Source organism: Dermacentor albipictus, chromosome 7 (genome assembly GCF_038994185.2).
Source record: "Dermacentor albipictus isolate Rhodes 1998 colony chromosome 7, USDA_Dalb.pri_finalv2, whole genome shotgun sequence".
Lineage (NCBI taxonomy): Eukaryota > Metazoa > Arthropoda > Arachnida > Ixodida > Ixodidae > Dermacentor > Dermacentor albipictus.
Window position 1 is genome coordinate 58,425,445 of NC_091827.1, and position 244,498 is coordinate 58,669,942.

At 46.3% G+C, this 244,498-nt stretch overlaps 6 protein-coding genes, 1 long non-coding RNA gene and 1 pseudogene across 20 annotated transcripts; 4 read left to right on the forward strand and 4 right to left on the reverse strand.

The window, feature by feature from the left end:
• Window positions 1-6,549: 6,549 nt before the first annotated feature.
• On the reverse strand, window positions 6,550-23,662 carry LOC139047998 (uncharacterized). The gene is made up of 4 exons (XR_011507422.1): window positions 23,291-23,662; window positions 22,475-22,819; window positions 22,048-22,343; window positions 6,550-6,665 (listed from the first exon to the last, which is right to left on the reverse strand). It is a non-coding gene; the product is annotated as an uncharacterized lncRNA (long non-coding RNA).
• A 4,572-nt stretch (window positions 23,663-28,234) lies between these two features.
• mRpS10 (mitochondrial ribosomal protein S10) lies at window positions 28,235-36,938 on the reverse strand. The gene is made up of 6 exons (XM_065445170.2): window positions 36,675-36,938; window positions 36,174-36,335; window positions 35,279-35,460; window positions 32,924-33,032; window positions 30,618-30,707; window positions 28,235-28,449 (listed from the first exon to the last, which is right to left on the reverse strand). Exons 1-6 carry the CDS (start codon window positions 36,702-36,704, stop codon window positions 28,357-28,359), a joined length of 666 nt encoding a protein of 221 aa, XP_065301242.2. The 5' UTR covers window positions 36,705-36,938; the 3' UTR covers window positions 28,235-28,356.
• Window positions 36,939-37,230: 292 nt separating this feature from the next.
• On the forward strand, window positions 37,231-67,837 carry LOC135912672 (tubulin-specific chaperone E-like). 3 transcript variants are annotated; one of them, XM_065445172.2, is made up of 14 exons: window positions 37,231-37,538; window positions 38,752-38,871; window positions 40,392-40,476; window positions 42,275-42,481; window positions 46,680-46,868; window positions 49,551-49,653; window positions 52,044-52,219; window positions 54,707-54,836; window positions 55,307-55,456; window positions 60,099-60,246; window positions 60,586-60,648; window positions 63,285-63,344; window positions 64,459-64,550; window positions 65,823-67,837. In XM_065445172.2, exons 2-14 carry the CDS (start codon window positions 38,772-38,774, stop codon window positions 65,910-65,912), a joined length of 1,593 nt encoding a protein of 530 aa, XP_065301244.2. In that variant the 5' UTR covers window positions 37,231-37,538; window positions 38,752-38,771; the 3' UTR covers window positions 65,913-67,837. The 3 variants fall into 3 exon arrangements, with proteins under 3 accessions (XP_065301244.2, XP_065301245.2, XP_065301246.2); XM_065445173.2 differs by having other exon boundaries at window positions 37,231-37,487; XM_065445174.2 differs by lacking the exon at window positions 37,231-37,538 and adding an exon at window positions 37,621-37,748.
• Window positions 67,838-73,127: 5,290 nt separating this feature from the next.
• Window positions 73,128-95,303, reverse strand: LOC135912673 (deubiquitinase DESI2-like). Of its 8 annotated transcripts, XM_070522265.1 has the most exons (11): window positions 95,081-95,303; window positions 94,868-94,918; window positions 94,234-94,285; window positions 94,023-94,155; window positions 89,969-90,030; window positions 89,128-89,200; window positions 87,457-87,550; window positions 84,360-84,526; window positions 83,310-83,426; window positions 77,651-77,919; window positions 73,128-75,911 (listed from the first exon to the last, which is right to left on the reverse strand). In XM_070522265.1, exons 4-11 carry the CDS (start codon window positions 94,117-94,119, stop codon window positions 75,897-75,899), a joined length of 894 nt encoding a protein of 297 aa, XP_070378366.1. In that variant the 5' UTR covers window positions 94,120-94,155; window positions 94,234-94,285; window positions 94,868-94,918; window positions 95,081-95,303; the 3' UTR covers window positions 73,128-75,896. The 8 variants fall into 8 exon arrangements, with proteins under 8 accessions (XP_070378366.1, XP_070378365.1, XP_070378367.1 ...); XM_070522264.1 differs by lacking the exon at window positions 94,868-94,918; XM_070522266.1 differs by lacking the exon at window positions 94,023-94,155 and having other exon boundaries at window positions 95,081-95,301.
• Window positions 95,304-95,400: 97 nt separating this feature from the next.
• Window positions 95,401-112,918, forward strand: cnir (cornichon-like protein). The gene is made up of 6 exons (XM_065445181.2): window positions 95,401-95,632; window positions 96,020-96,088; window positions 101,489-101,604; window positions 102,659-102,799; window positions 104,740-104,845; window positions 107,662-112,918. Exons 1-5 carry the CDS (start codon window positions 95,558-95,560, stop codon window positions 104,792-104,794), a joined length of 456 nt encoding a protein of 151 aa, XP_065301253.1. The 5' UTR covers window positions 95,401-95,557; the 3' UTR covers window positions 104,795-104,845; window positions 107,662-112,918.
• A 4,954-nt stretch (window positions 112,919-117,872) lies between these two features.
• On the reverse strand, window positions 117,873-125,000 carry LOC135912676 (AP-4 complex subunit sigma-1-like). Its single transcript, XM_065445187.2, has 5 exons — window positions 124,860-125,000; window positions 124,223-124,386; window positions 123,073-123,159; window positions 120,479-120,622; window positions 117,873-118,453 (listed from the first exon to the last, which is right to left on the reverse strand). The coding sequence occupies exons 1-4, from the start codon at window positions 124,861-124,863 to the stop codon at window positions 120,515-120,517; spliced, it is 363 nt and encodes a 120-aa protein (XP_065301259.2). The 5' UTR covers window positions 124,864-125,000; the 3' UTR covers window positions 117,873-118,453; window positions 120,479-120,514.
• A 253-nt stretch (window positions 125,001-125,253) lies between these two features.
• Cka (Connector of kinase to AP-1) lies at window positions 125,254-236,728 on the forward strand. 5 transcript variants are annotated; one of them, XM_065445182.2, is made up of 21 exons: window positions 125,254-125,539; window positions 179,091-179,194; window positions 187,585-187,667; window positions 189,206-189,284; window positions 190,374-190,580; window positions 194,076-194,204; window positions 198,699-198,774; window positions 199,904-200,036; window positions 201,834-201,989; window positions 205,712-206,071; window positions 208,847-208,965; window positions 209,309-209,367; window positions 211,092-211,208; window positions 212,243-212,284; window positions 212,400-212,447; window positions 212,741-212,862; window positions 217,765-217,935; window positions 219,350-219,490; window positions 225,890-226,000; window positions 226,415-226,501; window positions 232,046-236,728. In XM_065445182.2, the coding sequence occupies exons 1-21, from the start codon at window positions 125,333-125,335 to the stop codon at window positions 232,213-232,215; spliced, it is 2,721 nt and encodes a 906-aa protein (XP_065301254.2). In that variant the 5' UTR covers window positions 125,254-125,332; the 3' UTR covers window positions 232,216-236,728. The 5 variants fall into 5 exon arrangements, with proteins under 5 accessions (XP_065301254.2, XP_065301257.2, XP_065301256.2 ...); XM_065445185.2 differs by lacking the exon at window positions 205,712-206,071 and having other exon boundaries at window positions 125,255-125,539; XM_065445184.2 differs by lacking the exon at window positions 201,834-201,989 and having other exon boundaries at window positions 125,255-125,539.
• Window positions 158,256-158,430, forward strand: LOC135912693 (U2 spliceosomal RNA; annotated as a pseudogene).
• Window positions 236,729-244,498: the final 7,770 nt, after the last annotated feature.

The window sequence follows — 244,498 nt, forward strand, 5'->3', positions numbered from 1 at the left end:
TTGCCGCCTTTCTTCGCATTCTGCAAAATGCTTTCTTGTTAGGATCACGCATAGCTGCCGATACCGACGCTAGGGACACACAGGCACGATTTTGTCCCTCTAAGTTTCGTCCTTATACTGCCCTTAACACCTTAATTACAGCGTCAGTGAAAAGGCGCCTCACATAACATGACAATGAACTTGAAGAGCTGATTAGTGCCCTCCACTCCGCGACCTCCAATTGAAAACACTACTGATTTCCAAATTAAACTACACAAACAAATCGCACAACCCAAACTAATCACAGCACGTCGTTTTCTTGACGGCAAAACCCTGCAACACTTACATGACAAAGGGCACCGGCAGCACATTCAGAACAGCAGCTATCATACCACAGCGCAATGCAAGTGCGATAACGCTATTATGTCCGGCTCAAACAGATCGCACAACCCAAACTAATCACAGAATGTCGTTTTCTTGACAGCAAAGCACTGCAACACTTACATGACAAAGGGCAGCGGCAGCACATTCAGAACAGTCGCAAACAGACCATAGTGCCATGCGAGTGCGATAACGCAACTATGCCCGGCTTCACGAATAACATGGCCGCCTTGGTCACATAACAATTGAAAACACTACTAATTTCCAAATTAAAACCACACAAACATATCGCACAACCCAAACTGATCACAGAATATCGTTTTCTTGACAGCAAAACTCTGCAACACTTACGTAGCAAAGGGCAGCGGCAGCACATTCAGAACAGCCGCAAACACACCACAGCGCAATGCGAGTGCGGTGACGCGACGACGCCATGACGACGCGACTATGCCCCGGCTCGCCCGGCTGCCCGGCATCACGAATCACGTGGCCACCTTGGTCACATGATTTGACGACGGTATCGCCACCTTGCGCAAGGCTGGATCGCGTTGATGGGTTGCTGAATATTGTAGAAGCCGCTAAAGAGGCTGACGCGCCGTGGCGTGGCGGTGGCGCCTTGAGTCGTTTTCAAAACGTATTCACCCCTCGTTTTTAAGCTGCCTGGCTTCCAACGTTATCAAAGCGTATTCACCCGTCATTTTTAAGCTATCTTGTTTGGAACGTCTTTGATGCGTCGATTTTGGTCAAAAATCCGTTTCAGACGTTGAATCCCTTAATACGACGTTTTCAAGACTTTGTGCGCTACCTGGGAAGGTCCCGACGTTCCCAGGCTTTTGGGTTTTGTGAATGTATTTTGTTGGTCAGTGCTTGTTGAGCCGGCTGTGCTCGTGAGCCGTTGCTCGGAACTTGCGATGTGTACAGCTGGCGTTACCCTCACCCCTTTGTTGTAGTATATTGTGTATTTCGGGTGAGGATTCTACACTGTAAACTGTACTAAAAAAAGATGTTCTTAGATTGATGGTTGTTCGACTGGCCAACCACGCACGCAAGTTCTGCTGAACGCACTGATTGGTGAACGGATTGTCCAGTTGAGACGCAACCCGGCGGCAATTCGCCAGCAAAGATTGTGGGCTGAGCGTTGCGTCTAGAAAATGCGGCCGCAGCGCTCCGAAGGGGAGTTCTGGACCTGGCTTCGGTGCTAAGCACCATCGGCTCTGCCGAAATAGGGTCGCCCTATGTGGTCCAAACCAGTGTAACAATTGGTAACCAATGTAAAGTTGAAACTATGCAATATTGTAACCGACCTTTGTAATCTTATCTGTAAATACAAGTTGTTGTTCGTTCGTTACTGCAGCGGCTTTGTCCTTCGAACCTAAGTCACCCATTGAGCCACCTGTGCAGACCGTCTCTGACGGTGCGTCTCGGACGCCGACGGTGGGGGTGAATTTTAACGAACCAATCGATCGATCGTTTTGCATCGAATCCTTACTACCGTTGTCCACACTCGCGTAACATATGCGTCAGAGCCGCTCGACCAGAATGCACAACGCGCTGGTTTGGCTGGCTGACAGCATGCGGCCTGAAAGGAGCGCGCCGATTTTGCGCCTTTGCCAAATAAGAGCGCCCTCGCTCGCATGAGTACATGTATGCGCTTTAGCAATCGCTGATCGCTGCCTAGCATTATAAAGACGCCGGACTATATATACGTCCACGCCTTCAACATAGTCTGTCTTCGCTGTTATCCCAAGCTCACAGAAGTGCCGCAGCAGATCTTACCAGCGCACGAAATCGGAAGCTTGCAGCGCTCTTTCTCCTCTGAAATGGTGGTCTCCTCTGAAATCATGTTACTATTGCAGAAGATGAGTTTCGAGCTGCATTAGCCGCCAGTCTGTTGTTCTGAATTTTTCTTCCCCATAGTTTAGTTATAAGGCCTCTGTCCCGAGACTGCTAACCAGTATTGTTCCCGTTTTATCATGTCCACACACAACGTGTATACAATAACTCGGTGCACTAGAGTACCAATTACTCGAGTGTTCCCGAGTATTATAATAAGTGTAATTTCTCATAACTGTTTCCCTCCCATAAGCTACTTTGCAAAAGCAACACGAGGTTGAAATATATTTCCTTCATGCTCCTCAGCGATATAGACAACCATGCACTTGGCCAGGAAACGTTTATTTTCAGCGTCAGTGTTCTTGCTGGTGTGGAAAAGCTACTGCATGGTCTTTTTAAGTATTCTGCGCATAAAAGTACACCACAACCACACAGCCCGATGACTTTCTCCAGCGTGAGATGAAATTGAAACTTGTGCTGTTTAGCGCTGATGGATGGATGGGTGGACGGATGAAAAACTTTATTAGTGTCCTTTAGGGTGCGCCCTAGCGCGCAGCGGGCCGCTCCCACGTCGGGACAGAGAGGCCGATTCTCTCCGCTGCGTCGCGGGCCCGTTGGACAGCCCATAACTGTTCTTCGAGGTTGGGGCTGTGTAGGACAGCATCACAGCGTGAAGAAGTGTTACTTTCATCACTGCGTAACGCGGGGCATCGCCAGAGCATGTGAGGTAAGTTCGCCAAGTCATTGCATAGTGCACATGCATTTGTCGTCTGAATTTCGGGGTACATCTTGTGAAGAAGTAGGGGGTTTGGGTATGCCCCCGTCTGTAGAAGCCTTAGTGTCAAAGCCTGAGGTCTATTGAGTTTGCAATGTGGGAGGGGGTAGATGCTCCGAGCCAAGTAAAAGTGCTTAGTATAGCGCTGATGAAAACACACAATTATAAAGATCAAACATGACCTATTAGAACACACCTATATAAAGGAAACAAAACAAAACAGGAACAGTGTACTAAACACGAATTCACCGCCACGTCAAAATGGCTGCATCTAGAAGTGCACTCCATTATACTCTTTGTGCTTGGCAAACCTGGATTGGCAAAAAACAGCTTCTAAATTATGGCCAGCATATAAGAAAACTATACCTTGATCAGTGTGCGAAATTAAGACACACCTTGCCAATGCCTGAATTGGGGCTTTCCAGTTATCCGTAACTGACGAGTACTGCACAATACAAGGAATAGATAAAGATGCATCGGTGTGCATGTAAATTAATGTTTTCATATTCCGCTGCACTACAATGCAGCAGACATAGCCAAGAATAGAGAAATCTATGCAGAAATCCACAATTTATGCAGCAGTTACGATGGATAGTTGGCCGTGTTGATTAAGCATGATCCGAAGTGAAGCCGCTAAAACGACTGTGGCGAAGAAGGAGCACGCACGTATTCACGCACGCACACACACACACGCACACACACAAACACAGGCGCCCTGTGTGCGTGTGTTCCTCCTTCGTCCACCTAAAGCCCCTTGATAATTTGAAAGTAGCGACACTCTCCTCCTCACGGCGCTTTCCTCCTCGATTCTCCTTGCCCGCCGGCTGCGCACGGCACGCTATTCCTCCTGGGCTCCCGCGGACGGGCCGCAGGATTCTATGGAGGCTTGTTATATTGGGCCAGTTGCGCAACCCAGTGGGGTTGAAAATTTTGAGAAATGCTAATAACAGCATCGATAATGCTGGAGGCAACGTTTATGAGGAGGTTGGTTTTTTCTTAAAGCCGTATGAACGGGGTATACTGATTTAAAGGGAGCTTTGAGGCGAGTTCTATACTCCAGACCATTTTTCTGCCACATGATCAGATGGTTTACTTCGTGCGTCTGGTCTAGTATTGCTTGTGACACATCCCTTTGTGTGTGTCTTATTAAGCGAAAGCCTTAGACCTCTGTTTCAAGGTCCCGTTGTGAGCTACAAAAAATATCACGTGACCGAAGGAAGGCGGGAAGCGAACCAAAGCATGTGCAGCTGCGTATAAGAGATGATTAATGATTACCAAAGAATGATTGATTAGTGATTGGATTGTTGTTCATGCACCCTAATCCACCCCAATCGGTCTTAATACCCTTTTATCAACACTTCACCTTAATCCACCATAATCCGCCTTAATTCTCCTCCACGCACCTAAATCTTTATTCATGCATCTTAATCCTTCGTAATGCAGTCTAATCCACCTTAATCTTCTTTAATACACTCTAACCAACCTTAATCCTCCCTAATTCACCTTATGTCAACCACTAAGGATTCATTAATTAACTTGGGTAATCATTCTCTCATACAAGGGTGGACATGCTTTGGGTCCCCTCTGGCCTTCCTTGGGTCACGTGATACTTCCAGTTTAGAACGCGGCCTTGAAACATAAAGATCTAAAGGCTTTCGCCTTAAAACTTAAAAAAAAGCTCAATTTTGACTAGTGAACGCTCATCACCTACAATACTACGGGAATACTTGCCACTAATTTTTTCAGGGCGCAAAGCAGAATCAATAATAATGCGCTTCCGACTGAATAACAACAGTTGGCGACGTGCGAAGTGATGGAGCCACCCCAGAATATTAAGCATACTGAGGACAACCGCAACAAAAACGCTGGTGAGCAGGCCGGAAGAATGATAAAAAAATGCAGCATTACGGGATGCTTTGCTACGAGCTATAAGAAAGACTCCTCAGCTCGCAAACAACGCTGTTCTTTGTCAGAACAAAGTTGCTTCGGCCAATGTCATGCAGCCACTGCTTCCTACGCAAGCCGTTACGCTTTCGTTGTGGTATCATAAAAACAGCATAACCATCTTCAGGTTTCTTGCTGCAGTTATATGCGCAACAGCCCGGCATAGCGAAAGCACATAGACCAGAAACAGTGCGCACAACGTTCGTTACGCCGAGCTAAAGCACCGATCCAGCCGTGCTCAGGAGGAAAATGGCGCGAACGAAAAAGAAAAACACAAGCAAAACTCAAGATCCGCGCGTTTCCAAGGGCAACGGCAGGGAGACCAATCGTCGTGCAGAAAAACGGGGGCAAAACTGGTTGCCGCGGGGGGGACACGCAAGGGGCGAGGAGGAGGCGAGGAGGTCGCGCGGCGGCGGCAGAGTTCAAAGAGTGGCGGTACTTTCAAATTATCAAGGGACTTTACGTCCACCGTGGTTTTAGCGCCCTCACTTGAGATTATGCAGCAGAATATTTAAAATTTTTGTGAATACCTGAATTGTAAAAAAAGTTAAGGGCTATGGCGTCACGATGTTTTCTATATTTTCCTCGGGCTTTTTATTAATATATATGTAACCAAGACGTAAAATTCAGCACTCTACTTTGTTACATCAAAATAACGTATTCTTCTGTAAGTACTGGATGGACACCAAAATTTTGGTATTACACTGCAAGTACTAAAAAATGAGCTATAGGTCCTTCGCTTTATCGGCTGTATAAACTGCAGTAAAAACTCAGTGCTCTTCCACTCTGTGAAGAAGGATGACCAGTGAAGCTGTGCATGTGGGTGCCTGCTTCACCTTCGCCGTGGGTCGGCCCGGTATTACACTATCTTCGGGATCAGTAAACGTTAACGCTTGCTTCACCTCCACCGCGGGTCGGTCCGGTATTTCACAACTTCGGGATCGGCCCATGTATGGGGAGTGCTTAACGCCCGCTTCACCTCCGCCACAGGTGGGCCCGGCATTGCACTATTTTCGGGGTTTTGTCCCTGCACACGGACACGATCCTGAGGGAATCAGACCTTAACTGCTTCGCTGTAAGGTTGCTTACTAGTAAACAATCGGGGCGCCACGTGCATAGATAAACAAGATCTCATAAGATGACCCCGAGCATTTGACGTCACAACGCAAGCATGTGTGCCGGCAGCTGGAAATGGACTAGAGACGCGCACCCTTAATGCGCACTTGACCACGTGACGTAGGAACACTCCCGGCATCAAGCCACCATCTTCCTCTCCTTATCCTTGCACTTTCATACCCACCTGACGTCACGGTGCAAAAGTTTTAATAACGCCGACCCAGTAGCACAAGTTCTCTACCAGGTTGGGCCTTATATTGCCGTTGCTTCATTACTTGCCACGCCTTCAACCCGATTCAGTGGCCCAAGTTCTTTCTTGGGCCACTGGATATGCGGCGCGTATGGCCGCGATACCGTTGCGCTGCCAGGACTCTCATCGTGCCGTCGCCATGCTGCACAATAGAAAGGCTTCAAGATTTCTCCTGGGCATTCAACTCAATAACGACTATATTCTTACAAACCTTCCTGATTATTGAAGCAAGTTTGTTAATTCATGCTGGCAGTATAATGACAACCACATATTTCAGCAGGAAAAGTTTATTTTCAGCATAGATGTTCTTGACGGTATAGAAACGGCACTGGCCTGCTCCTTGCCCAAGACATGTACTTGCCGTACACAGCGCCGGATGATGGCTTCCTGGGTGAAACAATCAAATTGTGCTTTAGCTTTGAACAGAGATAAGACTGAGACATTAACATGTAAAAGACATGCCTACAGAAAAAGTAATACACGAGCGAATTCACTAAAGAGGTTCACTTTCAAGAGCAACAGTATGGATACCATAAAATTATAACGAAGCTACACTGCTCATTCAGGTATAGGTTTAGCAATTGCTGAGCCGCGAGGGTTCGCATGCTAGATATTGCATTTACGCATTGTAGAGCCATATTGTGCCTTGAACCATGCAGCATTTAAATGAACTGACAAAGAACGTCGAAACTCCAGCCTAGCTGGTTCTGCATAAGAGATGATACACACACTATAATGCATGCCTTTAGTCTTTGTCACCGATCTTGTGCACAAATTCACTCCTAGCCTACATAAAATACAGTTCCTTGTCTGAAGCTTCATCTGGTCCTTGATTATGCTGCATGCTTATGGCTAAGGGAGTTAGTTTGGGTCCTGTTGATGTGGTATGGTACATCCAAGCCATATCCATTGCAGATATCATTGCATATTGACACGTGCACTTGTTCATCTTTATCGGGCGACCACGTTTCACCGCCTAACAATGTTATCGCACAGTGCAGGACGTGCCTGCATGTACCGGATGTTTCTGGAATGTTATTGATTTCGCTGTCCATCCGCTGTCACCGAACCTTGTGTAGTCCGATTGCATGTATGCGCGACGTGAATAGTGCAGAACTATGTGGAAGACACGCGGGTCCCAGCAATTACTCTGGAACATTCGACGACTGGTGGATAAAAGCCCGATGCGCTTGACCTGCTGATCAGATTTTCGACAATCGCAGACTTTCGCCGCTGTCGCCATTCTTTGAGTGTAGCCTGTTTTAAGGGCACAAGTTCACCCAATAAAACGCTAGTTCTGTCATTCCCAGTTTTGCTGCTTTCTTCACCGTCACAACTACATGACAATATTGTGTTCCCTTGTATGTGCAAAAATTCCTGGCCCTTTCAATGCCCAATCAACATTACACTTTTCTTGGGACTCGTGCAAGACACATTTGATTCTAAATGCCAGTCCACATCTGAAAATTACCTTCAGAGCTAGGTCATTTCCATGCCAAATGTGGTACATTACTGTGATCTCACATTTTGCTTTAGTCTTCTAATGTACTTTTAAGGTAGCATCCCACAAGACTGTCACCATAATAGTGATGCACTATGGAGTTAACTAATGCGCTAGCTGTAGCAGATGACGTCAACCGAAGGTCACTCTAGATCAAACTCTGACAGAACTGTTCTTTTGTGCAAGATATGCTAATAGGGAATATTCGAAATGCAATCATCTGGCAACACTAGCCGCATCCACCATGTTTGTTTGCTGCAATTGTGAGGTGGCTCCAGGTTGCGAGGCTTGGCGATCATTGCCATGCGACTGTGTTCAGGGCTCTAAAATGCAAGAACTGCCTTCATCATTCACCTATTAATGAACAGCAAATAAATGCACTATCACGAATGAATGAAGGCACACAAACAGGTTTTTGCCTTTCTAGATATCCCTCCCGATGGAGTTCTCAAGGCATACTAATTTGAAACTCAAACCTACACTTAGGCTCTCTTTGTAGTGATGGATGCTTCAAACCTGAGCTAAAGTCTAAAAAAATGGCTAATTCAATCTTGAACTTTCGTCTCAGGCCTCAACACACCCTTTGCACAATATGCTCCTGAATAATTGCGTCCGTAAAGAAATGTTGCATGTGACAAACCTAAGCACTGATACTATAGTGATGTTTGGCAAAGCTGTTAAGCAACTCTGGCGACTTTTCAATGACCACTGATCTTCATAAAATTTTGAATATACATTCTTTTACACTAATAATCTGTGCCAAACAATATGGCTGCAAGTCATCTAATTTTCCTGAAAATGGGTTGGTTGCATTCCCGATATGACTTTCTATGAATACTTAGTTAAGCGCAAAACAACAGACACAAGAAGGACGACAGAACAAGACGTTTGTTCTGTCGCCTTTCTTGTGTCTGTTGTTTTGCGCTAAACTAAGTATTCATGGATTCGCACCAACTAGCCCGCCAACGCATTGTCATGACTTTCTACTGGCCACCCTGTGTTTTGAAGCCAGAGTCCGTTTGTTTATTTATTTTCATACTCTCGGGACCCAAAGGTATTACAGAGGAGTGTTCTAACAATAAATTGTTGATCGCAGCTTTAAAGGCGGCAGGATCTTCAGGGTGTCTATTAAGTTGAAATTTCCAAATTCCCCGAGTTTTCCAGGTTTTCCCCGAGTGCCTTCGCAAGATTCCCTGAGTGATGCAGAACTATGTTTTATGTCAAGACGGGCTGAAACCATTATTGCCTGATGCTGTCACTCTCAAGTAAGCATATGAAAAAAATTAAAAAGAAGAACGACTTAATCCAATTTGAATACTAAGGAATAGAGTTTAGGTTCAAAAATAGAATAAAGGGAGGGGTTAGTAAAATGCACAGCAAATAAAATGTCTAAAAAAATGCAAATAGATTCGAACATCCTCAATTACGAATAAAGAGGAGATACATATAGAAGCAAATATTTTCAAATTGGAGCTATTTTTATCAACTGATAGCAAGCTCAGTGGTACGAGGCACGAACTTCCAGACTACTCAAAATCCTTGAGAATTCCCGGTTGGTAGACACCCTGGACTCTTTGATTGCAGCGCCGGAGGTAGGAAGGTGGTTCTAGTCACTGCTTGTTTGTGGCAAAAAAGAGGCATGGCAAGTGTTAGTGCGACATAAAGGAATTTTAACCTTGAGTTTATGATCGATCCATGAGGACACGTAATCTGGAGCAGAAAGGCTCATTTTTAAGTGTTGGGTTAGTGCAAAAAATTTTGTGATAAAGGTTTAAGCGAAAGCACTTGCGGCGTGACAGAAGTGTCGGTAGACCTAAATTAGATTTAATTGAAGAGATGCTGACGTAGCGAGAATTAGAGAGCACATATTGGGCAGCACGGTTATGAATGGATTCAAAGGCGGTGATTAATGCAGAGCTAGATAGATCCTAAATAAAGCAAGCATTTTGTAATTTTGATCTAACTAGAGTAGTGTATAGTTTAATCTTTAAATTGAAGGGAATGAGGAAAAATTTAGCTGTAGCAACCCAAGCATGTAATTAGCATTGTTAATTAATTACATCTTCAACAAGTGTATTCCAAGAGAGGTTGTGAGCTATATGCACACCAAGATAGCGGTAACTAGTAATGGGGGTTAAAGCACAGTTATTAAGGGTATAAGCAGAGTTGTAATTAACTTTATTGTGATGCATTGCTCTCATGACCTTACATTTTGAAGTATTTAGCTTCATACGCCACTTCTTGCACCAGTTAGAAATAGCATCAATGTCGGATTGCAAAAGAGAAACATACTGTTGGTTATTAATTACACGATAAAGCGTACAACGTACAATCATCAGCAAAGAGTTTAATGCTAGAGTTAATACCGACAGGTAGGTCAGTAATACAAATAAAAATAGTAATGGGTCCAAAACAGGTCCTTGTGGTATGCCTGAAGTAGCCAGAACAGCACGAGAGTAAATTATTAATGTCAACGTACTGTAAGTAGTTAGTCAGAAAGCATTGAATCCAGTGTAGGATATTAGGATTTATATTAAGCTCGCTTATTTTTAGGAGGAGTTTGTGTGATAGTGTCGAAGGCTTTAGCGTAATCTGAAAATGTTCAATCGGTTATAAAATTTTCCTCAAAAGCTCAAAGATGTTCGTTAGTAAAGAGAGTAACTGCGTTTTCACAAGTGCTTCCTGAACCCGTGTTAACAAGGAGAACACACATGTGATTCAAGGAAACAGACCCGCCGCGGTTGCTCAGTGGCTATGGTGTTAGGCTGCTGAGCACGAGGTCGCGGGATCGAATCCCGGCCACGGCGGCCGCATTTCGATGGGGGCGAAATGCAAAAACACCCGTGTACTTAGATTTAGGTGCACGTTAAAGAACCCCAGGTGGTCGAAATTTCCGGAGTCCCCCACTACGGCGTGCCTCATAATCAGAAAGTGGTTTTGGCACGTAAAACCCCATATATTATTATTCAAGGAAACAGACCAAGTTTGAATAAATGATGTGTTCAAGAAATTTACAGGGTACACTGGTTAAAGATATTGGCCTGCAGTTTAGGGGAGAATGGGTGGTACTTGATCTGTTAAGTGGAACCACCTTACTCACCTTCCGATCATCTGGCAAAATAGAAGTCTGTAAAGACTGCAAATAGAGTTCAGGTATAGCAACACAGCAAACTTTTGTATTTTTTATGAACCTTGAATTTATGTTGTCAGTACTGCAGAGCTAGACAACTTTAAATTTTCTATCAGGCGGCACACTCCAGCTGAATCTACAGAAATTAAATCCATAGGAACAAAAGCAGAGTCAGCGATTGTTGGCATAGAGAAGGCTGTTAAAGCAGAAAAGCAAGAAACAAAAACATTGTTTAGCACATTGAAGCAGTCCCCTTTAGGAACAGCATCACCATTGCTATTGAGCAAGTGAATCGTGTTAGATTTGCTGCCACAAACTACATTCCAAAATTGCCGAGGATAATCTTTAATAAGAGAGCGCAAGGTACAATTGTGGAACAGGTCTTTTGCCTGCACAATCGCATTCTTGTACTTGTGATCAGCGTAGCTGCATGCATGCCATCGTTCAGGCGCCATCGCCACTTTCACTCGGCGGAATAACCTTTTATTTCTATTTAACAAGCCCTGCAGATGGGCGTTAAACCAAGGAGCTTTGGAAGAAGAAGCAATGCATTTTTTAAGGAATGTAGCGATCAATCAAGTAGGCAACCGTTTCTTTAAAGAGAGACTGATTTCCTTGAACGGTGCGACTGTAAAAGCTCGGCATAAAGTCAGTGATGAATTATGCAAGTTCGTTATTTATGGCAGAAAAATTCGCCTTTTTATAATGTAATTAATCGGGTCTTCTTCCTTTGAGGCGTACAGGCCTGAATACTGCTGTTAATAAAGCAATCATTGCTTGAGCCAGGCAAAAAAACTAGGGGTGAAATAAGTTCTGGAGTTGTCAAAGCAGCAAATCTAGTACATTAACAGAATGAGATGAGCAACGGGTAGGCTGAAGGACCAGTTGCCTAAGGTTGAAATCCAGACAAACATTCCATCGAGTTTGCCGTGAGGCTTGGCGAGTCAGTAGTCCAATTAATAGCAGTTGGGAAATTGCAGTTAGCTTATTTAGAACACCATGTAGTTCGTGAAAAAACATGGTAGTAGACATTGGCAGCCTGTAACATACGCTGAAGATAAACAGTCTATGCCCTATAGATATACATGCACTAATAAATTCTAAATTACTGTGAACCATAAGAATATTGGAAACAATCTTATTACTTCAGATATTGCTTTGTATTTCTTGTGCCTTCAATATTGTGTAACACCGTAATCTTCTTATAGCACTGTTCCTGTTAGAAATTTGTACTTTTTATACCTTTACTGTTTAATATGCCCCCCTTACTTTATGTCCTGCCTGTAAGGTTCTTTTGAATACAGTAAAAGCTCGTTAATTCGAACCGCAAGGGGAAGCCGCTTCAGTTCGAATTAACGAAAGTTCGAACTAACGAAAGTGAAGGAGAGCAACAGTACAATGCGATTTAGAAGCAGTAGGGCATGTCAGAAATTTGGCGTGTCAGAAAGTGATGGCGTGTGCCGCGGGCACACGCCATCTTGAAGTCGAAGCTCTGGGTCCGACTGTGCCACACTACCGATGTCCACCGAAACGAACGTTAGCCGAGGCTTAACACCATCGCAATGAATCGCGATGGCCGATACCTCCTAAGCTGAAAACAGACGTGCACAACCGATGAAGACTGCCGAGACAAAGACGCTGAACATGTGAAGGTGGCGAAGGCCCTGATTCGTTGGTTCTTGATTGCAAGCGCAGCTGCGACGTACTTGATTCGCTGTGTTACGATGGCGCTTGCCATGCCATCTCCGCACAACATTAGCAGCTGTAGAAGATTTGCAAAGCCTCCGAGATTCGCAACAGGCATGAAGTCTCGGAGGTTATGTAGAACGGAGAGGCGGCAGCCGCCGCCGCCTTTTGGCTGACCCCGCGTCGGTTAGATTTTTTTTCCGATTTTGCCTTCTCTCCGTTTCGGAGGCAATACAACCTTGTGTGTAGGCAGTAGGCGTGTTTCTCTGGCCGTGTGCCAGGCGAGCGTAGTTCGAATTATCCGTGAGGGAACCTTCTCGCGTTCGAATTAACGGACTTTTTTATACATACACTTCTGTGGAGCTTGGCCGGACCAAATCGTACAGTTCAAATTATCCATAAATTCGAATTATTGAAGTTAGAATTAACAAGCTTTCACTGTAAATAAATAAATGGCCTCCCGGACAACTATTAATACACCACCGTATGGAGGACCAGTACGGTCAGAACGATAAAATTTGTACTCCGATTTGCAATGCAGTATTTCATGGTCCATGATTGCTGAGGAAAGCCACGTTTCAGTCAGTAGTGCAACATCCACAGAACATGTCGATTATCGATCATAAACCATCATGTTTGTTACACAGACTACGTACATAGGAATATAAAGGGACAGCTGACTGGATGGGTGCATTTGTGCTAGCTACGTCGATAGTGTGCGCGAGCTGCCGGCATTTGAGGCAGGGATGCAGAAAGCATTATTAACATCAGCTGTGTTGTGTGCCTCGCAAGTGTCAAGTTTGCACACACGGTCAGTAACATGGCAATACACATGTGCAATTTTGTTAATATATAATTTTACGCATAGCGTGAATGACTGTCCAGAGTTTCGAGTTGCCCTCGAAAAGTCTTCACTAACGGAAACCTTCGTAAATTGAAACTTCTGAGAAAACATGTTTTAGCTTCGACGATCTAAACTTAACAATAGGTTGGCACTTATTTGAAACATAGGAGCCGAGCCTGTGGACGCGTTGTATTGCTTCATCTAATAGGTTAATGTCAAGCTTATGAGACATAATTTACTATTAATTTTTCACTCTGTGCCCATTTTTCGGAAGCACTGTCGGCAATCCGTAGAATATCAAATGATCTCGACGAGATCTCTCTTCCAACTCAGGAATTAAGTGCAGCCATCTCACGTCTTACGGCTGTATTAACTATTTGCGGAAAGTCAGGAACATGCTGGCCTACATTCAATGACTACCATCGGCTCATTGCGATGTCACACGAAGGTACCTGTTTCAGTATTTCGTTTATTCGTTATTTAAATTACTGCTGAATTTCTAAGCGAATTGAACCACCCTACAAGTGACAAGACTGTCAACACAATCTAAAAATGACAATATCCGAATGTGGTTAAAAAGACGCCACAGTTGGTCTTTAACAAAGCTCCATGCCATGCGAGTAAGCTTCATGCAAATTAGATTGTCGCTTCAAGTCTGTGAACTGAAATTGTGCATATCAGTTACTTCAAGATTAAGAATTTGTCTGCATGTAGAAATTTGTCAGACTTATTAGCTAAGTTCTGTTTTCTTTATTGTACATGTTGGATTTGATAATGAACAAAATGGTCATATAAAAAACTTTTGCAATACAGTTTAAATTTACGTACCAGGGATCACAAATCTTTAAGCTCTGGCATTTAGTGTGTGGATGGAAAAAAACTGCTCACTCCTTAGAAAACTGCTATAAAACTGTCCAAAAAGCTCCACAATGCAGACGTTAAAAATTAAATTATGGGGTTTTACGTGCCAAAACCACTTTCTGATTATGAGGCACGCCGTAGTGGAGGACTCCGGAAATTTCGATCACCTGGGGTTCTTTAACGTGTACCTAAATCTAAGTACACGGGTGTTTTCGCATTTCGCCCCCATTGAAATGCGGCCGCCGCAGCCGGGATTCGATCCTGCGACCTCGTGCTCAGCAGCCCAACACCATAGCCACTGAGCAACCACGGCGGGTGATGTAATGCAGACGTTGGCAAAGAAAAGCGTGAAATTCTAAATGTATGTCATCTGCTTAGAACTGCCATAGTGCATACTTTGGCTATAGAATACTACAGTGCAGTTACAGCAGATGGATATTATCTAAAAAGTTTGTGATTATAATGCTGTGATCAAGCAGTAATTCTACTAGCCTATTCCATTTCGGAGCAGCTTTTGTAGCAGTATAATGGACTTTCAGACGAGGTTTATGAAAGCAAGTGCAAGCTATGACATACGGAGCTTTTACAGAGTGCAAGCCACGTGAAAGCGATAAGTGGTCACTGGTCCATGAACTCAATCCAACTCCTAAAAATTTTTCTTGCACTTTCTCGCAATGATGTTATCTCAAGATCATGCAAGTTCTATAAAGTATCAATAATTTTGATAAACGTAATGCTAGCTACGCAAGTAGTTGCTTGCATAGGTAGTTTATCTGTTCGGGCAGTTTTTGCAAACAAGCAGAGAGTGCAAATACAAATGTTATTTTATTTCACAATTTACGGTATATGTTAATATAAAAACTTCAGTAATCAAACTGAAGACAACTTTACTTTCTATAATTTTTTCAGAACGCTCCTGTTTCAAAATATTAATAATCAAATTTGACACTCAATACAATAATCCCATCATTTTGGCCCTACATCAGTGTCTGTGTCAGGCATCTTTTTTCTTTTCCAATCGCTAGCTGAAACTAATTACTGAGAGGAAGTGTTTTGCCATGATTTGGGCTCTCAGAAAATTTATCTGTATGGCCAACAATTCTCAGGGGTCAGTAACGACTGTGCACTGCTCTGGCTTTCCATCTCTCAAAGACCCCAGAGTTGCCTCGGATGCTGGGAATTGCGAATTCAGGAGTACTATTTTTTCATTTACAAGTCTTGCCATTTACATCAGGGTCACATTGATTGTCGTGGTGCCTGATGAGCACGTGAGGTGCTCTCGCCACTTCCAGTGGCGAACTTTGCCGGGCCGCCGGCGGGCGCCAAATTTTGGAAGCTGAAGATTGAGCGTCCGCCACCGGGCGAACTTCATCGCTCTGACACCAGTTTCTCGCTTCATGTATCCCAGCATTTGTACGCTTTATCTAATCAAGAAGTGCTGAGAGAAAAAACTTTATGCACGAAGGCATTTCTAATGTATGCCTCAATGCAGGCAAGGTGGTGTGTCGTTGACGTCTCTTCTGTGAAGTCACAGTTTTCAGTTTTTGGATTTAAGTGCTTCATTTCATAATACAGTTGCCACCTGGTGGCACTTTGTTACAACTATTCAAAGAGACCTAAAGTTCAGCTGAACTAAATCGGCTATTGTATGCTCGATTTTGCATGCACTTGCATAGGAGGGGTTGTCGCTCTGTACTTTCTTTGAACCACATGAACGTTTGCGTGTAGCGCGACACATTGGAGATATGATCAAAGTATTCACCTAGAAAATCTGTCTCATCTTCAAAGCTCCTGCACTGGGTAGTTAATAACAGTAATGTATGCAACTCCCGGCCTTTTAATTAATTTACAGTGTTTCACACTTTTCTTACCTGTGTAAGAATCACTACTGCAGCTCTATGATTTTGCACGTTGACATCAACCTTTCGGTGATTGGAGAGTCGTGAAGTCGTCCCCAAACTTTGTTTTTATTTTCCCATGCTTTCTGACATTGGTCATACTTCTGACATTCACTATAGGATGTGAAGTTTATTGGCAAGTGTTATTTTACTGGATGCATTTTGTGGCAGCTTCATTAAGCCTCTTAAGTATTCCACAGCATGGTCGATATTAGAAGGGGCACTATCATTCTGGCTTAAATATGTATGTTCTCGGAACGGTTCCCACTTGGCTGAGTCAACCTTCCACAAGGGAAGATGCAGGGAGCGTTTATCCTGTGCTGCAAGGTTTAGACCTATTGGGAAATGGTCGCTTCCACAAGGGTTCTTAATAATGCTCCACTTGAGGTGCGCTCTGAGTAATGGACACTATGCTTTTTTTTTAAATGCGAGGGTAAATGCCTCAGGGCATACAAGGGTATGGGATGCGGGCGAATAAGAATGATTAAATGAATGAAAAAAGATTTGCGGCTCTAATGAAGTCGAAGAGGGATCGATAATGTGGTCCCTGCGTCCACACAGTGTAATCGCTAGGATTGTGTAGTGTAAGTCCCGCTGCTGTGAGGTGCCGGAGCCTCGTCGGTTTCAATGCAGGGCAAACCCACAGCAGGTGGTGGATGTCGGCTCTATGCTTAGTTCAAAAGAGATGTAGGTTGCGTGAGCAATGCTATAGCACATCGGCTCCTTTTTAACAAGTAAGCATGCACCAGAGGAAAAGGCAATTTTCTTTTAAATTCTCTCTTCCACAGCAATGGGAGTTCCCACAAAGTTTTCTGCATGTTTAGATCTCCAACTACGGAACACTTTATGAAGTTGATAATTAGAAGGCATGTATATAGAGCTGATAGTGACTAGCTTATCACACACTGCTCGGACAGCAACTGCCTCTATCAACTATGGTAGCGACACCACCGGATGATGTGACAGTGTCATCATGGTCTTTGGGAAAAATAGCATATTGTCGGAGAAAATTTGTTTGAACATTGTTTAGGTGTTTCTTGAACACACAGCACCCTGGCACATAATTTGCAAAGGAGTTTTTTAACGTCATCGAAATTGTGAACAGGACCTCCAACGTACAGTTACACAATTTGAGTGTCCACATTAAAAGTTTTGTGCTGTGTGATTGCGTGACACACCACGTGTGCGAGACATTTTGCCACAAGGAGCTGAGGACCAGGCTGCCACTTCAACCGCATGTGCAACCAGCACCGCGGTGCCCGATCCAGCCGTTCCTGACAGACTGCACCCCCGGAGATGCTGTGATTACCCAGGCAACGGATTCACTTGTAGACACTCCTGCCAAGTCTACCACAGGGGCCAAGGCAATCTTGGAGGTTCCCCAGAAACCTCCACTACAGGCTGCCCTCGGAAATACACCAGCTGCGAAGGTGACAAGCGGCAAGCCACAGAGCGCAGCTGCCTTTCTGAAAGACCCGCCAGCTCCTCCAACAAAGCGCCTTGCCTTAAACAAGAAGGGCAAGGGGAAGCAATGGACAACTCCAGGTAGCCTGCAGCCTCCAGCGACTGCTACCTCGGGCCCAGCGGCTTCTCTGCAGCAACAGGCGCCACTGAAGGACACTCCCACCAGTCCCCAGATCGCACTCTCCCCGGCACCCGAGAGCGGCGAACCAGCACTGGACGCGTTCACTACGGTCCTCTCTAGGAACGCCCAGCGTTGTGCAAGGGCTCTAAAACAAGCCGCCACCATACCAGTTAACCCAGCGGTGGTCAGGACGGCCCTGTTCTGCCCTTCTGTCCCGGGAGGGGCCTTTGAGCGAGGATCCCGTCTTGCAATTGCCGCTGTGCTCTCTGCGCTACCAGGTGTGTCCACGGTCCGTGTTAACACAAAAAGAAACATCGTGGCCGCGGACGCGACCTCGCAGGCCTGCTTGGAGGAGCTGCTCGCCACCACCAAGCTCTGAGGCATTCCCATTGCTGCTCGTCCGCCAGCTGTCCATGGAAACAGCATGGGTTTTATATGCGGCATTGACGGCGAGTCTACCGACACAGAGCTGGCTGGGGCGATCAAGTTCAGTGTCCCTATCCTGTCTGCAACTCACTCTGGCAACAAGGCAGGCGATGCTCTGCTTTAGCAGCCTGGTCCCCCCTGAGCACATGTCCATATACAAGCTCCAGTTCCAGGTGAGGCCCGGAAGACCGCGTCCACTGCAGTGCCAGCAATGTGGCTGCTATGGGCACGTGGCTGCAACCTGCGACAGACCTACCAGCTGCTTGCATGAGCGAGGAGAAAGCTGCCCAAATGCCACCCATTGCAATAATTGTTGTGGCAATCACCTTGCTAATACTCCTGCCGGCCCCAGGTGGCAGGAAGAATGCAGGGGGGCAACCATCATGGCGGCCGCCCCTACTCCCCCCTCTTGTTCTGCCGTCCGGGCCTCTGTGCAGGAAGAGACACAGCAGGTGAAGACCTCTACACAAGTCTCATATGCAGAGGCCCTAACTGGCCGCTCACGAATGTACCAGTCGGCGATGCTCCCTCCTGGCCAGCCACCCAAAGCAGCCCCACGGACCCTCTGAAGCTGCCACCACAACTATGGAGGCACCAGCCACACCACCACCGCAGGCCTGTCCAGACCCCTGCGACCAGCTGATAGCGAGCCTGCAGCTGACACTGAAGGCCGTCGGAGAGATGCTGCCTGTTGATAGCCCACTCCGAGCGCTCTGCCTCCAGGCGGGTGACGTGCCATCAGCCCAACACCAGCATGGCTAGCAACCCATTGAGGTCCTGCCGCCGCCAGAGGGTGCTCCAGTGGAACGTAAACCTGCTGCGAAAACAGCACGGCGAGCTGAGCGAGTCCCTCCTACAGTGCGACTTCGACAATGCGGAATATAGGTCGACCCTCTTACATTGAATCAAAGAAGTCAACATAAAAATTATAAGGCACAAAACTTCGTTTTATTTAGTGGTGCCGCCACACTCGTCACCTGCTCATTCGTTTGAGCTGTCTGAACTCTTGTCCGAAGGCGACTGCATTTCACTGGCTGCGTCCTACAACATGTCATCCTCGGTGCCGTCCAAGGAGTTCCTAATGCAACACTTCTTGAATGCCCACACCACCATATCGTCGGGCAGCGAGCACAACCTGCGCAGCTGGCCAGTTGGGGTCATCAGGTTGTCGCCGGCCATCCATTGATTATATTGTTCACGGACACGGTCTTTAACAGGCTTGTTGAGCACGACGTCCAGTGGCTGAAGTGTTGACGTCATGCCTCCCGGAATGACGGCGAGTTCCGTCCTCCCACCGCGGAGTGCCAGCTTCAATCCTGCGGTCAAGTGCCCGCGAAAGGCATCCAAGACGAGCATGCTCGGACACCGCAAGAGTGCCCCTGGTTGCCGATTCCAGACGGTCTTAATCCAATTGAGCATGAGGGCCTCGTCCATATAGCCCTTTTCATTCACGCGAACGACATCCCGTGGGAAAGCCTCTTTTGGCAGCGTCTTCCTCTTGAATATTATGTACGGGGGCAGCTTTCTGCCATCTGCAGTACACGCGAGCATCACCGTGAATGCTCGTTCCCCGTAGAAAGAAGCTAGACTTCTTTTGTGCCGCGTTCGCACACTGTGGTGAGCGACGGCATGTCGAATCACACCGACATTTCATCAGCGTTGCCGATCTGTACCAACATGTAGCCATGCTGCTGCCGGAGACGGATAACATAGCGCTGGAATTCGACCAACTTGTCCTCATATGCCTCTGGCAGATTGATGTGCGCTGTCGAAGTGCGAATCCCTTGCGTTGCATGAAGCGACGAACCCAATAAATGAAGCCCTTGAATTGTTCCTTGGGCAGTCTGGATTCTCGGGCGATCTCAATAGCTTTGATGCAGATGAGTTCTGCTGTGACTGGCAAAGATCTGGCACGATGCTCGCGGACAAAATCAGCCACCCTGTCTTCGAGCTCCGGGTGCACCGTGCCATAGAATAAAGAACTTCGTCAGAATAAAGAACCACGCAGCGCCCGCGAGTTGGGCCGCGTCGGTCACCAAGGGGGCGATAACAATGCGGATGCCGAAAGGTCTGCGCTCCTACATGCTGCCAGACGACTATTCATGCTGTGCCAAGGGCCGGTATGTAAGTCAAGGGGTGAACCTTTAGTAATATTTTTGGGAAAAAACCTCAACCTATATTCCGCACTATACGGTACTCGCACTGCTGGAGACATATGCCGTGGCCGAGAACCTACGGCTTCCCGACTACTCGGGTGCCACCACCTGTGCCACACGCAGTTGCACTGCGGCACCCTGCCTAGATGGAGCCCATAAGCCAGGAAAGCCATGCACGGCAATCTATGTCCGCAGCACCCTGGCGCGTGCTGTTCTACCTGTTGCTGACATCGCCGGTGGCCCCTTGGAGTCATGCGCCGTTGTGGTACGCCTTGGCAGCCAGGACACGGCTGTGGCGAGCATCTGCATCCGTCCAGGAAAGCCGTGGAATCCCTCCAGCCTCATCCAGATGGCTGTTTGCCTTGGTGGGCATGCAGTCCTGTGCAGTGACTTCAACGCACACCACACGGATTGGGGAAGCCGCAGCTGCACCCGCTGAGGCAAAGGCCTCACAGATGCCATCAGCTGAGCTGGCCTGCTGACCTTGGAACACCAGGGAGCCCACCTACGTCTACCGCAGAGCTCGCATGGCCATTGACCTCTCCCTCAACACTGAGCAATGCTCCTACTCCTGGGCCACAACTTCGGACAAATGGGGGTCTGACCACTTCCCTATTGTGATCAGCCCCAGGTCTGGGAGAAGGCCTAGGTCAAGAACTTACGTCACAGACTGGTCCCTGTTCCAGAAGCACTGCAGCAAGTTGGACGATGGCCGTGACTTCCTGAGCGCCATCGTGGATTGTGCTCAGGCTGCCACCGTTCAGTGCTCTACCCAACCAGATACCCCTGCTCCGGACCTCCACCTGCTCAACATTCGTGCCTCCAGGCGCCGTATGGAGCGTGGAGCAATCCGGACGGGCAAGGCAGAGCATTGGACCGAGTACAGACGTGCAGATGCCTGCTGCAGACGCCAAGCCCTGCGCAGGAGGAGCCTCTGCTCTGCCATCGAGGGCAGGTCCAGGGGACCCCTGGCTCGGAGACTGCTCAAATCCCTCACCAGCAGGAGAGGAAGCCTACAACCTGTCCTCGCCGTGGCCATCACGCTGAGCATCAGCGAAGAGGCCCTTGCGGAGCTCCTCGCCAACCAGTTTGCGCCGGCTGTACCACGCACTGCAGCCATCCTGAAGGTAGGGCAGCCTTCCGTCAGCCTGCCTAGCTGCCTGCACAACCACCACACAGGGTCTTCACTTCCGTAAATGGCCTGTCATCCAGTCTTGGGAGCCTGGCCTCACAGTTCATTGGCCCAGAAAGCAGTTCGAGCGCTTTTTCGCTACCTGAGGGCAACAGACTTGAGTGCCCGACTATAGACATCCTACACTTAAGTTCTCTCTCTTCCTCTTTCACTCCCCATTCCCCTCCCCACGTGTAGGGTAGCAAACTGGACTCAGCCTGGTTAACCTCCCTGCCTTTCCGTCTTCCCTTCTCTCTCACCACCCAGGGTGGACATCGAGCCAGGTTATGGCTATCTACCAGGACCCGCTGACGCTGCACGAGCTCCAAGCATCGCAGTGTACCAGGAACCCAAATGCTTTGCAACCTGGCCGCCAGCGAGCAGCTGCACCTGCTTGACTGCTTAAACATCTGGCAGTCAGGGCAGGTGCCGGAGTCATGGCGCACAGCCTACGTGGCCCCCATCCTGAAGGCCGGCTGAAAAACGTGAGCTATCGGCCAGTCTCACTCACCTCTGCTGCTTGCAAGCTGATGGAGGCCATTGCTTTCTGGCCGATGAGCAGATAGGGTTCCGGCGGAGCTGATGCAGTGCGGACTCCATCGTGGACGTGGTCTCCACGGTGGAAGAGGCCAAGGCCTACGGTGACGCCGTGCTCCTGGTGCTTATCGGCATGAAGGGGGCCTTTGACGGCCTGCCCTATCCAGTCGTTCAGCAGGCCCTGGACCTATTTGGTAGAGGGCGTCCCACAAGGATCAGTGGTGAGCCCTTTCCTGTTCAACCTGGCCCGACTGCCTGCTGTCCTGCAGACTGACCCCCACAACCACGTGAATACCTCCATCAACGCGGACCACATCGCCCTATGTGTGCGAAATCCACCACACAGCCACAGCAGTGCACGCTCGGCTCTGCAAAGAGCCCTCGACACCGCCGCTGCTTACCTGAGCTGCATTGGCCTTGCCATCTCGGCAAGGAAGACGGAGGCCATGCTGCTCCACCCAAGAGCAACCGCCCGCTGCACAGCTGCAACTGGAAGGCTTCCTTGAAGCCCGGCAGTGACGTACCCGGGGCTACACGTTCATCACCGGCTGACCTGGCTGCCTGCTGTCAAGACCCTGCATGTCCAGGTCCTCCGGGTCCACAAGGCAGTCTCCCAGCTTGTTGCCCGAGGACAGAGCTGTACCACTAGGTGGGCTCTGCAGCTGTACCATGCAGTAGCCACCTCACGCCTGCGGTACGTCCTCCCACTCGTGGCACTAACACGTGCCCGTCTCAAGAAGCTGGAGCTGCAGCATAGGGCCGAGATTAGGTTCTGCCTGGGCGCTCCCTGCAGCTCTGAAATCGCTGCAACCTTGGCCGAGGCACGAGCATGGTCCCCATCACTCCTGTCATAGCCCACATTCTACAATCAGCCACAGCTGTGCACATCGCTGAATGACACTGCGTTCAGGAATATCGGTCACATACCGACCGCACACACAACCCCCATCACACCTGCACTGAGCATTACGCTGCGGAGAAAGCTTATCAGTGAATGGCTACTGACAGCGCAGCGAAATTTTGGTTCTAAAGCAATTTTTCCCGACCGTGCAATGAGGCCGCAATGCGAGACCGCAACGAGGCCGCAATTTGGTGACTTTATTCACTACCGCCCTTAGCCGGCAGATCTGAACCGTGCATCAGGAATGTGCATTTCCATTGGGGAACAATAGAAACTCTTATTTAGGCTACACAAGCGCGCGTACGTACGTACTTACATGCCGCACTCGGGACATCTGCCATTCAAATATTCTGCCATGTAGCAGCACCGTAACCAAGTAATGTTACTGTTACGTGCTTCTGACAAAGACTCTAAATAACTCTGAAGGAGCGCAGTTCCGTGTAATATACGTTCTCTGCATTAGGACACTGTAGCACTGGCTGGCCGGTGTGGCGGTCCCTGCAATGCATCACAAAAGCTCGTGAGGAACCTGGCTATAAAGTATCATCACAGAACACCTATATATGGCATCATGCAGTCGAAAGATTAGCTACGCGTAGTAGATGCACATCAAACGCAAAGACGAAGTATACTTACGAGAAGCAAAAGCCCGAAAAATAAGCGATCCACCGCTTCGTGCACTCCGAGCCAGCCATTATGCCATATTATGCCGCCAAAAAGGCCGGATGTGACATCACGGACGTAAAAAAAACAAAGACCGGATGTGGCGTCCCGGACGTGACGTTTGGGTGAACCTAACGCTTGCGCTCGGTTCACCGGGTGAACGCAGACACTTTCCTTTATTTTTCAAAATTAGAGGAGGCTATGAACAGGAACGCTTCAAACGCCAGCGCGCACATATGCCGTTCGTAAAAGTACTGCCATAGAACAAAGTGGTACTGCGGGCGGGCAGTGTGAAATAAAAAAGATTTAAAAAATGGGGAGGGAGGCACGCAGTATAGCTTATTATTGTTTGACCGCAGGATAACTAAACCCAAAGGGTGCAAACAAAAATTGACACAAATATATGTGACGATTATTGTAAAAGGAAAAAGGTAAGCCCCTAAGAATGCAACCTCAAAAAATACAGTCGATCAGCAACATTAAATATATGAATCTACACTTATAACGCCGTTATCATATATTAAACTATTTAAGAGGTTTGCACCCTTTAATTATATCTTGTCCCACAACAATGTATAATTGTCATCTGCCCTGCTTGCGTTCCCTTTCTTGAAAACTCTGCGCTTGCTACATAATATGCTATGTCACGCTGATAACGCGCATGCCATTCGCAGCGTTAAAGGGAAGGCGCGATGATGAGGAATTGTACGACAAGATAAACCCCAGGGTGCAAACATTTTTAGATACACTCCAAGAAAAGCTACACTCTTCAAACGGTTGCACCTTTTGGGTTGTATATTTGTCCCACAACGATAATCGTCATCTGCCTTGCTTGCGTTTCCTTTCCTGAAAACTCGGCGCTCGCTACTTTCCTGTCGAGAATGCTGCGTCACACTGATAAGGCGCATGCCGTTCGTGACTGGAAAGTACCGGGCTCGCAGCGTTAAAGAAAGGAAACGCGGGCAGCACGGCTGCCGATTATTGTTGTGGGACAAGATACGCCCCAAAGGGTTTAAATTTTTCTAGGAGTGTACATTCTTAAATCGGTTGCACCCTTTGGGGTGTATATTTGTCCCACAACAATAATCGTTATCTGCCTTGCTTGCATTTCCTTTCCTGAAAACTCGGCGCTCGCTACTTTCCTGTCGAGAATGCTGCGTCACACTGATAAGGCGCATGCCGTTCGTGACTGGAAAGTACCGGGCTCGCAGGATTAAAGAAAACGCGGGCAGCACAGATGACGTTTATTGTTGTAGGACGAGATACGCCCCAAAGGGTGTAAATTTTTCTAAGAGTGTAGCTTGCACCTTTTGTGGTTATCTTGCCCCCAAACAATAATGGTCATCTATACTAGCTATTCTAAATGATTGCACCTTTGATCTTATCTTAATTATCCCACAACGATGTTCGTCATCTGCTGCCTTGCTTGCGTCTCCTTTCCTCGAAACTCTACGCTAGCTACTATGCGCGTTGTCATGCGTGGCATTGCATTCTTACAGGAAATTTTTGGGTCTTATTTTGTCCCACAACGATAACTGTCATCTGTCTTGCCCACGTTTCCTTTCTTTAACGCTGCACTCCTGGTATTCCAAGTCACGAACGGCTTGGACGTTATCAGCGCGTGACACAGCATTCTCGACAGAAAAGTAGTGAGCGCCGAGTTTTCAAGAAAGGAAAACGCAAGCAAGGCAGATGACGATTATTGTTGTGTGACAAGGTAAGCCCCAAAAGGTGTAAACTTTTTAAAGACTGTATTGTTATGGGATTCGTAATGCTTTAAGTAAGCCAGAAGAGTTAAAAATTTGCGATACATTGCTCTTCAGATGCCGTCCATTCCTTCTAAGTATTCTTTCTTCTTTCCATTCTTCTAAGAGAACGTAGAGTTCTCTTGGGACATTGGGAAACGCAGCTGACAACAGCAGAGCAACATTCTCGAAACCCTTGCTTAAGCATTTTTTTTTCTCGAAAAAGCTGTATTTGATCAACATGCATATATTCCACCCACTTGGAACATTGCCTACAGATTACCCCTACCGTGCCCCTGATTTTCCTCAAATATAAACAAGGTGCTTTGTTTATTTCACTGGAGACGCAACAGAAGCAAGCTACGAACTTTGTATGACGCACGAAAATAGGGAAAAGAACTTGGATTCAGTAATAAATTGGAACGTTTCCACTTAAAGCAGGAACACAAAGATTTCCTAACACATTATGCTTAGGGTTCTCCCTATTCTGACAGAATTTTAAATTGGTATCTTATGCAGTTGTTTTAGGAGTCTGAGAAACATTTCGAGTAACGGCAGTTTGAAACCCTGAAACCCTTAAATAGGTAATTTCTTGCAAAGGCTGTACTGAACCTAGGGAAAATAAACATTTATCGCTCCTCACTCAGAATCTGCTTCCTACTTCAACAAAATATCAACACTGTGCCTTGCATACTTAACTGAGGAGACTTGGGAAAAGCAACTAAATGCCTTGCATAGCACATAAAAATTTGGTAAATGTGAATATTCATTCATTGTTTTCAGAGTACATAAGTAACCTACGCAGTTCCACCTTTCGGTACACATCACCGAAGTGGCCCCCATTTTCTCAAAATCTGAAATCTAATATAGACATAAGCAAGCGCAGTGTAGAAACTCTTGAAGCGTTTCATTATAAGCCTCCAAATATGCCGAAAACAAGGCTTTATAAATTTTTATTCAATGCCTTTATTGTCACACATACACTTCAAAATTTCCGCCATTATTGCCCCTAATACTACCCATATTATCTCGAAATATAAACTTTGTGAGTGTTTTAGGTTCTTTCAGAAAACTGAAAACTAGCGTGTAACATTTTTGAGCGCTTCTATGGTTAACAGCTTCAGTGAAAAAAAAAAGGAAATAAAAAGAAAACATGTGCTAGTGTAACTCTCGCATAGGAACAGCGCATAAATTAAATGGACAGACGTAAGATGTAACAGATGCCATTTAAAGAAATTCAAGTCAGTGTTGTGATGGTATTGTAATGACTCTGCACATTTGAGATCACTTTCACTGTCATATCTATATAGATGAAGTCGTAATTACACAATCAACTTCGACAGTCAGGCCTGTCAGAAACTTTATGCTTTTTGTCGGTAACAAGAGACTGAGACTGCAATGCTATATCGACTATCTCTGGACAGAGATTCAACAGGTCAGGTGTTTAATATTACAATTTCGTGCCTTAATGCACGTTGGCCACAGTTGATTATAATACTTTATCCGGAGCCCTCCACTCACCCTTGGCTAAATATAGCAAGCTGATTTAGTGCATTTAAATATGGTCTGGCTGTCCCCAAAAACTGGGCATGATGCAAGCAGCGCAAGCTGAAATTTGTTATGGCGGGAACTGCCTAGCACCAGGCATTCTCTGCAATGTAGGCATATATTTCACATTCCACATGCCGTTTGTTACAACGCGCCATGGCGAGGCACGAAAGGCAATCCTCGCTGCTAAGCAAAGTAAACATAATAAACAAAGGCATTACTTATGCGGCCACTGTATTCAGAAATAAAATTTGGCCTCAAATGTTGTTTTGTTGGATTTTCCAGTGTGTAGCCAAAACTGCCCGATTTCAAAAGTGGTGGGACAAATGGCATACTCTGCCCCCCCTCCCCTTTTCACCCCCCCCTTCCATAAAGACACCTACCTTAAGCACCACTTCTGGTGGGTGGCAATGGTGGCACTTCCTTCAGCATCAATTTCAGAAAAGTCTACTTTTGTGAGCATGACGCATCCGCTCATATTTCAAAAGTAACATTTTGCGAAGAGGCTGCTCTATACCTACAGTACCTGAAACTAGACTTTTTATGTGATCAAAAATGTTACTGCTTTTGACCTGCAAACAGCAGTTGCAGTTGAGTTTATTGCAGTTGAGGTGTTGCTTGCAAATGAGGCTTTCATGTGTGATACAGAGCAGCTGTCACCATTGACCGCTGGTAAAAGCGGGTACATGTGTCACCTGTCCCGATGCTCAGCTTTCTTAAAGTGTGAACTACTTGGAGAGGCGACTGCACCATAAAAATGCCTGTTGAAACCCTGTGGGCACAAACAACCTCGAAAAGAAGATCTGGGGCTGCTTCCATTGCAGCAATTTCCTACGTGGCATCTTGACCACGTGAAAAAGGAGGATTTCTCCTAGTTGGGGATGCCATCCTTCGAAGCACTGGAGTCTCAAATTGATTAAGCAGTAGGCTGGCAGTGCTTGCTGCCTACTGTGCTGATACATTCCAGCTGGCAGTTATAGCCTGCCTCCCATGAGCGATGGTTATTATTAAATAAGGCCACTCACTACTAGGGAAATGAACCCCCAGGCAACGATGCCAGAAAAATTCTTCATATAGTCCTCCCCCCTTCATTTTACAAGATGAAAACCTCAAGAACCACTCGCTCACCAGAGCGGGGACTAACAGAGAGCTACTGGGTTCTGTTCACAGCAGTATACTGCGATTGAAGCCCAATGCCTCTTGCAGTTATGGCAGATGCTCTGTGACCAAGCCACTGCTGTGGCGAACTGAGAGACCAAAAAAAAAAAAAAGAAACACACACACACACACACACAGAACACGAATGCTGCTTGCAAACACGGCTTTATTTTATTTGTGAGATAATTCATCTTTTATTCACTAGATTCCAAAAGGGTGCCCCAATTCCCTTTTTCTTTCAGTATGTTACTACACAAGAACTAACTCCTCATTTCGAGGCATCTTCTTGCAATGCTGGTGTGGCATCGCTGGTTTCATGTGCTGGAGGCTTTATATAACTTGGCAGCCTTTCCAGTGTGGTCTAGTAAGAGAAAATGAAAAGACACATTTCATTAACAATGCAAGATTTGAAAGAGGCACGACAATGACGAGTGATCTCAGTTATGATACAAACTTTTCTTAGGAATTCAAATAAACGAGTGCTTCGTTGAGCAGCAGGCCATGAATGCGAACCTTGCACCTACACCGCTGTCTACTCTATACAACCTGCTATAGGAAAATGATTGGTGGGCATATTACAGCATTCTAAAAGAAGGCTTCAACTCTCCAGTATGCATCATCAAGCAAAGCAATATTTCACAAGAAATTTCATTACACCTCCGTAGGGCTGAAGGGCAAATATGGTAAGGCATGGTAAGATGCATGATTGCACCATGAGAAACCTGCTTTGCCTTCGAGGTCAAAATGCAGGAAGCTGAGAATTTAAAAAAATCCTACAATAGGAGTGGGGTTGAAGAGATATACCCCTTAACTTCCCCCTAAAATTCAGTGAAAAAAAATCTACACTGGCATTGACCTTGGCATTCCAGTCGAGGTCGCCTTGAACTCGACGTACAGTGGGAAATCCACGAAGACTACTGTCATAATGGTGCCGACAGGGCCACATCACATAAAACTGAACATTGGTCAATTATAACACAACATAGCGCTGCTTCCCAACTTCTGCTTTCTATGAACTACCCAGAATTTAAAATACGACTTAAACATCCACATTTTTGCATTTTTTGCAATTTTGAAATTTTTCTGCATATGCACGGAAATTTTGACTATTTAAACAGAGTGAATCAGTTGAGCAAGAAATTAACTAAAAAAAATTGTAATCTACCCTGTATCCAGCAGTAGGTGGAAGCATGAATTAATCAGTGCTCACCATTGCTTTTCTCACTTGGAATGAATGTTTAACTTCGCAGATCACATTTTGTTTCTATACATGATGTTGATGTGCGGGCCTAAACTTCAGGTGTGTGATGAATTGAAATTGATTTTATCCATTATAGATTACAGGTTATGAAAAAAATAATATACAGAAGGAGGTCCCATAGTCAATGACTGTATCGGGACCTCCTGTTATTTATAAATATGCGTTTTCTAAAGCAACGAATACAACTACATTAAAATCATATATAAGCAAACATGGAAGAAAGTGGAACATGGAAGAATGTCTAGCTAGATGAGGAAACAAGCTGAAAATGCTGCTCAAGGAGACTGACGGTGCGAGAACAGACTTGGCAAGCCAGAAAAAGACACAAAAAAGAAAAGCAACGGGTGGCGCTGCCATCTTGAATTTCCCGCACCAGCTTGCCATGACGTCATGGATTTTGATGGAGTCTGCCAAGGTCTAATTACTTGTTTTTTGGTTAAAAAATGGGCTATTTCTATTCTAAAGGAGCCAAAGGCTGAACACCGTAAACTTTGGAATTGAGCAAACACAGCCAATATATTTATATATATAAAACACCTTTGAAGTCTGTGACGTCACATCGACATACAAGTGATGTTGTCCCGGGGCAAAATTTCGAGAACAGAACTCTGACCTAGATTTTCCTCTTTTAATAACCTACCTATTACTGCAATATCAATGACAATAGAGTTCTCAAAGAATCCTTTATCACTTTAAACTGATTTAGCTTTTCCCTTAAGCATCCATTCAATCACTAGTAGAGTCTCTCACACCAGCAATTCGTCGCTTGCACCAGAAACACCCACATATCACCATCCTCACAAGCAAGTCCATTGATGCTTGACGATCAACTCTGGTTAACTGTAATGAAGCATAGTGCATAAGGGGGAGGGAGGGGGGCACTTACCATGTCAGGTCATGCATGCCAGTTGAGAACTCGCCAGACAGTAACTGCTGAGGTCATTACGTCTTAGCCTACGTAATTCATGGAGTGTAGTGCTACATATATAGCTACCTTGCACTCGTTAGTGTGGCCATTTGCACTCAAGGGAGACAGAATTGTTCTGTTTCACGCCACGGAGTAGACGCAATGGTAATTCACTCTTCTACACATCTAATGCCAATGATTGTTGCCTGAGCGAGCCAACATTAATTTACAACTGCATGCATGTGTAGACTGCTGCACGGAAATGCAGGTTCTCCCAATGACACACATGTGTAGCAACATTTGGTGCTTGGTGTGTCCAAAGCTGCCACAAAGATGAGCACCGGCTGAACAGATGTCTCACTTTTGTGACCTTCATGGCGACGCCTTCTGGAAGATTCCTCTGGACGTATTCGAGGTAGGTGTCTGCTGTGGAGCCTGTCAGGTGCTTGAGCTGGAGCCAACGCGGGAGGAAACAAGGTGTCAGTCAGGTAAGCTATTAAGGAGGCACCAAGAAACACAATCCAACAAAGAGTGGATTGACAAATTGTAGCATGTACACAGGTTACAACAGAGATGATGATTGAGCCAATTTCAAGATTATGCTTTGCAGGTGATGTCATGCGCGCTGAAAGCCAAAGAATGCAAACACATCTGTTTGTGTGTAGCTGCATCATTATAACTCTATTAAATCCCACAGAAGGACGAAGCCCTCTCCCAACAATGTCCAGGCACCCTAACCTTACTTCAGTTGATTCCATCTCATGCCTGCAAATATTCCAATTTTATTCCACCAGAAAATCATCTGCCACCAGTTCTGCTGTACTAATAGACCGTTCGTTATCTACTCTATGCATTACCTGACTTGCCCAGCTAACTACACCTCTTCCTTTTAGTCTGAACTAGAATATGAGCTACCTGCACTTGCTGTGTAACCCATACTGCCACCCTCCTGTTTCTTAACATTTTACATGCCACTTTTCACTCTGTCACTCACTGTACAGTCCTCGGCTTCCCTTTCAAGTTTTATTGTTACCTTCCCAGTTTTGGTAGAAAACTGGTAAGCTGCAATTTACAATTTAGGAGTGTTTGCCAAATGCACTCTAACCCATTTCTATTTCACTGCAGATTTCCTGCTTGCGAACTGCGCCCCTGTGGATACTCATCTTAAGCAAGAGAAATTGGTGGCCCCTCAGAAATTCGGCTTAACTTCTGGGTCGGAATTTGCTTTCAACTGCTCGGCCTGTGCATTGAAACACCTTAGTGATGCAAATTTTGGGCATCTGTATGTTGTGTACCAGAAATTATCAGCAGTGTCTTCCAACATTCTGACAATGTTGACTGGTAAGCTGCAATTCACAATTTAGGAGCATTTGCCGAATGCACTCTAGCCCATTTCTATTTCACTGCAGATGCTGGTCCAGTTTCTGCTACAATCTACAATGCATTCACGAGACAATGCCAGCAGTTGCATATAATTGCGGCGAGGCAATCCAGAAGCTATAAAGAGGACTGTAGCAGCACCAAGATGAATTAGCAGACATAAAATGAGGCAGCTGCGCGTGCCATAAGCTACACGTCAAGAGAGAAAAAGAAATATAAACAAAATTTAAAGTCCGCAAGACAGTATGTCAATCGATGTGTGGTGACATGGGAAACAGAGCCAGGCACAGCTAGATAGTCTGGTTTCCAGACATACCCCATGCATTAGTGTTTTATTTAAGCATTGTAAGTCACATGAGAAGTCATCCAACACAGGAAGTTGAGCTCAGCAATTTGCACTGATGGTTACAGGATAGCACAAATAAACACACACAAACACATATGTGTTTACCAAAAGAGGACACTTGCACCCCCCTTCCCTGCCCTCATTTTCGAAAGCAGGCGGTGTCAACTGCAGACTGGCAAGTAAAGAAAAGAGAGAGAGAAACTGGGGCGAGGTTTTCTGTCAAAATAGCACTTAGGAAAGTAAAGTTTTTTTTTTTTATTATTACGTATCTACTGCTTGGGATGCGAGGATTGTTTGGTGTGCATGACTTGCAAACCTGCATCGCCAAGGAGGCTGCTGCTAAACAGTTTCCTTCAACACTAGTTTTAGCTTGCACCACTTGCATCATCCCGAGTCCCTTAGGGCTGGCTGATCAAGTTTCCAAACACAAAATTAGCATAGGTGTTTTAAACTTGACGGCGGGAGGTCAAGTCCAGATAGGGCATTATGATTTGCCGGTCCCTAATGGTTCACCATATGTGATTGTTAATCAGAGCTGCTAATTGTAAATATAAATGTCACTGACCTTGTCGTTGAAATGCCACTGATCAGCCTCATAATCATCAGCCTAGCCTCATCATCATCAGCCTATATTATGTCCAGTGCAGGATGCACCCTCTCCCTGCAGTCTCCAATTACCTCTGTCCTGTGCCAACCGATTTTAATTTGTGCCTGCGAATTTCCTAATTTCATTGCCCCACCAAGTCTTTTGTCGTACTAGGCTGCACTTTTCTTACACATGCACACACACACAAAGTAAATCACCGTTAGCTCAAACTCTGAAATATTGGTTAAGTCTAAATTTTTTTTGCCCATGGTTACAAGCCATGTTTCTTTCGCCACTTATAATGCAGCTCAGCGCGTACAGCAACAGAGCAACCTAGTGCAGGGCGAGGGAGTACCTCAATGACTTGAAAGTATGTCCTCATCTCGTACTGGACCATGTGCTTCTTCTTGCCGAACGGGGCCTTGAGCAGTGTCCACCTCTCGTTCACCTTGTTTGGCTGCCACCTGGACGGGAGACAGAGAAGCACGTCCGACTTTCACTGCACTTACACGCTGTAGCAACGTCTCCGACTGCACGACACAGCGCATTTTCTCCCAGAAATGCTGAACACCATTCAGGTGTTGCTGCAAGTGATATAGCTCAAATGCACAGCCAACCCTTCTCGTCAACAATCGTCGGCACTTTGTGTCTAGGTAGGAATACGTTAAGCCTTTGGCTGTCAAAGCCTGTAAAATACAGAATGGGCAGTATTGTTCATACAGCTATCTGCAGACGCTGAAATGACCAATAAATAGGCTAGACAAGTTTAGAAATGTCAATAGATGGTGCTAGGTGTCAGTTCAGGGTTCTTTTTTTAAATATTTGGTTGATATTTGTGGAGTGCTTGAGCATGCGTAACATGCACTGCAACACCTATGCGCCTTGAAGCAGAGCAGTCGGTGCGTTTCTCGTGTCAGATTCTGCTGAACCCCGGCAAGCAAAATCTATCAAGATAGTGCAGAGCATGCAATGCAAAAAGAGAGAAAAGAACCAAGAACAGGGAGAGGGTGAAAAGTGCAGTACAGCTCTCCGCATGCCTGAGTATTTCAAGCTTTTCCACACAAAAATGAATGTGATTAGCAGTTGTTGCTGTAAATTGAAAAAAGCTGCTCCACATTGTAAATAAAACTTATTTGTTTGCCTTTTTTCAGTGTTTATTACAGTAGAGCATTATTAGAAGAGCCCACAGCATTACACTGCTTAGTGTGTGTGCAGCTGAAGAATAATTGGAATGAATGTCCACATAGCATTTGTAGTATTTGGTAGCCAATGTGTCAGTGGCGTAGCCATGAATTTTTTTCAGGTGAGGCAATCACCCGATTGAAGTCAGAAAGTGGGAGGGAGTGAGGGGGGTGGGGGCTGGGTAGGCTGCATTAGTCTGGTAAAGAATTTTACAGTCTGGTACTGTAATTCCGTGATGCATGCTAGAATTGGGAGCTTCAAATTTCAGGAGAAAGGTTTCAGCAATCCTGAACAGCTATTAACGACTGCTGAAACACCAAACGCTTAACTGCTACCAAGCAAAGGTCATGCAGGCATAACAAACCACTAACGAATGCCTAGATGATATTGTGCTCAAACAAGACAATTTCTGTAATGCAAGTGGCTTCTCACTTGTGGGGATGCGTGACCCCCACGCCTCCCCTGATATCTTGTTTTCCCGCATAGCCCCGTCTCCGTGCGGCGTCGCCGCGTGGGCCGCGGTGTCGGAGTGGTACAAGCGTGGTGCGAGAGATGGCGCGAGCGTCGCGCCGCTGCGCGGTTACTTGGGTTCGGGAAGGACAAGGCGCTCTCTCTTAGGTTCGAGACAGCAAGCGGGACGGACGTGCCGTGCCGCACGTGCGGCGACCCTTTTTCCCGGCGGGTCGGCGCACGGCGGGGACGTCTCCCGCGTGCGCGCCGACCCATGCTTCTGCGAGACCGCCTCGCGTGGCCGCCTTCGAACGCGCCACGATTCGCGTGACTATACACGCGAACGACCAGGCGTTGGGATCCAGCATGGGGCGAACATATTCGCTCGCTTCCGGTCGCGGTGAGTCGGACTTCTAGATTTGTCGCGCGCCCATCGGCATGTTTTGTGGATAGCAACTCGGCTAGCAGGCATTGATCTATGAAAGGTGCAATAAATGCCCTTGTGATTGTTTGCACTACTGTGTTGTCGTTCCTTTGTCCCAAGAGTACCAGAGGAGGACCCCACACACTGCAAAGTGCACGGAGACTGAGGAACCTAATGCCATGCATGCAGTGGCATTAGGTTCAGTGACATTAGCCTAGCCGCCGTATAAACGGTAGCCAAGCTCTAGCACTGCAATTCTTAATAATGATGTGTGGTGTAATGTTCAAGGCATTGCAATTCAACTGGGTGATTGCTGACCATGCTCGTTGCTACTTGTCAGCTAAGTGTTGCTTTGCTTTATGGTCACGAGTAGGCCCAATAAAGCATTCTATCCATCCCATTCATTCCTTCGGCTAGTGTTTCTGTCCGAGCACTGTCCTTACCTTGTGAGAAGATGAGCTTATGTAGGTATACACTAAGCTTACACAAAACTACAAACAAGGTGTTCATGGTGGGTGGACACTTATAACAGCATGACCACGCAGCTAGGGGAACCTTTCATGGGCCAACAAGCTTATCTTGCCAATGGCATCATTGATGTAAATCAGCTAAGAGAGCTGCTTTAGGTCAACAATCCAAGAAGGAAGAACTCACGTCCTTGAGACGCTGATTTCCAGAAGCTTTGCAGTCTCCAATGCATACCACTTGTAGCTCTCAAGGACTGCAGGGTCGTGACCTCTGACTTCAAGCTCAATTCTCTTGTAGAGCTTGTCAGGTTCGCTGCTGTCTTCTGCAGTCACCTCTGACTGAACTTCTGACACAGGCAAGGCAGGATCCTGGAATCAGACCACGGAGACAGCCAAGACATTGGCCAACTGATTGGATTTGGCAGAAGCACTGCAGATAAATGCCGTTCTGACGAGTGTCAACTGCTGCGTCAATGCATTTTCATGACATAGATGTTGAGGTCGTATTTTTCACAACTGAATTTTATTTTCAACAATGGTGCAGGAGAGCAGGCAGAGATTGGGCAAAAAGCTGAATTAAGAGCTTGAGAGAATTTACACACGTTGGCATAATGGCCATTGAGGGAAAATAGTACAAGCTGATGCACTGTTGATTACAATGCATCTTACATAGGCACATACAGACATAAACATGCATAAGCATACCTATATGGATGTTTACATCTATGGCTCATACATGTATATCCATATGCCTGTATATAAGAAACTCGTGCCAAGCACAGAATTTCTGCTAAATTATATGCAACGTTATACTGCTGGGCTTTAATTCTGCAGTGGGACGTGTGCCCTAAAGTGAACAACAAGTTAACTTGAGTAACTTTGCTAATTAGCTAACACCAAACAGCGATTTGTGGTGCAAATAATGTTTGCCTCTTCAAGTAATTCAGCTGACATGGAACATCTTTAATGATGGAGTTTGCTTCCATTGTACAAAAACTAATGGGAGACTGAAACGCCCCAGCCTTATCAAATTAAAATTTAATACCTCGCAATCTAAGCGCCGTTAACTCACAGATGATTACCTGTCCAGCTGCCTGGTTAGCCGTGATTTGTGAACATGGTCGTACTTGAGGTGCGTTGAGCAGACCGCTCAATCGTAACCGCTGCGCCGGAAACACGCATCGAACAGTGCTCGCGGTAAGGACGTCGGACCATAAACTGCTCCTCACACCGCTGGTCAGGACCTGGAATATTAAAAATAAACAAAAACAAATTAGTATGAGGCGCCCAGTGTAGGCAAGTTAATATTCGTATGGGACACAGGCATTCGACAGTAACTAAAGTTGCGAACGTCTTAATTGCGAAGACAAGCTGTTTGGTTTCACACAGGCAATACCAACTTTCTGAAACTCCATGAAATAACATCTGCCTTTGTTTTCCTTGGTCTAATACAAAACTCCTGTCGCTAAAACGCATGCTAAAGTTGGGAGCTAGCGGGCGGCAACGCAAAGCACGCTAAGCACGCTTGGCAATTCGCTGACAGAGAGTTGCATGTTTCAGGGAGCAGACGCTAACGCACGTACCCTGCCGACAGAGAAAACCTTGGAACACATAGTGCCGGAGAGTTTAATCCCGCGCGATTCACGAACGCATCACAACAACGCACGTGCTCAAACTGTGCACAGCAGAGGATGCAGACGCCATCAAACAAACTCGGCGGAACCGGAAAACCGTGAGAATAAGCTGCTAGACTTCTATGTAAAGTTCACAGCAAGAACTATCGTGAGGCAAGCGCCCGAATAAAAATATTAGCTTTGAATAAAAATATTAGAGGTTTGCGCGCGCTGGCAGCTTTTGCTCCAGAGGATAGCGCAGCTAAGTGCAGCTAACAGAGGTCGCGATGGCTGCGCAAAGCCAGCAAGCGGCAATGGAAAAGAAACCTGCCATGAGTAAGTACTTAAGAGGAAAAAAACTTAATCAGGAAAGAAACACTTTGTGATAACTTACAAGAAAGCTCATTACTTTTCAAGAGCATGTAGCGCAAGCCAATGCCTCCTTTATTGCGCAAGCCACCGCCCCGTTCCAAAGAAGACACTAATAACATCCATCCACCTATCTATCCAGCAGCCACTTCCGCCTCCGTCGAAATTTTGGCTCAGCTGTTTTGGATGTTTTCTTCGTAGCACTGCACCTTGTAAACAGTCTCTTTGTTCTTGGAGCGAAAGGTGCACGCTCGCGCTCCAGTGTGATGCGTTATCGTGGAAGACAACATCATGCAGGGATAGACTGCCTAAAGCCGCTGCCCCTCACAACGTGAGGCAATAGTAATATTTTAGGCCATCGGAGCAGAGGAGTGAAAACTTCTGACTCGGAAGAGGAGCGAAGCAAGCGTACTCGTGAGTGCTCCGACGAGCAACGACCTTCACCCAGCCTGTGGATTACACTCTGTGCGTAGTACATCTGCGTGTACCGTGCGATGCGTTGCTTAATCGCCGCTTTGCACAACAAAGAGCTTGATCTTTTCGCGTGTTGTGCGCCCACAAAGCTTTCGTGAGCTGGCTGTTCCGGGACGAAAGTGTCCCGAGCGGCGAGTTGACACGGCGCTCCGCTAACCCAGACTGTCGCGCGATATTTTGGACGCTTTCCATGGGAAAAATGTAGGTTGCCCCCGCCGTTTACTTTCGTTGGCGTCTGCCTGGCCGTTGCTTTCACTTGCGCTTGTCCCTTTCTGTCTGCTTTGTAGGGGTTCTCAATTTTGTGTGTTAAACCCCCTAAACTGTGCCCGATCTCCAATTTCACCTACGCTATCGCACGCCCACGCCGTTTTGTGAGCACGGATGCCAGAGTCGTCTGTATGACTTTCTACGATTTTCGAAAATACTTGTGTCCATGTCATATGCTCGTATCGCGTGCTTTCGGTTGTAGCCGATTCATTGGTTTGAATGCTACCCCCGCCTTTTTTTTTGTTAATTTCTTGGCACTTTCAAACTGTAGTGATTTCGATCACACGCCGTGAGCTGTATTGACTGTCGTGCGTCATGCTTCACTGCAACCTGCGTGCCAGCCAGCACCCGCATTGCGTAGTAAATACGGAAGTGTTGGTACTGCAGCGATCGAAATGTTTTTTTTTTAGGTAATTATTTTCTTGTTAATTTCTGGCCTTAGACGGTAGTGTTTGCTTGCAAAAGCCATCCTTCCATTCGATAATCACCACATGCGGCCCTTAAACGCGACGTATTACTTTAGTAATGCGCCTTGTCACATCACCTTCCTGAATGCGTCCTGTGATCCTGTGATCAACCTCATCTTCCTGGGACACCACTTGCGTACAAAGTTTCATTATTAACTTTATATATATTTATATATACACACACATACACGCGCATAACGCGGAATATTTTCAGGGACAGCTGTGTCGTGCGGTTTTAGTTGTGGCAGTGAGATATAGTCAAGATATGGGAAGCGGTTTGTGCGAAGGTCTTGGGCGCGGCGCCTCTGGGGCCACTCGGATCCCTTGCCCCCCTCCCTAAGCCTGTTTCACAGAGCGGTGGAAACTTTCGCGCTGGAAGCGTACCGAGTATATAACACAGTAAAGTAAACCTCGGCGTGACCCATTTCACGCCACATGGTTCGGCGCGCGCGCGTGTGTGTTTATTTCAGATGCGCGCTAAACTCGGATCATGGGCGAGCAGCTCGAAGAGGTGGCCGTGGGCACGCGCGTTTCCTGTGACCGTCACTACGGCGTGGTACGCTACTGCGGACCGGTAGTGGACACCAAGGGTAAGAGAGCGCTGCCTTCTTGTTTGCTGCTTCGTTTTCTTTCGTGTGAAACACGCCGAACAAGGTCTCATTTCAGTGGGTCTCCCAACTGTTGTGTGCATCACAGAGAAGGGGCCATACGAGTCTCTTGGACCGAAGTTTATATGCATCGCCCATTAATTTACACATAATTAAATAAATAAAATAATTGTAAAGCAAGGCATTGCATTTGGTACACTGGCATGTGTTGCAGAGATTGATTGCAGTCGTCGACATACACATCAAGGATCATTTAAATAACTAATACTGCAGCAGTTTTGCATGTTAAATGTTTGTCACCGAGTTATTTTTGGATAGAGTAAGCCCACTTAGATTGGATGTGGCAGATTTTCACTAGAATATAGGAATTTGGCCGGCTCAACAGCAGTAGCATTTGTATACCCTCTTGACAGAGTAACTTTGGCACCGGTGTGACCCAGTAATGTACGCCTCATTACAAAAAAAAAAGGGCCAACTGGTATTTACTTTTTTTGTGATGCAATTTACAGCTTCTGAGCTGCTGTTTTTACACCGTTTTTCTCCTAGTGGCACAGCCAAGCCAAGGAATGTAGACACAGGGTATTGTGATTTGCAGTCGTGACTACAGCTCCTTTATTTCTTCACTTTAAAAAAAAAAATTTTTTTTCCTAGCGAGATATGCTAAGCACAGAAATGCTTGCGCAGTGTGAAAACTTACCTCTTTGATCTGCAAAGCGCCCAGCAAGAGGAAGAGTTATGTAATTAAATTTTACTTTTCAACAGCCACACTTAAGTCTAGCCTCAAACAATCTTTAAATGATTCATTCGCTTCAGCATTTTGTGCTTAGTGTACCGATGTCCTGTGTTGTCCTCCTCGTACATTGGAGCTCTTCCTTGAAGAACTAAGAAATCCAGAAGAGAGAGAAAAAAAGTGCAGTGAGTTAACTCACTCGGCAACATATCATTAAGGACTAAGTTCTGCTCTTTGTTGTATCCTTGCTTTCTTGCCGTTTTCCAGCCAATAAATTTAGCAAGTACCACTTTAATCTTCGTGTGATTCGTGCATTGTGTCGAAAGTGCTGGACCATCATGTGTTGTGTTGTCATAACATTTCTGTGCTACCCTAGGAGTTCTTTATGCACCCGTCATGGTTGCTTAGTGGCTTTGGGGCTGCGCTTCTAAGCATGAGGTCACGGGATCATATCCCAGCCACCGTGACCGCATTTCGATGGGGGTGAAATGCAAGAACGTTAATGTACTTAGATTTAGATTTACGACACTGTGGTGTGCCTTGTAATCAGCTCGCGGTTTTGGCACGTAAAACCCCATAATGTTTTAGGAATTCGTTATGCGAGATCCTCATTCCATATGCAAAAAGAAGCAGGCTTGTGCTATTGCAATTGGTGCAATTGTAAATTGTGCTAATTGAGGTTGCAATGACATCATTACTGGAAGTGTGCTATTGTCATTGAAAATGATGATACCTTGTAATTTTGTGCACATAATTTCTGTCACGATTGCAGGCACGTGGCTGGGCATTGAATGGGAAGACCCATACCGTGGCAAGCACAATGGATGCCACAATGGTGTCCAGTACTTTCACACAAGGTGAGCTGGCAAGTTTAATTGAAAGCTGTTACAAGTGCTTTGAATATAGTGCCATATAAGGCCTCAGTGCATACGTTAAGCCCTCTTGTGTCTTGTGGTAGTCTTCGGAACTGAAAAAGGAAGTTCTTTAAAGAAGTTGCACATTTCATACCATTCTTAGTATGGTGGAGATGTTTGTCCTTCATACTGAATTGTGCCGTAACCCCTTAAGGATTTCGATGGCCTCAGCTCGTCATGAAAAATTGCCACGTTTTGGCTTATAATGAGCACACCTTGTCGTGCATTTCGCTACTTTCTGCATGGCTCATAACAAAAAGAGTCCACCAAAGTTTCTTTTTTTTTATATATAACTTAGATTGGCAGCAGCCGTTCTATCGTCTGTGCTTCCATTTTTTTTTTTTTTCACACTAGATGGCAGCTAGTGATCCCGACGCGGTTGTGCCATTGTGTCTTCTGCTACCTGAAATGGGACAGCAATGGGAAAAAATATTTGTAAGAAAGCCATGATCTGTTGTAGGTGGTGTGAAAAAACTCATTTTGTGTTTTGAACACTAAGATACCTGCTAGTTGTATGCAATAGTTTGAACAACATCAGTAGAGAAACACTACAATCCAAACAATCTTTTTCAGAAAGTTCCAAGGAGTGAAGTGGGCAGTTCATAATTGTAAATAATTATTATTTGCCATACAAGGATTTTAGAGATCTTTTTGTTCTTTAAACATGTTGTTGAAGTATTTCAGGTCATAAAGAAAGCCGTTTGGTACTTTTTCTATGAGAAAAAGATATGTTCTTCAGGCGGTAATGGCGCAACTTGAGATGGTCAGTTCATATGGTAATGTGTTTCTGGTAAAAAAAAAAAGCTTAGGCACTTAATGAGATTGATCTATGAACACTTTTTTTTACTTTGCGTCCTCAACAGAATACATGTTATGATTGTCATGGTGGCATGATGACAGCTTTCGGCATGGCTCATGGCTGGACACATTGAGAGTCAAAAGAACTAATCATTGTTGCCACTATGAATGAGAGCGGATGTCCAATGTCCAGGCAAGCAAGTAATGTTAATTTAAATCTTCCTAATTGTAGCACTTTTTACGAGGAGTGATTATTATAGTTTTTTGGCACAATAACTTGGAACACAGTGCTACTTGAAATGAAAGTTACCAGATGATTTGGCCTTGCTTGTAATCAATTTTGCATGTCCAGTCAAATGTATTAGCCCTCTCTCTCTTCAGTCATTCTTTTTTTAATTGCAGCAGTGTTGTTTCTTGTTGAGAAAACCTGTTCATGTTTGATCCACGTGTAATTGGACCACATATAGATGCATAAGTTACGTCCAAGTATTTTGTATATACTGTATGTATTTCTTCAGTTGTATTAGTAAAGCTCATTTTTCATTGATTGACAAATAAGAAGTGGTGAGCGCAAATAAATACAGAAGTGAAATGGAGGTGCCACCTGACACTAACCGTAATGGCCGTAGGGGCCAACAATATTTCGAGTATGTACATATGTAATTTTTTTACCACCAACCAAAATTAAAAAAAAAAAATTATTTCTGCCTCAGTCAGTTAAAAATAAGGTTTACTTATAAGACTGAAGAAATACATGGAGTACATACAAAATTCTTGGACTAATACTTTGTGCAGCTAGTATGTGGCCCAGTAGAGAAATTTGCATGTTGAAGCATGCAGATTTTTCTCAACAAGAAGCAGCGCTGGTTTAAGCTGAAGATGTGTGACTAAGAAACATATATTTGTAGCTAACGGCTCATGTTGACCTTTTGTCGGTACGCAGGTCGGAGACAGGCGGGTCGTTCATTCGTCCGCAAAAGGTGGAGCGGACGATGAGCGTCGCAGATGCTGTGCGCGAGAAGTACTTCTCATCTCTATCCGATATAGAGGCACCCAGCCTCAGTGAAGACAAAGACGTGCTGCTCTTGGAGTTCACGCAGAACCGGAATGTTGAATTTGTCGGCCCCGAGAAGATCACTGCCATTCTCAGGTGTGTGGACCGAGCAGGGGTGGGGTAGTTCGGGAGTGTGCAATTATGCTTAGACGTAGTCTTTGATTGTTAGTTTGATAGCAATCCCAAATATCTTGGTGAGTTGTGACCTTGATTGTCTCAGCCTGCATAGTCTAGTGCACTTGAAGCATATGCAGTGGTTGTAGTCGAGACTGCAGTATGGCAAACTCATTAAAAGGTTCACCTCAGTAGTAATAAAGCGAGTATAACTTCTTTTTTTTTCATTTGTAAAAAAAAAAGTGGCTGATACGAGGCATTATGTAGAAAGCTACACAAAAAAATTTATGTGCAGGCCTTGTCATTGGTGTCCTTTATTTGTGGTTGTGAGGACGATGAAATGCTGTTAAAGGTGGTGGAAAAAGGGGGGGGGGGTGAAGGCCTGCAGGGTCATAACTGTATTCATCTGCCTTTGTCCGCAAACCCCACCTGAATATGGCCTCGTGAGATGTACAGTTATGTTGATCCCTGAAGTGCTTGTCTATATACCGTCTGTATGCAGCAAAATCTATTGACACATTTTTTGCATTGACACACGCATTGTGTCATGTAAGAACTGAAAAACAAAAAGTACATAAGAGCTGTGAGCTCACCAAATTGGGAATTACACTGGAACTGTGAAAACACGCTGTGTCCAGAGCAGAAAATTTGGCAAGCAATGTAAACAGCAAGAGCAAAAAGAATGTGCAACCCACTTCTGTGGCATTCCCGTGTTTCATGCCGAATTGACCATGCAAGAACCACCTACTACTATATGGGAGCCATCCTAAGAATGGATTATGCAACAAATGGGAACACAATGAACGGGGCTCCACCGCAAGCGTGATTCATCTGTGACAGAGGGAATCTCCAGTTTGACTTTATGTCCTTGTATGTGGCCAGGCTAGATGGTCATCAATGAGGCACATTCACAGTGTGGAAACAAAATGGAGATGAGAAGAACGTAGATGAGGACAAGCTCCGACTTCCACCTAAATTTCATTGCTTGAAAGCATTATATACAGTAGAAGCGCATTCTCATATGATCTGGAAAAAGATATGTGTGTGAAATTGTGCTAACCGAGAAAATGTACGATCTGAGGTAACTAAAAATACGGCAGACTCGACTGTAGTTGACATCTACGTAATATGAATCGTTGCATACGAGGCGCGAGACGCCGAGGCGCACCAACTGGTGGGGCTTCTGCGTAGATGCGCGTTCATACATTCTGGGAAAAAAGGTGCGAGAGAAAACGTGCTAACCGAGAAGACGTATGATCCGAGGTAACTAAAGATATGACAGACTTAACTGTGTAGTTGACATCTGTGTAATGCGAATTGTTTTGTACGAGGCACGAGAGCCAAGGCGCATCGACTGGTGGGGCTTTGGCGGCCCGAGGTACGTTTCGTTGTTTTCCTATTGCACAGTGGTTTAAGATGCCGTGGGGAAACAGAAATGAAATCGAGCTGGCGGACGACGCCGGATGCCACCGAAGGGAAACGTGTCGCTCACTTCGCACCACCTGCAGCAGGGAACGGTGGCATGTTGGGATTATGACCTACTAAAAAGCATGCAGTACACTTCTAATGGAACTGTGGCCCGTGCGCTGTAAAACAGATAAGTGAAAATGCTTATTGTAATTGGTTTGGTGGCGATAGGTATGAATTCGGTGTGCGACGAGCAGGGAGAAGATTTGCTGGTACCGTAATAAGAAACTGAGTGTGCGTTGGCGTTTTCACGTGAAACGGGCAGTAGAGTGCTGCAAGGAAGCTGATGCTGCAGGCGGATACTGTTCTTAGTCGCCCAACCCTCGCGCCTTTTCTTATTTACATGGGATCTAGCGGCCGGAAAACGTATACGATTGTAGTCTGCAGCAGGGACAGGAAAAACTGTCATACGATTGCAGTTTGGCAATGTACTGAACGTTGGTGCCAAAAAACTGTGTTTTCCGGGTGCATATGAACCGGTAAAAAAAGACAAGTCACTTTAAAGGAGTCCTGAACCACCCCTTGGGCTTGGTGAAGAAACACAGTCCGTGGATAGCACATGCCGCTGTAAACGTCTCAGCCCTGTTTTGCAGTTGTGTGTGCCACGTGGAGCTCGCAAGCGGAGCACGAAGTCACCTTTCTCTCAAATGCTCTCCCTTCAACACAGGCCTGCTCCTCACTCTTTTGCTGGAAGCTTTATTTCGTAATACGTAGTAATATCTCGTTTCAGCTGGCACTTTAAAAATATAATAAAAATTGACCGTGGCCTGTAGCACAATTCTAGTCCTCCGTGAGCTGGTCTAGTCGAAGAGGCAGACATTACTTGCAAAAAAATTGAAATCCATAATCGACTAATTAACCAAAATTTATTGTTTTAAACTATTTACCTTAAGGCACATATTGAAATTTACAAATTCTAGCGGGTGAGACGGCAAGGCATATCCACTTGAAAAGAATTGCATGGAAGACAGCATTTATGAGGTACGCACTGTCAAACTTGCGGTAAAAACGCACTGTCATTATTCGACTTAGTTTTTTAACAAAACATTGTTTTATGCATCGCAGCCCAAAAGTAACCGGAACGCCAATGCGTTTCTGCACAAAGTTGCGAAATAATATCTCTTGTGTCATCCTGAGAATTCATTACAAGTGGGTGCGCCTTGCGAACTGCCCGGCTAGAATTTGTAAGTTACAATATGTGCCGTAAGGAAATCATGTAAAAACCTCATTAGTGAACAAGACAGCGAGCTGGTCTAGTTGGTGTGTCATCATTAATCAAAAGACTAGCACAAATAACAGGGACACAGACAGAGAAGACGACAGGATGAGCGCTCGTCCTGTCATTTTCTCTGTCTTTGTTCCTGTTATTTGCGCTAGTCTTTTGCTCATTAGTGAAGTTTTTCTAATTAGTCGAATATGCATTTCAATTTTTTCTGCAAGTAATGTCCGCCTCTTCAACTAGACCAGCTCATAGGCTAGAATTGTGTTATCTGCCACAGGCAATATTAAATTTTTTTTAGAGTGTTCGCTGAAACACACGGTATAGCAGATTCCCATACACGGCTTTCATTGGTCAGTGCTTGACATCAGTCAATAAAGGCGTTTGGACCAGTGTGCTTCTTTCTACTGTTACTGTACATATTTATTGATACAGTTTAAATAAACAGGCTGAAGTAAGTGAAGATCTGCTTTCGAATTTCGATTATAGTTATGTACTTCAGGAAGAAGCCGACTATCGTCGGCTCACGCTGATCCGTAGCCACCCACATAGAAATTAAACTGTGCTCACCCTGCTTATTGGTGTCATAGCCTCTGGGCCTCACTAATTTTGACTAGTTTTGAACACTCAACTAGCCTCGAAGCGCACAAAACTTAAGAGCAGACCACACGCATGCTTCCCACTGCATGCTCACTCCTAGCCGCTTCTGTATAAACGCCTTTGCAGACTTCACTTTGTATTGAGCTATTGAGAATGCTCCAAAATGCCCAAGTTGGGATGTGGCTTCTATCTGTTGGTCAAGCCGGTGCAGGACAAAGCCAGTCCCCACCACGTAGCGAGGCCAGACTGGAGAAAATGAGCGAGAGCACTCGCTCGAGCCCTGTCATTCACAGAGCAAACGCTGCGCATAGACACCACGGTCGCACGTAGCTGCAGTCTGCTACGTAGCATAGGTACTACGTCCACCGTGGGGTGCTGCAATGAGTCCACTGACAGAGCGCACCGTAGCTCGCGGAGGACAACCGCGTTTGGAACGGCGAAGGCACCAAAATTGGAAATAGTGGCATCTACATGAACATCCAAAATCGAATTGGAAGTACGCACCATGGTGACATTCAATAGGTGGAGCGTTGTGCGCACGCTTCGCTCTGCCGTAGCCTTTGCAGTGCAATCAATTGAAAAACGAGAGGAAGCCCTGCGTAGGGGACGTTTGATTGCCAATAATTCCTAATCTGCTGAATGCATTGAAGTGCTTTTCTTTTTTATTTCTGAAATAGTTTATTTTAACTCCAAGTGCACTTCTCGACTTTGATAAAACGTGGTTAGGTCCTCCTTAAGGTACCTGCTAGTTTTCTCAGCATATTTGCCACCACAGGACAGCGCTGGACTCATGCATTCTCGTTTTGGTATTTTTTCTGTTTTGTGAATTTACACCAGAACAGGTTGGGAACATGCTATTTTATGCTCTGCACATTGCGATGGTTTGGTTTGCAGCCGTGGCGAGACCATACGCGAGGTGGTCCTGGCAAATATGCCCGTGGACCGGCCTGGCAACGATGGGGAGCTGGCAAGCCTGGTGCCCAAGCTGCAGTGCCTGGTGCTCACCCACACCATGCTGTCGTCATGGGAACAGGTGGCGCAGATCACCCGTCAGCTGCTGTACTTGTCAGAGCTGCACCTCAGGTAGGCACAACAGGCTCCTCCTCATGTCTACAAACGCAGGCCAATTTTTCGGTCCAGCTTGATTTATTAAGACTTCCCGGTGGCACTGTCATCTACTCCAGAAAGACAATGAACCGTATTTTCAGATCTGTAAGTCTACCTCCTCTCTTTTGCGACATTAGAAGAAAAAAATGGGTATATATAAGGTGCACCTGTGTATTAGGTGCAACTTTATTAACTTAGTCACGATGTTGAAACGCCATTGCACGTGCTTGTACAACCATTTCAAAATGTTGTACTCCCCTTTTCAAGGCTCGAAATTTCTGCAGACAACATTTTTAAGAGCTTCAAATTGTACCAGAGTAAAACTCGAACCTACGCTCCTTTTAGTTACAGGAGACTGGCATTTACTGCTCTTCACTCTTAAGACTTCGAATGCATCCTCTGATGCACTGTCAAAAATTTGTCACTTCGGTCAGCAGCGTCGTTGGGTTACCGTTGTTGGCCTCTGAATAACTTCTACGCAATGCGACATTGTAAGTATCTTGAAGCACGTTGCTGGTGTTACCTCTGCGGTGTGCGCACGCAGAGAGTTTGGACAGCTGCGCCCCTCGCCGCGCAGGTGAGCGCAGTCATACACAAAACGGGCTGCGAGTGCAAAGTCCCTACTTCCTAGGACTTCGTTCTTTTCTCTGGAAGCCCTCGAACTACGGTCCCTATAATATTATATTCTAGGACTATACCCAAACATGTGAACCTGTTCACGGGTTGTCGGAACTGCTCGAGCGTTTGCCTCCTTCTATCTCTCCTTCTCTCCCGCTATGAAAATAACCTAACCTGACCTAACCTAATGCAACAGTGAGTGAGAAAGGCGTCTCGTGCGTTCCTATAAAGGCAACTGGCTGTGAAAAGCAACGCTGCACAGTTATGCTTGCCGTGACAGCTGATGGCCAAAAACTACCGTCGTTCGTGACCTTCAAGTGGAAGACATTGCCCAAATTGAAGGTTGAAGGCCGCATACACATGCGCGCCCAAGAAAAAGGCTGGATAAATAAAGAACTGATTAACGACTGGCTCGACACTGTCTGGGGTAAGCGACCAGGGGCCTTACTGCGACTGCCATCGCTGCTGGTGCGGTTGACACTTTGAAAGGCCATTTCTTGGACAGCGTAAAGGAGAAGTTGCTGGACATGAGGACCAACCTGGCTATCCCGGGTGGACTAAAATCTGTTCTGCTGCCCTTGGATGTCTTTGTAAATAAACCCTTCAAGGACTACGTGTGCAAGATGTAGGTGGAATGGATGGCCAGGGGAGAGCATGGGCTCACTCGATCTCACTGGCAGAATATGAAGACGGCGCTAGAGATGGTCTGCGAGTGGATACTCGCAGCGTGGGACCTGGTTTCTCCCAGTATTGTCAAGAAGAGCTCCAGGAAAACGGGGTTGTCGAACGCGCTCGACGGTGTGGGGTTCTCACCCATGCTCTTGGGACAAAGGAACGACAACACAGTAGTGCAAGCAATCACAAGGGCATTTATTACACCTTCCATAGATCAATGCCTGCTAGCCAAATTGCCATCGCCAAAACATGCCGATTGGTGCTCGACAAATCTAGGAAGTCCGACTCACCGCGACTGGATAACGAGCGAATATGTTCGCCCCATGCTGGACACCAACGCCTGGTCATTGACGCGTACGGTCACGCGAACGGTCGTGCGTTCAAGCAAGGCCTTGTGAGACGGTCTCGCAGAAGCATGGATTTGGCGCACGCGCGGAGCGTCCGCGCCGCTTGCTGTCCCCGAACCAAAAAGAAAGAGCCCTCTCCTTCCCGTGCCCATCTCGTACTGCGCTTCAACCAGACCGACTGCCGCGGGCATCAGGCCACGCGGTGAAGCCGGATTGCAGGAGACGGAAGCTATGCGGGAAAACAACTTTTAAGGGGACGTGTGAGAGTCGCGCATCCCCACAATGGAACCGAGGACGATGCGCTTTGGGAGCGTGGTGACAGCGGCCGCGACGATGATTCCCAGTCGAACCTCTCGACCAGTGATTCTGACTAGGGCATGCATGACAGGATCTGGCTGGTCAAAATACGTACTAATTCTGTTAAATAAACAAGTACCCTTCGTTTGTGCTGTAATTTGTTTTCTTTTTAATGTATATACTGCATGCATTGCTACATATTTCACATTATTTCGGATGTGTTCCCAAAATCTCCATGTAAATTGTGCACCCCCTTTTCGGAGCTCTAAAATTGCGGAAAACAAAGTGCACAAATTATGCCAGTAAATACAGTATAACATGGAGGCATTCAGGCATTCCGGCATTCAGCTGCACTCAAAAGGCATCCTATGGTGTCGTGTGGCATCAGGGTCGATAGCACCATCTCACTGGCACTCTGCAAACTAACTGCTCTTAATTGTCCATATCAAGCAGTTATTCGGCTGAGAGCATCCCACATTGAAAACAACTGCGCTGAGTACCACGCAGAGTGAGACTTCTATCACTGCATTACATGCGTAGCTTGCGAATCACTGCCTGCTAATTATGAAACAGGGTGTAGTGGTAGATGTGGCCCATTTCATGTCGCACCCGCATGCGACTACGGGATGCATCTGGCCTCATCAATTATCGCGCACCGTCTTGCTTCATTGTCGCCATACCGTTTCACACCCTCGAGCCAAGTTGTTATTCTCTGTTGCAGCAAGAACATGCTGGAGATACCAAAGGAGCCTGCAGAACTTCGGGACTACTTCCGGTCCGTCAGGCAGATGGTCTTGCGAGGTGTTGGCTACAGCTGGGACCAGGTGGGTGATTTCTGTTTCCCTATTTCGTGGATAGCAAAGCCTTAAAGGCCATCTGAAATGAAATTTCGCTTTGGCTAAATTGGTAATAAACATGCATGTACTACTGAACCAATGTTAGTGAAGCTGCAGGACTGGTAACTGTCTAATTTCCTTATAAGCAGCCTTTAAGTGGAACCTAAGCAGACGACGCGTGCACCTGGTGGCTGGCAGATATGACACCAGTCTCAGCGCATTGCCTCTGAGATCTTTCAGCTCACTGCGGGCAGCTGCAGGCAACAACTAATCTTGGAGGTCGTGCTGTGGAGTTGCACGTTCTTAGTCGTGTGGCACTTTCAGTGAGTGGTGGTTGGGTGGCATTTTTAAAAGCTTTGGCATAGAAGAACATATATGTTTACTAGTTTTTCATGACACATACACTTGTGCTTCAAACATAAAAATTTGCATGGAGGCTGCTCTATATCTATCCATCTGAAAAGTGTAAATTTCAGTTTAATCAGGTTTAATCTGATTTGTAATTTCCAGATTCAGGGAATCGGAGGCATGCTATATTTTTGTTATAAAATCTGATGCACACTACATTTGGTTGCCTATTGTTTTGCACTATGAAGCCATAAAAACTAAGTGTGCATTTAAAGGGACCCTGAAACAATTTTGACGACGTGGTACAAACGTACTGAGTCATTATAGTTGGCCTTTCTGATCATTGACAGATTTAAGCACTTTGCGTAAAGCATGTAACTTATTATAAGGCTTTAAAAACATACATCGCTACCAATCAGAGTGGCACTACTTTCCTGGGGTTTCAGCTGCCCTAGGCTGTGTGATGTTTGGTGGCCATATGACGTCAATAACTTGAGCTATCCGATTGGCTGCCCAAAGCGAGTCTTCAATAATTTTTCCAACTTTATGGGGAACACATGTTGTTGGTAATAGCTGGAATGCTGGTTAATTTCTTTCTATGAAAATGAAAGTGACAGAAAGAGAATGCAGAAGGAGAATTTCTCACTATAGTCAAGCACTCGGCACAGAGCAAATGTAGTCTGCTTGTGTTACAACATGCTCCGTGTTGACACGAGCTGTGCGGTCTGTATTGGCCTCGATCTGTGTTGAAAACGTAGCGATCGGCAACACGTCAAGCTGTGACATCATGTCCCTCTCCAAGGCAACATGCGAGTGGAGTGACTGCAATGCTGGTTGTAGGCGTCCGATTGGCACCAGCATTTACACGTTTGTGGCCGTCACTTCAAGCCAAAGGGTTACTAGCACAAGATAGTTTAGCACGTCAGGTATTCGGGTAAACGCAACAGTAAGCCTGGGTGTTTTACGGGATGAGCAAAGGTGCAGACGTGAATGACCTGCACGGTGCAGCCACCCGGTGGCACACAGCTCAGCCAAACACAGAGCTAATATAGCAGTAACCAAGTGTATTCTACTTTGCTGCTGGTGTAAACTTTTGGAAGGAGCGTAATCATGAACACATTGTTTTCCTAAATGTTTGAAATGTTTTGCACTTAGTTACAGAAATATTAACTCTGTGGTTGGCCTGGTAAGCTCTCTGCCACCAGGAGGCCGGACCACGTAGACCAATCGGGCCACTCACGCATGTCTACACTAGAACTCCTTTATCACATCAATAGTAGTATGAAGGGGCTTTACTTTACGCCTCCACCCATCCGTCAAAATGCCCAGCTTGCCTGTTGTTACCAGATAGCACACACGCTCGGCACTGCAATAGAGTGCTTGCAATGTGTGCTGATTTGATAGCTCTCGCTTGGTATCGACGGCCAGACGGCTGGCGGAGAGGTTGGAGGGGCTTTGCGTGCTGGCTCTAAGACAACCGGAAGCAGAGAGCACGATGTCACATCATGACGCAGAGCCTAGTGAAGGCAGAGCTTAGCCCCTATCACTCGGTGAATGAGTTGAGGAGAAAAGGCATGGCTAGGGAGGACGGTAGGACGGTAACTTTTAATTGTCCGTAGCTCTCTTAATGTGAGACGCTTTACTTAAGTTGTGGCTCGAATGTTTTACTGTAGCTGTACCTACGCCTCTACAGAATTTGTCCGAACTGTTTCAGGGACCCTTTAATTCGAGGGCTCATTAGGCTCAGTTAAATACTGTTGAGGGAAGCAGTGTCGTGTGTTTGGATATTTTTATGCTTCTAATTCAGCTCACTAGATAATTAGATAAATTCTGTTGATGCTGTCAAGATTGAAACAACTAAGTCAACTGTACGAACATTCTTGACCCTAAAGAAGCTGATTGCTAAAAGCCACACATCGGTCTGTGCAGTGTCATTTTAAATGAATTTCACTGGTTCTTTTTTTTTTTTTTTTTTGAGGCTGTGGGAGCAGTAGAATGTCATAGTTGGATACGTCCTTTTCCTTCTGCAGGCCCTGCAGTGTGCAGAGATGTGGCCCTGGGTCAAGAACTTGGTTCTGTCGCTGAATGGCATCAGTGTTCTGCGGCCGCCACCCGAGACGCTGTTTCAGCAGCTCGAATGCCTCTCACTACAGGATAACCCTCTCTCTTCCTGGGAGACTGTCTGCCATCTGGGACGTTTGCCAAGGTGAGCTAGTGTGCCTGTTTGAATTCCAGGCCTTGCACTTGAATAGCCATTAACCTTAGGTCAAGTCTTTGCTGTTCCAGGTTTACTGCTGCTTGCGTGCTACATTTAAAGGTAATTATTCATTAAAGGGGCCATGATGCCCAGTTTTTGAGCTTGAGTTATGCATTGGGTGCAGGCCCGTAGCCAGGAAATATTTCGGAGCTTTAGATAGATCCACGCTCTTTTGTTGGCTGTAAATGTCCTCTCAACTTTCAGAGTTTTTTTCGTCTTACTGCAATAATTTTCGCTAGGTTTCCCAAAACACAGATGATTTTTCTCCACTTCTCAGTGTGCAGCACGTTCGGGAATGCATATAATTAAGGAACACGTACTAGGGCAGTATCTTATACGAGACACGCTTGGCGTTCAAAACGAGGGCTTGAACCACCGCAGCAACATCAAAAATGGCTCTGAATGACGGCCAGTATGATTGTTAGGCATCTCAGTGCTAATACTGTGCCTGGAGATAGCACTTGCATGCCAGTATAATTAAGAAACGCGTGCTATGCACATTGCTACTAATGAACACTTTGTTGAAGGCAATACCAGGTTATGTCCCATAACCCCTTTTCATTTTTGGTATGCCTCGCCACATAACAAGGCCGTATTGTGGCAAAACTGATTAAGCAAATTTGAATTAATCAGAGAAGGCAACTTTTGAAATTGAAATAACGGAAGTTAGGGACCATACAAATATATGGGCGCTGGCTGGGACCTTCAGTCGGGATCGCATTAACTGCAAAATCGCATTAACCAGAGTCAAATTGACGGAAGTCTACTGTGATGTTTGTTCTCCAAGCTACGGTGCTGAAGACATGTAGATGTATGTAATTTTAAGTGCTTATTTTAAATGTGAAATCCATATTTGTTATCTAATTTAGTTGTAATATTATTCACGTTTTCTTTACTTAATTTTGCGGAAAAGCTTTCAAAAAATCATTTCCTCAGATTTTGCTAAACTGGTGTATCAGTGACTGGTGCATTCAAAGAATAGTTCCAGAAACTTCAGTTAACACTACCAGTTTAGTGCCAACTTTGAAGTCTCGCTACTCTTGTTCTAAAGTAGACCGAGAAATAAGGTTAGATCTTATTGGATTTCTTGTATTGTGCACTAGCCATTGGTACCCTGACTAGCAAAATCTGAGACAATGCTTTTCTGCATGTTTTTCCAGAAAATTTAGTAAAGTAAGCTTGCATAAGATTAGTACCAAGTGAGATAAACCAAAATATGGCTTATATTCTAAATAAGCATATAAACTTCATAATCTACATGCTTTCAACACAACTTGGAGAATAAAGATTTAAAAGAAAATTTAATCTATGACCCAACTGTGACCCTCGTAAGCCAGACAAGTTGGTCTTATTATTCCTGTTCTTGCTGTTTGGTGTGATTTAATGGAAGATAATGGTGTCGATTAGTAGAACTCTACTGCACTAATACTGTAAGAATCTGCACTGCCCAGATTGGCTTTTCTTGTCGCTCTTGTATCAGCAGATACTCTTGTATCAGCAGATACTCTTGTATCAGCAGATACTCTTGTATCAGCAGATACTCTTGTATCAGCACTGTGGTATAAACTTTTTTAAACAGGGTTGAAGTACCTCAGACAGGCTGGCCAACGTTTCGATAGGTGGACCTATCTTCGTCAAAGGCGGCCTCGTCATCCTCGGCGTGTTAGTTTTAAAGGGTTAGTGCAGTGACGTCACGTGCGGGTGTTGTCGCTGGCGGCTGGTTTTAAAGAGAGAGATTACAAGAGGGAACAGGCGTTGTCGTCCGACGTCTGTGAGCCTCATTCTCAAGATGAAGGGACAAGAGCGTGAGAGTGGGCACGCGGGGAGGAAAGAAAAGAAATAGAAGCAGAAAAAAGGAGGAGCCCACTCTCACGCTCTTGTCCCTTCGTCTTGAGAATGAGGCTCACAGACGTCAGACGACAACGCCTGTTCCCTCTTGTAATCTCTCTCTTTAAAACCAGCCGCCAGCGACAACACCCGCACGTGACGTCACTGCACTAACCCTTTAAAACTAACACGCCGAGGATGACGAGGCCGCCTTTGACGAAGATAGGTCCACCTATCGAAACGTTGGCCAGCCTGTCTGAGGTACTTCAACCTTGTTTAAAAAAGTTTATACCACAGTGTGCCATTCCATCTGCCAGCCCCTTTCTTGTTTTTGGACCTCTTGTATCAGCAGATACTCTTGTATCAGCAGATACTCTTGTATCAGCAGATACTCTTGTATCAGCAGATACTCTTGTATCAGCAGATACTCTTGTATCAGCAGATTGTGGGATATACAACACACATCGTGGGATATTTCTTGCTTATTAAATGCAGATTACCAGGTTTCTTGAGCTGTGAAGCCTGTGTGCTAGCTGCTTCAGCATTTGTTGCTTTGTGTTGCAAGCAGTGGAGTTAAAGCGTTCTACTCCTTTGCTCTCCTGTGCTCAGGTTAAAAAGCCTGTCACTGGCTGACTGCGACCTGACAAGCATCTCATTCCCGGATACACCACCAGGCCAGAAAACCCCGTTATTTGCCAACCTGGTGTCGCTCAACCTTCACAACAACCGTCTTGAAGAGGTGGGCAGAAAATTGCCGTTGTTAGTGTTCTGCCTTTTATTTAAGCGACCCTGTAGGTTTACCCGAGAAAGCTCGGTGGGCGTCGCCAATAGGCAGTTTCCAAGTCCATGCCCCAGTGGTGGCACCCTCTGGATAAAAAATGTGGATCTTAAAGGCTATGATTTTGCTGGTTGCATGTGGCAGAAAAGATCATGGGAGCCAGAAGCACGTTATTGGCGTCAAGATTCGTACACCACCTACAGCACCTGAGCCTATATAAGGAACAGTTTCGCACAATTGCGGTCAAGAACATCGGAACTATTTCGAAGTGTGGATGCAGCCACTGCAAGAAGTCTCTAACGTTCACAGCATTGCACCTGGTGGCTGCAATGGAGCGTAGTATGATGCCTGCAGTTAAAGCCCAACGATGATGCAGTCAGAAGAAGTAATGGATGACAAACGCCGTGCCACGAATGTTCTCCTTGTTGCAGTGGGTCAGCATAGCTGAGCTGAACAAGCTTGCCTGCCTGGAGGATCTGTTCGTGAAAGGGAACCCCGTGACAGTCCGTGAGAGGCGGCACATCTCGCGCTGCCTCCTGGTGTCTCACCTGGGAAAACTGCAGCTCCTCGACAGGATGATGGTCAGTATTTGAGGCCAGCATGGGCCATCTAAAAGGGTCACTAAAATGCGCGTTTGCTCATGTTTTCATTGAACAAGCAAGCACACAGAGCATCCTGTCATGGTCATGTGGAGTGAACGCAGTTGATCCTTGGTATTACAAGCACAAATATAACAGATTATTTGATAAACGTAATAAATATAAAATTATTCTCTCTGGTGCATTATTTTTCGCAGATTAGTGACGGTGAAGAAACTGACAGTGCCAAAACTGTGAATCTAACTCTTTAGTGGGCTAATTTGGGCCCAGAAAAGTAGCACTTGAAGTGCAGCAATAGCTGCAAGCATAGTCATTGGTCATTGAAATCTGATCTACTGGTCAAGTGCACTGGCTATTTATACATCATACATGACCCATTCCAGCGTGATCGCTGGTGCTCATGTATGGGGCTCATTACCGTCAACTTCACCCTTACTATGTAATACTTTGTGATTTGTTACCATGGGTGTTTTCTTTCCCTTCTTTTTTTTGCATTCTCGCCTGCTTGGACTATTGTCTGCAGTGTTGTACCAAATAAAAATAAATAAAATGTTTGGGAATGTATGCCACTATTGGTGTCGCATGCGCATTCTGATTGCATAAGACTCTTTCACTGTAAAATTGGCAACAACATTCTGGAAATTTCAGACACATGTAGATGTGTTCCACGCTGTGCAATAACTTCATAACAGTGTTCAGAAGGAGAAAAGGGGCACCAGTAAAACATAAACACTGTAAGCGCGTCATGTCATAAAGAATATGGGATATGATGAAGGCTTTTTCATGTCGGATGCCACTTTCTTAAAACGAGGTGTGACTTTATTACCATATGAACTCATGTAAAGACCATAGCACCAAACTTGGATTTAAAGTTTTTTTTTTTTTAATTCAGCAACGATTACAATACTCCCTAATGCGAAATTTGAGCGCAGCTCTATACGTGTTTTCATTTTGCGATATATTGGCTGGCGCAGACAACCGGCCCGTGCAGCATGTTGCAAACGGAGCGAAGTAAGGCGCGACTGCCTCGCTAATTGAGAGATTGCAAAAGGCAGCACATGGCTGACGCGTAGGCACGATTCAGAGAGACTGCTGCAGACAGACCTCCCACATGGTCCACGCTACTCTGGCGCCATCTTGTAGCCATCATCACCGCACTACACTTTCCTTCTAATGCTTTCACCATACCCTCCTCCTCCTCTGCTTTCCTCCTTGCATCTTTTATCCCCCACCGTGCTCCGAATTTGCTCTTTCATCCTACACTGTGCTCGTTGCTTGGTTACACTGACGCTGATGCACGCTGCAGGAGCGGGCGTCTGATAGCTGCGCTCTAAAAGGCTTTTACTTTTCACTTCCCCATAAACTGCACTCCCACTTTTTAGAGAAGCCGTGATGGTATGTTGGCATATTTTGTACTTGCCGGATTTACGTGTTTCAGCTTACAGTGGTGTATAACAAATGGCTGATTTTTCAGATTCACGAGATTACAGCTAGCATCCAATTTTTCGGACTCGGTAGGGGCTGCAAAACGTCAAAAAAATTGAGCACTCCAAAAAAAATGGCTGTGGCTTAGGTAAGGTTAAGCCCAGGATGCGAAGCATACTAGCCTTTATTTTAGTTGTTGAACCACTGTTTAGCCTGGTGAACTGCTGTTGCTTGGCTATATTTGGTTCGGCTAGACGAAGAAACAACTCATGCATTACTTCTTCGCCTTCAAGAGTGGAACGCGACAGCGTTCCCGTCGACCCGCCAAGGGGTGTAAGACAATGGGCTACAGGGCAGCGACTACGCGCCCCGCATTGGACGCGGTGAGCGTCGAGCAAAGCAGCGTTCGGCGCGGCAACGAAATGTGCGCCTGAGCAAGAGACGCACGCCTTAGAAACAGCGCGTTTCTAAGGCAACACCGCATTCACTAGAGGCGCTTTTGTACCGCTTTGAAGCGTTGTACTCGTGGCTCAGTGGTAGCGTCTCCGTCCCACACTCCGGAGACCCTGGTTCGATTCCCACCCAGCCCGTCTTGCAAGAGTTGAGCCAAAGCCACTTCTCCTCTGTCGTGACGTCACGGTGTCACGTGATTTCATGGTCACCGCCGCGCCTGAGGAGCTGGGTTGAGCCCTCGTAATATGCTTCGCATAAAATGAATGCGTGCCTTTTACTGTCCCCAAGGGCTCAAATCACCACAGGCATGTCTCGACACAGCTCTGAAGGCCTGCCAGTACACTTATTAGGCATATCGGTGCTCATATTGTGATAAGAGACGGCAGGTACACGCATGTATAATTAAGAAATACATACTGTATCCTACGACAGTGGCTCCTTCCTGCTCTTGGTGTGCTTCACCGCAATGCAGTGCATACGTTTAACTGTGCATGTTTTAACATACGTTTAACCGCGTAACATCGCTGTATTGCGGCAAAACTTAGTTTCGGGAATCGGCATTATGCAAAGTTTGACCCTTGCCATACTTTCTGCACTTCAAAGCTATTGGCAAGTATGATGAAGGCACAGCCAGCACCGTTGCTGACAGCGGCAACAGCAGGAAGCCTGGTAGCGAACGTTAAAGCAGCTAGGTCAAGCGTTGCCATGGTGACTACAGCTGCTAGCGGATCAGCGTGTGAGAGCACTGGTTCGATGCTGTGAGATAATAAAAATGGCAGTGGTGGTGGCTTCAGTTATTATTCACATATCGGACCTGCGGTCATGGCAAAAAGTCAGGAAAATCAGACGGCAAAGTGTTTCATCGTCCAAAATTTCAGATGTCCTTATACATTGGGCTATGGGGGACATAGCGGTAGCATGAAGGCATCCAAAATATTGGGAATGTCGGAAAAATCAGTTGTTGATCATATTTGGGTTTTCTCATTGCACCACACTTTCTGCAGACATGTTAGACAAAATCCATGTATGCTAAGTGGCAAATGCAGCCTAGACCGCCTAAAGTCGCCAGGATTGCGAATATCTGCACTATAAGTGGTACCGTACTATAACCAAAACAACAGTGTTCAAAGGCTGCACATGTGCAAAACATGTAGACCAAGCAGCTGCACATGTCCGAGAATCGAAGCATGCGACCAGGAGCTTTGCATGTGAATGCTGAATGCTGAAGGGTTGATGTCTGAGGACCACCAGTCTTCGCATAAAGCAGACAGAGTGATAAATATTTTAAATATCCAAAATATTGGGAATGTCGGAAAAATCAGTTGTTGATCATATTTGGGTTTTCTCATTGCACCACACTTTCTGCAGACATGTTAGACAAAATCCATGTATGCTAAGTGGCAAATGCAGCCTAGACCGCCTAAAGTCGCCAGGATTGCGAATATCTGCACTATAAGTGGTACCGTACTATAACCAAAACAACAGTGTTCAAAGGCTGCACATGTGCAAAACATGTAGACCAAGCAGCTGCACATGTCCGAGAATCGAAGCATGCGACCAGGAGCTTTGCATGTGAATGCTGAATGCTGAATTTATGAATGCTGAAGGGTTGATGTCTGAGGACCACCAGTCTTCGCATAAAGCAGACAGAGTGATAAATATTTTAAAGAAAATGACGCTGACCAACATTTCAGACACAGTACAGTGTCTCGTCCAATTTCTCAGACTGATCTGCGTATATACTGTGTCGAAAACATAGCCACCGCGGGCCAAGTTGCCACCATTCAAACGTTGCCACCATTCAAATGTTGCCCGTACCCTCTTTTTTCATTATCAAGGTGGTTTCTCCACTTTCCACATGCAGAACAGCCACTGTAACACATTTCATTGACTTGGCACCAAACCAAAACTAGGGTGACCGATTAGCCGTGCTGGTTAGGCCTAGCCGGTGGGGCTGTCACGTGGCATTCCATTGTGGGAAGCTTGCCCTTGGTATGTTTGTACTAGTAGACAATTACATAGAGATTACACATTCGATCATGCTTATGGTCTGAACTGACAGCAGCGTGTGCGAAGCGTGTGGTTTCTCGGTCGATAAGCCGCGGCAACTACTGCACACGCCTACGAAGTCTGTATGTGCGCGCACCGGTAGGAATGGCGGAAGTGTATGTTCCAAATTGAACTTTTTGGCACACTGCTTGAACCGACAGCAGTCAAGGTCGTGCACTCGATATCTGCACGTCACGACGACGCGCATTGCGATGGGTGCACAGAAGCTGAAGCCGCATTCAGTGCAGAGCTGACCACTGGTAAGCAGCTGAGCAGAAGGCTTCTTCGTCGCCTAGGCGACCACCGAGTGCCCCACATGGCTCGTCTATTACAGTACCAAGATCTCGAAAATTTTTCATGGTATCGTGCGTGAGGTAAGCAAGCCAGAGGTTTTATGACAGTGTGAAAACCAGCTGCCAATGTATTGCGTGGCCAGTTCTGTCGGCAATTTATAGAGATATAGCCGGAGATTCTCCTCATGCTTGGCTGGTGGTAGCTTATGGAAAATGAAATGTTACCACCCTGAAAGTCTCCAGTCGCGACCTTCAAGATGTTTAGTGCCTCCTTACCACTTTTTTTAAAATTTTTGTTACATAAAAAGTCCATGCTGACTTTCTTTGTGCCTGCATATTCAGCCAATCAGTCAGTCTGGCTAAAGTGTGGCTGCCATTGCATTAGTCCATCCAATACTGTCCAGGTCACCAGAGATGAAAGGCGCGAAGCTGGCATCTACTACGTAAACCGGTTCTTCCCATTGTGGGTCCAGTGTGGTGGAACTGCAGAAGGGGGTACACCTTCTCCAGAGTTCCTCCGTGAACACCCTAGGTTCCTCAGCCTTCTCAAAAGTGAGTCCTTCCTCTTTCTAGTTTGTAGTGCTGAACCAAGGATTTCGGTAGACCAAAACTTGTCAAATTGAGGTTTGACGGGAACAAGTGATTTCACTTTGAGCATTAAAAAGTGTTATCCCTGCAGGCATATCGGCCTCTTCCCCCTTGCTTTAGCATGACCTTAGCTTATGTTGTTTATCCTAACCATGATTTGAAAGCTAATATTTGTCACTTGTAACCATAATAATTCAGTAGGTATGAGCTACTATACTGCTATTTATTGAGCTGGAATTTTAACTGATCTAACTTGTATCATCGTTTACCCTTTTTTTGTTATTCTTTCTTTCTTCATTTCAGCCTATGGAGCACCAGAAACCGTGCCAGATGGCAAGACGGCCTCATTTAACAAGAGGGTCATCAGTATCCTTTCTAAGTTATTTGTGTCACTTGCCATATCACAACTGCTGCAGTCTGAAATTCTCTCGTAGGCTCCCAAGAATTTCCCTTTTTCTATTCTATTTAAGTTTAAAGGAGTGAATGTTTGAAATTTAAAATATGAATGGAATAGTCCTTGTTATTTGGTATGTATTCAACTTGAGTATTCACTATGGTATTTGAAGTTTTCAAATACAGTATAACCTTGTTCATAAGTCCTGGAAAAAACCGTGAGAAAAAAATGTACTACCCGGGAAAACGTACGATCCAAAGTAACTAAAAAATTTGACAGACTCAACTATTGTTCACATCTACATCTACAAAAAAACCCCAAAAAGAATGCATGCACAGCACCATCCTTCCTATGCGCACCCCTGTGAGCACTAAACGAGTGAGAAACAAGCAGTCGCCCTTTGAGCAATTAGTGGTGAGACAGCCATCAGTTTTGCAAGTGCAAGAAGCCGAAACTGCCCGTGGAACACAACCCCGCCGCCCACACACCACTGCGCGAGCGGTAATATATAGACGCGCGGGAGCAAACTAGCAGTAAAACACACCATGCAACGAAAACCGAGAGAAGGAGGCACGCGAAAAAAATTCCCTGTATTCCCACATAGTGGCAGCATATGACAGAAAAGAAAAAATTTGGAAATTGCCGTGCTTTTTAAACGTACAGATGGTGCCGTAAATATACGGCATCGCCTATTTTGGACTTGTTCGTGGCGCCGTATATTTATGTCATTGAGCTTCAAAGGGTTAAAGATGTCTAGCCTTTAGGCAGCTTATACAAGTTTGCTTTCGCAATGTAGGCAAGGCGGTTTATCACTAGGACAGTCATGCCATGTTGTTGCCATTCTCTCTAAAACAATGTACGGTGCTATAGTATTATTACACTTATTTGCTGTCCCTGCATTCCATTACCATCATTGTCATGGCGTACCACGTGCGATCATGTTTCAGTTGTTTTTTTATTTGCAAGCTCCTTATTTGAGCAGAAGTTGTGAACAGCAGTATATCTACTAAATAACATAATTCTTCTTTTTACCAAGTAGGCTCCACATAACCTTTATACAGTCGAACCTCGATATATCGAACAGCGCGGTGATCGCAAAATAGTTCGATATAGCCAGAATTCGATATATAAAATCACTTAGAAAACGCATCAAAAACTAGCACAAATCAATCAATGAACCAATCGTGGCGCAATAGATACTCACATGAAGCTCATACAAAGTATTTATTTAGTTTGCTGAAAGTACTGAAGCAGCGTAGCCTGCTTCATATTGGCAACCACATGCTTGACGACGGCGTCCTCAACATAGTCCAAACGGTCCACAAGAGGCAGTCCAATGCCTTCTATTGCGTCGCAGTAGCGGCGTACAACCGCCAAAGCAGCTACAGCCTCAGTTGCAGTCGGGAGCGAGGCAACATCAGTGCTTGCTCGATCAGCCTCGGCAGCGTCTTCGTTTGGCCGCTCAGCAGTCGCTTCTGCCTGATCTCCACGTCTGTCAACTCCGCCACTGTTCCGGTGCTGTAGTCACCGCCAACGAAGTCCTCAATGCACATGCTGTGTGGCTCAGCACCGACAAAGCGCTCCAACTGGCTCCACGGCCGCCTCGATCACGCGCGCACCTTTGCGCGCACGGCGGGGCAAGCCGCCTCGATCACACGCGCACGGCGAGGCTTGCGCATAGGTGCGCGCGTGATCGAGGCGGCCGTGCTGGCTCCAAGCCGCCGCGTGTGTACGCCGCTACGTTCGAATAGCGCCCTCGGCGCAACCGATGTGGGCAGCTGTCGTACGCAGCAGTCTGGAACGCCCATCGCGCCGCCGCTACCTTTGAGAGTGTTGCGGGAAAGCTCGCCTCCTGTCAACAGAGCGCACTTGGTCTGGGACGGCGGAGTTCGATATATCCATTTTGCATCCGGCCCCGTTCGAAATAAAGAATTAAAAATGCATGCAATTTTTCATGTGATATAGAAAGTGTTCGATATACGCAATAATTCGATATATCGGTGTTCGATATATCGAGGTTTGACTGTAATACACTATAGAAATGAGAAAGTAGGTATGCACGTACACGGGACTTGATTCAATGTTCAAAAGTTGTTTTTCTGGAATATCCGTATTTGATTTGATTAGGAATGTTCATTGTTTGAACACCTCTAGCTTAATTCCTGCAATGCCATTTTGCTGTTGGAGATAATGTAGTAAGCTGCATTGCAGAACTTTAAAGCGTGTCCTAATGTGTCACACTTCGTACTCCGCACGCTGGCTCACTGACGTAGGCGTTATGCTTCTGAGCTCAAGATCACGTGTTCCATTGGGAGGCATAATGCAAATACACCTGTGCATTTATATTTCAGCATGGATTAAAGAACCGCGAGAGGTTGGAACCAACCCAGAGCCTTTCACAATGAGAATTTTTGTAACAGCCCAGATGTTGCCAGGAAACATTAAATGTCGTCTGTCAATCAGCCTGTTTTGTGTTTAACATGATGCATATGGACTGCACTTGCTTAGAGGCTTTCTAGTAATGGATCTGCGGTAGTCCCCTTGTTCTGCCTGTTGCCTCAAACTTATGAGCTCGTGATGTGCTCCTTGACAAAAGTGCTCCCTCCAGCTGTTGAAATACATGCTCCGCAGGAACCTGACCGAGGGCCAATCAGGAAGCGCCTACCGTGTAAGTACTGAGAGCCATCTGCCATTGGTCAAACTTTTTCAGTGCAACCATGATTGCACCCCAGTTTCAATTTAAGGATGAGATTTTCAAGGTTAGCTAGCACTACTCTAACAAAATTTGTTGCTGGGCTAGTTGGTAGTTGGTTCATACTTCAGAAGCACTTGTCCTGTGCTTCTGTGTTTATCTTCTGTCCCATCTTGGGATTGCGCTTACCAGTGTTCAGTTGTCAACACTACTCATGTGTTGTTGCTTTCCTAATAAACAAATTGCAGCACAGCCCCGAGTGCGACGTCATTGCCACAGAAGCTGTAAGTTGTGGTAGGTTTGAACCGCAGTGTGACGATACACGATTTTCATCCTTAGTCCTTAGTCATGAATATCACCTCTGGGCTGTCATTGATGTCTGAAAGGTACTAATGCGGCATAAGTCTGTCTCTGTGGAACAACATAAATGATGCATGCAAGCAGGGTAGAACATTATTTTAGTTCCAGGTATAGGCACTTGTAGCAAATCAAAGCACGGTTCTCTAGCAAATTCCTACATTTTCTGTAGCAAAAGTTTATGGTAACACCCATGTGTCAGCGACTTTCATTGTTGGTGTTAGGGCATTTGCACGAAGACTCATTCGAATAATCGTCATGGGCATCATAATCATCATCATGGACATTAAACCAGAGCATCATCATGTGCTGTTGGTCCTTCAAAACATGCGGTACGTGTTTATCAAGTGACATTGTGGCACTATCTGTTGACTTCACTGCCAAGATGTGGCAATATACGCTGCAATTTCCTTTGCAATGCTCAATTCGGCTACCATTGCTAGACGAGGGCCTTACCCTGTGCTGAAGGCCCCTATATTAAGCTACAGTGCATTTGAGCAAACGGGCACAACTACATTATCTATAGTTAGTTGACATTGTAATTGCAACTTCAATTTCCTTATTTTACAAGTTGCCAGAAATCTCTCCTCTAGCATTAGATTTTGTGTTTGCAAATGTATGTTCATAGTGTGTTTACAAAAAACACTGCACTACGTGCATCTTTGCAAGCGTGCATGTTTGTAAGCACTTTCTTTGATCTGCAAGTGAATGTTTTTCCCTGATTTCGGTGTAGTGTCCATGTCAGTGGAGAAACTGAAAGCCCTGGTGATGCAGCTGTTCCCTCGGAAAGGAAGCCGCTTCTGCCTTTCTCTGGCAAGTCTTGAGGTGAGTAGTGTAGTGGGATATGTTGCAAACTGTTTCTCAGGACAGAGGATCTATGTTTATCCTTTCCAATTGCTTCCTCCTTCATTTCAGAGGCAGTATTAAGTGGCTCATATTCTCGTGGAATTCGTCATGCAGAAGTGACAAGAGTATGAAAGAAAGAAACACGCGGACATTTCTGTTTCAAGGAAATCACAAATAAGTGGGGGAATTGTAAAGGAATAAAAGGGCAGAATGTGTATAACAAGCAGCAGATGTATTCCAGCATGCATAGAAGAGATATCGTAAACAGTCAGTGGTGGGAACACCGCTACAATTTAATTATTCAAACAACCTTACATGCCCGAAAAGGGAATCTTCTGCTACATTTTGTTAAAGCTGCTACATCCATGTTGCAAGTGGAAGAAGCTGCTCCAAAGCTGCTTTAGGACTAGCCGCGTAAAGCCATGACAAAGAGGATTTGTGGTCAACGCCAGGTGGCGAGCGCCAACACCTTATGTATAGGGTGCCATCGCATTTCCTGTCATTCATAAAGCTAAATGAGCTAAAGGGTCACTGAGCTAATCCTGACTAGCCTTGATTTAAGTTTCAAACTTCAAGGACTTCATTGACTGAAAGCTAGTCAGGTGTTCAAAAATTTTTCATTCTTCTATCAAACGGTGCCAGTGATGGTTGGCTAACACAGGTGTCGTTTTCGATATGAAACAATTCAGTTATATTGCGTGTGAGTAGATTTTTTTAGTGAACTCTCGTCGCTTGTGCCTGCTGAATTCTAAAGAAAATTGATTTGTGCCTACTCACCCAGCCTTCCATTCTACAGTTGCATTAACTGACCACAATTTAATGAAGCATGGAAGTTGTCATGTCTTGCCATGTGGGACGGATGGCGAGACTGTTCCTTTCACTGAGGCAGTTACATTTCTTGGTCCCTTGTCTCCATAAACATGTAATTGTGATTTACCCTTGGCAAAACGAGCCAGTTCTGCATCCTAGCATGGTAGTAAACAAGACGAGATGAACTGTGCCACCATATGCAATATTTTTTTTGTATGTACAAATCAAATGGCTGCTTAGCTGGAACAGCTGTTTACACATCTCCCCAACTTGTACATACAACATTGCATTGTCATGATACCATTGTGAAGCTGGTGTTGGCACTGTTCGCTGCACTCTTCGTTTCTGGAGCCAAGTTCTGCATTGCTAATACGTACATCTTTGTCATTGCATTATGTCCTTGCTCGACTCCATCTCGGACTTCCTCTTGTCCTTTTCCAGGAAGGAAAGGAGTCGGTGCTAGACAAGGAACGCCGTGACCTCAGCTTCTATGACATCACCGACGGCAGTCGCATCTACGTGCGTTGGTAGGCGTGGATACGCCACGGGTTCGACGTGAACTGTTTTGAGCGAAGTGTTGTGATGGCTAAACGGATACACTCCACAGCCTGTGCTCGTGTCGTGTGGTATAGACCAGCTGCCTTCAACTCACTGGCAAGTGCACCTCGTTCGATGCGACAGAGCGACCCGCCGTCGTCTTTCTGTGTGGTTTAGCCTGCAAAGGCTAGTGCTTGTCAAGAGGTCATCAGCCACATCTGCCATTTTGTTTGCTGCAGCACTGCAGTTGAAACATTTGCTGTCCGTGTGTGTGTGTGTATGAGTCTGTGCATTGCGAGAGATGTTAGAACAGAAAGGAAACCTTGTAAGCTCACGTGCTTTTTTTTTTTGATCGTCCGCTTATCTGCTAGTGTACTTGTTTCGTGCAGAGACCTTCTGTGAAGGTTTGCTGCGTTATCTTCCAGCTAACTTATCAATATCGCTCATCTGCTCTTTGATAGCTTCCTCATGTAAGACTAGGGTGCAGCATTTATATACATATATACAGGCCTTTCCAAAATGTAATATCAAGGTATGCATAGGACAGGAAACCTGCAATATGCTTAAACAGGTGATTGATTAATAAGACATTGAAGGTGTCAACAGTATCTGAAATGTCACTGCCTGTATTAAATTGTAACGTTAAAAATTGCAAGGTGATGCATTTTATTTAGCATAATTTTTCTGGCTGTCTCAGAATTCCATAGACACCCCATTCTTATCTTGCAATTTTGTGCAGCCCTTCAGTTACAGCTTCCCTAGATTTCTGCAGTAACATGAACGTTTGCATTGGCAACTTCAATATATACCCCTCAATTTGCTTTAGGGTTGGCTCCTTAGCTGTGTGAAATTTGTATTGTGCTCAGCTCTTCATGCAAATATTCCTTTTTGCTTTTGGCAAGCAAACCGCTTCAATGTGCTGTGCCATTGTCAGAGGCAACATTGCCATGGCAACAACATGGCAACATTGCCATGTTGCCTCAGCAGCTTGTAGAACTAGCTGTTGTGATGTCGACATTAGTTTTTAGGTGTATGCATGTGATATGCTGTAGTTTGTAACAGCGTCCATCATAGCCATGTGCACAGCCAGGTTTCGTGCCAAGGGACCTGTTGGCATGTCAGAAATGGTATTTTGATGACAGAAGTGCGCATGCTAATTTTATGAAAGTGCACCCTTGTTGCAAAAGGTGCAGGTATATTTTATGGCATGCAACGCATTTAATTACAGGTATTTTGTTTTACTTGTTTTAGTGAAGGTGTTTGGGGGGGGGGGGGGGGATTGTGTGTTAAAGGGGCCACGCCATAGTCGTTGAACTATTTTCAGTTTATGATTATAACCGAGAGTAGAGAGGCGACGCAGAAAAAAGCTGGGCTGTCACCATACAGTTCCCAGTTGAAATTTTCAATTTGAAATCTGTGACTTGAAGCCCCCCCCCCCCCCCCCCCCTTCCGCCAACAGCCTGTATCATTTTAGCATTGATAGGTACTGGCATAGGCAACTTTGAGGGAATCTTTGCTGGGAATGCGATTTCATTTTGTCACCAGTTAGTGTTGTCAGACTGCTGTACAAGTCAACTGATATATATATAAAAAAAAAAAGTTATATTCATATGCAGATTTTCTGCCACATTGAATGCACTCAAATTTTGCTAGCTTACAAAATTTGAGGGTTTAACGTACAGTTTAACGTGCAGTGCATAATTCAAGCTGGAAAAATTGTTGTGGCCCCTTTAAGCATGTGGAAAACAAGCTGCCTAATGCATTAGAATGTTTGGCAGCAGCCATTAGTGAGAAATATGTTGTGCGCTCTATGAATGCTGATGTTTCCTGCCTTATGAAGAGCTCAAGGAACATGCATGGGGGAAATCTTGTGAAATTGCTGTAAATAATAAGCCCAAATAAACTCCATATTCATACTGGCACATTTTGTTGACCTGGACATGCAACTACCTTGAATCTACCGTGACTGAGCATATATTGCGTACGGCTTCTTATTTTCACAATTTTTGGCTGAGTCTACATTTGAATTTCAATTCCCATGGAGGCATTTGAAGGAGGAGTGCCTCCACGAATTGATAATATGAAGAACGTTAGCTTTTTTGCATTTTCAGCGACAAGAATGCCCCACACAGTGTGTTCTCGGCATTTTTTTTTTAATGACTCCACACCTTTCAACACTGATGTGCTCAAAAAAACATAACACACACACATTGAGAAAAAACACAGGCAGGCAAACCACTTTGATGGTTTGGCAGCTACAACAGCAATAAAGAAATGGCCCATGCCTTAAAAAAAAACACAGGTGCCTGAAACGTTGAGACATGCTGGCACAGTACAACAATGAGCACGCATGTGCACATGGGGGATCAAAAGACAAGGGTGTGCATTTAACAGCCAGTGAATTAAGGACACAAGTAAAGGTTCTGCAATCTGTGTAGAGGCGTGACGACTTTTGCAAACATAAATACAAAAGCCTAGCTAAACACATGGCTGGCTGCATCGAGCATATATATATAGCATAATACATAAACCAGAGCACAGATTGGCTAAACAGGCAAATGTCTCCTCGCAAATGGTAACACACAAAGTTTGGCCCGACAGCATTTATATTTTAAACCTATGCGCACGAGTTTTCTGCAAACCAGTAAACCCAAAATAGAACTCTGCAAGTTTTGAAATAAGCTTGTGCAGCTTTGTTGCATAATTTAGTAGTAATGGGAACACAAGTGCAAAGCGTGTAGCCACAAAAGGCAAAATGTAAGTAAAAGTGTTCTGCAAGGAGACGAGAAAATCTGGGAGCACATCCTGGCATACAGAATGAAAAAGCAATCCTGCACACTTGCTATGCAGACTGAACCAGGTTGCTGTTACAAGTTTACCGACGCTTGCGCTGTTACTTGCCGCTATGAGATCATGTCACTACTGCTATATCGCAGTTTTAGTCAACAGAAAACACACAAGGGTAACCACACATTCTCTCGGGTAATTCAAAATGGGCATCTTGATTGCATTGACGTGAACACCAGCACATTTTACGGCAAGCTGCATTTCGTTATCAGCTTCACGAGATGCAGCAAGCTACGATGCACCAATGCTTCACAATAACCGTGCTACGCTCACAACCCGAAACATCGAAGGCAACTGGGTTCCCATCTATTACACAGTGCATCCGTCTCGAACCTTAGCACATAAGATTGGGCTCAGGTACCGTAATGCAACATCGTTCATCCGCCTGCCTGCCTGCCTGCTACACAAACATAATAGGTATGCATTAACTAGTACTAGTTAGGCAAGTTTCACAGATCCCAAGGCTTGAGGTACCCTTAGTAACAATGGGGGAGGGGGGGGGAAACATCCCGTTACAATGTAAGGCTTATTAGTACAGTGCAGATATACTTGAACACACTGTTGGAAATACTCTAGGAAAACCCTGTTCCACCATGTAGCTGCTTCATGCGAGATGACCCCCTCCTGACATCAACACCTTAAACAACAGACATTTTCTACAAGGGTAACTGGTGGCACCTTATCACCATCAGTGACCGTTGCTTAAGCCTTAGGCTCAAGTTCAGTGACCAGTGCTTGCTAGTCGAGCAGCAAAACTGTGTGACTGCATTCAATGGTAGCTGCAGACCATGAAACAATCTTGGTCACGTGGCACATTCGCCCGCACATTTGCTGCTATTCATCAACGTTCCACAGGAAGAACAAGCAGTCTTGCTCTTACTCTGCTGCTGCTCTGTGCCTCTGCTCCTATTCAGCCACATGAATGCCCCACAAGGTGAAATAACCTGCGCGGTTTCACAGTGCAGTCCACTGTTAAAAGGAACACATGACAGTAGAGCACATGCAAATTTTCCCATTTACAGCAGACGACTTCTGGTTGGTGGCACTGGCATATTTCAACACGCATATGCAGCACATCATATTTCAGCTGGATAGAGCAGTTAGGCTTAATGCTAAGCCTAACTTTTTGCCTCAACAGCCAAAGTTAGACCAAGATTTGTGACACGTTAGCCTTATGAAACGTGGCAAAGTGTCAGGCAGCTGAATTTCTTCACACTGTCCTACAACACAATTCCTAAACAACATTGAAGTTTTTGTGTTATCAATGGTGAATGCACTGCAGTCGGCTCGTGCATAGAACAATACTGTGCCAGGTTTATTACACCACTCAGAACAGTGACTGCAAGGGTGCCTTCAAGTCAATTTTTGGTTAGAGTAGCAGCTGTGTGCAAAATTTTTTGATGTGGACCAATTTGCGCAAACATCGGTAAAACTGCATAGATTATCCTGTGTGATATCCCCCAGCTAACTGCAGAAGTAAAACACTACAGTGCATGCATTTACAGCCACACTGTTATTACAAGAAACAAGTGCAGTGCTGCATAGAAATGGGGCAAGTCTGAATGCAGCGAGTGAGCAAAGGTCCCAGAGAGAGTATTAATGTAAACATGCTTGTCGAAATGTTTGCAACAGCAAGTTTATGGATATGAACAAATTGCAATGGTACACTCCTAAAGAAATGCTTCACCTTCTAAAATATGCTCTTTTGCAGCTACAGTAATAATCCTCATTAAGGCCTGATCAACCTTTAAAAGATTTTTAGTATTGCTTTCATAACAACCTTGCCTACTTGAGAAACGGAGAAGGATCACCATTGCAGTGTTCAGATCATTGCCGACCTCAACACTGCTCATGAAGTCGAAAGCCAAGAAATGGGTGAAGGAACAAAAATTCACCCCACATGCATGTTAGAACCCCATTAATACGTTTTTCAAGGGATCGCGAGAAAAATGATTTTAACACTGAGGAAGGGCCCTTAATTGCCACAGAAACGTCACAAATGGCTCTGTATGGCTGCCAGTACAGTTACGAGACGTCTCAATGCTCCTACTGTGACCGGAAACAGCATGTGCTTGCATGTATAATTAAGAAACATGTACTATGTTGAGTGACAGTGCTCCACACCTATCCCTTCTTTACCTCAACATGCTTCAGCACATAAGACAGCTGTATTGCAGAGAACCTGACTTAAGAGAACTGACAAATACCACAATCGCACCGGCACCCATATATCAGGACTGACGATCACATACTTCTGGCATTTTGGGGTTGGACTTGACACATACTGTGTTGAGACAGCAACCTCCCCCCCTTTTTTTTTTCACTCAACATGCTTCACCACATAATACACCCGTATTGTAGAGAATCCGACTTTAGGCAACTGGCATAACTGCAAGTCTGTGTTTATCAAATTTGTAGCAATATACGAGAGCAAATTTGCCCCTGCACCACTAAATTTATGTGACCACAGTGTTTAAACGCAATGCAAGATACGGGAACATTGCACAATGCCGACGCATGAAATGGGAACATAACACATGGGCTTTAGGTAAGGACTGCAAAAACGAGACATACGAGCCAGGAAAATGCAACAGTGAGGAACGTATCAATGGAGTTTCACCGTAGGCTCTGTCTTGTGGCCTTCAAGATCTTGCATAGTTGCTTCGACATACAAGGCTGCATAGAAACTGAAAAATACATACAAGTGCACAAAAACAGGCCATTATTATAGAAGATTTGACTCAAGTGCTAGAGATTACCAGCTTCATTTTAGTGCAATTCATGGCTATCACTGCTCAAAAAAGTATTTAACGTTCAATATCTAAACGTCAAGCAGTGATAATGAGCTTTATTGAGGTTTCAATTGTTTAACGACTTCCTGTCCATGCTCGAATCAGACACTGTGCGAGTACCTTTGGCTCATCAGTAGTGCTGGCTAAAGTGTCATCAGTTGCGTTTGCTGGGTCATGCATTTTTTTTTTCCGCGGTCCCCTAAAAAATGTATCACCAGGGTTCTACTGCAGTAAAAATCTGCTTTTGCTTCATGTACTCATTTGAACAACCGAGTACCTGCGAGAATAAATTGTCCATTTTTAATGTTGTGAAACCTAACAAATACATCACTGTTGTTGCAGTGATTTCATCCATGTCTACCAGATTGCTAACCGCCATCCAGCATTGGCTAGGTGTCCGCCATGCTCTGCTGAAAGCTGTAGTCATTTCGCATGTGCAAATGCCAGAAGCTTGAATGCAATGTGTCTGAAAATGCAGCACATTTCTTTCAAGAATCACCAGATATACACAGGCACTGACAACCATCTCTTGTATGGCAAAAGTGCACATTAAAAAGGCGCAACCTTTCATGGCGGCACAAGCTCTGTGAATGTGCCAACCACAACGAGGCCATCATCAACAGTCTGTCCTCAACATCTTTAATGGCTAATAAGCCGGTAGTAGTCGCACGAACACATTCCCTTGCCATATGTTGTCTCCATACGACAGAGTGCAACCAAACAGTGTCACCTTCGCTGAACCTTCTTTCTGTAAGGACAAATTGCATTATAACTTGTCTGGTAGCATGCACTATCAGAGGGTGATTTGCTTAAGCATAAGTAGAAAAACAAAAAGAAAGTTCTCAGTTGTGACAGTCACAACAAATGGCCAAAGGGGCTAAAAGGGGAAAGAGGTACTGCTTTGCTATCACACTGCAGGGCCATAACAGCAGTGGCACTCACATACGAGAGTTTTTCTATACCATGTCGAAACAGTGACAGGTACGTGCTATTCAAAGAAGCCTGCGTGACAACAGTAGAATGTCTAGGCTGCAGGATGTAGTGGAATCCGTCCTTCGCTAATCCCGACATTAAGAAGCAAGTCTTTGGCAATGTGCTATAGAGGGCAAGGTTGATGTAGGTGTCACAGTTACATGCAGACTAGAAAACGCATCTGACAGCCATCAGCAACTTATGTGTTTTAGCATAGCAATGCCTTGTCGTCTGCGTACCACCCGTCTGCTGCAAAGAACTCAAACTTCACGACACAGGGAGACCATTACAGCAACGCAGACCGTTCTACAACACTGCTGAGAAAGCTCACAGGGTTTGCCTTGTGTTCATGTAACAGCCCATTCCGTATCGCAAACAAATCTAGCCTGTTGCTGCACAATATATCAGCTCATCATTGACTGAAGATGCACCTCAACAGCCAACAGTGACAAGCTAAACTCATTTTGGATTACATTTTCATGTACTAGATGTATACATGCGCTCCTTTGAGGCATTTTGCATGTTGGCTTTCCGCTTTGTTGCCAGTGTGATCTTGATGTGAAAGATGGATTCCAATCGACATTTGGGCGAGTTGGTACTAGTTGAACATCTTGAAGGGACAGCGTAAGATGACAAAGACAAAAGGCAGCGCTGCCCCTTCAAAATGGGTTCCAACTTTGGTAATCTATTAACATGTTACAACACAGAAACGATGACAATCCTCACCTGAGGTCGCTTGCAATACTTGCTTCAACCACCAACAGAACACAGTATCATGCTGCTCGTTGATTACAGCTATGCAAGCTCCTTGTGGAACCAAGTGATCGCTTTTAAGTATAAAAACTTTACATGAGACCATGACACTCAGCCAGACCTAAATATCAAGCAGCAAGCCACAAGCACCTCCAATAAAAACAGAAAAGGCACACAAACTGTAGCTATTTGTGGCAAAGGTCTACCTTACTGCACTCAATTACTACCACCTCTACTAGAACATAATTAAATGCTAAAAACAGCCCATCCAACAGAGTGTGCCTGGCAGTGAAATAACAAGTAGCACCCACACAAAAGACATCAGTCAATGAGGAGATTCAGCAGAGTTGGAGGGGGGGGGGGGGGGGCCAGGAGGAAGAACGAAATGCAGGCATGATAATAATAAGGGTGGGCAAAATGTAGTCAATTTCACTTCTTCAATGGCATGCTAGAAGCCGGCACTTGCTAAGTCTAGGTACAGTGATAGAATGGTGTCTCAAAATGCCAAATCACGTCATGGGGTTCAATGTCCCAAAGTAATGACGGCTACGAGACATGCCGTGGCGGGGGAAAGGAAAGATAAATTTAAACCTGCACCGAAATCTAAGTACACGAGTGCTCTTGCAGTTCCCACCCTCCGCATGAGGTCGCACGGCAGGGAATCGGACCCTCGACCTCAAGTTCGGCAGCACAATGCCATGGCCAATGAGCCGTCGATGGCCTCAAAATACATGAGACAGGATCTGCGCCGCCCCTGTGAAAATACAGAACCAGCTCCAACAACATTTTTTATACGCAATATATGCTGGCTGCAATTTTCAACCGCTGCTGCCAACTGGAAGATAATTATGTTACATTTTAACACAAGAGGAAATGGGAAGTCTGGGCATGGACTGCGGAGAATTCGCTAATCCAACCTTTTTGACACTGCCCTTTCATCATTACATGCGGAAGTGTGGCACCCTCTTTTTGCATTTCTTCGGATTTTCAGGTTGGTAGAAAAGCACGGCCTTCGGGATTGCCAGCACAATGTAGGATTTTTTTTAGCTGTGTCAGCCGACTGATCACGAATCTCCACCAGTTCCCTTGCTTTATTTCTCACTTTCACAGAGTGTGCCATCTCTGATCACTATTTTATTAGTGATTGTCCTTTTGTGGCCCATAATAATCACAAGAGAAAGTTTTGGAATTGCGATCTATCACTGTAGCTAGACTTAAATACTTGCCTTCATCGTCCCTTTTAACTCGGCATATCTTTCGTGTTGTGCAGACTCCAAATACTTGCTGGCTATCGCTCTAATGCTGCGGAATACAGCTGCTAGTCAAAGCGCTCAGCTTAGAGCATTCAGTTAAAATGCACTTTGTCATCACCAAGGCACTAACTGATGCTGCAAGTGATTGACTGAAACAAGGTATAACAAGCACAATTTAATACTAAATCAGCGAGTCTTGGTAAACTACGAGACAATTTATATAAAATTTGTTACAAAAATACACACAGTGAAACATACAAGACTGGAGACACGCTATAAGAGTGCGAAGGCTTCATCGAGACAAGTAGCAATATAAATGCTTAAATGTTACAAAAACAAGTGCAACATGGCATACATATAAAGAAACAAAAACATACCTGTTGTCTTTTGTATGATACTTTGGTCTCATGTATAAATGGCATAATCATGACAAACAATCTACGGCTCGCACGCTGCGTGATGTACGCCACAGTTATGACTTTTAGCAACTGCCAAGCTGTGTAGTGCATCTATTTGCTCAAGTCAAGTAAACACACTGCAGAACTTGGCAGTGCGAGCTACTGACTGCCTACTGCGGTGTGCAACAGTGGTTGCTCGAGATGGCGCAACACGTTGAACTCAAGATAGCTTCAAAAATTAAATCTCGAAACATGTCCGTAAAGCTAAAATATATGCTGCAAAATGCCCAAAAGAACAAGCCAGGTCAAAAACTTTCCATGTATATATGCGAGATTTGGCATCAAGCGCAACATTCATTACTACGTTTGCAGAAAAAGAAATAATGAAGAAAAAGACACATGGAAGTACGACTACACAAAACATCTTGCCACCACAACAGTAGCTACAAGAATGCCCAAACGGTTCCTCAGAACCTTTAAACTAACGCAATCCCGAAAGTAGGCTCTTTAAGCTTTCAAAAATGCACGCGATTTGCCGCATCATACTTGAGCGGGGCAGAGGCTTCGCCTTCAATCCTTCTCGTACGTTCAATAACGCCTGACGGCAATTGAAGCGCTTTGACAACAAGGCACTCGCCGGAGCGTGCCTAGTATAAGGCGACCTGCTGCAACGTGACCTTGGGACTCCACCGAATGTGCAGCTTTCCTCGGGCGAGTCGGCGACTTTCCTTCCACAGCACGCTGCCACGTAAAACTTGGCAAGGTCGGTCACACACATGCACACACGCAATCAATACGGGGCTTTTCAAATGTGTCACACAGTGGTGATTCGTTTTTCACTATAGATGAATGGCACAATGGGTGTGTAGCACCGAGGACGCCAGCTGGCCAGTGCGAAGCATTGTCAATCACACCAAATGACCACGCCCTGGGGTTTGACAACTGGCTTTTCTTCCATTTTTTTTAAACCTTTGATTCCTGTAATGAAAACAAAGAGAAAGTAAGAACATGAAATGTGCTCACTGTAATGGAAACAGTTGACTGCTGTCAACTGAACAGCAAAAAAAAAAAAGTCTGACATGGAAATACAAGACATGCGATACAAGACATGGCATGGCAATACATGGACGAAATGACAATTTCTTGGACGATGCCTGTGCCAAAAAAGAATGTGGAGCTAGGGCACTATCTTGTAATGAATATAGGTCATGTAATCTGCATCACCATGCTACCATGAGCAAGATTGTGTCTCATAATTTATTTCTCCTTTCACAAGCACCTAAAGCTAGAAAGTTTGAAGGCATAATGTGGACCAAGTTCATCTTTCTAATGGGAAAATCAGGTGATCCGTTACCTTTTGAAGCATGTTAAGTTTTTCCACCTTAAAATCTGAAGGTAAGCACAGGATTTCAGGTGCCATCGTGCAGTTTTCTAAATGCATGATTCATTAATTCTTCTACACACCGCTAAATTATTTTCCTGTTTATTCATCACCTGCACGGTCACTCAGAGAATGCGAAATGTTTTCGTAGAGGCGTATGCCATATTAGCTTATATTATGGTGTTACAAAAATGTGCACGTTATGTCGAAATCACTGTACAGTTTTAGCGACAATTCAGGCAACGTTGGAGCAAAATTTAGCAAAAATGTAGCGACTTTCTTGCTTCAGTTTAGCGACATGCTTGAAAAAAATTACCGACGATTACGTTACTTCCTAATGCGAAATTTGAGCGCAGCAAATAAGCTGTTTCACCTTTTCGATAGATTGAGGCAAAGAAATTGAGCAACACATGTATGCGCTATCACAGAATTTTTTTTTATTTTTCACACGTATTCCTTTAACAAAGACTGCACTAACAGTTCTTGACAGTCATGAAGGAAGCTTTGTGGTCGGAGAAATAGACTGATATATGTTCGACTTGGTACACCAATGCTTGATTCTCAAAGACGAGATCTATACAAGTGCCTCGCGAGGTTGTCACAGCCGTGGGACGCGTTACGAGCGAGAGGAACGGGATGTTCTCCCGCATAAGTGTTAGGAAATTGCTGTTTGTCTTTATGTCAACATTAAAGTCCCCCACTACTAACATCGGTGTGGATCGATGGACGGTTAATGCGAGTTGCAGGAAGTGCACGACGTCTTTCGTGAGTGCGGTAGCGGACTCACGAAAGCGGTATCAGTCGGTCGCTGCTAGCGCTGGGGGGATGAAAGGGGGGCGGAGCTGGTTACGAGGCCGACGACAACGCCGACGCAAAACCCAGGAACGGACGCCAAAGAGCCATTTGTGTAGCCAGCCCTCCTCCACAGTCTCTCCTCCTCCCTTCCATCATCCTCCCTCGCCCGGAGAGCCGACAGCGCGCATGCGCGGCGGCGGAGCAGATTCGTCGGCGAGCTGGTTACGAGGCCGACGACGACGCGAAACCCAGGAACGGACGCCAAAGAGCCATTTGTGTAGCCAGCCCTCCTCCACAGTCTCTCCTCCTCCCTTCCATCATCCTCCCTCGCCCGGAGAGCCGACAGCGCGCATGCGCGGCGGCGGAGCAGCAGATTCGTCGGCGAGCTGGTTACGAGGCCGACGACAACGCCGACAACGCCGACGACAACGCCGACGACGACGCGAAACCCAGGAACGGACGCCAAAGAGCTGCGCTCTAAAAAGACGGCAACATTGCAGACGAGTGACAAAGAAGAAGAAGAAGAAGGAACGTCGCTCACCACGGCAAGAGTCACAGCCATGCCCCCGCCACATCTCAATGACGGACGACCAACGGCTGTAGCACCATGCTTCGCAACAGTGAGGCTGGATGCAGGGGCCCGAGGGAAGGTGTGGGTCGTGCCGTTTTTCGTGATTCGGGGGCCACGTGTCAGATCCGGGGCACGCGCTTTTGCGACGACCGTGTGGGATTCGGCGCTGGCGGCGGTGACGGAGGGTGGACCGACGAGGGACTGTGGACCCTGGAGGTGCTGCCCTCTTGGATGCTGGCCTGCGCAAGCAAGCATGACAGGTTGCAGAAGCGTGGCAGTGAACACTAAGCGTACGTTGCGTCTCATAGTTGGCATTCGAGGCTGCGGTAGCTATGCAAGGAGTGCAGTCATGGAAGTCCCACTCCCCGCATTTCCCAATGCAGTTGTTTTCTATTTGCGATGCATTCTACAAAGTAAATTACAACTCGCACTATTGTGCACTATTTGTGCACTCTTTGCGTTTCCAGTTTGCGATACACCATGTGTTAGTTGCAAGCGCAAATGGTGCATTTTGATTACCAATTGCAAAAATGTGTTGCTCTGCACGTTCAATGATAAACAAGTTCATATTTGCAACAAATTCAATGCAATAACTACATCATATTTTGCAGCATAAGAGTGCGAGACTTAATGTTACATAGAATTACACGACACAGGCCTGCATCTTTCTTTCATACATGAAGCACAACTTCATGCTCACGAACACAAGCAACGAGGAAAGTGTGTAGCATTTCCTGCCACGTATAGAATAGAGTATAGAGCGAAATACACAAAGCTCAGCTATTATTGGCGAGCCATCATCTTGAAAAATCCAAAGAAGAGGCCACAAAATGGAGGAAAGCGTGCAGCCTAGCACCGATTGTCACCGCTGTGTCCACATCACCACTCCCATACCGTCTGCACTATTCCCTTTGCTTTTTCTGTTTGCAGGATGAACGCCAAATGAAGTTCACAAAAGATTCAGAACTTGGAATACACATCAATGTAAAAATTTCAGTGCAGCAGCAACGATTGCCACACTGATTCTTTCCAAGTCGCATAGAGCACATGCGGACGGTTGAAGTGCCGTGCCTTTGTAAATCTGACACCTTCTTTTTTGCCCCCTTATGCCATTACATATGGGGTCATGTTTTGGCAACCTTGTTATCCCACGTTGCTGCACACGGGAGTCAATGGAGAATCAGTTGCATGGAAAATATGCGCATCCCACAATACTTGAAAAAAGAATTTTTTTTTTAAATATGTGCTCCACCAACACTGCACACAGCATGCCAGTAAGCTAAATTCTGAAGTTGTGTGGCTTGAAGGCACGATTTGACTGCGAGGCAAGCCCGCAGTAGGGGGGGACTCCAGATAAATTTTCGCTACTGGGAGTTCTTTCATATGCACCTAAATTTAAATATACCGCCGTTTTTGCATTTCGCCCCCATCGAAATGCGACCACTGCGTCTGGGATTGAACCCATGACCTTGAACTCAGCAGCACAACACCATAGCCACTGGGCTACACAGCGGATTGCTACTGAGCTACAATCGTCAACTGAGTGTTCAACATTAAAGGTCAATGTGTATGATCACACATGTGACAACACAAAGAAGCTAAAGAAATCTGTGCCCTTCAACATGCAGAATCGTCAGGTAGCATAAGAGACCTGGGGCTGCTTGCACGAAGCAGTTTAACCTAACATTTACTGACAATAAAGAAGCTTCACCCAAATGAGAATAAACTGCTGCAAGAAAAATTGCAGAGTGCTAAAATCAAAGCTTTCGCTCGAGTGTCATTTCTCCATTACTTGACAACTTGCTATCACTGATACAAAGCCTCTGAAGTTTGCCTGCAGGTCAAATGTTTCATGCAAGTGGCTTTTCGTGTTACACAGGGGTGAGTCACGAGAACAGAGCCATGGAAAAGGTGAATTTCACTGGCTGATCTGGAGCATCTTTTTTTTTAATCTGGGGAACGGAATTTAGTTTCAACTGGTCATTTCAGATGAACTTGCTCCACAGCAGATTTCGTTGTCAAGGGCACAGATTCACCTTCATGTGTCACAACCTCTGCTGTGATATTACGCACAGCATTATGCTTCCGTATGGGCCATTTTGATTTGCAAGATTCAAACCCTTGCTTGAACATTCAGGTAGCTCCTCCAAAATGACGAGTGGAGGTTTTTCTATAACTTATACACTTAATTGAAGGGTAGCAAATTGCAGAAAGGCTGAGCTATTGCCTGTATTGTGGAAAACCAACGAAAATAAGCACCAACGTGAATAAAATGGGGGATGGCCAATTTGAATAGATAACGAAAATACATTGTGTGTTTGTCAACAGGGCCAGTTGTGACACTTTCAGACACTGACAGTGTCTTCTGTCTCAAGTGCTTGGGAATGCTTCCCGGTAGCTTGACAAGAAGCCTACGTTACAACTGTATGCAGGTGAATTTTATAAAATTTTCACAAGCACGAAGACATGCACACAGAAAGTACACGAAGCAGGCAGCTCTACCTTCTGTACCTTGAGTTTCTGTCTGCGTGTATACTACAACAATTTGAAGATGAATACCGTCAAGCTCGCACAACCACTCTTCGTCGGCAAATCACGCTCTTGGCAATGTGCTCGAGCCAAAATAGACTGTTGAGCTGTAATAACTCTGAGGATGCACACATCCTCCAGGTTTTTGTGGAAAGCACAGAGGAAAAAAATAGACAAATGTAGGTGTCCTACACAACTCTCGTGCACATATGTTGGCAGATTGCAGAAGTCACTGCAAAAGTAAACATCAGTGATAACATGCGCGTTTGGCCAACATTCATCGGCAAAATCATTCATTCTTTCATCGGCATTCATCATCTTTACTGGCAAAATGATTTGGGGCAGCCTACATTTCTTTTTTGCTCGGTTACAGTCATCTATGCAGGCTTCTGCACCGTTATTATTGTGTTGCTATCCCTTAAATATGGTTTTGTTATAGCCAAATATTGTCCCGCTCGCTCTGTAATTCTATTCGTTATATTTTACTTTGTGAAAGTTTCTTGTTCACTGACCTCTCGTGTTCAAAAGCATTCAGTTTGTCTTTTGTATAATTTTTAACACCACATTACTGCATGTTAGCACATTTCTTACACTGTATTTTTTGTATATGTATTCACATATGTATTCTAATTATTGTATAATCTTCGAGTGTGCTCTCCCCCTTTACACAATGCCTCTAGGGGCCTGTAAGGTATCTTTAAATAGCATTTCATGTGGCGTAGTGCCATTCGTAGCGCACTGCACGCTTTTATTAGGTGATAACCCAAATGTGCCACCATTCTCTGCTAGAGGCAGCGTAAAGAGAGTGTCATGTTTTGATCTGGAGGCATTGTATTCCAGCGTTGCCCACCAGCTTGGATGCTAGGAGTTTTCCTAAGGAGGTTGCCACTAGTCAACTCAAAGCTGCTTGTGTTTGGCCGACAGGCAAAAATTGACGACTATTTCATTGATTCAATGCAGGATTGCACACTCCTTTGTTTTTTTTCAGCATTAGCTGTATCAGGCGCTGTCATCAGCGATCCACAGTACTTTGGCAACATGTACTCACAAAAGGAAAATGTGTGTGCTGCAAAACAGGAAGAGAGGAAACTGTGCCCATACCGGCTAACTCTCCCGAATTTTTAATAAAATGTATGAATATGGACTCGCTCTACAATTTCTTGAGTGTTTCGCCCAGTTTTATGGAATATAGATTCTGTTCAGGAAAGCTTTAACGGTGTCCAAGCATGAAGCAGCACAGGATTACAATATGTGCATACAACAAATCAAACAGTGACAGGAGGTCCCATTTCAGTTTCTAACTACGGGACCTCCTTCTGTATATACTTATAATGTAATTATCCCCATTTTTGTCTTGAATAATAAAAAAAAAAGAACTGATTCTGATAATAGCTGTGCTGCCCTCATGGCCTCCAAAATTTGGCGGCACGTGGTGCCCAATCGCGGAGGTAATACTTCGAGCAAGCTTATTCAGACGTGTTCATAAAGGTGGCGAAATCAGACTAGCAAAGTGTCTGAAAAGTCAGTCATCTAGATAGAGTAGAACCTCGTTGATACAACTGCACTTCGTGTGATTTCCAGGCACCAACGTTCGCTAACGAGAACACAAAAGATGACCAAGCACAGTTGCTCTTCTTTTTTTTTTTACCGGTTAATATGTTCTCCGAAAACATACATCTCTTGGAACCAAGCTTTCGTAGATCGCCAACCTTCAATCATAAGATACATTTTCTCGCCTCTAGATACCACGTGAACAAGGTACGAGGCACATGCGATTGAGAGCAGTAGGCGCTCCCGACAGCTTCCCCGCTGTGCTCGCCCGCCTGTGCCACGTCAAAATGCCGGCAAGCTCTCGGTTTCCTATTCCCTTACCAGTAAATCTGCTCCCGGACTGTTGCAATCGCATTTCTCGTTATCACATGCTATCGCTGCCAACCCTATGGCAATAGGCATCTATACCTGTGTCACAGCACATGTGGCGTAGTGCCATTCGTAGCGCACTGCACGCTTTTATTAGGTGATAACCCAAATGTACCACCATTCTCTGCTAGAGGCAGCGTAAGGAGAGTGCCATGTTTTGATCTGGAGGCATTGTACTCCAGCGTTGCCCACCAGCTTGATTTCGTTTGTTTCCCGTCGCAGTCTTACAATATTAGACAATAGGAAAGTGACAAAGCGCATCTCGGGTCATTCAAGCTCCAACAGCTTGACGTACGTCAGTGTCTCGTGCCGCAACGATTCTTGCCGAGTGGGCAGTCAAACTTCCTGTCAGAAGCTACTGACCCAGGACGAATTCAAGGAGCGCAAATGATAGCTTGCCAAAGCCGCAGAAACAATGCGCATCTCGGGCCCCATCGGCTCGCCGTGCATCGCCGTCTCGTGCTGCTCGCACAACGCTTCGCATTACGCAGACGCCAACTACCATCGAGTCTGCAGAATCTTTTAGTGACCTTGGATTGTAAATTTTTTTCCAGGTTAGCATGTTCTTTTCCAAATGCATGAACGCAGTTCTACTGTACAGCACATTGATTTTCAGTCACTGCTGTATTTAGCTTCCCACTAAACTTTATTAATTATTATGTGCACAGGTTGGCATGTATGCATGCCACAGCGGCAGTGATTGACATGGCATTCTTTATGTCACCTGCCAAAATTAACAGAAAAAAGAACTTGAGCAGGCAGGGAACTTAGACATTCTGTGCATGCAGTACAGTAGAACCTGAAACAAGAATTAAAGACTGACAAACACAGGCACTGATTCATCTGCGTCTAGCGTCTGTGTTCATCAAATTATATTCCTCATCTCATGTTACTCTGCACCCTGCCCACTCCCATAGCCTGCTTAGTGACTAATTGATTACACAGGCAACTTACGAAGTTCCTGTTTGGCTAGTCATTCTACAGAGGGGGAAGCCACTTCAAATGCTCTCCACATCTGTGTCAAGCTTTGCACACATCCAAAATTAAAACGAGCAGAAACCGCTACACACACACGCACACAGGCACAGAGCGAGGCAGAAAGAGCAGTGCGTGGAAAGCAGCGCCCCTTGGGCACAATGGGGTGCATTTAATGTGTGACTCAGAGGGAAGGGGAGCTAGCCTGGAGTGCGATGGGCGTCAGCCACTCTCGGGGCAGGCAGCGCTGGAGGAAAGGCACGCAAGAACTGAAGTAGGCCAGTCGGTTCACCCAGGCCGGGATCTCCTCTCCGCACAAGATCTGTAGGGAGGGAACCACATCTGCGCTCAGTTGACACTCCAATGCAAGCACACCAGTGTTCACCACCACCATATTGCGTCTGCGAACACTGGTTACAAGTAGCAGCCACAAAACAAGATTTGAAAGGGAGAGAACATGCCACTGTTGCCAACATACATGGCCGGGCAGGCAGTGTCACGGAATTTGACTGACTACTTTGTTTGTTTGTTTATTGCAGCAACACTAATTAAGAGCTCAAAACTAAGCCTTCTGTGTCTATCTGCCCATCCGTTTCTTCCCCTGTGCTGACAACAGCTGGCACCATCACCAGACCGCCACTTAGACTTAGCGACCTCAGCAGTGGATTTGCTATACAGTGAAAAAAGAAAAGCAAAACTTTGGCAGCCACTCTGACTACCACTCGGATTCAACCTCATGTCCCTGTGGCAATGTACTGTTGGGAGCTAGACACACTAACCACTGCGCTATCATGCACCTTTGGCAGTTGCTACTTTTTGCAGAGTCCTGCGCCTTGCGAACATGTGATTCACGGCCTCTGTGCATATATATTTCAGAGGCAACAGGAGTTAATACGGTAGCAGATCAGGATCACATAGTGTCTCTCCAGAACTAACCCTAAAGCATTCAAATGTATGAACGACGTGCTAACGGGTGCACAACTACATGACAACATAACTCTGATAGCAGCAACTCCACAAAACAGAAAAGCGTGCGACAATATGAAACATACGACATTGCCAAAGTACTCCTTGTCTTCCGCAACACTCTCCCCCCCCCAACCCTCAAAATTGCACGTGCAGGGACGTAACCAACCAACCAAACAAACAAACACCCAATCAATCAATCAATCAATCAATCAATCAATCAATCAATCAATCAATCAATCAATCAATCAATCAATCAATCAATCAATCAATCAATCCCAGTGTGTGCCAAAGAGGGGAGAATGTTGTGCAACCTTGGTCAGGGCGCCCGAGAAGTGGTTGCAGTTCTTGTTCATGAGGTGGTATCGGTCCCCGCGAAACTCGTTGCCCAGCTCCTCAACAATCTTGCGTACATCTATCTGGTTGAAGTCTGTGTGGCCCACCAGGATGCTCTGCCTGCACGTGTTGTCACAATACATGCACACAACAGGTAACCTTATGTGAAATGCCAATTATGTATGCACCAAACTGTTAACCCTGTAATGCCTAAACGCACTTTCACATCAAGGAAAATTGCAACAACTTGTTCCCTCCATCTCCGGCCACGGAGAGTATGTATGTGCATGTACACACATGCACACGCAAAAGAAAGAAAAAAGAAGACGAAACCGAGATGTCCCTTGAGTTGTGACTCAATTAACGCCCTAATTCATTGGTTTGTTGAATTATGGACATAACTCTCTCCAGCATAGAGTGTCCTTCAGGACCCCTACTATGGGGAATAAAGTTTTACCACCATTAAAAACACTAGTATGAGTAAAGATTCCTAAGCTTAAACCAGAATTTTCAGGTATCAAAACAGCATTGCATATAGTAGTATGATACACTGAGCAAGGTTAAATTGCAGGGACAGGGTTAAATGTAATGAGATCATGCGTTTCACAGCAAACAATGTGGTTTCAAACTGGCCTTTCACAGCGAATTAGTGATGCGAGAGATATTGAGAGCAGTGTGCCACAGATTTACCTTTTATTGTGTGAATTATTTTACCAGAAAAAAAAGAAAAGGTGCCGCAGGAACCTCCAGTAACACATTTAGACCATATGCTAGACCAATGGTGATATTTTCCAACGTTTACAGTAATTGCCAAGTACTTACAGGTGCGTGAAGCATTTAGCAGAGTTTCTTCAAATTTAAATATATGTGTTGGTACGCCTTTAGGAAGTTATGCATCACCAGCTTGTCGGGTATCAATGGGAGCAGGGACAGCTGCTTAAGTAGGCACACAAAGCACTTCATATAAGGTGGCAACATGACTTATAACGGAAAGCAGTGACAGCAAGCAGCAATTTACATAGCCGATCAGATCAATCTGACCTTTATTTACATGATGTTGTGTTTCCCTACAAGATTACTGGACACATTAAAGGCCTTTGTTTAGCTCCTACTGGTTCAGTGAACATACGTTAAGGCTAACTTCCAAGAAGACAACACATTTTCCAAGTTTCCCTCATGTCTACTGTACTTTTCTTGCAATAAATTTTCGTTTGCTGCCCCTCTGGTATATATACAAACAATAATAGCATGGTCGATTGCGTACTCTTGTTCACACGTGCAAGTCTTTAAATCTGTGGGTACACCACAACTTCGTAGTGTTCCGTGTTCTACATGAAGAGACCGGGGGATGGTGAGCAAGGAATGCTGCTGCAGCGTACGGCCTGAATTTACAGAATCAACAAATAAGAAGCAATACCACACATGGCTGGCTAGCAAATGAAATCATATTTCTTCTTCCTCAAACAAAGATTTCAGATGCTGGTCAGCCATGTGTCAAGCTGACTCTTCTTTGTCCGGTCTGTAAATTTAGGCTGTACGCTACAGCGATCACAAACCCACTACCATATTTACTTGATCATAATGGACACTTCCTTAAAAATTCGCTAGAACACGACATGTACATTAGAATGGAGCGCGAAACAAAAATGCAATTGGTAGCATTTAAACACCCCCCCCCCTCCCCCCCTCCAATTCTTGCTCGAATGCAATGAACATTTTATTGCGATAGGAATTATATAGACATTCCAGCTGCATTTTTGCCATCACTGTGATGCCTGCATAAAGTCCACGGGCAATAACACTGTTGCTATGCGTTATATGCTGTATGTGTGGGTGAAGGCATGTGATGGAAGCTGACAACCACGGCTCGATCTGGCGCGCGCGAAGAAAGAAAGCGGAGAGCAAACATGCCATCTTCCGTCACACGAAAGGCCGTGGGGGGTGGCAGGTAGAGAGGGGGGACGGCGACGTTGTGGTCTGGCAGCAACTACGCATTTCGCAACTGGGTGCAAGGGGCACTGACGGTCGCAGCCCAATCTCGCATGCCATATTAAAGAAATATTGTTAAAAAGAAGAAAGCAGGTAGGTAGTGCGGGAGGGACAGGGGGCGATGGCGACTTTGCCAACAAATGTGTACTTTGCACAGTCGCACGCACCGTATCTGGAGAGGGATCTGCAGACGGCTCATACCTTTGTGCATGCCGTGTTCTCGCTGCTCTTGCATTGATGATGTGATAGACAGCCAGCGTTTTGACATCACACCAGCGTTTTGACAGCCAGTGTACGTGCTCATCGAGTGTGATGTGTTCATGTTTGCTTGTGTACGCTGACACCGTGCTTGTTAATTCAGTTAGTAAGCGAATGTTTACAAGTTTATACGGCCGGTAAAACTTATCCTTACTTTATATAGCTGTCTACTAATTTGCCATCACAATCTATGCTACACCTTTCGGGAGAAACTGCAACTTTTTACATCTGACAACAAACCGCTACTACTTCTTTATCTTGCCATGGCAATAGTGGAAAATTGGGTGTGCCTTATAATCGAGTAAATATGGTAGTTCAGACAAAACTGTTGTTGAAGTAAGGAAGGTGCTGCGTAAGTTGTGAATTGACAGGCAAGTGAAAGTGGAGTGTTGGTGACCTGGTTACTAACACTGATGTTCTCTCTGATGATAGAGCAGAGAATCCTCAAGCTCACCTGCCAACCTGTGAACTTTATAAAATTCTCAAAAATCCCACGGACATGACATGGGCGGAGCGAAGATAGCACACTTTTTTAAATTGTGCCTTTGTAGGATATACATGTACTCTATTTTCAATAGTTTACCTTTAGACACAGCATGCGAGCAGCAACGACCTAGGAACAGATGCGCACGCTGGTAAGCATATGTCTGGTCTGACCTTAAGTCTTGCGTGGGTCAAGGTTAATGCAAAGCTGGCACCTGTACCTCCTGCCCACCAAGTGTATTCCCCCCCCCCCCCTTTTTTTCAGCTTTATATTGACTTCAGTGCATAAGAGGCAAAATTCATTGAAGCCGGCTACTCACTTGTACTTGAACTGGTCTCCGAGGTCATTCGCGAATTTTGGCGGTATTTCAAAGATTCCCGAGAAAGGGAATGGGTGGCCCCCGTATGCATACTCTGGAAAGCAACACAGAGCGGAATGCACAAAACTTGGTAACATCACATGGAAAAAAAAAAATCAAAAGAACTGTTTGCATCTAACTTCCTTTTGCGATTTGTCATGACCCAGACACTGGTCGATCACGAGACAACAGATATGGCAGGCATTAAAACAAGAACAAATAATCACTCACACAAAAAGCTTTGTATAACTTATCCATAGCTCCCGAGGTCACTTTGCATGGATCACACATGGACATCAAAGGTCTAAGGCTTTCTCAAAAGAAAGTAAGCAGCCTGATTTTTCAGTTAAATGTTTAAAGTCAGTATTACCCACTTTGTTTTTAATTTATATGCCCTCGAAATAGCAATGGAGTTCAGAATTAAGAGATGCTTGTGAAGAAACCCTTTGTATCTACCACCTGTACAATTTTACAATAGCATTTGTGGAACATCTTGAAGGGGCAGTGCTGAACTCACAACTAACTTTGTTCAAAGGCATACACAAACTTATGTACACAACCCATAGCCACGTGCTCTCCCATCAATGGCGCCATTATCAGTGCGCAGGCATAAACGCAAAATCCTGTAATCTAATGCTACACTGCACTATGTAGCATTAGATTACAGGATTTTGCGTTCTTGAGTTTGTTGAGTGCAGTTAAAATTTTTGCCACTCAGAATCATCGGGCAACTTCAAATGGCGAAAAATTTCGCCATCACTTGTCTGTACCATCAAGAGTCGTGATGGAGTGAGGGAAGCACTGGCCAGTAACAGCGGCACAAGAAAAGCTGCAATATTACGGCCAGTAAAGTGCGGCCAACCTCAGTTTCTCATTGCCTGGAGACGTAGATATTGTACTTCTGTGTCTCCGTGCTACTGACAATGCCCAATGGCCACAACACAATGACCAGGTAAAATGCACGCGTGCGTGCCCAAAGCAATGCATTGATGAGCTTTCCTGACCACTTGTGAAATAAAGAAGACTCTTCCTTTCTTGTGAATTGGTTTGAAATTTTCAGAATCCCAATTATTCAGATTTCTAGGACGACGCCACCCATTCTGAATAATCAACTGGTAACTATACTTGTATTAGTGCCATCTGTGATGGACTAATACAATACATCAATTGTAGACATCCTTGATAGCCACAGAAATGGAAGGTTAAACAGAGATGGCAGCACTGACTGCTGCTGAACTCTTGGCTGCTGTTGCCGCCAAACCTGTCTTGACCGGATGTTACTTTAACTTTCAATGAACGATTGTTGGTGCACACAAATATAAGTGTACGAAACTTTAATGACCTTACGAAGCTGCATTTAATTTTTTTTCAGATTTCATCTGAACAGCTTGCAGGTGTAAGGTGTGCCTTTTTCAGAATGGCAGCTAACCTAAATACGATCGTTATTTTCCTCAACACTGTTGGGATGAAATCTTTTGCAGCTTTAACTAAAACGCTGACCAGTTTGTAATCACGAGCAGTTCTGGACGATTCCCTCAGCATATCCCGCTTTCTGCTTAGTTTTCATGTTTTGGGCACCTCAATTCTTTCTCATTTTCTGAACTGTTCTAAGTAACAGAAATGAATGCTTACCTGTCCCGTAAATTTCTACACCTGTATGAAATACTCCAAGGCCAATTGGAGCCGTGTATTCATTGATCCAGTACTGCGCATGGAAACAAAATAAATACAGGAACTTGTTCAGGGTGACCAAAAATGCAAAACAAGAAAGCTTCAGGTTAAGTTTAATGCTGTAAATGAAAGAGAATAAAGAAGCATGTTACAGACTTTGTATGGCACTTCCACAATACAAGTCTCGCAACACTTGCAAGCAAATAGTGAAAGCGCTCTTTGAAATCATAAGAGAAACAAGTAGTTTACACATCTTGTCACAGTAGTAAAACACCCTCTCAATAGCCCCTTTGCATTTAAGATAAGTAAACCAACACAGAATGACAGTTATAGAGATTTACGCTTGAGCTTACTTAGTTGTGCTTTCACACTTCCAAATTATAGAATAAAAGTGTTAACGTGCTTCTATTTTCATGGCTTCATATTAGCTATTAAAGAACAATTGCTTCTGAACAACCAGTGAAAGATATGTAAGAACTCTGTCCGTAATTACTTGATTGCAAAGAACATGACTGCTGCCTCTCGTTTCTTTGCCAATCGTGTTATGCTGTGCACAAGCAGCTATACGTTTGGCCTGACGTCCATTATCCTGTAATTGCTTAAGTGTGAAAAAGAGAGAGAGGGGGACACCAACAGGCAGGCAACACAAGTGCGGTAACGAAGATTGTGCGTCTGTTTGGCTATTTCTTGTCTTCTCGCAGAGTTCCCATATAACTGGGCAAATGAGCACCAACCAGCTCAGTTCCCGACTCCTATGTTATCACCTTGTTAATGATCACGAAGATGGTATTGAAATGATTACCATGTCATAGACATTGAGAGTGACAGGCTCCCGAGCCATGCCTGTCCACTGGAACACCAGACCTGCGTGATGAGGAGCAAACAAGGAAAATTGGGGTGAATGGATTAGCAGTACTGAACAGTTTGCAAAAATGTCTGAGCAGTGAGCTCACCAGCACTGGAACTATCGGCAAATTTTGCCTTTGCTATGGATATACCAATCTTTCAAGGATAGTTTGTAAAGGGGTGCTATTCCGAGGCTGCCATTGGCTTTTCAGTGTGGCAAAGACGAGGCTTACTCATCTGAACCAATGGCTGGAAGTAGACCCTGAAGTGGCTGAAGTAGGCCACGCTAGTACGGGACCCAAGACCCCAGTGCAATGATGGGTACAGCCACTTGGGTATCACTCCACATCAGTCAGTGCAGCATTTAATTGCCAACAACTGCATGCATATGGCGCACATTAAAAAGTTTATTTTTTTCGTAGCAGCAGAGTTGTGACACGGCACCCGTTCGATGCCAACAACGTTCTGCACATCTCTCAAAAGTTATAATAGGGCACCCTTTCAAGCCTTCAAGAGCATTTCGGTTATCTGCTCAGCTTTTATGAAGTTCCGCTTAACAAAATGTGCTGACACCACGAGAAGAAGGGTCACAATGCCCTAACTTCACTGAACTAGGGGGAAAAAAAATGAAGGACTTACCGTAAGGTACAGAAACAACTGAAGCTACATTGCAAATCCCATAAATGTCACATGATTCACAACGGAGCACCATACAATGTGCTTCCACCATGCCACCGCATCGCTGTACCACTCCCCTCCATTGTATTTCAATTGTCAGCCATGTGCTAAAGCAACGTCTTAATGCTACATTGAAGTGTCCTTTTAAGAGGCTGCCCTTAAGTTACCAGCTGCATGTCCCATCATGTCAAACGCACAGTTGCTTTTGACCTTTTCTACTTTGAACTTAGAGAAATGGCAGGTCACAGGAGGGCATCACACTTAAGCTGAAAGGTTTGTACCTTTCAGTTAGAGGTTAGACATCTGCCGGACCAAAATGCTCATTTCAAAGAAAAGAATTGGTGCCAAGTTGCCCTGGAAAAGATCTGGATCCTTTGCAGCAAATGTTGAGCAATTTTGGCCGCCCTTTAACATATCTATGTTGTAGAAACATGAGCACAACTATAGAAGAACATGAAAAATGCTAGAGTTTTTTTACCACTTTCATATAAGGATATGATTCCACTTCCTCAACCATGAACAGTGCAAAGAACATCAAAATTATGATTGAGCCCTCTTAATGAATTCCTAGCTGTATAGTTATGAACTTGCCTTTATTACTGTAATTCTTTATGTGCGAGTTTCATTTGTCTTATGATAGCACATTTAGGGCTCAATCAACTACTTTTACACATAGGCATACCAAGTTTAACCTGCAATACAGCAAGTAGCAGCACACAGCAGAAGCCTCGCCTTCTTTCGAAATAAATAAAAGAAAAGCAAGATATACTTCTAGCACTGTGCATACGCTTCCTGAAAGGATCTTACCAGGCCTGGCAGCCCTCTCTTCATCAGATAGTCACTGATAATCACAGAACACTTCACACAAAAGTGACTGCAAATGCCACACAATTTTCATCGCTGCAACACTATGTTAATGATTTTTCCCCGTTAGTTGAGAGGATTTCAAATGTGCATACATCATGGAAACCTTGTGCTAGACAAGGTGGACACTGCAAGGATGTCAATAAAGAGAAGTAACAAGAAACCATCTCTTATATTCGCAAGCAGAATAGCATTGCCATGAGCTTCTTTGTCAGGTTTTTAATTACTTTGCTTCTGGAAAATTATTGCTGTTGCTATGCATTCACTTTTGCACAGAATATGTTGCACTGATCAGATTGCGTAGTCATGAGTGCTGGAGCAGCACCTAGTATGTCGGGCCGGTTGATAAGATTGCGTCCAAAGCACGTAGTAAATTCATTTTTGAATTGCTGCCATTTGTATGATGGTGCTCTGTAAATAGAGGTTGATCGTAAGCAACGTCATTTGCCTGGACAACTACCAGCCGTGCCCGCTGTTATCACTGCCGCTAAGTTGTATCTATGTTTGTATTGTAGTGCAGCAAGCGAGTTTCTCCCACGAAAGTTTACGACACTCTGCTATCAGGCAGCCGGTTGAGGAAACATTTGCCACAGTCTGCTGCTGTCCAAATAAGCAAATATACACAATGAAAGGGCTAGGCAATACACAAGGCAAAGTCCTTATACAGGCACAGTGTCTTCTTGACGAAGGGCAGTACACTATGCTTCCAACTTCTTCCCTTAGGCAGCTGCGTGCGAAATCTTAAAATGCAATTCTGGGTTTTTGCCTGCTAAAACCCCGATCTCATTATGAGGCATGTCATAGGGTGGGAGACTAGGGATTAATTTTGACCACCCGGGATTCTTTAATGTGCGCCTACTACGAGGCCCGTCTGAAGAGTGTCTGACCTTATTTATTTTGGAGAGAACTGCAGGGCACAGGTTGGCCACACTGTGTAATGTGGGATTGAGGTACGTGGCATTTTTAGCCTGCAGGTGGCTGGGTGTGCTGTTGCGTAGGTGCAGTTTTGTTGTGTAGTGTCGTCTTGTCTTGGCACAATTTTGAGCGAGCAAAAATGAGGGAACAAGTTTAAAAAAGATACTGCGTAAGTTTATGCGAAAACTTTGGTGATATCCGAGAAGAAGCAATTCAGAAGAACCACACAGCACGTGTAGATGACAGTATGGTCAAGAAGCCAATTAAAATGGGGTACAACTGCTGCAAGAAAGACCAAACATATGTGGAGAGTGAGCCCCGCTATGGGAGGTTTTCAACAAGCCATAATAGTGCAGTTATTTGCGCAAACCACGATAAGGTGAGATCGCCGGCTTAAAGTCAGAGAAGTTGCTCAGCTGGCAGTAGTAACAAAGATGCTATGCGTGCCTTAATAAAGTCAACCTGATTGCTCAGTGGGTGCCAGCAAAATTTTGCTAAGGGGCTTTGACAGGAACTTCAAGAACTGTACGGTGTCTTTCTTGACCCTGCACAGTTACATTACACTGCTACATTAATAGTTAGCAGTGTATGTTAACACATTATATGCAACAGATTCTTTGCAGTGTCAACACTAATGTGGCTTGTCACTGCACCTCATATGTGTGGCATGTTATGAGCAGACTGAACTGTGTTTGCCCAAAAAGGCTAGATAGTGCATATTGTTTCCTTCAAATACAGCTGAATACTGCTAGAGATTTAAGTTTACTAAGCATGGCTAACATATGGGATTCATAAAGAGCAGATTGGCCACATGAACCATAACTACCACATGTGCACAACTGTAATAGTGACCATTGAACCAGTTGCTGACAACATAACAAAATCTTGATGCCCCACTTCACTTGCTCTTTCAGCTTTTCTGTTCTGCTGCAACTTATTCACACACTAAGGAACAAACATCTGGTGTTCCGGTGCACTACCTATGTTAATCCACTGGATGACAGCCTTGCAAATCACAAATGCACTGGTGTATACTACATGTGTGTCCTTGACTGGTTACTCCTGGGTTTACTATGTTAGGATCAACGGAGACCAGAAAAAAAAAAGAAAATCAGCTAATGAATAACTTATTAAAACTATAAAACTACTGTCAGAAGGCATTTAAAATATAAATAGTAATAATAGCAGCTCATGAATATATCTCAGTTCCTCATAAAAGCATTTTATGGTAGTTGTTGGATTATAATGCTACGAACCATTTACAAGCACCATATGTGATCACCAACGGTCACATAAAGAACACAGACGCATAAAAAGAGAAAAAAAGGAGAGGGAGAAAAAAGGCAAAAAATAACTCAACGTTACAAGCGCACGCCCCTGCAATCGACTTCTCATTGGCTCCGCTCCAATTCACAAGATGCAACGGTAATAAAACTGCATCCCAGCACGCCGGGGCCAACCGGAGAAACGTACTGCACAGTTCGCTACTACTTCGCTCACGAACCTAGCGAGCGCACGGAACCACAACAACGCTACTTAAAAGCAACGCATACTTCTCGGGGAACGGGCTCGGCCGCTGACGACTTCCCCGACACAGCTGATTCGAGTTTCCTCATTGGATCGCCGCAGACGTGACCCGGACGACAGCATCGTCGGGGGAGGCGCCGCGTCACAAAACAGACACAGCTGTTGTACACAGAAAGAAGTCACGAATTACAGAGGAGCGCGCAGACGTTGTAGCAAGAGCGGCTTCGAAATGCTTACACATAGTCCCTTCTTCGATGCATTCAAGCAGATCGGCTGTTGAGCATCGTGGCTAAAAAAAGGAAAGATGGGATATTACGGAGAGCGTAAAAGAGAAAAAGGCTGCGGTCACTTTAGCTACGCGCATTTTCACGCCGAGCTAGCCTTTTATCAGTCAGGAGTGCGATCACGGTCGTCGAGGCCTATTGCATGCACGACATCCACAACCCGCGAATATTAAACACTCGAAGGCGTATGGCCACGCAGATATCAATCGAAGAACGCGATGAATCAACGACGCTCGCGCGCATTTCACGTCGGGCTGTCCTTTTATGGTCGGTCAGATTGCGTGCACACACAAAATCGTCGTGTTATCCCGTGATTATTTAAACACTCGAAGGCGTTTGCACGCCGACACGAACTGAAGAATGCGATGAATCGATGATTCCACAGCCGAGTGTGTCGCAATGTAGCTGACATAGCAGTCGAGAAACTTTTCGCAGTCTCAACTGCACGCTTTCGCCGGTTGCAATAACTCCAGGCGCGAAAAGGGTAAATTTTATTCGTTCAACGGTGATCAATCGACAGTTACGACCTCCTCATGCGCTGCAGACGAATGAATGAACGCAAAAAATCACTGAAGAGTGACACTTGCATTGGAACAACGTTTTCGTAACAATGTAAATCTCGGACTACGCATGTGGCGCTGCAAAAGAGAGCAAGAGCGTGGAGTTCACCGCTAAAGGCCTGACGAGACCACACAGAAACAATGATACAAAGCGTTACTCGCATACATCATCAACCTCTGAGCGTCCACCATCTGACAAGAGGAGAGAGAACACAACGGAGCGATATCGAAGTTACCCACCTGGTAGTAGAATAATACGGCGACGTCTTGCGCCGCCGGCGAATCGCTGCCGTGGCGCCTGCCTTCAACAGTCCTCGCTTAACCTCGCGCCCTATGCAGTCCGCCGCATTGTGGTGACTCGGGATCAATTTTGACTGGCGATCGTCGTTCACACAGCGCCGGCGGCCATTGCTAAACAATAGCACGCCGCAGCTGCGATCGAGGCTAGAACCGATGGAACTGCGAAACGCACAGAAGTTGCATGCTGCGTTTGAGATTGCGTAAGCTTTTTAACTTCGCCGCTAGGCGCTTTTTTAAGCCGACGAAGTGGGCGCGTGGGGCGCGTCGTGCATCTTGGCCGATGTTGAGCTGAAAACAAGAAGCGCACGTTTATTCTATGCGCACGTCTTTTGTTGTGCGAAGTCTTGTAGTTTCAGTTGCATTGTATTTCTGTGCTTATCTCCGTCCCGCGGAGGTACCTTGCTCGGCGCCGAGACAATGGTCAACGACGTTGCCTTGTTTGTGTTTTCGCTCTTCGACACGGGAGCTCTGCTATTCCTTACCGTTTACGTCGTATCCTTTGAGTTTGCCGGCGAGCATGTCACTTACCGGGTTCACCGGCTTGTTTTGTTCTTGGTCAGTGGCTGTTGTTGTGGATTCTCAGTGCACTACAGCTCCTCCCCTCTCAAAGTGACGGTCTACGAACGTTTAAATTATTTCTTCGCAGCTCTGCTGAGAGGAATACGCATGTTGCGGAGCTACCAGAGCTACTATGAAAGGGAGGGAGAGAGAGAGAAACATTGCTTCAGAACTTCATGCTTTGCTGCTCCGTCTGGAGTTTGTTGTTCTGTTAATGCTTTCATTCGCTGCTCCCGCTAACGTTTCACGTGCGGAATGACCGCTTTTGTTTATGAATCCCACGTTCTCCGAGACAGTGACCTTTCCTTATCTGAAGCATAGGTGATTACACTTTCTGATTTAGAATGCGACTACCTCAACGCTCAGCAATGCTGTTCCAAGCTGAATGGGGTAAGTGAATCGCAAGTGAACAAGTTGTTTTTGGTAGCTTGTCAGAAGAATATTCATTTGAGAGCACCTGAATGGGCAACACAGCGTTCCAAAGGAAAAACGATCAAAATCACGGAAACGTGTCAGTTCATTTCCACATTCTAAGCATTTTTCTCGCTACTGAACTGCGTAGCCTATTTTTACAGAATTTCATTCGAGACAGTTTGGCTGCTGTTGCAGTTTTCAAGTTCAGTGCATACCCTGTGTCTTTACAAGAGTTGGGCAGCCTAGGTCATTATTACTTTATATTGCTACAGCTTGGAAAGTAAAGTGTGAAACTGGATTTATGATGTGTACTTTGAATGACTGGTGATGTAGTTCTTGTTAAATGCTGCCCATTTTCCATCCTTGTAGTGATGTGTGTCCTGGGCATGATGTGTGCTGACAATTACCTTGACGATAAAACAGGGTGATGTTGACATGCCTGATGATGCGTCTTGATCTTAGTTTGAATGTTATAGTGTCTTGGAAGAAAAGGATAGGCAGATTTTGTTATTATATTTGCATAAAAAATAACAATAAAACGACTTGTATGTGTGTAGTGCTGCTAGCTTTACATATACATAGGATATTTCTGATTTAGTTGTCGTAGAGCAAAATGTTTCACATAAGAGAAGACTTGTTCCCATCTGTGCTGGCCAGCGTGGGCCCTGTGCAAGTTTTTAGTTCAGCAGTGAACGACACGCAAATATATTCCATTCACTAGTAGCATGTCTCAATACTTGCTCTGTTTTGACCATATGTCTGTGCCACCACTGCGGCGACAAATGCAAGAAGCTCTTCCTTTTGCCATCAACTTAGCAGCTGAGAAAAAGAAATGGGCATGGGCACGACATGTAATGAGGAGGGAAGATAACCGATGGTCATTAAGGGTTACGGACTGGATCCCAAGGGAAGGGAAGCATAGCAGGGGGCGGCAGAAAGTTAGGTGGGCGGATGAGATTAAGAAGTTTGCAGGGACGGCGTGGCCACAATTAGTACATGACCGGGGTTGTTGGAGAAATATGGGAGAGGCCTTTGCCCTGCAGTGGGCGTAACCAGGCTGATGATGATGATGATAGCAGCTGAGTAACATGACGGCTTTAGCTAGTAGATGCTCCATAGTTTTTCAGCACTGGAAAGCAGGTGGACTGGAGACGGCACTACAAGTGTGCCCGACTTGTGCTTTTGGTACTGTCGCACGTCTGTTGTCTGCTTTTGGGTGCTGAACAGAGTATGCAGCTTCAAATGAAGGACACGGTGAATGCAAAAATACACAAGCACAGTGAAAGAACAGATATGATGTCATTGTTTTCATTAGATTGTGCACAATGTGCCCTTTGTTACAAGCCAAGAACAGCTGGCAAAATCTCAAAGGAGGCAGTAACAAGCATTTTTATTCTAACAGTTCTTTCTAGGGAGGCCTTGCATTTGCCGTGCCGTGTTTTGTCACTTAAATTGTGCAGCAGGATTTTAGTTTTTGGGCCTACAACATTCATTAGACCACTTGGCATCATTGTTTGCCTGGTTCGCCAGCGCCTTTAGTTGCTCAGTGGTGGTGAAACAAGTCCACGTTTCAGTTCAGTAGTACAATTCTTTGATGGGGAGGTGATGCACAGGATGTGGTAGTGTTTCATTTTATTTTACTGAACAAACCAGAGAGACAAAGAAACCAAGTGCATTGTTGACCAATAATGCAGACAAAAAAAATTTTTTTCAAAAGTTGATTGAGAACAATGCAATGGTAAGTGCGAAGTCTTTCAAAGGTGTTGTAATGTAATAGCAGCTGCCACAAATAATTACATGGATCCTGTATTGTAGGGTAGGCCATCAAAATAGTACTTGAATTTGTCGCATCAAATTAAAAGTTTTTGTCCTTGTTCCGTGGGCCTCATTGAAGAATCTTTTTCTACCCATGCTGCCAAAAAGGGTGGCAATGTTTGGCTACTTCCTACTACAATGACTACTTTTAGGTACTTGCTAACTACAAAAATGTTGCTTGGCTACTTTTTGACTATCCTGAGAATCAATGTAAGATGTTAATCCAAAACTGCAAAATTTCATATGAAATTACATTTTGCATAGTCATCATCATCATCAGCCTAGTTACGCCCACTGCAGGGCAAAGGCCTCTCCCATACTTCTCCAACTACCCCGGTCATGTACTAATTGTGGCCATGTTGTCCCTGCAAACGTCTTAATATCATCCGCCCACCTAACTTTCTGCCGCCCCCTGCTACGCTTCCCTTCCCTTGGAATCCAGTCCGTAACACTTAATGACCATCGGTTATCTCCCCTCCTCATTACATGTCCGGTCAGTTCTGGACTATTGCTGAGCATGCCCTAAGATACACTTTAGATAGGTCTTCAGCAGTGTTAAAATTTAATATAGTAGGTTACAATTTGTCGTTCAAAGAAGTCTTCTGTAATCTGATTGAGTAGCTCAGTGTTGCTTCTTTTGTCAACCGCCAAGTTGCAGCTTGGCTATTTTTCTTGCCTGTGGCTTTGGTTGGCCAGTATTTGGCTACTTTAGGGAATTTTGTGGCTACTTTATTACGACTTGGCAACCCTGATGTCGAGGGCTTACTGAGCGGCTGCTGTTGGGAAGTGTCTCGGCAGCTGTAGGCAACAGCAAGCGGCATGATGCACCATTGTTGAGAGTCCTTTGTTGCATTGTTCTTTGTCCTGAGAAATCAAGCCTCCTTGGTGGATACCTAAAGGCCCCTTTAATCACGCTTGTACAGCCTGTCGTACGAGCATGTTATATCTGTGCTGTAGAAAGGATGCTTATGTGATTCAGTGGCACTGTTTTACATTGAGGGGAAATGAAAAATGGGGCTGGCTTGAGTCCCAAGTCACATACACAGCCTTTAACATATGACAAGTAATGTCTACGGAAATATTGTGCTGCATATACAGCAGTCCATACAAGGTTGTAAATAGTTTCACCTATAACTTGTGATACAGAAGGTTGTGGCTTCATTTGCTGTTAATGGCAGTTGTATTTGAATAAGCACAGAATGTAACAACACTCGTGCACTGTATCATTCCACTTCTGAAGGAGCAAGAACGTGACATATTCAAGTTGACGTATTTTAGCATTAAATGAAAGCCCAAATGCCATGAACCTTAGCAAAAACAATGGAAAGTGCCCAGAGTGCCCTAAATAGTTTACTATAATACTTGTTTCTACAAACCAGTTTTAGTGAGAATCAATTAAGGAGGTAGATTAGGTAGTCATGGTGCCACAAAACAGTGGCCAAGTCTGTTTCTGTGATTGCTGCAGCTGCTGCGTGCAAGCGTAACCAGAATAAGAGCGCACAGCACTCTTGTTCATTCATTAAAGCACGAATTAAAAGAAATTAGCTAGTTCAGTTCGACTAAAGGCATGCAAAGTAATTATTAGAGTGGCTCTAGAGTACGCGAACATGCTAAGGAACCGATTCTGCACATCTCTGACAACACGCACACAAAAAAAAACTTGGAAACATTTAAAGATTATATGTCGATTCATATATAATCATTGTAAGTGTCGCGGCTTTCCAACAGCTATGTTACAGCTAGCAAGTCTTGAATCACTATCAGAAAGGAGGAAAGTCGCCAGGCTCAAGATGCTTCACTCTGTATACTTTGGCAAGCAGGGGATTCTACCTGAAGATGTCTTTCACAAAGATACAAGAGCATCCTGTCACAAACATATTAAACCAATTTTCGCACACACCAATGTATATATCCATTTTTTTTTTCAAAGATCGTCAGGTGAAATGCATTACCGAAAGGTCCACATTTTGTTATTCCTCCTGAGCAAATTGTATTGTGCTGATGTTGTACCCGCCTTTGCATTATTTTGGATGTTGTTTCATTGTTCATTTGAAATTTTCGAAATTATTAATACATGCGTTGACGATATTGTACTCCCTTCCCTGCATGGACCTTAATAGGCCCGCAGTATGTACTAAATAAATACATAATGTATTTATACATTATACTTATGCATAAGGATTCAGGGTATCTGGAGACCTCTTGGGCGTGGGCGCTGCTCAACAAAAATGCTTTCCTGCCAATGCCTCTGTGACTGCTTTTCCTTGCTGGGCCAGCAGTAACACGTCGCATAGAGGATAACAAAAGCATGCTTCACTTCTGTTCCAAGAAATGTCGTGCTTCATATATATATAAACTGTTTCTGTGGCCTTGCTTATGTGCATCCCAAAAACTTGAAAAAATAATTTGTTAAATACAACAAAAAATAACAAATTACTCATATTGTAATAACGAAAGCTGTTCACAATGAATTAGTCATACAAGAAATCTCGGAAATTTCGACGGTTTTTTGGTAAGAATGTTGCCACATAAAGGGTTAAAAGGAACACCAAGTTAGTGTTTTGGGGCTGATTGAAGTTCAATTTTAACATGAAGGCCTTGGAACAAATTTTTTACTATAGTAGGTCTACCTAATGCACCACATTGAGCACCTTTTTACAATAAACTCGATGATTGATGAAACACCAAATTGGGTTGCTTTGATTGCCAATTAGGTTTTCCCTACAATGGTGGACTGTACTACAGTGCTTCTAAAGGTGCATAGATTACAGTTCACATCGAAGAACCCTAGGTTGTTGAAATTAAACAAAAGCCCTCCATTGAGACGCGTTCACACCAAGACATTTGGCGTCTAGAGCGGCACGGGATCTAATTTGGTGATAGCGGACTCCGACAGAAAAGCCCTCTCTGTGCTAACAAGTTCCAGAACAATTTCTGCCACTGTTACCGCTGGAATCCCTTGTTACTTACCAATCATCTACCAAGTAGCAAGTACCAAGTCGTCTCTTGTGCACTCTGCAAATGGCACCTGCATGCAAGATGAGAAGACTGCAAAAAGAAAAAGTTATACAGATTTCACACACTATGGGAATCTGAAAGCAAAGCTTTCATGAGCCACCAAAGCACAATGACGCGTGACAAAAGCTCTGCAGGCATGCAAGTTGATGCATACTTGACTTGGCAGGTTGCACTAGTAATAATATAGTGCCTGCTCTCTCTTTGTTATTGCAGTATTTCGAGAGGTTCCAGCAGCTCTGGTGGTGCAAAAAGTGAGCAATGTGAACTACACAGCATTTCGATAGCAGAAGATGTCGCACCGCTCCAGATGCCAAATGTCCCGATGTGAACGAGCTTTAATGGCACCTTTCTAAGCCCATACGTTGCATTGCAATGCCAAAACTCGTGGGTCATCAATCGCAACTTGTGACAGTTGAAAACTGGAGCAGGTTCATGATACTCGGCATCCATTCCTAAGCTCGGTCTTAAAACATCCTGTTCGGACGTGTAGCGTGTAATCTACGCCATCTTTCAGTTGTGGCTGTTTCCTGTTGCTTATCGCAGTGGGTCCTACCAGAGGTGATTGCGCAAGCCATTCTGACCGTTCTGCTGTTTTTCGTCAACTTCCATTGGATTTTGTTTGCACTCAATGTCCCCATGGTCGTGTGGCAGGTTTACAAGTAAGTTACCAACAATTTTTTTTCTTTTATGTGTGAAGTGAATGAATACTGTAGGAAAGTGTGTTTTAAATTGCTGCTGTGCTATCTTAATAAGCAGCTTTATTTTTTCACATTATTGAATCTGAGGATGTCACTATTGAATAAAGTGTTATGTTTTTTATTATCAGCAATTTTAGTGTATTACTATATAAGTGCTTGTTTAATTTTAGTTGCGACTAGTTTTCCATGCTATCTTTGGTGTGTACTATGTTGCTGCTCCTTCCTCGACCAAATATTGTCTTGCAGCTTTGCAAAAAAAATTTATGGAAGGAGACCTGAAAATGCAATGACTGTGTTGGCCAGAGCCACTTGTATCCTTTCATTGTACGTTAGTGTGCCAGTGAGGCCAAATATGGCTCACAGGTACGGTAATTATGGCAGCATTTGTATGTGGGGGCATTATAAAATGCAGCCATTTGAACGTAGTGGAGCCAATTTTGAAATAATAGTGTGTGTCTAATTTAACATGCTGCCAGGTGTGTAGTCACTAGCCTGTTTGAAGCCCAGCATGGGACAAAGGCTTCTTCCAGGTATATCTAATTACCTGTAACCTGAATGACCTTTTTCCTTGTAGGCTTCAGTATGTGTTTTCATGCTGTATATTCTATCATACATGTACATGCTTATTTGAATGTTTCGAATATCAGATTCCCAAGCCAGGTGCAGATCGAGCAGAAGGAACCAGTCTATTGAAACTTTAAATATTGAATAGCCTCACACCTTTAATTGTCAGTGACCAAATGTGGTTGTTTGTTTGTTTCCATGTGCCCCATTTTTGCCTCCGACACTGCTGCCACAGTAAAACTGAGCTGGCCGATGAATGCACAAAGTAATTATTACAGTTCAGCCATGAACGATACAGTTCAGTTCAACTAGCAAATGAAATGATTATTAGGCATGAAAAGATGAACACGGAATGACAAGCTGGCTCTGCCATACATGCCACTCCTTGTCACATATCAGGATGCCTTGTGGCCATTTGTGCCACTGGATTGCAGCCTGTGTGTTTGTGCAGGTACCTCTCGGTACCTGACTGCAACTTCGGCGTGTATGACCCAACGGAGATCCACAACCGGGGCAACCTCAAGCGGCATCTGCGAGACTCCATGATCCGTCTGGCCTTCTACCTCATCTTCTTTTTCATCTACCTCTACTGGTGAGCACAGCCTTTTGCTGTGTGTATCTTTTCCCCCCTTTTTCTAACACTAACACTAACGGTATGTCATAAACAGTTATTTCTAAACTATAGTTCATGCAGAACATTTCAGTTTTCATCAACAAGTGGCACTATCTTCAGAGCTCTGGGCAGTTTAGTAGCACATTTAATAGGGCACTTAATCAGATAATACATATAAGAATTATGGAGAGCACAGGCCTTTGAAGCAGTCGGCATTTTTTGACATGGTGAAGTTCACTACGAAATTGCCACACAATGCTGGCTTTAATTTGCATAATAGAAATAGCTTGCAGAGCCATAAATATCACATTGTTTTTCACCCGTTGGTGCCACTCATGAAAATATATATATATATATATATATATTTAAGAAAACAAAGATGTTCAGACACAAGAGACAATGACAAAATGTGTATGAAGCGGAGCTTCAATGAAATGGTAAATTATATGCTTTAAAACTAACGTTGATGCATACAATTTCATTTACCTTTGTCCTATGCAGCGTGAAATCTCTTGCGGTGTTTATGCACCAGGAAAGTCGCATCTTTAATCTCTTTCAATTTTTATGCTCATTCACTACGCAGCTCGCAAACTGTGCTGAAGCGCAAATGTCAGGTTAAAAGGATGCACATTTTCAGATGTCTACGAAGCAGTGCAATGAAGACGAAGGCGATGCATGACGTTTCTTGAGGCAAGAATTGTGATGACAGGTGTATGCACAGAGCAGTGCGACGCATATCTTGCTACATTTAGGGATTCTATACGTCTTGTGTCACAGTGGCCCATACCCATTCTGGAAGATTGACCAAGAATGGGCACCCACCCAGTGACACCTCCCGCATAGCTAATTCAAAGAAAACCAAGTCAGTCAAACAATTTGTTCAATATGAGTCAGCTCTGCCGTTAAGAGGTCGATGTGTTTTGGCATTCTATGTGAGCAGGCATTATGTGTCCAGGTTTTATCTAGGAATTTATTTTTTCTTGTGCCTAACAGAGGTGCGCCTCCCGGCTCTACCTTGTCGGTCAGTATACAAGGGTTACATAAGCCTGTTCATCGGTATTTGAGTTTGGCACACCACACATATAACATTTGTGTGTGTCTGGAAAAAGACTATATCGACATAGATAACTTAACCCGCAAAAAATGGAAAACTTTTCTACTAAATCGCTGGTGCTCTTAAAACATATAGACCGTTCGTTGACTGTATGATTAGACTACTACATAGAATTGAAATATTTATGTTGTACTTCTGTTCAATTTTCTTGTAGAGAGGTTTCAAATTATTTTACGTCATGTGTTTAGCATTTTCTGTTTTCTGCTGTTCTGTGCGCTACTGTTCATTATATATATTTTCAGTGACATACTATAACAGAGCAGTCGCTACAGATTTTTCAATATTTTATATGATGTACTTAGTGTTTTTTCCCATGCTTTTACATGACCATTTGAAATCTGTAAATATTTTTTTTTTTTCACTCAAATGTATTTTCTGTCTCTTGTTTATGCCAAGTGATGGGGCCAGCACCCAGTCAAGCTGCAGCTTAGCAGCTTTATGTGCTTGTCCTAGCATTCTTCTGTTTGTACAAAAGAAATGCTGAAATAAATTGACTTGACTTGTGTCTATATATATATATATTGTGGGGAGCACATCTGTCCATTCCCTCACATCATCGCATGTTGCGAATGCTTCGAGAGCCAGCGTAGACAAGGGAGAGGCGCAATACGCCCTTGAGTAGAACTTGTTGCTGGGTGAGTTGGTTGGGTTCCTGCAGACAGCAGCCATGCCAAATGAGGGACGGTTGGCAAAGAAAGCTTCGCTTTAAATATACATGGTTCTACATTCATCCAGATTGTTAACGTACAGTGTGTTGTTGCTAGATGTTTGTTCAGCTAACCACTATGCTCCTCCTGCTGTCCAGTATGATCATCGCCTTGCTGACGTCAAATCCCGACACAAGGCGGGAGACCTACTAGGAGGTGTGAACCAGATTTCTTCTCCTTTTCAGTATCTCCCAAATACAAATGGTAAGATGTGCAGATTGTACTAATCGATTTGTTGAATGCGCTGTGTGTACCCCGAAAAAATGCAGTTGCAATGCATGAATAACAGCAAGGTCAGCATCAAATTAAGAGCGTCTAAAGCCTCATTTTACTGCCCTCGTGTGCCTCATATGGAGCATTTGCTCTGTGAAAACGTCACATGCTGTCATGTGCCATTGCTCTGTTTGTACTGTCCGTGCTCGTTCAAGCAATGTTGCAATGTTTCGGGGGCCGAAAATGCATGCATGGAGCCTGAACAGTTGAGTAGACAAAACAAAATTCTGCATGCACGCTTGTAGTGCACATTAATGACCTACAAGAACTGAAATTTGAACGAGATTGTAAGAATTCAAATTTGACTTGGGAGTGCAAAAAGCACATGGGCACTGGAAGACCAGACAGGACAAGTGCTATTTCAAACTCAAGTTTATTCTCGGAAAAACGCCTGTTTATCAGTCGACACAGATCAAAAGCACTGTACTTCATTGCTCAAGAACACTCCAAACCTCCCCAAAAAGTTAACGAAAGTTGTAAAATTTAATCGTGACACAGCTTTGATCATAAAAGCACAAAAGACCAGAGGCTTTAAGAGCGCAAGACATGGAAACCTCCTCTGACTTCGGCGTTTATCATGTGGCCATTGAGACTCTCCGATTTCTCAATGAAATGACTGCTAAAGCTGGTCACCGTTTCTTTTTTTCTCCACTTATTGCTGGTTCACTACTGGTGTTAATGGCCCCCCGTATTTCTGCATGCCAATTGTTTCATCAGTTTTCTCATTTTTTCTAAAATTGGTAATCGGTGCATGCATGCATCAATCCAGGTGCATTCCCCCGACCACCCAGTCTCTTCTTTCACCTTTTTGTTATTAACTGATGGCAATGGATTTTACGTGATGTTGGCAGGGCAGAGGATGCTCTTGTTGAGTTGTTACAACCTTGTGACTCCGTGCACTACTGGTTAGGTTAAACCTTTGTTGTCCAAAGACTTGTGCTGGTCACTTTACCACAAAGCCCGTCAGTGTTGATGTTGTCCAAAGGAGGAAGTAGGCGAAAAAGAAAGGGAGGGGGTTGGGGTAGGACATGTGCTCAAGACCACATGTGCTACTGTTGTAATACAGTCAAAGTTCACCGTAATGAAGTTGCACCGAACCTGAAAATAAGTGCTTTCATTATATCTGGTATTCATTGTAAGCACGTACAGTAGAACCTCGTTCATACGTTCTGGAATAAACTGTTAGAAAAAAAGTACTAATTTGGAAACTGTACGATCCGAAGCAACTAAAAAATTGGACAGACTCGCTATTCTTGGCAGCTTACGTAAACCAAAGCGTCGCGTGGATCGTTATGGCACTAGACGCGCATCGAGCTGGTGGCTCTCCGGCGGTCCGAGATGTGTTTTGTTGTTTTCCTATTGCGAGGGAGACGGGAAACAGAGACGAAATCAAGCTGGTGGGCGACACCGGATGCCACCGAGGTGAAACGTGATGCCCACATCGCGCCGCCTGCAGCAGGTAACAGCGCCACGTTTGGGTTATTGCCGACTAAAAGCGTGCAGTACGTTACCATTGGCACTATGCACTACGTGCTGCAAAACAGGTACAGTAGGTGAAAATGCTTATCGCAAATGGATTTGGTGGCGATAGCTGTAAATAAGGCTTGCGACGTCCCGGGCAGAGATTTGCTGGTACCAGAATAAGGAACTGTACTTGGTGTCACGCGAGCCATATACATTTCTTGATCGTGCGCGCCTCGCCCCTTGTTCACATGGAATCTAGTGGCCGGAAAATGTATACGATCGCAGCCTGCAGTGGCGAGTTTCGGTTATTGCCTATTAAAAGTGTGTGCTATGCTTCAGACGGCACCATGCGCTGTGAAACAGATAGGCGAATATGCTTATCGCACACAGGATTGGCAGTGACAGCTGTAAATGCTGCGTGCGACAACCCCGGAGAGGATTTGCTGGTACTGAAATGAGAAACCGAGTGTGCGCCGAGTTTTGACGTTAAAACGGGCAGGTGTTTTTGTGCATTTTCTTCTTTACGTGGGATCTAGTGGCCGGAAAACGTATCATACGATCGCAATTTGGCGACTTACTGAACGTTGGTACCAAAAAATCGTGTTTTCTGGAAACGTATGAACCAGTAAAGAATGAGCATAACTCTATTGGGTCATTTTTTGTGTTCTCGATTGCGAACGTTGGCGCCGGGAAAACATGGATAACAGGAACATATCAACGAGATTCTACTGTTGTATGCTGATATTGGCTATAGATAGACATTATAGGTTTACTTTGTTATACTATACAATAATTTTTTATATTCATATTATATTGAGATTGGACTGTATGTGCTTTTAGTACAAGAAACCTGGCCAAGCACATATGCATAACTGTTGTCTGATCAATCCATGCTATCTTTGTTACCTGGTGGCTAATTGTTCCGGAACAGATCCACTTGGCAGTAAATTTAGGCTGTGCATTTAACAAACAATAAAGAGAGGGTCAGATCATGTTTGCAGTGGCTCATGCCCCATAATAAGATACTAACCAGTGCGGCTCATGCTTTGGTTTTGTTACCTTACTAGACTGAGCCATGACGATGTGGCGAGGAAAGCATATGTAGCCTTGAAGAAGACAAGTCCACTTGTTGAAACGTCGGCTTTTGCTTTCACCTTGTTCCCATTTTGCTCATCGTCTTGAATTTCCATCTCCCGCCTTCCCCATGCTTTCCCTAGTCTGAACCATGTTATTTTGTATGTGCTGTCATACCTTTGTGGATGTGTTCGTTTCTCTTTCTGCAGGAGCGTCTGTCCCGCGGACCGCGTCAAAGAAGCTCCCATTTCAAGAGCCAGAGTCAAGGAGATCTCGCCACAAGCCTGTTTGTGGTTCGTGCTCCTGCGCAAGAGGGGGTTGGCGGCCACTGCCAGGCTGAAGGAAGTCAACGTAACTGGTCATTTCAACAGTCGGCAATACTCTCATATTGTTTTCATGCCGAATCGCAGCTCTTTTTTTTTCTCTCTCTCTCATCGTTTCACTAGGTTTGCGGCCCTCTTCATTTCAAACCATGCCTGCCCCGTGCCATCGGAAACGCCTCACAAGGCTTCAGTGTGGCAGCTCGTGTGCCCTGGTTCTAGATCTTGATACTTCAGTGAAATGGCATGTTCCTTCCTTTGATACCTCTGAAGTGAAGACACTTTTCAGCTGTCATGGCAATTCGGGAGTGTTGGCATGCCATTACCGAGACATAGTCTCATAGTACATGGGTAAGAATAAAGAATAGTCGAAACAGTGTGCCATTTCTCGGCTATTCTTTGTCATTCCCCATGCGATTGCGCTGTGAGAGAGAGAGAAATCGTTTATTTCAACCATGGAAGTCGTTGCTCTTGAGGTTGAGTGTGTGGTGTCCTCATTCCAGCACACCACTGCCCGTGGCTGCTCGACAAACTTGCTGAACGAGTGCTTCTTGGCCCACCAGGGTATCGCTCAAATGATGAGCTAGATGTCTTCAAGTGTTGGGGTTTGCCCCCGCACCCTCACGAGATGCGGAAGAGGGCATGGCGTGTGTCTCCGCACCAAGGCAGATGCTGCGATATGTTAGTGGGTACATTTCGCGCTGTGAACATACTCTTAGCCGTCACTTGTTCGTTGCGATAACCCTGAACCCGAGTACAGGTTTATATAGCAGCTCTGGTTATTGAATCTGTACCTTTGTAACCATAGCACTGTTCAGAGGAGCAAAAATGCCCTTTGCGATTAATTCTGGCTTCCATTGGGCTATTGATTTCTCGACTGTATGCTGAAATTCGTTGTATATTTCAAGTAAATGGCATGCTGTTTTAGCCTGGTATCATCAATATGCATGTACCGTGCATTTGTAGTCCAAGTTTGTTTACCGCTAGCACTTTTTACTGCAGTGTATGTCTGTTCACTTCTTAGGCTACACATGCGTGGATTTCTTGCCAAAGGTGCATCAGCTATAGAAACCAAACAGAGATTCAGTGATATTGTGTTGCATCAGCCCTCAGTAGTCTGGTTGTCTCTCTTCTTATTAGTGTTTCTCGACTTGCCTTGTTTCAGCGCAGTGCAAATTAGCACATATTTTCGGTGATATTTTATTATATGCACTGTCAGTGATGTGATTTATCCTCTGGGCGCAACTTTTCTTCTCTCGTGCCTGCTCATTTTCAAACTGCCCTGTAAACGGTTGTCCCTCAATGTCTTTTTGGTGTGCTGTGCCGTTGTCTACTTAGACGTATGCTTTCCCAAGAGATGAATTATGGTAATTGCTCTGGATACCGCTTAACATGGTTGTTTTCTCGTTGAGATTGCTTACAGCTACTGGCAGTTAACTCTGAGGAATATGGTACTGGCCCCGACCACTGCTTAATGTGGTTATTCTCTAGTTCAGATTGCTTACAGTTACAGGCAGCTAACTCTGAGAATACCAAATGTCACGAATAACTAGTCTGAGCAAGCTTGCCACATGTTCACACAAACTACAAGGTATAAAATGCAACATTTTTTTTTAAATTCTTTTTTAAACTCTACGGGCATTCCTTTAGACCATGTCAGTTCTAATGCACCACAGTTCTGTTCCTAGCTTGTGAAAATGTAAGGAAGTAGAAGCTTCGGATGCACATTTCAAATAATGGAAAGTTAAGACTGTGAAGTGGTTTACTTTTCAGTGTGCTTTGTATCGATGAAGTGAGTGAGTTGCGATTGCAAGCAGCCATGAGTGTGAAGCGTTCCGTCTGATGAGAGTTTACTTTGGGTGACATATTTGAGCATTATCTGTTTGTAGGTCTTGCCGCCAGTGAATGAACTGGCATCGAACTTGAACCAGCCAGTAGCATTTCTGGGGGTTTTGTCCTTCTTTATTACTAGAAGTGTGCCTCAAGGATGTGCATTTTTGCGAGTGTTTTAGTGTTGGGTATGCCAGCTTTTGTAGCAGTGTGTTGAAATGAAGAAAGAAAAATGTAAGTGGTGACTGGTACAAATTCTGGTTAGTGCATGTCTGATTTGTCAATTTTTGAGCATGAAGCCAGGTGCAGTTTCCCATACTTCTTAGTGCTTATACTTCTTGGGCACAGTCGCGGGCTCACTTCTTGTACGCTGTGAGCATCGTTAGGACTACTGCACCTTCTACCAAATATTGTGTTGATAAAGGGAGTCTGGCGTAAGCACTTCTGGCTGAACCATTAACTGGTATGCACTGCCATTTGTATCGGAGGCAACATTCCTCAGTGCATTTTCTTAACACCATGCACTAGTACTGGCTTGTTTCACCCGGAATAAATTGGAATTGTACATCTGCACTGACGTTAACTCAAAATGTAGATTTTCACAACAATGGGTAGTGGCGCCATCTGTCACTGTTGTGGTGAAACACGGCGCAAGCTGGATTTTGCTGTTGCAGTATAACAAGCTGCGCCATCTTTCCTTTCTAACCAGAAAAAAATCTGATTTTCATTGAACAACACCATAGATGATGTGAATTCTCATTTCTCCCGAACAAATGGGCAAGTGCCGAATTTAAACAAAATAAACTGTGAACTTTCACATCAGAGTAAACTTTGAGTTTGGCCTAGCTGGCGCTATAGCCAGAACCAGTTATACCTGGCTCCCTTACCTAAACATAGATTTGGAATGTCAACTACAATGCAGTGGATAAAGATGTTTGTGCAGACGGGATCAGTAACCAGCTATATTAGAGCCCCTGGTTTCGAGCTGGGTTGCATTGAATAAAATGTGTGCTGTATGTACATTGAAGTGCGACATTTTGTACAACTTTTATGTATACAGTTTGTGTGTGCTATGGTTGTTACTATACTAGTTACTATACTAGTTACTATACTAGTTACTATACTAGTTGTACTCTCCGCTCAGCTCATGTAACGCTTCCTGCTATTCCTAGCATGACGGTTCTGCTGTGCTTGTATGTCGTGTGAATCAAGTGTACAATCAACACTTGCTGAAATTCAGGCCATGCTTGTACTGTGGCAGTTCGGCTGCTAGCAACAATGTCGAGTAGTTATGTGCAGTGAAAACTTGGCTGCACTCACTTATGCTTTGTTTCTTACGAGCTGACATTCATCTGGATCAGCTTCGTCTCCACTTGACATTTGGGCTGCTCGATTTCTATGATCATTGTTAGAGCATTAATCAGTTCAGGCAGGTTTCGGTCGCTATTTCAATACATCTTGTGTGGTTCAATTCTTGCATGTATGTAGATGAACCCTTATTCTATCGATTCAGCGTTCTTTTACTGTCATTCTTTGGCCAGATGTCACCTTGACATGCTCGTACAGGCAGCGTCTGCTATGTGGTTATTTGTTTTTGGTTACTGCTGCCTCTGTACTACTTATTAGTTATTTTCAGACCGCAGTCTGTGGAGTTAGATATTGGTGCTTGTCTGGTGTTGTGCTCATTTCTTCGGTCATGCCCACTGCAGGCATCTTTGTACTGTTGTGAAATTTACATGTGATGATGTTCATTATTGGCTTCTGTAGGGTGTGGCATTATTAATTTGTTCCTGCCCGATTGGTTCGTATTTTGTGGCATTTCCTCCTTTCTTTCGGACTTATTCTTATCATATTAGCTGCACCGAGCAGGTGATGATGACATTACGGTGGCACACAAGCCTATGCAGAAGGGCTAAAAGAGTGGTGAAAGAAAAAGAAAAAACGGAATTGCAATATGTCAGCCCTCTTTTTTGTTGTCTATACTGCTCTCAGCCAAAATTGCAGTCTGCTGTAGCTGTGTGGCAGTCTCTGGGGTGGTTACGTGGAAGGTTGCTTTCTCTGTCTATGTGGTACTTCATGCTTCCATAGCTATGCTGGTAAAGCTGTGCCCTTCAAGTGATGGTGTGGCAGTGGCATATTGGTCACATTTCATTTTGAAAGCTGCACGGAATTGTGCCTGGTTGCAATGCACTGTTCGTTTTACACCTGCTGCTGCGCTAGTGTTGGTGCCCACATGCGAGCATTTCACTTTTGGCACCAGCTTTTATCCCATTTTGCATATTGCGGTGGGAACATGACCTTGTTGGGCAATTTGTGCAACTACTCGGATATTCAAAGGATGTAGCGTTGGGAGCCCACGTCAGTGCGGGCTCCCGATGTAGAACATTGATAAGAAGAAGCGAAATATGCACGATATGCACCGTGGCTCAATAAAAGAGGAATGGTTGGTCACGAATGTGCATGTGTGCGTGCGTGTGGTGATGATGGTAGTCAGGCATGACATTGAAATTGTTTCTCTCTCTTTTTTTTCAATGATGTGTACGGTCACATCCAGCGTCTAGGTTAGAGGAACCTGGAGCCACAATTTTTTCGTCTTCCTCTATAACATGTACCTGCCTGAGCTGCTTAACATTAATGGAAATGAGTGATTGAAATGTAGTGGTCATATATCTTCCCTCTCATGTTTACAATGGTATCCAAAACACGTGTTCAGTAGTCAGTGAACAGTTTGCTACTGGAGATAAAAAGGTCGATTCATGGTGACGAGCACCTACTAAAATAATGTTGATGCATAACTGTTCGTTCAGTATAAAATTCGTGCTGCTCTGAAATGGCATCTTTCTATTGGTAACGGTAAGTTTCAAGATAAGTTGTGATAGAGCTCAAGGACCATGGGACAAACTGGTGATGGACAAAGAGCGTGAAATAAAATGCAGACTTGGAGAAGAAATGGACATGACACACTGTCATGTGGATATTTGTAAATCTGAAAAAAAGAAAGCGCTTCACCCATGGCCATGTTTTTCTTAGATGGGCAATTAACTTGACTGAAGCTTGACTGGCTCACTCTGTGTGAATACATTGGTTGCTGCTGTGATTTAGTGTGTGCTTTAAATGTTCGTTCACCTGCTTTGTGTCGAACCTGGAAGGACTTCAGGTCGCGACTTTCCAGCCTTTTGCTTGTATGTCTACATGTACGAGATGGCTCCCCCTGTACATTCAGTGTTTCCCAGTGTTGTTTGTGTGCAGATGGTTTTGTAGGGCTGCTCAATGGTGAATGTGTTTTACTGAGAATAAACTAGTTTCTTTTTTACTATTTGTGGCTGTTTCTTGGGGCATGCTAAACGTTTCTGCACTTCTGCTGTATTACTGTGCAATATTAAGGAGGGACGCTGCTACCGGAGTCTATTTTTTTTTTTTTTAAGCGATGTTAGTGAAACTTTGTTAGGCTATTTGTACCGATTTCAAGTATGTAACTAATTTTGTTGTCAATGTATGAATGTATCTGAAGCCTTGGAAGGAAGTGCACTTACAAAGTCTCATTGTTCATATGCCGAGTTTGAATTCTGTTATAAGTGCAGGAAACTTAATGCAAAGCCTATAGTAGCATTTCTGATTCACTGCAGCAATGTTTCAGGTGTAAATAGTTCGAAAAAATACTTCAGCAAAACTTTGTAAATATGTAGCGGCGGGGGGGGGTCAACATGTATCAGGTGCACACTATGCTGAAAAATGGGCTGCTTTCTTCTCGTGTAACGACAATCGCGACACTAATTGATGTACTAATTAACTGACAATGGCAGATGAGTGGCTATGGACTTGGGGGCGAGAAAAGAATTACGTCTTAATTCTCCTCCAAACACGCACGAAGGTACGTTTAACTTGTGAACAGGCTGCAAAAAGGCCGATTGCAAAAACCACGGCATCCTCAAACTCTGCAAGGCCACAAGCCAGTTTTTCCATCACGCTCCACTTCTGTGCGAATGCCCTCATGATGGCAAACGCTACGCATTTGAAATGGGAAGACCATCGCTCACTTCCACGTCGTTGTTGTGGACGACGAAGTGGAAGCGCCGAAAGCTGTGGGAGCAGGAAACGTGTCGCGACCATTCTGCACTGATGTTACGATCGGCGGGGACTGCTGTCCATGAAAAGTCCCTGCACCGGAATTTCAGTATGTATGGTAAGCGTGCACGACATTTCCCCGGTTCCGGAATCGTATGCACTGGAAAATGAACTAAATGCTAGGCACTAACCATTTGGCAAGCGCTAAGTCACTATGGCTTAAGTGATCAGCTAATATATTAAGTTCAGTGGTGACGGGATGTGGGATTAATTGTGACTGAATATTCAGTGGGCACATATTAACACAGTAGTTCAGTGCAATAATTCAGTTCAAATATTGTTTCATTGCTTTTTGGTAAAAATGTACTCTCTATGGGCAGATGTTGAGATGATCAGGTTCTAATTTTTCTCGACATAAAATAGTGTTCGGGTTTTGTGGAGCAGGTTAAGTTTGTTAGAAATCTATACCTGCCGGGGCATTGCATAAAATATGACAATATGGGAATTCTGGCAACAGCGTAGGTCATGATTTATTCGTTTAGGATAACCGTGCCTTAGTGGCATTAAGAATAATGAACTGGGTTTCTGGGCTTAATATCTTGTGTTATAGGCAAAAGGCATTGGAGGATGGCTGGCTTGTTTATGAATAGAACCTACTGTTTGAAGTGCTCGTAGTGTCGCGACAAATCTTGGTAGTACAAATGCTAGGTTAACGAAATGCTACCTGTGGATAAGTTGCGAGGACTCTCTGCAGTTGTGTGCACATATAAGCTGTCAGTCAGTACTAATTAACCTCGTAATGCCTGAACACAGCTGCGCATCAGGGAAAGTTAGAACAAATGGTTCATGTTGAATGCATCTCTACAATAAAATATTTGTGTTGTAAGTTAATTAGAATTAGCAGAGTAATTACATAGTAACTGGTTTGCCGAACTGCCCACAACCGTAAACTCTCCAGTATATTAAACATGCTACCACAAGCTATGCACTGCGTTTAAGCAGTGCTTAAATCAGAATTTTGAGGTTTCAAAGCAGCATAGCATATGATGGGTGCTTTTTTTTTAGACTATACAGAATTTTGAAATGTCACTAGTGGCAGGTAGTAAAATTCTAGCCCTCGAGCTGGATTACTCGGGGGCAGTCTTGACCTGCACAAAAAATTGAAATGCATAATTGGTTAATCAACAAGAATGTACTAATTAAAATTTGAATTAATTACTTTACCACACATAGAGTAGTATAATAATTGTAGCCGGTGAACTTTCAAAGTGCATCTGTTGGAAGGAATTTCCAGAATGGCATTAATTTTGAGATATTTTACCCGCCACGGTGGCTTAGTGGCTATGGTATTGAGCTGCTAAGCATGAAGTCGCAGGATCAAATCTTGGTTGTGGCAGCTGCATTTTGATGGGGCGAAACGTAAAAACGCCCATGTTCCTTGCATTGGGGGCATGTTAAACCCTAGCTGGTGGTCAAAATTAATTCGGAGTCCCCCACTATGGCATGCCTCACAATCAAATCATGGTTTTCGCACGTAAAACCTGAGAATGCAATCCAATTTCTAGATTATAATTTCGAAAGTGTGCAACAAAATGCATAAACTTTCCAGTTACTTTTGAAATTCAACATATAAAACGGTGTTTTGTTAAAAGAAAGAACTGGAACAACAGCGCATTTTTACTATTCGTTTTAAGGTGCATATCTTGAAACCCATGCCATCCTCAGAATTCGTTCCAAATGAATATGCCTTGTAAACTCGCTGGCTACAATTAGTAAATTGCAATGTGTGTCCTAAAGTAATTAGTTATAAACCTAGTTCATATATTTTGTTAGTTAGTAGATTGTGCATTTCGATTTCTCATGCATGTGAAGTCCGTCGCTCAAGGACTACAATTATGCCATCTGCCACAGGTTATCTACAATAATTCTGTATAGTCTAAAAAAAACCCCGTACATGACACATTGGGCATTGCAGGACTCAAAACAGTTTATATGTCATTCTTGTACTCGCAGATGGGCCCCAAGTCAACTGACCATGCCTCAGTTCCTTTGTCACTACAGCCCACAACCAAAAAAATGCAGCGGCAAATTCATAACAACGGGAATCTGTATAGGTACACCAGCCAATCATCGTCACTCCTGTGCCTTCTACTATATACATGTGCATTCAAGTGAATTTAAGTCCATTTTTAAGTTACATTGACTTTCTGCCCTTTGCCATCTATTGGCAGACTGCTTAACAGTCTAGTTGCTGTTCCACTCCAATTCTTATCGTTTGGTGCACACACAAAAATACCGCTCGATGCAGATGAGACATGTACTTGTGTGTGTCCCATGTCTTCTGCATCCTGTACATACTTTTTTTTTGCATGTGTGTGTTTGTATGTGTGCGTGTGTGCTTAAAGAATTTTGACAGTGTGTTATTGGGTGAGAACCTGCACTGGTTTTGCGAGACGGAAACTGCTGCAAGCTAATAAAACACAAATGAATGCACAGCTAAAAAATAGGGTGTTGGCACTACCTTTCATACGATGTGCTGTCTGTCGTGACTGCTATATGTGAGCATGCCTATGTCTGTGGGCTTCACTGCCTGCTACGATCATTACCTATGCTTTGGGTGCGCATTTGTGCATTAGGTCTTTTAATTGTTTGCGTTCCATTCTATTCAAGTGACCTTTCCTGGCTGCGCAAACCTGACCAAGTTTCTTTCCAGTCAAACATCGGTATAATGAAATTGCACTGACATGAAAGTACCAGTGTTACATGCAACATTCGTTATAACTTGGAGGTGTGCAAATAGTAGTTAATGAGAGCGAATCATGCACAAATTGAACAGTGCCAGAAGTGAATCAAATTGAACAGTTATTTAAAATAATGTGCTGCCTGTTCATAAAACAATGTTCACACTCCCACTAGTGTAGTCACAACATTAGCAAGTTTCTGTCATTACAATGCAAATTTTGAAGCATTGTTAATCGCAAGTGTAAATGGAGCATTAGGAACAAATAAGCACTTTGTCTGTGTATGTGGGGCTCTTTGTTAAAGGGACACTAAAGCGAAACAATAAATCAGTTTAGACTAATGAAGTATTGTTTGAGAACCCTGCAGGCAGTCATTTCAAAAAAATAGTTTGCATATTAGATGAGAAAATGAAGGTCCAAGTATCAGTATTTGAATTTCGCGCCGAAACCCTGGCGTCGGTACGTCAGCGTGACGTCAGAGATTCCAAAGTATGTTTTTGCATTTGGGCCGCGTTGGCTGAATAAAGGTTCCCGAAACTTGCCATGTTTAATGTTTGGTTTATTTAGAACACAATGCAGTCGATCTGTACCGCTATGTATAATCAGTAGGCCCTAGAAGATGTCACCAAAATCCAAGACGTCACAGCCCCCAAGTGCGGGAACTCATGTAGGCGTCGCCACCCGTATTTCGTTCTGGCGCTTTTTCTGGCTTACCAAACGTTTCATCGTTGTGAGAGTAGTGTTTTTGGTGTTGTAGAATGGTAATTTACTGATGCAGAAGAAATCATTTTTCACTTTAGTGTCCCTTTAAGTGTAAATGATCCTGGTTTAGCCAGAAGCGCCGGGCTACCTGAACAACATAAAGCGTGCTCCGCTTCGTAACTTTTTGCATATTGTGCCTACTATCGCCACCAGGATGAAGTTTATCATAGTTCTGCTCAAATTTTATGTTTGATCGTGGACATTTGACTATTTAAAATATTAGAAAACTATTCAAGAAATACTTGTACTGCTTATGAATTGTGACTATTCGATTCAAAGGCCGAATCGAATCGGGCAATATTCGATTTGTTATTTGAAGGTCTTGGACATTCGTGCACATTTAGGTATAAGCATATAGTAATTGCACGCTCGCAAGCAGCATTTTTAGGCTTGTTTCAGTTTATCCAACAACTCATTATATCCATTTTCATGACAGTGATGTTCATCTGTACTACTAAGGCACAGTGCACAACTGTTTCTATGTGGAACATAAGGAGAACTTCACAAGTTCAGAAATGAACAGAATGTGATAAGCATTGTTGTGGCTGGAGCTTCTCCTGAATTCTTTGCTAGTGACAGAATTACGTTTGTGTTTACATGCATGAAGTCATTCTGCACAACCGTTCACAACAGTTTACAAGACACAGGAGCCGAGGTAAAAAATATTTTTTTTTTTCCACAGCATGCGCATACAGTCTGAAATTACCAGTCGACAAAAGGTAGCAAAGCATATTTAATTCGTATGTTCATTTATGTGATTCGTACAGGCGGAAAAAAAAAAGAAGAAAGCAAGTGTTTCGGGTGAAATCAGCTCGACAGACAGCTGCACAAATCTAGCTGACAATGCATGGAAATTCTTTGAAAGAACATAAAGTAGCTTGCAATGGAGGCATGGCCTTCAGTTTGTGCCTATCTCGACATCTGGCTGTGAACCTCCCTGGACATGTTTAAAGTGTGCAGCACACTGAAACTCCACAATTAAGCGTCTTGGCTCAAAGGATGTGCTAAAGTGCACGGACAGGGCCGGTCACAAAGCAGACCAAGAATACGTTTGCTCCTGTTTGAGCTAACACTTCTGAAGATACTGAAAGCGTGCTTTGTTTTCTTTTGTATCTCAAATGGTTCTTTCCCTACCACGAAGATATACTAAACCGCAGGCACACTCAGGCACTGTCGAAAGCTTTCAATCGTTCCAGGACGTTTTGTACGTTGGTCTCCGACACACTTCCGTTGCTGACCATGTGCTGCAGGATGAGGTGGAGCTTGTAGAACTCTGCAACAATCTGGTGCCATCCACAGTCAAGGCACTTCTCTGAGAAGCACGGGCAGTGCCGATGTCACAATGGCTAAATGTCCAATTACTTCAGCTGGAGACGGGGTACCTCCTTTTTACCAAAGTAAATAAGTTTTCTTGCACTAAACGACAGTAGCACAAGTGCACCACATAGTCACCAAATGTGAAAGCATATTTAGCGCCAGCAAACAAGGACGGAAGGGAGACGACAACACAATGCGCACAATGTCGTCTCCCTTCCATCCTTGTTCGCTGGCGCTAAATATGCTTTCAATATACCAACACGCCCAACAAATGGCAATCACCAAATGTGACGTATCTATAAGCTAGTCGGTGATGAGAATGATTGAGAATGACCTGTGATCACTTTAGTCACAGGGTATCGTACAGCATTTTGGCAAAGTAAAGAAACATCCCTGGGATTGGGAGGTTACTCATTTCCAGATATCATCCTGCAAAATTTTTTCGGTCGCCCTCTGTATCAGCTGTATTGTCAAGAATGAACTAATCGTTAATCAAGGCCTTCCTTGTGACCTTGTCACTGCTACTGTACTGACGCTATGTGATAACCTGCCCAGTGAACTGCCATTTTATTTCTTTCTTCTGGCACGGCTAAACTGGCCACCTCCTGTTATGTGAACAGTACATGGCATTGGGTTGCTTGGACACTTAGTGATGTTAATTGTGGAATGCAGTGACCGTGGACAAAATGACACGGATGCATTGTGTCCATCTATTTCCATGTTGTTACGTCCCCACCAAACATGTTCCATTATGTGAATACCCTGCTTCATCTGCTTGGTTGGACAAGCAGCCACCTTCTCTACTGCTTCACTCCTTCACTGCTGAACCCAGTCAGACAGTAGCTATCCATTCTGTGACACACCCCACACGGAGTGAATGACAGTGGCTGTCTAAAGAGAGCAGTGACGACAGTAAGTAACTTTTCACTCTTTTCTTTTTGGCTCAGGTGCAGAAGCAGAGATGGCTATAGCACACCGAAAACTGGTCTGCAATGTTTACAAGGAGAAGCATGTTTTTGGACTTAGCCACAGGCGCTGTGGGTAACTTAGCAAGAAAATTGCTAAGCTTAGCAGGGCTTTGAGTCACCTTAACGATAACTTTGCCTGTTTGGAGTCCTAGCGGGTTTCTTAGTCCTCTTTTTAGGGAATTAAATAGCCAGTAAAGTGCTCTGGTGGAATTACTTGAGACAATGTGGGGGTGGAGGGCAAAGTCCAATGCCTCACCGCACTTAAACCACATGGGATACCGTATGCAACTCCATTTGTTGCTACTTCTAAAGACGAACCGAAGAGATTATTAATGAGCCATCTGAGTGTGCCAAGGCTGCCTTTCTATGCCAAGCATTGCCTTGAGATGTGATACTACTTTGGAAAATCAAAAGCCATTTTCCCCTTTCACATTCTGACCGTTGACTGGGTGCTGTGGGAGGTAATTAAAAGCTTAGTTCAGAAAAAAATGTTAAGGAAGTCGTCCAGGAACAATTTAAACACGAGAAAGATGAAATTCTGAGCAAGACATCAATATCATCTTGCAACCTTTCACTTGAGATGCAGTGCTTTGGGCCATGACCTGGTCACTTTATCCAAAAACAAGTTACCAACAATGGCCATAGGCTGCTTCAGATATTCATGACCTTGTAATCTATTACCCTGGTATTCTAATCTGGCCCTCTTACTGGGCAGAGGTTCACTTGAAATACCCGAAAATGTATTGTACAGCTTTACTGAAGCAGTTTCATGTCGAAACGTGCAAAAATAAATTATTTAGTGAGCAATGAGCGAGGCCTTGTACATTTGTTAGTGTGCGTCGTAGACAAGGTAGTCCTTCCTAACCGGGTCAGATAATTATTTTCTTCTTTGTTTAATAGAGATGAAAATAAACAGAGCAGTTATTGTCGCCATTTGCTGAAGACGGCTACCCCTTCTCACTTTGTCAGTAATGCGTGATAAGTTTTAAAAAAAAGGTAAATTCTTTTTAAAAGTAAGGATACCTTCTTTTCAGTCTGAAATGGAACAGAAAGAATGGATTAGAAGTATGTATGAGTTACGTGCATTGTGCTACTTACCACTCCTGAGAAGTAGGCGTCCAGGACTTGGACAAAAGCGCGCACAAACTCGTACACGGCGAGGTTGTTCTGCAATAAGCAAGGTTGATGTTTCGCTTGTGACCTCTGCAGGAGAGGCTGCTGTGTTAAATTTACCCTAGGATCAAATCCACATCTATGCATTCACCATCCGACGTCCACGTGAAGCAAACCATCGATGTGCCATAAGTAAAAAAAAATAAAAGTGTGGTGCATTTGTAGCTCTGTAGGCAAGGCTATCGTTGGACAGCACCATTACCTTGTGTTATAGTGGTGCCGTCAGGCTTTGTCTAATAACCTCTCTACATTTTCTTAAACGAAATGAAAAGCTTGGGTGCTGCCAAAGTCTAAACATTTACCGCATCTGCTTCCTTGCTCTCAAAGAGGAAGCTTTAGCTCGACCGCTTGTATATATAAATACATGGGGATGAAGAGTTCATTCTTCTCAGCATCTGCTGCAGTGCATTTGATGAGGTTTGTTGCGTTTAAGAAAAGCTTTAATTCTCGTGACTGTAGGAAGCAGTATCTTTTTATTCAAGCTGCATATTTCTTAACAAAAGAATGTTGGAAATTGCAAAATTTAAAAACAAAATGAAAATCAAATCTGTAACTCGGTAATAAGCACATATATGGCAATTCATTAAAGTGCACTTACTAAGACATCTGAAATTCACAAATTGGTGTACTCTGCACTATTCTCAAGTAAACCACTCATTTGTGAGTACGATCCGCTTCAGACGCTCTGATGGATGCAGTTTACAGAACTGCGATATCTGTTGTTCACGGAGAGTTACGTATCTGTAGACTTTATGCTTCAATTGTTTTTTTTGAAGCTTACCATTTTTTCCAGCAAGTTTTGTAAAGGGCTCAAATCAAAATTTCACTTCCTACAGTTCCTAGAATTCAACTTTTTCTCTCAGATGCAAAAAAAAAAAAATCTAATTGGTCCAGCACATGTCTAAAAAAAAGAGCATTACTGCATTTTACGTGTACTTGAATAGGAAAATCTGAGTTGACCCATAGCTCCATATCTCTCCAAATCTCCATAGCGCTCCATATAGAGCTCCATATCTGATGTGACTGAAGTACATTCAAGTTGTTGAGCTCTTTCGTGCACAGGAAATTGTTTTTTCATGCAACGACTGAAGGTTATGGTAAACATGATAAGGATCACAAAGACTCTGCTGAATAAGCAACTAAGGTTAATTGGGAGGACCCAGTGAGACATGAAAGGGTCCACACAGATAGCAACCACACTGTTTCCCTGAACTTCGGTGGATACTTTGCAAAACACTTCTTATCGTTCCTCAAACTGATATCAACACTGCAACTTCTGCACACTTGTGCTGCTATTGATTAACTTTTTTTTTATCAGTGGTCTGCAGCATTCAGGTGCAAGACATAGGGTCCATTGTTGTTACGGAGCTAGCAAAAGGATGTTCTTGCCACGAGAGTGAGGGCAGAGTTACAGAGGTACTGCTGTTTGTGATAAGGAGCGATAAGGTTGAAAAATAGTGCTGACTGATAAGATGGAAGGAAAACAGCTGGAGGGCCCAGAGAACAACATATGAAATGTGGTTGTTAGCTACAAAAACCACCATGGTTTTTGGAAACAGAAACACACCGTCGTGGAGCAAACCAAGTTATATTAATTCTACCACAAGATAATTAATTAATTGCTTCTTAATTAATTGCTGATTAATTGATAATTAATCTAATTTGCTTGCTCTAAAGAGCCCATAGATGTCACTTATTTTTTAATGCTTGAAATGAGTTTTTTTTTTAACATTGATTTTAATGTGTCACAGCTTCACAAAGTAAAAGGCATCCTGTGTAACGGGTTGGTTAATATTCATGACACCAATTTAATGCTACTGCGAAAAAACAAGAGTGAATTGAGAGGATCTAAAACTAAATATGACTATCATGTTAAGGAGAACAAGTGTGTGTAAACGTATACTATTTAAATACTGCATTTTGTCATGATCCCCTTAGTGAGTCACAAGCTAACCTTGGCCATGACATGCTTATTCAGAATAAGTGAATGATAAAATATATTTATTTCAAATAAACACAAAATAAAACGAAAACAAAAATAATTCACTGGGCCTCGGGCCCTAAGTGCCCCTAAATGTGTTCATACAGGCTCGTTATACTTATTATGAAACCAGTATGAAATGAAGAAGGCCCTGGTAGAGAGGAATGGCAGAAGTGCTAATTCAGAGTGAAGTTCAGTTCAGTGAACCTGATTCAGTAAGTTAATGATGTGAACTCTTTGCTCTTCTATGGTCATCAATGTCTCTAGTTCCAAGTGCCCCACATTAATACACTACAAGCACTTGATGGTCAAACCAGTCGGAAAGGTAAGGAAGCGGATACGCCATGGAGTGATTTTAGTTGTGAAAGGGTAGCATGGTGTACAACCTCGTGTGACGGCTGCATCTAATGACAAAGCAAGTTGCACACCCTAAGTGTAGCAAAAATGACCAAAAGTGAGTTACCTCATCGTCGTCTGTTCCAATGATGAAAATGAGCTGTCCTGTTTTGCGGTACACAATGTTGAAGCCACCGTGCAGAAAAAATGAGCACTAGAAATAGAATGAAGAAAGATGTTCTCATGCTGCGTTTCGTAAGACATTCCTACCCATTCATGCTGACATTTAACTATACCTGCTATGATTAAACGGATTTGTCAAATGTGTGCCCACTGGCAACTTATCAATCCTATAGGTTTCTTTGTCAATCTATAGGTTTCTTTGGAAATTATTGCAAACATTTTTTTTCCTTTGTACGTATAACAGTTTGCCTTAACATAAACAAAAGCCAAACCATGAGCAATTATAGTTACTCGTTTAGTTATGCTGCTGGCTTAATTCTTTATGCATCTGTTTTTGACAGAAAGATATTGATGGTATATTACTACATACATTGGTTTAAGAGTGAAGCTAGTATTCGACAAATAGAATGAAATCTATCTCATATTTACCTTATGCACTAGGAATGTTTTGGCGCACAAAGTAAAATCGGCCATACTGCTCAATGGGACCGTCAGATTTGCTATAACCAGATGTGCTAATGATTTGCATACATGCTGTAAGATTCATGTCAACTCTACTGGCGGTTTACACCAGTGCTTCATCAAGTATGCTAACTTTGTTTTATATTAAAAGTTCAGAACTGCGGTGTGACAAGTAAGATGAGTGCGAAACGTACAGATGGCGGTGTGGGCACTAACTATATACATTATCGATTTATGGCATCTAGTTCAAGCCACACTTTCAATATAGTTTATCTTGTTTCGTTATAACGCCGTCTGAATTCTTGTTACTGATATACGGGCTACCGAAACGCAAGACTGCAGCTTGGAAGCCACTGAAAACGGGAAAACATCGCATAAGTAATTATGCGTCGCTCAATTCTTACTGTTAGATCGGTTGTGATAAACGCTGCAGCTGCGCGCTTGATCGCAGCGGTTGAATCCTTCATAAATATATGAATCTGGTCATTAATTATAACAAACAGATGAGAATGTCTGGGTTTAAGCGGCATATGGAGGACTCGTTTTAAACATTCGCCTTGATCGAATTTTAGAAAACCGATGTTGCACGCATCGCCACACCAACTGTTGCAAAATATTCAGCTAATACTCACGCTGTTTTGATTTCTGGAAAGACATTTCTGGATCAGTGCGGCTTCCAACGAAGGCCTTTTCGCTTTGTCGACCGGGTAAAAGTAGTAAGCGTAACGCAGTCGCTGTTCGCAGTTGGCTATCAACAGGAATTTGTACATGTCTTCATTCAACTCGCATCCAGGGGCTGCATATCGTACAAAATGACAAGCAAATGGGATTAAGCTGTAATTGGCACGACTTCAAAGCCAAACAACACCCACAAACTAATTTTAAATTGGTAAATGCGATCAAATGGTCCAGCAACTTTTTTCAACAGCAGTGATGGCACTAGCCCACTCTATCTTTATTCGCGCACAAATCACATTCTACTAATGTCGCAGCAGCTTTGTTTCAGCAAGCACTGAATCATTTACGCAAAGCGACAGCTCGAAAACTCGCCCCCTCTTTCTCCTCACAAGCTGTCTTCGCTGCGACCCGATTACGAGTGTGGCAAAGCATGCTTCCAGGCCCGCTATTTCGTTCGCGTCGCTGTGCTTTTTGCAAAGCATACGAATGGTTCGCTTGACAATCTATACAACAGAAACCATTAAGCAACACTAGTTATTTGCTGTCATTTGTTTTGAATTGCCCGCGACCTTGATAAATAGAAATGCTAACACATCTGAAGCAGAGGAGAAGCTCCGTCACAAAGACAACGGTATTGAAGTATCCTAAATATGCTGTCAGTGCAGATACCTCGCGTTGTGTGCTTTTAAGCATTAGAAATACGTTTGTCGCATGCAATTCATTAACTCAAGATATCGATAACGCTAGTAAAAGATAGGTTTGGACCGCTTCAGACTCCCATGAACGCGCATACGTCGCACATGATATCCTGCAGTAGATACTAGACAGATCGAAACCTAGAATAACAACCTAACACATAAACAAGCTGCGAGTCTGGCATGTCGCGTGGCGCCCTCAAACAACACCAACTCGAATTATTGCGGCGTTCGCCGCGCCATCTCTACCCTACAGAAGCAAGCGGCTGTGCAATGACGTCAGTCGCATCGGCGGAAAATGTATCCCGGCATTCCGAGTGACGTCGTCGGCCACGGCTGGATCCATGTAAATGGCGACCATGCAGTGATATGGAGGACGTCTCATCAGCGCCGAATCATACCGGTCAGTTGGGGCCGCCGGGGGGCCCCATGGGCATGAACGCCAAGATGAGCCAAGAAGAACCGGCACAAAGGCCCCAGTACTCCATACCCGGGATATTACACTTCATTCAGCACGAGTGGGCCCGCTTTGAAATGGAGAGGGCCCAGTGGGACGTCGAAAGGGCCGAGTTCCAAGTGAGTGTGTGCAGTGACGCTTGCGCCTGTTTCGCATCCCGAACACCGCCTCGCGGCTGTGCCTGTCTTCGCACGCCCTGTCAGCGTCGCGCCCCGCGTCTGTTCGACGGCGATAAAAACTTACCCGCGTTTGCCGACGGTTGACAGTGTCCGTGGCGTTTCGCAGGTCGGATCCCGGAACGCCGCTTTTTCATACAAACCGTCGTACTGCCTCTGGCAATGGCTAGCGCTGGCTTAAAAAAGCAATATGGCGCTCAGGTTTATTCCTTCCCTTAGGCCTAAAATACGTCGAGAACGGCCGAATTAGAGCGGACAGTGCCTCGAAGCGCGGCGGGAACGTGTACGCGAGCCGGCGGCAACCGTGCCGAGACCGAGGAAATGCTACCGAGGCGTTTCCCGTGCGCTCCTAAGTGCCGTGCTAGCGTCGCCATCTCGACGCTCCTTTGTCGGGTTCCTCCGCTGCTGCCTCTCTGCGGACCGGGATGAACGAGCTGTCGCTCGTGTTTAGAACCGTACGATCGCGGTTTTCGGCCAGGAATCGAGTGCAGTTTACCGTGGCTAATTGTGTGGCATCAGCCCGTGAAATGCCCGGACGTTCAAAAACGTGACGGTCTGGGCAGCGTTCGCTCGGATGCGCTGTCCGTCGACGGAAGAATCCCCCGTCGGCTCGCTAACTGTATCCAAGGTTAGAGCTGTTGCGTCCGCGGCTGCTCCAGTTCTCGATGCGCCTTTTTCATTCATGTCTTTTTGGTATTCGGTGATCCTTTCGTTTAACCCTATAAACGTACTGCGTGGTTTACGGGGGCGGCCCAGCCTGCTTTCTACGTTCTACGCGGCCGTCGCGATGTCCTGTGCGTTCATTCGATCGCTGCCCTAGACCTCGTTGGCGGCGTCTTATTGCACGCTGCCTACACGCGGGTCTTCTTGCAGCGACTATCGACGCCGGAGGAATCCCAGCGATGCGATCTTGTTTGAAGGAACACCGTACCGTCATATGGCTGCGTAGTATGTGCCCTTGCTGTGTTTTGATCCGGCCCTCGTCAGAAACGGGGCGGTTTCTTTTTTACTCGTGTGCAGCGCCGCTCTGTTTCGTCACGGTGTGATCCTTTCGTGAATTCTTTATGGGGCGACGCTCATCACCGACCCGTGCGCCCGTCGGTAGGAAGCACTGAGCGGGTCTGTCGGAAGGAAGCGCCCAATGATGCGGCTACTGCTTTAAATGGCTCCCCCCCCCCCCTTTTTTTTTGGGGGGGGGGGGTTGCTGTCTTCGCGTCGTTCCGTTTTCGTGTGCGCGGCTCGCTTCCGTGTCCTAGCGATCTGGGCGCGCGTTGTCGGCAGGTATGCTTGAGGAAAAAAAGAGAAGCCCGTCTGCAGCGGCGGCATTTGTTGATCGCTTTGTTTTTGTTGCCGGCTTGATTGTTTGGCCTTGCTCGTGCCGGGAGGAAAACGATGTCGCGAACGCGGTGTACGCTCTATCGGTTTTTGCTGCTGTTGCTGCGTCTTGTGTTGTACGTTCAAGTACTGCCCCTGCTGCGAGCGCGGCATGTGTTCTCCCCTCGCTGTCGTCTGCCAAAGTGCCGTTTGTTACCAGACGAGTTCTCTGCGCCTTCTGCTTCTCCCTCCGTGCACCGTTGCTCGCAGCTGATTACCGGTTCCTGTTTCTCAGTATGTTGCCGCTGCTCGATACGCTGACTTTCGCTTTGTTCTAGATAGATGGTGGCTGCTGCTTTTCTATGCGTCGTCCGAAGCAGTTACGCAGCTTGTAGGCCATTTTAATCGACGTACGGACGCCGCCATTTTGACGACTGAGCCCCTAATGCGATTATTTTTCGTGACGCTGCTTATGCCATTTATGACTGGCTCGAGCCACTCCGCGCACGCGCTCCCACGTCAGCGCCTTTAGCACTATGTGCTTTGCACTACGTCGCCAAGCTTTCCGCATTAATAGTCATGACGACAGCGTGCGGTGCTAAAATCCATAAACGAGACTTGGCAAGGCCGTTTCATTTCCTGTCACTGCTAACCCCTCCTACGCCTGTAAAAATAAGCACGTATTTTGGTACGCCCTAGATTGCAATCAATAACGGTACTGACGACACTCACCGCGATTGCGGACGAAAAAAAGAATCGCAGTGTTTGACATGCCGTCTGGAGCGTTTATGGCTTTTAAAAGTTGGCTGCGCTCGCAATCCAGCCTGAACTCCGTCCGACGTCGTCTGCGCTAACGTTAGCCATCCTCTCCGTTGGGCCCATAGCTTTCCTATCTGCCATGTTTTTACAGCCCTTGATAATGCCACCGCTTTGTGGGTCATTACTTGACAGTGTACGTGCACTTCGACACGCTTGCCTGCGCCCTGACCTGCGCAACAGTTGGTTTTTTTGCCATGTTCGTGTGCGTCGTTGCACAAGCTCCTCTCGTTCTTTGCGTTTTTATTTCTGTGTCTTGTCCTTCCGTTATTTATTTTACAGCGAGTTGCGACAATGCGCAATGGCCTTACGTCTAACTTCTATCCGCCGTTTCTCTCTCGCGTGTGGAGGCTGCCGTCCAATGCATTACGTTACTGGGGCGGCGAGGGAGTTGTTCACGAAGCCCGTGTCCTTCATTTTTCGTTTTCTTTATTTATGTTTGCAGACGGGATCTTCTCAACCGCGTGTAAACAATGAAAAAAATAATAAACCACGCGCGCATCTGGGTTTCGGTTTTCTACGCAGCAAGGGCTTCATCACCTCGCACTCCCTCTTCTCAAGCGGCGAGGGCATGCCGTGATTGCTTTTGTTTGGTTTGCCGCACTGTCCCGTTGCAGGTCTTGGAAAAAGCGGGAGCTGTGATATGCGTTTCGGCTTTGCGCAAGCCCCCCCGCTTCAGGCGCCAATTTCCATCGAGTTTAGTTTCGCCAGTTTTCATTTAAATTTATTTTTGAGCTTTCAGCATGACTGGTTAAAAATTTGAGCGAGTTTGGTCAAGTTAACGGAATGTGGACGTCACGCGCGAACTCTCTACAGGAACGTCGCACATGAGACCATCAACATTTAGCGTCTACTACGCATGGAAAGCGCCCATTAGAAATATATGCTGGATATATAAAACGCTGTAAAAACGAATGCAAGAAGTGAACCCGCTACATGGCGACGTACTGATACCGGGACGTCTATCCTGTGACCCTTTTTATTAAACCGTCCTACACATATTATTCAAACTTGCAGCGCGTGTCTAATAAGAAGCGTTTCAGTGTTTGCCGCGCATTTGATAAGATAGTGTTTACATCGGTGCTCTCGCTTTTGATGCACTGTATTTGCGCGCAGTTTTGCACGCAACGCCTGAAGGGGTTAGTTTCGTTGGGCTTGTTCCCTTTGAGATGCCCGCAATCTCGCTATTGTAACTTCGTCGCTGCCTGATTTGAAGCTTCCTTAGCATGCTCGCTTGATTATAAACATTTTGTTGGTGCTCGTGAAAACTGTTAAAGCAGAAACTTTCGCGGTATTTGTTGAGTTACATCTGAGAAATGGCACGCGCACATGAATGAAGCATCTTTCGAACTTCGGGCCGATTTCTGCTCGGGCCACACCGCACGCGTGGAAGGAACACTTGTGCACGCATTTCGGTTTACCCTGCGTCCGCACATGCAGCGTAAACGGAAATTTGCGCACCAGTTTGCGACGTGTGTGGTTTCTAGCGCGACCGCACGCGTGCGGCAGTTGGGCGGTGCGGCCCCGAGCGGAAATCGGCCTTTGGAGAAGTTCGTGCTAACAGCGGTGTCACTGGGTCGTGTCAGTTTTCCTGCGGGCTTCCGGGGGGTGCTCACTGTTCCAACGCGCGCTTCCTAGTGACGGAGCAGGTGCCCTGGTTAGGAACACTTAAACGTTTGTTTTACCTTTAATTTGCGTTGGATGGAGGCCATGTACTTCGATACTTTCGCAAAAGTACTGGCAAACCGCAGAGAGCCTTAAATGATTTGCTGTGACAGCTTTTCTGGGAGCCGGTTTCCTTTAGCAGGTGTGTGTGTGTGTGTGTGTGTGTGTGTGTGTGTGTGTGGTGACTTATGACGCAGAAAGTGGCCACGTGGGGGCAGCACATAATGTCTGTGCCCCCTGCAGTAAACGGAAAATAACATTACTAGAAGATATCGACGTTCGATCTAACCACCCAGCAGCAGTTTTGAGCTTTATGTAGCTGGTTTCCTGTAGTTTGTTGGCTTCCAGTTCAACTTGAGATGTTTTGTGCGAGATTAGATTTTCGCCTCATACGTGATGCTGTCGCAAGCGTTAACGGATGTGACGTTTTTGTGCATCGTGCGTTCTTTTTGCTGTTCGTGCTCTCATTAAAAAAAGGAAAACGCAACCACTGTGATCCCCGTGATGTACAACAGGGAGATACGTGACCGACGCTGAGCTTTCGGCGCGAAATTCAGTGGGAGAAAGTGAAGCCTAGTCCTTCATTTGTCCTGCAGCAATCAATCTTTTCGCTCAGGATGAACGAACGTGTTGGCAAAGAACACTTCACCTGTCTAAAATGATTTAGTGTTCTCTTTCGATCACGATAAATCGACGAGGAGACGTAACTTTCAACATTATCTCTAGTTACAAGAGAAATATCTCCATCTTAAGGCTGAATGTAAACGTTAGCCCTCGGCTAACCGATAACTGTATCAGTCAGTTTAGTAAGAAATGTGATGGAAAAGAATGGTTTTTAGAAGGTGAGGAGGCACTACGTAGTTAAGCGTATTCCTCTGTAAATTTTTGTTGATTGTTCTTGCGTCAGAAGGCCCTCAACTTAACCTGCCCATGAACTTCAACAAATAAGTTATTTTTACCATATAAGAGGCCATTATCGTTCATTGGATTTTTTTACAAATTTTCACAACTGACCTGATATGACTAAAATGTCCACGTCAAAGGTCCAGATTTATTTTTTCCCGCCAATGTTCGTGTCAGAGAATTAATACATTATTTTGGAAGCTCTCAGTGATACGTTGTGTCTGAAGGGCTTAGTGCTGGGACGCGTAAATACGGTAAATGTTTACGCAGCCTGGTGTTCGGAATTGTGATTTAAGCGTGGGAAACTTAGCCTGCAGTGACCTTTATGATACGCTGTAGCTTGCGGACAGTTCAGCGAATCAGTTATTAATAGCTAAAGAAGTTTCGACTAAAGTAACATCCCCTCCCCCCCCCCCTTTTTTTTTTGCTGTAGCAGTGTGCTCTCCATGGCGTGAAATAAAGCCGGACACGTTGTTCTAGTTTTCCTTGAAAGGAAAACCAAAACCTGTTTCGGGTCTTGAGGTTTCAGCCGGAGTCCTCCCCTTTCGTGTTGGGTTCTGGTCACGTATGCGCTGCAGTCGTATTCCAAGGTGGCAGTGAGCCCGCATTGGAGCATTGGTTGCCTCCATTATAAGGCGTCCCTCCTATAGGTTATCCACTGTGCAGCTACGGTACGTTGAAATCACGCAAGTTGATTTGAGTCAAGCATTCTTTGTACCGGAACGATAGAGTACATTTTCTTTTTCAAAAATTCAATCTCTCTCTCTCGCTCGCTCTTTCTCTCTCCGCAGCGCCCACGTTTTGTTCCGAAGCGGGGACACTAGATTGAGTTTTTGTTTAGCGTTAGTGTAATCGCGTGGGGTTAACGGAAATAGCGCTGCCGTTCCGCAAACGGGTTTCGCATGAGAGCGAGTTTTAGTATTTGATTTAGGTCTTTTCTCGTTCGAAACGTGAAGCGATCTCGAAAATTCTACGAGGGTATCCTGAATAAGCTCTTTCGTCGAAGCGGCCTGATACTAAGCGTACGCCGTTTACGCAGTCATTTTTCGAACGAAAGTGAATTCTACAAAAGCAACGCCGAGTCCACATCCAAGCGGGGGGCCGGGACGTGACTGCCGCCATATTTTCACGTAAACCACGCAAAATCGGAAACGTTAAGCCTGAGAAATCGCATGCGTATACGCCGAACCCTATGGGGTCGTTAATAGCGTTCTGAGCATGCGCATTTCGATCCCGCTATTCCGCTAAAAAACCCGCGGTTACGCTACATTTAAAACTTCTCTACTGTCGGTCGTCGACTCGTCAGTCTCCCCCGCGTTCTCGCCCTGCTATTCTCTGAAAGCCGGCGCCGAGATTGTCGGCGATAAGCCGATAAGCGCGTGCATGTCAGAGTCCGTTTGCGCTTGCTTTTAGCGCCTCGAGCGAGCGTATGTAAGTAGGGGGGGGGGGAAGGCGGGGGGTTGCTCTCTCGTTGTCTTTTCCGACTCTATATACGGTAGCCGGGCGTTATTTGCAGTTATAACAACCGAGCTGTACGTGGCAGTTTTATAGTGTGCGTGAGTGTAGATGAGCTTAGAAGCAGTAAGCCTCGTGGATGCGAACGCATTTCGCTGAAGGGGTTCTCGAGGGCTTGGCCTGATGTTTGTTCCACGGTATCACTCAATCTGTAACTTCTATTACGCTGAAGTTTTGTCATTTGCAATAGGGGGGGGGGCGACATTCAAAAGGCAGATACAGGGCACCGTACACTTCAGTGTCATCTTTTGCCGCTGAGACAGGGTTGTCTTTGCTCGTTTGAACGCCAGTGGCCCGTGTGTTCCGCGGCGCGGGTTTTGCGTCGCCTCGAGAGATGGCGCCACGCAGCAGACTTTTTTTCCCCTTCTAGCTGGGCAGCGTCCATGTGGACCAACGCACAGTATGGCGTGGTGCGGTGTTCTGTGGTGGAGTGCGCCGTTGCGAATATGGGACTACAACCCATTTTAAAATTGGGCCTAGCATGTGGCACAAAATGCTGTCTCGCTCTTGAGAGGACGTTGTTTATTACCTGTTCTTCCGAGAATGGCATGCGTTTGTTTTTGCGCAAGACGAATGTCTCCTCCCACTTATGTTTTTTTTCTTTCCTGACGGGGGAAGAAAACGGGAAAACGTTTCCTTCGAGGGGGAATGGTGGGTGGGGGGGGCGGCATCAAGCTGGTCTTTCGAAATCTTGCGTCCCTTCTATAGTACGCTGTTCCGCATAACTCTGCTCGTGCTCGGGAGAAGCGCCGAACGAGGAAGAACAAATCGTTCGCAGCGTTATGCGCATAACCCTTGCGGCACGTTCTTTCCTCCTCCCCCCCCCCCTCCTCTAACGCTTCGCCCGCGCGTTTGATCTGCAGACGATGGGAACCGCTCAAGGTGGTGGTGGTGGTGCCACTTCCACTCTCGTATACACCGGCACGTGTCGGCCCCGGATCATCTATTTCCAGCGTGCGGGAAGCCGATTTACACACACGTCCGCAACACGGCTCCTTTGTCATCCACCTTCTCGCTTTCCTCCTCTGGTGTCACCCCGGGTGTGCGCGCGGTGGCGACCTTTGCTTGCTCCTTCCTCTTCGTTTGGGGCTCTCGCTACTCGAACGGTAGTGGTGGTGGTTGCACCGAAAGGCGCCGCCAGTCTCGGGGTAAGCTGCTTGCACACCTTGCCTTTTTTTTTTTTTCGAGAGAGAGGCGTTTGCAGGTCGTACCTGTGCCGCTGCGCTCCCTCCGTCAGCGAGCTTCTTTTTTTTTTTCAAATTGTAATTTTCCTTTTGTTGCCTCGCGTTCCCTCCCGCCAGTGACACTTCGAATGTGGAAAGGTGCGGAGATTTTTTTTCCTCCGGCTGCGGTGTACTCGTCGACGTACAACTGCGGAGTCATTAGGAGGTTTTTTCCTTTCTTTTTTTGCAAGGACAGAGGAGGAAGCGTGCAGCGAAGAGTCATTAAGAAGCGGTAGTGCATTGCGTTTGCCTGTAGTGACGAGTGCTTGGCTGTTTGTATTCTTTTGTGTCTTCGTTTCGTTGGAACTTTTTTAAAAATTTTTTTTCACCCCTTCTTCTTTCTGAACTTTTTGACATCGTTATCTTGAGAGCACTTGTTTGCCTACGAAAGTGCGCGGCGGCTGTTCGGAGGAGTCGTGATGATAGCGTTTGCGTTGCGGCATTTATGAACGGGTGTCCGTATGCACTTCAGCGTGCTTCTACCCGTTTCCCAATGACTGGATATCGCCAGTCAGTGTTGCTTGTAGACTAGGGATCTTAACGGTTGTGCTGGACGACTGCCTGCATGATGTTAAGGCGCAGTGCCTTTGCTGTTGACGCACAACATTGGCGTACACAATTGTGTGCACGGCGCCTCAAAGGATTTAAAAGAAAACATGTAAGCGTCATGTCAGTACATTCCTTTACGTGCAGTGTGATCAAGATCTTGCATTGCCCTTATTTACGCAACTCGGCCGCGCGACCCGTTTCAGTCTCTGAAAGAGCGCCTCCGGGTCTTCGACACGTATCGTATCGGCGCTTCATTGTTTCTGCCGGGCTATCGTTGTTCTCTCGGCTTTTTCCGTTCGCCTTTCGCGCGCGGCAAGCTTTCGTTCCTCGACAAAAAGTCGGGCGGTCTGTGCGCTGCGGTGACGCCCAGTTTCTGAAAGCGCGGTCATAGATGGCGCAGTTGCGTGCCGCATACTGCAGCGCCCTCTATTTCGTGCACCGCGCGGCGTCACTCGCGGAAATACTGACCCAGCCACTCCCGTACACGCACAGCACACTCCTTGGTCGTAACATACCAGTCGGTAATATAGGAGCCGATAGAAAAAGCGATAACACTTCGTGGCTGTTTTCGGGGATCGTGAGGAGATAAGATTTCGGAATGGTTCCCTGATTAAATTTCATTTTACCATATGCTGCTAACGTATTGGAAAGAGAAAAAAAAAAAACATATGGACCAGTTCTGTGCGGAGCGACCCGTTCCGAGAGTTGGGGCACCGCAATAGTGCCACATGAACTTGTTGCTGCTTTGTCCTCACCTCTTCCCGTCGTTGCCATGGCAACGGCGGGCCCCTGCTTGACCCGCTGCTGGCTTACAGCGGGGAACTCTCTTAATCCAGTGAGACTCCCCCTGCCGACGTTTCGGAGCCCCCCCGCACTGACGCGACCGCTTCGAAGCGTCACTATTTCAATGCCCGCGGTTGCTATTGGTCGAAGTAATGGGAATATCGTCCTGTGACCCGAAGGCAACTCGGGCACATAACCGATTTTCGAGTCGGTTCTTTTTGCCGACTGCTCTATTACGAACGTGAAAAACCCTTCTCTCTCTTTTTTGTAATGTGACTGTTGGATGACATAAGCGGTATCTCCACGTAGGTGGACAGAGTAACCATCTCCTCAAGTTTGAGATAAGTTTGAGATGATGAAAAACTGCTTTGCTTTGCATAAACGCAGGGATGAAGGAAGGAAGGAAGGAAAAAACTTTATTTAAGGCCAACACTAAGGCCCAGTAAAGTAGAGCGCCTGCCCCGCCAAGGCTCGTTGTTCATCCTCCGAGTCCGAGTGAAGCCAAGCACTCCAGGAAGGAGGGGAAGGGTAAGGAAAATGAGGAGAGGTAATGGCAGTGTTACATGAGTACAGAATGTGTTCTGCACCTGCCCTTATCTCCGGACAGTTGGGGCAGTGAGCTGTGCTACGCCAACCGAAGTTGTAGAGCATTAGTGGCGTGAGAAGAGTGTTCGTTTGAACTTTACGAAGGACATGTGCTTGTTCCGTGTTGAGTGAGGAGTGAGGTTGGGGCAAAATAGTGCGGCTTTCCTTGATGTTCTTGTAGTGTTCAGTTATTTGCGCTTTGTACGTGGCAGCGTCTTCCACTGTCGTTGGATTTGGCCAGGGAATCGAGGGCGCCCGGAGGTTAATTTCGCGGGCACGTTGATGAACCAACTCATTTCCCTCGATCCCAGCATGACCAGGCACCCAACGCAGGGTGATTGTAATGTTCGGTTTGCGGTTACAGGATTCTGTTAAGATGTCATGTAGGTGTGTTTCCAACAGTCGGTGTTGTATGTTGCGAATGGCTTTGCTGGAGTCGGTATAAAGGTTGATGTTACTGGAGTGGTGCTTAGTGAGTAGAACGGCTTCTTGTATGGCATATATTATCGCGTGAGTCTCCAGAGTGGCTATGTTGGGAGGGTTGGAAAATGGCCCAGCTGTTTGGATGATCGGTGCTGTCTGTCCAGGTGTATATATTGCATACGCGTATGACCCCATGTCAGAGCGTGCGGCGTCCGTGTATATCGTGATGCATTTCCTGTCTATATGGTGATGTTTTGCTTGCGCTTGACGTCGACCGTCATGTAGGTGTGGCGTCATATTTTTTGGTATGTTTGTAAATGCAATGTTGCGTGGTAGCGGAGGGCTTTGGTTAACTGGTGTTAACTGGATAGGGGCGATCCCTGCGCGTTTCAAGATTTCGCATCCCTGCTCCGTACAAGACAATCGCGCTACTTGTCTGTCTCGGTGTTGTTGTGTTAGTTCTGCGAAAGTGTGAAAGAGGCCCGTTTGTTGAAGGCGATCATTTGAGGTGTATATCGGTAGGCCCAGGGCGGCCTTGTGAAGGGTGTTGAGTGAAGATTCGAGTTTTCGAGTTTGTGTTTGTGTCAGTGTTAGGAATGGGGCGGTGTACAGAAGCCTACTATACACGAGCGCAGTCACGAGCTGTGTTGCTTGTTCTTCTCTCAGTCCGTGTTTTTTGCTAATGATCCTTCGCATTAGGTGCGTGAGATTTCGGCAGTCTTTTTGATATTGTATAACGTTAGAATTAGCATTGTTGTTGTGATTTATGATAAATCCGAGTATTCGGCACGATGTAACCTTTGGTATCTGCTTGCCTAATAAGGTGAGTTGTATCAGGGCGTTTGTTTTCTTTTGGTAATGTGTTCGATTCATGAGGAGAAGTTCCGACTTTTCTGCTGAAGGTTCGAGTCCGGCTTTATGTAAGTGGTTAACTATGGTCTCGACGCCTTTCTGGAGGGTCGTTTCGACGTTCCCTGGAGATCCGGTTTCGCACCATAGGGTAATATCGTCGGCATAGAAAGTGTGGTGAAGATTAGGGATTGTAGATAGCTGCCTTGATAGCGCTGTCATGCAAAGATTAAAGAGGGTGGGAGATATAATCGATCCTTGAGGTGTTCCACGGGTAATATTGATGGGGGAGGAAAGAGACTGCGCTGCTTTGAAGCGTGCCGTCCTGCCTTTGAGGAAACTGCGTATGTAATTGTACATGTTGGCGCCGCATCCACTGTCGTGAACCGATTTGAGTACATGATCATGTGTGACATTATCGAATGCCTTTTTTATATCTATTGCCAGAAGGGCTTGGGTCTGTGCTGTCTTTGGCTGCAGAAGCGTGTTCTGTAGTATGAGAAATAAGTCCTGTGTGGAAATGTTCTTGCGATAGCCTATGAGCTGGTGCGGAAAATGTTTCGTGTTATCCAAATGTTCTTCTAGTCTGTTCAGTGCAAGCCGTTCCATTGTTTTGCCCATACATGATGTTAACGATATGGGTCTCAGGTTGCAAAGCGTGGCTTTTTTCCCTGGTTTTGGGATCATGGTAATGTGTGATGTTCTCCATTCGTCTGGGAGGGTGCCCGCGTTCCAATGCTCATTTATGTGCGAGAGAAGCGTTTCTTTATCTTCGTCGGGAAGATTACGCAGAAGAGTATATGTGATGCCGTCAGGACCCGGCGCCGTCGCCCTATTGTTTTGCAACAATGCTATGTTTAGTTCTGCCATAGTGAAGTCGGCACCGATGTTGTCGTTTGGGGGGCCCGTATAATCTGTGTACAGTGACTGATGTGCCGCAGGTATGTAAAGGGTCTGAAGTTCATCAAATGTTTTGTTTATACCTTGTGTACTGGCGTGTTTCTCTATGGTAGGGATCACTTGTTTCTTTGTGCCGAGCAGGGCACGCAAAAGATGCCACGTGTGTTTTTTGTCTAACGTATTCTGGATGCTATCGCAAATTTGGTTCCATTCTGTCTGTTCGAGCGTCCGGGCATGATTGATCGCTTGAATAGTTATATCATCTACCTTTTCACGAAGCTGATTGTTATGCGGTTGCTGGGATAAGACTCTCAATAGCTTTTTGCGTTTTTTCCAGACGCGTGTGAGGTGCGGGTCGGGCCGGTCTGCGGGCGCTGAAGTCGTGTGCGTGTCTGTAACTGCTGTCTTAGTTTCTATGAGGCCTTTAGCCCACGTGTTCAAGTCAGGCCCTGTGTCAGTGTTATTCTGCCTCAGTTTCCGGAATTTGTCCCAATTTGTGAAGGTGACTGTAGCGCGGCGCTTTCGAGGCGTCATGTGTATAATGATGTTTATTATGTCGTGGTCGCTAGTTAGGTTTTCATGGGTGTTCTCCCAGCTCGTAGCATATACACCTTTGTGCAACGCGAGGTCCGGTGTAGTAGGAACTTGATTTTGCGCCCCTGTGCGAGTTGTTACACCCGGAGTGTTGAGAACTGTGTACTGAAATTTGTTTATGTTGTCTTCCAGCAACCTGCCCGTTTTCGTGTTCGCCTTGTATCCCCATGATGTGTTGGGCGCATTGAAATCTCCCATGATGAAAATATCATGTGTTTTCTCATCTTTTTTAGCGTGCTTGAAGATCTGACTAAGGTTGTACATGGATTTCGGTGGATTGTAGACGTTGTACAGCTTGGCAGGTCGTTGTGAGTTGTCCGGGTATATTGTGGTTATTAAGACATACTTTGCTAAACAGTCTGGTGCTATTTCCGTGTAGTGTTTAATGTTATGTTTTATGTACGTCGAAATCAATGGTAGGTCGTATTCATTGTGCGCTGAATGTGTAGCTGTGTATCCTGGTATGTTCTGTTCTTTGTATGTTTCTTGCAGAAGTAACACATGTGGTGGGTTTTTCAATTTTAGGAAGTATTGCCTCATTATTGCTTTTTTGTTACTGAGACCGCGGCAGTTCCACTGCCAAACGCGAAAGTTTCCGTCCCTTACTTCTGCCATGGATTAGCGACCTTTGCGGTCTTAGAGTGGGTGCTGGAGGTGTCGATTGGGTCATCAGGAAGTTGTCTCTTTTGCGAATGAGACATGTGGTCCATGTTTTCGTAGCTAAGATCTTCATCTGGAAGAAGGCGCTTAAGCATGCGGTCTACTCGTTGTTCCAGCAGGGTTAGGCGTGTTTCGTGACGTTCGTAGGCTGAGGCAAGTTTTTCGACAATATCAGTGAGGCGGTCGAGTTTCTTTTCTATGCTTTCAAAGCGTTCTAACAGGGTCTCTGATTTGTTTAGACGAGACTCTAGCGTTGAATGTGTCTTGTGGGAATGCGCGTGTAGGACGTGTTGCTGATATTGTGGTGCTTCGTAAATTGGAGTAGGAGAATGTGCTTGTGATGTTAGGGTCTTGAAGGATGGGGATTGCGGGATGATAGGAGTGCTTGGCTTACCAGGCGCCTTGGGTATGATGGTTCTTCCAGACTGTGGGGTGCGCGCAGGGCTTTTGCTCGAGGCCGGTTGTTGCACGTTCGGTGTAGCGCTTGCCGAAGTCGTCGGCTGTGACAGCGGTGTGTTAGGTAGCATGTCTTGTTGCTTCTTCTGGGGCTGTTGCGTCTGCGTTGTTTGCTGTTGCTGTCCGTGCGATAATAATGCAGGGTATTCGCGATGGTAATCAGTTGATGTTGCAGTGTTGGGGGCGCTGGAACCAAGTGTAGGCTGTTGCTCGTTGCGCAGTTTGATGCGTTGCAAGTAGGCTCGTTCTGTCTTGTTTTGGTCTTTTTGCCTTTTAATTTGGCAGCTGGGGTCGTTGGTCCTATGATCGCTACCGCAGTGCAGGCAGAGGAGAAAGCATTGGTGTTCCTCTCCTGCCTGCTTGAGTTGTCTCGTGCAGTCAGGACATCTGAAGATAGTTGATTTGGTGGGGCAGTTGTCAGCACGATGATCATACATCAGGCATAAGGAACAGAACTCTGCTTTGGGGTGGTGTGGCAAACATCGGAACATAGCTCGATGATACAGGACTTTCCTGGGGACAATGCTTCCCTCAAATGTAATAATAGCAGTCTCTGTACGGCCCATCATCCGGGAGGCTAGTATGGTGGGTCCAAAAGTGTCCAAGTTCTGCATCAGGTGCTCCGAAGATGTGCCGGCGTCAACTCCATGGATAACCCCTCTGCAGGAGTTGGCTGGCGCGGTTATGTATGCTGTGACGGTGTGCGTGGTTGGTCCAAGTGCGAGTTGAGACATGGAAGCGATTTTCTCCGCTGCTATTGAACTTGGGGTCTTGATAACGATTATATTGCTTCGTGGATTAATATGCAGTGAGAGATCCAGGGCTTCGTGTGGGCTGAGGGGGGCTTGTTGCCGCACGGCCTGTGAGATGTGGTGCAATTTGTGCTGAGGGAGGTGCACATCACTCTGAGGTCGAATTACGACTGTGTGGAGCGCAGCAGGGTGCAGAGGGGCGGTAAGATTCTTCTTCTTGTATTGAACTGTTGTCCAGCCGTCTTCAGCAGCGTTCTCGGTTTGCTGAGTGTCCATTACATTGGCTGGCTCGGTTGCGGCGGCAGGCGGGGTAAGGTCCATTCTAAGTGAGCGAGGCGCCTCCGATTGCACGTTGGCGTCTACGGCACCCGACACCTCCCGGCACGCAGCCGCGCGCGGTGGCGCGAGGCTGGCGTCGACGGGAGCGGGGGTAGGTTCCAGGATTGCGTCTCAGCTCCGGCGTTAGGCGTAGCGACGTGGTCGGATAAAAAACCCTCGTAAAATCCAAAAGATGGGCTCACTTGTGGAGGGCAGGACATCCAGCCGTTCCTTGAGCGAAGCACCGTCCGAGGATATAGTTGTCGATAGGCTGGTAGCAGGAAAAACCGATGAAACGAATGAGATTGTCGGAGCTCGATGCGAAGGCGTCTTGACTGGTCGACGCCACCTAGCGTCTCCAGGGATGAACGTGCGACATAGCGTGGTTGGTTTGCCTAACGGCGCTGTCCGTATTCGAAATGCCTGGTCATTTACTTTTCGTCCACTGCGACGTCGCAACGGTCTGGATGAAATTGGTGTGTGTACTATCGAAAGGCCGGATGCGAAAATATGGCTAAACCGCCGTCACACAATTCCGAATGAATCTGAAGTATTACTACCAGGGTATATGTTGTGTAATCGCTTCCCGATTCCGAGTAGCATCGAAGGCAGTGGACGATATTTGCTATCGGTCGCGAGGGGCCCGCTGCTGCGAAGAAGTCGATGCCGTTGTCGAAGTCCTGTCAGCTTTTCTTTTTTTTTTTTTAAGTTTACTGAGATCGTCGACCGCTTTCTTTCTGAATAGTCGGAGGCAGCCTTGACGCTTCAAAACATGAAACTTACGAAACATAAAAGAAATCCAGGCCTCTACGTTGTCTCTTCAGTCGGCCAGGCCGAGGCGTTCATCGAGCCGGCAGCGCTCTTTCTCCAGTCCAGGCTCGAATCTTTCGGAGGGCGTGGAGTGCCCGCAAAACGTAGACGAGACCCCCCTTATAGTTCGGGCCCATTAATTCGGCGCACGCCTTGGGAAAACGTCACCCGCACGTGCTCGGGCGCCTTCAAGATTCAAGAGGTTCAATGAGGCGAAGGGCTGTGCACCCTCCGCCCCACGGAGACCGTCTCTCTTTCTTTCATTCGATTTCCTCCTCGTCGTCGTCTCTGGCCCACGGAAAGGGGGAACTGAACTTCGCCTCTCTTTTATTAGATTGCCGCCGGCCTCCTTCCGGAGCGCACGTCGTTTGTATTTGCGCGGGCTGCTTGCTACTCTCGCTTTAAATCTCTTCTCTCTCTCTCTCTCTCTCTCTCTCGATTCTGGCGAGGACAAATCTGCGGAATTGTTGACGTTAGGCTCGCAGCGACGGACGAAAGGGAGTAGGTGGGAGTCGTTAAAACGACACGGGGAGCACGTGACACTTTTATTTTACTTTATTTTGCGTGGCGACGTTCGGCGCTCGGTGCGGAAATGCGACCGATTCGGAAGCCTTTGGTCGCGGTGTGGACTTTCAAACTTTTCGTGTTACTCGCTCGCAAGTTGCAAGGCGTTTCACAGTGTGCCGCTCGGTAGGCGCCAGCTACTCCGTGATTTGCCGCTCCGCGGGGATTCGGACGGCCGGTGTTTAGGTGGACGGTTCGAATCCCTTGAGAGGATTCACTGCGGGCGTAGTCCGTCCTACGATCAGGCGAAAACAGCGCTACCACGCGGGAAGTGAGGAGCACGCAAAAAACCTTGACGATATCTCTCTCTCTCTCTCTATATATATATATATATATATATACCTATATATATATATATATATATATATATATATATATATATATATATATATATATATATATATATATATATATATATATATAGGTATAGGTATAGGTATAGCTGGTGCCCTGGGATTGGTCTCGTCTACCATCGGGTAAAACCTGCAATAACCTTGACTACTTAAGGAATTCTCCAGTTTCTGGAAAATTGAAGGCCACATATCATTCACATGTCACATTTGACAACTCATTACCACGGGCCTGGCGCTCGTTAGCCATACGTGACTCTTGCACAAAGAAAGTCTTTACTAATCGGGATTTACGGAAAAACGGAATTTACGGTCGGCTTCTTTTTTTTTCTTTTTTTCAATAAGGCGAATAAGCCAATGGTGTATGACCGAAGGAAGCGAAGTTTTCAACTGAACCTACGCAATTCGCAAATAATCGCGTGTTTTGATCGTTTTGGGGCCAGAGTCAGGCCGAGTGGTCGAAATATTGTTAAAAACGCATGATGCAATCAAGTACTATTGTATCCCGCCTCATTTACAGCCCACTGGTAGTAGTAGAAATTTGTGGGGTGGCATAACTTGGTGTGTGTATGTACATATATTGTGTACTTAGTGCTCCAGTGAAGTTTCAAAAGCCAGTTTGGAGAGAACCATGGAAAAATCTGCGAACCTGACGTTATTGCCAAAGCAGTATACTATAGACAGTCTGGTTAGGCAGCCCTTAGTTCGTTCTCGAGCGCGATGTGGTTCGGTAGACTTTTTTTTTTTCTGTGGGCATAGCGCGTCGTTTGCAAGTGCTGGTTTTTGAAGTATAATAAGCTCACGCGATTTTTCATGAATGTTCACACTCATAATTGCTGGCAAGAGGGAGGGAGCTCGAGAGGGAAACGCGTTTCGCATGCGCGCCAGTCCTTGGCTTTTTTTTTTTTTTTTAAGAAACCAGAGCTCAGCTTGCGACTTTCGTGTGATATCGCGAGAGGGCCTCTCTCGATTCCGGTCTCGCTCGGTTATCGAGCGCATTTGCTCGGCCGTTTGGCGTTTGACTTGGTGTGTGTGTGTGTGTGTGTGTGTGTGTGTGTGTGTGTGTGTGTGTGTGTGTGTGTGTGTGTGTGTGTGTGTGTGTGTGTGTTCGTTTCTGGCACTCGCTTGCTTGTCCCGTCTTTCGCGCTGTTCCCTTCACAAAGCCGCTCCCGCCTGTCGCACGCGCGACCACGGTGTCTGGAGCATTTTATTTCGCGCGCGTCCGTCGTCGAACGGTTCGACGCCTCTCTCTCTCTCTCTCTCCAAATTGGCAGAATCTGCTAAGCGAATACGATACTCCAGGTTGTTAGATGTGTAAAAGCGGGGACCACGTCGGCACGCAACAGGGTTTAGCATATAGCTCGGCCGAAGAAGCGTTTTTTTTTTTAAGTGCATGCTAGGAATTGCACACTCGAGAAGCTGGCACGCGGACGTGTGTATTCTTTAACAACAACAAAAAAAAAAATGAGGGACACCTTTAACTGTGAATGCTGCATTATTGACCCTCTCACCGTTGTCGGCACTTTAATCTTGCACCTTTATTTTAAGTCATAGTCCTAAACTTACAATTTCAATAAACAAAAACACACGTCCTGTCTCTCTTTTGCCTTAGATGCCCTTGCGCCAATAAAGTTCGATCATCATCATTTTAATCTAGCATTTGAGTGCCACGGGAAGTCAGCGACGGCGACGTTTGTGGATCATTCCGTTCACTTGCATCCAGCACTGTTCGCGTACGACGTTTAGTTCGTCGCGAAATTCTTTTCTTTCTCTCTTTCTCTGTTTTTTTTTTTTTTGGATAGGGTCATTATAGGTCACCTTCGTAAATCGGAGGCAGCTGCGAACGCAAAAGATTGAAAGTGACCTAAATAGATGACGTTCATACCGCATTGTCTTCGCACAGCTGCACGATGTTGCGCAGGTGCACTTCAAATACATGCACACCCGTGTACTAATGTAGGATACAACCTAAAAAAAAAAAAAACAGCACTTGGCAACCAAGGCACACGGACCGCGCGGGGTTGTTGCTCCGCCAGCCAATCACAGGAGCAAACAAAACAGTCGTCATGAGACCATTTCAAAATGGCGTCGTGCTTGTTACCTCCGGAGCGTCCACTGTTGAGCGTTTTCATCGGTGGAAGCGATGAGGTGTGCAACAGACACGGACAGCGTGTATGGAGTCTGAGCTTTTTACTCTTCGAAAGTCCGCGGTGCAGTTCATTCCACCACTTACCCATTTTACTCGCGAAACTTCCCTGCCAACTGAAGCGAAATTTGGCGATAAATAGTTGCAGCGAAGCAAGCCTTTTATTTCAGTTCAATAAAGAATTAGGCTTTCACCGTTCCGCTGTGATAAACGAGTGAAAGCGTACAAATTTACGCGCATATAATTTGATTTTTGTGGTTACCGGCTTACTTAGGTAACAGGGAAAGCGTGAAGTACGAACTATTTCCAGCCTCGCGGAGGAACAGTGGCTAGCGGTTATGAGGGCGTGGGCGGGGCTTCACTGCAGACTTGCGTTGTCAGGCTATGGATTAGCTTAGTTTGGCAGGTGTGTGTGTGTGTGTGTGTGTGTGTGTGTGTGTGTGTGGAGAGAGAGAGAGGTTAAAAGCGGGAAGCTGGAAAGTGCGGCTGCAGTTAGCAACGTTGCAGCGGCAACGTCCCATCACATTTCTTTCTTCCCTTGAACGCCTTCCCCTGTGTAGGGTAGTGAACCGGACGTGCGTCTGGTTGCCCTGCCTGCCTTTCCCTCCTTTTCATCCTCCTCCTCTGTTTATAATCGTATTCTCGCCACGAGCTTTCGAGAAAACTTGCCACTAGTTTGATGTAGGACGTTATATGTGGTCGCGGAAAACGAAAATCGAACCACGAATTGCGGTTCAGATGCCCCGAGCTTACGGGGCAAAAAAGTAGAGCGCGCAGCATCGACACCGCAACCCACCGCGCGATGTAGCATCTATAGCCATGTGTTGCTTGGCGTGCGAACGTTTGGCGTTCTTTTTATTTTTCTTGTTCCCTTCGTTTCCTCTTTTGGAGAGAGTCGCACGCCTGTGGTTGCTCTTGTTACCGCCACTGTGTAGTTGCTGTCTACTCTGGCGAATTTCCAACTGATGTATGTGTTTTATCGGCCACCTGATGTGTGGCGCCCAGACGTGGCCTTGGAGAGGGAGAGAAATAGATAAAAAAGAAATGTCGTGGGTTTAGCTTCTGGCTGGGCGCACTATCGTTCGCAGCAGGAGACTGAGAATATACCCGTCGTGGTGGTTGCACTAGCTGACACCTCCGACATCTCTCGGCGTCCGACTGTCGTCGCGAGTGGTGACGTTACGACCTATATATTTGTTTTTACGCCTCGCAGTCCGGAGGGCCCCTGCGCAGCGTTTCCAGCTCAGCTCTGCGTCGGGAAGGCGGTACGCGGTCGAACCCGGATAAAGCGAATTGTTCCGTTTATCGAACGGGCCAAACTCGCTAACCGATACTCGTGGAAACCATCCTCCTTATAGCGAGCTAAGCGTTCGATATATCGAACTGTGACGTCGGCTGCCAGTGCCATAAAGCCTCTTTGCGTGCCTCAAACACTGTGTTGAGGGAATTTATTTATATTGGTCTTGTGCAGTTTCAGCGTGCGCGGGAGAATGGTTGGAAACGTGCCAGCACAGGACGATGACTGCGTAATTATATATATATATCTCGCTGACCGCCTACCGAAACTCTTACACAGAGAACGTCATTCTGTTAGCGACGCAGAGAAACAATCACGGACGGCAGTTACTGCCTTCCCCGCGTATAGATATTTTTTTTTTCGATAAACTGATTCTTTCTTGGCTTGTTTTCTTCGCCTCAAAATGAACAAATCTGCATACAAGGAACGCATAAGTACATTATAGGGTAGTTTTACGGCTTTATCGTTTCACCCGACTATGTGTATCTCGACCAGTTATTTAGCGCATAAGCCTCTTTGTAGCGACCGTGTTCGACCGAAGCCGCGTAACGCGAAGAGCGGCAACAAGCATTCGCGAAGAAGAGCCGGCTCGACCGCTCGCGCTCCGCTGGCCGTCCGGTTCGCGCGCTATGCAAATGCACTCGGTTCGCGCGTTCTGCACGCTCTGTCTCCTGCGCGCGCGCGCGCCCCCTCGTAATGATGATAATAGAGAGTTTTAGTATTGGGGACGCAAGGCATTGGGGCCCCAAGCGCTTGGGTGCGTTTGCGTTTGCGTACGCAAGCAGAAACGTGTTATAGGTTAGCGGCCCCAAACGCAAACCGCAATGAGGTCGCATGCGCTCGCAGCACCACCAACGTCTGATCGTTGCTGCGTTATCATGTTATAAATGATGAAATGAAGCATATGAAGTAAAGTACATTAAACTCTTTTTATTAGAAGCAGTTAATAGAGAGGCATACAGCGTCCGGTAATCGGGTAAACGCAGGCTGGGGCGTTGGGGCGGAGCCATGAACTAGAGTGACCTGCATGGTGCTGCCACCTGGTGGCGCAAAGCTCAAACAGACAAAAACAGCTAATATTGCAGTAACCAAGTGTCTTTTACTTTGCTGCGGGTATACATTTTTGGCAGCAACACAATTACGCCAGTGCCGAAAATTTACACCAGCAGCGAAGTAGAATAGACTTGGTTACAGCAATATTAGCTCATTTTGTCGATTTGAGCTTTGCGCCGCCAGGTGGGTGCACCATGCAAGATGCTCCCGTTTATGGCTCCGCCCCAACACCCCAACTGCGTTTATCCGAAAACCAGACACCCTAAACCTCTCTGATACATATAAAAACGACGTCTGTCGACACTTGGCGAAAGATTTATTAGATTATCTACCCGCTAGCTACTCGTAAGTTCTCCTACACCGCAAGAGTCACGTGGGTAACGTGACCTCTTAGGGGCAGCGATGTTTTCGGCCGCTCCAACAACCCAAGGACGCAAGTAGACGTAGCGGTCTGCGCATGCGCAGTAACGTCGCCCCTAGTTCTTGCGTACGCAAGCCGCTTGCGTCCCCAACACTAAAACTCCCTACTAGCGAGTTTTAGTATTGGGGACGCAAGGCGTTGGGGCCCCAAGCGCTTGGGTGCGTTTGCGTTTGCGTACGCAAGCAGAAACGTGTTATAGGTTAGCGGCCCCAAACGCAAACCGCAATGAGGTCGCATGCGCTCGAAGCACCACCAACGTCTGATCGTTGCTGCATTATCATGTCATAAAATATGATATGAAGCACATGAAGTAAAGTACATTAAACTCTTTTTATTAGAAGCGGTTAATAGAGAGGTTTACAGCGTCCTGTAAACGGGTAAACGCAGGCTGGGGCGATGGGGCGGAGCCATGAACTAGAGCGGCCTGCATGGTGCTGCCACCTGGTGGCGCAAAGCTCAAACAGACAAAAACAGCTAATATTGCAGTAACCAAGTGTATTTTACTTTGCTGCGGTTATAAATTTTTGGCAGCAACACAGTTAAGCCAGTGCCGATAACTTACACCAGCAGCGAAGTAGAATAGACTTGGTTACAGCAATATTAGCTCATTTTGTCGATTTGAGCTTTGCGCCGCCAGGTGGGTGCACCATGCAAGATGCTCCCGTTTATGGCTCCGCCCCAACACCCCAACTGCGTTTATCCGAAAACCAGACACCCTAAACCTCTCTGATACATATAAAAACGACGTCTGTCGACACTTGGCGAAAGATTTATTAGATTATCTACCCGCTAGCTATTCGTAAGTTCTCCTACACCGCAAGACTCACGTGGGTAACGTGACCTCTTAGGGGCAGCGATGTTTTCGGCCGCTCCAACAACCCAAGGACGCAAGTAGACGTAGCGGTCTGCGCATGCGCAGTAACGTCGCCCCTAGTTCTTGCGTACGCAAGCCGCTTGCGTCCCCAACACTAAAACTCCCTAATGAGCGGCAGGCACCGCGGTCTCCGGCCATTGTGACGGCAGCCTTGCAGCGACCGCCCGTGTGTGTGTGTGTGTGTTGCTCGCTCGCTGGCTTCTTTTTGGTTATACGCACCAAGGACGCCGGCAGCTTTGTCGTCGGAGCTCCTCACCTTCCTTTTTTTTTCACAGTTGCCCGATTGTTGGCACACACACACATTATCCTTTCTTTCTTTCTCTTCAGTCTCTCTCGTTTCCTGCCTCTGTGGTGCTCTCGCGTCCGTAGCGGGGATTCCGTTTCTCGCTTGCCGCTAATTGATCTCGCGGCCGGGAATCCACGGGAGGCGGCCGTGGCACGATGGGAAGCAGCGCGCAGCCCTGACCACCGCACCCGTGCCGGAAACGACGGGACAAACCCTCGCGTCTTCTCGATATCTTTTCTTTCTTTTTTTCCCCCCCCCCGGAACGCACCACGAATGCGGAAGTGCTTCTTACGTGGCACGCAGGATCGACCCGCTAATATGGGGGGGGGGCTCTGTAGTCGCCTCCTCCTTCTCCTCCTCTCCTCCTCTGCCGTGCTCGCGTTATTAGAGAGTTTTAGAATTGGGGGCCCAAGCGGCTTGGGGACCCAAGAAAATTGCGCGCCACAAGTGCGCATGCGCAGAACCTAAGCCAGTCTTGCGTTCTTGCGTTCGCGTTAACCCAAGACCCAAGAATCGAAAACTAGCGTGGGCCCCCAAGCCGTCTTGGGCCGCCCTCGTGGGTGACAGCGATGGCGTACAGCAGATGGTCGCAGAGCATACGTTATTTACTTCAACTGATTTTCGTCATTTCACATGGGTGAACTCGCAGTTTTTTCGCAGCGCGTCACAAGAAAACACCAACTAAGAGTACTTTGCTTCGATTGGCTTTACTTGGCTTAGAATCGCACACTTAATTCGCAATGCTAACCGGTACTAACACAGTTTCTTACATTTTATTGTTTGTTCTTCTTGCTCAAAAATGCATTCTGTTTGTTTTCACGTGTAAGAAAAGAGGTTCATTTTTTTTTCTTACAAGCGCCTTTCTATTTTCCACACTGCGGCGCCCCGAGCGCTCAACCCAACGCTGTCTGCGTTCAACCCAATCCTCAAACTCTGCTGCTCACATAGACCCAAGAGCAACCGACGCAACGCGGCTTGGGGGCCCAGAGCCTTGCGCCCCCAATTCTAAAACTCTCTATTGAGGCCGTCCAGTGTTGCGTCACCGTATCTCGGACGCTTGCGTCGTCGGTCGGCGGCGGCTCTTTCTCGAGGCCGGCGGCGCGAGGAAAGGAAAGACGGTGATGTCCTCTCGCCGCGGAGAGTGGACGATTTCGCCGTTTTCCAAAACGGGCGCGCCCTGGTAAAGCTTTCCGGCCGGTTTTTGCGTCGCAAGAAATAGGTGACTAAATTTAGCGGGAGTCGTGAAATACGATGGCGAAACGCGTCCACTACTACTGCCGCAGAACGAAAGCCCGTAATTTTCGGACCTTTTTTTAAAATTTTTTTCCACTACGGCTGACCACAATTTTACCGATCAATTTCGCCGGAAGTTTCTCAAAAGTATTATGCGCGTTTACGCTTAATGCCGGCTGCGCATTGCTTTTATTTAAAAAGATGTAAAAAGAAAGTATCCGTGCTGTACGTTGAATCTTTTTTTTTTCCCTGTATCACGTTCCATTACACGAACTCGACGCGAGCGCCATATAACGAATTGGGTTCCATAGATGTCCATGGAACTCGATGCCATAAACGTAGCACACATCTTACAGATACGCAGATTTGTCCAAACAACATTACACACACGTACATGCCACGGATAATATGAATTCCATCCAAACGATATGTTACCGTAACGTTATAACGATATCGCATCCGGACATGGGCCGCTTCTGATAGGTTCTCACTCGAGGCATGTAGGTCGAGGTGCGTAAAACATCTGCCGGATGTTTACGGCTGATGCTAGACAGCTATAGCGCGACCGCCTGGCATACCTGGGCCTTTTCCGTGCTCTTTGCTGTAATAAAGGTTAGATTCGTGCCAATAGCCCTGTGGCAAACTCAACGGGAAGCGCGCGCGCACAATACCAGATACATGGCGTGCACTCGTGTGTGTCTTCCTGCTCGTTCGCGAGAAAGTGCAATGTGCTTTCTCCTAGGCCTTTCGCCTGTCACGCGTAACACACTGAGTTAACGAAATCCTTAAGTGGGTGTAGGCGCGTGAGCTCCAGATATGATAGTTAAGAATTATAATTTGAACTAATGAGATAACACAGCTCTAGCTTGTGCAAACTGTGAGGCAAACCCTCTTGAGAGCACGACCATTCGTGTGTGGACCACCAACACGTAGTTATGTCATGCTAGGTTGTGTATGTCATGTTGTTACAACGTACATTGGATGTCGTATGATGAAATATATAGGCCCTCTCTTTATTAAGTCAAAGCAGCATGCCTGGATTTTTCTGACAAAAAGAAAAAGAATATGTACGTATGGAGTGACACCTAGCAGATGTCGGTCTTTCACTCGGACATTAGAACCCGATTCGTGCATCCCAGGGGGACCCGCCGCGGTGGCTTGACGGCCATGGCGTTGCACTGCTAAGCGCGAGGTCGCGGGGTCGAATCCCGGTCGCGGTGGCCGCATTTGGATTGGAGCGAAATGGGGGAGGAAAAAAAAATTAACCCCGTGTCCCGTGCATTGGCGGGCACGTTAAAGATCCCCTGTTGGTCAGAATTGATCCGGAGTTCCCACTACGGCGTGGCTCATAAGTCAAATCGTGGTTTTGGCACGTACAACCATAGAATTTCATTCAACGTCCCGGAGACATGTGTGCTTTGCTGGAGCGGGCAGAACCGGAAGTCCGAGCAGAGTCTACCCAAACCGACCGCATTTACGTCCATCCCCGCAGGCGGGTTGGTCGAGCCAAGCCAATCCTTGCAGGCGCGTAGAGCTCTGTAACGTTGAGCGAGCTCGCCTCGCGACGTTCGCTGGACCAGACGAACCCGATAGCGCTTAAATGAACCCGACGACCGGATTTCAGCGTGTCGAGCAGACTCGACGCGACATTGTCGATTTCGTATAAACGTGCCTGTCATGCTCGCTGCCTTTCACGGCGCTCGCAAAACCCGACTGCTACGGTTGCCTGCATGGCGCTCTTATGTTTGGCTTCGCTCTCTCTCTCTCTCTGTGTGTGTGTGTGTGTGTGTGTGTGTGAGAGAGAGAGAGAGAGACAGAGAGAGAGAGAGAGAGACAGAGAGAGAGAGAGAGCTGCTGTGTCGTCGTTCTTTTGCCGTACTGTCACGCCTGAGCCGCCTCTTGCGCGCGACGTTGTGTCACCTAACATAGAAAGAAACCACGCGGCAGTGTTGACGCAACGGCTTACTGCCGGCCGGCGTGGACAAAGGGAAGACCGCGTCGCGGCCTTTGTGTGTGGCGCACACGGTTCTCGGAGCTGTCGATTGTGTCGTTGCGATCGTTTTTCCCTCGCCTGACTCCCCGCTTTTCCCCTTTCCTTTTTTGTTCCGTTTGTTTGCCTCACGTTGCGGGGTTTCCGTTCGTGTCGGGCAAGAAACGAATCGAGGTTCGCCCTTTGTCGGCGACACCGATTACTGCGCAGCTCGACGCCGCTGACATTGTTTCGCTTGTTCCGCGAGAGATTCCCCAGAAAGGCCCCCTCGTGCGTCCGCTGAAAAAAAAAAAAAAGAAAAAGTGTCGACTAGCGTCTTTCTTATTTGTACTGCTATTACTACAACTACTACTATCCGCCGTTCAGTGGGGATTGCATTGTTGAGCAAGCGAGCTTCTGAAAGCGTTCGGCGAAATGCCGGTGGTTTTGCGAGGATACGTATATAGTAGGCTTTGTTTGGTTTTCGTGGCGAATCTTGGCGTTCCACGTCGTAAGAGTTCAAGGCCGCGTGGTTCGATAACCGTACGCTGCGTCACAGCGGAACCCAGTGGCTTTGCGTTCCACTCAAATTTCGAGACGCGTTTCCGAATGCACGTCGCTCAAGGAATGAGAGGGAAAAAAAAAAAAAACACCACACATGACGTCGTTGCTTGCCCGATCCGTTAGGTCTGTTCGTTGCCGGCAGGTAGCATGCCTGCAGTAGCTTCTCCGTTTGGGATGTTGCGCATCTAACTTATCTTTATTGTTAATTTTTCTGTTCGAAGCGGGGGGCAAGTTGAGTTGTAGCTGCTTCGTTAACGGGTTAATTCTTCCAAATCCGACCTTGTGGCGACATGTTAAAGTGACGAAAGAAGCAGCGACGAGTGCGATGTTTGAACCGGTATATGTATAACGTAGCGATTCACTTCGATCGATTCTATTCTTTTACAAGCCGTCGCTCACCACCGGCCTGATCCCCGGGATGAAGTATAGGCGGAGCGCAGCTCGGACCGGTCAAAAAAAAAAAAAAAAAAAAAAACCTGGAATAGAATCGTCACTGTATTCCGGCCCTTCTTTTAAATGTCAGTATTAAAACTGGTCACTGTGTGTAGTGAGCCAGCCGGGATATAGAGGCTAGAAGGTTATCCTTTCTAGCCTCTATAGCCGGGATGCGGTGAAATGTTTTTTATGCGAAGCATACTAGCCGCACAACCACGCTCTTCCTTGCTGCGCCGCGCGCGGCCGCGTAGCTACCATATGACGTCACAACAGCTGCAAAAGCGGAGGCTCAACTCGTGCGCTCGCCTGCGGCCGCGTAGCTACATAGCCGGGTCTCAGCTCGTGCGCTCGCCTGCATGAGTTGTTTCTTCGTCTAGCCGAACCAAATACAGCCAAGCAACAGCAGTTCACCAGGCTAAACAGTGGTTCAACAACTAAAATAAAGGCTAGTCGACTTCGCATTCTGGGCTTAACCTTAGCTAAGCCACAGCCATCTTTTTTTTTTCGCTCCCGCCATGGCCTTTGTCGTGTACATCTGCTACGCCGCCGGGAGTTGCACACGCGTCGTCTGATTTATAGGCGCACTACAAGGCGGAAATGTGTGCCTCAAAATGGCCACGGCGTGCAATCGTGTATAAGCGGCGAGACCCCTGCAGCAAACCGCTCGGTTCTGCCGAACACCTGTTGGCGCATAGCTTAACCCCTGAGTCAGCGCGCCCGTGACCTCCCTCGGCCTTCGCTGTTCAACGTCGGTTCGGAACTCGAGCTCTGGCTCGCGGACTCCGGCGTCGTCGCGACGCAGTGTACCTAATTTCCCCTTACCCGCCGTGGTTGCTCAGTGGCTGTGGTGTTAGGCTGCTGAGCACGAGGTGGCGGGATCGAATCCCGGCCACGGCGGCCGCATTTCGATGGGGGCGAAATGCGAAAGCACCCGTGTACTTAGATTTAGGTGCACGTTAAAGAACCCCAGGTGGTCGAAATTTCCGGAGTCCTCCACTACGGCGTGCCTCATAATAAGGAAGTGGTTTTGGCACGTAAAACCCCATAATTAAAAAAAAAACCCCTTATTCCGCGCGCCTATCGCATCGTCTAGAGTGAGGTGGTGCGTGCGGCCTCGCTTGTTGATTGGTTGTAAATGCGCGATTTCGACGTGGAGCGAGGGGGGTGGGGAAAAATGTCGAGTCGACTTAGATGCACGTTACAGAACCAAAGGGGGTCTGTATTAATCCGGCTTCCCCCTTCTACGGCGCGGCTCTTAACCTGACCGTGGTTTTGGCGCGCAACAAACCAAAATTTAACTTCCGTGCTCGTATTGGCGCCCTCGACTGTTTGAGGCCCCTTAGCAGCTAGGGGCTGTCTCGGCAGATGAGTCTGCGACAAGTGACGGCCGAGTCCCGTAGGATCTCTGCCGACAAACAAGGGCGTGACCTTTCGGTTCTGGATTATGATTGCACTCGGTGGTTGGGAAGGCGCAGCTTTTTTTTTTTTTTTCTCGTCGCCGTGCACGATTCGTGTTCGCGTGCGAAACAGATTTGAGTTTAAAGAGCGTCTGAGCGTCGGCACCAGAGTGCGCTCCTGAACAACCGGGAATTTTTATTTCCTTATAGCGCCAACTAAAGATCTACTGCGTAGCCTGGGACGTTGCGATGAGCGTATATAGCAGTGTTCCTCTCGGCACGAACGAAACGTTCGGGTGTATGTCGTGCCACCAACTCCCGTGTGCCGCCAGTTACATGCATAGTTCTGCTACGCGCGTGGCGGATTTGGCGGGCTTTTCCGGTGCGTCACGTGATTTCGAGGCGCTATCGGCCGTGGTCACAGAACCGGGAGCAATTTCGATTTCGCTAGTAAAATTGCGGGGTGGATGGGTGGGGGCGACCAGCGCCTGCCGGCACGGCAGTTGAAGTGTGAAACTAAAGATACGTTTACGTCGTCCGGTATGGGCCAGTCACCGAAAGGGCACGTCACTTTTCCTTTTCTTTCTTAACGGTAGCGGACGGACACGCACCTGTGTCGAAGTTATAGCTTTCGCCCGATTCGTGCACTCTGTCCGCGACCACGTGTGTTCGCGAGGAGAGCACGCCGATGCTCATTGAGGTCTCGGCAGGCGTGCCTCACACACTGTGTGTGCGCGAGTGGGTGAGTAGCGTGTGCTAACCGAAAACCGTTTCCTCCGCCCGCCGCTAGGCTGCGTGTTTACGGCGCCGCTGAAGACACATGTACTGTGTGTGGTAAATATGTAGAGACGATGGAGCACCTCATACTAGAATGTGATGGTATCAATCCCGATGTCGATGCGGCCACAGTCACCCTTCCTGAGGCCCTAGGGTTCAGAGATAATGATAGTCATGTAAATAAATGTGCGGTGGAAATTAGCAAAAGGCGATTGGAGGATTGGTGGCTCAAAGGCAGAGAGGTGACATAAGGTTAAAAGGGTAGGAAGACGTATTTAAAGAAAATCGAGAAATTCAATAACACACAACACGGATAAAAATAAAAGGCAAAATAAAAATCTGAGCATGGTGGCAACTGCCATCGCCCCTTTTAAAAGGGGACGCTCCTACCTTCCATCCATCCATCCATGATGTCGGCGCCGCTGAACTTTCAGCGGTGGTCTTTGCGCGTAGTGCGCATATGCGCGTGGTCTGCTCGACGTGTCTGCGAAACAGGCGCGGCAGCCATCGACTGCGTTCTCGCGGCATGCGCTTTTGCCGGGCGACTTGCGTCGCGGCTCACGGCGTGCCGGCGCTTCTGTTGCGGCAACCACGCGCCTCCGAGTGTGGTGCGTTTGAATCGCAGAGCGACTGTAATACAACAGAACCATCAGCGTCGCTGCAAACGTTCTCGCTGCTTTTTTTTCACCTCTTCGGGTCTGCGTGGCGTGCTGCATTAGCAGCTGGTTGTAGGTGTGGCCCGCGGTGTGACATTTATCTCCCGACTCGCGGGCAGGTGCAGTGGCGTGTTTGCGCTTCACCCGGGAATGGTAAACGACGTTTGTCGCCGAGGTAGTTAGCCCGGCGCGAAACCGAAACGGTATAGCGAGGGGAATTGTGTGCGGGCGCCGCGGGCGCGCGCTCTGTTTTGATCTCTCGCCGCGGTTTTTTTTTTTTTCGGCTGCGTACCGTACGTTGCGGCGGCATTTCACCATGCTTCACCGTGACGCGTTGCGCAGGCATGGCGCGCGCGCATTTGCGTCGGTGCGAGCGTACCGGGAAAAAAACGGGCGGCGCTTTGTGAACAGCGGGCGGATGGGAGAGCGCGTTACGAAATGTCGAATATACGCTGTAGTGTGTGTGTGTGTGTGTGTGTGTGTGTGTGTGTGTGTGTGTGTGTGTGTGTGTGTGTGTGTTTCGGCTGTCGAAGCTGCAGTTACGTGGCGTCGGGAGGCGCCGCCTGTCGTGGTACAGAGTTGACTGTTGACGTTAGATAAGAGAGATGGAAACTGCAAACGGTGGCGACGATACCCATATATTTGCATTCCTTCGTTGCATTTCTTGTCGCAGCACTGTTTACAATAGCGGGCTTCGGTAAAGGCGGGGAAGCGCGCGCAACCCGGCAGCCGCGGTGGTGGTGGTGCTTCTCCGTTAGGGCCGATTTACGCTCGAGCCGCCCATCGCCGCAAGCCGCACCGCACGCGTGCTGTCGCGCGAAGGATTGCACGTATCAAACACTTGTGCACGAATTTCGGTTTACAATGTGTAAGGTATACACTGTGCACACAGTGTAAATGATAATTGGTGCGCAAGTGCTGGATACGTGCAATTTTTCGCGCGACCGCAAGCGTGCGGTGCGGCTTGCGGTGAAGGGCGGCTCGAGCGTAAATCGGCCCTTAATCTGTGTAGAACGTCTTGCGACGTGCGACTCCGGGCGCGTCGCAGGCGCGGGTTACAAAACGCCGCAATAGCTTTCGATCTATACGCGATCCGCCCGGACGTTGAATTTGGGACTCCCCTGAGGCCGTTCTCTCGCCGTTTCTGGCCTATCGCTTTAAGTGACGGCAAATGCTTCCTATCGCACCGCATGATGATGGGGGGGGGGGGGGATTGGCAGCCCGATCAATCGCACGACACTCATCGAGGCTGCAAAGCCCGTTAGAGATGAAGCAGCAGCCCGGTAGGGCGAGTACGCGTGGTCTTCCAAAAACGACAGGAAGAAGATGATGTAGGAGCCCTGAAAGAAGGGGAAAGGCGCCGCGAGAAGACGCCACCCCCCCTCCCCTTTTAGCGACCGTAATCGAGTTCATAAAAGTGGCGTTTTTTTTATTTCTAGCGCTCTTTTCCCTTTTCATCGTTACATCGTGACGCTAGCGAGATCTGACCGTGCTACTTGTACTGCATCGTGTAGTAGCGCGCTGGGGCTTAACCACGACGTGACTGGCCGTGCCCGTGCGTGCGTGCAGGCGGGCGGGCGGGCGGGCGGGCGGGCGGGCACGGTGCAACAACGCCAGGCCTCTGTCGCCGTGTTGTATGCGGCGGGATTCTTTTGTATAGCGCTTCGTGGCCCACATTGACGGGAAGTTATCGTCGCTGCGGCGGGGCCACCACACTACACGTGACGTAAACAGAGGGGCGGGGCTGCCTTGTCAGGTTCGGCGAGGCTTCATCTCTCTGCGGACGGGGCGGGTGGGAACCGCCCTCAATTACGGGATTACTGGCCGCCGCCACGACGTCCCTGACCTTCGCCGATGCCCGGCGGGTCTTCTTCGCGGCGCGGTAGTTGAAATCACTGCGAGAAAGAGAACAGCGCCCTCTTCGACTCGCGTTTTTCTGCGCCGTGTTGCCGGTGTAACGTTCGTTTCACCCCGGAAAACTTGCGGTCGAATGTTTTCGGCACCCAGGTTTGTCAAGAAGAATAACTTTATTAAAGGTCCGGCGGGTTATTCTAGGATTGGAAGTGGGCAAGCAGTATTTTTTTTTTCTCTGAATATGCGACTATCGGCACGCGTCCTTTGTGTTCGAATATGAGAAGCACGAGGTCGTTCGCGAGCTTAAAGGAGTACTGACACAAAACTTTTCGCACATGTTTTTTTTCCGCTGCAGTAAGTAGCTAATGACCCAGTAATCATGACACGTGAGTAGTTACACAGGACACAGGATCGTGCCTCTGTCACGTCCCCGTCTTTTTGAATTGCGCTAAAGGCTTTGCCATTATGAGTAAACCGTACCAACTAGCCCAAGAGTCAGTCTTGTCGAAGGTTCTGTCCTCGCGGACACCTTTGTGTGGCGGTGTTGAAGGGAAGCCTACGGGGGAGGTGGAGCTTGTGCACATGTGACGGCGCGAAGTAGTCCGCCAGGGTTTCGCAGCAGCTTCTGTTTCGGTTCCTGGGAGCGGATGCCGAGTCACTTGCGACGGTTCCGCATCGGCGAAAACTCGAAGGAGCTAAGAGAAAAAAAAAGAAAAGTTGTGCCGTTCCCCTCTCTGAAGGTGGATGACCAGCCAAGCCGTGTATGTGGGCCCCTTAATGGCGAACTGTCCATTGCCGTGCGTCTAACGTCGTATTCACACAAATGGAAGGCGAGGCGCGACCATAATTAGTCGCTCCTCCACAATGTTGAGCCTCGGAAGATGGTGAGGCACCGCGGGGTACATACAGATCCACGTATTGTTGCAAAACGCGGCACGACACCTTTTACTAACGAATCCTGGCACGTAGAACAGACACGCACCTCGCCGCGTTCCGAGGGCACAACGCTGCATCACCGTAGCCAAGGTGACCGTGCGTTGGTCGAAGTCCCCCAGCTACTGCACTAACGGTTGTGAGGTCACTCGAAAGCCATAAACGGTCGCACACGACGCAGGCCACACCAAATTGGTTCCCCACAAGCTCCCTCCGAAACCTGGCCGTTGCTCCGGTGAAACGTTCCAAGTTGGCGGGATCGGCGCCGCATGGACGGTTCGCATTTCTTTCCGCCTCGCGGTCTTGGCGGGCAGCACGCTTTGAAGCCCCTTAAACTTCGTAAAGTAGTGCCACGCTTTGAAGAATGCCGCCTCCTCCTCGCGCGCTCTGGCCGAGGCTGACGCCGCGTCGCTATTGGCCTAATAGCATCACGTGGGCCCTCGCGCCGTGCATCAGCGCCATTTTTGCTCGAGAATTAAGCGTCTAGGGGGTGGCGAGGAGCGCTAGTTGGCGCCGTTGCTACGCTCGAGCAGTGTAGGCGGCGCCACGGTCGAGGAGGGAGCGTGAAAGAGGAGAAACGAGGAGTGAAGGCAGAGGAGGAGAGTGTCGCTACTTTACGAAGTTTAAGGGGCTTTAGCACGCTTACGGGACCGCCACCACGGGAGAGCGGAAGGAAAGGAAAAGAGATGCGCAAGCGCTTGGAACGCCGGCAAAGAGAGGGCGGTGCGAACGTGGACATTGGCCGACACGGGTCAAAGTGTAATATCTGTTCTTACCAGCTTAATATCTGATGCAGGTTGTATTTCGACCTAATATATTATTTAGTAAGTTGGCGGAGTTATTGAAGCCTGGTGGTCCCACTGTGGAGAAATTCTCGACCTACGCGGCTCGACAGACGCGTGCAATTTTTTTTTTTTTCCGGAGCCTAGCTATATGTATATTCGCAGTAAAAACGGACCGAAGTGGTGTATTTTGTCCTACCTTACTAAAAGTGCGGTAGTAAGGTGTTTGTTTGGGGCTATTTTCAGGAGCGCCGTAGCTGTTACTTGTGCGCGCTTTCCCTCCGTACTTTCCTCTTCGTTGCCACGGAAGTTTGTCCGCTTGCTCAAAAGCATTTTGCAGCGAAGAGTTCTTACCGTTTCCTCTTCTCGGGGGAAAAAAAAAGAGAAGACACTCCGAATTTTATATCCTTGAACGTTTACCCACTCTGTCGTTACAGCGTTTCCTTAAAGAAAAAAAAAGGGGGGGTGGCACATCCTCCCCGCGTGTAGACCGTGCGTATATCGTCGATGAGTCGCTGTCTGTTTTCCGTCGCTATTTTCCCCCCTACGATGACGCGCTCAGGGTTGCCGCAATAAGGGTGCGAGGGGCTTCTCGGGGGCGCCAGCCAGTGCCCGTTGCGCCATCTCTCTTGTTTTCTCGCCGTCGACGCAGGCGGCCGGGGAACTACGACTAATGCGGTGCTGTGAGTAACCGCGCCGCACCCCGTTGTTTGTCACCTGCGTAGCGACATCGGCACGTTTACTGCCTCGTCATTATCGCCTCTCGACGGCTTGCGCCTGGTTCTGGCGTCGTTGAGAAAGCTTGAGAAAGCATTTTTGTTTCTTTCCTCGCGAAAAAAACCCCCGCCGTGTGTGACCTTTGGCTCCCGTGTAATGGGGGCGACAGTCCTATCTACAGCTACCGGACTGTGCTTTCGGTACTGGTACCCGCACCGTAGGCATATTCTTCGTGCGCTTGTGTTTGTGCGCGTACCGTATACCTTCCCGATATTTTCTCCCCTCTCCTTCGCCAACCTTGTTTTTATTATTGTTGCTTGAGTAACGAATTTCGGATTGTCGAATAGCCGGCTCTGGCATAGGTAGCCATAGCACATGTTTCTACATCTGAACCTCACTGCTATGATCGAGCAATGTCGCCCGGCTGCAAATCGAGCCTTCGTCCTTCGAGCACTTTCTCGCCACGTTGCTTATACGCACCCATCTCGTCACACGTGCGGCGCTTTCTGCTCCCCCCGTGGACGATGTACGGGGTTCGACTCCTGCCTGCGGCCGGTACACGAGCGCCGCGCTGTACACTTAGTTTAGGTGCGCGTAACTAATTTCGGGGTTCGCGAAAGGTGGGTGGGTCATAAACGGAATCGAGCAGCTGGGTAGCTCGCGAGTTCCCGTTATGTCTCGCCTTGCGTGTCCTCTACCCCGTGTGGTCGGCGTAGTCTCAAACCCTTCACTAACGTACGCAAGCCCTGGGTTGGTGAAGGACGTTAAACCCTGTTACGCGGGCAGCCATTCGGCCAGCTGATGGATAGTGATGCACACACACGCACTTCCACGTTGGCTGGAAGCAAGCCCTATGTGTGCGTGCGTGCGATTTGTGTGTTTGTCTTTGTGGGTGCTTCAGTTAAGGTATACGTGTAAAGCAAGCCTTACTGTAGCAACACTCAACGGCCATGCCGTGTAGACTGGCATTTGAGCCTGGCTGTGTGAGCTGGAGCGTGGACTTGATGTAGAGGCTGTCTTCTCATTAATTTCGTATATCGGGCCGAGCGGTTGGCCAGTACGTTTTTTCGCGGACTCGGGACATTGTAACTATACCTACGAGTGATCAGAACAAAAGCCGCAGCTTGCGCAGTTGCGCCTGCATTTGTTCCCGTCTGCCCGCGCTGCAGTTAATGAAGTGCCCACGGCTGTACCCTGCGACGAGGCGTCTCCCGACAGCTGCAACGCCGAGCGTGTCGTGTCGGTTAAGCAATCCCTCGTGACGCTCATACATGAGCTGCCTTTTGGCGAGCTGCAACGCGAACGTGTGTGGATGTGTATCTCGAAGCCACTACGCGGCTTTCGCGTTTATGTAACGTGCGGCGGCGTGTATACTCGTGCGTGCTTGCTTGGGCGAGTACCGCGCGACCTTGGGCCGGTTCGGAGAAAGCAGTGCTTTTGACCCCTCCCTTCCGTCCTCCGCGGGGTGCTTGCGCCGCTTGCCTGGATCGGCAGGCTAGACCGTTTGTCGTTCATTATTCGTCCGTTAGTTTGTTTTCTTGTTGTTGTTTTGTTCGCCGTCTGCTCCACTCGGTGCAGTTCCGTCTGGCCGCTTCGCCTTATCAGCGTTTGGTGCGCCGTGATACGTTCCCGCTGTCTTATCGCGCGCATTTTATTTAGTGCGGATTGCGCTGACCTCCATTAAGCGCCCTATGCGGTGCCTCCCCCCCACCCCCCTCCATTGCGCGCGCAGCTCTGAGAAGGATTAAACGTGCATTGAGGGCATTATTCGGGTGGTGGAGTGGCTTGGCGATTAGGGTTCCGAAGGCGCGGCATTTCGCATACGGCGGGTGCAGACACGGGGAGTGTCAACGGGGGTACGTCGCCTAAACGTATACCTGCGCAACTCCCTTCGCGGGACCACTCCCGATCAAGTGTGCCCTGCGCAGTCTCCGTCCGTTGACATGAATATTCATGGGCGCCGATGAATTCGTGGCTGTGCGTCTGCACAGCGCGGGATGCATGCTAATTGAGTCTCGTGCGTGGGTATCTGGCGCGCGTGTGCGCGTATGTATACGACCGAGAATTACACTTAAGGCGTGATAAGTCGTCCCCGGGCGGGCTCGACGGGGTTTTCGAATTCTATCGCGAGCGCTGCTTTGGAAGGAGTGCGCGTTTTGATTCAGCCCAGTGGCGGGATGTGCGAGATTTGCGCTTGCGGGATTGATCTTTAGACGGACGGGTGTTGGAAGTTTCGCGGAGAATGGTTTAGAAAGCGGCGTTATGAAAGAGAGAGACGCGCGAACACGCGCTCCGGGAAATGAGGGCCGCACGGAAAGCGATGAACTTTCTTACGACTCTTGGTGAATAGTAGATGCGTATCGTGGGCGTCGCGGTCTTGCGTGTGTACAGTACGCGTCCCTTTTTTTTTCTTTCCAAGTCCGTTGCCTTGACTTGGGTCACGAATAATTAGCCAGCCCACCGCCCTGTTTAATGGACTCCATATCATGCCCCATAACTGTCATATCGAGTAATGGTACGTGAACGCGCTGGGAACCCATATAGTATAAATCCCTATGTTCCTATTCATTACAATGGATCCTTAGATACGTTCATTATGGGCCCATGCCTCCTTCCTTTTTTTCTTCTTTTTATCGGAGAGTAATGGACAATTTAGCCTTCCAAACCCGTTCCGCGGTATTCGGTTGTTGAAACGCCGTTTCTTTTTTCTTTCTTTTCTTTTCTTTTTTTTTTACTTGGACCGTCCGGTCGGTTGCAAGCGAAGAACGCGTGTGTCCGGAGAAACTGCCCCTTGCCCTGCGACTGCCGCTATATACATCGACTCCACCGTTCGTAGCTTTCTGGGACCGCCGGTATGTACTGCGGGCTCTGCGACCCAGTGGGCGTCGGTTGGCCTAAAGCTCTCTCTACAAATAGCGGTATCCGCAACACGTGCCTGATTGTCTCGACGAAAACATCGCCTTGCTGTTTCGGTGTCTCTTATCTCGGCGTTCTCGTGTTGTGCCAAGCTGCACTACCTGTGTATTTAGTGTACTATATATATATATATATATATATATATATATATATATATATATATATATATATATATATATATATATATATATATATATATATATATATATAAAAAATATGAGCAGCGATCGCCATCCCATGCGGACAACAAAAGCTCACGGGGAGCTTCTCCCGCGAACCGCTCTGAGCGCACCTTGTACGCTCTCCGTCATGTTACGTATGCACGCAGTCCCTCGTGCCGATATCTGCTGTGGATACCTTACGGCGTCTTGCGCTCGTACGGGCAGCTGAAGGTGGACAAAAAAAAAAAAAGTGCGCGCTCTTTTATATTTTGGGTCGCCAGCGCGCGTTATATTACGCACATTTCCGCGAACGAGCTCCTCGCATTAGTCGACAATCGGGACTGCAGTGAAGACCTCTTGCACGGGCAGAATAATGCGTGTTCGAGTTTTTCACGGCCTATTTAGCTCTCTCTCTCTCTCTCGTGTATAACGAGACTGCAGCGTACCAGGCCTCGTCGAATGTGCTGTTAAAAGGAAAAGGGCCCCGCTTCGACCTGCAACGCGCACGAGTCGTGAAAGAGGATACGGGCATCCCAAAGACCTTTATTTTTTGTGCGCCTTTCTCGCCGATTCTATTTTCTTTCCAAATGTTCGGCTGCTATAGTATTGGTTGCTCTTCTACTGTTCGTTTTTTACGCTTTGGGCATCTTTACTCCCGTTACTCTCTCTCTCTCTCTCTCTCTCTCTCTCTCTCTCTCTCCCTGTTACAGTGAGTGTGCGTGTTTGTATTCCTCATTTTGTCGAGACTCGGGCGTTGTTTTGAAGGGGTTGGCTATATCCGAGGTGCTTCGCCCAAGGAAGTGTGAGTGTGTGGCTGGGTGAGGGAGGAAGGGAGGGAGTGGTGGTGTCAGGCGTCGGTCCGGTGGCGCGGCCGCCTGTTAACTGGAGCGTGGATAATTTCAGCCCGAATTGAGGCGCTGAAGGAGTAAGAGAGAGAGAGAGAGAGAGAGAGACGAAAAGGAAATAAAAAGATGTACGGCAAGGTGGTGCGGGGCGAAGCTTCCATGGCCGATCTTTCCTGCGCAGAGGAACGGCAGTCAAAGTTCTCTCGCTTTTTTTTTTATTTCCATCGCGGGTTCGCTCTGCACTTCTGCCCATTGTCCGTCTTCGTGTACGCGCGCGGCGTCTGACGTCTGCTCGATGCGGGTGTAACGCGACGCTGCGTTTTACGGGCGATCCTCCACGCTGTGCCTTTTTTCTTTCGTTTGCCTGGGTCGCCGGGTTGATCCTCTCCGGTTCGTTCGCTTGGCTGCGTTTTCTCATTTTTTTTTGTTCTTATTCTGTTAGTATTATTATTTCGCGGGCGTGCGCGTGCGCTGCGCAAGAGCCGGGATGCCGCGTGTGTTCTGCACCCAGGAAGCCGGGGCTGTAGCTGACGGTGCGTCTTCCTTGCCCTCGTTCGCTTACGCGAAGCAAACAAATGCGCAAGAGCCGATAGCGGCAGCGCGGTATTGATTGCCCCGTCCCTGTGATCTCTCGGGTGAAGCGCGTCGTTCGGGTTGCAGACGTGTTTCCTTTGTCGGAACCCCTGTCGTCTGCTCGGATCTCCGCCCTGCGGGCCGAGTCTCTTCACACCTTGCCGACGCCGTACTTGTATTCGCGGAGGAGAGGAGGTGTGTGCGAGGAGGAACACCGTCTGAGTCAACTGTTACCAGCTCTACCTTCGACACTTGCACGCTATCTATAGGCGCCCTTTGTTTGCCCGACAATCGCTGTTTGGTCTGCTCTCTTTGTGTCCCCACATATACACGCACGCAATAAATCCCGTCGCTGTTGTCGCAGTCTGTTTTGGACTTGGGCCTACGTTTCCGCGTGCGTGCTGTAGCAGCTGACGCCTCTCGGCCTCTCCCGTGCCTGTTGGGATAGATATACACGGCCCCCCCGTGGGTTTCGTGCGCATTGGTCGCTGGCGCGGCACTGAGCGTGCGCCATTTGCATATATTAAGCATGCGTGTCGCGAAAATCGCGCGAGCTACGCGACGGTCCTTCGCGAACGTGTGGAAGGGCAATTCCTTCGCTCAAGGACCTGGCCGCTGGAACGCCAGCGAGGCAGGCACTTCGGGAAGAGGCCGCAGTGATTCTTGACTACGTTATCTCTGGACTTTTGTTGCGATAGACGCGCCGAAAATAGTTCGCGTGATGATGCTTGTGTACCGCAGCTTCGAGCGGGCTTTGCTGCGGTGTCGAAAGCGCGTGCTTGAACACGGGGTCTTTGCCAACGCGTATGTCGGCCATTGCCACCGTCGGCACCCTATAACTAGTCATCATGGGGCACTTCTGTATACCGGTTGTTTCAACGAACACTTAAAAAAAAAAAAAAGCTTGAAAGTTGCCTGTGGCAGATGGCACGATCCCAGTCCATGAGCTGGTCTACACAAAGATGCGGACATTAATTGCACAAAAAAAGTTTAAATGCGTAATAGGCTAATTAACAAATTCACTAATTAAGTTTTAACTGATTTCTTTATGGCGCATACTTCAATTTGCGTGGGCGAATCGGAAAGTATTTGCCCCTACTTTTTTTAAAGCCAAATTACGGCCGTAAATGCGACGTCAACATATCCATTCCCAGCGGCGGACCTTTCGTGGACCGGCCCGGCCTTATCTGCCGGTAGCTCCGCGGCGCGGCGCTGCTGTTAGTTGAAGATTGTGATTGTGCTTCACACGTCCGCAGAGTACGAGCAACGAAGTGCGATTCGTTTTCGGTGGAGAAAGGGACGAACGCCCATCGAAATCCACAAGGAGATTCAGCACACGTGTGGGGAAAGGTGTCTCGCTTTGAGAAGTGTGAGGTGGTTGCGTTGTGAGTTCGCAAAACGACGTGAGGACTTGCATGACCATGAGCGGTGGTTGCACAGTCAGACGAAATCTCCGCATGGGCATCTTAAATTTAGTACTGCGATGGGACAAATGTCTGAACCGGTGTGGGGACTGTGTAAAAAAAAAATAGTCCATGTACGTAGAATAGTACGTATATCAGTAATTACCTGTATGTACCTTATTTTGGCTAATAAAAAAAAATAGAGGCAAATACTTTCTGATTCGCCCTCGTACACATTTTAGTCGAGAAGTTCGCAAGGTGGATCCTCTTGGAACGAATTCTTAGCATTACACCAGGGGAGGTATTCTGTAAGAGTCCATCTAGTCGACACCTCCCAAACTCCACTAGGTGGACTTTTGCAGAATACCTGCCCAGTTTCGAGATATTAATTCCCGCACTTTGCGGGGAAACGAATTGGCTTTCCAGTCAATTTTGTGCTTGAATGCATGAAAACCACGTTTCCTTAAGAAATGAGGTGGAACGACAGTGCATTTTTTACCGCGAGTTGTCGGCGCATATGTCGTAAATCATAATGGTGTGATCCACACAATTCTTCAAGTGGATATGCCTTGTGGTCTCACCTGCTATAACTTGTAAATGGCAATGTGTGCCATGAGGTAAAATACTCAATTGATTTTTGTTAATCAGTCGATTATGCATTTCAGTGTTTCCTGCAAGTAATGTGGGCCCTAGAAGAATCCGGGGTATTCCGAGGCAGATGCTCGCGTCCTACCGTTTGGGAAGCGCCACTCTGCGCGGGCGCCCGTGAGACGCTTGCAAGACGCCCGCATATGGTTGACTCTCTAGCTGCCTGCAGAGGTCCTCACTTGCCGGCCGGCGTTCTGGAGAGAGAGAGACTGTGGCTGACGTTACACGCGCCGCTTTGCTTCCGTCTTGGCGTCAAGCGCCAGCTGTCTGACCGGATCCTGCGAGGGGGGAGGGTGGGAGGAGAGGTAGAGCAAAAAACAAGTGATAGAGACGCCGGCGGTGCAGTAGTAGTAGTATGCACGTGCGGGGGCTGCAGTCGTGACCGGACCGTAAAAAAAAAAAATATACTGTGCCAGTGAGACGGAGATGGCCGCTGCAGGTCGTGCACACGCAGTAACGACAGCGGGCGAATCATGGGCGTTGGCGGCGGTGTGTGCTCTCTCGCGGCTGCATCTGTTTGTGTAGCGTGTATATATGTATATACTTTTTTTTTCTGCCGATGCTGACGTCTCGGAAGCGCTGCGCCAACAGTGTTTCGGCATTAGACGTTACGCCGAAGGGAGCAGGCGCGAGCTTCTCGGCTTTAGCCCTGCGCCGCTGTTGGCGGCATCTGGTGACGCAGTGTTCAACCAGTCATAGCGCTTGTGCGAAGCTCTTATACCTATGTCACATGGCACGTGCGACACGTTCTCTTGACGCCTGCGGCAGAAAGGATGTTCCACATCCATCGCCAAGGTCTGAGTGGTGGCGCGCTGCCTAGCACCCTCAGGGAAACATAAATGCCCAAGAAAGCGTCTGGGGAAACGGCGTCGTGTTAGTTCGATTGGCAGAGCATCGCACCTGAAATGCGAAGGTTGTGGGATCGTTTCCCACCTGCGGCAAGTTTTTTTGTTCATCCACTTTCATTTCCGTGAATTTATCGTTTCTTTGTTTCATTTATTAACCACAAGTAATTTGCCATATGTTGTCCTTGGTGACAGTGTTTGTTGACTTCTTATGACTAATAAAAATCGGGCCCCTCGGTTAACCCCCTTTCCTTGTCGTTTACGGCACTTGTAATGTCATTCACAGTACATATCAGAAGAAGCCAACAAACACTGACACCAAGGACAACATAGGGGAAATTACTTGTGCTTTAATAAATGAAATAAAGAAGCGATAAATTAATGGAAATGAAAGTGGATGAGAAAGCAACTTGCCGCAGGTGGGAACCGAACCCACGACCTTCGCATTTCGCGTGCGATGCTCGAGTCCAATTCTAGTTCATGAGCTGGTCAACTCGAAGAGGCAGACATTACTAGCACAAAAAAAGATGGGTGAAATGCATAATGGGCTAATTAATAAAAAAATAACTGATTAACTTTTCAGCTAATCGCAATATGCTTCATATTGTAATTTTCAAATTCTAACCGAGGAGTTCGCAAGGCGGATCCAATTGGAACGAATTCTCAGGATGACGCCAGTTCCGAGATATTCATTCCCGAACTTTCCGGAGAAATGCATTGGAGTTCCGGTTACCTTCTTGACAAAACGTCGTTTTAAACATCCAAGCACAAAAGTAACTGGAACGCCTATGCAATTTCGCAAAGTTCTGCAGTGATTATGTCGAAACCGGCGTCATGCTGAGAATTCGTTCCAAGTGGATCCGCCTTGCGAACTCGACGGCTAGAATTTGTAAATTGCATTATGGGCCATAAGGTGATTAGTTAGGAAGTTAATTAGCAAATTTTGGTAAACATTCTATTATGCATTTCAATGTTTTTGTGCAAGTGGTGTCCGCTGTTTCGAGTAGAACACCCCAAGAGCCAGAATTGCGCTATCTGCCACAGGTAACCTGTAAGAAATTTTCACTGTTCGCGGAAACACTCTGTTAAAATTATGAGGTTTTACGTGCCAAAACCACTTTCTGATTATAAAGGCACGCCGTAGTGGCGGACTCCGGAAATTTCGACCACCTGGGCTTCTTTAACGCGCACTTAAATCTAAGAACACGGGTGTTTTCGCATTTCGCCCCCATCGAAATGCAGCCGCCGTGAACCGGGATTCGATCGCGCGACCTCGTGCTTAGCAGCCCAACGCCGTAGTCAATGAGAAACCACGGCGGATTGAAACACGCCGTGTAGTAGTACTGTTGCAACTGCGTGTCGTGACCAGCGTGACGCATCGTTCGCTTTTTCGCGCTCTTTTGTTTTCCGAGCCGGGATTGCGGACTCGTTCCGATTGGAGAACGGCGTGTGACGCTCGTTTCCTAAAGTGTCACTAGGCGTCCTGCGCGCAATGCTCCTCCTCCTCCTCTGGCATTGGTGTGGACGGGTTGCAGCGTGCGCGCTTTTGGACGGGCCCGGCTCATTTGCATGCCCCGCACGATTTGCGCACCGCGCGGTGTGTTACGCCGTGATGGAACCGGACGGCACCGCAGCTAGTCGGCTTGTGCGAGTTATTTTTTTTCTTTTTTTTTCTTGGCGCCCTTCGCGTTGTTGCTTGTCGGGCCCGTTGCGTCGACTAACGATAGACACGGTTCCACAGTCGCGCCCGTTCTCTCTGCTGGTTAACGCGCGTTGACCTAGTGGGGACGCTTCGTTGGCGATGCTTTCATTAGGCGAGCGAAATCGGTGCGATAGGGGCTACGCACCTGAACGGTTGAGCGCAATCTGTTTGGTATCTCGGTATAGCATTGCGAAGAAAGCTTTACAATGTCGACCGCAGGATGTAGCGGAGCAGCACGTTACGCTGGTTACGTTATGTCACGTCACTCGCTTGCATACGGAATCGTTATATATATATTTTTTAAATGTGTTTTTAGCGCAGTAACGCTGTCCATGAGTTGCGGTAATTCACTCGGCGCTTTCGGTAGCCGTTCGGTGCCCACCATCGACGCTGTCGGTTTTTTTTTTTCTTTCTCTTCCCTACCGTTCTTGTTTCGGTGTTGATGTGTACGTTGTCAGGGCTTGAGGTGTGCGCAGGTGCGGTATAGCCGCGATTTCCAAATGGCGTGCGCGCGCCCGCTATTTGCGCCTTTCGCGTCGGACGCGTGAAATAGCTCTGTGTCGGGGCTGTGCAAATTGCCCGCAAGTTCCCTGCGGTCGCGTGTCACCCTGGCCGCGGCGTACCGCGCTACCCCGCCCCCTCCTCGCGTGCGAACGCCTAGCTGCGTGCGTGTGCGCGCGTCGTCGGCGTGTGTGGGTACGCGGCGGGTACGCGTCCCGGCAGCAGGGCCGCTGTGCGTCTCTGTGTGTCCCGCAATAGGGGATCAGAAAATTTGGGCGTGGTAGTTCATAGTGTTTGCTTTTTCTGTCTGTTTTCATTGTTTAACCTGGGTAGAATATTAGGCAGTATAAGTAGCAAGAGCTTGGTGGCGCAACCCACCGCCCCGTTCCAAAGGGGACGCTCATAACATCCATCCATCCATGTCCCGTGCTGGGGAAAAAGAAGGTAGTAGTCCCCGTTGTTCGCGCGCCGAAGTTCCGCGACTCCCTTTCTCTCCTTTCTCTCGCGTACTCTCTCCGTTCTGTCGCGGTTTGTCGTACCACGCGGCGTAGCAGTCTGTCGTCACCGGCGAGGCGCGTTTGTAAGTGGGAGAGGGCGGGATGGATGTGCGGAGGGGGGGGGGGGGGGGGGGGCAGGCAAGCACGCGGGTCGCGGACGTGCATAGCGGGGCGGGAGCGATGCATGACGTCTCCCCCCTTTCCCTCCCCCCCCTCCCGGGGTGTCTTTTATGGAGCGGCACTGCTGCGGCGCTGCTACTAGTGTTGCAGTATTGTACGGCAAAATTCGGCCCGCACGTGCTCTTCGGACCGTTGCTGCCGCTGTGCGCGCGGCCTTGCGTAACGGCCCGTCGGTGCTGGATAGCGCGTTCGCACGGGGCCGGCGCCGTCGTCGTACGGGACACGCCGAAAGAAAAATGCGCCGCGAGCGAAGGCGAGCAGTCGTGGGCCACGCGAGGCCGTGAAACTTCGCCGCCGAGGGCGTCGTGTGACGTTGTGTGGGACGTCATTTCGCGGGGCGCGTTGGGAGTGTCCGTCCGGGGCCCTTGCGGTGCTGTTTCGATAGCCGAAAAAAGCATAGCGTTGACTCCCTCGCACGGCCGCTTTTCCTGGACGTTAATTTACCCCGCAACTTGGTGGAAGTTGCGACGCGGCTTCGTGTGCGAGCCAGACGGAGCGCTGGCACGAATCGAGGCACGTGTTTTTGCCCGATCGCGCTCCCGACTGGCCGGCAGGCACCTGTAACTCCCAATTCTATTGCACCGTGCTTCTGAAACGACATGCCTCGCTGTCTGCGAGGGCGCCCTCAGTTGTAGCAGTAAAAGACGCACTCGTTGCGTTGGAAGGTTCTGAGGTTGTGTACGAAACGGACCATGCCGCGTCTATCTCCCGTGGAATTCGTGCGAGATACACGTAAGCGCGCGCGTAAAACAAAGACGAGGGAAATGGAACGGATAACACCGGTGCTGTACCGCTGCTTCTCCCCGCGGGCGCTAGAGAAAATCGTGAAGCTCCCGCTGTCTCGACCTTCAACCTCGCACGCTGCAAGAGAAACGCCGAGGAAAAAAACTCGGTGCCCTTCCACTCTGAAGAACGATGACCAGCGAAAGTGTGTATGTGGGCTCCTTCGTGGCGAACTGCACTGCACCTCCGCCGCGGGTCGGCCCGCCATTGGGCCACGCATGGGGAGTTCTTTGCTTACGACACGACAATTTCCTTGGATGGTAGAGGTATACAGCTTCGCTGTAAAAAAGTTGGTTCGACACCACAACGAATGTGGACGTTTTCATTGCGCCGATTTTAATGCCAGCTCTTGCTTTTGAAAGAGGCCTGGTAACTTTCCCTCCAACCCGCCCCATGCCCCGGGACTCCCCCCCCCCCCCCCTTTTTTTTTTCTTCTTCTCGTGGTTCGTATGTGTTCGCTGGTTACGGTACCGTTCGCATTGTTTCCCACATGTTCGTGTGCAGTTAGCCTAATTTGTGAGGAGTGCGTCGGTTGTTGCGAAGCTATTGCACTCGTTCCGCGTATCAGGAATTAGTGGCTCCTTCACGGAGGGTCTTTCGTTTCCGCATTGACTTGCCCGGCTGGCCGAGAATCGCGCGCATGTGATTCGGGAATTGATGCATTTTCGTGTCTCGAAAGCACAGGGCACATTTGAGCAAAACATCGAAGGAAATGGAAAATAAATGTAATGTACTGAGTTTAGCGAGGGAGACAACTTGAATAAAATATAAATTGCTCAAGGGCAGGGCAAATATCCCTGTGACAGCGTCCAAGAAGTTTGTTGAGCGTATTAAACGGAGTTCACACACCTCCTGGAAACATTTGGAAAAAAATCTAATTTGCGAAGATATTCTGCGACTCTTAAGACCCCTTGAAAATAAATGCATGCCGTGAATTCCTTGCAAACTAGGGTTGGAGGGTCGGCTTCAGCACTTTCAAAGTAACAAACCGCATCAACGCTATGTCGTGTACACTGCCTATCGGGAAAGTACTACATTATATTTGGAAAGTTTCGCGAAGCGATTGCAGTGTATGTAGCGTCTTCGCAGCAACTGACGCCGGACTTGTTTGAATCGCCGTTGTCGTCGTCTCGTGGTTCTAGACAAATCCAGGTGAAGCGCCCAAGCCGTAGCGTCATTTTTTTTTTTTTTTTAGTGACACTCTTGTTTCTTGCGCAGCACTTCCGGTTTACGTCCTGGGACAACTGGGGAGAAACTTCAAATTAAATCAGAAAAAAGAAAGCACCGTACAAAATTCATGGGTTTCATTACAGATATATCGGAGCATAAGTGTAGTTACACAAGTTGAGTTGAGTTACTGAAGTGTCTAATAAATATAATTAATTAGAAATCACTGACTACCGTGCAGAATGGTACACTTCAGAGACCCACCACGTGAGCACGACTTGGGCGAGATTTCTGGAAACCCGGAAGTATAAAGCGCAAGTAATGACGTCACACACGAGAAGGTGGCATGATATTTAACGGGCAATAAATGGAGAACAGTTGCCTCCGAGTTCGGTTCGTGCGTTACGTTTGCTGTGTGGATATTTCACCCTGTGTACAGGGGTACAACAATACAATCGTTTCCTGCAATGCTTGGAGTGGCGTTTACTGCAAGTTGTATCGCCTTTGCCTCGTGCGCTGTTTTTGTTGCCATGGCTGATGCAGCCTTCTGCTCGTCGCCGCATCCGCCGCTGCTTCCGAGTCGGCCCGGCAGCCGATTTGATGGTTGCTCGGGTGCGCTTTTTAAGGATGAGATGAGCGCAGATTCGGCTTTCCTTTTTGTTTTTGCGCCCGATTTCTTGTCGCGGCCCCGGTGCCTCATCGCAAGCGTTGTCTGGTGAGTCAGAACGCCGATGACTGCCAGCGTTTCCGCCAGCCTCGCTCCCTCTGGCTCCATCGCGTCGTCGCCGTCTCGTTCAGGCCGTGTCAACAAGGGAGGAGACAGGATCTGCGATGCTGCGGCAGCCCGCGTCAGCGGGTTATGCTTACGGAACCCTAGTTGTAGTAGTAGTAGTAGTAGTAGTAGTAGTAGTAGTAGTAGTAGTAGTAGTAGTAGTAGTAGTAGTAGTAGTACAGCTCGTAGCGTGTGCATCGGCGTACTACGTTGTAGGCGCATGGATCTCCACGCCGGAAGACTTATACAGGAATGCACCGGTGTCGACCCGCGTCAGCGGGTTATGCTTACGGAACCCTAGTAGTAGTAGTAGTAGTAGTAGTAGTAGTAGTAGTAGTAGTACAGCTCGTAGTGTGTGCCTAGGCGTACTGAATTGTAGGCGCATGGATCTCGACACCGATACGAGAATGCACGGGTGTCGACACCGTGCGACGCGCGTTCAACCACCGTTGACTTACAAGACGTCTTATAGAAAAGTAAATAACAAAGATGAACAGACGGTGTGCATTACGTCATCGTGGCCGACGCGTTCGTGTTTTAGTGCGGTTAAAATCTGCGTCCTTGACGTCCCGGGAAAAAGATATCGATAGCGGGTGGGTCAATATTAATTTAGTGTTTCGCGCGGCACCCGTACACATTTCGGTACACGCCTTGCCACATGGCGTGCGATATATGAGTTATATTGCCACGCCATTGTATAATTAAAGTTTCTCGTCGCCTGTCTTGCATTCTTGACAAAGTTATTCCGCGGAAGTTTTAAGACTGACAGCCCACAAAAAAAATGTCGTGAAACAATAAAACACCGACAGCGCATGCCTTTTATGTTGAAAGTTAGACTGCAATATTAAACGTGTGAAAAAATAACAGAAACCTCACAATGTATTTTTTTTGTTTGTTTTGCGCGGCCGTGCACTGCCTCTGGGATTGGGCCCACGAAAGCGGCCGCGTTTCAACGACAAAACTCGCCTTCGTGCTTAGAGCTTCTCCGCCAGCGTCTCCCGGTGAACGTTAAGGTGACATAAGCTGCAGTTGCCTAGACGCGTGAGAAGCAGTGAATGAATCTCTGAATGCTATCGCGTTCCACTCTTAAAGGCGAAGCTTAAGCCTCCTCCAAGTTTTTTGTCTGGGGAGAGAGAGTGACAGAAGGGACTTTATAATAAAGTGAAAGGATTTATGTAGTTGGGGCCCTCAGTCCAGGGCCCCAATGGCTGTCGCTACAATTGTCTGGAGAGGTCTTTCCAGCACGTCACCTCTCGAGGGTTAGGACGGTGGAACCTAGAAACCCCAAGTGCCCTGACTGGGAACTTGGTTTTTAGTCGTGCCACCAGAAATTTGACGACGGTGCAAACGCAGTGTGTGGAGAGATCGGTGCTTGGTTATAAACAGAAATGGTCTGCCAGAAATGCTTGCTTCCTGGGGCGCGCTTCGGTCGAAAGTTGGCCGTGTCTCTCTCTCGTTCACTGCACTCCCCAAGCTTAGGGAGAAGAGGAAGGTGCTAGGGTTGGAGGAGTGTACGGAAACAGTGACGCGTAAACGTGATCGTGCCGAATCCAAACGTGACTTCTTTTTTTTAAATTTTCTTTTGGTGTCGAAGGACCGCCTTTTATCTAGTTCCATCCACCGAGTGGATGGAACTAGATAAAACGGGTCGATGTACCGTACATGGCCCACGTGGCGGAACATTTGACGCAGAGCGTTCGGTATTGAAAGCGTGTCTCCCGTCGGGTGGTCGACGAGGCGCGAAGATTGGCGTGCGTGTCTGCGCGTGCGTGCCTTCCCCTTGTTTTGCGTGTAGAGGGAGCGCGCGGCCTTTGGCGTTCCCCGCGCCGCACCGCTGCGTCCGGCGCGCGATGATCGGCTCGCCGCCGGGCCGCGGGCGAAGTCATGCGTGAAACGGCGCGCCGGCGGCTTCGATGCCGGCGGGCACCGAGGGCCCACCCACTGCGCCAAGAGCGGCCGGCTAGCGGAGCCGATGTATGCAGAAGGGAGCGGAGGGGGTTTCGGAAAGGTTGCGAGGGGAGGGTGGGCCAAGGTCGGCGCCGTTTAATAAAGGACGCGCACCGCTTTCCCCGTTTCCTCTCGGCGCTGCATGGCGCATGCGACCGCGGGTCCTTATTGCGGCGTTCATTGAGCTTTCTATTGGTGACGCTGCCTGTGTGCGTCTGTCCGTCTGTTACGTGCACCCTTGCCCTCTCCACACCCTCCCCCATCGGAGAGAGTGGAGGGCGTTTCTTTTTTGGAGCGTTCTGTAGTTCGGTTGAGCAACCAAGCAACCCTTCGACTGCCCGTGCGATGGGAGCGGGTGTTGCGCAACTTGTCTGCGTACACGTGACGCTTCGCTAATGCCCTTCGTTGTGCTGCACTCGAGGAGGAGGGGGAGGGCAGTTAGTTGCCGCAGCTGCCACAGACTGGCGCTGTGGCGTTTGGCAGGATGTTGGTGAGGGAGACGTGTGCCCTGATTAATTCGCGTAACATGACCCGCGTTAGCGACGTCGAGCTAACGAGCAGGTTTGCTCGGCATGAAGCAAGAGTGAGAAACTGGGATAGTTGGTTCTGGTTGAGCCTAGACAGTGTTCAGCTTCCGAATGAACTTTCACTGCACTGGGGAGTTGCCGAGCTGGTGAATCGGCATGCCCCGCGTTTGTGCAATTGCTGCTAGAAGCAGTCGATCTTGTGTGTGTGTGCGTGTGATTGTGGCAATACCATCCTTGAAAACGGGGTTTATGTGCACTTATGTTATCTGCGTAAATAGTTGTGACGAGCACAGTTGTACACTAAAGCGCGTGCCACTAGGCTGATCGCACATGTACCCCGACAAATGACTCTTTTTGTCTTGGCACGTGAACAGTGGAACAACATTCTTGCCAGCGTGGGAACACTGTCATTGCACAAAACAGGCGATTGCAGTCTCCATATCAGTGTTTCACATTCTGTTGACATATTTCGTTAAACTGTGCAAACGTGAGATTCCAGGTGCGGGCCATGGGATTCGTGCTCCATAAGACGTGGCCGTAGCGCCACTTCATTTGTCTTTCACGCAGTGTTGTTTCGTCAGTGTGATGAAGGCTGTTTTAAGAAATCAGTACACCAGTCTGCCTTCATCGGTGAGCATCGCAGCTGTGCAAAGTGCAGTGCTGTTCAGTTGCTACACAGGGCCCTCTGTGGGTACTTTCCAGCTGCACTTCGGGGCACCTCTATTGGCCATTACGCTGCAATAGCCCCACAGTAATGGTCATTATCATGTCAACAATGAAATAAAATGCCCGTGAAGTACTGAAGCAAAGGAGGATCACATAAGTCGGTATAAAACCTCAGGGCCTCCCTCCATTGGCAGAGAGAGATGCTCCACCCAATTGTGCCGCCATTACATCGCTGAAGTGTCGAAGATAAATCATCATTGCTTCATGCTGCAGTTTCTGACAGCTGCTAAGTCACGTGGTATGATGACAAACTAACACTACAGTGAAAGTGCTGGTTATAGTTGCAAACCAGTGCTGAAGGGCCCCAGGGGTCGAAGTTAATCCGGATACCTCCACTGTGACATCCCTCTGACCCAGTGTTGCAGCTTTGGGATGTAAGGCAATTTTCATAGTGACCCCACTGGCAGGAAGTCAAATGGGAGACCCGTCGTGATGGCTTAGCAGATATGGTGTCGTGCTGCTAAGCACGAAGTCGCGGGACCAAATCCTGGTCGTGGCGGCCGCATTTCGATGGGGCAAAATGTAAGAATGCCCGTGTCCCGTGCACTGGGGGCACATTAAAGATCCTCTGCTGGTCAAGATTAATATGAAGTCACTCACCATGACATGCCTCATCATCAAATCGTAGTTTTGGCACGTAAAACCCCAGAATTCGGCAGATGGGACAATAAGAGGAATAAAGGAGGCAACAAGTAGGTTTCCCCAGCCATATTGTTTGCACATGGCTGCGAAGTTTTTGCAACTGATAGTGCGAAGAACCTCGCAAACTGGCATATAATGATGTACAGAAAGAATATTAGTGCGGTGGCTATTGCAGTCATAATTAGTGCTGTGGCTGAAACTTGTGGAGACTGGTTCTGCTACAGCAGCAAGTACTGCACTTGCTGTGATGAAGTGACACAAAGGAAGAACTGAGTCGCAGTGGTCGCAGCGACCGAGATGGCTGAGGCACTGCATGAAACCACAAACAGCATTTTTCAATTGCGTTTTTTTAAGGGTCTGAGTTTAGACTACTATTAGCATCTTTTGAGAAAGCAACAAAAAGTTCACCGGCGATTACAATACTCAGTTCAATTTGAGCAAGTTCCATACGTGTTTTCATTTCGCCACATGTTGGCTGGCGCGGACAATCTGTCTCGTGTTGCACCTTCCAAACGGAGCGAAGTGTGGCGCGTCTGCCTCGCTAATCGGGAGATCTTGATAGGCAGCTCGGGGGTGACGCGTGGGTGTGATTCGCAGCCGCCGCCGCAGACGGACCTTCGCTTATGCAGAGCTTTGTTTTCATAGGAACCACACGCGCTATTCTGGCGCCATATCGTAGCCATCGTCACCGCACAGCTCGTCTTGCGCGGCACTTCGATTTTCTTTTCACGCTTTCTTTCCACTGACGACGAGTGTGGCCCTTCATCGCGGGGAAGTCGTGCCACCATCCATGTCAGCGGCGACAACACCCAGCCACTTTCTTGGCCTCGTAGCCGGTCGCCATCGCCCCTTGCAGGAGCAGTGATCCCCGTCACACACTCTGTCACCGCGGATTGACCTCAGAAGCTGACGCCCAATGAGCGCAGCCTTCCCCACCTCACGGCACTCCCTCCCCCCTCGGAAGCGCAAATGATCGCCACGCGGCTGTGGATGCCTAGGCCGCCGGAAACTTTGCGTATGCGCAGGCCAGCTCCCATCTGCTACTCCTCCGCTTTCTGCCTCATAGTTCTGCTGCAACTCCCCCCCCCTCCGGCGCTATCGACTTTCATCTCGCCACTAGTTCGCTTTCATTCTTCGTGGTGTTCGTTAGCTCGGTTACATTGACGCTTGCCGCAGGAATGGGCGCCTAGGGGTTGAGCTCTAAATAAGCTTGGCCAATGGACTGTTTTAATGACTGTAAAGCTAGCTTCCCCATGGTGCTGATTGCCAAGCTGATGACAGTGCAGTCATTTATATCATAAGCGAGTATGAGCAGCTTGCTTGTACTATGATGTGAACAATCTAGTTATGGCTCTTATGATCAGACCAGTCAGAGAGAAGCCCCAGCATGTGCACTTTGTTTTCGTTTGAACCTTGACTGGCACTGCCATTGTCCAGACGTGCAATGCAGAGAAGTGCTACAAACAGCTGGTCCACATGCACCGCTAAGTACACAAACATATTGTATACAGCCAGTTCCGTCCCTGCTTGATTGTACAGTGCACATTCAGATGTGCAATAATAGACGTACCCAAAATGTGCCTCAGAAGCTCTTAAGCTGAGGTTATTGAACTCCTCAATGTTTCTGACCGAAGGTGTTGAAAAGTAAAATTTTTACCTCGTTTAAGAAAGCACCCTTTTCTTTGTTCTTACATTTATTACTACTACTACTACTACTACTACTACTACTACTACTACTACTACTACCGCCACCACCGCTACCACTGCTACTACTGCTACTACCGCTACTATCGCTACTGCTACTACTACTACTACTTTGAGAAAGGTTGTCGCAGTGTTCATAGTCGCTATGGACCCGGATTACACCACATTGCATGGTCCTCAACGGTAATGCCTTGTTTTTTCCGTGTTTTAATATTTTGGACCTAGTGTGTCTTTAGTGATCAACAGTGCCCCACTCATTTCGTGTTGTGCTGAGCCTGCTTCGCAGAGCAGAAGTCCTTGGTTAGGTGCCACTCAGCAGCAGCAGTTACACTTCCTTCGTCTCCTGCCTCTGAATGTCGCAAACTGCACAGACGTCACGGTGACAAATTTTTGCCCCTTTCGTCACACCTGCTTCCGACTGCCTGAACGTCCGTGGACCATGGCAGAGCGTGACACTTTGTCTCTGCCGGGGTTCTATGGGTGTGTCGCAAAGGGGTGAAAGCCAGGCCGGGCCAAGGTTGGCACCCTGTGTGGGGTGTGCTCTCACGTGGGTCGTTTCCTTTGGCACCTTCAAGAAGACAGTGTCCCCTGCTTGTACTCCTCTGACGTTTTTTTTGTTCTTTGTCCTCTGCTTCGTCTTATCTGTCTCTCATTCTTTTGCTTTTAACTTGTTTCATTTGCTTTTTCTGCTCCTGGCATTTCGCCCAGACGCCGGGCTGAGTGTGTGCTCGTTTTAGCTGTTCTTGTTTTTTCGGCGCTGCGTAGCATGTTCTGCCGAATTTTGTGGGTTGAACGGCACCATGTGCTTGGCACTGCAGCATGGTTCAAGGCTCCCTCCCGTCTCGCTTTGGCTCCTTCTCGGAAGGCGGCATATAACGGCTGCTCGCGTGTGCGAGGGAAGGGGGCAAGCAGTGTGTGCTCGGGGGGCCCCTCGTGTTTTGAGATTTTGGGAGTGAGCCACACTCTCTCTTGTGGCTCGTGTTGACTGCTCATGCTGCACGTGTTGACTTGGATGGTTTTTCTGGATCCTTGTGTTAGGTTGGATCTTGCTTGTTTCTCCAGTTTATTCTGGTGCACACATACGAGGACACACACACTGGTACAAAACCCTGTTTTGGGTGCTTAAATATACGGGAGAATAAGAATAAATGCATGCATTAGTCCGAATTGAATTTGTAGTGTAAGATAAAAAAAAAACAAGTGAGAAACAGTGAGTAGTAGATGTATAGTAGTTACGAAAAACTCGACAGCAGGGCTATTTGCTTGTCTGCTTATCTTTCACTGCAGTCACCTCGTGATTTTTTTGCACAACTTAGTTGATGTGATCACCAATGAAAGACTGATAAATAATTAGGCTAAATATTATCATCCATGCCCTGCCTAAATAGCCCTATTATAAGCGGAGCAAACCTTGTAGAGCGTGCAAGAATGCTTTTTATTTCGCTATGCAGCGAATGTATTGATCGTCTCCTACACAGCATTAAGTTAGTTGGTGTACGATGGTTCTAAAGCTTGTTTCCCTTTCTGTGCAGGCAAGGATAGCGTTTCTACAGGGTGAGCGCAAGGGGCAGGAAAACCTCAAGAACGACCTCATCAGGCGGATAAAGATGCTTGAGTTCGCGCTCAAGCAGGAAAGGTACTTGAATTGTTCCTTCTCTTAGCTCCTGTGTTCACTGCATGCTTTCCCCCACATGGGTTTATGGGAGCTGTACAGAACTGGACTGCCTCAGCTATGTGCACTATGCTGGGTAAAATTGCTGTTGTATGCAATGTATGTTACTTTCAAGCCTATTTGCATGCAAATATGCATGATTGATAAGTAGTGGGCAATCTAATCCATAGCGAACGAATTTCCTTATTTTTTTAGCACTTCATTCACCGAAAAATTGCCATATCTTGCCATACAGTTTGCACAAAGTGACTCGCAATCCCTTTAAATTTAGCAAATTTAGCTTTTGTGGCATACTTTTTTTTAATATCGCAGTAAGTTGCTAAATGAATAGTGTCACTGACATTTCTCGTTTCAAAGCTGCCATCGAAGACCATCTTTCAAGTCACATTACCTAACCTGACACGCCGTTTTTTTCAATGTGCCCACCCCACCCCTCATGTAATGTCCTGTTCAGGGACCTTTGAGGTACAATAAATAAATAAATAAATAAATAAATAAATCAAATCATGACAATATAGTCGCATTGGTACATAACGGGTTTGATTTCGTAAATATGCGGCATTGGCTTGGTGTGTTGGGTGTTGAGAATCGCTGAAGCTGTCCAAGCACAGATTTTTTTTGCTTTCATAGAAACTTTGGTTTAAGATTAACAAAACTAAACCTTGTATTACTGACTAAGCCACTTTAGGTGAAAACAAGCATTGGCACAACAGAAAGGATGTTGTCCAGTGCTATTTCAGTTCAGACTCCTCTGATCTCATGATGATCTCGTCATATGTAGAGAGGAGCTTTGTATCTTGTCACCTTTTGTCACAATGGGTAGTAGTTTGTTCTGCACCATGAATAGCAGATATTTTTTCAATTAGCTGCATAGGGTTTAGTACCTAATCGTACACCTCATTAACGGCTTTAGACACATTTACACACTTTGTTAGTGTCCAGTGGGATATAATTTCAACATTGTTAGTGTTCAGTGGGATATAATTTCAACATTTATTCTACCCTGTAAGAGATCGGCGTGTACAATACCTCGGAGAGGGCTCTAGTAATGCAAGGATCTTCTGCAGGCCCTCATTACGAATTTAAGCTCTTTTGAGCACTTGAATATTTGAGCTGCTTTGCTCCAAGAGCAGCTAGCCATGCACCTTGCCTCGGTAATTGGAATGTACATATTTAGTGTGCATTAAATGAAGATAGAATGCAAGTTGCTGTTGCGCTTCTTTCTCACATTATTTTTAAAGCACATTATTCAGGTATGTGATGTTCTGTTTAATTTTCTCTCGGTTCTGGGAAATTTTCTCTGTTTATGGCATTGCATGTTGAGTCGGAGATACGTTTGATTTCTCGAGTGAGATCTCGTTAAATGCACCTTGATTACATGGATGTTGAAAAATTTTCTTTCTTTCATTTCTTTAAAATAATCAGTAAAGGCTATCCGATTTTAATGGCATTCGTGTAAAGCTTACCTGCATTTATCTATGAAGCAATGGACACGTTTTTGTCCCCTGCTCTGCCAGATCTTGCCTTGGCTATAATCTTTTAGTGTGGTCTATTTTGAGTTTAAGTGGATGTTTCCTTTGGAAGAGCCTCTGTCGTCTTGCTGATTCATTAGCAGCTAAAGTGATGTCAGTAATTTTCTTGGACTTGCTGTGCATGCTCGGTTATTGTTTCTATGGTTAGGCTGAGCACAAAGCGGTTGCCCAGTGATTACAATCTGCCTTCGCTAGCGGGGTCCTTCAAGCCTCGACCTGGGGGTTTGGAGTCAAGCAGCCTTACTATCCGGTTCCCCGAGATCACCTCAATTTACATTTTTCTTGTTTCTTTCTTGTTTATTTTTCTACTCCCATGAATTTATTCTAAAAAATTGGGCAGTACTAGTTCAAAAATGGGGATGGAAGGTGGGGGGGGGGGGGGTGCAGGATGAGATTGGCCGTAAGCTGCTATCACCAGGCTGCCTGCACACCGCTCTCGGTTCTGGCGGGAAAAGGAATGTGCCGCTGTGTGCGAAGATTATGAGATCTGAGGGTGACCCTTTGTGCTTGTGTGCGGAGGGAACGCCAGGTTTTAGCCATCACAGTCTAAATTGTGACAGGGAATCTAGGTTTTGGCACCTTGAGATGATATCGAGCAGAGGCAGTTTATTCACAAGGAAATATCGGTGCTTAATAAAATTTAGCTGAGTTGGCTTGAAACGTTGAGTTTTAATAAATCCATTGTTTGGTTGGAGAGGTTATGAACTCCTTAATTAATTGGTGCAACCAGACAGGTAATTAATAATGTCAGAAGGTTTAAGCTTCCTTCGTAGTAGTTTAGCACGATGACTAGCAAATCTATTTTTCTGTAGCTCTGCAGGATTTATAGTCTGGAATCGCTCACCTCGTTAACACCTCAATGCGCCTTATTAGTATTGAATGCAATATAATTTCAACACTTGCATTGTAAGAAAAACATTCGCCTGTGTGACACCCCAGACAGATAACTATTGGTGCAAGAATACTCTATTGGCCTCAATAATTTCTAAGTTCTTGTGAACATTTGAAAGCTTTGAGGTGCTTCGCTGTAAGAGTAAGTAACCCTGTATATTGTGTTCTGATATCATAGGCCAGGATCTGTCTTGATGTTTTCTTTATCTAGTGCACATTAGAACACTGAAAGCACAATTCCATTCCAGGCTTTCACCTCATATTATCAGTAAAACGCTTTTTAACTAGTGCGTTATTCTGAAACGAATCCTTATCAAGAAATTGCTATACGATCATTGCTTAAATGGCATTCGTCTAAAGCTTGATACCTCCTAACATCTATGGAGAAAGGGGCATGTTTTGTCCATTCCTCCCATTTGACTGGGATACTATTACCTTTCAGCTTGACTTATTTTTAGTTTTACAGAGTGTTTCTGCTTGAAGTGCTAGTAACATGCTTTGTAAAATTTATAATTGTATCATGGAATACACGATTATAGGGGTCGGATGTTTTTCTTCCTTTTCTTTTCTTTTACTATTTTATTTTACTTCTTTCCATTCGCAGTCAATTTAGGGACATACTGATGTCAACTGAATACAGATACAGTTGTTGATCGATTTGGACCTGCTAGCATGGAGCGCTGAAACTAAAGCAGCAGCTGAAATTTCAGCCGCCATTACATGATTATTTTGTAAACTGCACGAATTTTTTTTTTCTTACTGCTGTGATGCAGATCGTTCTTACTGTGAAAGTAGAGTAGCGTGCCTTTTAGTGTCCCTATGATACAAAGCCGGCAAACCAATGTCCTGTGTAATGAAACAATTTTGAGTATTCTTCATTGAATTTTAGTATCCTTTTACTTTGATGGTAGTAGGTTTTACATTTTAAGGTACGCAGGTCTGCGCCAACAGCCTGCTGGTTCATTAACAGCCCAATTGAAATGAGTCATTTTGTTGCAAGTCGGCATGCTTGGTAAATTTTTCTCGGTTTAGGCTGAGCACAAAGCGGTTGCCCAGTGATTACAATCTGCCTTCGCTAACAGGGTCCTTCGAGCCTTGACCTGGAGGTTTGGAGTCGAGCAGCCTTACTATTTGGTTCCCTATGATCCCCCTTGCTTTATTTTTTTTCTTTTTCTTTTTCTACTCCCATGAAATGTATCCTAAAGATTTGGCCAGTACTAGCTCAAAAATGGGGTGGAGTGGGAGATTGGCTGTAAGCTGCTATCACCAGGCTGCCTGTACTTCGCTCTCGGTTCTGGTGGGAAAAGGGATGTGCTGCTGTGCGCGAAGATTATGAGATCTGAGGGCCACCCTGTGTGCTTGCCTGTGGAGAGAACATCCTGGTTTTAACTGTGGGAGTCCAATTTATGGCGCAGGCAGGATTGTTTTTTCTTTGCTACTTTGAGGTGACATTGAGCAGAGGCAGTTCATGCACAGAGAAATTCAATTTACTGTTTGATGAAGTTCAGTTGAGTTGGTCTTGAAATGTTGGGTTGTAATTAATCCACCTTTTTGGTGGGGGATGCTTAATTAGCCCAAGCAGACGGGTAATTCTGTCAGAAAGTTTAGCCCCCTTGGTAGTATTTTTAGCACGATGACTGGCTAATCTTTTTTTCGTGTGACCGTGCAGGGTATAGTCGCTGATCATTTTCCTCATTTACAACTTGAAACACCTTATGAATATTGAGCGCAATATAATTTCAACATTTGCTTTGTGAGAAATACGTTCACCTGTGTGATGTGCCCCATGTAGATGTCTATTGGTGCAAGAATATACTGCAGGTCCCCATTAATAATTTAAAGTTCTGTGAACATTTGAAAACTTTGAGGTGATTCATTCTAAGAGTGGATGACCGTGTGTATTGTGTTCATACTGTGATTGACTAGCTAGTATCTGTCTTGACATCTTGTGTATCTAGGGTTCATCACTCCAGAGTTTTGGGCCAGATTAATATCAGTAAAGCACATTATGCTGGTCAGTTATTTCCTAGAAGACTGTCTTAACAATAAGATAATCCTCAAGAGATATTTGCTTAATTAGCATCCATGTGTAAAACCTAATACCTGCAGGCACGTATGGAGCAATGCAAAGGTTTTCTCCCCCCCCCCCTTCCCCCTTTTTCCCCAGCTAATACCTTTCAATGTGACTCATTTTGAGTTTCACTGAATGCTTCCGCTGGAAGCGCCTTACATACCCATTGACTTTTACAGTTTTATCGTGAAATGCTCCATTTGCATAGGTTCTTTGGCATTTTGATATTCACACGAATAATTTTTACTGTTTCATTTGCATCCACTTCAAGGCAAAACTGATTTCAACTGAATATAAGTACAGCAGTTGACTGGTATTTCAGAGCCTGATTTTTCATACCTGCTTTAATTGTTTGGCATCAGCCCCACCACTAAAACCGGCATCAACACCACCACTGCTGTTACATGACTATTTCATGAATAAATTCTGAAGATATTTTCGTTTTTCAGTGATGAAGATCATTCTTTGTGTGAACATGGAGGAGGCTTATGCTTTTTCGGTGTGTCCCTGCAATACAGTCACCAGTTTTTCAATAAACAGTCAATTTCCAGAGTAATCAAGCAATCTAGTATTTTTTTTAAATTGGACTTTATTAACGAACCAGCAGCTCTGCTGTTTCATTAACAGACCAAGAAAGCTCAGTAATTTTCTTGGAGGTCATGTGTACTCTCTCTCCTAATGTATCTGTCATTAGGCTGAGCACGAAGTGGTTTCCCAGTGATTACAATCTGCCTTCGCTAGCGGGGTCCTTCGAGCCTCGACCTGGGAGTTTGGAGTCGAGCAGCCTTACTATTTGGTTCCCCGAGATCACCTCACTTTCTTTCTTCCTTTGTTTTTACTTTTATCTTTATTTTTCTCTTCCCCCATGAAATTATCCTAAAAAGTTGGGCAGTACTAGTTCAAAAATGGGGCTGGGGTCAAAATGAGATTGGCCTAAGTTGCTGTCACCAGGTTGCCTGCACTCCGCTCTCAGTTCTGGCGGGTAAAGGAATGTGCCGCCTTGCGCGAAGATTATGAGATCTGAGGGCCACCCTTCGTGCTTGTGTGTGGCGGGAACACCAGGTTTTAACCATTGCAGCTTAAATTGTGAGGCAGAGATTCTCACTTTTGATACCTTGAAATTGTATAGAGGAGAGGCAGTTCATTCAGAAGGAGATGCCAGTGTTCAATTCAATGAAATTTAGCCAAGTTGGCTCCGAATGTTCGGTTTCAATTGGCAGGCAGTTATGTCAGAAAGTTTCCTTGATAGTAGCTGATAGTAGCAACTTTGCAGGGTGTAGTCTGTAATCAGTTAGCTCGTTAACACCTCAATGCACCGTATTGGTATTGAATGCAAACTAATTTCAACACTTGCTTTGTAAGAAAAACATTTGCCTGTGCGGCGCCTCGGAAAGATAGAATCTATTAGTGCAAGAATGTTCTACAGGCTCAATACTAATTCAAGTTCCTGTGAGCATTTGAAAGCATTGAGGTGCTTTGCTCTATGTAAACGGCCTTGTATACCCTGTTGTTACGCGATAAGCCAAGATCGGTCTTGACACCTTGCATATCTAGTGTGTGTTAGTAAACTGAAAGCACAATTTGCTGGTGCATTGTTCTTGAAAGAATCTTTAGCAAGAAAATAATTAATAAATGATTATTGTTTAGGTGGCATTCATAGAAAGCTTGACACCTGCAGGCATGTATGGTGCAGCGGCATGTTTTGTCCCCTGCTCCTATTACTTGGCTCGGACACTATTACCTTTCAGTTTCTTATTTTGAATTTTACCTAATGTTTTTGTTTGAAGTGCCTGTAACATGCCTCTACAATTTTATCATGGAATACACAAGTAAAAGGGGCCTACCATTTAAAAAAAAAAATAGTTTCATTCTACTCATTTTTCCATTTTTGTAGTCAAGTTAGGGACATACTGATGTCAATTGAATACAGACACAGTCGTTGACCCATGGGAACCTGCCAGCAGGAGTGCCGAAGCTATAGCAGCAGCTGAAATTTCAGCTGTCATTACATTATTTCATAAACTGCGTGGATAAGTAGTTTTTTTTTTTCATTTTTGCTTTGATGCCAATCATTCTTACTACTGTGAGCATAGAGGAGCAGTGTCCCTACAAAACAAATTTCGCAATGTTTTTAACAAAGAATGTCCTGAGTAAGGAACCAGTTTTAGTATTTTTTCCCCCAAATTTTCATATCTTTTTACTTTGATGGTAGTATTCTTTTACATTTTAAGGTTCGCAGGTCTGCGCTAACACCCTGCTGGTTCATTAGCAGCCCAAGTGAAATTAGTAATTTTGTTGGAAGTCATTTGCATGCTCGGTTAATGTTTCTCGGGTTAGGCTGAGCACAAAGCGGTTGCCCAGTGATTACAATCTGCCTTCGCTAGCGGGGTCCTTCGAGCCTTGACCTGGAGGTTTGGAGTCGGGCAGCCTTACTATTCGGTTCCCTATGATCCCCCTTGCTTTATTTTTTTTTCTTTTTCTTTTTCTACTCCCATGAAATGTATCCTAAAAATTTGGCCAGTGCTAGCTCAAACAAGGGGTGGAGTGGGAGATTGGCTGTAAGCTGCAATCACCAGGCTGCCTGTACTCTGCTCTTGGTTCTGGCGGGAAAAGGAATGTGCTGCTGTGCGCGAAGATTATGAGATCTGAGGGCCACCCTGTGTGCTTGCCTGTGGAGAGAACATCCTGGTTTTAACTGTGGAAGTCAAATTTGTGGCACAGGGAATCTTGCTTTTAGTACCTTGAAATTATATATAGCAGAGGCAGTCCATTCACAAGGAAAGGCAGTGTTGCTTTTTCATCATAGTGTGGGATTTGCATCTTAACGAGCTGCATTTATGAAAGCCGCCCGAGTTATAAATTGTTCTTTTCATACAGGTTGAGGGGTCCTTAAAAGAGTATGCTGTGCGGAAGTAATTTGGGACATTTCTTTTCACTTGCTGTGCTCTTCTGTCTGGTAGATATCTGGGGTTGCTCACTCATCAGGCTATCAGTTTATCCACGTTTGAGGGTGTGGTCATATGCTGTATGGGGATGGTTGGTCAAAAATGACACGTGACACAGTTCGTACGCCTCCTTGAAATCTTGGAAAAACTTTTTAACTTGGAAAAAGGGATCCCAGAGCCCTCAAAATTGCAACCAAGGAGGAATTTTTCCTATTTCTTATCGTATGTACGAGTAAGGTTTGTTTCCCCCTCCTCGAACTTCGGCATTCTTAAAATATTGAATTGCCCTGAAAACTTGAATGTAACATTCTGTATGAACTCTGGTATCATTTCAGCACAGCACAGTGTTTTTTATTATTGGACTAGGAGTCTCATAGCCTAGGAACATTGGCACATCTGGTTTTTGTGTTTGTGTAGTTAGTCCTAGCATGAGTGACCGTGCGCCACTTTGTTTCAAAGCACGAAATTGTTTGCAAGCTCTTTGTGGCTGTGCGACTCGGCCTTGGAATTTATAGATTTGCAGTGCGTGCTTTAAATTTAGAACTATTGGTTTTCGTTTTTGGCAAATATATATTGGCTCTAAACTAAATTTGGCTTTTGCTTCATTTGCACCAGAGATCCAAAACTTCTTACAGATGGGGGCATGTTGACCTTTTGCTAGCAGCTCTGTAATCATACTGTGCCACTTGACATCCAGCTGGCATGTCTTGGCAGTTTAGGTGCGAGCTGACTGAAAGGAATTTTATTGCGAGATGAGACAGTGAAGTTGTGGGCTTTTGTCTTGCATGCCCAGTGCTCCGATTAATGCCTCCTGTCCTTCGTCATGGGTGGTGCCTCTGCCGACGGCACATTTTGCATGCTATTAGGGAATGGAGCTGCGCTCTAACGCATATTTGGTGATGCCCCCATTTCCAGGATCAAGTCTCACAAGCTCAAGTACGACACGGATCCAAACCCTGCTGAGTTGAAGGCACCAGTCTTCGACGATGTCAACAAAGGTAATTGCTGTACATAATATGCCCGAGCCACAGCACCTTCTCTTTGTGCCTGTGTGCAGAGCATGGAGCAAGCAGATGTAGCCTGCTTTTGTGGGAAGAGCCTCTTCTGAGTTATTTAGTTTTGGCTGACTGCAGTGTACTTTTTAGGGCTATATTTTTAGAGAGCAGCTCTCAGGTAGGTGCCTGCTCCTGTGGCGAGCGTCGCCGTTGTCCCTCGTAATCAAGTGAATGAGCATAGTGAAAGATGAAAGGTGACAGCGAAGAGCACAGGAGGAGGAAAGCGGCGGAGGACAGTATTCTCAGGAGGAGAGTAGGCGGCAATCTGCTTTTCTCACGCGAAGGCGTGAGAACAGCAGAGTGCTGCACAAGACTATGAGATGGTGCCATAGTATTTGTAATTTGATTGTATGCTTGACGTGAATTGTGCAGTACTTTATGGAAGCCATGTGGGCACTGGCGATTACACTGGAACCTTCGAGTCGTGTGTGAAGGCCGACGCGCTTGACCCACAGATAAGATTTTGAGGATAGTTGACTCTGCTCACCGCTATCGTTCTGCTTGAGTGTTACTTATTTTGCAGCGCTTCACTTCGTTTGCAACATGCCGCACGGGACAAATTGTCCACACCAGCGAAATATATAGTGAAATGAAAATACATATGGAGCTGCGCTCAAATTTTGCCTTAGGGATTATCATAATCGTCAGTTCATTTCTTACTTGCACTTCATGCAGGCTCCTGTAGACGAGTGTGCAGAGACTGGCATCTTATGCTGCACTTTGTGGATGGAATTGTAGCCATTCGGAGCAGACTGCTTGTAGTAATCTTCTGCATTAACAGATAGGATACAAGCTGGACCTACTGGCTGTGTATATGCCCTTGCCTGAATACTAAAAGCCGGTGTACTAGTTTCCTTTCAGCAAGACGTCTAGACAAGCTGTAGCTAAATTCATCGTGAATGGCACAGCACAAACTCAACTTGGCTATGTGTATAACACAGCATCGAATCTGAAAAAGCCTGTTCGTATACAGCCATATATGCACCATTCATGAATAAAATAATTTTATCTCCTTGAGAGATAAGGTCAACTTCCTCTATGACACACGGTCGTACTAGCACTTCGTTGCCGTCCCTGTAGTGAACCTTAAGTACCAAGATTCGTTGACAAAATGTCACTGCACGTTTGCGAAGCCCGTCTGTCGTCTGCTACCAACACGCATCGAAACTGCGGTGTAGAATGTAGTTTTTATGCTGCACTTCTGCCTCGAAAAAATCATTTGGGTAGGCAAGCGGAGCTACAGTTTTTCTGCCCAGGCTAAAATAAATGGGAAGTTAAAAAAAAAGCACTTCTGCCCTTTGCACAGTGCAAAGCGGCTGCTGCCTCATTCATTAGTGCTGCATTAGGCAGGCATACCTTTCATACGCTGTTTGGGCACCCCTTTGCAGCCATCCTTGTGGGTGTCCCTGTTCGCTGCTTTGTTGTCATCCGGGCAACAGTAACTGGCTCAACTGACCTTTCTGATCTTCTCTTCCTTGCAGAAGAGCCCATGGATGGTGAGCTATTCATCACGAGCAACAGCAACGTGTCGTGGAGGCAAGGGCGCCAACTTTTAAGACAGTGAGTGTCGCCAGTCTTGTCTTGTTTGTGCCTGTCGCTACATTTGGATCTACAGATAAAAAGCCTGGATTTGCCACTGTAAATTGCGTGACGGCTCTCTGTGGCAAATTAATTCCCACATATGTCATTTCGGTGAGCGTCTTTCTTTTTTTGTCAGTGTTGTCCAGGCTTTGCACTGAAAGGCAGCAGCACTTACTGGCCCACAATTCTGACAGTTATTTTTTTACTTATGGATATATTTCACTGTTATGTACACGTGTGTGCACACGCACGCACGTACACACACACACGCAGGAGTTGCCGACCGCCTAGCTATCGAGTGGCACGGCGCTGAGGTTCCGGACAATAGGGATTCCCCTGCCTCGTACAGTGAACTTGTAAAGCACTTTTATCTGGGGAGGAGAAAGTATCTGCTGCCACACAGTAAATTGAACAGGCCTCGGACATTGACACTCAGACTCTTGCAAGTCGGGGCATACCCTAGCCCTGCCCTCTTACACCCGATTTATCCCGAAATTCAAACGTCAAACACTTGCATGCTTTGCTCAGACTTCGTCAACTTGGATTGCATGCTCTGGTGGTGCCCAGCATTATGGGGCAACGAAGACGTTAGGTCGTCCAAGTGGGAGGCAGTCCAACGGGCCTGCGACGTGGCAAAGAGGCTAGGTCTTTCTGTCCCGATGTGGGAGCGGCCCGCTACATGCTAGTGCACGTTGCGATGGACCTCACTAAAGTCTTCCCATTCATCCATGAAGAGTGTTTTACCACGACAAGCAGACTGAATGAAAATTATGTAGGTGCACCTAAAAAAATAAGTGGCTCCTATGGGGCAGTGTTGTTAGTAATTAAGTGGTGGAACAAGTACTGTCACTAGAGCAAAAGATTCGACGACATTGTCGAAGGGTCTGGTCTAGCGAGATGCCTTGTTTCACCACTGTTAATCGCTTCAATGCTCCATCTTCCTGTGCACCTCTCTAGTGCTGTTAGTAAACTCCTGAACTCCTGAAATAAGCGGGGCTACCATTCCATATTTATGTACTGTTAACGCCTGTTGATATTGAGCTTGTGTGCGCCCCATGCTCTTGGCAGGTACCTGCAGGAGATCGGTTACACGGACACCATCCTGGACGTGCGGTCGGCGCGGGTCCGGACACTTTTGGGGCTTGGACCTGCGGCCAACGCCGGCTCTGGGAATGCGCCCGAGGATAAGGCTGTCCACCCGGCCGTCAATGGCAGCAGCGCTGGGGGAACGGCGCCTGGGGAGCCTGTCAAGCGTCCCTCAGACACGCAGAGGAGGTGCGCTGGCTTTTGTCTGTTGCTGAAATTTTTTGTATTCAAGGCCTGCCACTGGTAAAGCACTTGCACAGTGAGCTTCACCTTTAACCCTTTCGCTGTCGGACCTTTCTGGCCGTGACGCACCCCCAGTGTCGGCTTGGTTTCAGGGAACGAGCATAACAGGGAATGAACATAGCAATTTATTTTTGATTATGATTGGTATACAAATAACATAGTCAATGCAATATGCACATTTCAGTGTTCTGCAGCTATTGTTAGTAAACATCATCATCAACCTGATTATAAAATCCGTTCAACATCCGAATCTGACGATGCGGAACCCTCTTCCTCGCATGTGACTCTGTCAGAGTCCGAATCTGAGCTCGGCGAGTATTCTGAATCGGAATTGAGCCATCGCTCCAATGAGCAGACGAAGGTCCCGCGCGCTGAGCCATCCGAAAGTAATCGCGCGCAGGGAGGATGCGCTTTCAGTCGCCCGCACAACGGTGAGCAATGGGACGTTGCGTGATCAAGAAGACAGAGGGAGATGGAAAAAGGCTAAACAAAGCTCAAAGGGCTTTACGTTTACTGCTGCAAGCCGGAAGCGAGGGTGCGGCGAGAGGGAAAGCAGCAACGAGTCACTCTTTTCGGAGAGGCAACGGCACGTGCGCCTGAACTTGACGCGCCGTAGCAGGCACACCAACAGAAGAAAAATAAAAACCTTCAAACCAGCGAAGATGGCAGAACAACCCTTGAACCCATAACCACACGCGCTCGCGACGCATGATACAGCGAACACAGAGCCACCGCGCCACTCAGCAAAGAGAAAGTGGGGAGTGGCAGTCCTGCCGTACTCTTCAATACATGGAGTAACACAGGTCGGGGCGAATGTACGAACTTGTAGAAAGAGTCAACAGATAGCGTGGCCAATCCAGGAGCGCCAGCTTTGCGCTCTGGCGCGAAATTTTGAACGCACGATAGAGAACGTACCGGTACGTCAGTGACACTGTGGGGGAAGCGCGATAACGTACCGGTACGTCCGTGACAGCGAAAGGGTTAATGATGCTGGGGCTAGAGATTCTTGATCAGTAACTCGAGAAATGCGTACTGTGAGTGCTTGCCAATTGAATGTTCGTGCGAAAGAATTAACTTGTGGTGGACCGAGTTCTCATCAACTTAGTATGCGACTGTAGTTAGTTAGCACATTGCAACAAGGAAGGAAAGAGGTAGACAGTATTTACAAAAATGTTCGATCTGTTCGAATGCATAGTGTGGTGAATCCACATGCGAAGGAAGGTGCCACCTGAGCTTCATATGGTCGTTGAGACTGGCATCTCTGTTGGCATAATTCAACTGTCCCGTTAAAACATTAGTTAGCTGGGAAGTAAAAACAACACTGTCGTGGAGTGTCCGTCACTACAGTCGCACAGGAAGTTGTATTGCGTTAATTTGAAAGTTTCAGTGGAAGTGATGGCTAAATGTTATACCTGCTATATACGGAAGGATATTGTCTACAAACTGTTGAGCAAATTATTTGTTATACTTTGCAGTAAAATGCGAACTGGGAGTCTAGTGTGGTCGATGTTTCACTGCTGGAGCTGCAGTTACAGGAGGTCTGATGTACGACAGTACTTAGTACTCAGTACTTTACAGCAGCGCAGCTGTGCTCAGTTGCAGAGACTTGGGTGCACTGTAGTGAACAGATGGGGGGTCTGTGTTCCTCGGAGATGAGCAGCCTAACCTAGGAGAAAATGTACATCGCATATCTCGTAATGCACCAATTTCACGTGTAAAACCTCTGTCACACCAGCACGCAAAAGGTCTTTTACCAAGATGAAAGACTTTTTAATAAAGAGGCGTAGCGCAGCAGACACACGGCACCGACAATCTTTTAGTGTTTTCTTCTGGACACGCTACCAAAAGCATGGCGCTGGCGTTTGAAACTAAATTGGGCAAATTAAAGTGATCTTGAAATACACTATATCAGTGAAAACTTATTGTACTACACATTCTTGAATTAAGTTTAACTATGCCAGATTAAGAAACGTTATAGCAAATATTTATTCTCGTACTTTAAAAAAGGTTTGCAGGACTAGCCAAGTGTACAAGTTAGTCTAGCCACATTAGGCTTCTTATATCGCATTGACTACAGCGTTCCCGCCATAGGGTGTGCACGTAACAAGTACAGGTTGTCTTCCCACAACTTGACAAGTGTCCACGTATCCGTCTTCGACCATTGTAGCCGCTGCTTTTTGCGTGCGCCCAGGGCTGTTTCGTCAGTGGCATTGGCCATCGATGCTCACAATGCCGCGCACGGTTTTTGTCGTCTGCGCAACGCATGTCTGTAAGCATCATCACGTAACATGCACGACCTGTCCGACCTGCTTACGAGAGTACTGAAGAAAATGAGCATTACTGGTTTTACTACACCTTCTGCGAGACATAACAGAATTGTTTATGATGAACTTAGGCAACATAAAGATACGCATTTGCTTATTATTATTTTTTTTTATTTATAATAATTGCTGGCACCGACTGGTTTCGAAGTTACTCCTTTTTGGCCGTAAAGGAGATGACAAACTCCGTTACCAGAAAAGGCTGCTTCTGAAAAAGAGATCGCTCCCTGTCGTGTGTCTGCAGGCGAAACTCCTTTTCGGGAGAATCTTTTTGTTCAAAAGACTTTCGAGTGCCCGTGTGACAGGGTATAAGTCGGCTGCTGTTAGCAGGTATTAAAATTTGTCTGTGCTGTCAGTGAGAAATAAACACATAAAAATTGCCAGTTTTCTGCAGTACAGAATGGTTTGTGAACGCAAAGCTGCGGCAGGACGCATACTGAACATGCCCAGTAGAAATAGTGGTTTTGTATGCATGTACAGTGCTCACGGAATGAAACGCGTCAGTTTAGGGCTAAGTAATGCGCATACTTTCGTTTCCACCGGCTGCTGTTCATGTCACATCGACGTAATTTCAGTGCGTACACTTACATCGGAGTCCTCGTCACCCTTGGTGACCAAATTCCTTGCGACATGACATGGTGCTCTCGCGTACTTTGCACGTGTGCAGGGTTTTACTAAATGCTCAGTGTCGCGTTTCATTCCGTGAGCACTGACAGTGTTGCTGATACATTGGCTACCGATGCTTTTTGCCTTTCAATTCTGCTGAAGCCCCTTCCTGCCCATACGTTGCTGACATGTTTACACACTGTGTTTGCTAGTTACTATTGCCTATTCCTTTTGGTCCTGCAAGAATTGATTGGAGGCATGCTTGTATATGGCTGTCCTTTGCCTACCACCTACAGTGCTTCTTTTCCTTCTCGTATCTTTTTCTATGCCATGGCTTCGTGAAACAGTTTTTAATAGTTTTGTGTCCTTTGTATGGATGGGAGATGGGGCTAGTCAAGCTGCATCAGTGCAGCTTTTTTCCTACTTCCCGCGCCCCAACTGTTATGTGTAAAACACACTGTACACACTGTTGGTGGTGAAAAATAAAGTTCAACTTCTTTCTCTTCCTGTGCAGGGTACCGGGCAAGAAGATGGTCAACGTGGCAGAGAATGCATTACTTGACACGGAAGCTTCAGTCTTGGCGACGTTTGACTTCCTGGCCACAGAAACCGTGGACATGGAGGACGACGACGACAATTTTAGGTGAGCTGTCGACAGCACCTGAAGATGGAGGCGGAGTCTCCAGTATGCCAAGTTGTGCGATGGGAGTTTTTCGAAGACTGAAGGAAACTTGCACGTTTCTTATTGTGGGATTTGAACCTGCAAGTAAGAGGGTTCCTGAGAGCAGCTTATGGTTGCATATATTGCCATAGCAGCGCGTGGTAGCAATGCAAGATACGTGAGAGTCTACTGACAGGATTTGTTAGCTGTCCCTAAAGCCCTTGTTTATGGGTGTCGGTGGCAGTTTGCTCTCAATGTCTATTTTATGTACTTTTTTCTTTCGTTCTGTGTGCAATAAAAATAAATGTTTGCTTATTGATGAAGAACAGTGTATTGTTTTGAAGCTGTGAGGCATAGAGGGCACCTTGATCCTTCAGAATGCTTTGTCAGCAGCCTTAGATGTCCTTCAAAATGCTTGGAATTTCCTCCACAAAAACTTCTATGGACCCTGTGTACGCAGACTTCCCCACACATTTCAGTTGCTTGAGACAAGGTGGCCAACCTTGCGCTCGCAGTTTTTTTTTGTTTTTTGTTTTGAAGCTCTAGGTTCTGCGAAAAGAAAGGGGGAGGGGATGGGTGGCATCATCTTTTGCATGGCCACTCTTTCCATTTCTGGCAGGAGATCTGCCATCTTGTGTCATTGAAGCAAGACACGTAGCAGAGTGAAATTGCGAACTTGTGGATGTCCATTCGTTGGAAGTTGCAAATTGCTTAACGAGGAGGCCATGGCATGGCTGACGGTCGTATTTAGGTTCTGCATTGCGACTAAAAGTATAGGAGTCTGTTCACCTAATCCGTAAGTTTCAGAGCTCTGTAGGCCCTATATCCCCTATATCGGTGGCTGTAATTGGAAGGTTTAGGCTATTCCCAGTGGCGATGACTGCTGTGCTGATATGTAGCTTGTGACGCCTATAACCGCAGCCAATTCCATCTCCATGACTGCTATGCACTGGGTTGTTGTCTGAGGGCATTGTCTGCAGGGCGTTGACCATCTAGCTACGGAGGTGCTGACATGGCATGCGAACAGTTATCACGACTAAGTATTGCTGCCAAGTCTTCACGGCAAATGTCAAGTGTGACCGCAGTAGTTCAAGGCGGGCACAATACCGGGGCCAGTGCAACGCTGGCAGCAATGAAACTCTGAGTAATTGCTACACAGTGTCGCTGGTATGCCAATCTGCCGTACTATGTTGACCATTATACTTGGGCCGGTGTTGAGGTGATATGTTGCTAAGCGAAAAATTTGCAGTATACAGGAACCTTATCTGGATGATACCACTTGTATCTTCGTTACTTGTACTTGAAATAAATTGAAACAAGCTCGTGAAGCTGAGGCACACAAGCTCTTGTGCTTGTTACCCTTTTACCCATTTGTTTTCACTGCCATCTACATTGCGCAAAGCTTAGGCCTAGTGTGACCACTGAGTTTGTGTGCATACAGATGTCACATCTGGGCACATTAAACAATTCTAGTGGGCATCAGTGCCTTCTTTTTTTTTTACTTTAGCAGAGCCACGATCGCCTGAAAAAAACTTTTTTTTCGTCTGTTTTAACTTTGGTCGACACTGCTCTGTTGCAGTTGGTAAATTCGGCTATTTGCACTCACTGGCACTTCTCGGGGCAACACGAGCCAAACAGTAAAATGGATTTGCAGGCATTGCTGAACTGATGCGCCATTTTAGCAAAGTGATGTTTGTGTGTCACGTTGAATGAACAACAGCGATAGCTTTCCCATTGCAGCTATTGGTAAGCATTGGTAACCACTACATTAGATGACACAAGGGGTGGGACATGGGGACTGTCACCTGTGGCTGGAAATGCAAAAGAAATGTGCAGCCACCAAGGCATTCATTAGTAAACGAAGAAACTAGTTTAAAAAAATAGGTTTGTTGATTTGCCCGGACCGGTTCACTAGGTGCTGCACCCTGGTAGTAGTTACAGTGGTGCAATTATGGTGCCCTATGAACCAACGCCGTTCAGTTCAAAAGGGGCAGGGCTGGTTCACGATTTTTCTGCACCCTACCTGCTGAAGGCGCTAACTCGATTCCAGCGTGCAGGTGTGAATTGGCAGTGCAGCAGACGATGTAGCGCACGGGCGTAAGCATTGTTTAAACCAGACCTGCACACCTCTGCTGTGTCTGTGCAACATCTGTGTGTGCACCTCGTAAGCCGACCATACCAACAGTTTGGGACCTCTCAAACTTGCGCTCATTAGGCAGATGAAACTAAGGACCACACTGCATCGGCATGTCGACATTCTTAGTTTTCGAGTACTGTGCAGCGCCTGCACCACTGAAGTCGAGCTGCACCATTTCTGAACTTCTTGTGCCCCGCCTTGAGCTGGTGGACAGCGGTGCAGGCCAATTGAAGGAACTTAATATCTAGACGGTGAAGTTCATTCATACTTTGCAGAGTGGTCATTTGATGTGCGGAGAATGCGGTCACACAGTCTGAGGTGTGAAACTATAGTGTTGTGGCCCCTTTAAGGTAATTGTATTGTGTAGATGCAAGATTCATTGCACTTTAACTTGACTCGAGCATACAGGGTGGCATTTCGCCTCTGACACTGTCCGTGGTGCCTTTCTGAAAGAAGCAGTGCTTCTGTCTGAAAGTTATTGAAATTTTCTGTTGTGTACTAAGCAAGCACTCTGTGTGATGCACACCTATATCACACAAGCATTGCAGAGGCCACTGCACTGGCAGTCTGTAGACATGGTTACATGGCTACATGGACATGGCTACATGGGCATTGGCTGTGGCCATAGGGTTGGCAGTCAATCGAGTTAATAAAACAGGCGGGTAAAATTACTAAACCGATATTGGTGTTTGCATTGTGAGGAGACATCGGCAAAGCCAGTATGCATTATAATGATTCAGACAGGCGAATGTTGCCTCAGTCGGTGGAACTTGGTAAAAGAACCAGTGGTGCACATGTGATGATAATGAATGGACCATTATATATTGTTAACGATGACTTGATGGAAGCAACTTCTGGGACAGCTTGTGAGGAACAATCCAGGATTGGAATTGCTTCCTGCAATTTTCTGCATGTCGTTATTCCTCTCCATCTAAGAGCTTGAGTTCCCCTTGTTTCCACAGAGACGCATGCATCCTGTGTTCATTACAGACAGCAGGAAATACTTGGAGATGTGAGGCTCCTAAATCTAGCGCTGCGCGGTGACAAGGGTCTGAAGGCGGTTTGCATTGGACTCACCGTTGAATAAAGTTTTTGACATAGTATATATAATGTAAATTACATAGGAAAGTGAGTTATGATAAAGGAAAGTAAGGTGTGTTGAAAGTAATTTAATTTACTGATCCATAGCTTTTGTGTTCTGTTGCCACTCCTACATGGGTCAGATATCGGCTCGCAATCTTTTAAAAATAAATCAAGAACTCACTTTCTGCATGAATTTTCTATTCTGCTGTTAAACGAAAAAAAAAGTGCTTCATCAATACCCGCATAGGCTTTGACTGCTATGGGTTTTCAACACATGCTCAACAAGCAAGGAGCCTATTTTGCGGTCTTTAGTCTTTGATGTAGTCTGTGCAGAAGTAGCGTGTGGGCCGCTATGGGTGATTGCCTGCACAGTGACTTGTGGTAATAGAAATCCCGATATAGAGATGCAGCCCACTGTAGTGCTTGACGTTTTGAGATCCCATAGCTAGTGTTACTTTGCTAGAATCACACTTCCTCTTCTGGCTGTAATGAAAAAAAAAGGGGGGGGGGGGGGGGCTTTATGAAACATTTGGTTGCTAATAGCTTTTTCGAAGTGCAACAAATGAAATTTGTCTGAATAACACATTAGCCGGCTTTAAATTCAGATGCTACTTATTGGCAATATGTTGCTGAATGTTAAAAAAAATTGTAATGTGAAAATTGGAAAACAAATTATCACTCTTATCATTAATTAATGAAATAATTCGAATAATTAGTGCTCTTCAAACACCATAAGCTCTCCATTGCTGTCATTGTCCTTTGAAGACTCCTCATAATCAGCATTGAGGTCCTCTGAACCAGAGTTCATAAAACATTCTTGAATTCACTGTACAAAAAATGTGTGGGATTCTTGCACCTGTCTGCCATGTCTTAAAATGACATATGCAAGCAACATGAACAGTCGAATAGCTGTGTCATGCCATCTCTCTTATAAAAACAAATAAAATTTAAGTGTAACCAATTTGAGTAGATGGCACAGCCATTTTACGTATGTTTCGCGTTTATTACTTATCTCGGGCATGGCCAGGGCTGTGGGGGAATTGGTGGCTAGAGTAGTTTATACTCGGGAACAACACTTAAAGGGTTAAAACCTGCTTCCCTTTCAATTTCTTGATGCAAGTTTCATTATTGTCGAGCCTTCTGCAATTTAGGTGCGGTGCTTGGTTATTTTCTTTGTTGCTGTCTTTCTATGTGCGTGTGATTGAGTTGAGATTTTTTTGACAAACGGCACTCGTCATTCATCTGTTGCCCTGCAGTGATGAAATGGAAGATGCAGTGTCCGCTGACGACGAGGCGGAGGAGCGGATGGACAACAGGCGAATAAAATCAAAGGTGTGTAGTAGTGCATTCTGGTGGAACGCATGAAGTTGTCTGGTTGTTGGGAAATTGGAAGTGTCGGAACAGTAGCATTGCTGTATTGCCATTTTGAGGTCCTGTCCAGGTAGGTTATAACCCAATAAACTTGGCTTAAAGTAAATGTTCCACCACTGGAATGGAAAGCAGTTGAGATGACTATAAGACTGTTTCCTTTAGAAGTTCTTATGCAACTTGGTTGCGTATCATTTTCTTAGGCTTACGGCCAGGTTCACACTTCCCACGAACTTGCAACGCTATGCTCACAGGCCTCGGCACAATGAAAGTAACGTGCCTCGGCATGGTCTTGGCATGCTGAAGCTTTCTGTATACAGGCAGCAATTCCACAACACAGTCTAGTGAGTGAATTGAGCACATTTTGAAGGAAATGCTGCATATCCCTGGTGCCTCTCGGTACTGTCTAACCCGAGGCTAGCGTGTCCTTCTTTTTCTCCAAGGCACAACTGCATGTGGCCTGTGTGAGCAGGCATGGTTGCGAGAGTGCAATTGCTCTTGAGTTTCAGTGTTGTCTTGGACAGGACACTGCTTCGCTTACTGTACTCTCGCAGTGCATGAAATAGCAGAGTTTCTTTCATCATTGCGTTGCCATCTCGTCCCTCCAAGGCCTGGCTTGGAGTCGCCCAAGGGAGAGTTATAGTGCAATCTGGTGAGAATTCTGGTAATTGTGGCCATTGTGCAGGTCTTCAATTCATGAGGCTGGCATGCAAGCATTGAACAAGCATTGCAAGCATTGCAAGCCTTTCAAGCCTTGAGGCAAAGCAAGCAATATTGCTTGCTTTGCCTCAACGAAGGTAGCAGTCTTTGTTAGTTAGTTTGTTTCTCCTGGTTGATATATGACAATTCAAAATGGCTGTATGCCAATGTTCGTACTCAGCAGTCTCTCTAGGTGAAACCTGCACTGAGGACATGCATTTTCACCAAGATCAAAGCCAGTGACAAAAGGTGGTAAGGATGGAACGGAGAGACAAATTGCTACAGTTGCCACCTGCTGTGGATATGTGACCTTTATCCTCTTCGCACACGACATCTTTGTGCTTGTTGTAGTAATGGTGATTTGTGCTAAACCAGCTGCCATCTTTCTTCGCAGGTTCTAGGATCCGGGGACGAGCTAGGGGAAGCCGACACCGAAAACGTGCTAACGGAGTTTGACTTCCTGGGACCAGACTCTGGCGAAGGGGGGCGGGAAGGTGGCCGCAATCAAGGCGACGGCTCCGAGTGGGGTGAGCTGGCTTGCTGCTCCGCTTCTGCATCGTATCCTCAAACCCTTTCTCGCTTCGGATGAGCTCGTGTCATCCCCGCAGTTTTTGCACATTACTCTTCTGGACAAGTCGGTAATGTCCATCATTTTTAGTGAGCATTGATCAAAGCTGGCAGCACCTTACTTTAACAGAGTAATGTGACCTGGTATTTCACTGTGCCGAGTCCTGTGAAAAAGAAAGGCTATGTTCTGGTGACGTTGAATGCAGTTTTTTTCTGAAGAAGTGAAGAAGAAAAGAAAAAGAAAACTGCAATATTGTAGCAAGCAGCATGGTTAAAGTTCTCCTCATCAGTTGAACACAGCCAGTGCTTGCACAGACTGTGCACAGGCAAGAAGTGGCAACTGAAATTGAATTTCTGCTGCTTTAAGATGTTTTGTGGCACCAGGTTTCAAACTTTCAAGGAATGGTGGCACATGATTTTGTTGGGTTTGTCAGCAAATAACTGCTTGGGCGAGGGTTTAGTTACCATCGCGCAACAGAGGGAAGAACAATAATTAGGTGCCACTAAGAGTGCACGAGGTCTAGCTGAACGTGGATTTGACTATGCTCAAGAAGCACTGTGTGAAGCAATCCGGGGTCGGGTGGGGTTGGGCTCTCTCTGTCCGTCTGTGTATCTTTGTGTGTGTGTGCACGCATGCACGTGCATAGACATTGGGTGTGACTTGCTAGAGGATCATGAAGTCAAGATTGAGTTAGTTTTGTAATATTTGCTGTATTCTGTGTTCAGTGAGGCAGTTTGCATCTGATTCTCCTTTGCTAAAAAGTGCTTCACTTTCTCTTTCAATATAAGCAAGCAGCACTAATAAGGGCAAGCTGATAACTGTTCTCAGAACAGAGAAAGAAAAGAGGTTATTGTGGTGGACCTGCATTGTACTACACTCCACTCGATTGACCATACATGCGCACCAGTAGTCAATTGGGATGGGCATATGGTTTGTGTTGTCCTTATGATAAAGTAAAAATACGAATATACAGACAGTTTTCATTGTGGGGATCAACAGTGCCTGCCCTATTTATCAGAGGGCTGAGTTGAAGCTTGCTACAAGTATGCTGTGGGGATGACTTTTGTAATGTAACGTCCAGCCATGCAAAAGCATCCTTATGCAAGTGTTCATGGGGATTGCATGTTGGGTAACTGCTGTCTGGTACTGCAGCAGATGGGGCAGTGATGAAGGTGTCAACACGGACTGTAAGCACAATGCCTGAAAGTAGTTTTCCACAGACCGTCGTCTGACGTTGCTGCTCTTCTGCAACAAATCGGAATGTGCCTAAACAATGCTGTTGAAAGTCTGTGATGCTTAGCGCAGTTGGAAGGACTGTGCCCGTGTTGTTTTAAGCACAAATTCCTGCGGATGTGAATGTACAGGTGCGCAACTTTGGGAACCGAAGGAAAGTCAGTGGGTGAACAGGGTGTATACTTAAGGATATAGGCCGAACAGGATAACAATATGGGCCTGGATGGCTCGTGCTCTGGTGTTTACAATAATTTTTCCCACCTATGCCTTGTAGGACACGCCAGCTCACCGTATGTAGCGCCATAAAGTAACGGAAGACGATGTGCACACAGGACATGGACTTCTTGCGTGTTTCTTGTCTGTTGTCTTGTCATGATGCTTCACAAATTGCTGTTCTAGGCACCTAGTAGCCTTAAGCAAACTTGTCTTAAAGCCATTCCGGCATTGGTGCCGGTGTGGGGGGCACATGGACGTTGTGCGGGTGTCTGCTCTGTGCTGGCCCTGATGAGTGGGGTGCCTCCAGACGGTTGTGCTGTGGACGAGGAGGAGGAGGAGGAAGATGAGGAAGAGATGGCGCAGCGGTGGGGTGCTGACCCACAGCTCATTAACCAGCTGGTCGAGGAGTACCGGCGAGAACGCCGAGGGCGCAGGGGCGTCACTGCGCCTGTCTCGTCGCAGAGTAAGTCGGCTTGCCTGCCAGGTTTCTCAGCCGTGCGCCGCTGTCGGTGCCGTTGGCTGTCCGTTCCGTAACCCCTGTCAAAACCCTCTTTCATCTTTTTTTTCCCCGCTGTGCATCTTTCACATTCTGGCGACCCTTTCCTTGTGATACAGCGGGCTGGAAATTCGGTGGTGGTGGCTTCCATTCGTCTGATGCTAGTTGTGTTGCTTGTCATTGTTGGCAGTCCTTATCTGTCGTAGTTGTGCTGGCTCCTTACAGTGCTTTCTTTTCTCTCGGGATATATTGACGTCCTTGTCTGCAACTTGCATATTGTTCCTTTCCAAAAGATTCTCTAGCTGTCCCTGTGAAAGTCCCTATACAACAGCTGCAGAAGCAGCTTTCAGTGGCAGTGGTTGAATGTAACAGCTCACCATAAGGTTTCAGTAAGAGAGAAAGTCCTCATACATGGCTGATGACACATAATTTGTGGCTGTTGTGTCATCATAGTAATTCGTTACGACATTGCTACCATTGGCGTTTGGAGGAAAGGTTGGTTAGTGTTGTTTCCACACTTCCCGTGCATCTGCTTTTGCAGAAGCTGATTTTTTGTAATGTCAGCCTTTTGTTGATGTGAATTTTTTTAGCTTAGTGATTTCATCCCACTCACTGTTTGCTTTGTGTCGTAGGTGACATTGAGGACGTGTACCAAGGTAAATGTCTAAGGCATTGCGACGTTATGTCAGAAAGGTGTTCGCAAGTTCTCAACATCTCGAGGTGATGCAAAGCAGTAGAAGTTCTGGAATGTGGAGTTAGTACTTCCAAAATGTATGTCTCGCTTTGTCCCTGTGCATTTTCTTCATTCTTTCCTTTTCAACCCTGCTGTCTCCCTGGACCACACGAAAGGAATGCTGCTTTGCATGTCCGCACTCGAGCCTCCCTGCTGACTGCCTTGCCCATTGATAACACTCTGATGCTTAACATATGCACTGTGGACCGATGCGCTTGCATTTTGCAGGACTATCTCCAAACTATGTCAAGGTAAACACGCCCTCGTCATGTTCCCAATTGCATTTGTTACCCAACTTGTCCCATGATAAAGCACGGATTCTCGAGATTAGTATTTGCGATTGCCAGAATCTATACTTGCTTGTACTCCAAGATGGCCGTTCTCGGTCAAGAGTGCATGCATTCCAAATTGCTTTAGTAACCAGTGTTCTCAGCTTTGCCTGTAAATTTCTAAAATTTACAGTGCACAGTTGCTGAATGCTGATGTTGCCCATTTGGATTGAGAGCTGGCCCAGAAGCTTGCCTTGGCATTGTTTACAGTTGTTGGGGTTAAAAGCACGTTGGGAACATAGCACAGGAAATAGCAAAAGCAGGAAATGGCTGAAATGGCAGAAATGTGTAGGAGTGTATGAATATTTCAAATTTCCAAATTGCGAATTGTACAATCCGTATTAATGAATACGGATAATTTTTGAATGCTTGAAAACGTGAATTGTTCACAATCAAACATAAAATTGGAGCAAAAGTACAACAAATTTCATCCCTGTGGGTATAGTTAAAAGGCATAGTGGAGTAGGCTACGTCACTCAAGGAGCCAGACTTCACTGATTATGCAGTATGGCGGTCATTTGCTCTGTGAAGAATCGCATGTGCAAACAAACTGCTTACTTGTTCCTAGTGCTGCATTTGGGCTGTTAATAAACAATTCCTAATGTGCAATGCGATGAAAGAAACTTGGCAACATTTTAACACGAGTACTAGGATGCAAACATCATTTTATATTTGCGAAAAAGGCTGTTCAGTATTCAAGAACTATTTGAAAAGTATATCTGATACACTTCTGACACTATTTCATTTGTATTCAATTTGGTCTCAAAAATTAATATTCGCACACAGCTAGGAAAGTGCCTTTTATGAGCAGCACCGGCCCTTCAGCATTACACGAGCTGCTGCTATTGGTGGAAAGTGGCACCCAGAACCTTGAAGAAGCTTGCACTAGGCATCGCTGCATGTTGCGTCACCGTGTCGCACTCTATTTCATTGCCCATCAGTCGGGCTGTGCTATGCAGATTGTAGTCGCCAGTGCCTCTTGATTTTGCACCATCACAGTTGCTTATGGTTTACAGACGTTGGAACGCACTTGCGCATTTGCTTTAGTTGCATGCTGCTGTGTCTAGTGAGACTTTGTCAAAAGAACCAAAGCTACTGGGAGCACAGATGATTGTGTTCTCGTGCTGCACCCGAGAAACTCTTGGTCTTGAGAAGCTCTGCAGTGTGGGAACGGGAGTTCGACTTCCTCTTTAGATATTTCGCGCAGAGCAATTGCAGCAGGTGGCCAACTGTACATCCAGTAGTTGGCTACAGTCGTATGCATAAAGTGGCTTTGTTTGTTTTGACAAAGGCTGTGCTGTAATTGCCGACGGGCACAGTGTGGCTTGTCGATTACACTGGGGTGTAGGTCACTTGTGGTTTTGGAGACAACTCCCATGCCCGCCATGCCTGTTGAATAGCATTTGCATTTTGCCAGCAGCGAGGAGCGTCTGCCAGCATGTTGGGCTTTGATGATGAGTGTATAAAAACTTTGCACTTGCCATGAGATTGCTGCACATTTCTCAGCATTGCATTATTTGTGGTGAAAGTTTAGTCTCAAAAGTGCTCATGTCTTGCCTTTTTTGTCATACTGTTGCAGTAAGAGCTCGTTAATTCGAATTCATTGGGGATGCTACGAAAATTCGAATTGTGCAAAATTCAAGCTAATGAAAGTAAAGAAATCGGTCAGTTGAGGCGCGCATATTTAGTGCGACGTAGCGTGAGCGTGCATGCACACACACTACGTCACGTTGGCTAGTACAACGTCTATAGTTTGAAGTACTGGCACAGCCAACGTAACCACATGGAGCCAGCGCAGTCCGACGTGCCCTACCTCGAGATGGCTCTTGCTCCACCTGTACGTTGACTCACAATGCATGGCACGGAGAAAAAAGGTGCCCACGCTGCTTCGCCGATGGTCACAGACAGCCGTTAAAGCAGTGTGCGGGTTGGGGATCGTTATGCGCATGCTGCGAAAAAAGCAGCCGCCAGTGCGTAAGAGCAAAGCTGCATGGCGACGCTGGCGTCGCCAACGTGCCCTCGCACGCTAGCACTCTCCCCGTGCACGAAGGCGCAGCGATTGAATTATCAGCGGCAGTGCGGATTTCAGTATGAATTAGCGGGATGCGTTACATATTGCTTTCAACACATTGTTGGACAGACCACGGTGGCTACTTAAGTTATCTGAAATTTCGAATGAACAAGTTGTGGATTACCGAGCTTTTACTGTAGTTTGAAGAGAAAAACATTCTGCCGCAAGAGACATGCACTTGAGAGGAAAGGCATTTTCTTATTTGGCCTGCTCCACTAGTGGCGTGGAGAGGACAGGTTCGAGCGTAACACTGCTGCCAGGCTTTCCTAGCTGGCAAGGCCCATCTCGGCTGTTTGTTCTCTTGTAGCAGAACCCGCATGCACTTTTCACCAGATGCGAGTGTGTGTGATGGCCAGGAAGTTGATTGTTTAGCGTGCACTGCATGGTACATTTGAATGCTTCTCTTTTCTTTTGTTATGCCCATTTTTTTCTTTTTTGCCCGTGATAGTTTTGCAAGAGAGAGAGAGCTTGCATGACCTTGTGCTTCTTGCATGTTTTTCTCTCTCTTCCACCCTTTCCCTTGCACTCCTTGCCCTGGCTGCTACTGCCATCCTAGGACCCAAGCGGTCTGCCTTGCAAGCGATGCTGGCTTCGCTGTCAACACCTGGCTCTGCCGGTGCCATGGCCACCGCTTCGGCCGAGGAAGGTGGGCCAGGGGGCAACGCTGCCTTTTCCTTCGCGACCAACCCGTCGCCCCGCATCCCGGCCTTTTCGTCCCCCTCGGCCCCTCCCCCTGCGGTCCCTTCGTCCTCGTCCCCCACCTCGGCCTCCCAGAACCCCTCCACCTCCCCTTCGCCCGCAACCTTTGGTATGGCGTCGTCGGGCGACGTTGTCCTCAACGGCCAGTTGGGTCGGCAGCCCATCGCTGCCCGCCTCGCCAGTTACACTACCTTTTTGGAAGAGGCCGACGATGCGGGTAGGTCGCTGTAGATCATGATGACTTCCCGTGGTGTTCGTGGCTAATGCCAGTGTGTTGGTGGGCTTTCAAGCTCTCCCATTGGGATGCAACGTGGATCAAGCAAGGCAGCGAGTCAGGTGCCATATCTTGAAGCAGTACCGTATTTACACGATTGTAAGTCGACTCGAATGTAAGTCGACCCCCCCATATCGCGTGACCGAAATAAAAAAAAAAATAAGAGAGCATACCCGAGGGCGCATTCGATAACGAAAATTTATTAGTAGCTGACATGGTCACTGGACTACTCGTCTTCACTAGTGCTGCCATCGTCATCGTTGCTGCAGTCCCACAGCGCGTCGTGGTGCAGCGAAATTTCAAATTTGGCAAACGACCGCACCAGGACATCTTGCAGAATAGCAGCCCACGCCAAATGCACTCAACCACACGCAGCCGTCAGGGAGGCTCTTTTGACAGGTCCGGTTGGCGTAATTTCGCAGTCTTCTGCCGCCAGCCACTCGTTGTACGTACTCACGGTGGAGCAGAACCTTAAAATTAAGGCGAAGGTCCGGGCTTGTTTCATGACCACGTCGCACTTCACTGGCAGTGACCGATCACGCATTTCAGCTCCGGAAAGCGTCCAGACTTTGGCACGTGGGAAATTTCTCACTTGTCATACCAGGTGAAAATTTCGCTTCGCTGCTGTCGCCACTCTCGCACCACCCGTTTAGAAACATCGAAATTGCGGCCCGCTGTGCAGTGATTTGTTTCTTCGGCGTAAAGCATGGCAGCCCTTTTGAACGGTGCTGTGAACGAGTGCCGAACGATTAGTGGGCCTGGAGCACTCATGACGACTGGGGAAGCATAGAAGTAGCACGTAGCCAGCAGTCAAGTAGAACGCGTCAAACCAATACCATGCCAATACTAATGCCTTCAAGCACATAAAGAGAAACCAGCGAGCAGTGTCTGCTCTTCCATGAACTACCGATACTCCCCGCAAGCGCCGCCATTCTGAGGGTGCCGCCGCAAATGGGAACAGCGGCGCTTCCATCAACTATCGACACCCCCCATGAGTGTTGCATGCACTGTAAAACTCTCAAAAATCTTGAAAAACCCTTCCGCAAAGCGAAATAACATGCGGGATAGCGAAAAAATACGGGTAGGGCCATATAGCAAACATAAAATTCTAACTACGTCGTAGCTCCTGTTGGTATCGCTTTTTTTGGCGGGGCCATGTTTCGGTTTCGATTGTAAGTCGACCCCCCAACTTCAGACTTTCAAATTTCAAAAAAGGGGTCGACTTACAATCGTGTAAATACGGTATAATGGCAGCTAGCACCACATAACTTGCAGAGCTACAAGTGGCACGACCTCAGCAACAATTAAAAAAAAAAATTTTTGGAAGCATCTCTCGCACATCTTAGAATGGCGCCACATCCTTGCCACTGTGGTGTGCTTGAAGTACTGGTAGAAAAGTTCCTTGCAAGTTTTCTTGCATAAAAAAAAAATACAGGATGGATTTTGTTCAATTGGGGTCTCTGACAATAGCACAAGCAAACAATGGTTTCAGGCCCACTGCTTGTGTTTGTGTTTCAAGCAAAGTGACACTTTCTGATTGAAAGGGCACTGTACTTCTAACATGCTTTGTTTCTTTGATATAGAACTCTGATCTTAGACTTACATTGAGGTTTTCAGAACGTGCAGTGTGGCCCACTGTTAAAACGATCTGCATTAGGCCACTGTGGGCATGCCTGCAATCATGAGCAGGCCTAAAAGCTGAACTGTGGGCAAAATACAGCAGGGAGACGGGACAAAGGATAGTGCCAATCCTTTTCTTCCTCCTCTCCTTCATCCGCAGTTCAGCTGTTGAGCTCACTTGGATGTTAGGAACCAACTAGCCTGTTGAGTACCATGCTGCAGTCGTGTCAGAGCCAAATACATGCGCTTAGTGGTTATGGTGTTGGGCTGCCAAGCACGAGGTCGTGGGATCGAATCCCGGCCACGGCGGCTGCATTTTGATGGGGGCGAAATGCGAAAACGCCAGTGTACATGGATTTAGGTGCGCGTTAAAGAACCCCCAGGTGGTCCAAATTTCCGGAGACCCCCACTACGGCATGCCTTATAATCAGATAGGGGTCTTGGCACGTAAAACTCTATAATTTAGTTTTTAATTTTAAATGCATGCGCACTAGTCAGAGTGGAATCCACTCGTGCCTACGCATCTGTGTCCGCTCTGCAGTAAACTGTCCAGGTGTCCAGGTGTCCCTGTTCTCCTTAAAGGCTAACTGCAACAAGATTTCAGGGAACTTAAAAAGGCCAGTTTCAGGTACTGTAGATATAAGAGCAGCCTTCGTGAAAAATTTTCCGCTTGAAATATAAGTGGATGTGTCGTTAAAGGCCAGCAAAAGTAAATGTTTTTGATACTGAAACGGGGGAGAAAAAATAAGAGAAAAAGAAGAAAAAAAAACGTTGCCATCATTACTTTCTAAAAGTGACGCATTACCCAGAATACGTGGCTCTCAGACATGACCTCTGACGTTGGGCACTGCCCATGGCAGACTGAAAAATCTCGGAGACAACATGCTGGGACTTTGTGTTTGCTAGCCACCTTGTACACACGTCTGATTAGGCGCTTAAAAGCTGCTATCAAGAAGATCAGACAGTTAATGAGTTCTGCAGCTTTGTGATTGTTGCTTCGGTAGTAATACATACCACTACTCGCATGTAACCAATTTAGCCAAAGTGCAGTTCCGTTGCGATGTGCCTTGAAGCCACTTCTGCTCTCTTGCAATGCAGGGCCTCGGAGGCCACTAATGGGGACGCCGGGTGTGGACGAGGACAACATTGATGCAGCCTTGGGCCTGGGCGAGCTGGCGGGCCTTACAGTCAACAACGAGGCCGAGTCCAGCTACGATGTGAGTGAAACATCGAGCGTTCTTGCCTTTTTTTTCCCCCCGTGAGGAACGTCTCGGCTGAATAATCAAATTGAATTGGTTGGAAAACTATAAGGTGGAGGAAGATTTCCAAAGAAATTGCCATCGACTTACTGGTGCTACAAAGCTGCAGCACTAACCGTATCCCCTTCTATGACGGAATTATGATAGACTGTCAATAATTGTGTTGTTGGTTCACTATGTAATATATGTAGTACAAGTAATAATGTAATGTAATATAAAGGAAATTCTGAAAGGTACGTCATCCGATTGGATGAAGGAATACATCCAGTGTCTGCAAGTTAATATCTTTCTTTATTTGCAGATTTCAGCCACAAAGGAGTCTTTCAGGAAAACGTGGAATGCGAAGTACACTCTCAGGAGGTCAGTTTCTTTTTTTTTTCTTTTGCTTTTGCTGGTCATTGGACGGGTTGGCCCTAATCCCTTCAATGCCTCCCTCCTCATTCCTTTCATACATGTTAATAAATTCAAAGAACTACAGCAAAGTTTCATTCAGTCAAATTTACAGATATTAAATTGTTGGTTAAGTTGAAAGAATTCTATGCTGCCAAGTAAGCACCGTCCGGGGCCAAGCATCTTTCGTACTTTGAAGGATTTTTCTTCAGACACCGGGTATCTTGAAATCCTGACTGGGAGAGGCCATTTAGAAGAGAAAGGAAAAATGAAGATGTAACAAAGGCAGTGCATATTCATGTAATTAAAATACACTGTGTGCTTCGTAATGAAATATCTGTTATTCAAAGTTGTCACTTGATACTGCTTCAGCAGTTTTATGTAGTAGAGAGTTACGCATGAACAGAAGAGTGGAAGGTTGGGTGATTGTTTCCCTTCATTACTAATGGTGCAAGAAGGATGCAACGAACAGAAAAGTAATGCACGACGGTGTTCCTGTTCATTCCAATTTTATTTGCACCGTTCACGGTGAATTGCACAATAGCATTGCTGCTGTGAAGTTGCAGTTCAGGCTGATCCAGATCAGGGCAAGGAACCAAGCTGGCAGAAGTCGTAGCCTCGTAACTGGCCTGCAGACCTGATTCGATTACATCTGTGCATCTGAAACAGGGCTCGTCGCTTTAAGTGATTCAAAAATGAATCGGAGGAACTTGAGTGTTCCAATTACTGTTTGTAACAAGGGAGCATGTAGGTGAAACGAACTGTTTTATTTTTTAAAATTTCTATGTAATAATGAAAAGTGGGGGAGCTGTACCCATTACCTCAGTGTGCACGTTGCTCTAACCATGGAATTACGATGGCGACTGTCAGCCCCGTCCACTTTCCTCTGTATTTGTGCAGTGTGCGTGCCGAAATTTACAGTTTAATTGTAAAATGCTTGAATTTTATAGCTTGTTTAAATTGTTGTGTTCACACCAACAATTTTAGCATCTTTTATTTATATCCAGTTGAGGGCAAATTTGATGTTGAAGGAATACAAAACGCAGTGCCCAAGCGTTTCATCAACCCTTTTTTTTTTTTTTTTACCCGCTGAATTATTGAGACCTACCCACAGCATCACCACTGATTCTAGTGGACCACTGTGTAAAGGCAACTGCATTATCAGTCGCTGTTAAGTGAATGTTTTTTTTTTTTTTTATAAAGACACTTCATTAACAGTTCTGTTTGTCTATGGGGCAGATAATTCTTGCTGCGATGACAAAGCAGGGCGTGTGTCGATGGTGTTTCTACAGAATTAACTCTCCGATTAATTTTGAATAAACAGTTAATATTTTCAGCAATAGAGCAATTTTCACTATTTCTTTTGTTTTGGCCATAGTATTTTGCAACTGTTAAAGTTCGTAGCTGTGGTGTGGTGAGCCTTGTTGCTCGTTTCTGTTGCGCAATCTGTAAACGACAAAGGTGGCACGAGATAAAGTGTGGTGGACGCTGGATTGGCCACATGATGTGCTTTGTTGTTTTGTTCTGTGTTACCACCACCAGTATTGGCATCCGAGCTGTCCTCCTGTAAGCAAAGTTCCATTCCTCATTGTGCTCTGGTGAGGGCTGCGGCGAGCCCTTGTCTGACGGTTTTTCTCTGTGCCTTTTTTTGTTTTTTCTTTGGTGGCCCCGCAATGTCCCGTCTTCTGCTGCAGCCACTTTGACGGCGTGCGTGCATTAGCGTTCCATCCTGTCGATTCGGTGCTCATCACAGCTTCAGAGGACCACACGTTAAAGCTCTGGAACCTGCAGAAGACAGTGCCTGCCAAAAAGTGAGTATCAGGGCCTGCGCTGGTGTGTCCCACTGCTCAATGTTGGCAACTTCTTTTCTTTGTTTTTACAAGTTGCTAGGTGGCAACTTGTAAATGTGTGATGGTGGTTATGAAATATAGGGTTTGATGAAAGCTCGTCTGGTAGAGAATGATAATGGCACAGTTGTGTACAAAGTCATAACGATAAAAGAGTAAAAGAATGAAAAGTACATTTAGACTTCCCCACGGGAGCCTTATTTACAGCTGTCTTGTTTCTTTAAGGTCAGTGTCAGTGTTTTTTTTACACAACTGTTCCATGATGATGACTTGCTGGAATTTTCATTTTCTTTTCATTTCTGGTGTTTTCCTTAATATTTAAAAAAGTTATAGCTTCATACTACTGCCTCCTGCAGTGGCCAGTCAACAGTTCAAATGTGAAAATGGAAACCAACCCTAAATTTTCTAAAAGGGTGTCGGATGTCAATATATTCTGCTTTTGTCTACAAAAGAATCATTGATGAACCCAGAAGCTCCTCGGGATATCGTCGGAAGTAGCGACAAATTGAGGCGCATATATCCCCTGTTGGATAAAGTGCGGCCAAGGAATTGAATTTGGCAAGTCCCTTGAGTAATGTTACCAAAACGTCCTGCAAATGTTGTTAAGGCGACTAAAGACTCATTAAATTATTCAACTTTCTCCCTAAGTTACTGACACTGCCCACTTGCAAGTGCTTGCTCAGAAGCAGCATGTATTGCACGAACTTGTCTCACCAGAGCACGTCATGCTCTGGTGGAATGCGTTGAAAAACAGAGAATTCACCTCTTTGAGAGGCCCTACACATGTGTGCCTCCCCCGCCTGAATAGCTGAAGGGCATAATACAAGTGAGGCACGTTATGTTTTCTCATCTGGGTATTTCCCAGCTGTATATGGGTTGCAGGCTTTATCAGTTCCCCCATAATGGCTGTAGATTTGCTTGCAACTGTGGTGAATGTTCTGTGCGCATTTAAGTGCACGTGCATTTTGATTGAGCTTCCTCTGCGGTGGTGGTTTCAGCTTGCTCTGTCACATCAATTCGCCATTACTGGCAAACTGCACGTAAGCATCTTGGCAGTGACGCAAGAGCATCTCTCGCCATTGTTTCCTTTATCCCCAAAGACTGTTTGGGTTGATCTCCAAAAGCGAGAACACAACCTGGTCTTCTTGTTTGCAGGACAGCAGCCCTAGACGTGGAACCAGTCTACACATTCCGGGCGCATTCGTGAGTGGACCGAGTTTCTTTTTCTTGTTTTCTATCATTCTCCAACGAAAACCTAGTTCGAAAACCTAGTGACGAAGTGAGAGTACGTGTTTCTCGTGCAATGCAATTAGTTTTCTTTTCTGGCTTTCCAAGACTCGACTTATGATGAAACCGACGTTTCTGCTGTTTGAGAAGTGTAATTCACCGGCACAGCTTAATGTCCTTCTAAACTGTGCAACTATGCGCACAGCAGCCTGTTTGCAGCTGTGTGTCTCCTCCTCGAGTCCCTCAACTTGCCTTGCACGCGTATGCAGGGGCCCCGTGCTGTGCCTGGCAATGGGTGCGACAGGAGAGCAGTGCTTCAGTGGCGGCCTGGACCACACCATCCGCTGCTGGAATGTGCCCAGCTCGACCATCGACCCATACGACTCCTTTGGTGGGTTGCTGGTTCGCCGTGGTTGTCCTTCCTGCCCCTTTTGATTTGCCTTTTTCTCCCTCTCTCTTCGCTCCTTTATGCTTCGTTTTAGTTCTTCATGAGACATGGGGAGAGGATCAAGTACCATATTTATTTTAATCTAAGCCGGTAGTTAAAGAAGAAAAAGCAACTGGTTGAGAAAACTGCTTGGTTTGCTTAGATTTGAGGATTTTGTTAGGAGCCGTTGAAATGGGAAAATGGCACTTCGCTAGCGCCACTGCGAAAAGACGTAATTGCAGCCACGACAGTCAGCTGGGCAGTGGACAAGCCCAGCGGACAAGGCAAAGACAGAAGGACATCATTTTGACGGCTTTGAGTGCACGCTGTGCAGGTGGCAGGGAGGTTTATTGTTCTTTCTTTTTTTTTCTATGTTCGCTTGTGCCAGGCGTCGGTGTAATGGCAACGGGCAAATGCAGTGCTGCATTCAATCGAAAAGTAGTGCTGGTGGCAGTCTAACCTCCAAGCCCGTCTAGAGAGTTTGGTGCGGAAGAGATGAGTGTGCATCGCCTGCGAAAGCAGTGCAGCCAGCTTCCCAGAAGACCTGAACGGCATCCCGGAAGACCGTTTAGACATGCGTTTAGAAAGTGCTGCATTTCGACTGCACTTCTTGCAGGCACTGAAGGTTGCGCACTCTATGAAGAAGCCAATGAAAAGGAGTCCACCATCGATGAGCGAGTTGGGACAGTTTCATGGCTAGTGCCAGATAGTACTGGCATGAAGTGCTATTTGCCTTTTGTGGCTCCTTACTAATTATCTCAAGGGTGTCTACCAACCAGGAAAACCTGGGATTCTCAAGAATTTTTAATAGTCTGGAAATACTCTGGGAAAACTCCGAGAATTTGTGCTGCTGTCAGGGAAAATTAGCTGCAAGTTTATTGAAAGGGAACGAAAGTGACGGTAATGCTGGCTCGAGTAACGGAGAGGAACCGTAACACATCGCCTTTGACGCTGTGTCGTCAACTGGAGGAGTTGCCATTGTACAGTCAACGACTGACTTTCTGGATGCCCGATAATTTGGATGGCTTTGCGGCACCACCATGTACCCCATAGGGTCAATGGATAAGAACCCTTTGCCGTCCGATTTCCTGGACTTTTCATCGTGTCTGCAGGTCCGAAACGGCATTAATCAAAGCCACCACCGCAGCAGCACTAGGCCTAGCTGCTCCTACGTTCGCTATTAAGCGTCTTGCAGTTATGTGTCATGTTTTTCACAGAAAAAATTTGCTGCTGTCAGCAATGGCACTGACTCCGCCTTTGTGGTCCCCGTGATTGGCTTCGGAAAGCATGGCACGTCGCATAAAGCCGGTTCCCAAAAGTCATCTTCGCCTCAGTGCAGCAATGCTAAGTGGTGAAACATATGCAAAAGTATTGCGGTAAAGCATAACAAGCGTGGGAAGGGGCAGTGGTCACAGGACACAGTGTGTATTCCTTCATTACATACACGTGCACCCACCATCTCCTGTGATAGTACAAGTACCGAGATGCCTAATAAGCATACTGGCGGGCCTTCAGAGCTTTTTAGTATGTGCCTGTGGCAATTTGAGCCCTTAAGGGCAGTGAAAGACATGGGGACGTATTCTGAAACGTTCGCCGCGGCGAAGTTTCGCACTGGCCACGCCTCCGTCGTTGCGGCGCGCTCTGAATGGCTGCTTTGACAAAACTGGAAATTCAGGTGACACAAGTGCATTTCCGGTTTTGTCAAAGCAGCCATTCAGCGCGCGCCGCAACGGCGGAGGCGTGGCCAGTGCGAAACGTTCGCCGCGGCGAACGTTTCAGAATACGTCCCATGCATTCATTTTTTTTTTCAAACTGCCCTATTTTTGAGACGTTTTTGTGGCTCCTAGGGAGTCCGATAAATTGGACAGTGACTGTATGACTGACCAAGAGGAGGCTTCAAATAGTCTGTGAGGCGAACATGTGGCAGAAGGATGGGAACAGAAAGGACCTATACATGGAGGAATGAAGGCAGAAGGAAGCATGTCGCCGCTTCTTTGAAGAAGCTTGATTGAAAAAAAATGAAGTGTTGGCTGAACGCCGAGATGCAGGTGTTCCTCACCCAAACCGAAATAAACTTTTTAAAGCAGTGAAATGCAACACTTAGGTGTTGTGCGCAGGCTGAGAGTGTCAGGACAGTTGAGGTTGACTTAACCTCTGTTGAGAGAGAATCTCACTTGTTACAAAGTTCAGGCCTCATGCCAATGAGCTTGCTATCAGTTGATAGAAATAGCTAACATTAAAAAATACTTGCTTCTGTATGCATCTCTTTTTATTTGTATTTGAGAATGTTAACTTGATTTTCTATGTGTTTTACCATGTTTTTCGAAGATATTTTATTCGCTGTGCACTTTACTCGCCTCTCCCTTCTGTTTTCATTTTGAATAAAATGAAATTGTTTCGTTATTTTTTGACGTGATTATTAGAGAGTGACAGCGTCGAACGGCATGGTGTCAGCCCATCTTGTCTTAAAACAAATTCTGTTTCACTCAGCGAATTTTGCAAAGGCACTCGGGGAAAACCTGGAAAACTCAGGGAATTGGGAAATGTCTTAGGCACCCTGATCTTGGTCAGCCTGCATTTGAGGAAAGTTTTTTTTTTTCATTTTCTGATTTTTGAATTTGAGAGTTTGGCTTAGAAGTGAGGCCAGCTTAGATTCATATAAGTGCGGTACATGTTCCTTTCTCTTGCAAGAGAATACAGAGACAAAGTGAAAAGGAAAGGAGCAATGATTCATCTTTGATGCCAGTTCTAGCAATGCGTTGAGAATAGGAATAGAGCTGCATTGCACAGTGTTCCTCCCTTTTTGCTGCAGTCATTTGTGTGTGTATGTGCATGTTTATGTGCATGTGTAGAGGTGCACATGCAGTGACTTCGAATCGTGAGCTTGTAAAATATTTCTATTTTGCGAACTCACTGTTTGCATTTGTTAGAAAAACTGACACTGCTCATCTTTGACCTTTTCTCTCCATCTTCCGGTACACTGGTCGTGATTGTGAATCTTCTTTTCCATCTTGCGAAGAGCACCAAGAACTGCTGCATGCAGTCTGTAGTCATTGTATGCTTGCCCCTTCATAAGCTTTCGAAAATGGGCAGGCTCTTTTAGCATGACCAGCACAGGTTTAGATGGACTGAAAGTTGACCCAGGGATTGTGATAGCATCGACTGCCCACTGCATTGTGTCAGTCACAGGATTGGTTCTTAAACCGGTGGTGAGGACAGGATGATTTCTTCCCATGCAGGTCTTTATAGGCATCAACAACAATTTCCAGCTTGCAAGGTTACCTCTCACTTCCAGTGCCCATGGCATTTTTGTCCATTTGCCACCATTGAGTTAACTGTGCACATAATTCAGTTGGTGCGAATATTTGGACAGATTCATGCTGATATTATTAGTGTGTAGTGTGCTGCCAGAGCCTTTCAGTAGCGACACGAGATGGATGGGAAGTACATTTACTGGATTGGCTGGGTACATATGTAAGAATAGATCCCAGAATAATAAATAAATATGCGGGGAAAAAAAAAACAGGAGAGGGGACGTGCCTACAGTTTTTAGTTAGATTGAGCCTTCGTCAAGTCTACATGCTAACATACTGTATTTACTCGATCATAAGGCAGTCACGACTATAAGGCGCGGGTGCCAGTTGGACGACCCAAGAAAAGAAAATATCGCCTTGATGGTGTGGCTTCACGGCATCGCAGCTGGCGCTGCCAGAAAGCCACACTGTAAGGTGGAAGCCGCACTGCCATGAAGCCACACCCAAAGGCAAAATTTGCGTATATGGCATGGGGGTGACTTTGAGGCTAAAGATTCTGGGAAGAAAGCTTCACCTTATATTCTAATATATACAGTATGCTGCTGCACCGTGCGAGTGCGCCACACTTCACTGTTCGCCTGCATGTCAACTTTTACCACTGCGAGAGTCTCTCCTTCGACGACGTGCCGCTGTTCTGGTTACCACCTGCCGGTCGTAGCTGTGACTTGCGTCGCTGAAAATGTAGCACCCGCCGATTGCCCGGGAAAGAGTCTCCTGCAGTGGAGTACAATATGTTCTATACTCTCATCCGCATCACCACAAACTCGGCACAGCACGTTGTGTCTGTGGTGTAATCGTAGCGGTTGCGATGCATCGAGGTGCACAGTGCTCTAGCGTGGTCCTCTGAGATCAGTGCACTTCTGCCACTGTTATGAGCGTGCTCTGCACACACATTGTCTTTGTACATCCTGTAGAGTTGTAGGACAGATTTGGTGTGGTCATGACATTCCTCCACTGTGTGCTCTCTTGTTCTTGGACGCATTCTTTGACTGCGTGCACCCATTTTTTGGCATTAGCAGTCTTGATGGGGTGGGCGAAAAAAAGCCGTATTTGCAGCTGAGTGTGCGCTCAAGAGCACCATTTTGTTTGGATGCCTCTCCGAGTCGTGTAGTAGAATACACGGCATGTCCGTATCACGTCATCCATCCATTGAACCCAGGCCCTCATTTGCTGGCTTGCTGCTGCGCTTCTTGTGCTTTGAAGGACGACCAGCCCAAGTCTCTCTCTGGCTTCCACCACGGTGCGGCTCTGGCATCCTAGCGCTAGCCATCTCAATCCACAGACAGAGCCCTCGGCATTTCTGGCTCGCATTCACGGTCGCTCGAGTCATGGCAGTGCTTGCACGTTATTGTGGGGGTTGGGGCGTTGAATCTGTGTCTGTGTTTCTTAAATGGCCTCTTTTTTTAGGTTGCAACAAAAAATAGTCTGCATGCTTCGTCAACACCTAGGTCATTTGTATGCCAGGCAGCGGACACTGCCTATGCGATGTCTTTCATGTTTCGGCAGCAGTCGCATGAGCTGCTCGTTAAGACTTTTTGCCTCTGTTGTGCAGAGCCGGGTGTCCTGTCGGGGACCCTGTGGGGACACACGGACGCAGTGTGGGGCCTGTCAATGCATGCGACCAAGCTTCAGCTCCTGTCGTGTTCGGGTGATGGCACGGTACGGCTCTGGTCCCCACACAGCAAGGTGCCCCTGCTTCACACCTACACTGCCCCAGACCCAGGTAAGCTGGTGCTGCTGCTGTTTTTTTATTACTGATCCATCATAATTAACGATTGAATCAGTTTTATGATTTTACAGACAATTTCTGGGAAACCACACATTTCGGCATCTTCAATGCCTAATCTGCACTGTTCCAAAATGATTTAACTGAAAACGTCAGTGCCTCCAAAAAGTCAGTTTGTCAGCACAGATGGCGAGAAAGACACTCGAAATCATGCAAATGGTGCTTATTTATCGTGCGGTAAAAAAGAGGTAGCAGTTATCACAAAGATCAGACGAGCAGTTGATCACATCGTGCCGAATCAAATCAAAAGTTTGTGCATCGTGCAATCCCATACCACACCGACAGTAAAGTGACAGCAAAGCAAAGCCCTGAATCGTTGAGTCGTGGACTACGATGCAAATGTCATGCGAATGCCACCCGCTGCGGTGGCTTAGCGGCTATGGTGTTGTGTTGCTAAGCGCAAGGTCACGGGATCAAATCCCGGCCGTGGCAGCTGCATTTTGATGGAGACGAAATGCACAGACACCTGTGTGCTGTGCATTGGGAGCACGTCAAAAAATCCCTGGTCAAAAATAATCCGGGAAACCCCAGAATTCAATTCAATTTGTCATGGGAGTGCCATTCTTCGGAGATGCTAGACGATACGCCTGTTCCCATGCCTCTTTGCAGCCATGATTTTGTGCATTGTAGACCTTGCAAGACTAGGTGTGTCTAATGTCACCATTAGTGGTGACAGTGCACTTGAAGATTTTGGAAAAGCAAGCGACGCAGAACAGTGCCTGCAACTTGGTTTGGGCAAAGCTGGCGTTGGTCTCAGGGGGCACGTCCCATACCGCCAAGGGCGGTCGGTGTTCATTGGTGCGGATGTGGTTTTTCGCACTTGAAAATTAATGCTTTGGCATAATTAGTTGCCAGAGATGATTTTGAACCTTCGCTCAACCAATACTTCATTATTTAGGCTGCATGGCGAGACGTTTTGCCCACAAGTATACGAGCGATCATGTTCGCCCGTCCTGATGCTGCGCTCTAAAACTGAATGGGGCGCCTTCCTTGGGTTAGCCTACTACCAAGCACACCAGGTGCGGGGTCAGCCTGCACATGCCTATGTTCCGCAGCCAAAGAGGAGGACACAGCTTCCCTGTGCACCTAAGCTTTCCATGCTTTGAGGTGGCACTAGCGTAGGAACCCCGCCTCAGGTCATAGCTATGTAACTGTAAAACTGGCCCCAGCCATCGCGTGTGCGTCATGCAGGAAACCATATGCGAAGAGACACGAGAGTAGTGTGGGAAAGGCTGAATGTCATGAAGTGTAAGAGTCGAGTACACCCACAAGTTCTGCTGTACATTATGAGCATAATATTGGAACTGGCATCGCCATTTAGTATAAAATGGTTTTTCAACCCCTTGCGCAGCCGACGGCATCCCAACGTCGGTGGACTTCGTGCGGTCCGACTCCAGCCAGATGGCAGTGGCGTACACGACGTCGCGCTCCGTCATCATGGATCTGGAGACGGGCAAGCAGGTGGTGCGGCTCGAGAGCGACCAGAATCCAGGTGAGTGGGCTGGAAGCCAGAGAGATCGCGGCACCCTTACACCACTTTCTGTTTTCAAAGTTGTGCACAAAATGCAAGGCAGGTGGCCTGCGTGCGGTAGGTTTGCAGCTTAGCAGTGGATGAGAGCACTGGTACAGGTTATATGCACCAGATACGATATATATAAAAAAAGCCAGCAGCATGCAGTTATTTGGTCCTTCTTTCTTTTAGAACAAGTGTTCCAAGTTCAAGTACAGTATGTGCAAGGTATGTGTGCAGGGAAGTTTAAATGATGACAGTAAGGATTGATTGCATGGAGCTTACAGTTAGTGTACTCTTTACAAGCCAAGTATTCTGCAATCTAGATTCACATTTTTGTGGAAACAAGGTACTTGTAATGTACAGTCCACTCTTGTTACTATGGGCCCTGATAATTCGGGGGAAGAAAAAAAAAATGTCCGTTTTGTTTGAAGTTCTTAATATCCGAATGCCTCATTTCTGAAAATTTGCTCGCAATGCCTAACAACGTTATTGCAAAGAGTGAGTGACGAACGTCCAAAGTAAAAAACGGAAAAAGTTCGTAGTTTCACCCGAAAGGTGAAGCGTCGATTGCGATAGCAACCCACATCTTGCTTGATGACTGTGGTAAGTCACCATCAAAACATTGGAGTGAGGAAGCGCAGCAGCAGCCGTGAGAGAATTGACCTTTGTGCTGTCTCTCGCTTCAACGCCAACTAGACATCGAAAGCACAATGCATACGAAGCTACTGGCACTGGGCGCACATTGTCCACATCGCAGATCGCTTTAATGGAGGCCTGCGCAGGCACGCACTTTTTCCACATTGCAATTCGCTTTCAAGATACGGCACCCGCGCCGTAAGCAGTAGCCACCAGGGCAAAATGCCCTCCCCTCCCCCCGTCCCCCCTTTGTGGCTCCCTCGCGAAACAAGACTGCGCACTTCCGTCCCGCCTTCCTCCCTCGCACACGCAATATTAAGCCGCGACTGTCAGTTGACTTTTGTAAGGTAGTTGTCAGCCTGTGTCGACAGAGCAAAAGTACATGTTTAGGGCCAATTATGAAAAAGAAAATGCTGCTAATTTTGTCTGTGTAGCTGATAGTCCATTGTAGCACGATGCGTTAAAAGTGAACTTCGTTGCAATAATAAAATAGGTAGATCAAACTAAGATTGAAATATGGTCCGTTATATCCGAAGCTCTGTTGTAACGAGTGTGTAGAATGTAATACAGTAGAGCCCCATTGACACGTTCCTCTTTCCTTGTGACACGTTCCTCGCAAGCAAAAGCGAGTGTGTGGCATGGCAACAAAGTTGCTCAGAGCAGCCTGCCGTCTTTGTGACACAATGTACAGTGGCCTCTTGTTCCCGGCGCCATTTGCAGATGATCTAGCTTTGGATTTACATGGTGGGTGCGAAAGTGTCGTGCTACTATTCTCTGACTGCCTGGCTGCATTCACGTGTACAGACTATAGATGAAAGAGGAGAGGGGGAGGGGCTTTGCGCAAAAGTTCCAGTGACCCTCTCAGCTTCAAAAGTTTTTGAAGGTGACAAATCGCGTTAAACCTGACGAAAAGGTGCCTGCTCTACCGTCGGCGCAGACGGCAGTCGACCTGCACAGCACCAACATAACCGACACGTGGGGTGGTGATTGCGTCACGTAATGCACGGTCCGCGCTTTCATCTGTCCCACAGAAAAGTAAGAGCCTGATTGGTTTTCAGTAGGACATAACATCTCAGCTTCAGCTTCAGAGGCAAAGATACCACTTCACTCTACAGTGCAGACCACTTATAACGATACCACGTATTGAAATATCGACTATATAGTGATGGGTTGACCTAAAAGGACGTTAAAGGCAAATACTAAGTCAATGTGGACTGTTTAAATACCATTCCAGAAACCTCGCAACGCTTGTTTCGCGCCAAGAAAAGGCTTATTAGTTGATGAGAAAAATTGCATCTGAAGGGCATGAATGCCTTTTTCGAAATTGAATCTCCCGCCACCTACCTGGGGAAGTGGTGACGTTGCATACACCATCACCACCCTTTGCTGCCGTCCGTGAGTAAAACGGCGTCCGACAGATGGCGGTACTAAGTCAAGACAGAGCAGTGGATTCGCCACTGCAGCTGCTTTTTGGTCAAGTGGTGTAGACCGTTCGGGCATCCCTCGACATCACATGGATGTAGAATTCTCTGCTGCTTTCAGTTTGTGGGAGCTTCGCGAGCCAACAAAACCACTGCTGCACTACACAATCAACAAAGTACTAAAACACGAAAGTTTGGCGAGTTCTTTTTTCTAAACAATGAAATAGGACCAGTAGCATTTTATTTCATTTCATAACATAAGGATTTTTTTGCAACAAATAGTTGAATACTAGTGACATATTTAACTGAGGAGTGTTTTCGTCATCGGCAAGTACTTGAATGTCCCGGAGGAAGTCTCTAATCATGTCCTGCGTTTACCTCAATTTCTTGATTGTTCATGCTCCGTTGGCGATAATATTGACGCCTTAGAGATTCTCAAGCAATAATCTATCACTTTAGCTCGACTTAACATTTGCCTTTAGTGTCCCTTCAAGAGTATCAACTTATGCATTAATGCTATGGAAGTGAAGATGATTTCAGTGTCCGCAAACTCGGCGCTTAGGTCTTCAAAACAAAACTCAAATTCTGAGTGAATAATCTGGACGGTACCAGTAAGTGTACGGAGCTGTTCAGACGATGTTAGTGTAAATCATGCTCTGGCCCTTACACGTGAGCCCCATTCTTGATCTGGTCAACCAAACTAGGAAGCCCCTTCTATTCTGAGGGTAAACGAAATAAATAAATAAATGACACAGCACCTAAGTACAGAAGTGCGCAAACACCGCCAGGTGCACCTAGGTTATCAGCCAGAGCGTTCAGTCAGTGCCAAGGTAATAAATGTTAATTTTTATTGTACGGTTCTAGGCGAAGGTATCGTGCCCGAATGGCTGACGTGGCTTCAGTCACCACTTACGTTCGCCTTAGTGATGTAGCTGTATTAAGGGGGGATATGGGGATCAAAGCTAACTTTTTTATTTACCATCCGATTTTGATTAAATTTTGCACAGATGTTTATAATATCACATAAACAAAACTGTGAAAATATGGCTGCAATATCTGAAGTACTTCTTTGTTTACAAAATTGTTCTGCTTTCATTTTTGCAAAATGCCTGCACACTTGTATATTGGTGCTAGGAGTTCAAACAAACTTTGATAGCACTCCTATATGTATCCTCCACACAGTGACATTCCTGTAATTTTTTTAGCCTAACGGATTTTTTTTATATTTTCATTCTTTTGCAGCTACTTCAGTTGCATGAAAATTGAGACTGTAAAAACAAAATATAACAAATTATTGAAGCAACTATTTTGAAAACAAAGCATGTCACTGTGTGCAGTGGTGCACAATGAGTGTAACAAAACAAACGGTGTAAAAATATTCATAACGGTGGCTGAGATATTGGCTTTGCAAGTTGACCTTGGTGGTAGAAAAAAGTTTTGAGAAAAAGGTGTTTGAAGTTTTGGGCCATGTTTATTCGACTAGAAACCACCGGCCTTGTAAGTACAGGAGTCAGGCTGCTCTCTTGGCTTCTTGGATCTTTTATGCTTGCTTTCATGTGCTTTTTGTGCCCTCTTCTTGCGCAAGGCATTTTTCTCAGCTGCTCGACTCGCTTGAGTCCGTCGCCACCGAGCATGATCCTCCAGCCGCAAACCCTATCTTCCGTTCGGTTGCCGGCAGAGAACGAAGTGACGCGCGGACAGTGGCGGCGGTCATATTCAACATTTCTGACAAGATGAATTGTGACTCAAGATGCGACTGCATGGTGCGACCGTTGCTGATGCACGGTTCGTCTTCACGGCCGCAGACGCACGCGCTTGGACCGCACTTTCGTCGTTCATCTCGGTGACGGCGGTGGCACAATCGGGGTACGTCGCGGAGCATTTACAGGGCTTTGCAGGCCCGGAAGCATCGGAAAAGGCGGTTATTAGTTCGGTATAATCGCCACTGGAACTCAAGGCTGCAACAGCCTGCGAATTGCCCGGCAATGCGTCGACAGTCTAAGCTTGCGCGCGGACGCAACTCTGCTAGGACTAATCCATCGGATGTTCGGCGGCTTGCGCTTGCGGCTGCCGAAGCGGCGCTTGGTCGCGTATTTCGTCGTCCACGCCCGCCAAGTCATGCTCGAAACCACAAAATGAAATAGAAAACTCAAATCCGATTAAAGCGATGAAGCGGCGGCGTACCTCGAATATCCAACACGTAAACAAAGGGGCAGCAGCCAGCGCGCGAAGAAACGGGAGAAGCAGACGCCGCAGCAGCTCGCTTCCAGACCCGGCCAATGGGGCGGCTCATAGAACGCACGTGACGGAGCAAGCCAATCGGCGGCCGCGACAAGCAGCTCCGCGACCTTCAGACTTATTGCTTTTTTATGCTTGCCCTTCTCTCTATCAGGAAATGAAAGAGAGGAGTCAAAAGGCGAAGAGGCGCGCTTTTCAACGGTACCAGCATGGCTGCGCCGCGTACTGCCGTTCCGGAGCTAGGGACGCTCGAAAACCGCGACTTTTCCAGCGATTTTCACGAAATTTTCGCTGTATTGCCTTATGTATATATTTATTTATGGTACTTAGCAGTCGTTTTCAGCGGAAATACTTGGAAAATTTATAGAAAAGGGGTCAAAGATTCGAAATCTGCAACTTTCTAAAAAGTGATTTTTGGGTCGTTTTTCCGGAGTTGATCCCCGCGTCCCCCCTTAACTGGGCAGTTACAGTTGCCGGTGCTGAAGACAGACCTGTGGCTTCTATTTCTGATGAACACTTTGGGACAGCCATGCTTCACACTGCTTGCGACGATTCGCAAACCGTACTCGGCGAAAACCCATTGCAAATAGACGCGGACACGTGCTCCCACGCTATCCCTGTCGTGACTCCATAGCATACATGTTTTACATTTTCTTCCCCCCTAAAATTGCGTTCTTGCCTGCTTTTTCTTCTTCCCTGGGTTGAAATAAGGCTCTCAGATGTAATTTCATTGCAACAGGAAATAATTAAGGACTAAAAATTGTCCAACGATTACGATACTCCCTGATGTGAAATTTGAGGGCAGCTGTTTTCATTTTGCGATACATTCAGGCAAAGAATTTGAGACCGCAATCACCACGTCGACTGGCAGTGGGCCAATGCCGTCGGCGCCTTCGCAGAGGGAGGGCCAGCATGGGAACTCTGGCGCGATTAGCGGCGTCGAATCCGGCTGCGAAAGGAACAATGATGAATGTGCGAGCAGCGGCACAAACACGCTTGCGCATTTAAGACGAGGGACGGCGATGGGTGCCCAAGGGTGCCCAGCCCAGGATAGGGTACCCAAGAGCTGCACGCTTCCATCCACTATGAATTTGCTGTTCTGATGCGCGACAGTCTTCACAGAAATTTTGGACCTCTCACAGCGCACTGTTCAACATTCAAACTCCACCCGCACGGCAGCGTGCCAATTTGGTCACAGAGTCAAGCTAAAAGTAACAATATTTTGGCTTTATCAAGTTGCCGGCGTGGCCGTCAGCCGTGTCGCTGGTGCCTCTTCAAATCTGAAGCTGAAGTGAGTTCAAATCTGAAGCTGAAGTCTTAGTAAATCCTGTAGTTACCAACTGCACCCCAACGGCAGGACAAGCCACGCCGCCAAGTGCTTTGTAAAGCTGCATCGGCTGCATTTTCTGTTTGTCGCATTTGCAGCCTCCACACTTGCACGCACAATGCGGAGGATGTGGGTTCGGTCCATACCTGCAGCAAATGTTTCCTCGTCCTTTCATTTATCCTCATTATCGTTTCTACATTTGAATTAGAGGTGTGCGAATACTGAATCATAATTTCTAATCGAATCAAGGAAAAGAGATCCGAATATCGCATATCGGCAAATGTAACGCAAACGTCTATTCTTCTGAATTTTGTGCAAAGAACGGTGATGTACATGTTTAGAAGGCTAATAACATTATTAAACAAGCGAGTATTGCTTTCCAGTTTTCTTCGAGAAACACGAGGGAGACTTTTGCTATCTTTATGGCAGGCAGTTTCAGAAATGTGGGTTATCGTCAGCTCCTTAAAGCCAGTCTGCGTGACGGGCAAAAGCGGGGATGCGCACAACATTGCTCGGCCCCGCTCCACGCAGTCATCGGCGGCGTCAGTGAAGAGTACTCGAATCAGGAGGTCCACGGCAAGTGCGCGTGACACAATGTGTGGTCTTGCCACGTATGGAGTCGTGTGGTAAGACGACCGCACACCACTTCAGATGACACAAGCACGCTCGCAGTCTGTTTTAGTCTTGTTGCTGTAGAGGAATCTTCCAGCTCAATGGCTCTTACTCCTCTCTGCCTGTTCTGTGTGTGTCTCCCAGATGCGAGTGCCCTCAGCAAACAGATCAACTGTGTGGTGAGCCATCCGACCCTGCCCATGACGGTGACGGCGCACGAGGATCGCCACATTCGCTTCTTTGACAACAACACTGGTACGTGCGTCACCGAAATGTGCAGAATGCAACTGGCCAGCGGAAGTTTGCTTTGACACTTGTTGAAGCGTTTACAGAGTGTTCTCGAGTTTTCTGGTTTGCTTAATGATGAATACAAGGGAAGTTGAAACAAGCTGCGCTCACATTCTTGACACCTGGCATTAACCGGCGAAGCGCCGCTCAAATTGAAAAGCTATCTGTGCGCTGTGCTGCTTTAGGAACGTGCCACTTTTGCATAGTTTCAACATGTTTGCCCAACCACTTCAGATAATGTAAAGATGAAAGCGCTGTTGCAGTCAGTGGCAAGTGCGTCTCCTGCGAAGCTGTACTCATTGCAGTCAGTGTGAAATCCATGTTATTCTCGTTTGCCAAATGCTGTTTGTGCATTCGGTTATGTTGTACCAATCAATGCAGGCAAGATGGTGCACTCGATGGTCGCCCACTTGGATGCAGTGACGAGCCTGGCCATCGACCCCAACGGCCTCTACCTTCTCTCAGGAAGTGAGTAGCGCTGCGTTTTTGGCCGTTCTAACTTGGTTTTTAAAGTGACCGGTTTTCTTTGGCTCCTTAGCCCTCTTTCGTGGTTCATAGTCGGAGGTTGGAATTTCATTGCTGATGCAAATGGCACGTGCTCTCATGCAACTGACTTGCAGGGCGTCTTCGTCGCTGAATGGTATCTGTTATAGCTCTGAGACACGTGTGCTATTCACGTAGGCTACCGCTGCAGATATGCTCGTTAACGGTTCTGTCCTTTACAGAATTACACAGTGAAGCAACAAATGTTGCCTAAATGTCCTCATTACAACCAATATATGCTGTCAAATGCACAATTCCTTTACTAAAGTGAGTAGCTTTCAAGAAGTATTCGCTATTTTCCTGAGCATATTCTGTGCTGACAGATGTATGGCTCTTGACACAGTTTTTGGCATTGTCGGGTCCTGCCTTCTCCGTCCCTTGACACTCTGACACCGCAATTTCAAAGTGCTTGAGTGTTCAGCACAGGATACTGAAGTATTTTATGGCTGCATTTTTTTGTGACTGCATGAAGGCTTAAAGTAATTTGATACCTCCTTTTACTTTTTTGTTGTTGTTGTTGAAGCAATGTATTGTTGTCTTTAGCTCGGTTGTGATTCATTCAAGCCTTCACAGTGGAAATATCTCTCTTATGTTACGTTAGGCAGCATGTCGAAATTTAGTTGACATAAATAGCGCGCCCACTGTACATAAATAGTTGCCTTCAAAGATCCTTGCCCTAACCAGGCCACAATGCGGTTGCCCAGTGATTACAATCTGCCTTCGCTAGCAGGGTCCTTCGAGCTTTGACTTGTGGGCTTGGAGTCAAGCAGCCTTATTATTTGGTTCCCTACAAGTCCCCTAAGTTTACTTTATTTTTCGTTTTTTTCTTTCTTATTTCGTAGCCCATAAAATTCTCATCGAAAATTGGGTATTGCTAGTTCAAAAACGGGGTGGAATAAAAGATTGGCTGTGAGCTGCTATCACTCGGCTGCTTGGCATCCACTCTCAGTCCTGGCGGGAAAAGGAATGTGCTGCTGTGCGCGAAGATTATGAGATCTGAGGGCCACCCTTTGTGCTTGCCTGAGGTTGGGACACAAAACTGTTCACAGCTGCACGCGGCCTCAATATGTCTGCAAGAATAGTGTGGGGGGATGGAGGCATTTTCTTTCCAATGAAGCGAAGTACTGCCTTGAAATTGTCATGTGTGGAGGTTTACCTGAAGAAGCGGTTACGAGGCGTTGGTGCGTGATTGTAGTGATTATGCAGCATTGCCTCGCACGAAGAAGACAATGTTTAGAAACAAGCACTGTGCAAGCTGCTGGTTGGTCATGCTGTTTTGACAACATTGTATGTGTACTAGGTACATTATTTCATTTTATCCTCTTAACCCCCTTCCATGCCACGTTACTATACTCAGGGTGTCTACCCAACTGGGAATTCTCAGGGATTTACAATACTCTGGAAATACTCAGGGAAAACTCGATGAATTTGTGCTTCTATCAGGGAAAATTAGTAATTTTTTTGAAAGGCAATGAAGTAACAGAGAATGCTTTACGAATAACTTTGATGCCGCGTCGTCGGCTGGAGGAGTTGCCTGTGTACGGTCAACGACCTACTTTCCGGGCGCCCAATAATTCGGGCGGCTTCGTGCCACCACCATGTACTTTATGTAAAAGAAGATCTGAAATTTTGGCTTCGCCGTCCCAATTTTCGGAACTTTTAAGCAGTGACCGCAGGTCCGGAACAGCATCAAATCAAATCACTAATTAATCAAATTAATCAAAGCCACTAGCACCGCCATTTCGATTACCTCGCCGCCTCGAGCTGGCGCTCTTGCACCCAGATCCGCTAACAGCCATAGCCACCACCGCGGCAAATGCTAGGCTTAGCTGCTTCGACGTTCGCTATTAAGCTTCTCGTTGTTCTGTGCCGTGTTTTCTATTTAAAGAATTGGCCGCTGTCGGCAATGGCGCCGACTCCCCCGCCTTTGTAATCCTCGCCAATCGTTTTGAAGTTCGGAAAGCACGGCGCGTTGCATATGCCGGTTCCCGAAAGCCAGCTTGGCCTTAGTACAGCATTGCTACGCGGTGAAGCATACGTAAAAGTAGTGTGGTGAAGCATAACAAGTGTGGGAAGGGGCGATTGTCATGGGACACAGTACGTATTCCATTAATGTATACATGCATCCACCTGCCATCACCTATCGCAGCACGAGCACCGATATGCCTAATAAGTGTACTGGCAGGCTTTTTCGAATGTGCCTGTGGCGATTTGAGCCTTTAAGATCAATAAAAGCATGCATTCATTTTTCTCGAACTGCCTGATTTTTCGGATGTTTTCGCGGCCCATAGGGAGTCCGAAAAATCTGACGTTGAGTGCACAACTGACCAATGACCAAGAAGATGCTTCAAATGGTCCGTGGGGTGAACACACGGCGCTCAAAAAACAGTGTTGGCTAACGCCGCTATGCAGGTGTCTCTCATGCAAACCAAATTAAACTCTTTAAAGCACTGAAACGCAACACTGAGGTGTTGTGCACGGGCTGAGAGTATGTCGGGACAGTTGAGATTGGCATGCCACCTGTTGAGGGAAAATCTCACTTGTGGCAAAGTTCAGGCCTCATACCAGTGAGCTTGCTATCAGTTGATAGAAATAGCTCATATCCCCTTCAGTCACGGCATCCATATTTGTGGACGTGACCCATTTTTGCCATTTCTGTGCAGCGGTAGCAAGAAATAGAGCACAAACATTAAGCTTATGGTAAATTGAGCATTCTTGATAACCTAAATTACTTCCATTTTACTTCTGAGTGATATGTATCGTTACAGAGTACCACTTTGGAGAAGACGCTACAGTATTTAACGTGATGTTTGACGGGGGGGGGGGGGGGGGGGGCATTTAAGTAGCAACCTCAAAATATATTTTTCTTTCTTTAAATGCTTAAGACCAACGAATAACTTGTGCATGTAATTCGAGTGCGGGATTTAATCCTTTTTATTACGAAGCATTGCATGACTGACATTACAATATTCAAATATTTAGTTACCCTGTAATTATAATGACTCATCATAAAATGCTCAGTCTTTCTACCACCTTGATTTGCTTTCGGTGGAGTCTCAAGCAGTATCTATGTTTCACACATGTATCGACTGTTGATCATAATTCGTGAATGAAGGAAATATTCGAAAATATTTGTTTCTTTATGTATCTCCTTATTATTTGTATTTGAGAATGTTCGATTCAATTTGCAATGAGTTTTATGATCTTTTTAAAAATATTTCATTCATTGTGCATTTTACTAATCCCTCCCTTCTGATTTCTTTTTGAATCAAATAAATGCTACTCCTTACTATTCAAACTGGATTAAGTCATTTAAAAAAAAAAATTAACATGCTTACTAGAGAGTGACAGCATTGGGTGACATGGTGTCAGCCTGTCTTGACATAAAACAAAGTTCTGTGTCACTCAAGGAATTTTGCACAGGCACTCCGGGTAAACCTAGAAAGTTCAGGGAATCTGGAAATGTGAACTTGGTAGGCACCCTGTATACTGAATTGTGACCAAAAATGGCCAAATTATTTTGAATGACCCTAGTTTCCAACGCGTTTTACCTCCACAGAAAGAATAAATTCGCTGGTTTGCACTGTCCCATGAAATCTGTGCTGCCATCTACCAACAGCGTGGCTAAGGACTGAAACAAAACTAGGCCCATCTGTGGCATTGCTAGAAAATGGAAAGCAGCACTAACAAGCTGATTGCTCATTTTTGTAAGAAATGTGTGGACAAACCCAGCTCATCCAATGTAAGCAAGGGGTTAACTTACAAGTCATGTTCCTTACAGTATTGTCAGTTGTCTTGAAAGCTCTTTGCTTTGTTTTTAGCCTTCTGCTCTGGGCTTCGGCGTAAAGGGTGTGGGTGCATGGTCATGCATTACCGGGCGCAAAGGTGTGTCACGTCATGTGGCATGTGGAGTCGTGTCATTTCAGAGCATTGAGCCAATTTATTTGCATACTCTGTGGAGGATGTGCTGTACATTCTCGTTTCTCAGGGCGCTCTCTTGGTCGATCGTGCTTGGGAAGATTGGCGCTTTTGCTCGAGTGGTGCCTGGTGCGATGCCTCACTGGAGTGACGGTCATTATGCACTGGCTTAGCCAATCGGTGTTCAGAGACAGGGATATCTGTGAAAGTGATCGATCTAGTATATTAGTGCTAGATGCCCTTTGAATAAAGAGTTCAGTCCAAACGAGACAGGTACACAGGGCATAGCAATAAAAAAAAAAAAAATGCTGCTTTGCAGTGTGTTGGCAGCTAGCGTGGGTGAACTGTTACTGCATGTAATACCGTAGAACCTTGTTAACACGATCCCATTACATATGATTTCGTGGCACTAGCATTCACGATCGAGAACGCAAAAAATGACACACTTCAGTTACACTTCTTTTTTGCCGGTTCATACGTTCCCAGCCCGGAAAACACAATCTCTCGGTACCAACATTTGGTATGTGCCAAACTGTGATTGTATGTGTTTTCGGCCAATAGATCCTGTGTAAGCTAGTAAACGCACAAGGTGCATGCAATTGAGAACACTAGTTGCTCACCACAGCAGCTTCCCCGCAATGCTCGCCCGCACTACCTCCTGCCTGTCGTATGCGAAAACGATGGTGCGCATAAAGTTCCCTGTTCCGGAACCAGCAAACCTCCTCCTGGGTCATCGCACGCCGCATTCCCAGCTGTTGCCGCCAACCCATGAATTTCGGAGTTTGTGGCAATTGCAGCTTCACCTATCTATTTCACAGCGCGTGGGGCGTAGCACCGATGGAAGAGCGTACTGCATACTTTTAATATTCAATAACCCAAAAGTGCTGCTGTTCCTTGCTGCAGGTGGCACGAAGTGAGCATCATGTTTCACTCTGGTGGCATCGTAGGCATTGTATTCTGGCTTGATTGCGTTTCGGTTTCCCGTTGCCACCTTAAGACACTACCACCTTAAGACACCCCCCCCCCCCCCCCCCTCAGCTTGACACATGTCAACGTCTCGTGCCGCAACAGTTCGCGCTGTGTCAGCACGTTAAAACTTTCCGCCAAAATGCCCCGCTCGAAGAAGCTGCTGAATTCAAGAAATGCATACTAAGCTTGCCGAAGCTGCAAAAAGAACAACAGGTGGTCTCTGGCCACTTGGGGCCCCATTAGCTCGGGGCGTGTCAGTGTCTTGCAACACTTTGGGTTATGAGATGCTAACTACAGTTGAGTCTGCCAAATTTTTTAGTGACTTCAAATTGTATGTTTTCCCAGAGAGTATTTTTTTTCTCGCGTTTTTATTTCAATATGTGCCACTGTACTGTGCCAGCTACCACAGTCATTGCAAGTGAAACTCAAGTGCTTAAGACGACTTGTACACGTCTGACATTTGAAAACTTGGCAGTGTGTATGTAGAGCCGCTGCACCCTATCGCCCAGACTTCATAGCGGCACTTGTCGAGTAACCACCCCTGAGACCCCCTTTCATTCTCTTCCTCTTTGACGTGCGCAGGCCACGACTGCTCGATCCGGCTGTGGAACCTGGACAACAAGACGTGCGTGCAGGAGATTACCTCGCATCGCAAGAAGTTCGACGAGTCCATCTTCGACGTGGCCTTCCACCCGTCGAAGCCGTACATTGCCAGCGCCGGAGCGGACGCCCTCGCCAAGGTCTTCGTCTGAAAAGGAAACCGGCAGCAGCAGCCGAGGTGTGTCGTACGAAGAGGTACGAGAAGGGAAGATACAAGGAGACCGATCCTTCTCTCTCCGCGCACCACCTCTCGCACGCTCGCACACACGCGCCTCTCCGCCCCTTGGTCCTCCCGCCACGTGTACCACACCGGCGTCACCACCGTTGTCATCGGCAAGTGTCGGGCAAAGGAAGAGCGGGAGCCGGACACATTCTCGGCGATCACCTTCAAGCACTCCTCATGTTGCGGGAGAGAGGGAGACTGTGTTGCCTTGTGTGTGTGCGTGCGCGTGTGTTTCAGCCGCCTAACCTAACTTATTGAACCACCACCGCCGCTGCTTGGGGGAGGTTTCGGGAGGGGAAAGGAACATTAAAACTCTCACCACGTATTGTATTTTTTTTTTTTGCCCCCTCATGTTGTTTTCACCTGATCTTGCTTTAATACCGTTTTTTTTTTTGTCGTTTATTGTCATTATGCACCGTCATCGAGTCCGGCCCCATCCGTCACCTCCCTCCTGCTTGTGGCATGCATTGCCACATATCTGAGGATGGCGGGAATAAGAGAGAGAGAGAGGGAAGGAGGGCATGCATCACCGAGTCAACAACGGAGCGACCAGCAGGGGCTGAAGAAAGGAGGAGTTACGAAGGCTTTCGGCAGGGGGTTTGCATTGACCACGGCTGCCCCATCTAGCCCAAGCACTGCAGACATGAACCTTCTTACTCTCTTTTTTTTTTGCTTCTCCACTCGCCCTCCTCCTCTCTTGGCGGCGGATCACAAATCCTAGAGAAGTGTGCTCGTGCAGGAAGATCGCAACGTCTGTCGTGCCGAGCTTTGTGGTGTGACCTTCCCGGAAGCAGCAGCATCGCTGTTGCTACGATTACCACTGAAGGATTGCTAGTGCCGCAGTAGCTTTGTTCCACGTGTTGCTGGAGCGTTGAAACCAAGAAGGCCTCTCTGTCGTCCCTGTGTGCGCTAAAGATGAGAAGCTGTGCACACGGGTGTAGTAACTACGGGAAATCTCTGATCTTGCCCTGCGTGCGTATGTGCTGCCGTGCGCTGCGCCTTACTTTTTTTTTCCCCCTCCTTCCCTTTTTGTGTGGACTCTGTTGCGAGCTCAGTTCTTTTTGTCCCTCCCCCTTCCCCGTATTGTCCTTCAGACGTATGTGTGCCATCATCTGCCTGTGTGTGTGTGTGTTTGTCGGTCCTTTCATCAGTTCCTTACGTGGTTCCTCGACGGACTTGCGCAGTCTTCTAGCCTTTGGAACCACAGGAAAAAAATGGGAAGGAGGCTCGGTAGTTGGCCGCAGCTAGTTTTTGACAAAAAGTCGTCAGCCTCGCCCCCTTCCCTCGAGTGTGAAACGGTTGAGTCTGGATGGAAACTTTTTCTTCTCTTGACAGTGGCGCGAGAGAAGGCTCCCCTGACGTTAGTTTTGCAGGCCTGGTAGACTCGTGTAGGGCTCTTAGTGTTAGACGCATGGCAAAAAAGCGAGAGCTTTCGAGGCCGCCATCGCCAAAGATGAGCATGGCAGTCAACAGACCGACTTTAACTCGCAGGAAGAGAAACAAGCGAGACAAAAGCACCCGTGCCGCTCTTTGCTTTTCCTTTTTTTTTTGTTCTCTGCTCGCCACTGTAAACTGTACTAACCGAAGAGATGTGAACAGCATGGCCTTTGACACACAGCACCTGTTTAGTGTCCCGTCTCGGCTGTGGAAGTGTATTCTGTGTACAGAGAAAAAAAAAAATGTGGCTGATTGGAAAGTTGCTTGCTGCAGCAGATGTGGTGGCCACTGCAGTGCTTTTTTTTTCCTCTGTTGGTGAGCCATAGTGTTGACAAGCTCTTTGCCGACGGGCACTGTCAATCCTGTCAGCAGACCAGTAGCAGTCGTCTGTCAATAACATGACTACTGTCTCAGATGGCTGAGGGAGGACTACAAAGTTGTACATTGTTTTTATGGTCATCGGGGGTCAGTGCATTTCGCTCGGCTGTGAAAAAAAAAAGTGAGGTGCGATTTGTTAGACGTGAAAATGAAATCTCCTCCCGCCTCCAACCCAGCCCCGCTTGCCCTACCTTCCTTAGAGGTTTTCACGTTGTTCCTACCACCTTTGTGTGTTTTGACTCGTAATTCTGCACTGTCGTTTTTTTGGGAGTACTAAATTGTGCAGGGAGAGAGACGAGTCACAGTCCAACATGTTATTTTTTTTTGATATGCCAGGCAGTGGTATTTGAGCTCTGAAGGGGTGAAACCTGAAGATTGTGGCACTTTCCACGCGTCTCCTTTTTTTTTATGCCCGGAAGGAGTCGCGAAACTTGGTTTCCTGCCACCAATTCTACTTACCTGCACAGAAATATGGGCAGCTTGAAGAGCAGTTTTCTTTTGCTTGTTGTCAAATTCTCTCATTTTGATGAGGGACTACCAGAAAAGGCTGTCTTGCCATAACTTGGCTTTTTATTTTCTTTGCAGGCTATTTATTAATGCAGGATCCTTCTGTTTTTTACAACTTCGATTTTATTTATAACAGTTTGCACCTGTTCTTTCCACTCTTATTGATCCTTTGGTCCTGTGCCCTGCAGGCATGCCAGTTTAAACGAGGAAGGCAGGGCTACACTCCCAAATCGCCCCCATCCGGTGTACCGAATGTTGCATAAATAAAGAAGATGGTTACCAACGGCCTTTCTGGCCAATGGCTGTCTCGTTTACACTCAAATTTGGCGCAGGGATAGCATTTCGCGGTGAATCTTGTCGCACACAGTTGTTAAGGCGCAGCGCTTGCTTGTTTTGTTCAGAGTAGGTCATCGGATCTGCCTGTCATCCATGGCTATGGAAGACGGTAAAAGTAATAGGTAATATAAGTATTCGAAACATGGTGTCTACGACATGTTTCCGGCTCTGGGCCCGTACAGTTGGCAAAACTATGGCCTTCGACATCGGCTTCTGATGCCTAGAGAGAGCCATCGCTGGGGTTTGGGCACTTGTGCTGAGAGGAACAGTGTCTTGCATTGTTGGTGCGGCGCACCTTGACTCAACATAATATTGCATACAGTACCTGGGAAAACTGATTTTCTTGATTCGTGTTAAATGAAATGGAAAGGTGTTGTATTAAAACATGGTATTAAACAAATGCACTGCAGAATGCTGCCCCTGTGAGACGCTGAGCGCAAACCAAGGCAGTGGTTGAGCCAGATGACTTGTCCAAGCCAGACTCCTTTATGTATGCGCCACTTTGCACACTGTGGGCAAGTGTCTTTGTGTGAATGCCGTGCCGTGTCTCTTAAGGAGGACTGCTTAAAGACGTGGCGAAGAGAGGTCAGAAAGAGGAATGCCTGCGAAAGACTGTGGACATGGGGGACACACTGACCTGTGTAATTTTTTTTTCCTGCATTGTAACGTGTACAGAACTGTATGTAGTCATCTGCGAATGTTTATTAGTAGAAAAAAAAATGCAATTTATCTATTCTTTCTCGTTTATAATTTGTCTGCCTTCAAATTTTTTTTTCCTTGAAATGTACTTGTGTGCGTGTGCGTGCTCTTAAGGGCAGGTCTCTGCCAAGTTTCAACTGACTTGAGTATGTGTGTAGATTTTTTTTCCTCCCAAGGACGCTGCTACTCAGTATGGCATTTCACATTTCTGTCTATTGGCTGTTGTGCGACAGTGTTTGGCTAAGAAGCAGGTGGTTGCGATGAGTCTGTGTAGGTAGAATAAAATGACAAGTTGTACCATCACAGCTGCTATAAAGTGCTGCTTGTTCCAGTTTCCAAATAGCGAGCTGTATTAAGCCAATACAAGGGGACTTGCAAGACATGACGGCTGCCACTTGTTTTCAAGTTTTCAGTGCCCCATTGGCTCAATTTTTTTGCCAGACTATATAGTGCAGCAAAGAGCTTGTTGAACAGCTTCACTACTATGCAATGGCAACAAGAAAAAAAAAAAAATGTTGAAGTCTTGGTAAAGCAAGTGCGTAGCAGACTTGTTCACCTGCTGTTCACAGCTCTCAATTCTCCTAGATGCTGGTTGAGCTGTTAAATTTCATATTCATGCTTCAGTCAGGAATTTCGGTACTAGCTTAAGGAATTTTTTTTTCCTGACATGCTTTAATTTAATGGGGCAGACATGAGTGTTGTAGAATGCTGGCTCACTTCCATGTTTCAAGCATTAAAACATTTTTTTGTCCACTGTGCAAGGCGTTTCTGTGACTCTAATTGGGTGCAGCGTCCTTGGATTATCTATGTTTGCCAGTAGCAGATGGAGAGTTCCTCCGTTTGTGCATGTCTATGTTACCAAGTTTATGTGCAGAGGATTTAAATAAAGCAAATACAAAAACTAGGTTTTCAAAGTTGCAATGGGAGGGGAGAAAGCGTGGCGATGTGAGAATGCAGAAGCTGGGACGTCAGTTTTCGTGTCTCGTTTTATTTCGTCATTGCGCTGGTTCCGGCTTGAACGACGAGACGAGGAAGAAGTTCTTTTTCGATAAAAATGGTAAATAAAGTTTGTGAGTGACCCAGTGGTTCAGCGTGTGGTTCTTGTACCTGTGAAAACCAAGAGAGTCCCTACGTAACTGTCCCTCCATTTTTCCTGAGTGTTCCGTTTGGTGACCATGCTGAATCTTTAAACTACGTCAAATTTCAGTTCAAGTTGAGAAACCCCAGGTAGTCAAAATTAAGCTGGTGCCCCTTTGCTTCATGTCTCGTAACCTCTCTACTGCTTTGCAACGTTAAACTCCATAAATCTGTTGCATCACTCAAGCTAGGTAGGTTACTGCACGAGCTATTCAGCTGCCCTTTGGTGAGCAATCGAGAGGGCAGGCCTGTGCGAGCCTGGTACTAATTGTCTGTGCTGTGCTCATTGCAGAAGATACTGCAGCAACATTACACTGCGAGGAGCCTAAACCATTTGAGCTTGATGCAGAAATGGTTTTGCTTGCAGAGGTGGTTCTTCAAGAGGCGCTCTTGAAGATGAAGCATTTCTGGGCATAGGTTGATCAGTGATGCATCCTTTGCACTGTTTAGACTAGCATCAACATTAATAGTGGTGTTGTCTTTCAATGGGGGTGCCCCACCAGAATTTTGATGACTAATGACGTTTATGGGGTTCTGCTAGCTTCCGACACTATAGGCAGTTAACATAATGACATTTTACAATCCTTTTGGAAGAGCCATAGAGCATGGCGATTTTAACACCAATCGGTGTCTAGAGATTTGCATGCTATGCTAAAACGAAACGTAAGATCATTCTGGCTGCTGGCATGATTGGTTATACGACACCTTATGCTGTGTAAAGGTCATGCGAGTGGAATGCAGGTTTCTCACTCCACCCTTTGGTTGATCACGCAGCGACTGTCCTGCGTTTGTGATTGTGTGCGACGTGCCCATAAGATCCACCTGAGCAGTGCTTCCAGTCTGCCACCTATGTCATATGAATGCTAAATACATGTGGCAGCCCGAGAACTTTGGGAAGAGGGTTGAGCGTCCACCACCACAAGAGAATTCAATTGTGCAGAATGGAAATGTTTTGCTTTCACAAAAAGAACCAAACTGTTACAAAGCCATGCTGAATGCTGTAGTGTACTTGTCATTCTGCTGTCTTTGTTGGTACAGTAGGGGCTGTGAATCTGTGAGTAGCTTTGGTACATAAAATTTAACTAATTGATTCTGACTGAATGATTGCATTCGTTGCAATTTTTTCTGGAATGCTTGGACATTTTATGTGAATTGGGCATAGGCTCATTCTACGACTAAATTAACTTGCGCAGTTAGACGTGTCAAAATTGTACATTTTGGTAAAAGATTTGTTATATTGATCACCTTGTTGGGGGTTCCTGCATTTCAGCATTCCAACACAAACATTGCAGCCTTCTGGAACCCTTCTGGTAGTTAAGACATTTGTAAGCTTTTATGAATGAAATCTCAAAGAAATCCATACAACAAATTCACACACGTGATGAAGCAAGAGCAAATGTGTGTATATATATATATATATATATATATATATATATATATATACAGAGGTTTTATGAAAGTGCCCACAACGTGCAGGCCTTACGCTAGCACGCACACACAAAAAAGTCGCGATTCCACCCGAAAGGCGGAGCATCGATTGCGATAGCAAATAGTAGACAGCTATAGAAAGTAAGGATAGTTTCGTCGGTCGTATAAACATGTTAACAGTCACTGACTAACTTCACCAACGTGTGTCGTCGTCCAGCATGTGTCGTCATCCCTCCGTTCGTGTCAATACGTTCTGCTGGAAAGCAATTATGCTAAATTAACATGCACGGCGTCATGCGCGCACAGGTAAACAAATAGATCTCGCTCAATGACCGTGGAAACTTGCTGTCAAAATGCTGGAGTGAGCTATGGTGGCAGCAGCAGCAAGTGGACCGACTTTCACGCTGTCTCGCTTCAACGCGAACGAAACGCTGGAAGCACAGCGCATACGAAGCTACCGGCGCTATGCGCACTTTGCCAACATCGCAGATCGCTTTGAAGACGAGACTCGCGTGGGTGCGTACCACGTCGCAGATCGCTCTCAAGATATGGTGGCTGTGCCATCAGAAGTAGAACCCCCCCCCCCCCCCCCTCGTCTCGCATGCGACACAAGAGGGTGCGCTGGTGTGGTTCCGCCCCCCCGCCTCCCTCCCTCCCTCGCGCAAGGTTCAGTTGCAATCGTCGGCTGGCCCTCGCGACGTTATCGTGTTTGGACTTTATATGGAACATCACGGCGATGGTGATACCAGAAATGCGCTTGGAGTGTCCATATAATTGATGTTGCAATAAATAAATAAAGAAAAAAAAGAAAACCTTCCTACACAGAATCTGAGCATGTTGCGTAGGCTCACAGGCATCTCTAAAGCACACCGATCTGTTAATGAAATGGTGAATTGCACATAATGGATTATTCAATTTAGCCGTTCACTGCATATGTGCGCCTCTGGAGCTAGGGGCGCCTATTCTTGGCCAATCCTGCAGGATGGGCTTCGCTTCACTGCGATTCTTACATAAAATCAACGTATGCCGGCTCACAGATATCTCTAAAGCACACTGATCGGCTATTAAAGTAAATTGCTTTTCAAATATTCTTTTATTTATTCTATTTTCTTTAATTTTGTAATCCAGCATGCACCATTGAGGGTGTGCCGTTATTGGCTAATCCTCCAGAATGGACATGTCGCACTGCAATGCAAGAGGTAATCTACATATGGTTGCTTGATACGCGTCGTACTTTTCTGTGCACACACCTATCATTGCTATTCTTCCCTCAACAAGCATCATGCATCGTCTTTGTCCTTGTGACATCGCTGCATATACTTCTCACACTGTGCATCCACCTGATTTGGAGTTTGCTGTTGGGCATAGCTTGTGAACGAAGCAGTGCATGAAGATAAAAAGCGCATGACAATAATGTTGTGACCTTTGTGGTGGATAAACATTAAAGGGGCCCTGAACCACCCTTCTGGCTTTGTGAAATAGCATAGTCTGTGGGTAGCATCCGCTGCTGTGAACATTTCGGCCAAGTTTTGCTGTCGTATGCGGGGCTTGGAGCTTGCAAGTGGATTGTGAAGTCGCCTTTCTCTCATATGCTCTTTTCAACAGAAGGCTTTGTCCTCACTCCCTTCTAGATGCACTATTTAGTAATACCCTTACACGGCTGCTATTGGCCGACAGTTGACATCAAGCTGCTATTGGCTACATGCACTATTTAGTCATACCCTTACACGGCTGCTATTGGCCGACAGCTGACATCAAGCTGCTATTGGCTACATGGCGTATATACTGTGGCTGCCGCGGGGTGCTGCCACGAGTCTACTGGCTAAGCGCACTGTGGCTCGCTGAGGACAACCATGTTTGGCTTATGTTTAACGTGTCGTAGGCACAAAAACTGAAATCTCAACTTCACGGCAAGAAGACATTTAGCAGGCAGAGCATTGTAGGCACGCCCCACTGCACTGTCGCCTTTGCAGTGCAAAGCATTGAAGAAGGAACGGGAGCACAGCGCAGGCCCTGTTTGATTGCCAATAACTCCGCTTCTGCTGAATGCATTGAAGTACTTTTTACAGCGAAATATTTCTGAAATAGCCTATTTTCACTTCAAATGCCTTTCTCCACTTCGATAAAAGTGGTACCTACTAGCCATTTTTACAATGTCTAGTAGGTACTGTGGGGCGTGGCGTTTCTTGAGGTGCTCTATGTTTCTGTGCAGCCGCAAGTAAGAGTGGGTGCGAGAGAGAAAATCTGGGGGCCTTTGCTCCGCAAATATACGACTCTGCCTGGGCACTACGGCGGAAAGGTTTCTTTGTGCATGTTGCATGTCTTTGTCCCTAGACATGCCAGCATTGTGGACCACTTTACATAAGCTTCACCTCGCATAGATTCCAACAAGTGCCTTGGATCTGTATATCTTTATACCCTCGCTGGACAGGAACCTGGTGGGACAGGACGCCACCTCGCTACCACATAGCTTGCACTTGAAGAGACAGATGCTCCAACCCAGGTACACTGACTGGTAGTGCATCTTTATCGCAAATCTAAGAGTGACTCACTAAGCTATCATTAAGGCCCTTCAAGAGGCTTCCGAAAAAAAGAACGAAAACTTCATCTGCAGTTCTGTGCAAGTATGCCAGGGAGAGCAAAAGTGTTCGAAACTTTCAATAGATAGCGCCACAAAATAGAGCCCAAGCTGTACACTTCTCGCACCCAATCTTAAACCTGTAGCATAACCTAGTAATCAAATAAACAAAAGTAACATTACAAGATGCTGCAACACATGTGCACCTCAGTGAATGCTGATGGCCACTAAACAATGCGTCCTCCTTGGCTCTACAAGTTATAAAAAGAAAGGTTATTCCTTGTCAGAAACTTTAGGTAGCTTTGACTGGCATGTCACATTTATGCTGTGCAAGTTATTACCACCCTTTACAATCTGACTGAAATGCATATTGTAAGCCACTAGCTTAGCTTTATTTTATCACTCTACAGAACACATTTTGGCCACAGTTACAGGGTGAGTGATCGTTACCTCCTCGCCCTCCTCTGTGTGAATTTAGAGCAGACAAAATATCAAGTTGTGCCTGGTCCTCTGGCTCCTCTGCCACACCCGTCTCTACACACACTACATTCCCACTGCCACATATGGCAGTGAAAGCCACACCTATTCTCGTACGCGAGTGCTTAATAAACCGAGCTGACCCCCATTTAACAAAATTCCAGTATTCTATCACCCACAAAACACGACATATGAGAAAATGGTCATGGCACAACATGGCAACACCTTGGCAAAAAACCTCTACAAAATACGTTCTAGTATATGGTTGCCACCAAATGAACACACTGCCCCTTTTCTAAATTGCATGCAGTAAAAGAAAGAGGAACAAAAGAACACATTTTAAGCTGTGCTTAACATATTGCCAAGGCGCTCAAGTGCAGAAGCTGCTTGAGCTATAAGCCAAGGAGTTTGAGACAAAGCACTTCATTGGAGTTTGTGTATCAGGATTGTGGATGACGGAGCAGCTGTTAGCTTCGACTCGCTGGCATCGTTTTTACTCTGAAAGGTGCCTGCAAATAATGACACCCGCCTCAGGCGGTGTTTATATTTTTGTCCTTTTTAGTGGAGCACGGAAATGGAACACTAAGTCAGAATTTTATCATTCAATTATGCTTCTGTGGCTGCAATACGGCCATTCGTGAGATGTGGCCTGGTAAGCTAAAGGAAAGCTGCAAAGACAACAAGGGTGGCCACAATGCTACTCTGAAGTTACCACACCAGGTGGCCATGACGTCATATAGTTGGACAGCATCTGCTCAGGCCTAGTCAATTGTTTGTTGGTAAGGCAAGATCACATTGCATTATTGAGGAATAAACAACTTGGGATTGGGCTAGTTGACATTCTATAAGTAGTAAACTTGAAGTACGAGGGATAAACAGTGGCAGGATGAACACAGACAAGTGCTAATGAAAGACTGTAAGACTGTATGTAGGAATATTTAAGAACTTTCCCTGCAACAAAATGGCCCAAGTGTGAGAATACACTTTGAAATCAATGAAGTACCACACTGAAATACCGGGACAATATGTAAAACAGCAAAATGTGCCCTTACCTTTCTATAAATAATTCACTTTCTGTCAAATGAAATTTGAAAGAATGCTTTTCTAGTTTACATTTATTTAGTGTTACGATGAAGACCCCCTCCCACTGCATGCATGCAATGCACTAAATCCGTCGCTAAACTGAGACTGTGATAAAAAGCTGCTTCTCGAAATTGCAGTCGCAAGTCTTGAAAGGTCAAGTGCAAAAAAATCTCACTTGGGCTAGCATGGTTAAAAGTGCATATACTCTAATGAAGCAATCTTGGCAAGGTTGCAGGGCTGCGTTTAAATGGAATGGTGGTAACCAGATAATATATAAATCCCAGCACATCAGCTTGGAGGTTTTTCAGTGAGCCCAGGATACTGAAAAGGTAATGCCCAGGATTCTGCTGGTTCTCAATGTTCTGAGTTGTGAGTAAGGCTCCATGTTTTCGGTATTTATTTTTCTTCAATATCGGGGGTTATTTATTGGTGTTAATTTTTTGCCCCCTCTGAATCAGTGTCTAACCTTAATACTGGAGAGAAATTGGTGTTTATCGGGGCTTGAAAGATCATTGAAGGGCAAGGAGGGACTGGCCTCCTCTCCTTTATTCATTCTGCTTAAGTGGCAAGAGTGGGGGAGCTTTGCGGGGAGCTTGTATTGGGTACTCCTGTGTTCTCTTTTCTTCTTTGTTCCAGGAAACTTGTGCCTGGCTTAAATGTTTGGAAATCATCATGCTGGTAAAAAATACGAGAAGGGAATGGGGCAAGAAAATTCAGTTTTTTCTTCAGTTTTCACCGATTTAGAGAAAACTGCCATGCTGGTTAATTTTCAGTATTCATTGGAATATACCAAAAACATGGAACCCTAGTCATAAGTTCTTTCTGGCAAATGATAATCATGGCATTTCTTTCAGTTATCAAAGATGTCAATTTTTGCTAGCTTCTTATGAAGCATTCACTTGTACTTCAAACAAAATTTTGAACAGAGACTAATATATATCTATACTTTATGAAGCTAGGCTTTTTATGTGATGTAAAACTTCATCTCAGTTGAACTTTAATGGAGCCAAGATTGATAAGAAAAAGATAAAGATCGTGGTTCACTGTATTGAGGTTTATACATATTTACACTAGGGGTGTTTCAATAGTGAAAGCTTTTAATCGAATTGAACTTAAATATTTGAGAGAAATGGCCTTTAAATATTGAATAGAATATTTCCAATTCCTAAAAGTAAAATACAAAGTTTACGTGGAGTCTGTTGGACAAAAGAAGGCTTATTTATGTGGGCTATTTGATAAATCTAACGCTGTTAACTTGATCTGAGGTCAACTAAGAAGCTCGTAAATGAGAGACAACAAGCCTATTAAAAATATTGCGATGGAACATAAAAACAATTGAAAGGTAATGAAGCTTAGAACGAGAAAGCTGAGCTAGTTGGTAGGGATTCGCATTAGAAAAGTTAGGCGTGCAGACACGCACACAAGAAACGGACAACACGGGCACCTGTTTGGTTCATTTCCCTCTTCTAACTTTTTTCTAACACGAAAGATAATGCTTGTGTATGATTCATGAATAATGCTGCCAGTAATGAAACAACAGCACATCACCAAATACCTGTACGTTGTGTTTTATGATTAAGAAGCTATGCAATGCTGGTACTACAGCACCGCATATCATATCAAAGGTATCCACACATGGTGACATTTTCCAAATAATAAATTGTTTTACCTAAACTGTGACCACAAATTTACTATAGAGTACCTTGTGGGCACGCACGACTGTCACCCATCCGCCGTTGTTGTTGTTTTCCCCGCATGGCTCTTGCATCTCCTGTAATCAGGCTTCTCCGCATAGCTAAGCACCGGCGGCGGTCGGTGTGGTTGCAGCATATTTAGAGAGATGGCGCGACTGTTGCGCTGCTAGCACCACCTAATGGAGTGGTTACTAGGGCACGAAAGGGAGCAGGCTATTCCTTTTTGTATTGGGGTCAGCCAGTGGCGCGGATGTTTCGCGCGCAAGCCCACCGTTCGCAGGGACGTCCTACGACAGGCTTAGGAGCAGAACACCGGAATGGACGAACACGATTGCTCAAACGCGACACCGTTTGCGTGACTGAACCCGTGAACGATTAAGCATTGGTGTTCAGCATGGGAGCAAACATAATTGCTCGCTATCCGGTAGGGGGGAGTCGGAATTCCTCGATTTGTCGCG

Bases quoted from the DNA above. Each gene is read 5' to 3' on its own strand.
- mRpS10 (XM_065445170.2), bottom strand. From the start codon at position 36,704: ATGTGTTCCAAGGTTTTCTCTGTCGGCAGG. The intron at 36,336-36,674 runs GTACGTGCGTTA...TTAATATTCCAG, and splicing joins AGGTTTTCTCTGTCGGCAGG to GTCCTGACCAGCGGTGTGAG. The intron at 33,033-35,278 runs GTGAGTTCTTCC...TCTCCCGTCCAG, and splicing joins GAAATCAGCGTCTCAAGGAC to GTGGCAGCCAAACAAGGTGA.
- LOC135912672 (XM_065445172.2), top strand. From the start codon at position 38,772: ATGGGCGAGCAGCTCGAAGAGGTGGCCGTGGGCACGCGCGTTTCCTGT. The intron at 40,477-42,274 runs GTGAGCTGGCAA...GTCGGTACGCAG, and splicing joins GTCCAGTACTTTCACACAAG to GTCGGAGACAGGCGGGTCGT. The intron at 46,869-49,550 runs GTAGGCACAACA...TCTCTGTTGCAG, and splicing joins TTGTCAGAGCTGCACCTCAG to CAAGAACATGCTGGAGATAC.
- LOC135912673 (XM_070522264.1), bottom strand. From the start codon at position 94,119: ATGCTGTCGTCCGGGTCACGTCTGCGGCGATCCAATGAGGAAACTCGA. The intron at 87,551-89,127 runs GTAAGCATTCAT...GTTGCTTTCCAG, and splicing joins TGTAGAAATTTACGGGACAG to AGTATGCATACGGGGGCCAC. The intron at 83,427-84,359 runs GCACACACTGGG...CCCTCCCTACAG, and splicing joins ACAACATTCTCCCCTCTTTG to ATCTTGTGCGGAGAGGAGAT.
- cnir (XM_065445181.2), top strand. From the start codon at position 95,558: ATGGTCAACGACGTTGCCTTGTTTGTGTTTTCGCTCTTCGACACGGGA. The intron at 101,605-102,658 runs GTAAGTTACCAA...GTGTTTGTGCAG, and splicing joins GTCGTGTGGCAGGTTTACAA to GTACCTCTCGGTACCTGACT. The intron at 102,800-104,739 runs GTGAGCACAGCC...CCTGCTGTCCAG, and splicing joins TTTTTCATCTACCTCTACTG to TATGATCATCGCCTTGCTGA.
- LOC135912676 (XM_065445187.2), bottom strand. The intron at 123,160-124,222 runs GTGAGTATTAGC...TTCTATTTCTAG, and splicing joins TTTCCAGAAATCAAAACAGC to TGCTCATTTTTTCTGCACGG. The intron at 120,623-123,072 runs GTAACTCACTTT...TGCTTATTGCAG, and splicing joins TTGGAACAGACGACGATGAG to AACAACCTCGCCGTGTACGA.
- Cka (XM_065445182.2), top strand. From the start codon at position 125,333: ATGGAGGACGTCTCATCAGCGCCGAATCATACCGGTCAGTTGGGGCCG. The intron at 194,205-198,698 runs GTGAGCTGTCGA...GTTGCCCTGCAG, and splicing joins GACGACGACGACAATTTTAG to TGATGAAATGGAAGATGCAG. The intron at 198,775-199,903 runs GTGTGTAGTAGT...CTTTCTTCGCAG, and splicing joins ACAGGCGAATAAAATCAAAG to GTTCTAGGATCCGGGGACGA.